Here is a 288,358-nt window from a genome sequence, read left to right as displayed (position 1 = left end):
TGGGTTCTCGCGACGCGAAAAATTTGAAACACGCGTCGAGCTTCGCCTTTCGCCACTATCAGCATTATAGTTTCATCGACGGTACTAATTAGTTTCTCGAACGATTTTGTTAACGAACCTGGAGACAGACGGACAATAATGAGAAAATGATAATCAATGGGAGAACGATTTTTCTACGAGCGAAATGGACGGAGAACGCATCGTTGATGTTTCATTTGTTACCGTGTCGATAGCAAGTTCCGAGAAAAATTGTTTTGCAGTGGCGAAAGGAACGATGTTCTTGTGAGATTGCGTAAACGATCGGCTGTGTTCTTTCGAAATAATTCCAAGAACGTACTGTTATCGTAGGCGTCGTTTTTCGTTTTCCTCCTCGTCTTTTCCTGGATTTGTCGTTGTAATCGGTCTCAAAAGAACACAGCCGCCACGATAACGATTGTCGTTGACGATCTGAAGCGCACCTGGATTCGTAGCGGAGAATATTCGACGATCCATGGGAGGGAAATATCGATTTTAAAAAGAAAAAACATTTGTTCGAGGACCGCGTCGAGCCGCGTGCACGCTTGGAAAAATTTTTGGGGTCGACGAACGTTTAACGACACAAATTTAGGATACGTGTAGCCACGAATTAAACGAAACTTCACGAGTCTCGTCGACGTACGTTTTCTTGAGCGTGGACGCGGCGCCATTGGGCCGTGGACCTGTTCAAGCGTGCAATTCATGTGACAAATAAATGTTATGCGTTCAATTGCAGCTCTGGCAACAAAGAAAGAAATATATATCTGTGTTGTATTTAATGAAACTTCGTAATAGGTTCGAAACAATGTTTGTTTTATTTTATTTTCGTTTTGACCCGTTCACGAACCGAAACTCGAAGACAGGATCCGTTTGAGGTATTTCGGGGGGACAGTGTTTTGACATTGTTCCAGGACTTTTCAGCGATTTGAATATTTCATCGTTTTTTCATCGGCCTCGACGAACACAAAGAACCGTTTCTTCGGCGACGATCTTTTATTTTCATTTTCGGGATTCGTTCTCGTTCGAATCTGAAATCTCGACGACGTCGTCCCGATGCACAACACTAATTCAGATCCTCGAAAGGCTCGGGCACCTGTGACGATGTTAATAGAATTGTTGCGACGGCTGAAGTACGTCGGCGTGGACGTTGAATCGGGGAAATTTCAGGAAAATCGAGGATGTTGGACGCGTCCCCCTTTCGATCGAAAGACTTTTGCTTTTCTCGTAGCGATTCGATCGTCGACGAGAGCGAGGAAAGGGAATTTTTAGTTTGGAGTTTTATAAGTTCCGGTGACCGAGGAATCTTTGAGACTGCAATTAGGAAAATTTTAGGGGAAACGTAATGGAAATATTTTCCATACGTTCGTAAAGTCTTAGCCACGTAGGAAAAATAATCGAGAATACTTGAGTAGGAAAATGACGAGAAAATGGTGTAAACATCGAACTAGCTAATTCATTGGAAAAATAACGAAGAAGAACGTTGTATCGATTACTGAATATATTTAACGAGACGTAATAACGAAATTTATGCGGTGAATAATGTGGAACAGTCGTTAAAAAGAGTTGAATAAGACTCTGGAGAACATGCTGAGGAATATCGAAGTTATCGAGGAGTTAATTGAATAAATACTTGATTAAATCTCGATACTCTACCATTATAATTTTAATTAAAGTGTATTGATTTCTGGCTTCGATGTATGCGTGACAATAACTAGAAAGTTGCTGGTCAGTCGATGCCGAGAAAAGCGAAATTCCAATATGCGAGACAAGTCAACCATTTTGCATTGAGATCCGTGTACCTCGATGCCCCATTTTCGCAACAATCTTGGATTGGTGAAATTCATTGGGAAAAGCTGAAATTCAATTGTTCCTGTTCCGCCTTCTAACGTTTCATTGACTAGAGAACGTTTAGAGTCGTCGCGTTGGTAAGAGTTCGTTAATTAAACCTTGGGGGGAAAAAAGCAGAACAGTGAAGTTAGACGACCTGATTCGCGTTTAAAATACTTTGTTTCGTCGAAGCACTGTTAATACCAATGCATACTTTGCAAACGTTTATAAATGTCATGATTCTTTACAATAAATTCGGAATTATTTTTACTGCGACCTTTCTGCAATTAATTCGACCAGAAAATGGTGGCTCGTTTAATTCCTCGCAGGCCACGCTATCGACGAACTTTTTAATTTCGCAAAATATTTTTATTTGCAAACCGGTGGAAAGGAAAAATGATCTCGACGGTTTGAACCAACGATTCGTTGTCTTTCCTTCACGATAACGTTAATCGAGAATACAAGCAAAGCTGAAATCAATATTGGACGAGACAGAAATTTGATGGAAACAATTTTTTTGATCGCTCACCACTCCCGAACGATAGTTTGAAATCGAAGGAATAAAAAGATTTGAGGTACATTAGCAAGAGAGCACCGATCTTTGGCGTCAATTATCACGAAAAGCATGGCGTCCATCCGATTGCTTGAGTCGTCGCTTGGCGTTATAAACCTACTAGGCAACCTGCCCCTCTGTACATACAGCAATATATATATTTAAAAAAAATACCTATTATATATATTATATTATATATAAATATATATATATATATATTACTGAATCTGTAATGAAGTGCAATGTAAGCGTTACTTATTCATGTGAACTCGGGCAGAACCCCGAAGAAGAAATGAATCGTCATCGTGTAATCGAGAAGAATAAAAAACAAGAAAACCGTAATCCCATCGATCGAAGAAAATTGTACGATTGTATCGATCAGATCGGTGAAAAATAAAATATGTGCTGTTGACGCAGAAGTGTGACTGTCAACAGAATCACGAGCCTCTTCGTTCTTTATTTTAGTCGTTTTACGAAGCGAATGGCGACGTTTTTCATTTCAGCCTTGCTGATTAATCGCTACCTGGTAAGCATTGATCTCTCATCATCGTTCATAATCGTTCCTAGTTCAATTAATTTGTAAATAACTCATTTTAAAATATCGATTAATTTAAATCTCTTTGCAACAGTATCTCGAAACAATTATTCTTAGCAATAATTTTTTTATTTCGTTATATTTTAGATGAGGATTTTAAGATTCTTTTCATCGATCCGAGGTAAGTGCATCAAATACTCAAATTTATTTCATTGCTACTACCTTTATTGATCCGAATGCTTTGATTTTATAGAGACGATAGAAAGACGAGGTATTAAAACTTATTTTATTTAATTGTAATTTTTAAATTTTGCGCCATTTTATCGCGCGTAATTTTTGATTCCAGTAAATAAGACTTTTCGTTTAAATTCTTGAATTCATTCAAATTAAATTCTTAATTTGATTTATTATGTTGAAACGACGAAGCGGGCATACGCGAGCGCGTTTTAAGGCGAAAAGTCTGGTGGTTTTAGCGGGAAAAAGTTGGGAAATGTACAATGGCAACAAGGTAAAGGAATTTTCAGTGGCATCGACCCAGCGGTCGAGCTTCGTTAACGGTCCCTTTATGAGGGGATGATTAGTTTCTGAATCCTCGGTTCCACGGCGGTGGACGTTAACGAACTTGTCAGAAATCGCGGAACTGTACGAGATTAAAGAGCTGGTCGGCCAGGAGGGGGAGAAGCGGAAACTGGGTTAGACGAACTATTAAAAGACGCCCGACATTTGTGCCCGTTTAATATTTTTATTCGAGCCGGCGATAATTTTTTCTTCGAACGAGCTGTTCTGGGTTAGAGGTTACTCGACCTCTTTTAAAATTCTAATCGACCCGAACGATTTTCGTCCACATTTAACGAGCAAACAAACCGACAGCGAATTCCCTCCTTTTTTATCGAGTTTCCAAATTTCTCGAAAGCCGTCCGTTTTTAAAAACAAAAAGGATCTCTGCGTTTAAACGACCGTAGACACAACATTTTTCTCGTGTTTATTTTGATTCGATAGAATGCGTCGATTATTTGGACATCAGAGTGCAATGAAACGTACCAGAGTTAATCTTTGACATTTCAGTTCGAGTTTTTCGCTGGTATTCCCTTTTATATTTTTAATATAACTTTTATTTTGCTTCTGAATAAATTAGAATTTAAAAGAAATTCTCTTTCACGGTGTTTATTTACCGAAGGCACGATTTCTCCGGGAGCAAATCCGTGCCTCGGATAAATTGTATAACGAGCTCCGGATTTCGAGCATCGAGATAAAATGGTTAGGAAAAATTAAATGGCGGCTCGTCTACGTTTCGCTGATGGACTCGTCTGTTGAATCAGCGAACCTTATCTTAAACGCAGAATTCGACGTTATCCGATTTGTTATTTAGTTATTTAGTAGGAACATCCTTTTCGATTTATCATTTATTCACCAGAAGCATCGAACCGACCTAATTTTATCTAATTCATAAAAAATTTCGAGGATGAAGTCTCTCGAAAAAAATGATTGAAACGGATAACAAATCACGCGCAACTGTGCGCAATATTAAAAATAGATGCAAAGAATCGAGGACAGATCTCGAATGGGTCAACCAAAAAAAGTCAGCAATCTCAGCAAAAATAACCGTGAAATAAATGTTGCGCCTGAAACCATGAGAATTGTAAATATATTAGTCAAAGATATTAATTTAGAATCTGACTATTTTCGTTCGAGGGCGCATTTATGCCTCAGGGGTTGGAAATTTGAATTTTGAAAATTCAATTTCAACAAGACTAGGCTAGTACTGCTAAATGTGTTTAAAAATGAATCTTTTTAATTCTTTTTTTTAATACGTGGGGGAGATATTCTGGCTAATGAAGTTAGGCGCGAACATCCAGTATTTAAAGGCCGCCTAAATTCTTCGTCAAAGCGACCCAGATTCGTCTGCACGGGGGCCACCAAAAATACCATCCACAATTCCTGAAAGCAAAATCACAATAAATGCCAGAACGGAACATCTCCTAGGATCCCCGTGTTTTATTGGTTATATTCGTGTGTTCGTTTCCCTCGTCCCTCGACCCTTTCCTCCGGCTCGTCTCAATTCCTTCCGGCAACCGTGAGAAAAAAGGCGACGTTCGCTCGTTTTTCATTCTTCGAGACCGCCTTCGTTCCTCGACCCTTACACCAGCGGCACGGATCGCATATTTCCCTGTCCTGTCCCCTTGAATATTTCATTTTGCCCCGTGCAATGCGATTTTCTCCGTTTTTCACGGATTCCCTTCTCCCTCTTCTTCCGGTCGCGTCTCGTTGCTCTCTCCTCATTGTCACTTAACTTGTTCCGTTCCGCGTCTCGACGTATTGTTTTTCTCCCTGCAGGCGTCTCGATTGAAACTGTCTCGTTCCGCTGGAAAACGGAATTTCACGCCCCGGAGAACTTTGAAACAAAACAATTAACAACGCGTCCTCTGTCCGATCGACGCTCGCAAAATTCACTTCGATCGGGAAAAAGAGCACTCGTTCTGCCATTTTGCAGCGAGCTGCTTCTTCCTCGACAGAATTCCAAGGGTTGTAGGCTATAAATTTACTTACAGCGAAAAGTTCAAGTTGAAAATTTGATTTAACCAAACGAAACACCTTTTGTTTTTCTTCCATTCGTTTCCAATCGGTTTTTAAACGGCGTTTATTTTTGATAGTCCATTTACGATACTTCGCTTTAAAACAATCTTTTTTAAAGGCGGAACAAATCGCGTTCCCTTCTCTTATCGTTGGATGTTTGTTTGCGTTTTCATCCTGATCGTGCCACAATTTTCGTACGACCTACAAATACAATTGAATCGATTCGGTCTGCTTTTAACGCGAACGGAGGCGATGCTGCCAGAAACGCGATACCGGGGCGGAAGCGGAGGAATCGCGGCCCAGAAAAAGGATTCTGTCGTGTGTGTCAATATTCATTAGACTTCCTCGGGCTTTGACTTTTATCGACAAGGCGGTATTCCAGCCGAGACGCAGATATTCGTCGGAAGAAACACGGGTTCCTTTTCCAATCGGGAGTGCTATTGACGCGTGGCCCAGAATCGCGATAACTTCTTAAAATATATTTAAAGACATTCCATGTCGGCCGAGATTCCTCGGAGAGGATCCGATTCCGGTGAACTGGAACAACCGGGCGAGTGCTTGTTAGAATCGTTACGAAATTTCGGTAGCAAAACAGAAGTTCGTAATAAAAGGGGAGCAGGCATTTTACGAGGAGCTCGGAAGCAAGGAAATAACAACCCTTTTTCGTTCTTACGTTGCCAAGAACGTCAAACGGTTCGTAAAAAACGATCGTTCGCGAGCTCTGCCTCTCTTTAGATCCTTCACAGGATACCTCGCGAATGATCGAAACTTCTCTGTCACATCTGTTTATAATAGGTTCGTTAAACTTTCTCCGCGGAACATTTTGAAATATTCCTAGGAGTAGACCATTGTCTTTGATTGACCCCGCGAAAAGAAATCTAAGGGATTAAGGTCAGCCGATCGAGAAGGCCATTCTATTATACTAGACATCCTCGTCCTATCCGCCTCTCTCCGAAGGTTTCATTTAAGTGTTGCCACGCGTTAATTGAATAATGTGGTGGAGCCCCATCACGCTGAAATAGATACAATCTCTCAGAGCCCGAAATCGTTCATCAAAATGCTGCGATCAGCTTTCTCCCCCATTTTTACCGTTATGGAAATTTGCAAACCCGTCGGTACACGGAGGAGGAAGTTCTCGATGCATTTTGTTGATTACCGTTGGCAAAACGCCAGCTATTTCGAATAATCGACAGGTTTCGAGACTCGAAGGCGAAGGTGACTTCGCGGAACTTATTTTCGACACAAACGAATTCGAGAGAAACTTTATTATTGTTTTCCCTAGGTCGGGTATATAATAATATTTTATTTTATTTTTCCTAGCCATTTCTTCTTTCGTTTCGTGGGAACGGACTGTATCCGTCGCAAAGGGCGTGCACGAGTCTTCTATATGCTGAATTTGAAAAGATCAGACGCAGAATCCGGAATCCATCGTGTTCGTAAAAATACCCTTGCTCCCGTTTCGTTTTATCGCGTCCCTTTGGCCGGGAGCTGGATTCTTTGGGTCGCGTCGGTGAATGGGGGAGGGAAAACGCAGAGAAAGGGCGGCGAATCGAGGGTAATAACCGAGAGACCCTCGCGATTCTCGTCAGGGTTGCAGGAAGGTTCACCGAAACTTCGGGGCCACTCTTGGACGGGTCGAGTAGGGTCCGCAAGAAAGTGTATCGCGACGCGGGTTCGAGTGCCGAAGAAAACTGCATCGCAGCGACGCGCACAACCCCTTTGCGAGGGTTGTTCCGCCCGCTTTTGTTCGTTCTACCCGCTCGAAATATTCTTTCAGCGTCGGAGTTCATTAATATTCATCGTACCGCGGGCTCGTCGTGCAAATTTCGATCTTTTTCGAAGCCGCGAGTGGTACAATTTCGGGGCGCGCGGATCGTCGCGGAATTATGTCTTTCAACCCTCTCTCGAACGGGATCATTCCCAGCCGGAAAAATTCGGTGACAGGGCGTGGGAAGGTCGGAAGCTCCGTTCGAAATACCGAAGGTGATGTTGAGGATTTCGGAAGAAGCGATTTCCAAGGAATACATTACGATGTGGCGTCCTTGATCCGAATCGTTCCACAAAATTCGTGCGGTTCGCCTTGTATATTGCATTCTGTTATTGTAACGTGGGGCGGTTATACTGCTCGGTGTTAACGGCACTGAGTTTACTGGACTAATAACAATATTGTCCGTAGCGTAGATATATTACGCGTTATTGTACGCATTGAACGAATTTAGTTTGTTATTTATGCCCGCAGTCGTATTATACGTGGAAGGCCTGACTATATCTTCTCGTAACTCGTACCATCTAACAACTATTTCATGCAGCAATTAATTAACCCCTTAACTGCCGAGTGCGCCATATGGTACGATTGTAAAATCATCAGCTGTTAAGCGCCATATTGCCCCTTATTTTCCCCGACACGATATTAAGCACGACGCGGTAAATGTACAAGACGAACAAAAATTCAACGTCGGGATTAAACTGCCCTACATTATTAATATGTCGCGAAACCATATTTATCGACACGGAATAAATGTTTTCTTACATTATGTAAGTAGCATGAAATTTGCACAATTATATCATTTTTCTTGTCAGACCCGATTCCTCGAGCCACGCGTGTAAAAGTGTTACGGTAATACGAACGTAAACTAAACAGTACATTAAACTTTCTCGGCAGTACGCAAGCTACGCTAAGTGTGAATAAGGCCGTAGAGATAAGGAAACGCCTAAAGTATCGCTAAGAAAGCTGAAACATCTCGCGAATCGTTTAGTTTACGACGACATTACCATAACGTTACCTTTATACGCGAAACGACCCAAGGAATTATACGAGAAAAATAGTTTTATTTTGTTTAAATATCGACGTTGCATTTTGCAAAAATGTTGATCACATTTATTACTATAATACCTATATTTTGTTACATAATGGAGTATCGAAGTTTTCAATGTTTTTACAATATTTTTGAAATTTTCTTCCATCGCGCGTAGTCGCGAATTAATGGCGCGAAATCGCGCGCAGGAGCATGCGCGGTGGGGGTCGGTTCGTGTTCGGCGGTCGGGGCAGCGTTTCGGTTGTATTTCGTGCGCGTTCGTTGGCGGATGCTCGCAAATATGAAGCAGCGGACCCGGTGTTCGAGAATACGCACTCTTGGAAATATCCATCCCCCTTCCCAAGCCCTGTTTTCCACCCCTCTGCCATAGTGTTTCCGTAAAGTAACGCGTGCCGTCGACACGAGTAAATTCAGTCAGTGGTGCGCGGGCCTTCGGGGCGCGAGGACGTGCGCGCTGCTTCATATTTCCGGCTTCCTGGTCGCGCGTGCTTCTCCGGTTCGTCTCGTGTCAGTGCATGGAATCACAGAAGAACGACTGTTCCCGATCATTTCCCCCAAAGGACCGAACTATTCCGTGAAAACGTGCGGTTAGTACTGGTTCTGTTTCATCCTGTTCTTGGTGTCTTCGACTGCTGCACGAGGTGTGATCTTCCCCACGGATCGAACGCTGCTTCCTTCGTCGTTGGTGAGTCTTTACTTTTCCATAATCGACCATTTTCTGTGTACTTAATGTTAAAGAAATTCGTGAAACCGTTAGTTTATCACAGAGAACGTTGTTCCATACAGATCCATCAGAGTTTAGATTAGCAAGAATCTCGGATGAGAATTTTTTTTAAAATATAACTTTTCGATTAAAACTTACTGAAACTATATTTGCAAATTTCTGTCAAATGACAATGCTAGAAAGAGTTTAAGTTTCTAAAGTCTACCATAGTTAATTATCAAAATATTGTATTTACAGAAGGTGTTCAACGAGGTGATTCAACGTGTTTTAAAATTCAGGATCACCAACGCGAACGAAAAGTTTTATTAATCATAGGTACAAAAGTTACCTTCTTCTAGATTTATTTAACGATATCAAATAACACTTAAAGTATATCGATAGCATTACTGGGTTAGAAGAAAAAAATATAATGTATAAATTGCAGCATACGAGTTATCGAAAATTCATTTGGACATCCTAAGATCAAAATTTATTTTCGCGAATCGAGCGTCCGATGAAATTTGCTGGTTACAAATTCGACAATCAATAATTTACTATACTCTTTGGAGAACTCCCACCGTGAACATGTCGATGTAACCGAATTTAGGAAGAAATTGCCCGTGTAGTCGATCAGGAGCCAGGATGAGAATCCCGATCCTGATCATCTATAGGTTTAATGAAAAATCCATAACTTCGATGAACTCTGTTAAGCAGATCGAACCCATTTCTGAGAAAAAGTTCTTTGTGAAAGACGTAGTCGTGCTTCGTTTGTATTAATACCATATTTCTTTCTATTGACCGACAAATTTTATTCGAAGCAACCGTCTCGATCTTTCGTTTGTAATTATTGAAATAATGAAAATTCTTTATTACTGTTTCGTTTCATTAGGAATTTGTCCAATAATTGCAAAACGAGAGGCATTGTTGCAATACGGTTTACTTGTATCAATGAGAAAACAGATTGGGGGTGGGTTTCTGAAACGGTAACAATTAAAAACGGGTCAAAGCGAAGTCACGAAATTTTACGGACACTTTTCGAAAGAATTTGACCGGGTTTTCGGCCGTGGCTCGATCTAAAAATTTAAATTAATTCTCGAACAATTAAAATGTTGAAAGGAACGGGTGAAATTTGATGAATTCCTGGCTCGACTTTGCACAATTAAAAAATTGAATAGCTGTGTCTTAAACGCAGTAAATTTTATATTGAATTAGGAGACAATGAAATACAGTATAAACGTTTTCGACGATTGTCGGAACGAAACAAATTGTGATAAACTTTCTCCTCTTGGTCAGTGAATTTCCAAGGTATAACAATTTTAAAATGCGATAAGGTGTTAGCGCGACGATTTTTTATTGTATTTTTTCAGGGCTCGTGCGATATGCGGAAAGATACGAAATTTAAAATTTTTATATGTTTCATCGTATATTCATGAGAGTATTACAAACGGTCTGGTGAGATTTTCCCGTTGGAAATGAGTTCAAACATGACCTTATTCGGTCTACTTTTAATTATACGTGGCTGAAAGTTTTTTCAGAAATGATTCGAACTGTGTTTGATTTAAAATAGGGAGTCAGAACGAGGTCGTGTTTGTGCTTTCCAACACAATGAAAATTCCCCGATTCATTGGTAATATTTCCGTAAAGGTGCAACGAGAAATATACAAATTTAAAGGCTTAAATTCGGCGATGAGTAATAATCCATCGGACAAAAGACTAATTGAAGCATTCATGTAATTCATTCTCGTTTCGAAACATCAAACGAAATAGGTCATAAATATAAATCGATTTCGTCTACATTTTCTTGGCGAATTTATTAAGAAATTTTTTCGCGATTCTTTCGTACTTTACGACCTTTTCTCAGACACGATGTAAATAAAATTTATCCGCGGATCGAACTTCGTCCGCGGGAAGACCATTTTTCATTTAGTTTAACGAGTACCGTGGGTCTGGAAAGTTTTCAACTCCTCTCGAGCCATTAAAAATGAACCCGAAGTTTGTAATTTCGATACTCGTCTTCGGCCATTGTCCGAGGAAAGAGGTATCGCGGATCGAAACGAACGTTTCCCTGAACTTTCACCTCGGTGTCGACGTTTGATCGACGAACGCACGAAGAAATAATTGATGGCACGTAGGGAAGACATTGGAAAACCTCCAAATCTCCTCAGCCTATTTGTCACTGTCGCGCAAACTGACGCGAAGTTGTAACGGACCGAAAGGCAGGGCTACGTTTCATTGAACGTAGGGGATGAAATCGTAAACAAGGGTCAAATTCGGCCAAATTGAAACGAACCTCGCCGTCAGTTAAATGTGACTTTTATTAGACGAAAATGTCCAGTCTATTCTTCACGAATATTCCAGAAAATAAAACATCTTTCCACGAGGTCTTTTTTTTCAAATAAATTTACTATATTTTCTTTTGAGAAATAAACATTTCACGCTATATTTCACGCGAATGTACGTGTTCGATTGCCGGGCTTCGAAACATCCACGCAACAGGAAAAGTCGAAGCTAGTCGCGCACGTTCGTTTTTCCGTTCGGTTTGGTCCGTAAATTTGCGTTCATCGAAAGACGCAGGATTTATCTCCGTACGCCCATCCACCTTCATCAAATATTGACGAACGAAAGTTGGAAGGGAGCCTCGAGTTTCGCGAGACACCGGTAACTGGCAACTCTAAATATTCAGTTGCGAGCTTCTAAATAAGCGACCCTATAAATACGGCTAGGTCTATTAGCGGAAGACGTAGAGGCCAGCTCGGGACTCTCGGGAAGGCGAAATTCGTGTGGCGTATAGGGAAAGGAGACGGAACAGGACAGCCGACGACGAAAACAAAGGAAAAAGCCCACGGGTGCGTGTCTTCGAACAGTAAGAAAGGCTTACGACTGCCGTTCGACGACGGAATTAGTTCGGGGAGCGGGGAATTTCATCAGAATTTCATAAAAACGCAGCGAAGGCTCCTGTTACGGCAATTCCAGCTCGAGAGAAACCGAATACGCTAGTTTGCATTTTCATACCACGCATAAATTTCAGACAAGATACCAAAAAAAAAGAAAACTTCTTCGGAGTCGCTATAAAATTTTTTTGTTGGTAGACCAAATATTAAATATTCCGAATGAACGTCGACCAATTTAATTCTAGGAATTCAGGCATTTCCAAATTATTTTTTTAAAGATTCACGCTAGAACACCCCCTTAATAAACGCCTCAAATCCGTTATGTTGATTGTTTCAGGCAGACGCTCTGTTAATTAGAATATTCGTATCATCTCGTCGAATTCGAGCGGTTCGGACACAAAATTTTTGAGGGTTGTAAACGATAGAACGGTCACTTTTGGCGAACGAAGGGATTGTTTTCTCGTCGGCGAGGAAATGAATTGCAGGAGGAGAAGGGGTCGTTTGGAACAATGCTCGGTCGAACGCGTCGGAACCGAGGATCGTTTTGGCTGTTTTATCCGTGACAAAGAGTCGTTGGTTATCCGTTGTTGGGAGCCAGCCTAGCTTCGTTCTCTCAAAGAGCAAGCACGCGAAACACTTGTCGGTCTTCCCGTCTGCTCCACTTGGAAATATTAATTTATACGGCGCAGGTATTCGAGGGGGAAGCCCCGACCGACCCCGATTATCATGTAGATCAGTCCAACTATGATCTAATCCTCGGCTCGCGGGATTCTGCGGGTCGATTCGACGAAACAGCGGAGGTCTTATCAGCCGACGACACTGCACGTTGGTAATTGGACGCGCCTGGTTCAAAGAGGCGGAATTAAAATGGAAGATATCTCCTCTTTGGCGAGGAACAGCCGGGAGCTCGAATAGAGGATTTTCTATTCGAATTTGAAGAATCCTGGTCAAAGGGAGGAGATGGATAGGCGGACTGATAGACTCTAGCATCGAATACGATCGTTCTATTCCGTTCGCAATTTATCGACGTTTATTCTCTGTCGGACTTCTCTCGCCTTCGTGTTCCATTGACGAGATATGTATTAGGAAACAGGCGTCGAAAGATTTCTCATGGAAATCCGCTGGTCCAAGGGTTAAGAATACTTTTGGTAACAAAGGGGGACTGATGTCATCGATTTCTTCGCGGCTGTTTTCGCATTTCTCCGATTCGTACGTTTCCGTAAATTATTCAAGGCCCGATGGTGCCTCGCGATCGAGACCGAATGTTACGTAAACATTCGAGAGCGTTAAAACGTTGCTGTTTCACCCGTAAATTCTCATCCGAATCACCAGCCACGGTCGCCCTGAACTTTCCAGCGAAATAATTCACGATCGAGAAGTTACGATTTTACTTGGTAGTACTGTTTCCTGTTACCTGTAATAAAAATAAAATTACGCCGGAGATCGACAATTGCGAGGACGATTAACAGACGCGGAGAAGCTTTGTTGAGGGTTGACTCAATCTCTAAATAGAATAATTCGTGTTTCAATTTAAGTGTTTCTTATATTTTTACATATATCCCCAGTCTAATGATTAACAGTCAAGAAATTGTTATTTCAATATATTTCTGATTCGAGTTACGAAAGGGGATTCACAAAGAATATTCTTCCGGGATTTCATGGTCCTCGGTATCCTGTTATCATACTCGGGATAAAAGTTACGCGCGGCTCCATATTTTTACTACGAGGCTACGGCCGAGTTATTGTCGTAGTTCGAAATACTCGTTTCGTGACCTGCACGCTCTTGCGTTCTATTTGTCGTGCAAACACGCAGCGGAACATATAAAATTACCTTTCCCGGAATAAATGTGTGCAAAATGGCCGTGTGTACATTAAATTATTCGCCGACAGGGTTTAATCGCGCGGAAGATTGACACGTGACGGAGCTGGCCAGAAAAATATCATACGCCGGATAGCATAGTGTCACTGTTACTATCTCGAATATCGCATCGAATTATTAGATCGTACACATTTGTGACGTATACGCGTACGATGAACGTACCAAGCACACGTAATATGAAATATATTCTAGACATGCTTTGCATACCATTACCATACGCCATGTATACGTAAAATCAGTTTTCTAATTATACTAGTTTCAAACTTGTATAATGCTCGATGTTAAATCGTACAATATTAGACGGCTATACAAACCGTGATGACCAACGTACTGGGTAGCATTTAATATAATTTCATCGTATCCACTATATTGTGCTTGATCAGACATTTTATAATATGAAACGTCGAGGAATTGCTCGAAGATCTAATTAACACGATACGACGAGATATTTTACTTAGAAGCGACATTAAAGGAGACTCGCGGAAATTGTCAAAGCCATAAATTACGCGTAAATTATTCCCCAAGATTTAAAGTCTGTCTCATTAATAAATCACGCCGGGCTTTCTGGCTAACGCTAGTAATTAAAAACTAATCCCGTTTCGAGGAGATTAGCCTCCGGACGAAATTTGATAAGCCATGATTTCCCACTTAACTGTCGACGAGCACGCGACAGTAAAACGGTTTCTCTTTATCCCTTTTGCGTTTCGTGTTTTCCGTCTCGCGAGGAAACGTCGAACGTTTCGCGAATATTTCCACGTCGGACGTAGCGTTTCCACGGTCGCGGTATGGTTTATTATTCCACGTGGAAATTAGGTGAGAACGTGCACAGGGGTCCTTATCGCAACCTATATTCCCGGCTTTCCAATAATATCAAATTATCGAAACGCGTGGCAGCCCTTTGCCTTTTGACCGCGTCCACGCGACTTTATTATTCGAAACGGATCCGAACGAATTAACGCGTTACGCTCGCGACGATCGATTTTACCGAACGGAAAAAATTAAAACCAATATCAATTCTCGCCTCGATGATAGCCGGGAGGAACAAACATCGCGCAACAACAACGGCATTTCAGTTGTTTTTTTATTCCGTTTTCGGGCCGGATCGTTCGACGCGATGAATAGTATTAATAAATCTGGGAACGTGTGCAAGCAACAGCAAAAGCGAGTCCTGTAAATACATCGATAAATTAAAAGCGAGGTGAATAAGCCGAAACGATGTTACGGAACGTTGGACGAAAACCCGCGCTGACGTTCTCGAGTTTCCCTGACTCTGTTCCAAATTTCAGTTTTTTGGCATTCGTGTAGCTGCATTTTTCCGATATCGTTGGACGTTTAACGAATAAAGACCTCCCCTTCATGATTCTCGCGATCGAACGAAATCGCTTTAACCTCGAGTCGAACGAATTTTTTTTTCGCCAAACGACAAAAGTGGCGTTTGTTAAAAAATGTGTGGACATTGTAAAATATAGTTTTCTCGCGAAACGTATCGTTTTAGAGGAAATCGAGTCCGAATATAGTTTGGGGGATACGCGCGCAACAATGGCGCCCCGGGGTTTCCGAGTCTGCACTCGACAGTTTATGAACTCGGTTTTGTCTATGGTCAGACGAAAAAATGTCGCTTCGAACGTTTGGATTAATTTTGAACGAAGAATCGTAAAGTTTTCACTCTTTACTGTAATAGAATATAGAAATATTTCAAGTTAGAAAAACGGAGGAAATGCTGAATATAATACCTCTCTTAGTTAATGATACTTGGCAACTTTAGATATTATATTCGAATAAAATCAACACCATAGATTTTTATGACCGATACGGAACAGTAAAGTGTGGAATAGACGAAAAGTGGAGCTTAACGAGGCCGAAGGAAATAATGTTCGCGAGGAGAGTCAATAATTTATCGATCGTTTGGTTCTTTGGAACAATAGAAGTGGGGAGGGATCCGAAAGGAAGTTGTTCGCAAAGTTTCAACCCTTGCTCCACTTTTCTCGGTCGAACGTCGTTAAAGGGTGGCGACAGCAACCCCTCGGGGAATCCCCTGCTGGTACGAAGAATTAGCGGAATTCCTTGAGACGACAAGCGTCGAGGGAAAACCGAGAAAACGACCGATTCGTTCCGGCAAATCGCGTTCGTTGTACTTGCAAATTGGCCGGAATTAGCATTGCAAAGGAAACTAAGTATTACGCCTATCCGCGAGGCGGGCCTTGAAGTTATGCTTTTCGGCGTCGCCGTCCCGGGAAAAGTTGGAGACTCGACAAACCCGACGTAATTTCACGAAAATTTCCTACCTGGCCGCCATTCCCCTTTCCAAAAGTTTCGCTTTGACACGTCGGCTAACGAGGTTAATAAAGCGGCTAATTGAAAACACGAGGCGACGGTTTGTTTCCCCCATTGCTGGTTTTCCTCTTGTTTATTCGGATCGTATTCCGGTGTATCGTCAATATCGTATCAAATTTTTTAACCAGCGTAACCCGAATACAATGTTTCAACAAATAGTATTAATATCAGTCTAACGTGGTACAGTATTTTGGTACACGGAGGAATAAATCCGATCGGATATCGGTTTCGTCGATCGTCTAATTTGTATTCGAAGATGGTGCCAGGGAATTGTCGCGGAAACCGCAGGCCCGTCGGTTCCACGGTTGTTCTTCCGACTGACCGGTGTCTAAGAAAAGCTTTAGCCAGCGCGAAATGCACGGCGTGTCTCGGAATAACTGTTAAACAGATTCGAACGTGAGGGAACGTCGATTTTACGCCGGATAGGATGAAACGCGCGAAAACTTGATCGTTTCCCCGAGGGTCTGACCGTCGAAGAAATGGGAGAATACCAGAAAAGAAACTGTACCTTCCACTGTATTGGATTTTTATTCCCCCTTTATCCGTGCTGTTTTCGTACCGAAAGGAAATATTTCATGAACAAAAGTACAAAGCGATGTTCCTTTATTTTTTGGCACCGCGAACCGTTGCGATTCTCGGTCAGACGGAAGTCGAGAGCCAAGATTTTCCGAAGGGAAACCGTTTCTGGTGGTTGGTGCTTTGCGAGAAACATTCCTCCTTTCTTATACATTATTCCGAATCCCCTAAGAATACGCCATAAAGGGAATACGTTACGAGATCGTCGCGAACGGAATGCATTTTACAACGTATAAAATGTTTTTTCGAACGGGGCGAATATTCGAATTTTTTTTTTAGACGCGGTACACGTTTGCGTCGAAATTAAATCAACGACGGAAACGAGTTCAACGAGCACTGTGGTTAAAATTAAATTATTCCAGGTCGTAATTAAATTAGCCTACTCGAAACGAACGACCACTTGTAACTGCCGCGCGATTTCCTCGTTTCTTTCCGTTAAATCAATCGTCGAACGTAGCACCCCGTTGTTTACGATTATTCCTCGGTTACGTCGTGGCCTCGTTTGAAAGAAGCAACGAGGAGACTGAAAAGTTCCGTGGTCGTCGAGACTCCGGGTACGGTTCGGGCGATCTATGAATTACTACGTTTCCGGGGTTACTTTAGTAAATTGCAGTCACTCTGGGAAATTGTGAAAATACGGACGCTTTGAGGGAGCACGTGAATGCAAAGAGTCATGGGGAAAAGAAATACTAAACAGTACAGGAGCACGAGATTAATGCTCATCGAGACAAACATGGCGACACTGCTACCGGATTAGTCGGACGTTCTATTTTTTTCCAAAAAGAAAATTGTAATCAGTAAACTCGATGATAAACGGATAATATCGCGCAAGAATTCGTTTGTAAATAGAAATACTAACGTGGGTGAAACGGTTGGTACGGTGAATCGTCAAATATGGGAAACACAAGCGGGTAGAAACTTTTCGAGGTTAATATTTAAATTTCGACCAAATTGTCGTCGCTCTGTCGGCGGCCGAATGTCAAGTAGATGTTCGTCGAAAGTTTTAGCGTCGATTCTGTCCGTGAAAATTGTCGCGTTTCGAGTTCCCCGTGCTGTACAATTTGTACCGCGGTACGAGGGACCGGAAAGTTTCGTTGACGGAGGCGAGAAAATTCGTATTGGATGACCGTTTTCAAAGAGACGGGGAGACGCTTTCGTTGGGAACGCGAAAGGGAAGCGAATTTAATGCTCTGTGTCGGGAGGATTATTTTTATTAGCTATTTTTATACCTGCGCTCGAGTTCTGTATCGGTTCGGTATCGTTGCGTAAAAGGGGTACGGTTCGACATTATAAATAATGAACGTCGAAATCGATAAGAGCGGATCTTAAACCACACGGGTTGAATGAAAACGTCTCGCTGGTCTCGCCTTGGGTCGCACCTTTTTCTTAACAAAATTTGTTTAATTACAATTAACATACAAGGTGGTTCACGCAACTTGTGCAGCTTTGTAATTTCCAAAATATGCGTTAGATGAAAAAATTTTATGCAGAAAAGTTGCATGGTTTAAAGGTTAACTTTGTTTTTTTAAATAGAATAATATATTTTTTATATCAAAATATGGAAAAGTATTGACCTTTATTAACCCTAAACCTAATAGCCAACGAGTAATTTCACTTTATTTCTTGATAATTTTCACTATTCTACAGAAATCTGTGATAAGGTCGAGTCTCCAATTTGATATTACGTGAAGAAAATTGTCAAGAAATGAAGCGAAATTATTCGTTAGCTATTAGATTTAGGGCTAATAAAACTCAATACTTTTCTACCCGGAATTCGATATTCTTCCGTATTTTCATACAAAATTAACTTTCAAATTTCAAAAATGCAACCATGCAACTTTTATATACGAAATTGTTTCGTGCAACGCATATTTTGGAAGTTACAGAGCTGCACATGTTCGAGAATATTTATTAAATTACTAAAAAATTGTAACAAAACACGAAGGTATTGTTGGTTCGAAAGAGAGGAATTTTTCGACAATTTATTCGAGAAAACTCGGATAAGTCGGTTTGATTTATTTCGACTAGAATAGCAGTAAATCCTAGATTATTCTGAGAAATTCTTAAAGACTCTTTTTCATCTTAATACGTCCAAAAATTCAACAGGTGGGTGCGAAACACCTTTTAGAGTAATAAGAATCCAATTATCGCCGAGAGGGGGACCAGATACTTGTGTTTTCTTGTTTCATATCTTCCCATTCGCTGTCACGATTCGTTTCAAATAATCCTGACGCAAAGACGGGGACGGCTGGTTCACATATTTGTAAATAAACCGAACAGTGCATTGCACTTCGCGAAGCTTAAGTGGTTAAGGAGTATCCTTTCTCCAGAAATGGCGGCAATAAGTTCCAATCGCCTGTTCTTTTACTCATTTTTGACAAAGACCACTGCAAAAATATCAAGCACTTCGTTATACAGCTTCGATTCTTTGGTTTTAATCTCGATCGAGAAAGGCACTCTCTTTTCTCAATGTTTTCTGAGGGAACGAGCTATTCTTTCGCGGATTCGATTCATCTTGGATTGATTTTGGCGGACAAAAGATCGCGACGATGAGTTCCAATTGCAGCCAATCACGGATCGTTTTCCGCGTCTTTACGTACTCGCGGGATTGCTCGAATGGGTATAAACGATTCGAGTGGTTCCGCTTTCATCGAGTGCCCGAAGAATCTCGATGAGCTCGCCTGGCCGATCAAGGCGGCGGAATTTCTATCCTTCGAGTCACTTTTGGCACAAAAAGGTTGGCATTACACGCGGCAGCGACGCGACGAAGGTCGCCATCGCAGGGCCGACTGCGAGCATAAAATTAACTGTGATCCCCAACAGCCTCGTTCACCCTCATTCTTCTTTTAAATCACGATAAAAGTTGTGTTTCTTAGAGCCGTCTCGGCGGAACTTCGATCTCGCGTTTGCCCCTAAATTTCGAGCAATAAGACTCTTTGTTTGATCAATTTAAACATCGTTTACCTCGAATACAAGGCTTGGAGTAATTTTAGAAAATCTTTCTTTATCCTTGGAACAAATATAATATTTTGTGAACAATACGGGGAAGCTAAATTAGCAATGCATTATTGTTGCTCGGTAAATTAGTGTCAGAGGTAGTACAATCAGTCCTCGCCAGTGGTCAGAGATGATCTACCTGAACGATCAATGATAAGGACACAATTTTGAGGCTACCGTTCAAAGCTTATTTATTCTTCGCCAGAATGTTTAATTTTAACCTTTACTCTTGTATTTAGAAAATTAATCCCATTTATAATAACAAGGATAATACCGTTCGTAATATTTTTCTGTTTCTAGAATCTCGATCTTTGTAATTTTCTCGATGTTTTTTCATCCATACCTGAAACAGTATATTTAATATACGTTTCAACGAGTTTAACGGAAATACCGATAAACGATGCAGGGGAAACAATTAAAGGAGGATTTACAAGCATCGATACTCGACAGTACGTTTAAATCGCGAGGATGCTTACGACCCGCGTAACTTGGACGTAGTTCCGAGTAGACACACCTGTTCGAACAATACTATCGAATACATTTACAGAAATTTAATTTAATCGTAATGCTTGATACAACGAGAGATCCGAAATTCTCGGTTCGGTTCGCAGATAAGAACATCACGTTCGATACTAATTCGCGTCGCGGATCGACAAATTGTATACCCGTCAATAGAACGTGTAATCAATTTACAATTTGGGCAAACGAGATTCGCGAATTACTCGGTATCGCGTGTAATGGAAATCTCGTCGATATTCACTGTCTCCGGTTAACGTTCCCAGAAACGACGTTGTTCCGATTGTCGATAATTGAAATCGGTACTCTATCGGGCGTTATTTCATCCCTTGTCGAGGAAATTTCATATTTGCCCCGAACGTTCGCGGACGGAAAGCCCCGACAAGTTTGAAATCCCCATCCTTCGTCGCCAGTCCGGCCAACCGGATCCCCGGTTATGCAAATATGACGGACGATTCAATCTACTTTCTACTTTTTCTTTCCACCCGGTTTCTTTCGAACGAAAACTCGTTTGTTCGAAAAGTTTCCAGGGATTCTTTTCGCTCGTCCCGCGATTAAATTGCGAACCCGTGGCGAACGCGTAAGACCGCTTCTGGGTTTAATTGTTTATCGCCGGGAAAGCGTTCCCGTGCCAGAATCGGTATTTTTTCCGCGCTACCGGGGCAATCTGCCAGAAATTCCGGGCCAAAAGCGAATCGAAGTTATGGATCTGCCTAAGAAACGTCTGAAAAAAAGTTGCAACTTTCGAAAATCGAGCTCACGGAATCAATTTAAAATTTAAATTAAACTTCTCCCCGTTCTCCCCGAACCCGTAATCTTAAACTAATCAGTTCATAAAACCTCGTCGTTGAGTTCTGCACGGTTGCTATCTTCATCGTTTCGGAGTTACGTTGAAATTATGCAACGACAGGCGGTTGTAGTTCGATGAACGTGATACTTGACACGTTGCTCGAGAGATTGTACTACGTGCACGGTGGTACAAGGTGTTCCAAAAGTCGCTATCCATCTCGATGAATAATTGAAATTTCAGAAGAAAATGTAAGCACGTTCGATTCGTTTGACTACCTGGAAAGTTGTTTGTTTCAAGGTCCTTCTAATTGGCGAGAGAATAGCAAACGGGACACTTTTTCGGTGCCTACTGTCACCGCGATCGTATCCAATTAAATTCGAGTTGGGGATTTTTCCCCCGTCGAAAAGTCTAATTTCGCCAAACTTACGGAACTTGAAAGTTGGACGACTTTTGAGTAGGTTTCGAGTAATAAATTTCCATCCCGGTTGCTTACGACGGTATTAACTGTGTCGAGGCTCGTATGAAAAAGTTGTCGGTTATCAGTAGGACATTCTTGTCGAAAACGACCACAACGACCGCAAAAACTCGTCGACTCGATGGCGGAATACGTCGGGGGGAGGAAACCCAGTCCACCAACTCGTCGAGAGTTCCTTGGTACGCGGGGTCTCGAACAGGAACGAGAGAACCGGATAATTGAGCGAGTGCTCCAATTATTCGGCCGTAGAATGGAATAGCAAGCCGCCGGTGAGCTTTTTTAATCCGATATTGTAACACGATTTTCGAACTTTTTATCAGCCGCTTTAAAATGCTCCTTTTCGTCTGCGTGCTGCGCCCCGACTAATGAATTAGGTTACGGGCTCATTGGGGCGGACTTTGAAAAGGGAATTAGATGCTAATAAAAGGGGCCACGGACGAACGAAAAGGTGTCGTGTGATTTTATTCGACGTATCCGGAATTCCGTAACTGCTAATCGTTAAATCCTTTCATTAGCTTGGAATTATTCTCAAACAACGGGTGAAGCTCGACGAGAGAGTATTTCATTACTATAAATAAATCGAAATTAAAATCTTGAAAGACTCATTTTTCCTCGAATTACTTATTTGCATCCAAATGGAACCTTTCATGTATGGATAAAATCGTAAAAATAGCGTTTCGTTTCTTTATTTAGTAGAGATATTTTAATCGTGACTGTTGGTCCCTTTGGTTCTTCGACTCCACGATTATTAACGATGCTGTATTTACTTGTAATGCGAGTTTAAGTGGATAGAAAGAGGGTAGGGGGTGGGGGTTGTTCCGGAAGCGCGGTGTATGCTTCGTGGAGCGTGATTTATGCATCAAGTTCGATAAACAGGTGCCTAAAATAACGGAATTCGTTGAATAAATATGACACACTTTGCGTCAAAGTGTTTTCGGGCGACGCTCACTTTGCTACGTTTATCCTTTATCGAATCGCTTGATTCGCGTTTTACATCGTTCGTTGTCTCGCGATTCTCGTGGCGTCCCACTCGGGGCATACATTATTTATACGACGTACTTTTACACAAATCGGATATTAACATTACGGACGCAACAATCATATTTCAAAAGTCCACTTTCTATTCCCGGAGAAAGTGTAATAAATTTAATATTAGATTAGAATGGGCATTCTCTTTTATCAACGTTTTCTGAAGAAACGAGCTGATCTTTCGCAGATTCGATCCTTCTTGGATTGATTTTCTCGGATAAAGGATCGCGACGATGAGTTCCAATTGCAGCCAATCACGAACCCTTTTCCGCGTTATTTTAAAAGTCCCCTTTCTACCTATTCCCGGACAAAAGTGTAATAAATTTAATATTTAAATAGTTTTGTTCACGGTTACTATAAATTTAAAATTATTATTATTAAAAATTATTGTCGGTTGCGGAGGTAAATTACAATCATTTTTGGTGAATAGACATAACCCTGAAATCTTACCCACTTTCGAGAAAAAAATTGGAGTAGGTACGGAAATTTTTGGACGAAATTAAAACATTTCAAATTATACTTAAAAAATTCTATTTAGTTGCAGGGGCCAATTACAAGCATTTTTGGTCAATAGACACACCCCCGAAATCCTGCGCACTTTCGAGAACAAAATTCTTTACCGAAAATCTAATGTGAGGCCAGAAATGCTTCCCTGAAAATCTTTAAAATGTCATAACTCCTGAACGGATTGGACGATTTTAATTTTTCAAAGTGCAAACAACGCGTATTTTAGTGGAGAATATGTAGAAATTTTAACAATATTGAAAAAGTTGGTCCTTAACCCCGTAAACTGAGAAAACCCTCCTAAAACTGGTCCAATTTTCAAACAGCCATAACTTCTACAATAGTGAAGGTATCTCATTGAAATTTATTTCTGAAGCAGAGCCCATGGGTACCTACAAAAAAGTGTTAGACAACTTTTCTGTAGAGCGTCAAGCAAATTTATTAAAAATGAAAAACAAATTTTTAAGAAAAATCAACAGGTGTACTGCCAAAATTTTTCGGCGAAAAGAAAATTTTCAAATCGCTTTGGAAAAATTATTTTCGGTTACAGGGGTCAATTACAATAATTTTTGGTGAAAACATATACCTTCGAATTCCTACCCACTTTCTAGAAAAAAATTCAGTACGTACGGAACTTTAAACGTTAATAACTTTTTAACGAAGTCTCCATCAACAAATTAGTATTCTTGATTTTCGTCTTATTTTGGCCTCCGGAATCTCCCATTAAAACTTTTTCCAGGGGTGGCCGAACACCCTGTATAATTTGTTCCGGGCGAGAGTAAAATGGAGCCTTCGACGGGACGTGTAATTACGCGAAACGGCTTGTCGTAGTTTGTACAGCTCTTTATGAAGAATTTCTTCGCGGGTCGGGTCGGATCGCCGCGAACAATCGATTTCTTTGTGCTCGTTCAATTACGCAAAAAGGTCCAGCGCGGGAATTATCAGCGCGAAACGCGCGTATAAAGCATAACACCAAGGAGCTTCAACGTTTTTTTTGCCCCTCCTTCTGTTCCGCGTTTCCCGCGGTGATAATTGCATCATTTGTCCGTTCCGTCGGCGCAGATAAGCTTTTAAGGGAAATTAACAAGACCTTTTCAGCGCTGCGAGCGTTATTAATTTCCTGAGATTCGAGATACGGCCACGACCAGGGAATTTTTAATTCGAAAATGGAAACGTGCTCTCCGTTTTACGCCGTTTTCTTGCCCGGGCAAGAAGCAAACTATCGAAGGAAAGAAATTTGCTTATTGTTGATCGTTGGAAAAGGGTTCTGGACACCCGGAAATTTCCCAGCACATTCTCCACAGCAGATTTTCACAGTCGAAAAAGAAAGTCGTGGAGATAGAAATTGATCACACGGATGAATGATAAAAACTTTTATCGAAAAGTAAGTCAATTTCAAATTAAAGTTACTCGGTGGCTTCCACGAATGGAAATGGTATAACCGGATAGGCGAGATTCGCATTTGATCTCCGTCTAAGAAGAAGGATCCCCGGGTATTATCCTGATTGATTGATCGATTCCTGCGTACAGCCAGCCGCGTTTTCGCACGACTAAATAGGGTGATTTCGTGCTCGTGATTTCGACGGATAATCCATGGAGAATCGACGAATAGAAATTATTAAAGTATTTTAAAATTTCAATTCGTTCTGAAATAAGTATTTTCGCTTGCGGGGCTCAATTACAATCATATTTGGTGAATACACATACCCCTGAAATCCTAACCGCTTTCGAGAAAAAAATTCGAGCGGGTATTGACATTTTTAAATGAAATTTAATATTAATATTTCCACGATAAATAAATACAGAAATGCGTTTCGCGATCGTTCCGATAGAACGAACTTTAGCCATTTTGGGACGCGTGAAGCGGAAGGTGCAAGAATTCGCGGATAATTGGAGACTCGTAAAAGCTAGTATTCGAGAAGTTTAGTACCTGTGTTCCACCGGTCGAACTGAATAACGTTTAAAATAAAGTTTCCGCTGTGGAAATTTGTTTATGGCTCCTAGAAAGGACACTCGAGTCCGGTTGAATGTAGCATTCGCATTGAATAGGATTCAAATTAGATTTAAATCAGCGGGACAATTTGCACGACGTCGAGGTTCTCGAGTTGCAGAAATGGGAGGACGTTTCCGTATTTATTCGGATGTTGAATAAGTCGTTTACCCTGCAAACAGAGCGGTTCTTTCACGGCGGAACAAGCTCGGTCTTAACCAAGTTGAAATGGGCGCTATTAATAATGCATAAGACCGGCGGCGGCGGCTGCGGCGGCGCGGCGATTGTTTAAATAAATTCAGGCCGGGCTTTAGCTCGGGAAACGTCTATAAACATAAAGGGGGATACCGGTAACAATCGGTATACCGCTCGCTGGTAGATTATTGGGAGAGTAGAAACGTTATTCCGAAGTTAATCTCGGCGATCCTCTTTCTTTCCGCTTTCGTGAAAGCAAACCTCTCGGAGAACGAGGCGTACAAAGGATACAAAACTTGATTGCGTTGTAAAAGCACGGGCGAAAAAGTTTGGAAGCGATTGCACCACATTGTGTCGTAACCAACTCGCGCAACTTCCATCGTCTGCCACGGAGCTTTCGTCTTTTAAATCGTCGCAACAGATTTACCATATACGAGGTATACGAGCAGAGTTTGCACCTTATGGACTTTCGTGGCCCAATCTGAGTGACACACTAACCAGAAATTTCGGACGTGATTTTAGCCCCCTCTTCTCATGGATGAGAAAATAAAAAATTTCAAATCGTTCTAAAAAAATTATTTTCTGTTGCGGGGGTCAATTACATTCATTTTTGGTGAACAGACATACCCCCAAAATCCTATCCATCTTCGAGAAAAAAATTCGAATAGCTGTCTAAATTTTTCGGCGAAATTAAAAAATGTCAAATCGTTCTAAAAAAATTATTTTCAGTTGCAGGGGCCAATTCCAATCATTTTTGGCCAATAGACATACCCCCAAAATCCTACGCACTTTCAAGAAAAAAAATTCTTTACCGAAAATATAATGTCTAACCAATGTCTAATTTCCCTTCATGTATATGCTTAAAAAATCATACCTCCTGAACGGATTGGAGGATTTTAATGTTTCGAAATGCAAACAACGCACATTTGAGTGAAGATTATGTAGAAATTTTAAGAATGTTCGAACTAAATATTATTCGAATGAAATAAATGAATCAATCGAACTTCTATTTATAGGATCGTTGAAACAAAGTATCGACTTGATTTCTTACGCTTATTGCTTCGCTTTGTTCCGTACGCGTGCTCCTCGAGGACCGGAAGCTGCCATCTTTGAGAATAAACCGTCCGCGCCGCCTGAATGGCGACTGAAGTACTACTTAAGCACTTCACGCCGCGAGAGAGGAAAGTCACCAGCTCTGATACCAATCAAGACGCCTGTACGAAGGAGAAAAGTCTTGATTGATGTCGGAGCTGGGTACTCTCGAATAGAAATAAAAATATACGACTTGAATAGTCCAGGAAGTGTTGAAGTAAATCGAGGATGTCGTGAACGGAGCTCCATTTTGGAGAACACGTTAAACAAAAAATAATGTGGATTCGAACATTAGAAAAGGGAAAGTACCTTAGAAAATGTTCACATAAACGTAAAAATAATTCTTGATGAAAAAGTAACTTCATGGAAGATGCCATTCCACGTTTTATAGTTCACTTAAAAGTCAAGATTTAAACTCTATTGGAGGATTTGTGGTTGGCAGAAAAAAGCTAACCAAAACGTTCCACCTGAAAGGACTCGTTTCCTTTCGGGATCAATATATTTCGTATATAATCCGAGTTTCGAAAGTTAATTAAAGGTAAACAAATCGATACTCCCTTATGGAAAGAAAACTCGCGCCGCAGCTGTGTCGAATACGGCGCTGCGGTGCGACGATCGTTGCAAGTATCCTCTTTTTCTAAAAATTCTATGGTCTTTTTGGCGTTGCTGACCTTCCACGGAACCTTAGTTCGAAAAAGTATCACTTTATTCGTTCTATTATCAAAATATACATTACAAAATAAACTCGAAATGTACCAAATAGAATAGAATCTCTTCCTCTGGAGGATTCCTCTAACGACAGTGTCTCTGTTCCAGGCAATCGTCCAACCGATAGACACCTCCGGGTCTATGGGACTCCGTTAAATTGTTGTCGACGGACCCCAAGAGCCACAAGGGTAATCGATGATCCAGGAATCTCCCGCGGAAGAGGCAGCCGACAGGACGGACCGGGTCAGGAAGTGAAGTCGTAGCAACGGTGGCGGTCGTGCCAAGAAGATGCGGCTGTTCGCGTGGCCAGGCAGCGTGACTCGCGAGAGGATCGTAAAGGATGATTTGGCGGGCAGCGATGTTGGCTCACGCGGACCGGAGAAAAGTGGCAGCAGCAGCAGCAGCAGCAGCAACAACGGCGGCGGCAGCCACGCGGCCGAGCGTGCCCTCAGAGTCGTCGATAAAGGGGACGCAGGCTACGGGAACACCATCATCGGCTGGGCATGTACGTCATCTACCCGGCGGACGAACTCCTGCGTATCTATGAGAATCCCGTCCGTGATCCTAGCTCAGTGTTGAGCGGCGATCGTAGACCGAGCTGTCGGATCACCGTGATCGCTGTCGACGACAGAAACGACCGCGGCGTCGTCGTCGAGGAGGATCGTAAGAGGCAAAAGGAGCGCAGACGAGGCGAGCGCGGTCAGACGCGCAGAAGGAGAGCCCGACGTAACGAGGCTCGCGATTACCAGGTCACGAAGCCCACTCGTCCAGGGGACGGCACCAGGACTATGCAGAACAGTCGCGGTGCCGGCGGCGAGGATGCCGCCAATCCTCTCAGGGATCTCACGCAACCGGGGCTCAACGAGCACCTCAAACAGCACAATGCTGGCGCCCTCAAACTCGTACAAACTGGTGAGCTTCTTTACCATTTTGCACATCGAATTCTACCTTGTGCTACTCAAGCATTTACAATTGCTTCCTTAAGGGGGTCTTCTAGCGCAAAGTACATTTGTTTAGACCGTCTTCGGGAATTTTTTGCGAACAAACCATGAAATCTTTTGCAGTTAAATTTACAAGGTTTATTTTGTATGGGTTTCAGTGATATTTTTAAAATTTTTTGGGTGAAAAAGAAATTAAAATTGATGGCAGTGCATGCTCCATGATTCTGACCATTCTATTTGTTTGAAATGAAAAAACCTGAATAATTCTTAATTGGTATAAATTTGGCTATAGCTGGTACCAGAACAAAAAGTTTGATTATCAATTTTTCCATGTTTGTTTTGAAATTTCGGGGGTCTCAAAACTAAAAATAAGATAAACTAAGAATTGTGGGTTGCTTTTGGCCTGCATTTAAGAAGGCAATTTTTTCGCGCAGAAATATATAAAATGGTTGAAGATACATGTTCGAAGCAGATATAAAATTATTTTTGGGGGGGAAGAAGTTGGTGAAAAGGTATACAGAAGCTGGAATTTCGTTTTTCCAAACGTAGATCCTTTTACCGAAAGAAGAACGTTTAAAAGGGACCTTCAAAATTGAATTAAACCAAGTATTGCGCTTTATGTAGTTCCCTTGTTAATGTTTGATAACTGTGATGGGAATTTAGAGTGCTTCCAAGGGAACTCCACCTGTCCACTTCAATTTTAACCTACATTTGCAGGACGTTTCATTACATGTCCCCATTGTTACGTGTAAACTATGAAGTGTAACTCGATAATTTTAATTCAGTAGCAAATTTGGGGAAAATATCGTGACTTTAACACTCCAAATTCACTTTTCATCTCAGATTTTCAAGGGCGTACTCCAGGGTGAAGTGCATTTTTTTAGACTTTCTTGAAGAATTTTTTTCGAATAAACTATAACACCTTTTGCAGTCAAATTTACAAGATTTATTTCTACATATTTCACTGACATTTAAAAATTTTTTTTGTCGAAAAAGAGTTAAAATTGGTGGGACTGCATACTCTCAAACATAGTCAAACATAGTTGCTTTTAAAAAAGGCTGTCTCACGGTGATTCTGGCCGTTCTATTTGTTTGAGATGAAAAAACGTGAAAGATTCTTAATTAATATGAGTTCATGTATTTTCCAAACTATATTCTTTACGAAAATGTAAAAAAGAAAGGCGTACACTAAAAGACCTTAAGAGCAAATACATTTTCCTTAAATCTACGATGTCGGGGCAAGTGGTTGATGCTTTCCACGAAATTCGAATACTCGATGACCCAAAAATATGATAACTCTGGGAATATTGATACGTTCGGAGTATTGAAAGCAGACGTCTTTCTCCCAGCGTTTCTTGACGGATAGCTCTCGTGCCTTTTGTCGGAGTATCGCGTGGTTTGAATTGATTTGCATAGCGTACGTAGCCCAGGAAAAAGCCGTTGAAAGTTAGCGTAAGGTAAGCAGCCTTTCCCTACTCGTGCCACCTTATTACACGGAGGCTATCAGATCCGAGCTTGCGTGTAAGCGGCCGATATACACGCAATGTAAACACAATAGCGTCAGCTTCAGAAGGTTCCGACTCGACCGGGGTTTGCCACTATAAATCGTGTATATTGAGTGCAGAAAAACGACAAACACATATTCCTCCAAGGGTGGAATAAACAAATGAAACATAATTTAAAGTTTGGACTCTCGTATCGTATCGTTATTAAGGATTCCGAGCGTCATACGGGATGTTACGATCGAAAGGGTTAATTATCGGGAACGTGCGCATGACGTTCGATACGTTTGATGACTTTTGACATGGTTTGGACCAAGATTCTCATTAGACTCCGATAGGGAAAGTTCGTGGAGGAAGTTGTGGGGCAGGATGAGAAATAATTACCCGACGTTTCCAGAAGTTTATGCGCGTCTATGTTAACGATTAATGAAACTTTGTTACTTTTTTGTTAGATTTACTGTTTTCCCTCGCGTCAAACGTTTCGCGAGACTCAAACTTTCGAGGTTTCGCGCTGTTTATTATGTCGCTCGGCGGCGTACTAAAGGCATCGTAACGGGCGTTTAGGTTTCATGCTCGGAGGCAGTAAGTTACTTTATCGCTGCCCCAAACGAGCCACTTAAGAGACCGCTCGGCCGTCCGGAACGCAGACGGAACGCAGGAAACGAATGCTCCCCTTCCTTTCGATTAATCCTTCAGTCTCGCCGTCGAAACGTTCGGATCGGAAGAAATTTTATCGTTCGGGGAATAGAGACGTCGCACGGCGCCGGCGACAGAAACGGTAATTTTAACCGGAAGGAAGCACGTTTTGGCTCAGATTTCCCTCGGATTTTCCACCGAAAAGTCTGGACCGCGGGCGCTGGCGGTGATTGTGATGTACGGCGATCTCGTTCGCGTTGTTGTAGACGATAAATTTTGGAGAAACGAGCTCGCGGGGCCATAAGAATCGCGAAACGGTGGAATAAACTCGCGGAGATCACGGTTGGCACGGATACTCTCGCTCTAAGGACAACTCTGAGAGAATCTGTGGCTCGAGTGCCCCGAACCGGCCAGACACGGGTTAAATTTATGCGACATGCACGGGGTGTCTCTGGTAATTTTGCACCAAAGTCTCGAACAAATCGCCGGGTTCGAAGCTCTCGGGAAAGCCTGGGTTTTCCGTGCACTTGCGTCTCGACTTCGACCGTTGGACGTTTCTCGGCGCCGTTAAAAGTAACGGGGATATCGCTCGTGACGGAATTACCGAGACACCCTGTACGTGGCGTGTTTCAGCTACGAGCGCTGAAAATAATACGAGTCGTGAGCTTTATGAACGATATAGGGCCAGTCACTGGAGTCTAGCCACAGTCTATAAATTGCAATTGTACACACAATGCAAGAGTTTTTAAATTGCCCGCAAACCCCCCTGTTGTCTTGCGGCGAATAAAGAACTTTATACGTTCGAATCTGGGGAATTAAAAGCCTGAAATTAAATTTAAACGAGAAACGGAATTTCGTTGTGAACGTGTGACACCGTGTGCCCTAGTTAAGCTTTCCATGCCTTATGCCAGGGTAGGTTAATAACAGTTGTGTGACTCTATGTTTATCTCCTCATCTGCGTGTCATACTTTATTTAATCCGTCGATTCACATGGTATACGATTCTAGTCCAACGCAGACATACTGTTATTAGTATTTTTATTATTACAGGGGGGTGCATGAAAACTCACGCTACGCGCAGCCGCGTTTGGCGTCTCTTCGTCAGTTTTATAATACGATCCAGGCAACTGAAACAGACAATAAACGTAAACAATGGGACGGACATCGTTTCATCATCGAGACAGAAATTTTCGAATCAATTTCCTGCTCGTCGAGGAAATTGCGTCCTTCTTTCTGTTCACCCACGGTATTGAAAAAGAGTATTATTAGCTACATTTATTTTTGAACCTTTCTCGTTTTGTTATCTGTCAGAAGCCCCGCTGTCGAACACGGAAATTGAACGCGAGTTTGAAAGCCAATACTGCACGTTGTTGAAATTAAAACAGTTTTCTGTCCCTTGGCAAATAGCACCGGGTTCCATCGACAAATACACGCTGCATTCGAAAGTTTTTTAATTCCCCGTCGAATAACAGAACCCACGTTTTCCGAGCAATTACTTTAACGAATAAATTTCGAAATATCGCTGACGACGCAACGGAAACCGCGAAGAATCGCGCGTCGAATGGAACTTATTCGACCACGGGGGAGGAAAAAAAAACTCGATCAACACCGGGATAAACTGGGAGATTCGACGATGTTCGAACGTTGTAAATATTGTGGGTATTTGCAATGCAGAATTTTTTCTCGTGGAGCAAACAATGTTTCCCCTGGCTCCTCCTCGAATAACGCGAACATTTTCAGGCTCGGGTGTATTAACGTCAGATTTTCAAAATATAAAACATTAGATTCATTTTATATCTTTGATATAAAGATACAAGATTCGCGAAGACAGAATATGTCGACGAGTGGTACAGTTATTGGTAAATTTGTACAGTGACGTTTGAGAGGAAGTAGAAAACGAGGAGGCACAATAGGATCGGATATTACAGAAACGGGAAACAGAGTTTCCCAGAAAATGTTGACTCGCGTATCGTTATTAGCGTCGACCTGACCGCTGGGAAGCAATTATTCAGTGGACTTTATCAAACTGGGTCGAAAAATCCATGGAAACGCGGGGTAAAAATAAGAAATAATACGGGGTTGCCTAGTATTAAATAATGACATCTGGAAAACGGCTACCAAAGGCATTCCTTTGTTTGCAAAAGAGAAATGGTACATTTGGGTCATGTACCAATGGGTATATCCGTGGCGCCGGCTGCTTCTATGCTTTTAACGTACACTGTCGCTCAAAAGTTTGGAGCATCGTCCGATCTCCAAAATAAATGAACGTTCTTATTATTCTCCACCCTTTGTTTTCATAAATCCGAATCAGTCGCTATTTAAATTCAGATTGGCGTTGTTACGGGCGGCAAACAATGTTTGAAAGCTCCATCGTTTCTGCAACACGTTTTCACCTTTGTACAGTTGCCTTTTCCTTCACTTTTCTTGTATCTTACCATATTTGATTTTCCTCTTTGTTACCCTCTGCAACGATAATTAAACGCAGATTTCTGGATTTATAAACTTGCTCAACAAGTAAGTTCATCGAGCGTCGAAGCGCAGAACGGATGAGATCGTTCGAAAGCAGCCCCGTCGGACACGAATTCTCGCGTTAAATCGAGGAACGCGTCAGGGAAGAATTCATTATTCATCGCGTCGGCCAGCGTAAGAAATTCACTCTGGAAGGGGCGCGTGAGGCGTTGAGGTTCGCAGAAATAAACACCGATTTCCCTGGTAAAGACGGAAGCCCCGAAGGTGCGAGAAATTTGTCTTCCGGGGACGAAGGCGCGGAGAGGACCGTCGGACATTTTTCACGGCGAGGCGGTTTCTTTCGAGGCCAATCACACCGTCTCGTGACCGAAGATTAATTATATCAAGGGCGTGTGGTTCTATTACGAAGTCCTTCTGTCATCGGTCTCTGTCGAACGCGATTTCATCGAGGCGTTCCGTTCTCGAAAACGTCGAAACTGATTAACCTTTGTCCAGCGCGACGCTCGCGATCGATCTTGCCGATCGATGGCTGGAAAAAAAGTTTGAAAATTTGCCTGGTTATACAACGTAGGAAGTAGAGAACCTCACCTTCCTTTTGTACACTTTTATCGTAGACTGTTAGCAGAGAGTGCACTCGCAGATCGAGTTTATCGAGTTACGGCGGTGAATCGTTGAGTGGAAAGAGACGTACAAGTTGTTTCTTCGTTTAATGCCCTTCCCCCACCCCCCTCTCACCCGCGAAGAGAAGAAAAATTGCAAATTACCGTGGTTCTAAATTGGAACAAGAGACCTACGTTGTTTGCAGACTCTTAGTTTTAAGGGGCAAATATTTGTTGAGTTACGTTAGTAATTCTCGTGCTGAAAGACGGTTTATTCCATCTTGCCCCCGGGGGTAGGAAATCGCGAATTTATGCGATCGAGAAAAAATGAAACGTAACGCGGCGCGATAAAAGGGAATATCTAAAAACGGTGGCGGCGGACGAAGGAAACCGTGTTGTAATTTTTTTAAATCTTAAATCTGTGAAAAGTTTCACGCACGAATAATCCTCGAAGAAACGTTGTTCGCTCGACGACTGCAACGCACGCGTTCGCTCTTACGCTCCACCAACAACAATTTTCAACATGTAATTTTCTCTTGCTAGCATAACCCGCTTTGGTGAACTTTGTCGAAAAGTCTCGTAATTTTCCTCTCTATTTACGGCCGACCACGCGAGAAGATTTACGCGGTACTTTTGAGGCTTTCCCGACATTTTTCTTGCACGCTCGCCCGTCGAAACCCTCTTTCCCGAATCGATCGACGACCGAACCGAACGCGCTAAAAAAAAGCTTTTATTTCAATTTTCTGCGTCGTCGAACGACGTTTCCCGCGAAACAGCAAGGCGCAGCGATGATTCGTAAGTCGAACATTTCTATCCCTCTCGAAGCCGGCGAAGCGTGAAAGCTATTTGAGAAAAAGTGTCGAATTAAAGATTGAAGAATCGCTATTGGTGTTTCGCAAGGTGAAACGTTGGCGTCGAACTAATTTTTCCGAGCGCCCGAGTTATGTATCGGAGTCCCAGTTTATGAACGAACGACGAGACAGGGAAGCCCTTTTGCAAGCAACGCGTTAAACAAATGCAGTGAAACACGCCAAGGGGTTTAACGGTAATCACATTACGCTCGTTGCGTTTCCATTGTGGAATTAATTATTTGTTTACCGGCACGGAGTGTAAATTGGTCGGTTCACGCATCGCAATTGTTCGCTGGAGGTTTACTTGTTTGACTGTTGTTACTCGGATATTCGGATTTGCGTGGAACTAGTTTGCTAGCCGAGAGTCCAGGACTCGTTTATCGGTCGAATAAATCGCGGACTTTCTTTGGAGAATTTTCATAACATTAACCTCGCAACGAAGAGGAATTGTTTCTGTTTCGAGTACGTATATTATTAGTTGGATACTTCTAATAGGAATTTCTAGAATTTTGTATTTAATTAGTTCCCGACTAAACGCTCGTTTGTGCTTCGAGCACGTTGTTTGATACTTCCGGTAAATGTTCAAGAATTTATAGAACTTGCACGATGAATCGCGACGATTTAATAAATTCATGTATTATCAAAGTTTGCTGAAATCTAGATTTTCCTGTTCGTCGCTCGCGCGAGGCTGAAATTATAATGCGTCTTCCCACGCATATTCAACTACCGCTGCGCATTCGTTACGAGCGAACGATATAGTGTACTTGCTTCGCGAGATATCGCGGGCGATATTAAATGCATTTTCCCTGGTAAAATGCGACAATAAATAGGTTTCGTAAAGTGCTCGAACGAGGAAAAAATTTTCTCTCCGGAAACGATATTCTATGGCTGTTCGAAAATTAATTTCGCAGCAAAGAACGATGACTTTGGAGTAATCGTGTGCTCGAGAGCGGAGGGGAACGCAGGTGATGGCAATAATTATTCGCGATAAAAACGACGTGTCACGGTGGCGTCCCGGTGACACAAATACTTGTCACGCGAGCGACAGTTCATTTTTCCATGAATAGTTTACGTTATTTCGTTTTTTATTTTCACCGCGCCACGACAGTTTCTTCTGCTTTTTACCACCCCGCGGTTCGCATCGATTGATTTCGAACGAGACAATTACGCGGACTGCATTTCTGCCCAACTGAAAACACGCGACGATAAAAATAATAGATAACGCTAATGATAATGGAAAACGAAAGGTACTAGATTACGCGGAAAAGAAAAAAAACGATACAGCAATTTGCTAAATGAATCGTTTTGCGTCAAAGCGGTTCGCTTAATGATTTAGCTCCTGCGCGTTTCGTTTTCAGTACTTCGTTTATGCATATTAACTATTTCCATCACGGTCGTTCCGAAATTCGAAGCCTCGGAAGAGATTAGTATCAATTTGCACGCTTAGGTGACTAATAAAGGTATTGGAAACAATAGAGAGCCAGTCACTTTGACGATCACGATAACGATAACCGCGATTAGCCTGTAATTATCCGACGAAATTATTTTCTTTGTTATACGTTGAATTATTTAATTACTTTGCCCGCAATGCGATCGAGACCGGGTTAATAACAGTTGTGGCGCGTGTTTTAACCGTAAATGTACAGAGTGGTTCTAGAAACTGGAAATTTTGTCAAAATATTGAAAAATACTTTAATCGTTTGAAATCAAAATATCTAAAAAAACGAAGACTCCAATTTCCACACCATGTTGACCTTGTCGATGACCCGGAGGACGGGTTAAAAAGGACCCAAGGTGTACGGTGACGAGGTCCTTTTACTGATTCAATTTCCCAGAACGTCCTGCGGTCTATTTAGGGGGCGAAAATCCTGGCTGGAACAGACAGGTCCAGTTTTTCGCCAGGTCTGGGACAGTCAGTCGATTCGAAATGCGGCGTCGGTGGTGTGCTTCCGCGAGGAAACGAATGCTCCTCCGGGCGTTTCGCAAGATTACATCCAAGACCTCGTTACCGCGGTATAAATAGAGCTTTCCTGCTGGCGTGGATTCAGTTTAACAGCGGAGTAGCGGGTGCGCCGGGTCTAAACAATCTTCTGGCTGTCACGTGTGGTGACCTGGATGCTTATTCAGATCATTGGCGCCGGGTTGTTGCTTTCATCGGTCGCGCCACCGCGTTTCTTTTCTCTTCCGTCCCTTAATCATCGATTCTCTGAACCGAATTACCGTTCCATTTTCAGGAGAACGTTTCACACCTGCCATTGGCCAGACTTCTGGCTAAGGAATCCGCAAAGCGTCCCGGTATCGACGAAGCATCCGAGAATGGGTTGATTGCACATGATTGATTGTAAAGAATAAAATTTAACTCGATAATTAACACGTCACGAGATAGACTCGGTATATTTCTCGAGCAAACTTCGGTTAAGCTTAACATTATCCACATTGTAAGTCCGATGTCTGAAGGGTTGCGTTTCGATGAGATTCGTGCAGCAATTCGGGTCTAGGTTAGGCCAGTAATCGAGTGAGTCGTGTCTGAAAGGGAACCTAGGGTAGCTGACTTTAATGGACGTTGCACACAAATTGACAAATAACATTAACAGCCGTGTGCTCGATCGAGTTAAAGTTCCAAGGAGCATTCGCGAAGTTTCATAATGCAACTTTGATGCCTTCCGCCGAGAGGGCGATGCAACTTTGTCGCGAATCCAGAACGGCAGCACAGATATTTATTATCGGGGCATTACCATCCATAAATATTTAAGACACACGAGCTGTACGATACGTAGGAATATGTGTCGCGTTCTGTGCGCGGCGTTGGAACTTATTATGGATGTTGCATCGGTCTCCTGTCGAAGGGAAGACCCCTCGAGAAGTCGAGGAACTGTTTTATGGAAACTGTATCTGTGACTATAAACGCGCGCTGAATCGAAAACGGGAATCCGGTTCGAGTATCAGCGCGAAAAGATTTCAAGTTGAGACGTTATGCATGGAAATTGAGAAATTAGAATGGGAAACGTGCTGCATACCCTCGAAACCGGAGATTGATTTTCTGAAACTGAAAATTGATTTTCTCTTTGATCTACGATGTTCGATGGACTCGATTCTTAAGGAATACGCGGCTAATTACGTTGCAACAAGCTTCGTACTTAAGAAAAATATTCACGCGACAAAGGTGTAACGGCGGAGAATTGATCGACCGTTGTGACAAGTGATAATGGAAAATAGATTAGCCCCAGACTTCGAGCACAATGAGTTTGACATCATTTCTGCCGGAACCAATAAATCTTCCAGCGACGTATCTTCGTATTGTTGCACACGGAATGGAGCGGGGAATCGATTTATGTGAAAGAATACGCGAATTATCTCATCGAAAGATTATGTTGCACTTATTGTGTAATATTTTTTAACAAGGGGAATTCTGCAAATGTGTTCAAAGGTTAGAATCTGTATTATTGTAATTTTAATCCACTCGGCGGATCGTTCTACCGTCGGTACCATTAACGACGAGGATTAGAGTTTCACGAAACACGAGGATCGTACGCAATTTCCAAATCGCTGAACCGGCTATAATAACTTGGCAAACCGAACGGTCACGGACGTTCGTCGAAGGAACGTTTATTTCCTCAAACAAATGATAAAACACAGTCTGGACCGACTCGCGCGATTCCAGTAACGACCGATCCTGCATTCTCGAGAGCCCGCCCTTAGCTGTGCTCGCTCGACTCTCCAAATAGCCCAAGACGGAACTGAGGAAGGGTCGAGCGACGTCAACCAGCTCGTAAGGTAAAATTCATGAAGTAGAGCATCCGGTGTCTCGACAAGCAGACAAGCAGGCGACCAAAAAGGGAACTGACGTACTTCTTCAACGACCCCAACCCCCTTCGGAGTCGATGAACCACGCGCCACGGCCGAGAAACCTTCCAGAGTCGAAAATAATCAACAATTACTAGCGTTCCTAAAATGTCATTGCCGTGGTTGATCTTTCGATCTTCCTAATCTCGAACAACTACCCACTTTTAAGAAAAATAGCGATCTTCGTGAGTCAAATACCTCTCCAAACCGGAATTTTTTGTTCGAGGATATTTAATTTATGGAGCTCTTAAGCAACGAAAAATAATATTTCACGATGATCTGATCGAACAGAAATTTGTAATATAAAAGCCACCCTCTTTTAAGAAAAATAGCGATCTTCGCCAACAAAACGCCCCTCGGACTAGAATTTTTTGTTCAGGGACCTTTAATTTATGGCGCTCTTAAGCAACGAAAAATAATATTTCGCGATGACCTGACCGTACAGGAACTCTTTTAAGAAAAATAGCGATTTTCAGCAGCTAAATGCCCCTCTAGACCGGAATTTTTTGTTCAAGGATCTCTAATTTACGGAGCTCTTGAGCAACGAAAAATAATATTTCGTGATGACCTGATCGAATAGAAACTTGTAATATAAAAACCACCCTCTTTTAAGAAAAATAGTGATCTTAATCAACGAAAGCCCCTCAGACTAGAATTTTTTGTTCAGGGACCTTTAATTTATGGTGTTCTTAAGTAACGAAGAATAATATTTCGCGATGATCTGATCGTGCAGAAGTTTGTAAGATAAAAATTGCCATAGAATTAGAGTTAATCGTTCAATTCATCGACGAGGAAGTTCGTCAGAAAATTACAAGGCGATAGGACAGGGTGAAATAAAAATGGCGGTCGTTCGGGATCCGATAGGCGACCCTAACCTCTCAGTACGTGGTCGATGAAGCACGTGGCGCGTCTAAATGGACGAAATGGCCGAGAAACGGTCGGAACACGAAGGTAGAACCGAACGTCAAGGCTGGCCAGATCCACCTCTTCCTGAAACCTGGCACCGACCTCGGTTCGTAGACCCGGTGCCAAGGTCGTATGATTCTAACCCGCCAGGGCTTCGCTCGTCCTCCGTCTGAGACTAACCGTCGACGATAGGGTCGACGACACACGGTCCAGGTGTTGGCCAACCGGAGGGTTGATGCCTGCACGCAGGAAACTGTCCAGGTTATACTTAATAAAGGAGTCTGGTTGCCACGGTAACTGCGAGGTGAACGAGCACGGTATTGATTCAGCCCACCTGAATTCAGGTCAGCCCCTGACTAAACACCTTCCCCGTGTTACACAAGGCCCGGTCTACGTTTCCGTTGCGTTCCCGTACGCCTACGGATGAATTTTTCTACGACCTTCGACACCCCCATCTCCCTGTCCACGCGCCAGCCACGCGACCGCCATGCATTATGGATATAGTTCATCTTGATAGAGGATCGCGGACTGCTCGCTGCGTTTCCAACCCCTATACCTTCATGGTTCCAACCCTCTTGCGCATGGGATCGCGTGAGAGGTGGATTAACCGATGATAAACATCGTAAGATTCGACTCGTGGATGACGAGTCTTTAGGGGTTGAACTTTTAGCGAACCATCCCTTGCATCTACTCAACGAAGCAGAGCAAAAAGATTTCACTTTCGTGCTTTGATTCTGGAGTAATCCCCTTTTTTGTTAACACGTCGATCGTCACGGTGATCACCGGTGATCGCTTTTAACACTAGCACTACCGAAGTGGTGAAAATGACTCGTAGTTTCTAAAAAAAATTGTAGAAAGTGGATTTTTGCAAAAACGTGGTTTTCTGTAAGAGAATGAATATTTTTTCACACTAAAATTTGAACAAACGAACATCCTCTGCGCATTGTTTGCGGTGTTTGGAGCAATGACAAATTTATGCAAAGTTACTTCAGAAACAAGAACTATTTTCCAAGAGAAGGTACGAAAGATTTGTTTGGCGCAACGGTGCAAGCGCATTACGCATATTCTGTGCATGAAAGTATCAAGCTACGACAATGGGAAACATTATTATTATTATTCATTTATTCGCGGGATAACCTCCTTAATACAAAGAAGAAGTAACACGTAAGGAAAAACAAAATAAAGATTGTACAAGATGAAAATATTATCGCTTCACGTTTTAACCGATGGATTCGACTGTAATAATACGAAGCTAGCAAAGCGTAGCTTATCCGGCGTTTCTAAGCCTCACTTCTCCTATCGATCGTCTTTCGTGTAAGTCAGAATTTACTTTGATTTCACGTGGATTTCCCCGCCTGTTAGGAAACTTGGTTTAAGCAACCGCCGCCGTTAAGTTCGCGTCTCGAAAATGAATGCAACAGGAGACTCGTGGGAGACGCGGAAGGTTTCGACGGATTCGAGTTTCCGTTCTCGAAAGTCCCGTGAAACTTTTCCGGTCGTGAGTGAGTGTCTCGCAATCGGTTCACGCAGGTAGGAAATATTTAACTTTAAAAAATCCGCGTATTCCTTAACCGATCACAAAATCGAGAGATTATCTAAAATTATCTACAGACGCATCTAACCAATTTCTAATATTTTTTAATACCAACAAGTAAATTCGAATTCTTGTACGTGGAATAGCATAATTTTTAGATTACGCTGTATTGTCTTAAATTTTATTATTCGATAGTAAAAAAAATATTTGAAAGTAACTTAGGCGCTTTGACAGATGCTCGTAACTTTCTACAAATATCTAGAGGCGATTTAGAAGCGTTTCAGCGATCTTCTATGAATCCCTCGATGTATTTGAAGATATCCTGAGGTATCGAAAGCTCTGCACAGAGCTTCTGGACATATCTACAGGTGTCCGGCGTTATCCGAAATTTACCTAGCATCTACAGGTGTCCCGGGTGTAACCTAAGAAATTTCGATCATCGTCGCTCGCGGGATACTATTGTCCACGAGCATTTACAAAATCGTTGCCTCTGTCGTTTCGTTTATCTTCCGCGAGCACACGGGGACGCGAACGTACGCCGTAAAATCGAAAACAATGGCGGCCACGCGTCGCCGTGAAGTTTTCAACGAGCCATTCCGGTAAACGTTGGCTTCAACGAATGATAAAGCATTCACGATTCAGGCACCAGTGTCCCCGCGCGCTCGATAAGGGACACGATGTCGTAAATGTTCGTCGATTCGAGGACGATAACGATGACAGCAATTAAGCGGAATTCACCACGAGGGTGTTCGCGCGACGTCGCCTCCCATTCGTCGCGATTCTTTCCCGATCGATTTCGCTCGCCCGCGAAAGCTTACCGGCTCGTGAAATATATATCGATGAATTATTGGAACGTTCGATCTGTTCGGGAACCATCGTTCAACGAATTAAAATATCCGTCGTCGGGAAATAAATTCAGCGCCGTTGACCCGTGATCGCGAAACGAAAAACGCTTAACCCCGATTAGAGAAATTTCGACGCGAATTCGTCATCGCGGGACAAGTTAAGATCGCAATTTTTAGAAATTAAAAGTTACTAGAATTTATATAGACTACAATTCCAGACGTAAAATTTTTATCACCGATAATTTAAGTCGATCTTCATCGTTTCGACTATTATTTTCTTCGACGTGATTCAGGATTCTCTCTTTGCGGTTTTACGGTTCTGATTCATTCACCATCTGGCGTTCGCTGTCTAAATAAACCCGCGTCTGAGAGACGTTCCTGTATTCTCTGTAAGCATTCTCTTGTCTGGCACGCGTCTATTGGAAAAACGAACGTCTTCCATCGACCGAACTGCACTCTGAAATTCCATACATCAAACGCTGTCTGCCGTATTCTGGTTCGAATGCTCGTTCGTTGTTTCTTTTAACCCGTAAAAAAAAAATCAATCGTCGAGCGTACCGGGTCGGCGTTTCGGGCAAAGAACGCCTCGGGGTCAGAGAGATTTTCTTTAATTGCAAAACGATGCACGAATTTGTTCCGCGTCGGACAGATTACGAAACCCGATGTGGCCACGGGTCGGGGCGTGCGATAAAATTTGCCGATGTCTTCTAAAAACGGGAACGTCGGCGGAAGCCGCAAACGCACGAAACCGCGACGGGGTTTCAGCTTACATGGAAACTCGATTAAACGATCCAACGAAATAACGTCATTAAATAATGGCATTATGGTCGACCATCGCTGTCGATAAATCAATTACAACGGGGTAACGAGTGTTATTTGATGTCCGGGCGTAAAATTTCGTTACGATTCCAGGGTACCCGTAGAAATTTCGTTTCGGTTCCGGCTGCGCGACATGGGAATTTGAATGCCGCCCCTTTTATGGCGTAGCGCACTCGACCGGGTAATTTCAACGCGAAAGTGGCAGAAAATTGAATTTTCTCACGGAAGGAACGAGGAGACCCGAGTACATTTCGTTTCCGCCGGTCCCTGGGGTTTATTTATTTACTTTCTTCGTCGGTTTTTTTCTCAAAATCGATACATTCAAACGTCTTGATCTGCTTGTCTTTTTTTTAAATTTATATTCGGTAAAGAAACGAAAATGAAGTATTCACGTTTGAGATATTCTGCTTTAGGTGTTTCACGCTGATTGACAGATTCTTAAGGAAAGGTCAACCGTCTATTTACACCGTGCATTAATATAAAGCTTAATTGGCTTCCATTAACGCAGCCTCCAGCGTGGATAGACAGAGTAATTATCATGCCATTAAACTTCCGTATAATTTACCCGATTTCCCGAAGCCCTTTCTCTGTGAGCGCCGCGTTTCAGCCCGGCGTCACTTAACAAATTAGCACTTGCAGCACCGTGTAACCTTTCGAGCCAATTCCCAACGTGAAATTTCGGGGATGCACGAATCTCTAGGCAAGTTGTACTACTTGCGTTTCGATTTGTTTGCACGCTCGGGTGTCGTCAATGTTTAGAGTGCAGATTCGTTACGCGATCCAAAAATTCGATCCTTGATACACACGACCGCGATGAATTATTTCACAAATTGTTAGGTTCAAGTTCCCTGCGCTCGCCCATTTGGCAGCCACGAGTCGTTCCAAATTTAACACTCCGCGGCAAATGATCGAGAGGCTACTAAACCTCTGCAATAAAGCAGTTTTTCCGGATAAATAATAACCTTTGATGCATTTAAAACCTCTGTATTATTGCACGAGAAAACCTTTTCAAGAGGCTTTTTGGATTATTAGATTTGGAAAGTCTGATTTTACTATCCAATTATTGGGAAGTAACAAATTATTTTTTGAGTAATATTATTGAGCCAAGCCTGGCAGCACTGCAATGCCAGGTTCCGTCAATTTCCAAAAATCAGATTAATATTCTGGCTCTCCGATGGGGACAGATAAACCGGTTTTTATTTTTTCAAAATGAAAAATCTGACAAAAATTGAGATTTATAGTGATAGCAATATCGGTGTACTGTAAAAGTATATTTTTTTACATTTTTTTACTCAATAGGTCAAGAGAAATTGTACGAAAACATGATTCTCGTTTTCATTTTATTACTACCCCCACGGTCGAGATTTCAAGTTAAAAGTTTGGGGGCACATTTGACCTCCTTATGCGACTATACTCTTTCACTAAATGGACCCTAATTTTATTATTACCTGAACAAATCTCGTTTCTCACGCTACAATCTCCCTTTAACAAAATTTAGACACGAAAGTACAATTTTCTGGCAAAACAACCTAATGCTATTATTAGATACGATTTGTACGTGTGTTTGGTCGTTCGATCGGCAAACTTCGAAGGAAGAGGAACCACGGAACTGAGGTTTCGATGATTTTCCCTTCGATTTCCGTCGACCCTTGCAGACTCTGCACATCCAATTAACCAAAATAAATGGTCGCTCCTCCTCGCTCGGGCGATTACTCGCGACGGTTTCCGGGTGTTCTCTCACAGCCAATGAAAATTTCGTCATTCCATCTATAATTATTATCCTCGTCACGAGGCCCGTAGGCGTGCACGGTCCTCCCGGCAGTATCAAGGATGAAACTCGACGAGTTTTGGCTAAAATTACCAGACAATTATTGCAAACCCTAGCCAGAAGCCGGGAGAACCGACGACGACGTTGTCGATCGAACTCTCGACGAAGTTATCGCTATTATTGGCATTTATCTAGCTGTTGCGGAAGAGAACAGCGAATTTCACGAGCTTAAATAACATTTTCCCCGATGCACGAATCTATTTCGCTCGCTGATTTTTATTTGAACCATCCGAATTATCGGGGCAATGTAATTTATAAATAATCTAGAACGTGACCCCTTGTGGCACGCCAAATGGAAGTGTAACCGAATTGTCCATTATTGAATTTGACCAGAAATGATAGAATGGCTGGAAACCCACAAGATTGCGTTGCCTCTGCGGGGAAGCCATCGTCGAAAAGATTCTGGCTCAAAAGAAAGAATTATCTCCAATCTCATCGCTACGAAGCTGCGAAACGCCTGTAAAAATATAAAATTAACGACTTTTCGATGAAAATATAACTGCTGACGCATTTTGACGACAATCTTTTTATACAGTTTGACCTTTGCTCGAGGCCCTCTTCGTAAATGTCGACGGCGAACGATTTGTATCGCGCGGGGGCAGTGAAAAAATTAAAATTAGAAGAATCTAAAGCGCGTCCGCGAGGTGGTGGTCGTTCGACTTTTTGATTGTTTAGGCAGAGATCGTCGAAGCTTTCGCGGCGTTCCGCTCGATCGGTCAAAGTTCGAACCCTTTGCCGACCCGCGTGTAATCCGACGAAGTTTTCCTCGTCACGGTTTGAATCCGTCAGAGTTTAATCCTCTCTGCGGTTCCCGGCCCGTCCCTACAGAATCTCGCCCCGTGTTGCGATTGATCCCGATAGGGTTTCACCCTGCCGCTCTATGACGTCCGATTCGTGAAATTTCGAGCTTCTCCCGGGTCTGTTTGTCGAGATTTAATCGTGTCTTCTGTTTATCTATCGTCACTTAATTCCCCGCTGCCCTAAATCTGATCTTCGAGGTACATTGTCACCGATCGGATCTCCCCCGTGGCACGAATTCTCGACCCCGCGCAGAGGATCCCAAAACGCGATCAAATTGCGGTACAATTGTCACAATAATGTGAACGTTGCAGTTTCGCGTCTGTTCCTCCGCAGAACTGTGATCCAACAATAGTTATCCGATCGTAGGATCGTGTACGATGCGACAGTTTGTTCGGTACTTCCGAAATATCTGATCCCAAACTTGCATCTCACAATATTTAACGCTCTACCGTCCTCCAGATTAACCCTTTGTAGCTTTGCATCCAATCTCGCGTTAATCCGACAGTGTAACAGGCTTCTGCTTCCGTATAGACCTAGCTTCGTGGAAGTTTAGGCCCGTTTCAGGTCGATTCAACTTTTACGATTTCGCGTACAACATAATCCGATCCCAATCCGAAACTAATGCTAATTAATAATTCGAACGTCATCGATCGTCCAACACTTTTGCATTTATATATCTGACAAGTTTCTCTAAATTATATCAATGTAAATAAACTTTTAACGTATTAAAGTACCGACTTTCCGCAATGTTCGAGGCAGCTCTGCCTGACCCGCGAGAGACGCGGCGCTCTATTTTTGTAAATATTCGGTTCGTTAAAAAGTTTGCTCGCTGTTTTCCCCCAGTTAGCTCTTATAGGAACTGACAGCCGCCAACTTCGTTCCGAGTCCAATCTAATTTGCAAGAGTATAGAAGCTGACATTTCGTTGGGTATACCGTTGAAACGGAACTATTTCAAGAATTACCGTACGGTCACCGCCATGGATTCCGCGTGGGAAGTCTTAAACGACAAATTCGTAGCCAGAAATTTGTAAAATTCTTGCGAATCTCGGGGCGCGTTTCTCCATCCAGCAGCGATTCGTGAAAGCTACGTTTTGATCGGTCTTTCGAAACGCGAGCCTCGTCGGGGAAGAGGACCCGGAAAGTAAAGGAAACTCGCGACCCTCGAATTAGCAACCAGCTACAGATCTCCCTTGAATTTACCCAGTCGAATGTGCACGCTTTTTGTACGGTGACCCAGATCACCGGCGCCTTCGATGCTCGTTTACAACCCCTGAAAACACGTGCACATTATAGATTGGCAATTAAATAGAGAAGCCGACGTTTGCACGAAGGCGGTTGGACGAGCGAGTTAATGGTCATTCAAAAGTCTAACAAGGGCAATTCCTAGTCCTCCGGGGAATGGACATCGACCTTATTTACCGTGCCGTGGGCGATATCGATCGTGGACGTCGCACGAAAATTGACGTGACAGAGTTAATCGAGGGGGTTGAACGTCAGCCAGCGGGGGTTGAGTTATTCGATTCTAAAGAACGTCAATTACGATTCAGCTAAATGTTGCGTACAACGTACACCGATTCGGCCTAGTAACGTCATCGTTCCTCGAGTTATTTAGAATTCTACGAGTGTTTAGGGTCATTTGCTATCCTACGTCCAGCTTCTAGATCTTCAATATTTAGAAATTCATCCATTTAATAACAAACGACGTATCGTAATCTGTGGATTGCAGTGGAACCAGTAATTGGAAACGAAAGATACAAAATAACAATAGGTTATTATTAATATTCAGTCAGTTTCATACTTCATATCATTCAATTTTGTATCTCTGTTTATCCCTGTTGTGCAACTGTCTTCTACATTTGTATCTATTTCCGTATTAATGGGTACTTAATCCCGTGAATAAGTAAATAAATAAATATAAAAAAAAAACAAAGTCCGCGTGTCTACAGATTCCAAGTGCAGAGATGAATCGAAAGTGTGGAATAGAATTTTTTGCTCCAGCGGTTCGTTTTCGAAATAATTACATTTATCTGAATCCGACCATTATCGTGTATTCCACTTACTTTTATTTCCAAGTTGTGCTCCACCGCTGTAGTTTGTAGAACGTGCAGTTTTAAGACAAACTGTCTTAAAATTTCAATATTAACTTGCCATTTTGTTTATAAAAATGGAGTCGAAAGAGTTTGAAAAACGCTGCCGCGGGCTGTAACGGTTATAGGATCGTTTCGATCCATCATAACCGTCTCAGACCGAAAGCAATCCCATAAACGTTATAGGGAATGACTGTTACGAGATTGTTTCGGTCCTTCGTGATTGTTCCAGTATACCGAGATCGATATTGTAACTGATTTCAATCCCTTCGCCCAGCCGTGCGCTACTTAGCCAAGGCTTAGAACCGGCGCATTATTACCACTATTTAGTAAATAATGTGGCCCACTTACTGCTATTTAGCATTCCCCACGGCTCGGTTTATTCGCCCCTCGTAATCTGAAAGCGACGAACGTTGTATATCAGGAGGTGCTAAACTACTTTCTGTGTCCAATCCGTATTTCCTACCTCAGACAACGACGAGTTAATCCACTCAACGGGGCTCAAATAAATGGAATAAGTAGAAAAGCTTTGAAATTTGGCGGAGACCAGATTATTACGGAATCACGATATCTCGGGGACCATTGATTTTACGGAAAAAATAATTACCTATATCTATTCTTTTTCGATTTTTCGTAATCGAGAAAATAATCTACATTCTTAAGATTCGTTCTAAAATTAAAATTTAAAAAATTTATTTTAAATATACAAAGTTTTCGATTATAATCGTTTGATACTAAAATTTCAACGGATTCAGAAAATGGAGTTAATCGCTTTGGTTTTTTAAATGGCTCGATGTCTCGTGTTTACGTCTAGACTTTCCTTATGAGACGCAGACGTAACCGTAATCGGTATAAATTAATTTAAATAATGGCGTTTCCTGTAAATTAATCTACGATTGACACGAGGGCTTTATATATTCATCAATCATTCATGATAATTTGCTCGTGGCCCTCATCTGGCCTGACGGCAGCAGTATCGATTGGCTTTCCGATGGAATTGACACGCGCGCGAATAATTGAAGGTGTCAAATGGCGAATGTGCTCACGACATATTGAGATTTGTAACGTCGAAACCATAAACCATGAGCGTCACGCTGACAAGCCCTCATTGTTGATAGAAATCTCGTTTGCAAAGAAGCACAGCTTGTTGGAATAGAATAGTAATCGAATCGAAGACAGCTCGGTGCAGTGTCGTCCACGGTAGCCATGGTTTAAAACATCATGTATCGTTGATTTAACAATGTTTACACCTCTCTATCACTTTCGTAATGGGCATTACACATGACATAACAATTTCGTTGACTGTAAAATCAAAATTCGGTAAAAATGCGTAAAAACCAAGTATATTGAGCGGGAGTCGCTACAAGTATGAAACGTACATTCCGTTGTAACCCAAATTTTGCATCTTGCTGCTTCATTTCTGGGGACACTCGATCACCGTATCGTTGTCAAACCATTTGCTTATCGACCACTCGATCATCCCTGCTTTCTTGGGTTACAAAATGAAGTTTCACGGTTACACGACATCGAAGCACGATAATTAATTTCTGAATGCTGGTACCCACACTCCTAAACAACAGTTGACTTTCGTTGACTGTGTACAATTCCGATGAAAGCCTCGAACTCCAATTTCTCCTAAGAATCGTCCTGTGTTCTGTATCGACGAGGGTACCAGGTGCCCGCGGCGAACACAATTTCGCCTGTCAAATAGCTCAACATACATCGAAAGATGACTTCGTAACAAGCAAGAGTTCCTACCCAAATGCCAAAAAGAAATGATTAAATGTTTTGTCGTCCGGATCGTAGAGGAAATTTTGGTATGCACGAGAGCTCGTAATGCTGGCAATTTTCGAACGAACAAGGGGTCATAATCCAGCCAATTTTGTACCGAATTATCGGGCGCGATACCCGCTGCTTAAAATTCCAACGGCAACATTGATGAGAAATTATCATTCTTCCCGCATATTGCGCCGCGTCGACGTCGCGCGTAATTAGAAACTAGATGTCCTCGAGATTCGACAAAAGTAAAGTGTCGTTTCGAACTCGATACGCATCCCCGTAACCGCGTGCAAAACGAATTAGTTCGCGCGGGAATCGATTCGAAATCGAACTCGATTTCCGCCCCTCGAGACGGATGCGCGGGACCGAGACACGCTTTAGGGAACCTCGTCTGAGAAAATCGATGTCTCTTGTCTCGAAACGACGACACAGAGACATGCACGCGGCAAGAGTGTGCACACAGATCGACATCGATCGTATTCAAACAACGGCCGTAATGAAAGCACTCGGCTAAACGAGAAATCTCCGCGAAATCGGCTCGAGTTACCTGGTAACCCTGGCAACTGGCTGAAGAAAAGCTCCTGGGCTCGATTACAGGATGCATTTCCACCCGGCGTCGATTCCACGACGAATCAGGGACACTGCAATCAAGCAACAGACGATTCGCGCGGCTCTGTTTACCCGTTTCGACGGAGAATTTACGATTCACAGACCGATCGTGCGTTCCATCGTCGTTCCAGGGACAATGTTTGGGAAGAATTAACGGTTCCTGAGCGAGGCCACTATGAGAATATCAAATTAGAGCCTGGCCGAGTCGTTGATCTATTTCCATAGAAATTAATAAATCAGCTCTTTATACAGATATTTTACAGAAATTATTTTTCCCCATCTATAATAAATAAATCAGCCTGCTCTCTGTCCTGATTTTGGTCACCAAACCCTTCCACAAAGTAAACCTTTTGCAAGTGTTTGACATAAAAATAAAAATTTCACTGCACGAGTGAAATAAAAAAAATGTAAACTTGATTCGCGAAAGGGTTAAAACCTGTGTAAACGTTGTCTTTCCGTTTCCTTTGGTTCGTTTTGCAGATCGAGCAAGTATTCGACTGTAATGCAACGTCTATTAATTTTCATTTCGTGGAAATTTGTATAACGCGATGTCGAGTAATCGTTTCCCACGCACTTCGAGCAAGGACACTGACATCATCCCCGGGCTCTATTCAAGACTTCGGCTTAATTCCGCCTCGAATCCGCGAAATCGCACGAGCGATTCCAACATCGAGTGATTTCACTTGTTTTGCAACACGATCATCTGGCAGTGATGCTGGGGGCGACAGTATCATTTCTAAATGGAGCGAAACTGGCGTCAGCAGTGGGTCACGGCGATCCAAAGATACGATTACAGGACGAAACTCTCTGTTCATCCTCGAAACTCGTACGTAATCGAATACGACCCCGTCCCGTCTAATACAATTCCGAAGGACGCGAATTTCTCGAGCATCGTCAAAAATGAAATCCCGTTACCTCCCCCGAGAAATTTTTAGACCTTGTCGGGACGGAATCGTTTCGAAAGATTGTTTCGATCGAGGAGCGTCCTTGGGTCGTTTATTAATTACGAAACGCTCGCTCGACGTTTCTTGATGCTACGCGAGCTCACGACGGTTTGCATAAAAATAAAAATTTGCCCTTGGGGCGTTCTCTTCTTTAGTTACGTGGCTCCAGTTTACGTGACTGTCGTGAAATTCGCTGTGTCACGGAATTAATTAAGCTTCCCCCCCTATTTTTAGACGCATGCGCGTCTCTGGTAATTTCGTGCTGGTTAGGGGATCAAGTTCCGAAGCGTGATCGTCTTTGCGTAGTTGTTCGCCCCCTAACGATCCTCGCGCCTTCGTTTCTCATGGAAATCACTCTTTCCGATTATTTTTTTCATTGACGAGTGAAAAGAGTGATCTGCGTTTGGGTCGCGTGACTAGATATAATTCGATATTGCAATATCACAGATCTGACGGTTACTGTAATAGGTTTTTTGCAGTATCGAATGCCTGTCTCCCCGACGCGGGGTTGCGAAATGGTTTCTGCCCGTCGACACTAAAATTATCAATGACATGTCAACGACGCGATTATTGGACACGTAAATACATTGTAAGCTCGGAAAGCTGGTGCCAAGGTATTCGGTGACGCACACCTCAGACCTAATAGCGACATGCTACGGATAATCTTCCCCGTTTGCCCTCACGTGCCAGACGAAGACACTGATGAGCAGCTAATGATCGCGTCGCTCGGTAAACCGATTAACGATTCGACGTGACGATGCACGGGAAAATAAGGAACATTTTAACATAAGCGTAGGCGTAGGCCTCTCGAAAAATGTCACATTTAAATCCAACGAAAAGTAATCTCCTGGCTCGTCCCAAACTTAACTTCCTTATAATCCAAGCTATAAGTTGGCTCCTTCGTCTGAAACTTAACCACTTATGATCTGTTTATCCCGAACTTGGCTCCTTTACGATCAACTGTCTATCGTTAAGATGGCTCTTTATGATCTATCGTTTGTCCCAAAGTTGGCTCCTTTATGATCCCTTGCCTGCTCGAAAGTTAGATATTTATTATCTCTTGTTTACGCCAAGATTCATCGATCACCGTGTTGGCTTCTTACGGTCGCTTCTTCCTCCCAAAGTTAACTGCTTTACGATGCCCTGTTTATTCTAAATCTAACGGACTCTTCGTTCCAAAGTTGCCTACTTTACGACTTCCCCATTCATCCAGATCGTATCCACAGTTGATTTATTTATTTCGTCAAGATGAATTTTCGCGTGCACGAATATTTTATTTCATCTTTTCCAAGCATCCCTGTCGCTGTTTCTTTAATTTATGATAGCACCCTATAAGTATGAGATCCCACCATCCTCACCACACACTTGCACCGCTTCATCAGGGATCTTTTCTAAGTGTCGAGCTATACGATACGACGTCTTGCCCATAAATTGGCTTCTTATGATCCTTTGTTCGCCTCAAGGTTGGCTAGTTTACGATCTCTTGCTCGTCTCGATCCAATCCACAATCGACTATCTACATTAGGACCTCTTGTCTCTCCTGAAACGATCAAAGTTTCTCTATAATCTTTCCATTCCGATGATAAATATTTCATAATCCTGTAAAATCCTCCAATTGAATCCAAACTTGACTACTCCATTATTTCCTATTATCCTAGTTGCAGTAAATCATACTTCTGCTTGCCTGAAAAGCTGCTACTCAACGTTTTATGACCAGATATTGCAACGTGAATACAGAGTTTCATAGTTTAAGGCGTTTATGGTATGAATAAAGCGACGACGAAACGCAGATTACAAGCAATACGTCTTCCATTTAGTTTTCTTCTTCCTCGTAGTTTCTCCGTTTAAAACAGTTCTCGCGTTTGGAAGATCCAAAAGCTCATCGATTTAATTTTAAATCCAATCTCGCGATACCATCTATTCCGAAGGGCCGTAAATGTTTTACCTGGCGGAACTCCATGAATCTCGTTTATCAGCAACTGGGAATTCGCGTGAAATGAACTCTTTGCACCAGGCCATTCCACGGATAATACGAAATAATTTATTTGCAACCAATTATCGATGCATTTTCTTTTCTTTTTTAAATGTTTGGCATCTTATATCGCTCATCTTTTCCTTTTATCGAGGAAAAATTAAATTAAACCTGTATCCATAAATGTAAACTAATTCGAGGCATAAACGCGGGACGAATGACACGGAAGTGGACCAGGCCGCTACTAATGAGTTTTAAGGAAACTGGATGTCGAGTTAATGAATGAGAGAAAAGCAAGAAATTGGAAGAACGGCGGTTGCTTTTTCTGTTAATTGGAAGATTATATCGAGTAAGTTCTCGGTGTAACAGTCAAATTTCGAGTAAACTGCAAAGAATAAGTTTTAAGTTCCGATATAAATGTAAACACCAATTGCCAATTATTGCTCCAGTCTCGCAAATTACGAAGCTTAACGAGTATCGGTTGCTAATGAGAGTTCCCCGTTTCCGAATTAACGCCTTATCTGAGTCCCTCATTAAGGAAACTTTCCGGGAAAAATTCTCTTTGAAGGAAAAGAAGGAACTTAAACGTCTTCTGATCCCAATTAGTCTCGAACTCGGGGCTTATTGGAAGCAATTATAAATTTGATCGCGATCTCGAACGAAATGTGTTGTTAAAAATAAACTAACTGATCGTTTACCATTCCCGGTGCTTGTTAAAATCAAATACACGATTCTAAATATCAAGCGCCTCGATATTATAAATATATAATTATCTTAAACAAGCAGTTTTTATTACTTTCCGGAATAAATATAATTATATAACGTAATTGTAAGTTTCAGTTTCTCCGCGTCTTCGAACTGATTGGTTATTAGCAGAAATTTGTAGAGCTAATATTTTTTAAAAACTCTTAAATGAATTCTAGGGAGGACTTGGAAACTAATTTAAAAGAGAGATATCGTTTTCATTAAAACAACGTCGCCTCTTGCATAAACATAAGCTTTCCTTCATCAATCTCAGTCCGGAAATGGTATTAATTAATTATCCAATCAACTAAGTTACCATTTAGATGCTATCGAAGAGACATCTTATACAAATTAGGGCATTCTCTCTGTCGAAACAAAAGTGCATTTTACGCGCGTTACTTAAATTTTGTACTTAATTTTAGATCAGAGTTGTAAAGAACGTATGTCATTTAATAGACAGACCTTCCTTAATATTAATATGATAATAATTATAACTAATATCACAGACGAGGTATGCGAGTAAACTTTATACATTATGAAACTTTTTGGCGAAAAAAGAAGTTTCAAATCGTTCTAAAAAAATTATTTTCAATTGCAGGGGTCAATTACAATCATCTTTGGTGAATAGACATATCCACGAATTCCTACACATTTTCGAGAAAAAAATTCGAGTAGCTGCCTAAATTTTTCGGCGAAATTCAAAAATTTCAAATCGTTCTAAAAAAATTATTTTCAGTTGCAGGGGTCAATTACAATCATCTTTGGTCAATAGACATACTCACGAAATCCTACGCACTTTCGAGAAAAAAAATCTTTTACCGAAAATACAATGTCTGACCATATCTGTCTGATTCCCCTGGAATTTCATGCGTAGGTTTAAAAAATCATAACTTCTGAACGCATTGGAGGATTTTAATGTTTCGAAATGCAAACAACGCGTAATTTGATGGAAAATATTTAGAAATTCTAAGAATGTTGGAAAAATTGTTAAAAGCAACATTTCCGGAGAACGTCAAATTTAATACCTCGACTTTGTTAATATTTACGGAAATCGAGTCGGTGAACAGAATATAATGGCGCTATCTAGCGTCAAGAATTCAAATCATTTTGCTACAAATTTAGATATATTCGCTGTTATAAGTCACTGCCATAGATTTTAAATTGTTAGTTAGATATTAATATAATAATATAGCTAATATTTCCCTAAAGTATGTAGCCTATATTTTCCTTTAGCGTATAAAGAGTAACGAAACAAAATAATATTTTTACTTTGCCGTGGGTTAGACGAAATTTAAGGTGGCTCGTACGAAAGTTATCGTCGGTCAGTCCGAACGTATAATAAATATTATAAATGCTGAATATGAATAAGCATCTGCAATGTCGGTATACATAATTTGGTGGCGCTATCTAGTGTCAAGAATGAGAATTACTTCTCTAGAAACCTACAACCCTTCGCAGGAAGCTCGGAACATTCAAACTTCTCGGAAGTTTCGAGGTTGGCTGTATTCTGCTATTCCAACTTGGACGTCCTGAATAATTACACCTACAATTCATCCAACGTACAACTCAGATTATACTTCGTTCGACTATTGCCTCTTCCCTGACCGGGAAACGATTCAATAATAAATACGATGCCAAAGATGGACGCGTAAAAACGTTTGCATCCAATATGGCGGCGCAGAGGAACGTAATAACGTCAGAAGACCATAAATCTTCTACCTTAAAATTATGTTTCGACTCGTTCTCGTTTAATAAACAAAGGTTTGTTAATACTTTAATCCTAATAAAATAAATGGCAGGGTAGTACAGAGAATATTATTTCAAATCCGACCACAATTTTCCCCGAACAGTGCAGCCACTCGACGATCGATCGAGAGCGTTCAATTTAATTAATGAAACCAGACGTTGCTCGCAAACGTGTCGATGCGCCTACTCGAATTGAAATCATTCAGTAAGTCGAGTACAAAATCGCGGATTCCACTAGAGGGTGCGTCATGTCAGATCCATTCACTGGAGCGGAATCGAAGGTCCGCGGGGGCGCCGGTTACACGAGATTTCGAGTTCTCTTCAAATATTTCAACGCGCGGGAAACAAACGACAGCCCTTGTATCAATAAACAATTACGCTGGACGCGGCGTCGGTCGATGCGATAAATGGTCCCCCATTGTCCGACGGAAACGTGGAGAAGCCGGTCGTTGACGATTTTCACAAACAAATCTGACGGACGACAAAACACGAATCAAACGACGAGATAGTTACCAATAAATACAAATAATTAAACCAGCTCTCTTTCCAAGCGACAGATACTTTCCAGAACAATGGCTCGAAGTAAAGTGAGCGATAAACGAAGTTTAAATACGCGAGCAATTTCTTTAAATACCTTTTCACAACTTTCAGAGGTTTCGGTAGAAAAAAAAATCTTTTAAAAATTTGGGAGCAGTTTGAAGTTTTTCCCTTCGTTTTGTCGATGGAAGCTATTTTTATTTTTCGTTTTTATTCGCGTCTGAAAAGGTATTTGAGAAAATTGAAGAGGGTTTGCCTTTCGAATGGCCGCCCATTATCGTGCCAGTTTCGACGAGCAGCAGTTTAAATAATCGTGGGCGTATGGTGATTCTATTTAAGGGTTGATAGAGATAACGATGCACGCGAGTAATGCGTACGTTCTTTTTGCAAATAGTGTCGGAGTTCGCGCAGGAACTGGGCGCGGCGATGGAGAGCCATTCCGCGAACGTACGACGACTCGTCGACGAGTTTCGAGGCAGATCCGGAGATACCAGGATCGACAGCGGCGGTATGCGTCGCGTTTGGGAGAGTTTGCTGCGACAGGTCGAAGCGGACGCGGTGGCACACCTGGACCTGGCCGCGGTTCTTCAGCAACAGCTCTCCAGACCCACTCTGGAAGCCAGCTTTCACCGGAAGCTCCAGTCCAGGAAGGTAAAACGAACTTATTTCGTAAATCTTTAGCAAACGGTAGTCGAGATGATTGTTAGATGTTATCCATGTTAATTGCGACTTCTCTGCTTATATAGAGTCACTATTATTCGTAATAATATCAGTAATGTTTTCATGCAGTTCAAATATTTAATTCAATTACTAATTACATGCACCCTTTTAACATGCTTTCAGTTTGGCTTTGTATAAACATTTCTTTTATTTTATGTGTTAAATCCTGAGGTTGAATAAATGTTACACTATTAATAAAATATTCGTAATGTTTACGTTCATTTATTTACGTTTAAATGCGGGGCCTCAGTATTATTTCTCGCCGAATAATTTCAAATATCGTGGCAATTTTTCCTTCAATGTCTGCAATTTCAATCAGTCATTCAATCATTTCCTCAAGCACCTGTAATTTCGATAGGAAACATTTTTTTGTCAGATCATCGAAAGGGGTTGAAAAATCTCTGGAATCAACAACGTTTCCGTCAATAAGCGACAGATTTTTTGCAGATTTCCAAGATTTTTTTTTAAAAAATGGGTCCTTTTTTCAGGTGTTCGGCCATCGCGAGGCTTACGAGCAAGTCGTGTTGAAGTCCGAGGAGAAGTTGCAGCGTGCACGAGCGGACTACAAGCGCGCTTACGCAGCTTTGTTGACGATCGACAGCGGAGGCGAGCAGGAGCTGAAACGCCTCTACTTCGAGGCGCACAACGCGTACGTTCTTCAATTGAGGGCCACCAACGCCATCACGGAACGCTACCAGTCCCAATGTCTGCCCAGTCTGCTCGGTGAAATAACGGAAGTCTACGAGGAGCTGTGCGGTTTGGCTTGCAAATGCGTCGCCGGGATTTCAGAGGCCGCCGCGGAGCGAGCCGGGGAACAAGCGAAGCGCTATCAGGCTGTCGCCAAGGAGGCTCAAGTCGTCATGCCGTTGAATGACCTACAAGTACGTATTTTTACAGAAATCTTCCACCTTGGTACTCAACTCACTGTTAAATCTTTAGATTTTTTTAAAAATAAAAGTAGATCGTGTAAAATCTCACCCTTAAAATCGTCTCTTTGTTAACAGGGTAGTTAATGATCTCTCGTGTTTGAATATCATTGAAATGCTTAAAAATGTTCCTTCTAGGATATTACATCATTTATAGAACACTTTATGGCTTTTACAACCCTTATAATCGTATGTGTACGATGTTTTCAACCATTCAATTCTATCATTCAAACGTTCTTTACTTGGCATCTCCTTGTAATTTACAGTCAGTCTCATACTTCATAACATTCAATTTTATATTTCTGTTTATCTTTATTATGTAACTATCTTTTATACCCTTTCTTCACTAATGGGTATTTTTTTTTTTTTTTTGATTGAATGCTGTGTAACCCTGTACACAGGGATCTACATTTAGATTATCTATACACACTTATCGATAAAAAATTATACATTACAAGAAAACAGCTGATTAAATATATACACAATGCTTCTGTAGAAATTTGAAAATAACCATTAGCGAGGAGATACTTGCTTGATAAAGAACGCTGTTAATCGTGTAAGGGGGGGGAAAAGTTTAATGAACATAATTTAGAAATCATTTCATTTCTGCCAATATCAAACCGTGGCCATTGCCAGATAATATGATTAAACTTTTGTTCAGGATAGTCACAACTGAATAAATCAACAAATAAAGTAAAGGAAAGGTTAAGTAATTTCCTTGAGATTTCTATGAAAGCGTTAGGGGATGAAAGAAATATCTATGATTAATGGCCACGAGCTTTCGACAAAAGTGAAATTGGAGTATGGAAAAAACACGTCGCGTGTCTTAGTTGCTTTGTTAGATATCGATTTGTGGCTCCCCGCCTTCGGAAGCAATTTGTCAAAACGGGGATTCTGTGTTCAGGTTCTGGCACGGAGTTTGTCAGCGACCCAGACTCCATCGAAGAAGCCATTTAGACGCCTGTTCGTCGCACCGGGCCCTCCGGAAAAGATACCCATGGAACGAATAAATCAAATACCCTCTTTGAGGGACGAGTTAGCCCCGACAACGACCAGCACGTTGCCTATGATGGAGGATCTTCGACGGGAACACGACAGTCTCAACCAGGAGATTTCACGTCTCCACGATGCTCTGGATGCTCTGATGCGCATGCAACGCAAGTACGTAGTAGCAATTATCGATCATCTATCCCTCGATTCGTGGAATCAACTATCTTTCGGCTCTTCAAATAAAAAATATTAAAGTATCTCAGAGGTTTTTTACAGTTTGTCCCAGTTTTTAGAATCGTCCTGTATCATAGTGTGCAAGTTCCCGCGCGACCCTGAGCGATCGACCGATCTATGGCCACTCTATAAGCGAGATTGCGTATCGAACAAAAATAATTCCCTCGATGCAATCACAAGATAGTTACGTGGAAAATTTAATATCTCTTTTCTGGTAATTTAACCCGTCCAAGGATGGGGGGTAAACACGTTACAAAGGACGACGTTTTCACTCGCGCAATTTCGTCCATCCTCATCCTCTAGGAAAACACTCGACCGTTCTCGTTTTAATTGCAAGAAGCTCGAATCGTTAAATGGTTTCTCTTTTTTAATTGCAGGAGCGCCGAAAGCAATCTCTACACTAAAGTGGCCGAACTGCAAGAAGACATCTCTATGAAGCGTTTCGAGCTCGGAGAGGCGCAGCTTTACTTGGCAGCCGTGCAAGCACAGGTATTTTTTTGTTACCGATCGACAAACACGCCGGGAGGCGAACTTTTATAGGCCGAAACATCCAAGAAAAAGAAAAAGAAATCCGTCCAACGCAATTTCGACCTAGCGAACGCGAGACGCTGAAAGATTTACTAATATTAATAATTCGAAATCAAATTAAAATCGTGTAAATAGAAATGTAAGAAGTTGAAAAATTCCGGGATCGATTTTAAGGGAAATTGAGCGCGAGGGAAGCCGGGAAACGACGATCGTTCTTTGCGGATCCAATTCGAAAGTCGCCCGACGGCTTTTTCCTTTCCCACGCGAACCGCGACAACTTCGCCGCGACGAATGAAAAAAGTTTCGACGAGCCGTGTCGCGGTTTTCGAGACAAGAAGAAACGCTGCGAGAAAGTGGCAAGTTTTTCAACGTTACGGTCGCCCGAAACTTTCCGATGGGCTTTTACACGCTATGGGACATTACTCGTAGCTGCCACCGACGCCGGACAATTTGTTCCCCGGAGCCTCTGACAAAGTTAACACGCCGTGTTCGATATTTTTTAGACGACGAATTTTTTTATTCGATCGCATTCTTTGGTATTTGTAAGCTTCTCTTGCGAATATAAAATTGGATCGTTTGCGTAAACTGGTTAATTGTGTCAGGCTGAAAAGAATAGTGTCTGAATGTAGAAACGTTTTACAAAGATACGACGACTGTATATTATATAGGATCTTTGTTGTTTATATGTGTCACATATAATTTTGGTATTTTGATAACTTTAACGAAGATGAAGATGAATCGACTATCAAATGACATTTCATATTGTTCGAAAGAAGTACATTGTGGCGATGACAAGGATTGACGGTAAACTGGGACCTTATTTAAGTTGTCTGGATGATAACTGACGCGAGACGTGTCTAGGGACGGGAACTACTGCCCCTGTTTGCAACCAGAGACTAACCATAACCCTAACCCTGGATGGAGACATGGTTAACTCGGTTAACTTACTTTTACAGATTGTAATATTCGAATATATAAGATACAGCAGACTTATTCGTTCACCATTAGCCACAGCAGCCATTGTGAGAACATAGAATGTCCTCTGATGTATGAACATACATCCTCAGTTGAGGATGTTGAACTTCGTTAGATTTTAAATATCTTTGCGTCCAAGGCAATCATTAGGACCGAAAGTGCTTTGAGTCGACAATTTTATTAAAAATTGATATCGAAGATGGACAACAACAGACATTAGTCGAGTAGATTGGATCTTGTGTCAAAGACGTTGAATATCAATCATTAGAACCAAAAGTGCCTTGAGTCGACAATTTTGTTAAAAATTGATATGGAACATGGGCAACAACAGACATTAGTCGAGTAGATTGGATCTTGTGTCAAAGACGTTGAATATCAATCATTAGAACCAAAAGTGCCTTGAGTCGACAATTTTGTTAAAAATTGATATCGAACATGGGCAACAACAGACATTAGTCGAGTAGATTGGGTCTTAAAGTGCCCAAGGCAACGAACGTCAATCATCAGAACCAAAACTGCTTTGTGACTAGTTTCGTAGAGGAAACAAGATCGAAAACCCTGTGTCGTTTCCAACCTGTGAAAGATATCAATTTAAGATGAAGACGCGATTGTTTGCTCTAAAATAACAGAATTTGATCTACACTCAAGCCCATCGAAGGGTTTGCGACCTGTAATTTGAGAAAGCGTCGTTTTTATTAAATGTAAGTCAAGGTACGATCGTGTACGACTGGGAGAACCATTGGCCATGCCGATCGAACGATCGACCAGGGGCTCGAGTGGCCGAGAACGACAAAGAGGGCAATCCGTGACACTAATGTCGCCTGTAACCAGGCTCCGTGTCCCCGGCCACGGCGTCGTGGCCAATCGAACAACTCTAAAACCGCGAGACAACAAAAGAAACTGCCGATCGAGTGGAAAGAAAAGAAGCTGGTCGCTTTCGTGGCACTCGAGCAGTCGAGGGGCAGCGCGCGGCTCAGCCGATTAAAATTAGCATGAGCCTACCATTGTTCCCTTCCACGTACGTACGGCGAACAAGTACAATGCACCTTGCACGTGCGGGCACAATTTCGAACCAGTCGACGGCCACTTTCGTTCTTTCGTTCCACGACGTCGAACGACCGTTCCGCGTCGCGGCTAGGAGGCGGTCGCGTTGATTGGATTTCGACGGTCCAGGGGAGCCGTTGCCGCTGGAAGAAGGAAAACGAGTAGCGAGACAGAGGCTCCGGAGACCATAACGGGACCATCGATTCAGTGAGTACATCGACGATTTCCTCGACTCGGGGGAGCGATCGACTTTCGAACCGGAAGCTGGAAGAGAACGCAGTCGAGATCGAGAACCGCTTAGTTTGTTCTACAAATTTAACGAATCGTTTCTCCGGATAGACTTTTACTGTTTTCTAACGACGGTGTTAGAGTTGTTCGATTTTTAACCCTTCAAGAGTTAAGAGTAGAGTGTAACTGTGATTTTGATGTAAATTTGGAGGGATTAAGAATCGATGTGAAACGAATCGGTGCAGGGAGAAGCGTGGCCGTTTAGAGTCGCTGGGGGAGGGCAAAGGGAAGCGCAAGACAAAGATAAAGTGCAACGTGAAATAGATTCGGCGCGTATTTTTCACTCGAGACAGACCGCGTAACGCGCCACGTTAAACGTGCACCGCGGAATTCAATAATATTGATTTGCATACGACTTTCGAGTATGTGCATGTGCTTGCGCATCGAATGCACCGGTGCCATTGAGGACGATTGGCCTCATTCGAACGTTCCGCTCGAGCATTTGCAAAATTCCTGAATACGACGTGTCCTAATCCTTCCAGCCGCATGCCAAGAGCCCTAAATACCTTGCACTGTACACCGCTGACGCCCAATCGGACATTTAGGAATCGCTGACGAGGCCTCGTCACGCTCGAAAATTCGGAAAATTAGAAACCTCTATCCTTCAGGGACTCCTGACATTCAAATATTTGCATAGAATCGTGTTTTGAAATGTTTCTTTAAATCACTTCGAATCGAGACCATTTAATTTTCGAACCGGTGAACCGCCTTGACGCGTCCATTTTGGTTCAATCCCTATTTATTATATTTATTATTTTATTGAATTTTATTGACCAAAGCGTTTCCTTTTTTAAATTAATTCGAATTGCAATAATTCAAACGGTGAGCCTTGGTGCGTCCATTTTGGTCCAAATCTATATTTTTACGCTACTTTACGTGTTTCGTAAAATCTTTATTTAGTATTATATACAAGTATTTTATAGAATCGTGTTCTGAAACGTTTCTTTCCTTAAATTAATTCATAATCGCAATAATTTAATCTTCGAACGGTGATCCGTCTTGGCGCGTCCATTTTGGTCCAAATCTATTGTGTTTCGTAAAATCTTTATTTATTATTATATCCAAGTATTGTATAGAATCATGTTCTGAAAGGTCTCTTTCCTTAAATTAATTCATAATCGCAATAATTTAATTTTCGAACTGTGACTCTTGGTACGTCCATTTTGGTGCAAATCTAAATTTTTACGCTACTTTACGTGTTTCATAAAATCTTTATTATAACATCCAAACATTTTATAGAATTGTATTCTGAAACGTTTCGTTCCATAAATCAATTCGAATCGTAATAATTTAATCTTCGAACAATGAAAGCTCGTTTGCTGTTATTTATTAACCCTTTGCACCCTTCTGGCGCCTAGCGAACGAAATATCAAACCAGACATCGCGATTCTCCGATCTCAACTAAAATACCCGTCGACTCGAATTATCGGAGAACGAGAAAAAATTAATAAATACTCGTGAAAAGACGTTGAACGTCGGGACGCCCGTGTCGTAGAGTTCAGTGCTACGGAACAAGCATAAACGTGTTCGACGTAGGGAGTAGCAAAGCCATCCTGAAGCCCCTTAGCGACGAGTAGAGATGCAGGTTAGAGATTGAAGCAAGCTCGTTTAATCGGCGTGCTTTCAGGAATGGGTCGATATTAGGGACAAGTCCTGCTGAAATTTTCAACAAGACGCGTTCTAATGGACCTGTCGACAGCCACTTGATACGAGTATCTACGGAACAAGCTGTCCGGGTATCGATAATTGCCTGTTTGGATCCGTCGTGGCAATTTCCTTCGCGTCGGAGGTCGACCCGTCCTCGACTGTGTCGTAGAAATAGAGTGGCGAATAGAAGGTGTCGGAGGTCGCAGACACTGACCCTGGAAAACAGGCCGGGGAAATAGAAAAAATATATTTGAAACTCCAGTTACTAAAATTCAGCTGCAACGATCGATCGCGAGCATCAAGATAGATAGATGGTTGTTCAAAATCATAAACAGTGCGAGAAAAATTATTTGTTCGAGGTAAAATTGCACACCAGAGAAAGGGTCATAGTCGTTGTTTTTATAGTTCAGAAACACAGTGATGTGATAGAAAGTTATAATGTTTTGAGTGTGGTTGGAGGAGACGGATCGACGATACAAAATTCTGTTCTGGGCTTCTCGCGTCGATTTTTGGGCGATCGTGATTGGTCAGATGGTCCTTGTGGAGGGATAGTTGTGGACTTGGCGACGAGAGAGGGGAGGTAATGGACTCGAGGGTAGAAAGAAGGTTACGAAAGCGGTTAATGGGTGCGTTCGGACGGAAGATCCAAAGAAGGGTTGTTAAAGAAAGAGCGTTTTCTTGCTGTGGCTCTTCCCGTGGTGTTCCCGGCCACTGATAGACTCGAGGTGTTTTACGACGCGTTCAAAATTGATATTCCTAATAATTTAAATACTAATTGATAGAAGATTAATATTTAACACTACAAGTTTCAAAGCAGTCAAAGTTACTAATTTCTAATTTCTAATAAAAATAATACAAAATTTACTACATTGGATTTCTGAAAATTTATTGCAGTTTCCTATAAGAGAATGAACAAACAAATACACTATAATTGTCTGTAGTTCTAGCGTTAATAGGTAGGGTCAATTGCCCTAATATGGAATACGTTCCTAATCTGGAACAACGCAATATTAAAGAATCGCGATTTTGACATTTAATGGCGATGGTTGCAATCGATTACGATTGTCATTTGTTACAACTAGCAAAGCAACACGTGTTCGTAAAAGAATATCGAAGAAATTATCGCAGTCTGAGTTTTTGCAAGGTGATCTTTCACCTAATATTATACATAATAAGGTAAGTCCATCAGCTTTGTGTTAGCTTGATTATTTCTTCAAATATGGTCAAATTTTCGCAACGATTGTCGAATAATATTTCTAAAAACTTAAGGAACATGTAGTATTCTATAAAAAAAGTAAACATTACTTAAACCGTTATTACATTTAAAATTTGACTGTTACCAGCATACAATTTTCTATAAATTCATAATATTTTAGGTCCTGTAAGCAAGTGAAACATGTGTACAAAAAAAAAAGTATTCCATATTATCGCAACTGATCCAAAATGCCCAGAACTATCTTAGCTTCAAGAGCTATATTCCTCAGTCTCTTCTATTTTGCTACAGTGATATTTAATTGTTTTCTACGGTGTCTCCTTCGAACGTAGAGCGTTGATAGATCGCTTTGCTCGACCGATATGCTAGTTTTCCCGCGCGTGGATGATAGAAAAGACCCTTTTGGACAGATTCCTTCCGTGGAAAACGCTGGGAGCGCGAGAAAATCAAAGAACGAGACCCGTCGCGCGGCGTAAACACAGAAACGGGTATCCAGCGACCGACGAATAAATACGGCGCGCAATCGCGCGACATGCGCCCTCACAACTGGGTCACCGTCCAACACGAGAGTCTGAAAATCCATTCCTGGCCTCGAGTCGAGTCCGCCTTCCTAGGTCAGGGTAGCAGGAGCAGCCGCTGAGGTCCTCGCAGACATGGGTTGGACATCGTTGCGCACACGAGTAGTTAGTATTCCCCTTGAACACCTGGAAGACCCTCCTACGTTGTCCCCGTCGAAGGATCGTCCTGTCCATCGAACCAGAAACGCGTCGAACGTTTATCGAATCACGATCGACGGCTGTGGCTAGGATATGTTTGGCGTCGTTCGTTCGATGGACGCAGTGTTTGTTGCTATGCAGCTGGCTATGGTGACTCCTGGTGGTCCTGCGACCAGGACATCCGTAGGAGCTGTGCTCAGAGGTGGGGATCGTGCTGGTGTCGAATGCTTTCGTTTTTTGTGGGATCATGGTTGCGAGAGGCTATCGTTTCGTTGGACAGTTTAAGCCAGAAAGTGCGACTTGTTTGTTCTTCGGGCTCGATTGTTTGCTATTGTTGGGAGGTTAGTCACGTGACTTGGTTTTCGATTGCTGCCGCAGTGCGTTGTATGTGGTTCGTCGACACGTGGGTGACATGTTTCGTGGCGCACGTGTCCAACTGGGAAACGTTGCTGGCTGCTTTTCGACCAGCCACCGAAAAATGGACTCTTCTCGGATCCGTTTCCACGCTCGGTCGCGTTGCCCGGCGTCGATCGAGCCGGGAATCACGTTTCTCGAGTTCCATTATTTCTATTTCTATTTTTTCTACCTCGCGTGGGTTAATTAGAAACGCCTCACGCGGTGGGCGTCGATTCTTCTTCAAAATTTAAATCTATTGCTTCGTTTAAAAATATTCTAATGCACGAGAATTCGTTTCGATCGGTATCGACTTCTAACGGGTTTTGCAAGTAATGGTGATCAAGGAAATAGAAATTCTATAAATCGTATAATACAAAATACATTTTAACAAACACCAAATTCGATTTTCCAGACCCTGCGAAAGAAATTTAGTTTTCGTGAATATTTGAACGTTGATAAATTCTTGAAAATCTCGACGGTCGTTACGAGTCTGAGAAGTTTGGAAATTCTTGGTGGTTTCGATAACCCGAAAGTTTCGAACGCCTGAAATTGCGAACCCCTTGGCGGTTCGCGTATACTGGAATATCCTGAGCCATTTTGAAACAACGATTCTTGAAATATCATACGGTTAATGCACTTTCACCCTTCTCGTTCGCTGCTCCCGACCATTCCGTCCTTCCTCTTTAGATCAATGAGTCTGTTATTATAATCGAAATTGTAGACGCAATTTCTCTGCCCTTAATTCCGATTCAATGATTACAGTTCCCTATTTTTAGTTTCATCGTTAATATCTATTTTAAACGTAAACTCGTAGTTGTCGTGGCACGAAACGTTTGTTTCTTTACTCGATGCCACGTTATTCGATAATATTGAATACTGTTTGACATGGTCGATGCACCTTCGGCCTTTTTATGAATGAAGTCTCTATAGTATATCCAATCCTCGATACAATGGCATGATGCACAGTAGCCTGTTCGGAATCAATAACAGCCTCGATTCGAACAATACTATTCATTATAGCTTAGATTGGATAACTAATGAAAACATCTGGTTATCGAAATACCTTAAAAATCGATGATCGAGTTACGATTTAACTGTAAGGGAGCAGTTATACTCTAATTATTAGAATCTCGAACAATTGTTTCCAACCAATTGTTTGCAGAAAGAATAACGTTTAGATCAAGCAATAGTCTATGGTGATGTTTATTCAACGTATGAAAGAAAACTCACGATAGAAAAAAACTATTTTCAGACCCTCTTCTTTCTACTTTTCTAAGGCTAATATTTTTTACTAAAATAATGTTTACTGAAACATTAGCGTAAACAGTTGTACACGAGATCTGATATTCAGTAATTGAATCCAATTAATATTGGTACCATCGTCGCACGTAAAATTGCTCTGGCTTCCTCTTCCATTGGATATCTATTTACCGCTTGATCGTGCACGACCCGCCAAGCAAGTCGAGCAGAAACGCGGTTGATTTCCATTGCATTTCTCGGTCAGGACCGACGATGTCGCTGGGCCGAGGCTGAATACGCTGCATGCTCCGAACCAGAACAACTTTTAAGCAAACTTCGAATGTTCAATTTAAATTGTATGCAATATAAACAAAAAACTCAATCACAGATTAAGGTTTCGCTTCTAAAGCGAAACTATTCGTTAAGAAGCCATCTTGAAATTATCATTAAGGTTTCTCGTCTGGTATAAATTCTTCTGCGTAGAAAGAATTTAATTTCAGAACGATATTTTAACGTGGAAAAGTTAAAATAAGTAACAAGAAACTGAAAATTTATTTCAAAATACTATTCAGAAGGGTCTCGAAATTTTCAGCGTCAAACTTTATTCTTTTTGTCTAGTTTAAATATTATACGCCATAAAAGAAAGTTTAATATTGTTAAAATTCAATATTGTTCGCGAGGCTTCGAAATAATTCCAGATTTAATGAAAATAATTGTCCTCCGCTCTGCCAGAACGGACCGTTCACACGAGATTCACTTCGATTTTCAGAAAGAATTGTTTGGTGGTGGAGAAGCCGGTCAACCGGATGGGGTGAGCGGCCGGAAGATGTCGAATGGCTCGACCGGAAGTACCAAGCACAAATGGTTGAAAGCGTTCAAGAGTTTAAAGACGAGTTCGCCGACAACGCCACCGTCGACCGACAAGTCAGTGTATTCTCTAGAATTCATTAAAGCTCCAGTTTATTCCATAAAGCAAACGCTGCTCGCCGCGTACACTTTTTCCCATTTTCTTGTTTTACAATAACGCGATGACAATGAAGTTGGATCGTGTTAATGAAAAAGTTATTTAGAGATAACCGTGTGTTGTTTTGTCGATGCTTGACTAACACAGAGGAAAGCAGGCGATGTACCATGCTGTTTCCACCGTCGTCGCCATGTCCAGGTAACGTTTCTTGCTTCTCTACGCATAATTAACTCGTTTAATTATCAATTTTTAAGTGACACCGTTTTTAAAGCGTAATTTTGAAGAGTGATCGCTAATATTTTCCTAAACACACGATATACAGGCTTGTTCAAATTGTTCGATAATTGAACAATCATTAGATAGTCTAAAATTATCCTTGCAACGTAAATTGATTTATTTTATGATTGATTTACTTTTTGATTTATTTATACCCATTTATAGTTTCTTACATATTACATCTTTTGTACTAAAGGGTGTATTTTTCGATTTTGGAATTTTTTTTTGGTTTATTTATTGATTTATTTTATGATTGATTTACTTTTTGATTTATTTATACCCATTTATAGTTTCTTACATATTACATCTTTTGTACTAAAGGGTTTATTTCCGTTAATAAATGAATAATAATAATAATAATAATAACTTGGTGAAACGTGCTCAAACGTACAAGAGACCTCCTCCAAGCCGTGCAGAAGATTTAATATTAATATCGAAGCTGTCTTTTGCAGAAAAAGCCTCGAGAATCCAAGGGTGGTCACGCTTACTAACGTGACACCATCTTTAAAGCGTAATTTTGAAGATCGCTAATATTTCCCTAAAATGCAATGCATCTTTCAACCACCGTTTCTTTAAAACATAAAGGCTTGTTCAAACTTGGTCAAACTTGATCAAACGTACAAGAGACCTTCTCGAAACGGTGCAGAAAGCGTGGACTGTTGTAATTCCATGCAGAAGACGTGCTTGATATTAATATCGAAGCGATCTTTTTGCAGAAAAAGCCTCGAATCGGAGGGTGGTCACACTTGGCGCGAGTACACCTACCGAAAAATCACCCCTTGCGATGCCTGCGGTCAGGTGTTGCGCGGTCACAGTCGCCAGGGTGTCAGGTGTCGCGGGTGCAAGGCGAACGCGCACACGGACTGCATCCACCTGGTGCAGCCGGCGATGTGCCCGAGCTTGGCGCCGAAGAAGAGCGGCGGCATTCCTCTTCTACGTCGGCAGAAGACGCAGGCGACGGTCGACGACACGCCAGCCGCGGAGCACAGTAAGTACAAACCAGTTTTGGGACGAGGTTTCGAAAAGGGTTTCTGGTTTTCTTGCCTCGCCGTGACGCGAGATACTTCTTCTTTTTCTCTCTCACTCTCGTTGTCGAGGACGATCGACGGTCTCGCGCCCCAAATCGACGTCATCAAGAACACGTGTTCGTTAGAGAATGGTGTAATTCGCGGAAACGAGACGAAATTTTCTAAAAAAACAATATCAAAGCGACGATTTGGCCGCGTCGGGAGCATCGATCGATCCGTGAATCAAACAAACGGTAACAAGCGTCTCTGGAGGATCAACTTTGCACGAAGTTGTGCCACCCGATCTCTTTCACGTCGACTCACGGTCGGCTTCCCCAATCACGTAATCGATAGTCGCTCGATAAGGCACGAGAAAACCGAGATCACAATGCATCACAAGCCCATCGCAATTAACGAATCAATCCACGAGAAAGTAATCGGATCGTTCGTCTTATCGGACCTTCAGCTCTCTCTTCTCGCGTCCCTCCGTCGCCTGGCACGAAAACGAAAAGAGCAGAGGCTGCTGAAATGGGACAGGTCTCTTTCCATGACACTTTCGACTCACTAACGCGTCACGGTGTCATAATTGTACGTTCGGAGTCACCGATGCAGAGAAATCGTTCTTTTACGAATAAACGACGCGATAATCGATGATTTGGTTACTCTGAAACGAAGTCTATTTTTAAAACATTTCCCATACTGAGTCTTCATTGTACGTATGGGAGAGAATTTTTTATTTCTCGAATAATTTTAAACAGGAACCGAATGTTTTTTTCTGACTGAAGCTATTCGGGGAATTCCCCAAGTAAAAACACGAATTTTGTTACCGTGAAACGTTTAGATTTTTATTTTTACAATTTCGGTGACTTCGAATGCGAAGTTGGACTCCGGACGAAAAGTATCGGTCCTTCGAGCAGCAGGTGTCTTTAAGTTAACGATCTTCGCCATTCTTCATTCACCGTTTCCTCGGAGAAGAAAGGCGCCAATTTAGGTAAATCAACGTCGAGTTCCCGGGTACTAACTTTAACACGCGCGCGTCGCAGAAACTTGTTCGAGTTGCAGAAGCAAGACGCCCTATACTAAAATCGCTCGGATACTTTATCCCGATCGCGTAAACCGAAACGAAACGCGAGACAGGTTGAGAAATCAATATCGAGCGCACGTTTTGCCGAACAAAGAAGACGTATCGAATTACTGCAACTCGAACGAGTCTTCTCCTTTTCTCGTCGCGCTAACAAGGAACGCGTCTCTTCCCTGTCATTATATCACTGCCTGCCCATTCGAACAAAAGGAAGACAAGCGCAAACAAGCGACGAAGAACCGAATAATTAAAGGCAGTTATTGTTCAAAGGACCGGTGCTTTGAGCGAGGGGTGTAAAGAACAACCTGAGCAAAGTAAACAAAAAAAAAGAAAGTGAAAAGAAAAAAGAGTATGAAACGACAAGAAAGAACATCTTGTGATGTCTCTCGTGTGCTTTTGCATTGCTGTCTCTCTATAACGTGTGGGCAGACATGGACGCCATATACCAGGTGCTGAAGGAGGCAGGCGAGATCCGTGGAAACTCGACAAACTCACCACCTACGCCTCCCACAGCAGATCATCCTCCCTCCGGTGCAGCACCTTCGTCAGCGAGGGCCTCCTCCCACCCCTGTTCCTCGTCCACCTCTGGTAAGGCACAGCACCGATTCCTCTCGACCTTGAAGCAGAATTCATCCACAATTTTGGGGGATTCGCGAGCTCGCGTTTCTTCAAAACGACATTGCCCTCGGAGATTCCGGGATGCATCCCGCCGTGCAAAGGAATTGACTGGCGAACGAATTCACAGAGTAGATTCTCCAAGTTTAAGAAAATTTGTAGTCTCCATTTAGTGTAAACGTATGGAATTATTCACTATTTTAAGGTATAAAAGCTGAGTAATAATTATTCACAGTAGTTAGAAGTTGAGTTGTTTGATGTAGTAGACAAGTGGTTTGAAGATCAACTCAAACCAGTTTCATGCAATAAGTATTTTCAGGTTTAAGAATAGAGTTTCATTAATTTGTGAATTTGTCCTCGATTTAAGCAGCTGGTATTAGACTAAGTAAGTAGAAATATAGCGAAGTAAAATTTTCGATTACAGTATTATTCGTTGAGTATGCAAGTAGACATTTTAGAAATTCCTTCTGAACGTAGGATGAGAGGTCAGTCAACTTTCCTTTGCACGGTTTTGCAATTTCAATAACTTCAGGCTTTGATTCAATTTCCCCTATAAAAGGACATACATTTTTAACTTCTTTAATCTTCAAAGAGCAATTTTTCACCAACATCGTTCGAATTTATTCGATTAAAAGACGAGCTATGCTTCGTACTAGCATTGCTAAAATAAAATCGTAGCCATATTTTTTTTTAAATACAGTCCCGTATCGTAGCGAATAAGCTTTCAAAAGGTAATCACGGAACAAGAAATTGCAAGATGCACTCGCGAAAAGGCTCCACGAGTTCGTTTCGTCGTACCGTCGTTCTCTGCTTCAAGATCCCCACGTAACCCTCTTTCTTTTTTATTTTATTTTTTTTAATCAAAAGGAAGAATGCTCGTCTTCTTCAGGGACATGACTCGTTAATTCACATTTTTTTCTTTTAATTGTCTGTCTAATCTTCTCTCTGTCTCTACTTTCTCCTACTTCATCTTCATTCTTCCCCTTTACCCGCGCCATCGTTAATTTTTATTCTCCCACGACACACGGAGAAATCGAGGTACCAGGATTTACGATCCACCGGATCCAGACCATCGCGTTGCACTTTCGTCTGAATCTCTGATCGTGGAACGTTGCACATTGACGAAGGTGTTGAATCCCTTCAGAGCGTCTTTTCAATTAGTTGCACTACGTAGAAAATTAGAATTTTTTTTTCTAATCTTTATCTAATTAGACGATAGTTACTGTTAACGATACTAGAAACTTTATTTTATGAGAATGATTATTATAAATAGCCACATTATTATGTGCCGTTCGAAATGGTTTTTGAAAACGTTGAGAAGATGGTACTGCAATTATTTTCTTTTTTTGTATCGTCGGAGATCGGCCAATAGACATCAGGCGTGAAATCGTTGAGGGGAAATAGCAAGTGCTATCTTTCAATGCATCTTTATGAAAGCTCGTTCAAGGTGTCTGAGCATATTCGAGGGCTTCGAGCCTTCGACGCGATCAAAGATCGACGATTCTGAATTTACCATTGTGGGACTTTCCTCGACGAAGAGAGAAACGTTTTAACGCTTTTCCGCGAGCCTCGTCTCGCGTGAGCTTTCTAGTCCCTTGCCCTTTGTTCAGCGCTGAGTCGAATGAAAATTGATAAAACGGCTTGTTTGGAGACACAGGACCATCGCTGGGCCATTCTTTGTTCAAAAACAAGACGAATATTCTGGCTCTCGATCTAACGGGAAAAATTACTTTAGAAACGATTGACAGTGCACTCAATAACAAAAAATCTACTCTACGATTTCGACTTAATTTTGCACGAAGAATCCAGCAATTTCATCCACTTCGATTGCTGCTAACAAATTTATAAGCTGCATCTCGAGACTAATTCATATCGTAACAGCTACAGAAAACTCCATTTACCTCGAAACGCGATTCGTGCGGAAATTATTTGAAACTCGAAACACGCACAGTGAGTCAAAAACGTATTGCGTAGCTATTTTGAGAATTTTTAATTAATTTCTGGATCGAAAAAGAATAGAAAAAGTATTGAAAAATATTCCTGATACTTTCTTGACTCGCTGTACGCGAGGATCTGAAGGACGAGCGCGATCCAGGCTCGAACCGACTGCGGAGAATTAAAAATCGAAAAGAACCAAGGGGAACAGTACCCGAGGATCCTCGACGATCGCAAGAGCGGCTGACTAACAATAATCGAGTAAATAACACACGGCCAGACGGCTCTAACGGCGTCCAGGCGTGAGAAAGCTTGTGTTGAGAGAGAAAAAGTCTGCGGATTCGGGTTTAAAGCGGACCGAGAGAAACAGGAATCACCGTGGAATCGTTGCAATTCCGTTGACCAGGAAGAGGCAGCGGCGGATCGATGTCTGGAACCAGGCCGTTTGGACAACCGCTGGTGTTGATGACCCACGGGACACCCTCGACCCCGTCTAAGAGGTCGCCGGAGCCTCCTTATCGCGGCGCCAACAGGAAACGATGACCCATGAAGTGGATCCGCGCGTCGGGACGCGTTCTCGACCGGCGCTCGCTCGACGCGAACGAGCGACATTCTTCACTGCCCCCCCGCGAACGACCGTGATTCGAAACCATTAACCCCTTCACCGAGCAACCTGGACCCGCGGAACCGTACAACCGTAAGCTAGTGGTTTCCAAACCGACCACCCAAAAAGAAACGGAACAGTTTTACGAGACAGGCGGCACCAAACCTCGGCGAATAAAAATGGTCGATCGTAAACTAGCTTCTGCCCGCGGCTCCTCTTTTTTTTACGATCGAACGGTACATAGAAGTCACGTTACGAATCGAAAATTTGTATTCGTTACACCGCGAGTAAAATTTGCTGCCGGTGAATTCGACACGATGGGCGAAAAATATCGACGAGAATAAATTTACAGGTTAAAAGGCCCCCCACACTTTGGATGAACGTTAATTATTTTGAATTTTGAAAATTACGAAGGGAATTCGTGAGCATCGACTCTTTGAAACCTTCGTTCCGAGAAGATTTAACAAAATTTAACTTAAATTGACTAAGGGGTTAATTGTTAAAAAAAACTCGAATGACTGGGTGCCCGGTGCCCTCTTTTCCCCCCTTGGGATCCGGAACAGTTCCTTTCAGAACAGTAGACTTCGTGGATGCTCCAGATGCTCGTAAAAGTGGAATTGCCTGGGCAGAAAGGTGGAATCGCGAGTGCAATTGGATTCGATCGACGTAGTTTGTTTTTTTTCGAAGAATGAGTGAGTTTCGAGTGTCCTTCGCGATGGAATTGCCACTGAATAGAAGATGGAATTGCTGTGATATCGCATATTGTTGTCAGAACGGCGAGAGTGATTGATTGTCTCCAGTTTGATTAGCAGTTGAAATTAAAATTCGATGTTCACGAAGAATAGAAGATGGAACTGCCGAATTCGATCGTAGGTTTGAAACGTTTACCTTCTTCGCAGGAATACGATTCGTTTTAAGGCATCTTCTGATAACGGAGAATATCTAGAAAGTCGGAGTTGCTATAGCGGAGAAGAAATTGCAAACGCATTGTCTTCGAATTAAGTTGATGGAAACCTTATTCGATATCTTTTGCAGCGTTTTATTTTTAATCGAAATGTTTTCGTGTACCGAGGAGAGAAAGTACTTGGGAGATGGGATTGCAAATTTATTTTCTATTTGTTTATTTTAACGTTAGCTGGAAGAGTTAGTTACCGATTCAACGATAATTCACGCATTCGCGTGATTGAGTAAATAATATTAGGAATTGATAAATGTTAAGGGACTTTCCAAAGTGTCCTATATCGATTTTAGTTCGCGAATTTCTTTTTTCGAAAGATATTTTTCCCCGTAGTGGCGCGAGAAAAAGAAGCTTGGAATCGCCAAGTTGCAAACACAATTTCAGCAAACTAGATGATTTAAGTGTCCACGATATATATATATATTTATTTCGCTCGGGGACAATTGAAATGAAAAAAAAGAATTTGGAATTGCTGAATTATAGAGGAAAAACTACCCTTTGAATACCCTTATATTTCTTTGGAAAAATTTTTTATTTCCTCGATACGTAAGCTAAGAAAATTTAAAACCTTTTTTTTATAGATTAGTTTCAGTCGTTGAACATTTGCAGCTTATCGTTCTTAAATTCAGCATGACCAAATTGAGAAAAAAAAAAACAGTTCCCGCAATTCCTAAAGCGATAAAATTATTTGCAGGACTTTTATTATATACGTACAGGTTGTTTCAAAAAAGACTATGCCTAAAAGGTAAGGATTCCTCAGTATATTATAAGAGCTTAGAATAATCTAACAAATCGAACGAAAATTGCCGATAACGGTTGATAGAATTTTGATCTGCCAAATATTTCTAATTGAGAATTATTGAGTCGTAAAGCACGTGTCATTTTTCATTATAGCAATTACTCCGAAATGCAATATAATTCCGCAGCACCGAACAAATGTTCAATTTTACTGCATAGTTTCTTTTGAAACGAAATTATTAACAGTTTATCAAATTTGGGATTGTTTGTCGATCTTCGAGAGCAGAAATCTTTAAAAAAGCCACCGAAAAAAATGATTATATTCAATGAATAGGTTTATGAATTTGTAGAATGAAACACATTGGCATTGAAGAGAGAGGAGAATATTTTTAAAATCTATAATTTGCTTGAAAACTCGCTTAAAAGATTTCACCACAAAAAATATTAAGTATTTGTAAATTGATTACCACCTAAGTTGCAAACCCTATAATTATAATAAAAAGTTTCAACAAGCTTGAAAATATTCGTCACCGAAGATCCTTGTCTTTTTCATTCTCCCAAAGAAAAGTAACAAATTGATAGTCGAGGAAGATAAAACTAAAATCGATGTGCAAAGAACGTAAATATCCTATTTCTTTTGTGAGAAAAAAAATTCCACTTTTCAGTTGTCCCTTTATTTTTGTTCGAATCTTGATTTCTTCCGGTCCCGACCAAAAGAAACGTGTCTAAAATGTTAAAAGAAATCTTCAAATTTGTAAATCATTAGGAGAGCCCCAATTGTTAGAAACGAGAGATTACCAATTCGACGAAATGTAAGGGGAAAATTGCACGAAGAAAGGGGAAGAAGGAAAACGAAGGAAAACGCGAAACAGGCGGTGTGTAACACGAATCCACAGAACAAAAGTGAACGAAATGCAACCAAAAAGAAGAAAAAAAAATATATAAAAAGAAAGCACAACGAAGATCCCATGTAAATATTGTAAATAAAAAAAAAAGTTGTGTCTTCTGCGATCCCCTACTCTCACTTCTACGCGCGAGTCGTGTCCCATTTTTCTCTCTCTACTACTTTTTTTTTTTTTTTTTTAAATAACATTTTTGTGAATTCTCTTTTTCTCTGTGAATTCTACTATTGGTCGAATTTGTCGCCTGTAAAAAACCGTTTCTGTGTGCATTTATGGTGTAACTGTATCTATGGAGTCCTCGTTTCGTGGCATCCATTCTTCCATCCTCGACGTTGACGCCAAATTAAAAAGAAAAGCAAAAGAACATACTAACGTCTCTGTCTGAAGTTTATAAAAAAAAAAGTGAATGCGTTGCACATGGTTTTTTGAAGTTTAACTAACAATCTTTCTACGATAAAAAAAAAAGGTGTGTATTTTAATTGTTTGCACATTTATTTTCTTTGCGCGAGCACTATTAACAATGGAGCTTCCGACGAACACGTAATTGTGCAGAAAAATTGTGCACTCTCCGCTTGATTTTATAATTTTCACCCATCGATTTGATATCGTAATTGATAATTGTGATATCGAATCGATCGTAAGTAACGTCACCGCAATTAGCCGCTCTTTCACGATCGAATTCACTGCTAAGACCGCAACAAAAAATTGGCTTGAAGAACAAACCGTTGCTAATTAATTAGCTGTGCCTAAACGGGCGTCAACGTCGAGCAGCGAACTAATTTCAAAGGCTAACTTGTTATGATCGATAATTATGGAACATGAAGCGCCGCATAGTCCGCAACGTAGACGGGAAAGGCTTAATCTGAGGATGAAGAGCCTCAGTTTGGACTCTCCGGAAGGCACGGCTCACGGTAGACATCGTCCACGAGATTATTGTCCAGGTGGCCAAAGAGAATCCACGCCACCCAGACACTCAGACAGCGGAAGTATTAACAGATTGTGTAAGTAGAACCTGCTATCAAAAATTACGAGCCTGAAACTTCTTAAAGTGGTTAACGAATAAGTATGGAGTAAAGTTTGTTTCTTCGACTCGAAGGATCTTAACCCCTTGACGAAGAAGATTTGTTTTATGAATATCTCGTCAATGTAAAAATACGTTGATTTTAATACATAAACACTTGATGATGATCGAGTAGCTTCATGATTGTGAAATTGACATTAAGTACTGGTAACAAGTCAAACTCGTCATTGTATGTCAAGGGGTTGAAATCTTGTTATTCGTAACTTCTTTTGGACCACCTAGAAGTGTTTAACGAATCGTCACTCCTAACCCAGCGGACACTCAGAAGAGAGTGGAGTACGCAAATAGGTGCGGAACGATCGTAAAATTTTTACGTCGGGTCGTTTCCACTCTGCTGAAGTATTTTTCTTGATATTTCCCTGCAGCGCCGTGCAGTCCAGGCCAAGGACACGGTGTCCACAAGCACATAAGAGGGGCCATCAGGATGTCGAGTATGGAGCTGCCGGACGAGAACGAGAAATCGTATTCCTCGGCTAGCACTTCGCCGTGCCCGTCGCCGCATACTAACAATCAAAATCACATGAACCCGCCGGGGAAACGCGTTCTGCCGCCCAACAATCTCTACGTCGCCCTCTACAACTTCGACGCCCGTCACCGGGACGAGCTAGACTTGAAGTAATCACTGAACGGGATTCCCCGTGCATAGAAACCTGACTTGAATTTCGATCTTTCGACGCCTGGCATGCTTAAAGAGGGCGGTTCATTTGCGTTTATTAATCTTTACGATCACCATCCCCTAATAGTCAACCTTTCGTAGTAGTTCTCGTTCGAAACTCCCCGCTTTTGTCTTGGGTAATACTTGCACCGTCGCGATCTTGTTCCAGAGCGGGCTACAAAGTGACGGTGATCGACAAATCGGAGAAAGACTGGTGGAAAGGGAAGTGTTTGGGTGGTCGAATCGGTTACTTCCCCAGCGCGTACGTCATGCGAGTGGAATCCGGCCAGAAGACTCTTCAGGTCACTCGCAATCTCCAGCTGAGCGATCAGGTCACCCTGTTGCGCGATCAGGTATGCCAAGTTCGTCAAATAAACGATTTACGGGAGGTACAGTATTGCAGGAATCCGTCTCGTCTCTGTTAGGCTTATTTACATACATAGGTTTTTGCCTATTGCATGATTTTCGTAACAGATTTATATCAGATCCTCTTATATCTTTTCTTCCTCATTTTTCATACGAATATTTAATGACCAGACTTGCAACGTTTCAGTAGTGATGGGGATGACTTCGCGAGCAATATCGAGGAGAAAAGTTTCCGTTCGACCATTTTAACGTCGAACTATAGTATCTCCGGGGTGGTTTTCATTTCGTTTCTTTCGAGGAAACCCCTGTATAAGTGTTCGAAAACGCCATTTGACGAACAGAAAGTTACGATACCCAACTGTCTTCGCGAATAAACACTGACGAGATCCGTCTGTCGGCAGATAGTGATCCAGGTCGGCGAAGAGGTGGACGGCGTAGCGATGGTGCGTTGCGCCGCGGACGTGAGATCGGCGGACCACACCGGGAAAGAGGGCGAGGTGCTGTACAAGGAGACCCTCTGCCCGCTAAAGTATCTCCAGGAGGTGTGACAACAGCCTCGCCATAAAGGCTACGCGGGCGAGCGGCACAATCGAGCGTACCTACGCGAGCGATTCTCCGCCTCCGCCCGTCGAAACGCGGCCGAGAAGTACTACGACTGCCTGCAGTGCGCGGAGCAGTGTCGTCACACGACGAACATTGTCACCAGCAACAACAACAACAACAGCAGCAGCAGCAACAACAACATGAAGCTCGCCAAGACCGCGAAGAGCAACAACCCGATCCCAAAGAACGGCGAAAGAACGAACGACTGTCGAGCGACCAATCCCGTCGGTTCCTCGGCGATCAAGGAAAATCCGAGAGCCCTGGCGCGTCTGGACGAACCGAAGACATCGAAGAACCCTAAGAGCACCAACCTGCCCAGGTCGTTGAAGCTTCAACCTCTCTGTTTGACCCCGGCTAAAAAGAGGTCCTCGTTGGCGCGTCCGGTTCGCGTCCACGACTCGTTTCCCCAGCCCAGGAAGCTGTTGCCCGCTAATTACGCGTTCCAGACCTTGCAGAAGAGAGAGACCAACGAGTCCGTGTACGAAGACGAGGAACACGAGGAGACCAGCTGGCCTATTCGGCTGAGGTTCGAGCAGATGCTCGAGGTGACGCTGCCGCAGACCAAGAAGAGGAGGAAAAGGAAGGCGTCGTTGAGGCTGATGAAGCAACAGCAGCAGAACAGGCACGTCTGCAAGGACACGGAGAGGCTGCTCCGCGTGCTCAGCGTTAACAATGTGGACCAAGATAATAGGTACAACGTCACACGGTGTTCCCTCATGTAGAGACTATAATAGACGATCGCGCGAGGAACCGAAGAGTCGTATGCCTCGAATCCCTCGAACGTTATTCGAGATTCACGGCCCGCGTGATGGCTGACCAAGCTCTGGACGAGTCCTGGAGAAGTCTTGGACGGAATATCGTCGATTTATCGGGGGTGTAATCTCGAGTAACCCAATTCTGTTTCCAACTTCTCGAAAAGTCTCGAGTTTTATACGATTAAGGGCCTTTCGCGCTGACGATCTTGATCGTCCTAATTTCCGCGATGGCTCTCGAAGAGACGAAAGGCTCGAGGACACTCTCAAACGACACCAAACGTCGCGGACGGTTCCGAGAGTGATGTTCGAATCCTCTACTCAAGTCTTTCAATATTTTTTCAACGTTCACGAATAACGTTCAAAGCGACTTGACGAACAGTCTTCTGTAATCGATTGGATTTTTTCGGTGAGGGGAGGGATTGTGTCGCGACAGGGTAACAAAATACTTGAAATTTGAGGAGAACATTACGCGCGAGCGACTTTGTTTCCGAACAAAAGACGTGTTCAAACAAATTTTGATAACATTAGGGGGACTTAATATAGAGACTTAGAAACGTTTCGTACGACGAAGCATTTCACGCGTCCTTGGAGCGTGGGATTTTGACCGTGATTTGGGGGTGAACAAAATAGAAACTCATTCTCTGTAAAGATTAAAGGGCGCGAAGGGACAAAATTCGAATTTCGGTTGCAACGATTGATGATAAAGAAACGGTCAACACCCTTCGAAGGTCTAAGAATATTTTTGACGAATACTTCGTTGCATCGTCGTTCGGGGACGCGAAACGTTGTAATGGAGAACACGTGGATCCCAGAGGAACGGAACGCCCGCGTTAACTAAATTGAAACCACGTCTACGTTATTTACATTCTGTTCTACAAACTGTAAAACGGAGGCTCCTTAAAGTTTTACAAGGATATTCGATGGGTATAAGGTTATGTGATAAACATGAGCATATTTGTGATGTTTTTCAAATAAATACAACCTGCTGTAATATTATAAATATACATATTTGTCTGTTGATGATAATTTCATTCATTGAAGAGGAAAAGCATTGAACATTATTTGGTTTTCTTTCTTCTCGCTCCTCTTTCTCATCCCTGTTTCGCTTCTTCGTTTCCAATCGCGACCTTACTTTTGTTCTCTTCGTATTCTTTTTTGCACCCACGTCCTCTCGACTCCCCCGTTTCTTCTTGAACGCATGAAAATAAAAGAAAACTTGTATAATTCCGTTGAACGAGGCGCAAGATGTTTTTCATACGCGTGCTCGTGTCTCAAGTATCCATATTTATCATATACTTCTCCATTCGTCCCGTCGAGAGACTCTTTAAAAGCGTACGCTTTGTCGAACAGAATGCAGGAGGAACTCTGGTACCCAGCGTATTCTTCAACGCGAATTCGAGGCCCCTCCACGAGCAACCGTTCGAAATCGAATCGAACGTATGGCGGATTTCCAATTGGAAACTCCACCAACGCGTGGTCACGCGTTTCACTAACTAGTAAGAAAGTTCTTCGTTCGATGTGACTCTACGAAAAGAGAGATTGGGTATTTATATCGTTTTTAAGGTAGACAGATAACGACTATGATTTGAGAATATACAGGGTGTTCGGTCACCTCTGGGAAAAATTTTAAAGGGAGATTCTAGAGGCCAAAATAAGACGAAAATCAAGAATATCAATATCTTGACTGAGGCTTCGTTAAAAAGTTAGTAAAAAATTTCAAATCGTTCTGAAAAAATTATTTTCGGTTGCAGGAGTCGATTACAATCATTTTTGGTCATTAAAGATACCCCCGAAATCGTACGCATTTTCGAGAAAAAAATTCCTTAGGAAATGCTTCTCTGTAATTTCATGCGTATCTTTAAAACGTCATAACTTTTGAACGGATTGGACGATTTCAATTTTTCAAAATGCAAATTACGCGTTTCTTAGTGGAGAATATGTGAAAGTTTCAAAAATATTCGAAAAGTTATTCCTTGACTCCGCAAAATGAGAAAAACCCCATAAAAATGGTCCAATTTTCAAATGTTCATAACTCCTACAATAGTGAATATATTTCATTGGAATTTTTTTCTGAAGTAGAGCCTGTAGGTACCTACAAAAAAGTATTAGACAACTTTTCTGTAGGGGGTCAAACAGAATTATTAAAAACCAAAAACGAATTTTTAAGAAAAATCGACAGGGGGTAGGTGCCTAAATTTTACGACGAAAAAGAAATTTCAAATCGTTCTGGAAAAATTATTTTCAGTTGCGGGGATAAATTACAATCATTTTTGGTGAATAGACATATCCCCGAAATCCTACCCACTTTCTAGAAAAAAATTCCAGAAGGTGTGAAATTTTCCGACAAAATTAAAAAATTTCAAATGGTTCTGGAAAAATTATTGTCGGTTTGCAGGGGTCAATTACAATCATTTTTGGTGAATACACATACCCCCGAAATCCTGCGCATTTTCGAGAAAAAAATTCAGTACGGCGGAACTTTAAGCGTTAATAACTTTTTAACGAAGCTTCCATCAACAAATTAGTATTCTTGTCAAAATCTCATTGACTCTCATTAAAATTCTTCCCAGGGGTGGCCGAACACCCTGTATACGAGGGTACGACGATGTCCGAATATATCACCGAACGATCGAAGAAAAAGAAAAGACTACGACGTTGCAAGTATTGCATGGCAAAGTGTTGTTTAAACAACGCTAAGTAATTAGAATATTCGTTTAACGTAAGGAATTTAAGAAGGCTTCTTTTCAACCATCGAGACGAGCAATTTCGAGCGAAACCAAAAATCTGTCTTTCTTTGGAGACCTGATCTCAATCATTAAATCGTTACGAAACGTCAGCGAAAATGGCAAATTGAAACATAACGCGCGTTTGATCCACCAATGGCGATCAACGACGAATTTGATACGAATAATTTGCGAAACGTGAGAAGCGTAGAACCAATCAAAGGTCCCCCTTTCATTAGATCACAAAATCTTCCAAATTCCATCCCATTTTGCAAAAAATTTCCTTTTTCATTCGATTCTTCTCAAGAAATCGAAGATGTGTGAATCTCGAAACTGTTTTTTTTTCTGAGCGTTTTCTCACCGTTCGTGACCATTCTTGTTTCGATCGATGGAAATTTCGTCGTTGAACCGAATGGAAAAAAAAAATACAACTAAGAATTCTAACATCTACACGCTTGCATTTTACAAACTAATTCCGTCCCCAAAGGGTGAACTTTCAACTACCGTGTACTCGTATGATTTACTATTCGATCCCCCGATTGCACAAAACGCTCTGAAAACACTTTGCGTTCCGTATGACGAACTCTTTGATCATTTGGTTGTACGAAACGAATACGAAATTTGTAAAAGACGCGCAACACGTTACGCGACTATTTTTAGCGTACGTTTCGAAAGAAGTTATACTGGATAAATGTTACCGACGATCGAAAGTCGACTGTGCCGCGGGCAACATAAAAAATGATTAAACCATCGTAACAGAGTCATTGCTTTCCTATAGTTTCTCTTCGCTCGCACCGATTCCACTTTCGATCGTCGTTTGTATTTAATAACGCGATATTTTATCTGAAAGTTGACCAATTGCGCGATTCGCATTTACTTGATATGCATTTACGAGCGAGCGTTCGCGAAGACGTGTGACGCGAGTTCGAATTGGAAATTTTATATAGTTTTGGCCGTGGTGCACCGCAAAAGTGTGTTCGAAATCAACGAAAACACTGAGATCCTCGCTTCGACACGTCGCACTACTTCGCGAACGCTGTCCAAACGTATCGTTGAACCTGAGAAATATAGAAACGTTGATGATTTTTCATTCCAGTGCCCTCGAAGCAAGGGAGAACTAAATGTAACGAGTACCTAAATGTCGCATCAGTACGTCGTATTGTACAGTGGGGATCAGCTTCGTAGACGTTTTCAAAGACCCCCCCACCTTTCAATAAAGTAAACGGTACTATGTACGTTTGTGGAAAAAAAAAAATTATTTTCATTCGCCATTTCCATAAAGTGGACATTCGTTATCGAGAGTTTCTAAATAACGATAGATTGGAGACACTGGAAGCTGGTCCCCGGTATATAGTTTGAGACGTAAGAAGAAGAAAGGGGTCCACTGAAACTCTTCCTCCTTTTGTTAGCTAGAATGTCGCGGATCGAACACATCGTCCAGACATTTCTTCCTGAACGCGTAATTACGAAGTATCAGGAAATCGGGGACGAGTCCAAACTGTAGGTTCTACCGGTGACACGCACGTTGCATTTCCATGTCGAACGATTTCGAAGCACCTGGAAGCACTCGAGGGAACGTTCCACGTAGAAGAAAGTCACGTCTGAGATCTCCGCGTACTTATTTTTTCACTGTCCGACTCCAGACGTCACGCGACTGCTACGAATAGTCGACCGATATGCTTTCAAACAACGTAATCTCGCCGAGCGTGTCCTGTTCCTGCTTAGAATCCTTCGGATTTACCTCGACCGAGCCAAACTCGTTCGCGAATATCAGCTATAGACGCTTTTCATTTGTTTAAATACACACCAAAGCCTTCTTTAACATTGCAACTTCTCCTTTCCCTTTTTGTACATATTTTCTGCTTTCGTCCATCGTACTACGATCGTTATATTCCTTTGTAGATAGAGCTTTCCTCGAAGTTAGGAAGTCGATATTATTAAAAAAAGGAAAACTTTGTAGCCTTAAAATTGTATAAATATAGTCTTTTCTGAGGTTCGCGAACGAGTTCGCGCCAACGATTCGCGACGATCGAGAATCAGAGTAGATTAGGATTAATCAGGGATAACTAATGTGTTATTGTACGTTGTAACGCTACACATATTATATTTCATTATATCGTATGCCGTAATGTAACGAGTGCCCTACCCCTGTTGAAGTGTATATCGAATTATTAACTGTACTATAGTGTGTAAGCTATTCCAACTACCATGCCCAGTATTTTCTAAGTATTATAATTAGCAAGTTGCGTTCGTGTTGTTACGGCCGTTTCTGGTCTGCTGTTTTGCTAAAAACTATACAACCCGTAATCGTTGCTTTCTCATTGTAAAAGCGACGCAACCGTCGAAATATATGTTTGTTGGTATTCGTCGGTGGAAGTATACTCGAACTGCGTTCAATGTTTGATACTTACGTTCATCCCATCGATCATGGACCCCGAACCTTTGCGATTAGTCCATCGAGACCCCTTTGCTTCTGGTTTTCGGAACCAAACTCTCGTTTTGCGATAATTTACGAGTGGTCCGTGTGAAACAGCAGTCCCGAATGACGGAACAAAGTGGATAAAAATTCAACAACACCGCGTGCACCGAACCAACATGCACAAACGTTTGGGTAATCAATCGAAACGCCGCGAGGATTCGATCGAGGCGAACGACGGGACGCCCTCGATCAACGAAATCGCGGAACCGAATCGATCGTACAAGAAGATTTCAGAAAAAAAAAAAAGTTTTTGTGTCTATGTATGAGAGTGGCTGCGGCTAAAGCTATGTCTCGTGTGCCATAACTCCTAACGTTTGATATATTTACCGAGTTTAGTCTATTTACAAGAAAACCTTTCGTACACGCCCGAGCAAATGTGTTTAACCGAATTCATAGACTGCACGAAAATATATTACCTATACATACGACAACGTCTCCGATCACTTTCCTGAAAATTTCAGAATTTCTCGAGGAGTGGGGAATAATCACAAAAGACCAGTTTCGAAAAGTATAATATCTATTTTACGTGCTCTGTTTTGGGTTTTCTGCTAATACATACGTCTTGGGAATATAAAAAAGTGTCGAACAATTGTAAAGATTACTTTCGAGAACAAATTCGAAAGTTTTGTAAAAGGAAAAGGAGGAACACTAGGAATCCAGACGGAGACCATTCGCAGAAATTCTTGGAAATAACGTCACTGCAAGAGATGGCACAACCCCCGGCGGAATTTGTTCGAAAAATTAAAAAAAAAATTGTTAACAATCCCCTCTTTCCTTCCTCTCTATTCTGGTAGCCGCGAATTAAGAAGCGGCGGGAGATTTAAAATCATTCCGGGGAACTTGGAAATTTTTCTGGAAGAGCGTCGCGATTTTTACAACTTGTATTTGGCGCCTCTGATGATGGGGAATTTGTCCCCGGTGCAGATGCCGCGGAAATCGTCCAGGGACAAGTCGAAAATGGCTATGCCGCCCAGACCCTTCGCTTTGGCGTACGCGGCCTTGTTTCCAGCCGTGTCTGGGTCCTCGTATCCGACCCAGATGCCATCAGCGCCGCTGGCCTCGTCGTACGGCTGGAAAGCGTAGCTTCCATACTTCTTCGATGGGTCCCCAACGCGTCTCAGGCGACCAACCGCGCTCTCCGTCAATCTGCTGCACACCTCCGTGTAGGAGAGTACGCCTGGAATGTTGGTGTGGGGCCCCTCGGCACCTGGACCGTCGGTGACGATGGGTGGCACGCCTGATATTTGGCTATCCGACGTCAATTTCCAGGTCCTGGCGAACGTCGGGATGCCCACCACGATTTTGGAGCTCGGGGTACCGTTCTCGAGCCAATACCTGGAGGAAGAATCCATACTTCGCGGATATTTTTGGTTCGTCTTACGGGAATCGACATTTTTAAATGTAATTTGGGGCTTCCACGAGTTGTGCTTCGAGTTACACCCTAAAATTTTCAATCTTGTGGGGTCCTGTTGATGAGATCGGAAAAGGAAAGGAGAGCCCTTGCGAGAAAGACAAGAGCGTGGCCCTCTGGTGGCGAGTACTGGAGGCGATGGACCCCACGATCTTGTGTATATGTTACAGTGAAACACCGAAATCTGGAGAATGTCGACTTTCACCGGTGAATGTCAACATTCACATAGTCGCTTAGTGTATGTCCGAAATATTTGCTAAACACCCTTATTTCTGACTTACACCGGTAAATGTTGACATTCACCATGCACTAATGGTGAGTGTTGAACATGTTGGAGATTTATATTTTCTTCTCCGTAATTCAGTCGCTATAAAACGTCACAAGGGTGACGTAACTTTTTCGCCTCTCTTTCTGAAAGGATCTAACCCAGACCTAACCCAGACCTAACCCAGACCTAACCCAGACCTAACCCAGATCTAACCCAGATCTAACCGAGATCTAATCCAGATCTAACCCAGACCTAACCCAGACCTAACCGAGACCTAACCCAGACCTAACCGAAATCTAATCCAGACCTAACCCAGACCTAACCGAAATCTAATCCAGACCTAACCCAGACCTAACCGAAATCTAATCCAGACCTAACCCAGACCTGACCCAGACCCTAGATTTGGGTTAGGTCTGGGTTAGGTCTGGATTAGATCTGAGTTAGGTCTGGGTTAGGTCTGGATTAGATCTGAGTTAGGTCTGGGTTAGGTCTGGGTTAGGTCTGGGTTAGGTCTGGATTAGATTTGAGTTAGGTCTGGGTTAGGTCTGGATTAGATCTGGGTTAGGTCTGGGTTAGGTCTGGGTTAGGTCTGGAATAAGTCTGAATTAAGTCTGGGTTAGGTCTGGGTTAGATCTGGGTTAGAAAAAGGTCACGATTTACTGCAGTATCCATTTAGTATAAATTAGGGTATCGGAAAAAAAATTAAGAAAACGTTGCTCGCGTTATCAAAGCTTGCATAAGACTGACAAAGCTGATTGACTCCGAGCAGAACAAAGGATTTGGCAGGAGAGAGCCAGTCGCTTGTTTTTTGACTCTTCTGTTTTGGACCTCCAGCAGAGCATATCTGTGATTGTCGACACACACCGGAGAGGGTCCGAATGTACAACAATGTAATGAAATATTCGATCTTTCACCGACGTATTTGGTATCTGTTGACATTCACCGGTGAAAGTTGACATTCTCCAATTTCGGTCATTCACGGTAACATATATGTATATTCTTGTTGAAATTTGCAGAAACGGAGTATACCATATTTGAGATCACGTTAACAATTTATGTGTCCTTAGAAACAGTTGAATAATATTTATTCTAAAGAAATGAACTACAGAAAACTGATTCGTAATTATAGAACCATTCGAATGTCGTTTTCTGTCGATATTTCGTCAGTGGAAGTTTGAGGGTGGAAACCACTGTGCAACCATAAAGCTACTGTCTTATAGTTTAAGAAAAGTGCATGATTTCTTGTTCCACTCTCACGCTGGTTCCAATTATAACTATAATAGTTAATGTTTTTAATATTTTATTTTCAGCCATCACAGTGGTTTCCGGAAAAATGCAAACTTTTGAGAATACTTTCCGTTTTTTGGCAGAATATCGTTTCTACACAATTTCAAATATGGTACAGATCGCTTTTCATTATTTCAACAGTAACATATAAAAATCGAAAATTTTAGAGTGACTTTAGCAGTGGTTTATGCAGTCTAGTCTGATGTCTATGGGAATAAGTAATAATCACCTGGTTGTCCTGTCAACATTGTCGTCGAGAACGCGTCCGAAGCTTTCGTAAATCGGCGCCGGGTAGTCGGCCTCCTGGGGATTGCGAATCGGTGTTTTCTGATCGAACGTGAATAGATGGACGGCGTCGATGTTGGGCGCCAACAGTCTCGCGTCGTAGTAAACTAAAAAAAGCAACAAAGTCACCACCTGTAAGATTTACAATTCCATTTCTCGTAATTTGAATACTGATTCAATGAATCATACTTCGGGAAAATCTAGGACGAAACACAGAAATATCGTATCCAGTGCTTGAATTTTAAATGCAATTCGTATTAACGATTTTGTTTATATTAAAACACCTCGTTTCAGGGACTATATTGCACGTAACGTTCAATATTTAGGGAACTTGACGATGATTACCAACGTGTCGTAACACGTAAACAAGAGTTTCGCCACTTTTAAAATAACTCTTTAAAATCTTTAAAATTCGTGTTAGTACACAGCTCAAAATTATAAGAGTATTCATAGATAGCCTGAGTAATAAATTGTCGACTATATCCTGCAGAATATTTAACAATTCTGCCAAGTGTTAACCAACGAACTTCGAGGCGTCGTTAAGAAGTGTTATTCCCGCAACACTTTTCATCAGCAGGAGCGAGAAAATTGATGTTAATGACTGGTAACAACGACGACGATTATTTAGAGACGAGCCTAGCAGCGTTCATAACTTTCCTGATTATTTAATAGAGGCCTTGGCAACTGGACACGTGAGAGAATAATCCACAAGTATGTTTAAGAAGACCGTTGAATTTAGGATTTAAACTACACGTATAATAGTACGACGCAATCGCCTGTTTTTGAATTTTTCAAAAATACTTATTGCTTTCTTAGATATGAAGCTATCGTGGAACATAATGCAATCGATAAAGGTACTGACTGCTGCTGTTCACGTGGGGCAGAACCGTGACCGTCAGGGCCTTCAGTTTGGGCCTCAGTTGGGCCTTCAGGTCGCGGACCATGATGGTGAAACCGTCACGGTGCTCCTGTTCCTTGTCATCTTTGAATTTTCCATAGCCGAAGGTCTTCTTCACGCCGTGCCAGAACGAGCCCAACGTGCTGCGTTGCTTCTTCACTTTCACTTCCGGAAACTGCCAGGCAAGATCGATCCCGTCGAAGTCGTAGTCTTTCAACATCCTGTTCACGGAGTTGATGAACTTCGACCTCGATTCCGACGTCTCGGTCTGCGGGAGATTCGAACAAACAACATGAAAGCACATCGAACGAATAATCGAAGTACAAGAATTTACTAATACAGAATATATTCGATAATGATTATGACATAAATGCGCTATTTTACTACTGTACTTGCTACTATTTTTTGTATTCAAAATTTAAGGACTGTTTGCTTTAAAAAAATTATTAACTCGACGGGGATTCCAACCCAGACCAAAAGTTTCGTAGTTCATTATCATAGTTAGTCATCATCCTACCCAAAACTAATTCTGTAAAGTAAATTTAAATAATTCTTTTCTCGCATATCAAATTTTAAATCAAAATATCACGAAAACGAAGACCCATTGTGAAGAAACCTATCAGGGTTTTTTGATACTACGTATACAGGGTGTTCGACCCCTGAGAAAAATTTTAATGAAAGATTCTAGAGGCCAAAATAAGGCGAAAATCAAGAATATCAATTTCTTCACTGAGGCTTCCTTAAAAAGTTATTAAAAAATTTCAAATCATTCTGAAAAAATTATTTTTGGTTGCAGGGGTCGATTACAATCATTTTTGGTAGTTACACATGCCCCCGAAATTCTATGCATTTTCGAGAAAAAAATTCCCTACCTAAAATCTAATGTGGAGCCAAAAATGCTACCCTGAAATTTCATGTGTATCTTTAAAATGTCATAACTTCTGAACGGATTGAAGAATTTTAATGTTTCAAACGGCAAACAACGCGTATTTTAGTGGAGAATATTTAGAAATTCTAACAATATTGAAACAGTTGTGCCTTGACCCCGTAAAGTTAGAAAAACCCCATAAAAATGGTCCAATATTCAAACAGCCATAACTCCTGTAATAGTGAATATATTTCATTGAAATTTTGGGGGGAAGTAGAGTTCATGGATACCTGTAAAAAAGTAGTAGACAACTTTTCTGTAGGACGTCAAACAAAATTACTAAAAATCAAAAACGAATTTATAAGAATAATCGACAGGGGCTTTTTTCCACAAAATTAAAAAATTTCAGATTGTTCTGGAAAAATTATTTTCGGTTGCAGGGGTCAATTACAATCATTTTTGGCGAATAGACATACCCTTGAAATCCTGCGCATTTTCGAGAAAAAAATTCTAGAAGGTGGGAAATTTTTCGACAAAATTGAAAAATTTCAAATCGTTCTGGAAAAATTATTTTCAGTTGTGGGGGTCAATTACAATCATTTTTGGCGAATAGACATACCCCCGAAATCCTGCGCATTTTCGAGAAAAAAATTCAGTACGACGGAACTTTAAACGTTAATAAATTTTTAACGAAGTCTCCATAAAAAAATTAGTATTCTCTAGAATCTTCGATTAAAATTTTTCCCAGAGGTGGCCTAACACCCTGTATACTATAACTTGCATCTGCTGTCGTTTCAAAAGCAATGTCCACGACTGTAAGGTCCCTTTTTAGTGAATATAGTTTGAGAAGTTGTTTAAAATTTATAAAAAAATATTACATCGACGAATATTCGAACCCAGTACCAAAAGCTCTGCCATCTTAACCAAAATAAGTTTAAATAATCCTTTCTTACGTGTACACCAAACTTTACATCAAAGTATCTCGAAAACGAAGACCCATTGTGAATAACCCTATCAGGGTTTGGTGATAAAATAGTTTCAAAAGCAATGTCCACGACTGTAAGGTCCCCTTGTCGGCGCAGATAGATTAAGTAGTTTAAAATTGATGAAAAATCGACGAATATGCGAGGATTACTCACAACGGCCAGGTACTTGTGGGTGTCCTCCACAGGATCAGCATTGCCACCGATGCCAAGATAGACCTTCAGATCTGGATAGTCTCTCCTCAATTGTGTGACGAGCCTGTAGTAAGCGTATCCAGCCCCAGTGTCGAGATTAGGATTCAAAGAAAGAACCTCGAAATTTTCGGGGGAGATGCCCGCGAATCCGTAGACCAGGTGAGTGCAAAGGGACAACGCTGGACGGACATCGTCCAATTGGAATTTTCCAGGGCCTAAAATCCGGGCAGCCAAACGAATTTGAAAAGAAGTTCTTCTTGGAACCAGCCTTCTTAACATTCACGACGAATCGACGATGAAAGATTCATCGTTTCGAAATTGAAATTTCACCAGAATTTATTCGAAAATATTACCTTGTCGCTCGAAGGCCGTGCTGTTCCAGTAGCACACGACCTTGTTGTGTTCGTGTGGGTCGACGCTGAGCACCGATTGGGCACACAAAGCCGCGAACGCGGCGAAAATTAACACTTTCATATTCGCTGACTGGCTCTGAAAAACAATACGTGAAATCGGTTTAATATTCACAGCACTTTCGAATTCTTTCGACTTCTTTGCATATCAGACGACCGAATTGATCATTCCCTAATAACTCGATTCAAAGGACAATATTCTATAAATTGATACAAACCGCGATGCAAGATTCACTGTACGGTGGTGAAACGGAACGAGGTTACGTATGAAAATTATTTTTGCACCGAGAGTATGTTCACCGCTGCTTAATGGCCGAACGAAACTAGTAAAACGAGTCGATGAAACAGAGTCTTACCTTTACGAAAGCAAGAAGCAAACTGCCTGGAACAATTTCTTCGTCAGGGACTTTGATACCTTGGCGCGATCTTTACGGAGGTAGTGGGGCTCGTAGATCTTACGTCACCGTAACGATCTCCGAGAAACAGTTTCTCCGACTATTCGCGAACACACGTCGTGTCTTGTTGACAAGGAGATCCGAGAAATCAAGGCCAGGGGTCCCCAAATGTTTCTTGGAAGCCAGATTGAAAAATTGGTCGTGATCAACTCGGACACGTGATCGATAACACTCACCGACGAATAAGCAATTTCTTCTGCGATCGTCATCCTGTCACACGTTAATCATTACATCTGGTTCGCGACACTTTGTGAAACCCCACGATATTCCCTAAAAATGGCTAGACTTAACAACAAGTTAATTTAATTTTACGTAAATTTTACGTGCAGTTAAAGTTACGTGTCTCGAATTACAAAAGGAACGTGAAAGAATAAAGGTAGTACTATGGCGGTAATGGATATTACCGCTCTGGATATTATTCTTCTGTCTTGCATTGTAGTATGAGAATTCATTTTACAATTTTTTTCTTTTTTTTTTTAAATAACAGCGCATTGCAATTGCATATTAGAAATCTCGCGTTGGGATCTGTTAATCGAGATGTACATAGTTCTATTAGACGGTCGACGAACTGTCAATAATTTACCCACTCTATCTGTGGTCTCTTAGTCACGAACACCGAGTTATGGTTACACGCATTGTGTCGTCCTGAGTCATCCTAACTTCCGTATCGTACGATACAAATTTCAAACAACGAGCACGAGATAAACGTTTGTCCGTCGCTCGTTGAAATGTAAATTTCTAATTCGATACACAGTCAATTACAATACTCCGGTAAAGTCTCTATTTCGAGTGCTCTGCTTTATGCAATAAAAGGTTGGATAATCTCTTTGGAACATTCTCGATTCACGATTCGACGTAGCAGGAATTTGTAAACATTTTTTATCTTCAATTCCTTTTGCAAAAGCATCTCCTGGGCTTCGAGAAATCTGAATCGACCCTGGTTCGTTCGCTATCGATGCCCAACGATCGATCGATCTCAGACTTCACAACGTTTCCAGCGATATTTCTTGACTTCCGTTCGAGGAAAATCTCGATCGCGGAGACCCAAGAACGCAGTTTGCATCGTGCTTATACGCCTTGTTTACTGTATTATCTTGTATATTATTCCGCTCGTAACACGTTATCTGAAATACGATTAATTCTACATTAATTTAACGATACTCGAGCGCAGTGTGAAATCGCTCAACCTCTCGTTAGGGTTATCGCGTTAACAACCAGACCTCGGGCTGTGACTCCCAGAGTTTCCAGCTAACTTCTCTTTCGTTCGATAAACATTACAAAACACGTCCACGTAGCGATCCGTTTGTTCTTAGCACTGCTACGCGACTCGACGGGCACGTGACTTTTTTTTATCGACTGCAAAAAGCCCGAGCGGATGGGAATGTTTTATTCAAATTTTCTGGTTTCCTTCCCGTTGCGATTCAAAGTCTTCCCGAAGGTCAAGGTTCTCAAGGAACAACAATATGGTAATAGAGTACCGAAGGAAACTTGCTGTACGCAGAATGAAAGGAAGGAAGTTTCCGGTGTCCTGCTAACGAACTTTATCGATAAAGTTTGGCACTGCTTTGCTGCGGGGTAGGAACTCGAGAGAATCGTACGAGGATAGTAAAAAGGAAAGTATTTTTTATTTTCCGACCTATGTATGTAGACGAACATAAGCAAGATACTATAATGAAAAAAATTTTGTGAAATTTTTCTTACGGAAATACACCGTTTTAAGACCCCCCGATCATATTTGAATTATTGAAAAAAAATAAATTCATTTTTATTATTCCTATATATGAGCGTACATATGTATATAATTTCAGATATCACTTCTGATACATCTGGCAACGAATAACCATTACTGCTGGCTACTGCCAGCCTCTCACAGCCTCTGCTGGCTTCTGCTGGCCTCTGCTGGCCCCAGCTGACCACTGCTGACCACACCTGATACTTCCGACAACGTATAACGATTACTACTAGTAACTGCCAGCCTCTCCCAGCCTCTGTTGGCCTCTCCTGACCTCCGCTTATATTTCTGACAACGCATAACGATTATTACTGACTTCTGCCAACCTCCGTTGGCCTCTGCTGACCATTGCTGATCTCTACATGCCTTTACTGGTGGCTAACTTGAGTTAGCAGGTAATGACATAAAATTGTTTTATCTAGTTACACCCCTTTTTACCTGAAGTATAAGGTACGACTAAATGTACTTTTGAATTTTCCTACAGTCCTCCGCTAGCCTCTGCTGACCGCTGCTGACCACTTCTGATACTTCTGACAATGTATAACGATTACTATGGGGTACTGCCAACGTCTCCCGGCCTCTACGGGCTTCTGCTGGCCTCTGCTGACCACCGCTTATATGTCTGTCAGCGTATAACGATTACTAATGACTTCTGCCTGCCTCCGCTGGTCTCTACTGGCTGCTGCTGACCACTCCTGTTACTTCTGACAACGTATAACGATTACGACTGGCTACTGCTAACCTCTCCCAGCCTCTGCTGGCCTCTGCTGACCTCCGCTGGCCTCTGCTGACCACTGCTGACCACCACCGATGCTTCCGACAACGTGTGACGATTACTACATGTTACTGCTTGCCCCTGCTGGTCTCTGGTTGTCTCTGCAAGCCTCTGCTGTCCCCTGCTGTCCCCTGATGACCCCTGCTGACCCCTGCTGACCACTGCTGACCACTGCTGACTCTTGTTAACAACTTCTGCCATGATATATATGTATTAGAACATTGTATAATGTAAATCTATGGCAATAAATGATATAATTACAAAGAATTCTATGTGTTCTCATCATTTTTTACCTTTCTTCTCCTCTCCAAACCATTACCTTAGTTATAAGACTCCCTGAAACTCCTTGGTTTCCCTGAACCCACTAGGAAGTCCTGAAACACCTCGGAAGTCCTGAAACTCAGAACTTTGCTAAAAATTCAGGGTTTCCAAGAATTTTCGGCGTTTCCAAGAAATTCCAAGAGTTCCCAGTTGTTTCAGGGCTTTCCAGCTGTTTCAGGGCTTTCAAGCTGTTTCAGGGCTTTTTCGTTGTTCCAGGGATTTTTCGGGGTTCCAGGGGGGTTCAGCTGTTTCAGGGCTTTCCAGTTGTTTCGAGACTTTCCAGCTGTTTCAGGACTTTCCAGTTGTTTCAGGACTTTTTGACGAAAAAAATGAATTCTCGATTTTGCCAACAGGTACGAGAGTGACGATTACAGAAATAAAATTTAAAAGTTAGTTTTTGATTTTGGCAGCAAGTACAAGAGCTGGACACTTTGGGAATCCAATTTTAACTGGAAAAACGGTCCCTTAAAACTAAGGCAATGATTTGGAGAGGAAAAGAAAGGTAAAAATGATGAGAACACATAGAATTCTGTTAAATTATATCATTTATTGCCATAGAATTACATTATACAAGTCTTGAATACTTATACATCATGTCAGAAGTTGATAACAAAGGTCAGCAGTGGTCAGCAGTGGTCAGCAGGGGACAGCAGGGGACAGCAGAGACTTGCAGAGGCAAGCAGAGACCAGCAGGGGCAAGCAGTAACATGTAGTAATCGTCACACGTTGTCGGAAGCATCGGTGGTGGTCTGCAATGGTCAGCAGAGGCCAGCAGAGGCCAGCGAATGCCAGCAGTGGCAAGGAGTGGCAAGCAGAGACCAGCAGGGGCAAGCAGTGGCAAGTTGTAATCGTTATACGTCGTCAGAAATATAAGCAGAGGTCAGGAGAGGCCAGCAGAGGCTGGGAGAGGTTAGCAGTAGCCAGTCGTAATCGTTATACGTTGTCAGAAATACCAGGAAAGGTCAGCAGCAGCCAGTAGAGGCCAGCGATGGTTGGCAGAAGTCATTAGTAATCGTTATACGCTGACAGACATATAAGCGGTGGTCAGCAGAGGCCAGCAGAAGCCCGTAGAGGCCGGAAGACGTTGGCAGTAGACCGTAGTAATCGTTATACGTTGTCAGAAGTATCAGAAGTGGTCAGCAGCGGTCAGCAGAGGCTAGCGGAGGACTGTAGGAAAATTCAAAAGTACATTTAGTCGTACCTTATACTTGAGGTAAAAAGGGGTGTAACTAGATAAAACAATTTTATGACATTACCTGCTAACTCAAGTTAGCCACCAGTAAAGGCATGTAGAGATCAGCAATGGTCAGCAGAGGCCAACGGAGGTTGGCAGAAGTCAGTAATAATCGTTATGCGTTGTCAGAAATATAAGCGGAGGTCAGGAGAGGCCAACAGAGGCTGGGAGAGGCTGGCAGTTACTAGTAGTAATCGTTATACGTTGTCGGAAGTATCAGGTGTGGTCAGCAGTGGTCAGCTGGGGTCAGCAGAGGCCAGCAGAAGCCAGCAGAGGTTGTGAGAGGCTGGCAGTAGCCAGCAGTAATGGTTACTCGTTGCCAGATGTAGCAGATGTGATATCTGAAATGATATACATATGTACGCTCATACATAGGAATAATAAAAATGAATTAATTTTTTTTCAACAATTCAAATATGATCGGGAGGTCTTAAAACGTGTATTTCCGTAAGAAAAATTTCACAGAATTCTTTTCATTATAATACCTTGTTTATGTTCGTCTACATACATAGGTCGGAAAGTAAAAAATACCTGGCCAGTCGAGGCTTGGAATCGTATGCCGTCGACGCGAGGTCAAATTTCAGTTGTCCAAGAGCGAGAAGGCAAATGTGAGCCTTCCTCTCTCGACTCCCCACGAGGCGGTCCGAAATTACTTCAATCAACAAATTGATATTCTAGATTTTCGTCTTATTTTGGCCTGTAGAATCTCCGATTAAAATGGTTCCCAAGGGTGGCTGAACATCCTGTATAAGAATAGGAGGGTCGATCGAGCGCTTACGAGAGAGCATAGCCCCCTGCTGACGACTATGAGAGGCCACCAGTGCCCTATTTCTACAAAACCGGTGTCGATGACCATGAAAGTTGGCAAAAAATATCTCCAAGAGGAAGTCGATGACGGGAGATTGAGTATTGGCCGATAACAATGCCTCGACTCTGTCGTTTTCAATAACAACCGAGACGGCAAACGCGGATTTTACGAGAGACAAGCCACGTACGTATTCCAAGGTTTATTTTGTAGCCGATCGCGCGGACGTGAATACGATAATCCGACTTCGTGCTCATCGAATATGACCTAGATCAGCAGACAAGATGCATGATCTCATCGTCTCGACGTATCTCACAATCATTCCCAATTACCTTGTCACGAGTACGCTCGCGTACTTGCTAATTTACGTGGGAACAGCGTCCGGGAAGTTGAGCAAAACGAACGACTCTCTTCCTTTGTTTCTCCTTTCTTTTTTTCGTTTTTAATCGTATTCTTGCAAAGAGAAACCTCTTTTAAATTTTACAAATGCAAGACTATGGTGCCACGTGCCGTTGAACTCGTCTCGACGTCGATTGTAAACGTTGCATTATAAAATAGACTCAACAATGTGTTCTATCGTAGAAAAATTCAAACATGAATAGATTCTCTTTTTTGCATTCCGAACATTCTGCACTTCGAACGCAATTCATTATTTCGTATTACGCAATAATTTATGACTGTAGGAATGTTAACAGACCGAAGTGTCGCAAATGGAAAATCGATACATCGACGGAGGATATTTTTTATCTGGTATTTCTTGTTTCTACGGCTGAAATGATTTTTATTTTAATCGCCAATGAGTCAGACGCGCGCGTGAGAGTTATGCAAGCGTTGCATACTGTACAGGACAATCGTTTTTCTCGGAAGTGATTTGCAACGAGTCTAATCGGTTCTGTAACGCGTGAGGACGTCGAAGGCATCGCGAGGATACGTGATAACGCGTATCAATACGCTGCTTCGTTCTCGGTTCCTTGAAATCCTTGCAAAATAGTAAAATAATGGTTAATAAATCATCAGCTAACTGCCTATGTTGTCAACCAACGAAGATATCGCTTCGTACAAATATATGTACATAGCTGTTAAAGGTTAGTGGGGCACTGCAGATTACTCTTATTTCTTTCAAACATGACTACACAGCCTCAAATCACAAACTACTTTTATTATTTAATGAATCTGAATTGAAGAAATCAGACGTTCAAAACCTGAAAATTTACTTACTGATTTTCTCTTGGCAATTGATAGGCAATTTCAAAAAAATAAATTGTACGAGATAAACCTTCTTGTAGTAATACAAAACTATAAACATTTTAATATTAAACTATTTTGAACACAAAGATCGTCTTATAAATCTTCAAATATAGATTAATTTGAGATTGTATACAACAGTCTATTTAACAGACATAGTCTAAAGCTTATATTTATAATAAATGCACGACTATATGAAATAGTTTGTTGACTTCGAAACTAGATCGAACCATGTACGATTGAAAAATATTTCTAGGTTAGACGTAATTAAGATTAATTAGTAAATTATTAAGCAGTGATTCATTAAAAATAATGATTTATTACAATGGCAGAAGAATTTAGTCGTTCTGCTTATTTATAAGCGCGGATAAAGAATATGGGAGAGTTCAACTTGTGTCTCGAGAAGCTTTTATTAAACTGACTCGATGTTTAAACAATCACCGTTAAAATGTATCCTAGCAATAAACAAACTCTTCTAACATTCGAAACCCTAAATTCTACCCTATAGTCGGTAATGTAGAGCGCCGCTGTCGCCACAAAAATATATATTGTGGCTCCATCTACGGCAGAATGTCCAAGTTTGTCGAGAAATAGCATATAATTAATTAATTGAAATAAGAATCGTTGCAAAATTGGTCCACGAATGTTTCCAGGGGTGTATACTTAGTGATGTTAATGCAAACATATGTAAATTAATGTAGTAAAGTTAATAATTCATCGATCAAAGCAATACATATACCCATTTCTGGGAAACGTTATATTTTCGATAAGGAATTTTTTTCTCGAAAATGCGTAGAAATTCAGAGGTATGTCTATTCACCAAAAATGATTGTATTTGACCCCCGCAACTAAAAATATTTTTTTCAGAATGATTCGAAATCTTTTAATTTCGCCGACAAAAAGCACCTACTCGAATTTTTTTCTCAAAAATGGGTAGGATTTCGGGGGTATGTCTGTTCACCAAAAATAGTTGTAATTGACCCCAGTAACCGAAAATAATTTTTTCAGAACGATTTGAAATTTTTTAAAAATTTAGATACGTACATTTTCGGGGAAACATTTTTGGTCACACATTGGATAGTAAAATGACAAGATAAAAACCTTACCAGTAATCGAGTATTTGTTGAAAGATTTATTCTAGTATTGGAACATATCATCCATACATAGCACGGTCAATACCGGTCTCGCTTTTGTTTTATTTGTAAAAAAGGTGGAAATAAAAATAATATACAACAGACAGAGGGGTCTCCCTTTCTCTCTTTCTTTCGCTTCCGCTCTGCGTACTTCATTGCAAAATATCTTAATCAGTAACGCGCCGATTCGCCTGTAACATTTACACGAAAATGATAAATTAACTAAAAGGTCTGTACATACTGCACAATTCGTTAGAAAGTCGTCTATGATAACATCGATAGTAATTACTTTAATCGTAATAATAAACACGAACTCTTAAAAAATAATTAGTTAATAACATAACTGTTACCGCTGTTGGTAAATAATCGTCGATAAATCATTAATTGATAACAATTATAGCTAACCTTACGAAAGTTTTAATCTAACAATTTCTATTTCAAGCGGGGAAATATGCAATTACAATTAACAATCGACGGGGGGAAATAAAGCAAAATTTACAAAATGAGGATGATCCGTAATTTGCATACGAAATGCGATCTCCGTTCAGCGAGAGAAAGGAAAGGAGAGAAAGGACATCAGTCGACTCGACAAAGTCATCCTATTAATCACGAATAACAATATGGCTACCAGCGGTCCTCCGATCTATGTACATACAGCGAGTGAGTTTTTAATTATTTCGTGAAACGATCGACCCAGGAAGAGAACTGAAAACGTTTCTTTTTTTTTTCTTTTTCATTAATGTGTGATCCATTTTCCACGGTCGAAGAGCTTTCGTAAAATGTAAATCATAGTCTTTTTTTTTTTAATTTACATTCGCTGGGTTTTACTTTTTACAATAAAATCGACCAGTTTCCCTTTCAAGCTTATTAAATTTCGCGATCCTGTCGAAACTGTCTTCCATGGGACACAATTATTGAAAAATATGAGAGAAATTTTGTTGTATTATTATATATAATTCTCATGAATTATACTCACGCGTAATAAATATTATATATAGTTCGTACAATTATTACTATGTCGTTAATGTAATATAAATAATTGTAAATTCAATTTCGTATATAATTCATGAAGATTGGTTTCTTTTTACAATAAAACTTTCATACACGTAGTTCGACGCGTAGGCAGAGTGATTCGAAGTAAACTCGTCAAGTGAAAAGAAGAAAAAAAAAAAGGGAAACAAAGACGCGAACAAATTCTCATCGGATGTTTCGAAAAAAAGAAGCTCCAGTCCCTTGCTCCACCATCGTGTTTTGTTTAAAAAAAATAGTCATCTCTTTATAATGTCTCTCACTCTCTCTATTACGCTACACCCTGATGCCCATTGCATAATCGATTATATGAATTTTTATTGCGTCCACGAGGTCGGATACGTCATTGTAGTTACTTTTTATCCCAGAAAAATATATGTTTATATATGTATGTATACACGTATATGTATATTTATTTATATACATAACAGAGCCTCAAGATGGAAACATCGACGATAGTGAAAACGTTATCTCAACATTTGTAAATTTCGTTTCGTTAATTATTTTACAGATAAGTACGCTGTAAATAATGGAACACACTTTTCTTTTCTTTTGGAATTGCCCAGCAATTTACAAACAGTTCACAAAACTTTAACTGTTCCAAGCAATTAAAAAAAAACAAAGAACGTAGATCACGAAATCCAAATATCCAATGCCCCGTGCTTCCCAAATACGGTTGAAAGCAAATAAAAAAAAATTTCTCCGATCATTTTGATCAAAATCGTTTCCTCTGCCCACGTGTCGGTCGATTGGCAACAATAAATTTCCCTCGAAGCTTCGAACGATAAACAAACGCGTGCAGTCCTCCACTCCGGGCCCATCCGGCAACAATAAACGAAAAATAAAGACAAAAAGTAAACAGGAGGGACAATGTACAAAGCTAATTTACAAAGGTGTCGTTCGGTTACCCTCTGTATTTCACGGTATGTTTTTTTTTTTTTATTCTTTTCATTTCTTCGTCCCTGCTCCCTTTTCCCTGCGTTATTATGTACACAATGCAACTCTCTTTGAACTCTTCGCTTCTGCGTGTATTCTCCGTTCTCGCTTCTTTTCGCGCGTTCGGCGTTCTCTGTCCCCTTATCCCTACGTAATTACATTTTGGGGGCGCAGATTCATCGTCCTCAAGGTCGCTATACTCTCGAACTCTGAAATTCTCCCGAATGGGCGTGGCCAACCCCAAGTCAGTTACCGCCTCTCGATCAGAAGAGGAATATTGAGATCAAAAGACCGTGAGAGATGCCACGACCGGACAAAAAAAGCTAAAGATGGTGGGGGGGGAAATAAGTGTTGACCTTGGAGATAATATTTCTGCACCCCCCCAGTATATTGTATTTCGTTTTCACGAACGTTATTATCCCTCGAACTTATCTCATATTTCGGCATTCGGTGAAATTTTTGTCGCTCGTCGTTTTCCTAGCGTCTGCGCACTCCACACCCCCAACCCCCCCCCCCCTCCCCCTACTTCCAAACCCTTAATCAAAAGGCGTGCAATACTGTGTAAGAAAAATAAATACTCTTTTTCGTTTGGTTGTTATCAATATAAACTTTGAACGCCTCTTGGATTCTCAGGAAAATAAATTCTTTAACGATTTTTTTCTTAGACGTTGCTGGTGTACACTTTACATTGAAAATTATTTAACACACCCTCGTTTCTTGTTACTTATGTGTTTTTTTTTTTTTCATTTTTACTTGTACTTGTTAGCAGGGTTCGATCGCCTTCGACCCCTTCGAGGGCGATTTTACATAATATTCAGTGTTTCCGTACAAACGAATAGAAAAATTTGAAATCTTTTATGACATTTCTTCGATCACGATAATTTCCGAATTTTCGATCTCGTTCTAATTCTGAGAGAAAATTGATTGCAACCGCCCTGGAAGAGTCGTAAAATTTCCCCGAAAACTACAGAATAAAGGGGCGAGGGATAGTTTCCTCGTTTCATCATGGTTCACAGTATTGCATTTACTCAATGAAACACGATCGATTACATTTAAAACGAAACGGACTCAAAAAATCAATTTTCGATTCGTCGAATTTACAAAAATTTATATTCACAATACTAAGGTGGATTATAAAATGGAAAATTGAGCTTGAGAATCGTTTTTTTTTCTTCCTTTCGTATCAAAATAATATGCAAAACCAATCCCCCCGAAGCAAAATTTCTTCAAGGGGGATCAAAGAATTCGTCGAGATATTAAATTCTTCAGAAACGATACAAGAAGAACGTTCACGATTAACGTTTCGAAGGGATCGAAATTCTTTGCAACGCGAATTTCATCGAATTTTTTTTTTACAACGTCGACTATAATCTTTGGATGCGGTTTCAAAGAATTTTTAATGAAAAGAAAATGAAACCAGAATCGTGATTGCACAAAAAAATTTTTCGAAAGACTCCAAGCAACAAAAGAATACCAACGAACTAACAAGAAGGCGGACTAAATATATTTTTTTATCGCGAACACACTGTTCGTTAAAAATTCTTCCGATCGCCGAGAAATCTAACGCAATAGAGTCCCACCAATGAACTCTGACTCGAATTCGCGAACTCGCGAAGAAAGGTTGTCAGCCCCGTGAAACACATACCGGCAACAACGGTTTTCGTCCTTTCCCCAAATATATTTCTCGCCTCGTTTTCTCCGCAAAAAATACACATCGATTTTAAAAGACAAATACATATCTCGTAGCTTCTGCCCGGTTTTAGCTCTCTATCTTCGTTTGTTAACTGTACATTCAGGATTCGTTTCGTCGCTGTCTCACACTCTCACACTCTCTCACACCGTCTCGCACATCTTACTCCCTTTCATCGTGCAACGCTGTTACATGCTTAAAGACTTCATCGTCCAGCAATCGTTAAAATTATTGTACATTATTAATTAGTAATCGTTAGAATATAATATTGTTGATGTATATATGGCTCCTCGCATGCCCATTGCGGAGAACACGTGAGTTATCAGGCACGCGTGAATACGTCGGAATCCCCAAAAATTCGGAGCCTCTTAAGGACCAGGAATACACGAATTGGCTCTCCAAAACTTTCCCAAAACTTCGAGCAAGCTTTCGACAGCCCGTTTTATTTTCCTGCTAGTTTATTTTTTTTTTTCAGGGTGGTTTTTAATCGGGGAACTTGGGGATCTCTTCAGGATCGACAGGCCGCGGAATTGCAAAATCGATTCGGCCGGGAATCAATTTAAATTACTCGAAACGTACAAATTTGTACAAAACTTTCCGTGAATCGTGCGCAGAGCTTTTGTAATTTAAGCAATTCGTGAAAATTTATGGTATCCGAACGGTGGCAAAGGGTGGCCACGAATTTTTCAATTCCGCAAATTTGGTAACAATCTCCCCCCGAGTCACGCCAATGGAGTTTCTCGATATCTACCTGGGGGCGCTATTCGCGCGTGCCTAACGGATATCTACGTCATGTAACTTCTATTAAACGCACGCGGGCGAATTATGTCGAAATGCACCGCCGCATTGCCAATTTGCAAAAAATCTCCCTTGCACCTGCGCGACGAAGTTTTCTCGCTTATTATGTTTTCACCATTTTTCATTTTTTTTTTTTCTTTTTTGTCAAATCCCCCCTCCCCTCTCACATTCCAGGCGGAGTGCACGCCGAGTCTTTCTCTCTCTCACTCGCCCACGCAACCCACACACGCACACGCACACACGCACACACGCACACACGCAACACTCTCAGACTCTCAGTTTCGTTCAAAAACAGAACCGCTAATTGTTGTACATACAAAGTATCTTGTTTGTCGATTTTTTTTTTTTTGAATAATTCGCGTCTGTGTTTTGCATACACACGTGTGAATTTAGTGTTGGGAATCGCAACGCGACTTTTTCCCCTCCTCGAAAAAAATTTCCTTTCGTTCACCCCCCTAACCCTCCTCCTTCTTCTCCTCCACCGCCCGCTGCTGCGAATTTAGAAAACTTCGCGAAATTCGCGTGAAACCGGTGGTTCCGCTAAAAAATTTTGTTTTTCACGATCCCTAAAAACACGAGAACCACCGACTTAGTTAATTTATTCGAGTATTCAAGACCGTCTCGATCGCCAACAAAGAGAAACAACGCCACCGAATGGTTTGGATCGATTTCAACGAATACCCTTAAAGAATTTTAATTTTGACTCTCGAAATACAATCGAATCTAACAAATCTAAATCTACTAGAATCACAAAGCGTCACCGCAGAATTTCTAATTTTGCTTATCGACGCGGGGGCGCCCCTCTGATTATGTTTCGGACAAAAATTTCACTCGGGGGCCCTCGCTCGTTCGCCCCGTTCCGGTCGGTTCGGAGTAAATCGGCCGCTCGAAGTCAAAGTATAGTTTTTCAACATTAGATTCACAGTCACGGAACTCGTAAACATTAGCAATTTGTCTTGAATCTGATTAAAAGAAAAGGAAACACTAAATCTAGCGTTAAATTGGTTTTGGACAAGATTCATAATGATAAAAGTGTCCTCGAGCGTCGAATTAATTACGAACCGATCGAAATTGCAACGAATGTATCGATAATTTCTTAAAATAACTTTCTTAGAAACGACTTTCCGATCACAAAGGCGATTTGATTCCCATCACTGTACGCAAAATACCGTGTACGTGTACGTGTACATGTGTATGTGTAAGTGTGCAACCTAGCGAATATAGTATAATTAATATATTGTATATATAAAACGCTCCAAATAGAAATAATATTTTACCAATTCTTTTTAAATCGAAACGCGGAGCAAAAACTCCCACAGGTTTTTGTTTACCCCCGATTTCCTCGTGTTCGTTTTACTTTTTTTTATCGTTTTTTTTTCGTTTAAAACGTACAACAATAATTCAGTCTAATACATTCCAAAGCACCAATTCGTTATAAGTTCGTCTTTCCAATAATGGGCCCGAGGCTTTTGCGCTCGGCCGTCAATTTTATTCGAAAAATTCATAATTGTTTACCACGATGAGAAATCGAATTCGCGCGCTTACGCCTAAAAAAAGAGCCGAAATTCTACGCCCCGTCTCATCTAATTTCACACCGACTTCTCGTTTAACAATAATTTCGAATATTTTACAATTAATATGTATAGTAGTATGTATATAGATTCTAGTAGAAGATACAAGACGCATTTGGTTTGCTTTTCGTGTTCTTCGAACAAGCGTACGCTATGTACACCGGTCTCGTGACCGATTGGATAAGTTTAACCGGTATAGTCGTGATTAATTATAATTTTTAAAACAAATAGAGATAAATTAGATATCAAATAACGTTCCTGATCGATTAAGATTCGACTAACGATGCTAATTCGCTAATACTTCGATTTCCAACACATCGAAGACATCTATTATTCGCTCCGATTGGAACTCGCCGTAGATCGCAATTTCATCAATTTCGCCTGGTTGTAGTTAAATTTTGAACGCGCAATATGAAAGTAATCCAACTCTGGGAAATTCCTATTAAAATTGCAAGCCGTCGCGTCGTGGTTCATCGACTACACCGTGCGTCTCATCCGATCGAACGAGCGTCGTGCGTGTACGCGTGTAAACGATTCACACCAGTGTGTAAGTATTCTTTTTTTTTGTCTTTTTCTTTTTAAAATTGGGTATCTGTCTTCTGTGTGCGTACGTGCGTTCCCAGTGTTGCAAGTACAAACGTGTGTGTTATGTATTAGTAGTAGTAATAGCAGCAGTAACAGTAGCAGTAATAGTAATAATAGGAGTAACAGTAGTAGTAGTAGTAAGTCGACCGGGTGCACATCCGACGAGGGCAGGTCCTAAAAATGACAAACAACGACGGTCGCATTTCTTCTCCTGGTCGCGAGAACCGAGGGGACAAATTTGTACGATTATCGGTACTATATTTATAGCAAATTTCTGGCTTTTCATCGCTCTCCTACTGTTTTTTTTTTTTTTCGCCACTTCTCTCTTCTCTTCCCGTCCATTCTCAGCGTTTTGTTTCGTTAGTTATTAGTTATATTCTTATCGTTTTCTTCAGACTTATTCGTATGCCTAGCAGCGACGTTTAAGTTCTAACATTTTACACGTTGTTATAATAAATCAACATTCAACGTTTCATCCGTTAAAAATTTTGTACGTTTTTTAGTCACGAACGTTGTAGTACTTTGGTGTGTTGGTATTGGCAGCCCCGAAAATTTTGTTGGCTCGTTTATAGGGTGGTAACGATCTGTCTAAACAGCTGTTTCAGCGAATGGGGGAGGAAAAAGTATTTATAATAATTGCGAAACTTCTCGATCGTCGAGTACCGATGTAACTTATTGCTATTTTACCTATCGAACAATTTTACATTTCGCATCTAACGAACAACGTCAACAAATTTAGCGAATCAAAAGCTTCCAAGGTTTCAGGTTTCCGATTCAATTATCGCCGGTGATCTAAGCGTCCTAACCGCGGCTAAAATTTTTTATCTAGGTCCAGAAAATAACAAACTGTTCGCGTGATACCTTTTTGACGAAACGTTCGTATCGTTGCTCGTAAATTTTTAACGAAATATTTCGTCGCAGAACACTAAACAAGGCCCGCTTTCGCGGTAGATCTCGAAATCGTTAGAAAGCTATGTGTGGGCATCGGTCCCGTGGCGAAAAATCCGACGGCCGTTCCGTTAACGATGAAAATTCTCAGGGCTCCTCCACGTTTTTCTCGTTACAAACATTTATGTACAATATAGAATTTCGACACGCGGACGAGAAAAAAGCAAAAGATGAAATAACCGTTCCGTTCGTGTACAACCCAGAAAAATAACATATAAACTACTATAACAAAGTATAATCATTTAACTTTATTTATAATAATCTTCAACTTATAAGCTTTCCTTCGTATCCTCTTTTTCTTTTTCCATTTTCTACAGCTTCCAATAAATTAAACGACTTCCTCCATCTCGCGATTAATAACAAGAACCTTCCTCTCACTCACGCATTCTCTCTTTCTCGCTCATCGCAGGGCCGGCGTTGCATCCAATAAGAAAATACCGTATTCTCGACCGTCTGTCGACTAATTACGAACGCGGAACGAATAATCGTTTCCCTTCTCGTTTACTGCGCACAATGAAAATATCGGGTTCGCGTTCACGGTGGTCGACTGTCGTGCCAAACCTTCGAACATCCAACATTTTTCGTTAGAAGTATGCAGAATGCTCGGGGAAAACGGCGCTGTCCGTCCGGTTGTCACCGACGACCGACATTTTTCACGCTCGCGACACGCCAACTTCGGAGACACTTTGCATCGAACAAAAATAGCATTAATTTCGACTCTATAACGAACACAGGAAGTCCTATTCACCGTTTCTTCACTTTAAAAGTGGGACTTCCTGCCAATAAGAAAATAAATGATTATTCCAGCGAATTAGAAATAAAAGGAGCACTTTTGGACGCGTCTTTTTGGCTCGGGGGCAGTTCCGTTCGTTGTAAAATATTTTCGAAACTATAATTCGTACTTAACGAGTAACGGATAAACAGTGGTTTATCTTCTATTCGTTGTTCGAAATTATTGCCTAGGCAGAACGATTTGGTCGCCTCTGACTCGTTCGAAGATGGAGGACCTGCTTGGAAACAGACTGCAAGCTGCTGAAGGATTCAACAACCTCCCGGGGGCGTTTAACGTCCGTCGTCGGTTCCATCCAACGGAATCCTTATTTTTTTTTCGTAATATTGGGAACCCGGGGATCAGTCGTCGCCGTGATCGCGTAACCCGGTCCCGAATATTTACACGTACATCTGCGTCTAGTGTGATTTTACGTACATAGAGGCGAAGGAGACACCTAGGAGAAACGGACAGATCAGGGTACCCGGGCGGACAAACAGACAAGAGAGATTGCGGCACGATGCGCGTACGTATAGGTAGATAATCAGCATGTGTGTGTGTGTAATGTGGTGTGTACACGTTTATGGGCGTGTCTGTGTGTGTGTGCGCGCGCGTGTGATCGTGTACAACGTGTGGCTCGACACATTTAAAAGGAGTATTATAGTTGTTCCTTAAAAAACACAGAAACTCGAGTCTACGCATTGGCAGTATCATGAACAAATCGCTCGCTCGTCCTCGTCAAACGGCAATTCGAAATCGAGCGGGCGCACGTGTGTGTATATAATATATTTTTTGCGTTTTTTTTCCCCTTCTTTTTTTCTTTTTTTTCGTTATTCTTAATATCCCTATGTCGTATGCGACGCGCGTGGTAGTGTCTTCTTTTGTATATAATCGTTTTTTGCGGTAGCATTTCGCACTCGTCGGCTTGAATCGCGAGGGGGAGAAAAACCGACTACGACATTCAGACAATGAGAAATCGACGTCAACGGTTAACGCCCTTGGCAGTGATCGTAGAATTGCATGTTCTTTTTTTTTCACATTTTTTTTTTTTTTTTTTTTAATTTTCGTTTTACTTTTTTCTGTTTCTCTCATCGTCTCGTGTACTCTGCGCGTCGCGCGTGCATGTGTGTATGGCGTGTCTCTGTGTCCGTGTGCAGTTTTCTCCCTTCCCCCGTTGGCTCTCAACCCCCCTCCCGCTTGTTCTTCTCTCGCGTTCCTCTATACACTCTGGTCCGCTCTGCTTCTTCGCTTTTTACCATTATTTTTCTTTTTCTTTTTATTCGGTTGTTCTTCTCGCGGAGTAACGTATGACCGGTTTCTGATTTGTCGAAGGATGCGGTTCACCTTGATTCCCGACCATCTACCGAGAGAATCTCTGGACGCGAAACCTGCCGGGGGAGAAAACGTCGCCCCGGGCGGTTCAAGTTTCGCGCGACTCCACTTTATCGCGTTCCTGGCCCTCGCGCCTCTATCGCGGCCAGAAAGAAGGATCGGTCCTGGAAGGAATCGCCCCAAAACTTAGTCAAACCCATTTACATTCTACTCTTAATACATTCGACACAAATTAAAATTTTTTTTTTATTTCGAATAGCTATTTATATTGAACTCTTTCAAAACTTGGTTGCGTTTGAGGGTTGTCAAAATTGGAAAACACTGCATTGAGTGTTTTGTATGTTTTACAGGTCAAGCCTGTTCTTTGAAGTCCGATTTCTTGTAAAAGTTTCACTTATCAATGTTTCTTTCTGCTCGTAACAAGGCAAATTGCTTGCGTCGGGAATCACGATGGCCGCCGTTCGATCGTCCTTTGTTCAACGGGGAAGCATCTGTCAAAGGGGTTGGTTCTAAACTCTACGAAACGAAACAGTGTCGATGACGACCTGCCGTCGACGGTCCGTGACGATTTTTCTGCGCTTCAAAGTATAGGGGATCTCCCTGCAGGACTGTCGATTCCGTTCTAGGCTCTCGTGACCGCTTGCGAGAGGCTGACGTTCTCGAACTCCCTATTTTAGCTGGGAGTACCAAAAACAAGACAACGTTGTTCGATGAGTCGAGCTCTGAAATCTTTCCTGTTCGTCAAAATTCAAAATCTTCTTGATCCACCACTCAACTGTCCAACAAACGATTCATTAGAAACGAAATTATTCCTCGAAGCTGAAACGCGCAATAGATTTGTCCATATCGATCATAGAAAATAATATTCAGACGTTCACTGTCCAGCCCCTTAGCAACATATCTAAAAGCGTGGCGCTATGACCCGTATACGGGTCATGGACAGTGAACGGCTTATACTGATTATCTTATTTATTTCTAGCAATTGCAGTTGCAAATCTGCATTTTCTAGCAACCAAAGCAACGACTCTGAAGAAAACCACAAAATATAAGATATGAAATGCGTTTTTTGAACCGACTACTAAAAACAAATTCCACGCAAAGTGTCCAGCTACTTTTCTAGACCAGTATTTAAACGATCATCATCGATTATCTCTAACCAATCAAGTCGTTAATGCGATTAAGAAAGAATGAAAGAGCTCGTCTGATCAAACCGAGGTCAAAATTGATCTGAGGCGAACGTCAACCCGTGGCTCGCACATGCGAGAACAATTCTACGAATTGCGAACGTGTTCACGACCGTTGCAGTACCCTTAAACAGATTACGTATCTAAACAGTGTTTACCTAAAGCGAATCAAAAAGGAAGTCTCGAGTACGAATAGACGATGTTGCAAGCTGTCCTCGCGCGCAGTACCCTTAAACGTTACTCGTTAAGAATTATAGAAGCCCAAAACGAACGTGTCGATGATGCTCGTCGATCAGTGGTATCCTCGACGACGCCGCAGATCGACGATAGAGGCAATGCCTGTTACAGTGTGGCCTGTGTCTTTAAGAAACTTCTTCCCTGCTCCCTTTGCGTTCGGCGTTTTCATTCACTCTGTCTCTTTCTCACGTGTTTCTCTCACATAAAAACGTCGATGCCTGAAAGCACTCAACGCGGTAGATGCACGAGTGTGTGGTACAACAATGCGGAGTACAGGTGCGTGCAAGTGTTTTTGTATGTTGTCTCTGTACCAGGTTCCCTCTCTATCTCGACGCGTTGCCGACCAGCCAGAAGTTCTACGTTTCATCGAGTCTCCTGGATGCTGTTTCTATTCTCAGTTCCTTCCTCGAAGTCGTATGTTAATTTCCTCGATGACGAGCATCTGGAGGCTACCTACTTCGGACGATGGGGCCCAGGTTTTCTTGGAGCTTCCATACATTCGACAGTAGAAGCCTCGAATCAGTTTATTTAATTATACTTCGATTTTCAAGAACGCCCCCTTTGCATCGCCTGCTATGTTGTTCAAGTACGTAGCTCGATCTAAACGATCCGGACACGGGCTCTTAAAGTGCCTCGAAGAGCTCGTAAGTTGTTTTCGCGGGCCAGCAACGCTTCGAGACGGTGTCTCCGAGTTCCCGAGAGTACACATAGATATCTTCGTCGTTAAGAAACTGAAATGACGCGCGTCGTCGGTAGGAGATGGCGATGATGGTTTGCGTGACGTTGCTTTTTTGTATTCCCCTCCCCCAACCCTTATTTCCTCGCGCGTCCTCTCCTCGATGTACTCTTTTCACCGTGTTAGCTCTGCTCCGTGCTTCTTGCGACGTTCGTTTCGTGGTGTTCTCGCGTACACTCTGCGGTGTGGCAGTGTCTGCCTTACGGCGTTTTACCTAGTGTACAGTTCTTTAATCATTTTGTATTTTTTTTTTTTTTTCGTCGTCTCCGCGGTTCGAGCCACGCCGCTCCGGGGTGTCGGGAAGCCATCTAAAATGATTGTTCTTTATCGTGGATCTTGGGGGGCCGTCTTTCCCACCGCCACGGAGCGACGAGATCGAAGGAGAAACGTTTACACGCGTGCAATGGTTTAAATTTATCGTTTTGCTATTTGCTTCGTTTAACGCGTAACAGATATAACGTTACAATAGTAGAACACGATACGTATATACATATATACGATGTTTCTAGATGTCCTAGGCGAAGTACTAGCAGTCGCTCCCGTCTCGTTCACCGTTCTATGTATGGAACCGACGCTCTTATCTGACTGTCCGCTTTTCATTGTTGATTATTCCCCCTAAATTACGCCCCTCGAAACGTCGTTGGAAAAAAAACTGAATTGCACCGCGCGTTCTCCCTTTCGCTCCTGTCTCTCGTTCGGATTACCATCTCGCACGCGTTAATACATGTTAACACGAATTACGTATTTTTTTTTTCTTTTGTTTCTTTTGCTTAACTTGCGTTTGGTATTTACTACGGAATACAACTGCGTACAATCAGTTAATAGCATAGAGTTACAGTGTTACAACATCGAGAATTTTAGTGTACATGTAACTGTAGCGACGCGTGAGTGTGTATGTGTCTGTGTGTGTGTGTGCCTATCAATTGCGTTCGACTGCTTTTCTCCGCTCGGTCGTTCGATTTTTGCGAGCGCGTGTACGTGTTTGTCGTTGTCTGTGTGCGCGCGTTCGTGTATACTGTACGTGCGTGTAAGTGTTTTGTTACCCCCAGTGTACGAGTTTCTATCTCGAGGGTGAGCGAACTGAAAATCAGTCCCAGAAGCTGCCGGGGCTATCTGCTGTTCTCAATTTTCAGCGCCCCCCCTTCTTGTTTGTTTACGACGGTCGTGTATTTTATGCTAGCATATTACGTTGCAGGGTCTGGCGAGTCTCAAAAGTCTCAAGTCGTCGAGCAAACAAATAAGTACTCCTAATCCGTGATGATCACTGGTTCCAACCCCCTTCCACCGAACCTGTACTTCTTCCCCATCTTTCGCGACCCTGTTCCGTGTTTCTCCTTAGAAAGATCTTTGTTCTTGTTTATACCGCACACCATCCAGTTCTTGTAAATTTCTCGCGAAACCCGTTTCCCTACCTCGAATCCCTCCCTCCGATCATCATTCACACTCTTTCTCGTTCTACCCCTCTTTCAATCCCTACTCTCTCAACCGTCTAAATAATTTCTTTTTTAACTCCACGTTTGCTCATTCTCTCTCACGCTCTCTCGCTCCGCACAGATTTTTACGATATTTTACTTGATTTTGTTGATTTTTTTTTTTATTAAAAAATTAAAACGGACGGTTAAATTTCATGATTTCGTTTGTCGGTGAGCCGATGTCCGCTGCTGAAGGCACAAGGCTTTGCACTTGAACTCGGTCACCTAGCCTAGCTTCACTGACTTACTACGACCTACTACCAACTAGCCTCGCTTACTTACTTTACTTACTTCCTACGTTTCTACTACGTTATTCCCACGTTCCCCGCTCGTTTACCCGTCGTTCTTCTGCCAAGTTCGCGAAAAAGAAAATCCCGGACGCGCGCAAATGCCAAGCCTCGTCTTCCGACCTTTCCGTCGCGGGAGATACTCGTTTCCCCGTAACATCGTTCCCGGAAACAAACGCAACCTTTACCTCGAAACCTCTTTCTTTCTTTCTCTCTCACGTTCACTCTGTCTCACCCCCGTTACCCTTTCTCGTATAAACAATGTACATGCTAGCAATATATTATTATGCTATGTGTGTGATATAGACTCTATGGTATCATTATGTATAATCGTATCATTTGTTATTCTTCTTTTTGTTTGTTACTTCGCACTCGATTCGTGGGTGGCCGAGTAGCTGCTCAACAGCTGCCCCGACCTTTGTTTCGACCTCTGTCCGGCACGCTACTAGTGCGATAATCATTTTTTTTTTCTTAATCATCTTTTCGTCTCTCCGTGTCTTTCTCATCCGAATTGCACGCATACGTTGAACACTCATTCTCTCTCTCTCTTTCTCTCTTTCTCTCGTTCGCTCGTACTCTCTCTCTCTCTCTCTCTCGCTTCCTAACTCTGTTGTCTTAGCTTTTATTTAGATTCGTACTGCCTTAAATCTTCACGTACGACGCGCCTGCCTTAAACCTGTACCTTACATTATACATTAGACATTTACATATCGATTCCGGGGGTAGCCAGGTAGAGGATATAGTAATAACATAACTGTAGGTAGCTCCTTATTACAGTCTCTGTACTGTCTCTACGTATCACAGCCTGGATGCCTCGCCACTGCCTTCTTCGTATTCTTTTGTAATCCCTACTTTTATTCCTCGAGCTCTCGTTTTCCCCGCGTCTGGGCTCGAACGCGACGCCTTTGGCTCTCTCCGGTCTCTTCGTCGAAGGGCCGCGCAGAGCCCCGGGAAACTGAGCGTAGCGACTCGTAACGACCTGGGTTTGCTTGTTTTCGGACGCGCGGCCGACTTCGTCGACGCCGAGGGCAGTGGCATGGTTGGTGCACTTAGTGTACAACATGTCGCGCACGCCGTTATCTCAACGTCCACGTTTAGCTCGTCGTCTCTCGCCGCGCTCCAGCGTCGTCTTCGACGTCGCGCGGACTGATAAACACTTGTTAGCCGATCGGCGCGGGCGCCGGTGACCGGCTACGGGGAAACTAGGGCGTCACGTCCCAGATCTCGGCGAGGAAAAGTGGCAGCTTTTTGTTCTTGAACTTCAGACTGAAGCACATCTCGCTGTTCTGGTTACCGAGGGTCCGCAGCTCTGTCAATACGGACAACAGCTTGGCGAATATCGTGCCGGACTTTGGCCTGCGTCTGTTGTCCACGTACGCTTTCAACGCCTCCAAGTAGATCTCCTGGATCTTCTCCACTTTCCAGCCTTCCAGCAGGTTTGGCCTCTCTGCGAACCAAACGATAACACCACCCCTTGAATGGAACATTCGCTCGGGAATGTTTCAAGGGACCACGAGGGACTCGAGAGTTGAAATATAAACTATGTTCGTTCCCTTACTGAATTATTTTACAAATTGGTAAATAGAAATTAACTTTCCTTTAAAGCATTTTTGGGGGTTCTGTGGAAGATATTGTAAGAAAAGGATAGGGAGGAGGATATTGGGAGTCGGTCGAGGATTGTACATATGCAAACGGAAGGTCGGTCAAGTGCTTGCGAGAAGAACGATTCCTCTGGCGGCGAGTACGGGAAGCGATGTGGACTCCACAGAATATAAAAAATAATGAACTAATGGAGGATATTAATAGTTTAAACTTGCGAAGGGCCCCGATAATCCACTTAAGGGTTAAAAATATAAATCTGTACGCTGTCTACAAATTAAATATGGCCGATTTTAAGGCGTCGAATCTGCCCATTTATTTACTTTGATGAGGACTCAGAAATTAATTCCCATTGCTAGTTCGACTATCAAGTTAATTTGAAAAGAAAGCCTAAATCTGTGGAATATAAACCAGGAATGTCGACCATGTATTTCTCCGTTACGGACAAAACGAAATATACCCGGGTTCGAGAAACTTGGCTCGATGGAAACGTTAACAGCTGGCGTTGCGTTTGCCTTTGCGTACCTGAGAATATGACAATGGCCGTTAACAACGCGTACTCTGCGTTGTTGACTTTCATGGCATACATCTGCCGACAGAAGTGCAGCAGATCCTCGATCGTTTCGCCCATGCCTGCTACGTTATAGCTGTCTCTCGTGTACGGCTGGTTATTGGCGAATATTATGCTGTCCGTTTGCACGTCGTACTTCCTTGCCATTCGGAGCATCATCACCTCGCTGGAACAGGCTTTCAGCAGGGCGATCTGATCCTCGCGTAACAGCTCGTCGAAGCCGGGTAACCTCTTCGAGAACTCGACGATCAACTGCACCGTCAGGATCGTGATTTCGGTGATGTGCCTGAACTTGTAATCGCTGATGTCCTCACCCTCCGACGGCTGATTCTGGAAATCACCAACACGTGACCGCCATTGTTAATATTATTCTACGTTAAGGATAACTCGAAATATTGGGTCGTTGAGAAAGTAACGATAATTTGTTAAATCAAATAACTAACACGTTGACTGTATATGACCCGTATACGGTTCATAGCATCACGCTTTTGGATACGCTGCTAAGAGACCGGACAGTGAACGCGTTAATGCCATAATATGCAAGTAATGGTGGGTGAGACTCCAAATCTGTATTTATGGCTCTACTAATGAATGTGTAGAATACATTTGCTCGAATTTGATACATGGCTAACGCGATCAGGGTCGACTCGGTGTACGAATCTTTCTAACGTCGAGGAACATCCTCGAGGCTTTGCAACGCATGAAACTTGGTTCACAAAGAGTTTCGAAGGAATTCAAGGCGTGCTTACCGTGATCCTCTTGAGATCTTCTTCACTGGGTTGCTCGTACTCGTTTTGAAAGTAGACGAGCCTGTGTATCAGCTCCTCCTGTTCGGGGCTAATCGGCTTCACGTAGCCGTAAGGGCTGACGGGGGTTAGAATACCACTGCTCCCGGACGTGGACAAGGATTCGGCTTCCGCTGGTTCGATCTTCACGCCCATTTGGTCGCTGCGTATTCCGCTGCCTGGCGAACCGTTCATCGTTGTACTGTTCGGCTTATCCTTTTCCTGTAAACGAACGTGAAGCTCGGTGACTGGTCATCGCGTGAAACGCCGGAACACGGCGCGCACCGATGCTGTTTCGAATAACATGGTCCCTCCCCCCAAAAAGCAGCTTTACCGTTCGCTTTAACAAAATCTGGCCTACCCCTAAAAATGTCGAAAAGCCCCGTTTTGGTAATTCAGTAATTTCAATTCTTATTCGAGTGGCGAGTAGTTCACTCGTACGTTGCCACATATACGTTAGTATTTCATTCCAGAATCCCCCTTTTACAATGTTTTCTTTTAGTTTCGACTTAAGTGTGTGAGTATATACAGGGTGTTCGACCACCTCTGGGAAACATTTGAATGGGAGATTCTAGAGGATAAAATAAGACGAAAATCAAGAATACCAATTTGTTGATTGAGGCTTCGTTAAAAAGTTCCATACCGATCGGAAAATTTTTCGGCGAAAAAAGAATTTTCCAAATCGTTCTGGAAAAAATATTTTTAGCTGCGGGGGTTAATTACAATAATTTTTGGTGAATAGACATACCCTCGAAATCCTAACCATTTCCGAGAAAAAAATTCCTTAACCGAAAATATAATTTCAGGTCAGAAATATCACTCCAAAATTTCGTGTGTATCTTTAAAACATCATAACTTCTGAATGGATTGAAGGATTTCAATGTTTCAAAAAGCAAATAACGCGTAATTTAGTGAAGAATATGTAGAAATTCTAACAATATTGAAAACGTTATTCCTTGACCCCGTAAAGTGAGAAAAACTACATAAAAATGGTCCAATTTCCAAACAGCCATAACTCTTGCAATAGTGAATATATTTCAATGAAACTTTTTTCTGAAGTAGGGGTCATGGGTACCTACAAAAAAGTATCAGACAACTTTTCTATAGGGCGTCAAACAAAATTATTAAAAATGAAAAACGAATTTTTAAGAAAAACCGACAGGGGGTTTTTCGATGAAATTAAAAAATTTCAAATTGTTCTAAAAAAATTATTTTTGATTGCGAGGGTCAATTATAACCATTTTTGGTGAATAGACATACCCCCGAAATCTTGCGCGATTTCGAGAAAAAAATTCAATACGGGCGGAAATTTAATTGTTAATAACTTTCTAACGAAGCTTCAATCAACAAATTGGTACTCTTGATTCCCGTCTTATTTTGGCCCCTACAATCTCTCATTAAAATTTTTCCCATGAGTGACCAAACACCCTGTACAAAATAAAATAAATAAATAAAAGGTAAAAGATATTTCCCCCTTTGTCCTGGCTAATTTGTTCCCGAGATCATTGTTCAAGTATTTTTCTAATTTTGTCTACTAAGTTTATAAATTGTAATATGTTCCCATAAAAATGGTTTCGTTTCGATCGACTGTGAGAAAGAATTTCTTCTCATGTGTATAAGCCTTCTCAAATACAAATACGAGTGCAAAGGGTCAAGTGGAAAAAACTGAAGAAATAGAAGATTGTCATGGATTGAAAATGATCTAGAAGCGAACGATCGTTGGAATCGATCGACTCTACCTTCTGCGCCTTCTTCTCCTTGCGTTTCACAGCGCACTGATACTCCGGCACAACGCACTCCGGCCTCATGCCGACGGTCAGACACTTCTTCAGCCTGCACTCCTGACACTTGCGCCGCATGTACATGTCGATCTCGCAATTGTTCCCGTATTTACACTGATAGACCGCGTTCTTCGTGATGCTGCGCCGGAAGAAGCCCTTGCAACCCTCGCAGGTCAGGGCGTTGTAGTGGTACCCGGAGGCGCGGTCCCCGCAGACCAGGCACAGTTCTTCCTGCTGCCGCGGCGTCGGTCCTTTCTTCTTCCTGGCGTCGCAGCCGTCGGCACCGCCGCCTCCTCCGCCTCCTCCACCTCCTCCGCCTCCGCTTCCATAGCCGTTCAAAGAGCCAGGCTGCGACAGCTCGTCCCTACCTGCGAACACACCGATTACCAAATTATCAACTGGCAAAACAATCACCCCCAGTCTCTTCGATTATCTTATTTTTGTAGGGTTCTGCGAATACGTTTAACGTTATCTGCCGACGCGACATTGCAAGCTGCGCTGACCTATCATCAAAGATGACCGACACCTTTTGTTAAAATGCCGCGTTCTGCAATGGTCTGGAACTTTATACCCAAACGTACGATAGATAAGAAACCCAACTAATAAGCTCGAACACGATCAAGAAAATTTCATTCTGTGAGGCAGTGTAAATTCCAAATTTCGAGCTTCGACACGATATCTATTTGTTTTCTATCGAATTAGAAATTGTATCCTCGTTAATTTTAAAATATCGAACGGCACGAATTTTTGGAACGACCTAATATACAGTTAATCCCATAAGTATTCGTACCCTCGTTGCTTGTAAGAGAAATTTGTTGAAATCAATCGATGCATGTAAGATTTTGCAATAAACATTTAGCTATAAATGAACACGTGTATAAAGTTTATTTATACCAAATTATAACAAAACTGATTAACTAATAAAAACATATTGATTTTACTCTGCATAGTACATAATAGCAGTTCACAAAAGTATTCGTATCAGTGTAGATTTTGTCAAAAAATCGCATGTTATGGTAACTTTTTAACATTGTATCAATTTTCTAGTATTCCGTGGGTCCACCTTTATGCCTTATTACATCGTTTAATCGATTTGGCATACTTTCTACCAGTTTTAAAGTGATATTTGAAGTTTGGTACCACGCTTTGGGGCCAACGATAATAAACAAATAATCGAGAGTTGAAAAAAATTAAGCTTCAGATTTGTGGCGAGTTGCAAGAAACTACGAACGTCCAGCGGAGCAAGGAACGACGGGGAGAAGAAAAATGCGGAAAAGTTCGCGCGTTGCGGAGCACGCGAGCGGCCAAAGCGCCGCAATTTGTCCGCGCGAGTTCCTCTTCGCCATGTTTCCGGTGATTACGAGACGCGTTACGCCGCGAGTGTGCGCGCGCGTGTAACGCCCGTGACTCGTTCGGCCGCGAGGAAACGGGTTCCAGTAACCTACGTGGCGACATCGTCTCTATTACCCTCTTTACCTGTGAAACTCGTCGAATGGAACGCCGGAGCGATGGAAGTCACGGTCGGTGAAAGTACGCCGCCGCTGCACGCGCCTTTCTTTCACCAGAGCGGAATCGAACTCGTCGCGGATAGAAGCCCGAACGAATCACGGTGGAACGAAGAATCCGAAGGGGTACGACCAGGGCCGAAATAAGGCTCCTAGAGGCCCCCGAAATCGAAAAAATGCAACTTTTTCGCGCTCCAAACGTGTAGCTTTCTTGACACTAGGTTGAAATCCGTAATGATGTTTTGAAATGCAGGCTTTGCACTCCAAAAACCTTGTTTTTATCATGCTCGGATGGTAACTGATCTTTGAAATCAACAAGACGTACGTTGATAGAGACGTATGCGCAGTAGTGCCTCGATTATTGCATAAAAGCTTGGTGCGTTGTAAGAATCATAAGTAGTTGCACGAGGTTAATTCTTGGTTTTCGATGAATAAAAACAGGGTAAATCTTATATTATTCTTTTCTTCTTTGCACTCCAAATTCACCATTTTGATCTTTGAAATCTAGAACGTACGTTAATTGCGTGACGCAGTAGTACTTCGATTATTGCATAAACGCTTGGTGCGTTATAAGGGTCGTAAGTAGCTGCACGAGTTATTGGTTTTCTCCTTATAAATCAATAAGCAATATTTTTTACTACAGTTGACAGAGTAGATTTAATTTTCAGGACCAAATGAAAACATGAACTTTTATTATTTAATCTCGAGTCTACGAAAGTAGTGTCGAATGTAAATTATTACTGTTCTTGATTGTAGGAGTATTATAGCGAGGCGTCGGAAAGTACGGAGACCCCATTATCGTTGTTGTTAATTTTTACCGACTTTCCATTCGGTAAGATTTTGCTGGATGTTCTCCCGTTGCGAAAAGCGAAGGTACTTTCTCGATGATTCCGCGAAGAGATGCTCGAGGACGGGTTCCCTGGATCACACGGAAGTACTGAACATCGCGAAAACATCCGGCTGGAACACTGAGACACTGACCGTGCTAGGTGGTCACTCGGTTATTACCCCTTCTGCGTCGTTCATGCGATCCGACCGATCTTTTCGCCGTCCAATAGCTCAATTCTCTTCGTCTGTCGGTCAACTTCTCATGAGAATCTCGCAATATCATTATTCGAGTCCCCTGGAATTTATCGAATTTCCAAATCGCTGGATATCCACGCCAAAATGATTGATTTTGCATGTATCCCTAACGCGAATCGACGCAACACTCGAGGCTCGATCGTTTATATCAGTGGTGTTCGAAGCTTTGACATTAATTCTCTCGAGTGCTAAATGACAAAATAATTTGAAATCAAAACAGTAATTACGTTACGATTTAATGGAATTTTAAGTAACTCTTACTATTTTGTTTTAACAAGCCAATCTCCTTCATCCTGTCATCCAGGGAAGACGCCGGTCGTTAATCACGATTCGCTAGCGTTCGCCTCTGTAACTTCTATTCGGCCATTAACCTACTCCTATCTACTGCTTTAGACCGGCGAAACCTTTTAACGATGACAAATCGCTGGCTAATTAATTATTCAAGCGACCAGCAGTTTCTCGCCAAAGAAAATTACCGATCGTCGATCTCACGTAGTTTTCCGATTCTCCTCGCGCTTTCACGAGTCTGTACCGAATGGAAAGCGAAAAACAATCACCCTATTGCAAATTATCCATAATGAACCGCGAACTCAAAGGCAAAGGTCGCCACATTGGTTGGAAAATTGGTAGAAAGTATTAATAATTATGGTTCGTAATGTTTTGCTAACTTTGTTTAATGACAAACAAAAGTTTCGCCATTTCTCGGCAAAGTAGCAAGTAAATCGGCTTTGATGATAAACAGAAGACAGCTTGAAGGTTTCAAATCCAGTGTTAACTCAAATTTGAAGAATTTCGACTTGCTTGTAGATCGATTTATCGAAGCAAGAGCGCATCAGGGTTTCGAGACGCGAGAAGAACGATCGGTAGAAAATTTTCGCGAAGCTTGGAGCTGAAGCGTTCAAGAACGAATTTGCCCAGAGATCCAGCCGCAAAGGAGAAACTAAAGCCCCGATAAATCAGTGGCACGACTCGACGCACCGGCTCAACATCGATGCCGTAACGAGTTTGTGTACATATTGGTAAGTAGCACACAACGATTCTATATAGAGCCGAACGAACAGACTTCTCGTTGCTCTGCTACGGAGGCGTTACTTGCTTGGGGAATTCTGTTAACTCGTTATCGGTGGATCAAAATTTCGAGGGTCCTGGTGGACCGAAATCGAACGACCAGGGATTAACAAACCGAGATGGAAACTCATGGAGATTCATTTATTGCTAACGGAAAACTTGTTTTCGCTACTAGATATTCTAACTTTTGAGATATAAAGAAAAAGACACGGTTAATATATATATCATCGATCCAGTCTAGTAGACGGTGACAGTAGTGTCAAAAATGAAAATACAAAATGAATCATCCAACAATAGCCACCTGGGGAAAATCAACGAGCTAACCATTTCTGGATAAACTGATTATAAGGGGTGAAAAGTGTACTTATTAACCACCCTTCGGGGATCGAGGATTCCTCACGAGCTTTTGGGGTGTTCTGCGAGTTACAGCAATATAATTGATAAAAGAAACATTGCAAGAGGAACGATGATCCTAAGAATGGATGACGATGGCCCAAGGCGAACCGCGAGGTGATCGAAGCTCCAAAACACCGGACAAACCCGATCAGCCGGGTCGATATCAGTCAGTTCATCCAGAATCCGAGTGAACACCTAGCAAGTGTAATCCTTTGGAGCGCTGGGGCTCTCGACGTGGCTCTATACTCTATGCCGGCAAGGTTTCCGTGCTAGTTAGTAGCTCTCTCACGGCGGAGCAGTGAGCGGCCTTGACTCTGGCTCGCTCAACGGATGCCTGTGTAGCCACAGGTACCAACCTACACGCGCGTTTCCCCTGCGAACGCGTCCTTCTCGTTCATCCAGCTTACTCAACGAACGGTGCTCGCCTCTCTCTTCCGAGGATCGTCTCCTCTCTTTCCGTTGCCTCTGCACGTCGATGCTCGCGTCCTCGTCGTTCGTTCGACCCGCGTCTTTTCCCCGTCCCGATCTGCGCTGTCGCTCTTGCCAAGAGAGGAAAGATAAAACGGGCCAGCGAGCACTGCTTCTCGAGCTGGCGAACCTCGCTTCCTCTCCACCGGCCACGGTGGGAGGGAGACGCGACGACGTGTCCTGGCATAGAGTTCTTCGGCGACTGCCCAAGAGTTTGGCCGCCAGGATAGCTCCGGATCGCTTTTTTGGCCGCCAACGTCGCTCCTGAGAGGACTCGAACCGCGTCGAAGCCGTTTTCTTCCGATCGAGATACAATTTGTTTACGATTTCTTGCCCGAACGTCGATTAATCTCAATATTCGATCCTAGCAATTTGTCTAAAATAAGCTATATTTAACCCCCTGCACTCCGAAGACTTTTTTTCGACCACCTACTACTACTCAAACACACTTTCTTATGAAATAGATGAGGGAATTCCCCTAGTACCGGACACTTAAGGTCTTTTTTAATATTTAATGCCTTCTATACTGTTTTATTTATAATTTAACAATACTAGAAACCAATATAAAGCAACGAAACAAATAATATTATTATAATAGTTAACCGAAACTTTGGTTAAACTTTGGTATAGAATTTGAACAGATCGTTAGATGAACGTAATTCAAAACAGTTTCAATTCAGAGATATTGGTACAAGCTTTGTGTGCCCATTTTGCACAGCCACAACACTCAATCCAGTCTCCTTCGTTGCTTTCTAAACAAACCACGCAATAGTTCAGAAGTTTCGTTCTCGTAGTTTGAATATTCTGGTTTTCCTTTCTCCGATTATGTATTTTGTCCTGTATAATCACTTTAAAACAATATCATCGTGTTTCCATAGAGTGTACATCCAAATTGTCCCTTCAGAGGGGACCAGCCGAGTGCAAATTGGAACGTAAGCTTTGAATTAATATAAGAAAATGTGTTTCTTACTTCCCCACCCGAAAGAAAGGGACGAATAGTAATAAATTTTGACGCAACATCGGAACAAAAGAATACTTTGCATCGAAGAGCAGTCTATTTAGGGTTAATGGCGACGATTTACACGCGAGAATGGCGGGAGGATCGCGGTCGAGTGACTAAGACGCTGGGACAAGATGGACGTCTAGCGGCGCGTCGCTCTATTGCCGCTGACTATCGTTAAAGTCTCTGGAAATCCGCGCGAAATCCGAGCGTCACTCGCGAATTATGGCGATCCGTGACGCGCGTTCGGCTTCTCTTTCATTCCCGTCACATTTCACGAGAACTGCGCGTCTTCCTGAAATTAAAATTCACCGTTCGTCGCCCGGGAAACACGATTTCAGCATTTCGACGAATCACGAGGCCCTAACAGCCGACGCGATCGATCTTTTCGATTCATCGAGTCGTCGCAAAGATGCGGTTTTCTCTTTGTACAATTGTTTAACCATATGGTCCCCGAATGTGGTACAGTCATCGTACCAAATAAAAAGAAAAATGTACAAAAGAACATAACAATAGCTGTACTTATCGTAGGAGAAATCGTGACATATCTGATTCCTATTAGAAATACAATTACTGAGAACGCTGAATCATTTGGCTAAATTGAAAGTTTCAATTAATATCGTTCGAAACTGAAAGTTGTGAAACAAGTATAGAGGACAAAGAACGATTCAGACACGAATTACTAATCGTGCAGAGAGACAATACGAAAACCATCGAAGTCGTCAAGAATCGTAGTACAAATAAATCCAACGTTTTTTTTTACGATAAAAAGGAATGTTTTGGAGAAAAGTAACAACGTTTATCATGTCCAACGTTTTGCAAGCATCGAACACGCTGGGAAATACGGAGAGACAAGAACATGCGACCTTGCCCTACCCTGATGTCCCTTTAAATGGCGGCACCCATCTCTGTTCTCAGTCTGGCGCGATATATGGATGCATACGTAACTAATGGATGTCATATCCGGTCACGGTATGCGATCTGATAAGATCTGAAAACAAAAGGAAAAGAAGAGAGAACACGACAACGAACACGCGACGGCCATACTCGCAATCAGAAGATAAAGATGGGCGCAGTTTCTCCCTCCCCCAACCGATAATTTCGTACGATTATTCTTAAAGTTCGTAAAATTGTTTATTAGCGGGGCGTGTATTTGTTAAAAATATCAATCGAAGCGAAATAATGGCTTATTGTTGATTTTTTTTACTATAAAGCAGTCTTTTTCATTATTTATTACGTAATCGTCAATTAACTGATAGGTGTTGTATCAGAATAAATTCGCTGAATTAACCTTACCGAGTAGTTCAACAGCACTCCTGGACGAAAGCCAGTTTTTCGATACTATACTTATCGCTTAAATGTTACATAATATTTAACGAAAACGACTGTCTGCTCTTCTATTAATTAATATCATAAATACATAGTCGTTATTTCGATTTAATATAATTAAAAAAATTGTCCAATTAACTTTCCCTCGGTGTTGTGACGCGATTATTATTAAAAACAGTGACAAAATTGCAATCTGGAGTAATAAACATTCTATCGTGGCCGATAAAAAGTCGCAATTGATTGGCGAAAATCGTATCGTTGCAAAAATGTGCAATCGTTCTTAATTAATTGGTACAATTTTTGTAAATCACAAACACCGGTCGCAAATAATGACAAGAGAGTACATAGAATCCTTTCGATCGAAAATTTATAAATTACCATATCAGAATAACTGAAAAATACAAAATCAAATTTTTCCATACAAGGTTTCGTATTCGAAAAAATCGATTTCAAATTGCAAACTCGACGTTCAAGATTAATTTTCTCGGAAAACGAAGGCCTCCGAGGGGCAAATGTTGCTTCATAGTTTTTTGTTTATTTTTTCGCGTAGAATATAACCAGGTACGCGTCAAGTTCGAGAGTTGATAAATAAACGTAGAAAATAAAACGTCGTGCTAAGAAGATTCGGATTCGAAGAGGCTTCTTTCTCTTTTTTCTCTTTTTGTTGAAAAATCGAAGTACACGTAGAAACGAAACACGATCGAAGAGGTGGAAAAGGTACAAGACGACGAAGAAGGGCAAAATTGAGGACAGGAAATCCATGAATCACCGGCGACGAATTTATTTTCGTTGGAACGATCCTACGCAACGTGGACGACTTCGAAGGCCTCGAAAACTCATTTCGTATTCCCCGTGGGTAGCGTTCATGTTGAAACTTCACCGCGGGAGTGTAATCCACCTCGTCTTCCCAGATTCTGTCGAAAATACCTGTCCAAGTCGCGGGTGACCGGCTCCGGTTTCCGCTTTCGAAACGTCGCCTATTTTCCGACCGACGTCGTCGCTATTCGCTTCAGCGTCGTCGCCTTTCCGCGCGCGTTTCGCCTCGAAAATTAATTCCAGAAGACGCCGAGAAAACCGACTCGATATTCAATATTTTTTGTTCGAACGAAATGAAGACGACACGAACATAAAGGGGGAGAAAATGGTAAAATGATAAAACGAGAAGCGACATTTGATAATTTTTTTACAACACAAGGGTTTGATAACATTTCAAGATACAAATATTCTTTTCCCCTTACGCCTTATCGACTTTGGATAAAATAATAAATGTTATTCCTTACGTCGATGCACAATCTAGCATTTTTTTTCCTTCGATCTAGAATAAAAGATCGAACGAAATTTTGTTCATAATAACGCGTCGTGTGAAACTAACATCCTTCGTAGTAATAATTATTTAAACTACGTTTATTGCATAATTGAGGTATGATCGAGATAAGTGAACAAATAATAGATAAGTAAAACGAGAATTGCATAATTAAATCACTTCTCATTTCACCATTTTACAATATACATTTTGAAATATGAATATCGAAATAATGAAAGTATTTATTAAAGGAGAGTTCAGAGGCAGGATTAGGCTCGATATTTTCCCCGTTGACTAACTAAACTAAGAATGCCTTTAAGAGGAAGAAAGTAATATTGTCGACGTATTTACATAAACATTCGAGCGCTGAATGGCCGAGGTACGAGAATTATTCTCCGCCAGTGTCTGGCTGATGCGTAGCGGAGAAAAGCTGAAGCAAGTGGCACGCTTGCAAAGTACCTGCATGAACCCAGCCATAGATCCTCGGGTGTCGTGGAAGCTATTCATCCCGTATATGTAAATTTAAATAATGATAAGGAGAATTACAACCCGCTTGTTTGCAAGATGGCTTCGAAAATTTTATCTGCCGCGAAAAAAACAGTCCGCGGCATATATTACCACCTGGCATTCCCAACGAAAGCATCGGGTGAGTTTACCAAAGGCACCAAGAGACCAGCGAACGGCAAAAAAGATCATTTTCCCAGGAGCACTCATCGACTACGAACGATGGGAGTTAATGGGACAAGATGATTCCTGACGTTTCCTTAGCAAGGAGCAACCAACCGATCCAGCTGAGCGTGACATTGGCCAGCTGTAACGGATAGGATTTATCCTTGAACCGACGTAGTCACTGTGACTGCACATCTAACTAGAAAAGAACGATCCATCAGGAAGCAAACATCCACTAATTAACGCGATTCGAATCCCTCGGAAAGCAAGATCACGAGACGATGAAACGATACACGTTTACTCGATTTTAACGTTGAAACGTTATCAACCCTTGAATGGACCCTCAATCTCAACCGAATTATTTTACTTAATGTCGATTTTTACTAAATTTGTAAATGGAAATCAACCATCGGGGCACTGAAAAATGCTCACTTGTTATCTGTGTTAGGTTCGATCGCATTTTTAACGTTTGTTTATATTATGTACAGGTTCTAAAATTTATGGGAAATTTGAATTCACAAAGAACTACAGAATACACTGAATACGCAAAAATATAAGAAATACTTTAAGTAAGAATTATTGTATTTAGGTGTTGAGACAACTCTCTGCAAAGCTTCGATTTTGTTGATTCTGCAGTCTAATTACTTTAATAAATTACACGCAAAAATCATGTAACGTCTCCACGAGTGTGTCTATGAGGAGAAAAAGTTTTGATCCGCGGGGTCAATGACTTTTCCAAGTAAAAAAATTCCAAACATCGTGGGGACACCGGTTGGTCACGAACATGGCGACCGACGTTGCAACTTCGTTTTCATCGTACAATACTTTCGCGATACGTAATGGCCGCTGGTGACCGTGCCGCGCACATTCTTGCGAATTTTCCGATTTACTCTGATTTGCAAGTCGCTGTCGCAGATCGTCGGTACTCTGTTATGCGAAAGTCGCCACGCGGACGTACCGGATACGGTACTTTTACCGGAGGGAATGCCACCTTCGTCACCAACACACGGAAACACGCGCAGACCGTCCTCCGTGTCAGCGTTTCCCAACCTGATCGCCGACAAAATTAGCTCCTCAACACGTGGAGTATCGCACACGACCATTTTCTTCCGAGACAATTCGATACGATTCATGTCAAACGAACAAATCCTATATTTTTGCAATAAATGTGTACGTAGCGTTAAATTTGAAGAATTCAAGCAATATTAAGGCACGTTTCGTCTCCGGAAACAATACGACGGCTCGATCGACGCAGAACTGCATTCTAAAGATACTGTAAGCACGCTCTGAATATAGACCAGTGTATTTTAACCCTTGGTACTCTAATTACTCTCCGCTTGATAGCCAGCCAATTTCAATTTATTTTCACCTTCGATTTGTCGCGAGTCGTTTCGAACAGATCGGCGTCGGGCTTCTTCTTGCAATCGCGTATCTCCTAATCGTCGTTCTATCCGACGAAACGAATTAATTGGAGTATCTTTAAACGACCGTCTAACCATTTGTACCAGAGGGATTAACCCCATATCGTAAAATGACTCGTCTCAAATTCATATCAAGTTTCATATGGGACTAATCACTCGTCATCGAGTCAACAGACTTTTTACGTGCACAAGGTATTCATAAAACAAATCTATCTTTGTTCCAAGCTAAATTAAATAGTAATGTTCCAAAAATTATTTGGATTTAAATCGTACGTCAAAGGGTTAAATTATGTGCTCTCGCGGCGCTTCGGGGCCAGCAACCCTAAGGAAGAATTTGGTTGATCAAGGACAGCTGGACAAAAAGTTTTTTTTTATACAAATTTTACTTTAAGTCCAATCCTTGCCAGTCTGCGTGGAAGTCTATATACCAAACAAATTACATTCTTTTCGATTCAAATTTAAATTCAAATTCCAAATCAATTCTATTTCCTATCGTTTGTTCTTAAAATAAAAGCTTCTAAAGATTGTTTTGCATTAAAAGAAACGCGGAAAATTTGGGTTCGACGTGTGCCTCTGCCTCGGGGGCTCGATTTGTCTAGGTTTAGAGCAATATACCCGGTGTCCAGGTTGAGAATCGCTGTTTCCACAGGTTTCCGATATCGTGCTCTTAGTGTACGTGGCTCGTTACCATTCCACGCACGGCTCACCGACACGGCACGCCATTCGACGACCACCGACGACCCACTTCTCCTGTTTGGTCGGTCGTTTTGTTGGTCGACGCTTAATCCCGAGCAGTTTTCCCCGCAACGGGGAAAAGTTGCAACGGATTTAACATATCTGGCTATCGATCGAGTCTCCCGAGAACTCCCAGCGCCTTCCGTCTGGCTAGATTTAGGGATCTATGCGCGGGACCAGATCTAACAAGTCGATGGACGACCCCTTGATACTTTACGACTTCAACTTGGCGGGAAAACGTATACTATGGGTGATTTAACGCGGAGGCTGGTATCTAATTTGTAAACCAACGTCATCTGTTATTCGTGGCCCTACAAATGGAATAAAATTCTTGATCAGTCGAGATCTCAAACAAACGACCATTGCTCCAATGGCTCCCAATTGAAGGATTTTCATTATATAAATTTCTTTTATATCAAAAATCCGTTAAATTTATTTTATTTTTATTTCCTTTATATTTGATATTTTTATTGAGATTATTAATTAAATTAAAACGAACTCCCGTGGTCCCAGACGACAATGGTAGTTTGTTTCTGGAGATCTCGACTGACCAAGAACTTTATTCAGCTCGTGGGGCCACGGGAGACAGATGACGATGGTCGTTGGTACTGCAACGCATCGGTTCCAAGTCAGTTTCGCGTCGTTGAAACCCCAATAGACCCAATGGACGACCACGGGCGTTTGTTTCCGGCAAACAATGCGTTAATCAGGGATGCAGAGAGTCTGTAACCAGAACATTCGAACCAGGCCTCCACGTGGACGCGACGAAACAAGTCCTAGAAGCCTCGATTTAGAACAAACTCGACGACCTTATACGGATCAACCTGATACACCAGATTACCGTCGCTAGACGTTCCTTCCACGCGATTGGAGTCTCTTCTTTCTCGAGTGAGAGTGACCTACTGACCTCTTCTTCGTCGTTTCCTCTCCCTCTCCCTCGTACACATATTTTTCCATTTTCCTGGCCCTTTTCCCCCTCCGTCGAGTATGTTACACGTGGAAAAACCGAATCGTGCGACTCCACAATCAAAATAAAACGGGGGGAAGCACGATGGGCCCGTCGTATAATAGAAACCCATCGTTTCGACGACCAGCCAAGCATTTAAAAGACTCTTAACATTCCCCACCTTTGATTAGAATCTCGATAAGCAAAACAATCATTGGTCTTTTACGTATTTCAATATTTTACAGAACTCTTTGACTAAGATAAATTAATATGTTCGTCGCTTAAGAATAATTTCATAAATAATTGGAAACGCTTCAAAAACAAAAAACGAGTCGTCAGAATGATTAAAATAAAATAATTTCAAAGTAATTACGGTATGACGTTCATCGATACTATTCTTTTTTTTTTATAATTCGGAAACCGAGACGACAATTAACGTTCTGTGAAAAGATATAATTGGTTTCCCCCTCCCTCGATCGCAAGAAATTGCTCGTACCGCCAGCGTGTCCCAACGTTTCCCGAATTTTTTTTCTCGAAAAGAAACCGTCTAGATGGTCTCGTGACTGTAATAACCGACGCAGTAACGCCGACAGAAGTTTCAATGATGTTAATTGCACGTAAATTGCACCCCTGGTGTACGATAATTACACGGGCTCGTAATGTAACGTCGTGTTGCCACTGAATTTGTTTCACTTCCACCGGCGACCGCGTTCATTACAAAGCCACGTAAGAGAAATATTTTGATTTCATTTCTACGGTGTTCCTTTGCACAATTTACTTTTCCCCCCGGTCGTTACGTAGCTTCCACGAATTAGCGGTAACCGAATTAATTAAAAATTTGCGACCACTTTGTGACACCTGTAACAGACTTTCAACTTAAATTCGGCTTTTTATTCGCGATATTCCTAGAAAATTCAACAAACGTCCAACGAGATTTGTCCTTTTGAATAAAACGAAGGCTTTGAAATCAAATTTCGAAGAACGATGCAACGCGATGGAAAAGTTACGAAAGCCAATAATTAAATTACGTTTCACATTTGTTTTCACGATTAGATTCCTATTGCTAAACGTCGCCCGTGAATTTACTATAAATTCGGTGCTTGGCTCGAATCGACCACAAAAGAGAGAAGAACGAGTGTTTCGTAATTCTTTGCAAGCAATTACGAAAGTTTCCGTGAATTGTTCGCGCTCGCCGGAATGTGAAAGGACGCAAAATTCGTGCACGTTTATCGCGTTTTTGTCGACGAGTACCATTAATTTCTGATGTTTGCGCGTTCAATTCTCGCGTCTACGACGCTCGAGGGGAACGAACCAATGTTTCAGAAATATATTTTTTACTCGTGATACCTGTACCGTTTAAATAAAATAAATCGGTACGAGTATTTAAATAATTATCGTAACTTTTGTTATTCGGGATTCGTTTGCTGGATACTCCGCGTCAGAGTCGATGAAAGAAAGGGAGTAGAGGCTTTTTCGAGTTCGAGGAACGTCGTCAGCGAGTTCCATCGTAGCCAGATTTTAAGAGGCTCGAAAGGAACGAGTTCCTCGTGTAGTTTCTTTTTCATGCCCAGCCAGTTCTACACGGATGCCCGTCTAACGGTTCCCCGTCGCCGAAACCGCGTGTCCTGGCTCCGGAATATTTACGAATCGCGTATCTAGCACGTCCGTGGCCCCACCAACGCGGCCATATTATCATCCGGTTGGAATTCGATGACCCATTTCGAGAGGAACGAACCACGTGTACTCCGGAGGCCGACTATTGGCATCTCGATTACGACGAGAACCTGGGACCACGTGCAGTCGATTGCATTCACAAACGGAGGGGAGAGGGTGACCTCCTGGGGTGGCACGCCCGCTTCGATTATCCTCGATTAAACGGGGGAACCACCATCTTTGCCTCTGATAATCCACCGATCTTCCCCGACGAATATAGTAAAAATTGCTTCCAATTATAAAAAGAAATAAAACACGCTCGACGACCGCCGGCTATTTTCATCGTCGCCTCCACAGCTCTATTCTACTCGAGGTTACTCGATAGTTTCGGAATATTTAATTAGAACAAAAACAGAAACAAGAATATCAAAATTTGGCAACTGTCCCAAAACTCGTCTCGAGCGATTAACACGGTGAAATTTTTTATCGTCCGATGCATATTATGTTGATTTATTGTTTACGGCAGATAAGGTGAGTTGTGTAATCGCGTTTAACGCGTTCACTGCCAGATCAAAACAGTATAATATTCTGCAAAAGTACAATTTTTATTTTGGACCATTTGTAAGCTACGTAACCTAAAATTTGTTTCGGTACTTATTTTTGTAACCTTGTTGAAAAAAACCTCGTCACGAATTAAAAAAAATACCGAGAAATGCACGAAACGCAAGGCGATTTTGCAGTGTGCTACGAAACAAAATTCGAAGCAGCTAGGAAGAATAAAAAAAGCAAAGAATTGTACTAGAAAAGTGTACTGTTTCATATACACAGATAATATTATTTTTTACGTATCAATAGAATTATTTTTGAATGTTCTATATGACATTAATTTCTTTAACCCATTATCGAAAAATATTATCAGTATCGATATTTACTCTGATTCTGTATTTTTACTATTGGTCGCGTCGCCGGTCACCGGTGACCAACACGGCAATCAACGTGTTAAGATTCGAATAATAGATTTTAATCGATGGAAAGGGGTACAAATTTTCTGGAATCTCCACAAATTTTGGAGGCGGTTGTTCTTTGAATCTCGCGTTAGAATTCTGTCTCGATCGAAGAGACTGCTGTGTACCGTCATCCTTTTCCAACGATGTCCCTGAACGTCCCCCGAGAGCGACATGTCCGCGGACGTGTGACGCTATTTTCATCTTACCGGCTCTTCGGGTTTATTGCATCGTGTGACGTTGGTCCGTGTTCAGGTACGCGTACATCGGCTTTAAATAACGCTATGCGTCACATACATGTCGGTGCGATGCACGCGGTGAACCATTGTGTTTTCGTTTGCCTGCTAACCGCCGACGCCGCACCGCGGTACCGATGACCCGGAAACTGGGTCACGGTCCTCCGCGGCTTTTTCCCCACCGCGAATGATTCACGCTTTTACCGGAAAAGCTTCGCGTCTAATCTCGCGACATTTATTTTCACGATGCTGTCAAGCTACTTGCGATCGAATCGTGACCGCCAAAGAACGCAAAAGTCGTTCGAGGGACCGCCAGAGCCGTGGCTGAACACTTTGGTACCCTGGGACTATACTACAATATAAACTTTCGACTTTTATAAATTATTCTTTTCATAGATATTTCACAGGTCAAGGTAAAATACGAAACTATTTTTAAAAATTACAATTATTCAAATAGACACGGAAGACAAGTTACCATTTTTCAACGGTCGATTCTTTCACGGAAAATATTTTACTTGCATTTATTTCGAAACGCAATCTTCCGCGAGCACCGAAATACAAAATCTCATCAACGGCTCTCGGATTCCCGGTAATTACAGGACGTAAGAACCCTTAACAGTGAAGTCATTGATGCGAAGATTACTGCAGGGCACAGGTGCGTTACGTCACTATAATCACCCGTGAAGATCCAACGTGTTCTCTAATCTTCTCGCAAACGCCGTGAGACAGTTGTCGTCGGCATTTAATTACGAACGAACGCGTAACTATAATTCCTAGCGGTTGTGAAATGCAATTAACGAGAATAGACCGGTGTTTTGCTAATAAACGTTCGCGATAGAACGACACTGTACTTCCTAAATAAACAATTAACACATTTTCGCATTTTCCTAAAGAATTTCTTTCGTAAAAAGAAAAAAAAAGTGTAATTTTTCTTTTATCCGTTTTACAATTATTCTGATAATTTCTTTTAATCGACCATGGTGGGTATCGTAAGATTTACGATAGGTCGATAGTCAAAATGTGTTTTTCAAAACAATTCCGTAAAACGAGCAAAGAATCGAGATAAATCCGAAAAAGTTAGCTAAAGTCCCTGGAGAACCAAATAAGCGGTCTTTTAAAGGTGATCGACCCACCAGTCCGGTATTTCGTCGTTCCAATCGACGGGAATACCTTTTTCGAAACACCTCGTTCTCTTTCGCGCTAGGAAATCGGGTCGAGGTCACGCGAGCCGGAGAGAATCGCCAGCCTCATAGGACCCCGTAAAGGCGTCATCGATTGCGCCACGTTGCACCATACTCGGCACCGATTGCGCAATTCCACCATTTTTAACGCGTACCTGCTGGCTTTTCAGTCCCGTGCTTATTGTTCGTCGCGTGTTGCTAATCTGCATCAACGGTTCGTCGTTATCGCGATTATTAGTGCTAATGCAACTCCTTGGAAACATTTGGTCGTTCAACGTTTCTAGTTTCATCGATTTCTTTCGTCGTTCGGCGGATATTTAGTGAATCAATCGCTTTAAGTGGCAGAGCGTAATGTCTGTCGCGTAACTGGTACCTTGGAACCAGTTTCACGGGAGTAAAAAAATAAATGGGTGGAACGAATGCTCCTGCACGTATTTGCATCGACGCTAGATCGACTCGTTACGAAACTCTAAAACTGCAGAATCGACGGAACGTTCCACTCTTCGTCGCTTCGTCTGAAGTTTGAACGAACGAACGGAACGCGAGGCACGCGAACTTTTAGGTGCCTACAACTTTTGAGGTCAATTTAATTGCACCCTGTCGTTTAAGGGTTAAAACGATCCGAGTAATACTTCAATCTTAAATTGCTTGCATGATGTAAACGAGATCGGATATAGTTTGGATTAACAAGTTAACCAACGAATCTTGACAGATTTCTTCTTAATATTTCTAAATAAAAATTTGTGTAATATCAAGTTCGATTTGAATAAAATTAGTATGGAACGGTAGGTCCACGCATACGAGAACTGGACATCCATTAACTTTGAGGAAAACGAAAACCAAAATTGCACTACCGTGCTTGGTTAATACGTGTTGTTAAAGCCCTTTTAACAGTAATCGTGTTAACTTTTTGATCAGAGTTCTAATCCTGCCGGGACAAAGTTTGCTTTTACCTTAATAGCTTTCAACGGGTTATTTACTTGTTGTTGGTAAAATAATGCACGACGAAAACATACAATCTGCGAATAGATTAATTCCAAGTGGAAAACCTGTGCTGAAACTTTCTCTTATTTTGGTAACAAACATTTGTGGACTTTGGTCGAACGACGATGGGGCGCCATCTTGGGCAAGATTCGGCGCGAAACGTGCCCGATAGAATCCTCGGGGCACACTGGCGCGACAGCAATTCCACGAAACGATAATAAAGGCATCGACCACGAACCTTCGACGGGGGTGGTAAACGGTGACGCAGGATCGGTAACCGTTGGCAAGACTGTGGTGGTAGTGGTGGCGGTGGCGGTGACGGTGGCTCGATAATGATCCCCGTTGGTTTGCAGGCCCCTATGGAGGTCCAGATCCCAAAGCTGTAGCTCGTCGTTCCTGACAACTGCACTCTCCGGGGTCGAGGGTTGAAAGTTTGGTGGTGGTGATAGCACGCCGCTGCTCGACACTTCCGGGCTAGATTCCTGGAGGTTTCCGGTGTGCCTGTTGCCCCATCGTCGGCGAACGCCCGCGACAGGCACGCGGGGCACCGTCTGCAGCATCTCGCCAGCCTGCTCCACCTTCTGTATCTTGTCGATCTTCTCCACCGTACCGACGTTCACGTTCGGTTCCGTTGAAAAAACTACGGCCACCGTGGCGGTTGGCGATCCGCGGACCGACAGTTTGTTCACGGGGCCTCGCGCGCCGTGACGCGCGCGAGATAGACACTTGCTCCTCTTACGGCGGTGCACGCTGTTTACAAGTACGAGAGAGTGGCACTACGCTAGTCGTTGACCTCGATAATTCGTTCGTCGACCGAAATTGCGGCAAGGAAATAATACGAGGTCAGGGCGGCCGAGAGGAGGATCGATTCACTGTCAAGAGTCCATGGTCCCCCGAGGTCTCGCGCCGCGTCGTCCGTCTCGCTTGGCCGCGTTGCTTTTCCTCGATTGCCCCTCTTCCCTTCTTCGCAACACAGCGTCCGTGGTCGTCGTGCCCGTGTGCAGACGGGAGCTCTCGACGGGAGACTACGATCGTCTTCGTTTCGCCTCGGTTGCTCTCGTTTCTCTGTCTCTCTCCCCTGGCTCTCTCAGCTCCGCTAATGGCGGCCAAGCAGCCGCGGTGGAGTGTCGGTCATCGAAGAAACGGGGTCACGATCGCGCAAAAGGGAACGCAGAGCAGCGAGCGGGTGCAGGCGGGCGGGACGGAGAGAGAGACAGAAAGAGAGGCACGCAGCCAGCCAGCAGCCCGTCCGTCTCTCTCTCTCTGTCGTACGCGCGCGGTGCGTTGTTCGAGAACGTCAACCAGCCGAGTAGCCGTGGTAGAAATGCATGATTTTCACTGGCGAAATTCCCGTGGCTGAGGCTGCGCACGATCGACGAGAACGGATGGCCGGCGGTACGTGTGTATCGAGGTCACAACGGGACGTGTGTACGGTCGCTCGAGCGACTCTCTTTCTTGTTCGCTCCACTTTTCCGTTCCGCTGATATGTCCACGTCTTTTCTCTCTCCTTCTGTTTTCCGTCGTATCAACCTTACCCGGTCTCTCTTTCTCCACCGGCCGAGTTTCTCGTGTCCTTTTCTCTTTCTACTTTCTCGTTTTCTCTGTTCGTCCCTGTTTCGCGCGTCCAGTCGCACCGTATATTACACTCTCGCACGCACAGTACACACACACGCACACGTGCGCACCGAATATCAGCCGTCGCGGAACGAACGATACTGCGTCGTCCAAGTCGTCCGCGATTCGTTTAGCTCCATCGTCCGCGTGCACGTGCGGCGACGCTGAATTAACGTTAGAGCTAATGCGTTGCACGAACCAAACACGATAATATCCCGACGCGTTGGATCACCACTCGGAACACACTGCACGAATTCCTCCCAGAGCGTCGTTCCAAGGCCGCGACCACACACAAATCCACGGAACCGTACGAGCCCGATGATTGTTTTTTCCGTCCTCTTCGCGTTGATTGAAAGCCGAACGTTGTATGCACTCGCGCACGCGCCACTCGTCGAACCTGCAGCGTCGACGGTCCGCCACTGACTGAAGGCGTACGAGAGGAGCTCGCCGTGCAGGCACGAGGGTGCCAGGCTGCAATGTACCTCGGTCGCCAGCCGACCAATCGCCGCTCGGCTACACACTACTTTCACTGTCGCGCGTACCCTGCACCGTAGGGTGCCTAATACCTGCGCTGCGCTGCGCAAACGCAGTATTTTCTGCACTCTGCCGCGGCCTCCAGCCCCTCCGCCCACAATTTCATTTCAGAAAATACCATTGTTTCCATCTCACGGGTTCCTACGATCAGCCCACCTTCTACTTATCGGTGCTTAATCTACTGCGTTTGACCTTGACTTTGATACAAACGCTGGGTGATAAGATAGATCGTATACGTTCGGTTGTAGGTCGAAACAGGAAGTCGAAACGTCGCGGTATCAAATTGCATTTAATTAAATAAACGATAACACCTCGTTTCAACGTTATTTTTTGCCTTGTTGCAATGATGGAATCACTTTTTCTAATGGATCTTGAGCAGAAAATCTATACTTATTATTTCACAATTTTTAAATACGCGTGTAACGAAATGAAGAAACGTAATCTCAATGGAACAATTCAATAAACGTACAAATAATTAATCATATGTCCACGAGCATAAAACCGTACAAATATGTGGTCTTTATGATCGGAACAAGAACATTATTCCATATGCCTAATGAATAAAATAGCAAAGAGTAATAAATTTGCATCGAGTTTAAATTGTGTGAATCGCACTGAACGTAAATCACCAATTGTTATCAATGTGAATGCTTTAGTACTATAACGCGGAAGTGATGTGTAGATTAGTGATATTTTTGTACTCCTGCACGAGTTCTGATATACTTATACGCGAATAAAAAAAAATTAATCCGTACAGGGATCTCGTGGAGATTTAGAATTTTTAGAATAAATACATTGTACCTGTGGGGATGCAGTATACTGCCAATCAGATCCGATCGTAATTGAAGATTTTCTGAAAATCCTTCAACCAACGGTTTGCTCGGCCACTATGATCCGAGGTAACGAGTTCTCTGCAGAGCTTACATGTTAATCTTCGCAAAGCTGCGTCTTACCAAAGCGATTTTAATTAACGAATCTCAGAAATCCGTGATAGGTGCGCTGAAAGCGAATCAAAACACGATTTCCCCATGACAAACATACCTATTAAAATATTTTACAAGCGTAATTAAAATGTTTTTAGTATAGAAAAAACCTTGTACTCTGTAGCGAATAAAATTTCTGTACACCATAAGATCGATCGAAAAAGTAAAATTACATTTTTTCAGCGAAAACTTACGCGTCGATATCTATGAACTATTTCTAAACTGAAATGATTTTTTTCCTTCGAATTATCATGCGTCGATTCTTAGTCATCGTCTTAACCTTTGACGCGGGCTTTTGTTGTTCGCATTTTTATCGCGAAAGCTGCAGTGCCTTGCCAGACGAAACGATAAAAGGAAAAAAGAGAAAAAAAGATCCGCGAAACGCGCGTACCAGTCGTGTGCGATTCGTCGACGATAATCCGGAAAAACACAATAATCGGATATACGTTCCGTGCGACAGACGCAGTTTGTTACGTCCCGGTGAAAAAAATCGTCGATACGCGGCTCCCGAGAATCGATACTGCGATCCGGAAATGCGCTCGTTTTTAATTGCTCGCAATTTCCGCGCGATTATTCAATCTGGATCTTCAAAGTTCCCGGATCCAAAACGCCTACGAACGAAAATTGCTGGAAAAATACCTTCCGTGAGCTCACAATTAATGACTCCGCCATTAAAAATGTTAAATAAATAATATTTCAGTTAGAATTTTCATCGAATCGAACGTTTATACATTTTTATGGAGAGAAACGTGCAAAAATTCTATACTGCGATTCGGTTCAAAATTTATGGAAGATTTTAAAATTCGGTGGCGAATAAACTAGCTGAAACGGGCGGAAGACGTCGATGTAAAACAGTTTATCAGCATGTAAATGACGAATTTGAATTCCCGTCGGTGAAATTATCGCAAAGTTTAACAATCCGATGCGACGAAATCGCGAACGAAAATCGGTTTCTGGTAACGATAGATATAATTGTTAAATATTATTCGTTCGGGGCACGAGCAAAAGCCTGGAACCGACTCCAAGGTTTCACCTTTACTCTTCGCTATACACTCGAAGCATATCTAAGCGACCCAATTGTTTCTTTCAAGGCTGATTATGTAAGAGACAATGCTCGGGGAAAAAAAATAAAAGAGAGACACTTTTATTCAACCGGGCGTATTCAAAAGCGAAAACCTATAGGACGCGTGTCCTCCAGAGATCAAACGCAGGACCCTCTTCGCGTTAACATCGATTCCTCGCAATTATTTCCTCGTGCTTCCAAATAAATTTATTTTCTCGTGGAAATACTAAATATCGAGAAAAAAAACCACTTCAAGTTTCCTCAAAATCTACTCGAAAATAGTATATCAAACGGTGGAAATAATTTTGTCGCGAAAGGAAACAATACTTTAGCGAAGTTACGACGCATCCTATAAATAGGACATTGGCACCTGGAGTTATCTAATAATGTGGAGGCACTTGTACGGTATACGGCACGTAACTATAAATAACAGGTATGGCGAGCTTCTATGAGGAATCTTTTTTAAACAAAAAAACTTCGTTCATTAAAATCTGCATCTATTTACAGGATATCCACTGTGTGGATCAATTTTAACACCGATGGACTATTTTTCCTAGAAGAGGGAACAACGGGGGAAAATTGTTTATAATTTGGTCGACAGGGGGGCAACGTAATGAACGCTCGTTGCAAACTGGACGCGTCATGGAGGGAATTGCGAGGGGTTGGAGGGAAATTAGCAAGTTATTCGAGTCGTTCGATGGAGATCGAGCAAAGTTGGGACTCGTGGAACGGTAGTCGATTGGAGGGGCACCCTTTTCACTGTCCGGGGGGTTGCTACCCTGGGCGTGACGTCATCCACCTGTTACACCCTGAATAAACACGCACATCGACGCATGCGCCGGAACATCTACACACCTGTGCGCGCGAACACACACCTACACATTCGCGCCGGGAAACACGGTGAATGTCGCGGAACAGTGATGCGCAACCCGTGGCCCGTGACCTCATTTTCAATGAAACCGCCTTCGAGCGATTCAGAAATTTTCCTACCCCTCCGGATGAATGAGAATTATGCCTATTTTCGCAATTTTATTCGATGCAACGATAGTCACTAAAAGTCAATCGACATTGTATTTTTATGTTGTTGCAGACAGTATATAATTTATGTTGCTTCGTCTAAACAAGCAGCGGTCGCTAATAACCATCTAGGTGCAAGTTACGCGACGTTAAGCTTGATAATAATATTAATAAAAAAGAAAATTATTGCTTCACACGCATACAAGATAGTCACTCGCAAGCATCGACGGCTTAATCGTATGATAAGTGTATTTAAATGAACTTATTACATGGGAGCATTAAACGAAACAGAAAATTAGACGATACGAACCCAACAGTGTAAAAGAAATTAAATGCATAGTATGCTGACTACAATTTTAAGTAAAAAAATGTGTGTGTAAAGTCCACCTTCCATCGATGAGATTTACTCGTATTATTTCAAGGACTTTCTGTACGATTATTCAAATCTTATTACTGCTTTTTAAATATATTTAAATTTGCTCCGTCTAAACCAGAAAACTTGACCGCAATATCATCGACAGAGTATCCTGAAATAAAATAAAAAGGAATAACTACCCAAATTATTGAATATCAAATGTTCCAACGAGTAGAGCCAGCTTAATTCGATATAGAATTTAAAATAAAAATGATTCGTATCTTTAAACGTAGCGACGCGTTAAGGACCAAGTCCTGGATGAGCAGAGCGAAAGGAACGAGTTTGGGCGCCACTGTGGCAGTTCACAGGATGTCGAGGATGTGTGGGTGTCGCTTCACCCAGCCAGGGCTGTCGGGGTGGGTCACGGCCGGAGAAACGGGGACAACCCTCGGCTCACCCCGGCGAGCATAGAAGACCGGCTGAATTTCTAAACCGTTTTCCGTGCCCGACTAGCTCTCCGAAAACACCCTGGTCAGCTATGACGGGCTGCCTGTACCCGCCAGGATTTCTATTTCTAAAAATAGGATCCAAAAGGCCGGGGTCTGGCGGCCAGGGGGCACGGGTTCAACGACAGAAATCCTTCGGAAGCTAAGAGACGTTAATGAGAGAGTATCAACCGAACCGTTTCGTTGCCAGTTTTCCAGAAAACCAAGGACTTGGTAATCTTTCATCATCCAACAGACCATCAACGATGCAACATTATTCGCCAGTGTCGTATTTGCAAGAAAATTGCAATGAAAAATCGAAATTATCGTTTCTTGATCAATTAATCGAGAGGGGGTAGTTCTTCATAGAGAAAAGAAATAATTTGGGTCGAATAAAAAGGAGATTAAATTTGTTAAATCGACAAACTCGAGCTTCGAGAATTCTGAGACATTTTCGAATCTCCATTTAAAATTTGCACAGACAGGAAACATTTAGAAATGTGAAAATACAAAATCGACCAAACGTAGGGCATTCCACTTTTCGAAAACGTAAATCGCTTCCTCTCAGCTCGCTGCGGTTTAATAGGAAACTCGGTTAAACAAATTGTGGTTTCCAATTGTGGAAGAAGTTTTCCGGTTCCCGGGTTCGGAGGGAAGATGACGCAAGAGGCTTCGTTGAAATCAGATTTTAAAAGACGCGGCGCGAGAGCAAAGGGGGAAAAGGCTGAGATTGTTTTTTTCATTTTCTTTTCTTTAAATCGCCACGAGCTCCGACGTTACGAAAATTGTGTAACACGGCGGTTCGCTCGGTGAATGTTAATTCGCGAGACGAGCACGAGGTACTTGTACCCAGGGGAACGGAAGACGCCGATGCGAATGCCTATTATAGGTAGTACGTGATGCGTGACTAATGGCGGTAGCCGTAAAAAGAATCGTGCGAGATGCTAGGAATTCATTCACAGAAGTCGGACGCATTAAGGCTGCGCTTTAATAACAGCCGATTCCAAGGTCGATAGCTTGCAACCGTGAAATGTTGAACGATTTCACTTCGGACGGGTCTCGGGAACACGCGTGGATTCCTTTTAAAAAATTTTTATCCCGCGTCCTGGGAAACGTAGCGATTTACCTCGAGCCGATCGTGCCATCGAATTAACGATCGCTCTTTTTTTTTAAACCGACCGTTCAAAATCCTCGAATTAGTTTTCGTTCAATTATCAACCCGTTCGTGGCTCGTATCGTATTTGATATTTCGTTCCAACGCGTGTGCAATTTAGCAATTTATTTTAAATTAACCCGTTCTACGGACCTCGTGCCGGGACGCGAAATAATAAAGTTTAGATTCGGGTCAGATGGGCCTCGGATCGATTTATATTATTTTCGATTTCACGTGGAATAACAACGAGCTTCTGCGCGGTTCGAAAATAATTGCTCGTTCGAAATTATGCCAGACGGTTGTGTTTTGTATTAATATTCAAAGTTGGCGGCTCGTAGTAATTGACGATGGAATTTCAGTAAATAATCTCTCGTAATGGTTGCGTGACTTCTGTGCTTCTCTGGCGCGCAAATGGCCGGGAAATGTGAAACGCGTCTAATGAAAATATTAAACGCGGAGCACGCGAAATGGAATTTCCGCGGGTTAGTGCGTGAGCGAAAATAAACACGAAATTATACAGGATATTAAAGCCTTTTGACGATGTAAATACATCGCGAGAAACGACGCCCACTCGTACGAGCGGAATTTCAGAAAACATTCCCGCGGGAGATTCGAACGCTGGTTGAAACTCCTAACGACACTATTTCCCATCGATTACATGTTTAATTTATTTCCGTTAACGAAACCAACCTCATTAGTATAAAGTTACAAACGTTACGATGAATTTTATATGCTTGTACAACGACTAGTAATATAGTCTTCATAAATGAACAGAAATTAATTTCCTCGTTAGATTCGTAACAGTCCATCGAATTAAAACTGATTTTTAAATATTAATTATGTTTCTGTGTTTCTTTAACGTTCGTGCTGCAAAATGGTTAATACAAATATCGAACGATAAAAATGTTTCACCGAAGTACCTAAAGTTAGATCTTCTAAATATACTTTTGTAAAACTTTTGGTTCCCATCGATCCACTGCTCGTGGTTTTGTGTTTCGATTTTTTTTTACGCTGTTTATAAATATTCGAGCACGTTACATTTGAAAGAACGAACTTCCCCTGGGAATCTTAAGTAACGTAAATGTACACAGTAATACAATGCATCAATATCCAAAGCCAGTATGGAAATTAATTAACACGACCACACTCGGTTTAGTTACGATACACGTTAAGACTGCGTTTGACACATTATTCGATCCATTTTAATCAGTGGAAAATTCATCAAACAGCATCGACAATTACGCGTACACATATGTAGAACGTATTTATAATTTATTAGATTGGTACAGAATTTCCTACTTTGTACGACATCCATTAACGATACATATAATTACATCTGTAGCTATCGTCAATTAACGATTTTCCCTTAACGTACAAGCAACCTTCTCCAAATAGTTTTTTTATTATCTTTCGACGGTATGCAAATGGTTACACACGTTCTCCATTTTCGCAAGCATACTGGATGGTATTAACACACTTCGTTGTACAATTCACTCGTTTTTCACGGGAGTATTGCTCCTGTTGGTTGTTCATTTAGAGAATTCCTTAACGAAAACCAGAAACCAGACAGAAAAAATGTCTGAATTTTTAATAAACGCCCGTTGGTTTTCAAGTGGGAGTTTGCTTTGGGAATCAATACTAGATAAACGAAAGGACATCCACGGAGAGTTTATTTTCGATGAAAATGGATCGGTATCGTACGCGTGCGCGTTGACAGACCGTAGGAAAGAATCGATGTGCGATACGGGGTCTTCACCTACAGGTGGGGAACCCTTTAAGCGATTTCATGAATAAAAATAAAACAAAAGACAAAAGACAAAGAAAATTAAAAAAAAAAAATTGTATATATCATTTTTACGTGTATTTGACTTTGCCCCAAAAACGCAATATTTGCTCAACGTCCAGGTGGTTCGACGTTTTTAAGAATCTCGAGCAATCGGTGGAAGAAGTCAACAAAGTCGTTCGACGCCGGACAAATTCTTTCGCGCGACGCTAAAATAAGAGCCAGAACTTTTTCTCGACACGGTTGGTCACGTGGCCCCACTTGGTAAAGAAGAACAGAGGTCGGTGATACGCGCACCGCTGGTCAAAGATCTTTGCGTCCGCGGCGGGCAACGAGGAAACGGGCACCGCAACGATTCCGCGACCTCGACAGATCGTTTAGCGTCGTTCACGAGCGAGCCTTAATCACGGTGACCTCGTGCCACTGTTTACGAGCTGCAAGCCGTCACAGCGTTGATTTTACGTCATCGATTTTACCTTTCGTCGGCCAAGGCTCGCTCGCCGCGCGCGCACCGACGCTGATCCGATCTATGCTCGTTACCAACACTTTGACGGCCCCTGTCAAGCATGCAAGATCATTCTAGTGTGCAAGCCTTGCACTCCTGACGCTTCGAAGCTTGCATCAGTTTCGAATTGCTCGAAAGGTGAATTTAATTCGCCATAAATTGAGCAAAGACACGAACCCGTCGACGTATGTTACTTGAAAGCGACCGGAATCGAAATCTTTTATGCTCGTTATTGATATTTTTAATATGAACCTTGCATAGGCTTTGAGTTGCTCGAAAGGTGAATTTAATTCGCTATAAACCGAGCAGAGACACGAATCTGTCGACGTATGTAACTTGAAAGCGACCGGAATCGAGATCTTCTATGCTCTTTATCGATACTTTTAATATAAACTTTACACTCCCGATGCTTCGAAGCTTGTATCAGTTTGAAGTTGCTCGGAGCGTGAATGTAATATGCCATAAAACGAGCATGATACTTTAAAGCGACCGGAATCGAAATCTTTTATGCTCGTTATCGATAGTTTTAATATAAAGCTTGCATCGGCTTTGAGTCGCTCGTAAGATGAATGTAATATGCCATAAAACGAGCATGTAATCCGAAAGCGACAGGAATCGAAATCATCGATGCGTTGAACGGAATCGAACGCGATTCACGCGGCAGCCACGTAGGAAAGAGACAACAAGCGAACCGCTGATGCATAGTCCGAGCAGAAGGCGTAGGCCTTGGCGATCGTAATCGTTAGTCACCGATAATGTCGCTAACGAGACCTCCGCGTCTATATTCATACATCCGTCGCGGCAAAAAGCCGTCTCTCATGCTCTTGACACTCGGTCACCCCTTTGCTGTTGCACAATCACCGTCTCTGCGCCGTGTTTTCACCTCGCCTTATTCCTTCCGTTCAGTTTCCAGAGCGTGGGAATGCGGTATTTTTTTTCTTTTCTACGCAGCCTGTACCCGTTAATTACCACCACCAGAGATCTAATCGTACCCTGGGATTTGCATACGGATCAGAGATCGCGAGCCCAAGCATCTTTCTGCGTCGATTTCTGAATTAACTTTTACGCGCGAACCGTTCGAAGCAACAGCTGATCGGAGACAGCGAGACGTTTTTTAATGTCTCGTGCAGTAAAATGATGTATACAGAAAAGTAATCGTATCGCGGAATAATAAGAGTCGTTAAATCGTAGGAGATTCTATTTTCTGATCGTTTCAGAGGCAGAGCTCCAACCTGGCCCGATTATTAGATACACTCTGTATATCGCGGCGCGCTGTAATGGCAGACAGACACGATAGAATTAAAACCACTGTGGCAACTTGTATTCGCATTGAAAGTGACCGTGAGCGCTGCACAACCATTTAATTAGTGACTAATATTTGTGCTCGCGATGACATACCACCGTCGTCCCAGTTTCTAGCGCGTAGAAAGTAATTACCGAGGTATGGAGTTAGTTTTGCGCTGTATGGTGCGTTTGCTATCATTTGGAACGATCAGCGTAGCACGTAGAATTCTACGAACGTAACAGAGTCGTTTCGAGGCCAAAACGCGTCTCGAGCTTCTTCAAAGTTCTTCGAAAGCGCTTCCGTTGCTCGGATACAAGGGTTTCTTAGACCGAGGCGTAGAGATTCTCGAGCTCCGAGGAGAGGATGAAGTATAGCGTTTCCTCGTATTTATTTCTGCAGATCTATGCTCCCCAATATCGATATAAAGTACTAATATTGTAATTGTTATTTATAGAAGGTCGCTTTAAAAATAGTGGAACACCAAGAAATTGATCCTCGAGAATTTAAATATAAAATAAGGAAAAAAACAGATGGTGTTCGACATTTAAGTTGTTCGGTGAGATTCATTGGCGCGTCTCTCTGTTTCGTAGTCGACTTTTGCCAAGTAGAACCGCGTATTTCTGGAAAGAAGCCGCCAGTGACTCACTTTCAACAAACCGTGCACTCGGCTTAAGGTTCATTCGCATTTCCTTCGTTTGCGCACGTGCGCTTGGATAGACGATCCAGGTCGACTATCTGCAAAAATGCAACTTCTTTCCCCTCCCAACTCCCTCCCGCCCCCTCGTCGTCGACGAACGTTCCGACGACGTGACATCGAGTAAATGTAAATTAATACCAGCCTCGCCTTATTTTTGAAAACGTCGAACGTATGCATACCTCGACGTTTCGTGTTAACGTACTCCCCCTTCGCGTTAACGTGTTTCCCATGTAAATAAACAAAAAGTAACCCGCCATTTAATTTCTTTCTAATACCAGCGCAAACGATCGAGCAAAGTTTTCAAGGTTCGGAATAATTTCTAATAAATTGTGTAGAAAAATTATTCGTACTATTTACATATAATATATTGTAATTAAATTTTATCGAATGGTTTTATGGAACATTAAATTTGTAACGTGAATGTATTGCTACTCGTAAAACATGCTCCAACCGCCGCCACTAGTTATAGCATCCGATTTACCATGAATCTTATAAATACCTAAGAAATTTAGAATGCAATGTTACTGGCCTGTAATTGCTTATGGAAGTACGTCTATATATTGTGCAATTTATTACAAATGAGTTTAATTTTAGAACGTCTTCGTTATATAATATGTACAAGGAAAGATATATCATTCGTGCCAGAGACGAGCAAAATTTTATTCCGATAATAGACAATCAATAAGACCAATTTTTTTTAATTTGATTTTCGAACAACGGATGAACGATCGTTTATTTATTTCAAATCATAAATATGAGAGTTATCGATAACATCGATGGTTATATCAGCTAGTGAATTATTGTTTGGTTTAACAATGTCGGAGCTTCGAATTCCAGTATTCATAAAATTGCACATTCGTGGTTCGGGCATAAGTAGGACAATATAATATACTGTCTTCAAAGAGATGCCTAATCGTTCCATCGTTACGCAACAAGCATTTTCAGGAATATTTTTTTTTCACGTGTTTTAATTAAAACGGAGATATTTCAGATATCGAAATTTAATCGGTTAACCTCGTTATTAAACCTAATCTCAAATTTCACGATATTCAGTTTCACTTAGGCGTATCATTATTTAATATACAAACACATGCACGCCAGTACGAATTCCACAGGCGTACGCGAAAATTATCGTTCATTCCACTCGAAAACCGAATAGATATTTTTATCTTTTCCACGATTATTATTAACTCATAAACGGGCGACGATGTTGTGCAAATTTGCGCGAGAAGGCAATGAGTCATAAATACATTTATAATTTTCACATTCCCCGACGTTTCTAAGTGAAATCTGAAACCGATTGTTTTATTATACCGTCTGCTTAAAATTTATACATACTTATGTTATTTGTAATTCAGATATGTAAAAACTTTGTTCTTGGAATATTTATTTAAAGCAAACAATAAAATTTTTGTCAGATTTCTAAATTATGAATAGTAGTTTTTAATAGAGTGTATCGATAATTATTATAGGGGTCCAATTTCCAGCAATAATCGAGGTTCTACCGTAACTCTTAACGGTATACAATAAAATATATTCGACAGATTGTGTTTCTAACGATCGTGGTAGTTTTGAGTTAGGTTTGGGTCAGTCCTGTTATTTCGGTCGCCGTAGGACGTCCACAGGGCTACCAATTTAATGGGGGTTTGGGTCAAGTCCGATTTAGATTTGGTTTGAGTTTATATGCATAATATATAAATATATTAACTTGTAAATCAAACAGAGTCCCAATTTAATTGGATCATGGGAACAGGGCTTAAACCTGGCCCAAACTTATACCAAATCTCCAAAATACGATACATATGGTATCAATACCAATTGGATATCATGGTCATCGAAATTGATGAGGTGTATCTTATTTCATTAACAAACAATTCATTTCCCTTGCGGATCTTTTCGTTTTATTTTATCGTTGGCGTCTCTGTTGCTGATTCTCGTATCGTTGTTTGAACAGTTGTTAAAACAATGGTATAAAACAATTAGACAAAAGAGCGTCGGTTATCCTGGAGATATCAAACGAAATTGCGAAATAATGCGAAATTTCGATGGCTGACTATAGTCACCTTTGGATAGGGATCGATTAATATTCGATGAAACAAGCTTAGCTATGTTTGATGAAAAATTAAATTTCCAAAAAATCCACTTTTCGTCCCCCCAGAAAAAAGTACAAGATTCAAACTCGACTCGAGCAACGGGATCTCGTTTTTTGACATCCGCGTAGGTCAAGGCCACGTTTGCTATCTTTTCAGATTTACCAAAAGTTCCCACCGCGCTCGACACACCCCGTCTTTGCCCCTTTCGATAATTTCGGGCCAAAAACAACGAAACGCGCGTGCAACCGGAATCCCTCGGGGCGAAAACAACTCCCGGGGGTAGGTCTGGATGCACCTAGACAAAAGCGTTCCTTTCTGTTCCGCGTGTGCCTCTGATTCCCGAGCCCCGAACGCAGCCACCTGAAGACGGGCCAAGGTCGTCGTGGGGTGAGAAGCTGGACGACAGGAAGGAATGGGAAGGACCGTCGGGCGGGGAATAAAGGGAGAAGGAAGCGGAACGGCAGCTGTCCCGTTTCCAGAACTGCAAGGGGCGCGTGCGCGCGCGCACCCTCGCTTGGGGGTCGTCGGTGCGATTTGTCCAAGGATCGCAGGTAGAACCGGGTCGAGCGGAGAGAGGATCCAGCCCTAACCTCGTTTCGGAGGCCCGTGGCGAGGCACACCTGACCCGGATCAACCTAGAAACCGAGCCAGGGATGACCGCCGTGCGGCTTCTGCCTCTCGTTTCAGGTTCAAGTTCAAGGTCTCTGCCTCCCTACGCAGCCGCTGTCTTCCGTCTTTCGTGCACCAAACGCCTACCACCCTACAGGCAACCCGATCCCCCTGGAAATTAGGCGTTTTCCTGGACGTTTTAGGGGCTCGCTACAGAAACCAGACTCCTACCATAAGATCCAAATAATGCGGTTCGAAGATGTCGACTTTATTCCTTTTTTTAAAGCTAGATTCACTCTAGTATTGGGGCACTGTGACGACTGAAAACTATCGAAACTTTTTCTGAAAAATGTTTTATGTTTTTGAAAGTACTTGAATTACTTCTTGTAAAGATTTCGTATAAAAATATTAATTATTATAGCCACAATAGGTAACAGCGTGAGAGACCTCCAACAATTTGTTAGATACAGGCGAACGTGTGATTTTTCACTGCAAGTTGTGAAACAAGAAATCGTGCAATTTTCTTAAACTATAAGACTGTAAAATGGTGGAACTTTGAAGGAAAAATCTAAAAAAACTGTGACAAAATCAATATTTCTTTTAACACCACGTCGAAATTAATTACTCGATCGAATGTTCTGTTTTGTGTTTTCTAATGAAACTTGTAAAAAATTGACTCGACTGGATTTTTGAAAATTTATCGTAGTCTTATATTTATAAGGCAACGAATAAACGTTTATATCCATTGCATTATACATATCTATCGTTTAATTTCTTTAGTGCATATAAATACGCCATAATTGTCGGTAGCTCTACTGTTAAATGGTCCAGATAGGGGCTGATCTATTGTTTTCAGTTCTCTAGATCTTCTTCAATGGAAGGTGAAACGAAAAGTTCCATTTGTCTCCTGTTCCCAAGTAGCCATTTCTGTTCTTGGGTGATTTAAGTGCTAAATGCAGCTACCTTTGTGAGAACAGTTATCGTGAAATATTCCATCCTAATAATTTGTACCCACTTCTGGTTTAGCAGACAAATATCCACTATAAGTTACTTCAGAGTCTATTGGACTGTAGAAATAAATAACATTTATTTTGCGATTCTGCCTTTCTGTTCGTTCTGCGATTTATTACAATAACGAAGCAAGATTAAAATTTTGCTCACAAAACGTTTGCGGCAAATCCAAAAAGAAGGATGACATCTGTTCGCTCGAGTCCCTGACCGCTGAGGCTGCCACATCCTCGTGCCTCCGCAATTACGCATTGTGTTCCTCGACACAAAAGAATGCCGTCCTCGAGACGATCATCATCCAAAGTCAGTCGAAGACGAACCATTCTAATACCACTCGAGACTCGTAACAACGCCGGTATAAATTAATACTAACGAACGCTCGCGAAATATAATTATTCAATTCTACGCCTATTTATGGCGCACCAGCGGTGTGAATGATAATTTACAATTTATTAGGATTATATTCGAACTGGGTTAAGCGTAATTTGACACCCATAATAGAGATGAATATAATCGCCGATTAAACGTAAGTTCTACATTCGAACCTCGTTAGTCTAATACCCTAGAACTTCTAGTTACATTAGGTTGGTAATGAGCGAACGCTTGACGAACGATCCAAGATGGCGCCGCTTGCGTAATAGCGGTCCGTACTAGCAAGAATAAACGCGTCAAAAAAATATAAATTTTGTGCTTGTTATAAATTTAAAAAAAACTAAAATTTACGAAAATTGTATCGGTTAAATAAATGTATAGTATAAATTAAAACTGTTATTAATCTGACGTAAATCGAAAGGCGCCTTTTAAAATTCCTTTTCAAGTTCAATCCTCGATATCGAGAATAACATAGTTCGTATTGACAATTATTTCCCATGAAAATGCGATATAGAAATACATATGGCGAAGAAATCGCAATAGGGGCGTGTAGAATCGATGAAATTGAAAAACTTTCTTGAAGTTGGGAACGTTGGATGGTCAGGGCGGAGTATGTTTTACGGTCGAACGTGGAGCCGAACACGCGAGGTTGGCCGCGGATCACGACGAAGCCTGCAATGACTGGTAAAAAATACCGGTCGAGTGAGTAATTCCGTGGAAGAGCCGCGGGCAGGAGAAACAGGGAACACTGTGACAAAAGGAAACGTGAGTCGATCGGTTGCACATGCACCGAACGGCCTTGAACAATCGCCTCGCAGTGAAACCGACCGCTCCTCTTCTTGCGTGCGAACCGAGAGCCCGTCGAGAGCTCCGCGACGACGAAAACCTCTTCTTTCCTTTGATACGTTAAATTCTTTTTCTCTCGCGTTGCACATCGCCCCGTAGTGACGCACTTCGAGCGACAAAACTGTGGCGACATCGAACGCGATCTTTGCATTTCAATCCATTCGTTGCAAACGCTACGTAATCATTTACCGACAAAAATGTCTGTCGTAACAAATACATTTTTTGCGCGTAAAAAATTGCTGCAACCCTCGTAAATTAATTAACGTTCCCGCCAGAAAACTCTTTCGTCTCCTTTGTACCTTCGACACACCCACGGACGTTGGCGGTTTTCCGCGATGGCGGCGCTATTTCTGCCGCCAATTCGCACGCGAAATAACTATTAAGGAGAATTAGTGTATCGAACCGCGAGCAAACGTCTTCGTTTCACGACGTCCGCCATGTTTTTTTCTTCTCGTTCGTCGTTGTTTATCGCGTAAAATGTTTCTGGGCTCGTTATTATATTTTTCCTTTTATTCTTTAATAATCTACGCTCCTAATCTGCGGTACGTCGGTGTCTCTGATGTCTGCTGGCTATGCAGAGGAAACCGGACATGATTACAGAGTCGCGTGAAGCTTCGTTGAACACCGCGAGGTCTCCGCCACGCATCAAGGCTTCTCTTTTTCTGTTTTCGTCGCACTTTATCGCCACCCTCGCTCTACCGAGTTTTTTTTCCCCATTATTATTTCTCTTTTTTTTTTCTCTCTCGTTTGGTTCTTACACGCTCACCCATTTCTGTGCCCGCTTTATCGACGAGCCTAGCGCGCAATACGGCCGTCGCGGACGAGACGAAATCAGGATGGGTCCCACGACTCTCGAGTTCTACGAAGAACAAGGGGTTTCGTAGAAAAATTACTCGGCCGGGGAACCCGCCGGTGCTCGAACGATTTTTCTTTAAATAACCCATCTGTTTACGAGATGCTACGGTGGCCTTGAATATATTTTTAATGGAACGTTTTTATATAAAAATTTAAGAAACCAGAGAATTTTAAACCTAACTCACCCACTCGCTCGTTCCATCGCGTGGAATTAAAATTAAAGATGTCGAGGACTCACCTGAAACAAAAAATGTAAACAATCGTTGATGAATCTGAAATACGTATTTTTGTTTCTCTGCAAAACAATGACTTACATAATAAGATTCATTGACTTCAGTCAGTGGTAACAATTAATTAAAAAGATTCAAGTAATTATGACGTTGCTATTATAGAAACGAATCTATTAATAATTTATTTGACGTTTAGAATCCTCATCGTTCAGTCGATAATCATCAATTTCCTTAATGAAAATTCCGTATCTCGTTTGGTCGAAATCGAACGATGCAAATGATATTTTTGTTCCTCGAAAATATTCGGCGCTTCGTTTATCTCGCCATAAAGGCTGACACCCCCGATATCTTATTTTATTCGAATACTCGATCGAAATAGCGTCATTCTCTCGCGTTTAAAGCAGCCACTTTGTGTCGTCATTAATTAAGCTTCTAATTGCGTAACACCATCTATTTCAATGGATTTATATTAAGAATCGGAATTTATTTCCAGCGGCGCTTCAAGTGTTGCGTTCAGCCACCTGTTGTTTCTTTGCCACAACAGTGCATAATTATCGCATTCGCAGAAACTGTAAACTCTTTGATTCTCGTCAGAGAGGAAATTGATTCCGATCGAAAACGTGCAAAATAAATAGTAAACAAAAAAACACGATTAATAATTTTAATTTTGCGACGATTCTTCGACCGTGCAGAGCGTTTCGAGTTCGTTAGAAATAAAGTGGCGTAAACGACGAAATTTCTCACGCGTCGTTCGCGAAAAACTGCAAAATGGCCGCGAGCCGATGCATCTTTTGTGAAACGGCTCCGTCGGCCGAGTCCGTCTCGAAATTACCATAACAAAATGTTCTGATTGCCGCAACGAGTCGAACGGACGGGCAAAGAGAGAAGAGGAGAGGTTCGACAAAACGTTCCTCTTGCTTGTCCTTTCGTGTTTTGCGCTTGAAAATGCTACCAGCTGCACCGGGAACAGGTACACCCGATTCGACGAAACGAACTAGCCGCTTCGACGAACGGAATAATCGATCGACAGGCTATTTCGACGTTTGTGCAGTATTTTTTAGCAGAAACAACGAATCAAATTTTCTGATAATTTTTTTTTTAAGTTGTTCGTAATGGAATAGACTGGTAATTAGGAACTTCGTATTAAACGCAAAGGGACAAAAATTATTTCGTTCTCAGACACGATTATCCAATTATTTCCAACAGTGTGCGCGTTTTTAATATAAAACAGTGCACGTTACCTACGCGCTTAGGCGAGCAACGTGTCCATAAAAAATACAGCTTTTAATTGGCCGTTACGGAAGGTTAATTGGTAATTTCTCTCACGCTCGCGAAGCGTCTCACGCGGATTTCTGCTTTGTCAGTCATCCCCCTTTTGCCGTCTGCCGGTCGGGCCAGAAAAGAGCCTATTTCTAGACGTGACCAGGAAACAGAGAGGGCCTATTCTCTCCTCGAGAGAGGAGAGGGATACTATATTCGACGAACCACGAAACAAAAAAGAAACTTTTCAAGCTCTCCGAGAAACAAGCGAACGAGAACGTTAAACGATCTGCATCTTTGCGCGTGATTTTCGATTGTGCGAAACAAGAGTGGGGATCCTTTCAGAACCAAGTCCCTCAAATTATATGCAGCTAAACGCTGGTCTGTTTATAAAACTTGCCACTTTATGTTTATATTACAAAAATCAAGTAAAACAAATACTGTAAAAAACTATACGAATCGAAGAATGTTTCGAAATTTCCATCGTTTCTTTCCGTGTGATTTTACGGTTTCGCATTAACGACGGACAGAATTTCCATTGTTGTAGTAACCCAAGGGTATCCCAAAGCTTTTCGTGTACCTGTGAGAAAAGATGGACAACCGTGGCATTCCACGGGAGATTAGATTACTGGCCACCTTTCAAGGATCAAAACTGCGAGCGGTTCTACGAAAAGGTTGAATCGAGACGGTCCGTTCGAATCCAAGGTATTTTCTGCCTCGAAAAATATCTATTCCCTCCCACGTGCACCGTGCAATTTTCACTTCAAGATACTTATCGCTCGCTAAATATTCAATTTCATAGTTTCATCTTTTTTGCTAGCTTCGCGGGGAACCTGGAATTCGGAGTTAATTGCTCCTCGAGCCACCAACCGTTGAATGTTATTAATCAGACGGTTATTTTATTTAATTTATTCGTAAACGTGTTTAGACAAGTTATCGTACGTTTTTATCATAGTCGGTGCTATTCTGGTATCGTTGCAATTAGGGCCAAGACTGTTCGAGTATTTAAATTGGCAACGTTTGATAATTCCCGCCCCTGAAGTGCGATACAATTGCGTACAATCTATTCTCCCGAGTCGATTTTTTGTTGCTTTCGTCTTTTCCCGACGTAATTGAGTCCCGAATAGGGTCCCCTAAATGCACTCAGAACGGGTGACGTTTTTTCCAGTGGAAAAAGTCAACGAAAGCGAACAGAAGGCAGGCGTGTGGCAGGTCAACATCCTGCGCGCGATCCGTCACACGCATCCATAGAGTCAGGGGAGGGAAAAAAATCTCTACCTGATGCAAGTGGAGAATAGTTCTCGAAAGGGAAAAACCGAGGCGAAATCAAAGAAAGGAAGATCATCGACCTAAGGGTACGAAAGAGAAGTCTTCAACGAGTTTCTCCGATAGACGTTCCCTGTAAATTTTACCCACTTTACGTTGTTTACTTTGAGCCGTTTACATCAACTTGTTTACACTAGACATCATTCAAATGGAATCAACATTAATATTTTCTTATATCAACATTAATATTCGGTCTTCAAAAACTATCGTGTATTCTGGTCTGAAAAAATTTATGTAACACAGCAGGGTATGTATAAATAATTCTGGAAAGTATGAAATTGATATCTCGAGTAGTTTTCCATGTATAAAATTCCAAAGATGTTCTCGTCTATGGAAGATTCCCTCGAGTCGCTCGAGGTACGTTCGAACTCCTCGGTTGCTCCGAGTTTCTCGGTTGCCGAATGCTCGAAAGACACGACAGAAGCGGCAGGAAAGAACAGAGTGGTTGCGAGAACGAACGCGAAAACCGATGAGGCTGAATATCGAGCACGTGGCTGGAGCAAGAAAGATTCGCGCGTTGCGACCTGCATTCCGCGTTTAGCATTCCTTCCTTGACATCTCGTCGCTCCTCCTCATCCCCCTGTTTCACACGGAGAACGCTCAAGGCCGGCAGTGGGCGCGGAAGGCACACCCGAGCATGCTAATACACGACCCTGATCGCCGATCGACGCGATGACGTTGCTCGTTAAGCCGAGTATAGTTGGCGGAACGAATATAGTGAGGTGCTCGAGACGCACTCGAGAGGTTTATTAACCGATCTGCAAGGTGAACCGTCACACATAAATGATAAAAAATTGTTCATAGAAACGTACATGTTCCATTTAAAGAATTACTCGAGACTGGATCTTTAAAAAAATGACCCTAGATAGGACTCTTGAATTTTAACGATTCCAATTGTCTACAAAGTTTCATTTTCGTGGATTATTCGAGGAGTTTGTACAAAATAATTTAAACGTACATGTTCTATTTAATGTAGTAGGTGGCTGGGGATGAAGGAGATCGGTGAAATCATAAATAACACGTGGTTCCGCTACTACGCTAGTTATTACAATATATTAAAAAATTAATCAAGATTAGATATTTAAAAAAATTAATCTAGACAGGGCTCTTGAAGTTTAACGATTCCAATTGTCCACAAAGTTTCATTTTCGTGGATCATTCGAGGGGTTTGTGTATAATAATTTTTCAGAAGATGCGTTCTAAACAAACACGAGCCTCTGCAATGTACTATACTACGACGTATACTATTTGATATTGAACGTTGAAAGTTTTCATTAAAAATTCGGCCGTTTTGTCTGTAACAATCCAACGATTCTCTTCACCGAGTGTACACAGCACTACGGACAGGTGTTAATCGAGTTAGAAGAAGCCGTACAAGGACACAGTCTACGGAGAACGGAAGGAAAGGCGGAAATTGTTTTGGGAAACAAGATGGACGAAACGTGTGAACGACTGGAACCAGAAACTCGAGGAACACGTTGCACGAAAATTACGAGAAATAGCTTTTAAGCAATTTGTAGCCCAAACTGTTTGGTTAAAAATCTGATTTCGATTTATTGAGTCTATATGTAATTTATTCTTCTTGTATCGAATCGTTGCGACGAAAGAAATATAATTGTGGTTCGCAAGAAAATTTAAGAGCGCAAAACATATTTTTAAATATCAAAACAAATACGAGACCAAGGCAATTACTGTTATTATTGCGATGTATTTGTTCTGGGCGGATATTTAAGCAAATTTATGAGCCGTAGAACGTTCAAGACGCTTCGTTAATTATACGTGACCGTTCATTAATTACCGGTAAGTGCAGAAGTGTCTGTCGACGCCAATGGATGCACAACGCGAGAATAAATTCTGCACCGTTGGCTCGAAGGTCGAGTGTGGGCGCTGAGGATGACGGTACCACGGCGATATGGGATGACGAATTTATTCGATCTTGCAACGAAGTTCAGTCCGTGCGACGCTCGACTTACGTAGGACTCCGAAAATACTATAGTGTGCCGTAATTGCAATGGAAAGTCGAGGAAACGTTCGTTTCCACAAATTACTTAATCCCGATTTCGTTGCACAACGACGCTACGTAATTTATTCCCGGATTTATAAAGTGGGTAATCCAGTTTTCCCGCCGAGACGTTTAAAAAAGACGCCTCGTTACCGAATCATTTAATTATCTCGACCACGAAGTGGGCGTGTAAACGATAAAATTCTATTTTCGAATCTCCCGCCAGAAAAACTTAAAATTTTAAAATAGCTGAATTTTTTTACCAAACACCGAATTAAACATCGAAGCCGGTTCGAAGAGGTTGAATTTTGAATGTCCCCGATAAAAGAATCTGAAACGAGATATTTTCTGTCAAAGCGTAATCCGGCTTTTCCCCTCTCAAAAGATTATTTTAATCTCGATAAAAAGGGGAAAAAAAACATTTTCGGCCATTCCGCGATCGAGTTGCTCTATAGAATTTATGATCCGTCCGAGAATTACTTTGTTCCATTGCAATTAATGTCAAAGGGCTCGGCGACAATCGACGCGAAAATATTCAAAGCCCGTCATACGATGACGTCGTTAAATTCCGATTTTTTTTTTTTCACTCCTTTCCCAACGACATTTTCCCTAACCATTTTTATCGCGCTTAATAACAGGCTTGCGAGACGACTCTGACCACGGTATTTTTAGCTAAGTATCCTTTCGCGATTATTATATCACACCCGATAAATAATTATCGTTGAACAAGACATTATTATACTCGCCGCGGCCATAACAAGGGTTCTCACAGTTTCGAATAAAATAATGATATCAATCGCGAGGGATTACCGAGGACTGTTTACACCGGCTTGGCAACGAAGCAATAATAATGCTGTTTAGTCCATTATTTCCCGGAAAATTTTTTTTTACAACAAGGAAAAACCACAGTGACTTTCTAACAACCACTCGCGGGTAGCAATTTCGCTAATTACTTCCTTATGAGACTCGTTTTTATTTGTTTCTCGCCGGGGGGGAAAATCGTTTGGATAATTTTCGTGAACTCGAGTCGACTTAATATTTTTTTCCTTCATTTCAACCGAACGTCGATTTTTAAAAACTTCACAAAATATTAGGGAAAACCGAGCAATATCGGTACAATTATTTTTTCAGATGCTGATCGAAGAAAAGAATAGATTTAACATTTAATTTTGGTAATTTTTGAACCCTTTTCCTGCATAATGTAAAGCAATAATAACTACATTTTTTAAAGATTGACTGGGATCTTTTCCAATGCAGAAAAATGATTAACACTTCTTTACTCTGATTTTCATAAAACCGGTACCTTGTTTTGCGTACGAAAGGTCGGCGAGGAAGGTCGCGAATGCCGGAAGCGTAGAAACGAACAGAGTCGATCGTAGAAAAGCAGCTCTGACCTGCGCAATGAACGCAGGCCGCGGAGAATGGCGGTCAGGAGTGATCAGGTCAGGTTAGGTCATGGTCATTGGCCCTACGAGCACCACTTCGAGACCAGGGAAAAACGACAACACACCTTCGGGCGACGCGATGGCAAAAAGAGACGATCGGAAGCCAATCAAGAAATTGATCGGACTACTCCGCGGGCTTCCGCGTAAAGCTTCGAGAACGCTGCAACGTCCACGATACGCGCGCTAGAGCGTCGATTTATCTCGAACGAATCGGTGATGGTGGTTCGATCGTAACGTTCGAGCAATCGAATCCGCCGCGTAAATTCTGGTCGAATCGATTCGCGGTGGTTCCGTACGGATTGATCCGATCTATGGCGAGGCGCGAGCGAGAAAGGGACGCGACAAGGGGGCGAAGAAAGGAGAGAAGCTGGGGCATTAGAAGCATCACTGACCTAACACGTCACACGTAAAGGCCAGCCGTGACGCGTGGCGCGGAGATCGCTCGGATCGGGTCAAGGTTGCATACTTTACGACAGCTAGCAGTTTCCACGGAGGGAAATGGGGGAAAATAGGGCAACGGTGACGACAGCAACACGTTAACCTCTGCAGGGATACTGACGCACACATCCACGTTTAGCTTTCGAGTTATTTAAACCCTTTCAGGACCCGGGGTTCGGCTAAATCCTCATCCGCATATGAATAAAAATATCAATCGTGCGATTTAAATAAAATTCTATCCCTAGGTTACATACAAGGGTTTATCTTCCGTTTTTATCTAAAAAATAAATTCTATTATACTATATGTATATTATAGTCTCCCTTTTCTTTTTATTTACTTAACGTTTGAACGTTTTTTAATATCGAAGCGGTCACGAGGACTGCATTACCAATGTCGATTGGAACCTCTGTTTATTTCGAACGAAATAGTTCGCCCTCGAAGAGATTAATGCCAACCGTGACGACAGCAAAAGGACCACGCTCCGTTGGAGCTTTCATCCCGTGTAATGATGCTCAACGGCAATTTCCGAAGACTCTCGTGCTTTCTGATTCCACCCGTTCGGTATATCGGCTCGAATCGTGTCCCCTTTCTCATAATCCGTTAACGATTGGCCTGGTTTTCAGGATCCCTTATATTTTAATCGCGGAAGAACAATTGGAACGTTAAACAAAAGCGACTGCGACTCTCTTCACCGAAAAACCAAGCCTCCGGAACCATTCATCGACGACCACATAATTAGTTTCATCGATCGATTTTTAACTATTGCTCCAAATAAGGGGTTCCAAAATCAAGAAACTTAATTTATTTTCACCCTTACGAATCTCAGTATTCTAACGGGGTTGGTTCTAAAAGACTAACACGTTACTTCATTCGCGTAACGAGGATTATCGCACGGTCGTTGCAGCGAAACGAATTTTTCCATCGACGAAAGATAGAAAATCTATATGAAAGGGCTGTGCATCGAACGGGCTCGCGCGCCAAAAATCAATTAATTTTCATAAAAGTGCTGTGCTGCAGAAAAAAAAAAAAGACAAAAGGGATCTCGTCAATTTGCAGCGTTCAGCATCGGCGTGCAGGTGATGGAATCAGCGCAGGGGTTGCTCGAGGGGGTGGGTTGCTAGGGAATCGTATCAAAACACGAAACCAGAGGCAGAATTGTGAAATCGTTTTTCTGCCACTCGCACTTAGAACGATATCCCTTTCTCGGAAATTACAGATACTTTTATCGTAAATACGAAACTTCCCTAGGCCATCAGCGTCCTTATCTCAAGCAGTGCCAACGTTCGAACGAATCTATGGACTTACGGATACGTGTTTCGTTGACTTAAATCGACGCAAATTGAATTTCTGATTTCGTAATTCGAAAATTACGATTGAAGAAAAATTACTTTTGCCCGGCCGAGTTTTGGGCCAAGGATCAAGGGTAACCACGGGCGTGGCGGGAGGTTAAAAGGTACGGGAAAGGGAAATATGTCGATATCTGGCTATGACCCAGTTATCCCCGTTTACCGGGAAGTAGTGGCGCGTCGATGGAATCGCCCCGATAATGGAACAGCGTAAGTCTGGGCGCTAACTTCGAGTCCTAGGTCGAGAACCCTGCTGGTTCCTATACCGGAAAGAGGCTTTCTGCTCCTTTCCGTCGACTCGACATTGCGTGACTGTCTACCGAGAAGATCAACAAGTGTTACTAATAATTAGCACTGAATTCGCGATAGACGACCCTTAAAATACTCCTTCAATATTTAATCATTTTTCCTCGATATGTTCGACGACTTTTTCCACCCATAACGATTCTTAAATTAATTTAGAAGCTAAACATTTTTTTTCTAACAGTTATTTGTATCGAATAACACACATTTTTGGTCGAAATCTTTTACAGATTCTGTAAATTTATTGCAAGAAAACCATAAAACTTATTCGATCGAGGGTTCTACCCACTTTTTTTATTCATCTTTCGATGTTGTATACAAATTTTTTAAACGAAAAATAGTATAATATAAACTGAACGAATCGAAAAGCATTTGTTTCATTAAGGATCGCCATTGAGAAGATTGATCGCGTTTTTCAAAATCGAACGAACACTCCATCAAACGTCGACGTATTTATTTACCAAACCACGGTTCTCCCCATTGAAACCGTCCGCTGGTAATTTCTCGGGGGGGGTGTAACCTAATTTTATTCGGTCACGATGGAAACTGCACGTTCGTTTCCAGATAGGCGACCCTGACCCGGCGCGAAACGTCGCGCAATTTCCACGAAACGGATTTCGAATGTGTGGAAAATCTTCGGAACGGGACACGAATGGGGGAGGGGGCGTGATGCAACGCAGCGTCACTGTTTCTCGCTGAAAAGGGCGTCGATTTGTCGCATTTCCCGGAAACAAAAGATCCCCGTTCGAAACCGTGCGCCTTCGAACGGAATGAAATGCAATTTCTCGCTCGAAATTACCACAAAAAAAGCACCGAGCGCGTGCAAAGTTCGCGCGAGGAACTAATTTTACGCTCGAGAAACCACGAATTTTTCGAAAACGTTCGAATACGTCTCCGCGACTCGGGGTAACCACGTAGGAAGTATGGTAATTTATCGTTTTGAAATCTAAGAAAATCTACAAATTCGATCGAAAAATTAAGCTCTTAAAAAATGAGTTTCGACGATGAAAGTCTCCTGAAGATTCGAATTTGAGATATCGAGATAAAATGAAAGCTACGAAAGCCTAAATTTGATTTCGGGTCCTAAAGAGGGCAGCAGGGTGAAGAAATAATAAAGTGAAGACGCGTTTGCGTTGGCAAAGATTGTTTCTAATTATTTGCTCGTATCGCTGTCTGCGCAGTTTCGTTCGGTGGCTACTTAGTCGTAGTTAGCGTCGTTTCTCCGTGGCAAACTGAAAATTAACAAGCTCGCGCAGGGGCTCTTGTTCGCGCGGGAACGAGCAAAAACGCGCTGCAACGCAGAACATCTCGGAACATCTGGAATTAAAGGGAATACAGGATAACTCTTTCGCGACTTACTTATGCGCGTCCATTTGTTCGAAGGAGGTAAGAAACCGGCGTTACTGGATACCAAGATAATGGTCATCTTAAATCAAGCCGATTCCAGAAATACCTCATTACGAAGAGAATTACCGTGGATCGTTCTGCAAATCTTCCCGATATAATTTACGCGGCGCCGCGAAGATAAATGAACGACTCGCGAGATAGCCGCTTAATGATTCGACCGCGATAAATTATGCGTAATCTTCCATTTATTTTTGTTATATCGAGCATGGCAGAAACGCGAATCTCGACTTCCAACTTCGTAAAAACGCTGAGAGACGCTCGAAAACATTCCCAGTTCCAGCGAGGTTACAGCACAAACGAGGTAAACGAGTAGACCCTACATCTAATATATTTTTTCGACCCAGTTTTATGGGGCTGTAGAGCCCCATTATCATTTTCACCAAAATACGCGTTGCTTGCATTTTGAAACATTACAATCCTCCAATCCATTTCAGAATTATGATTTTTTATATGTACACATGAAATTTTGGGGAACCATTTCTGAACAGATAATTATATTTTCAGTAAGGAATTTTTTTCTCGAAAGTGGTTACGATTTCGGGGGTATCTCTATTCATCAAAAATTATTGTAATTGACCCCTGCAACCAAAAATAATTTTTTTAGAACGATTTGAAATTTTTCAGCTCCTACCCCCTGTAAATTCTTCATTTTTAGTAAAGTTGTTTGACGCTTTACGGAAATGTTGTTTAATACTTTTTTATAGGTATCCACGAGCTCTACTACGTGAATAAATTTCAATGAAATACATTCACTATCGTAGGAGTTATGGTTACAGTAATCGAGAGTGATTTACCCTCCAACGACAGAAAGTTTTCTCATCCCACCAAGATCGATAAAACGGACTAATGATTCTTTAAATTCGTAAGTTGAACGTTTCTATCTTGAAGCCAGCGAAGCGCGAAAGACGACGTTTAAAATGCTGGTGTCGAGTTTCGCCTTCGCTGCACGAAAGATGAACGTTCATCTTACGAATCATTACTGTAAACGGTTCGTACGACTGTCCAACGACCACCAATCTCCCATAATGTCCTCGTGGGGCTCGATATCGTTGATTATAAAAAAAAGTTTGCATCATTGAGGACGTCTCGTCGGTGTCGAGCGAGGAATCGTTGCACTCCTGCGCGACCAATCGTGTGGGGCAACCGCGTGAGACTGGTGCACCGACGATGCCACGTAACTGCCGAGAGGGTAGACGGTTCTGGTTGGTAACTCGAAAGGAGAAGGCCTGGCAGGCCAGTTAGACCGACGGAAAAGGAGGAACGAGGTTGCAGCTAGAAGAGAAGGTTGAGGTCTGAGTTCGAGGCCAGCTTCCTCACTTTCCCACACTCGCGGCTCTGTTACGTGGCTCGCGTAACGCGCTCGCTGCGCTCGCAGGCTCACCTACATTCCTCACTATAACGCAACGCACACCTGCAACAGTTTCTGCACATAGGGGAGGGGAAATGTAAACTACCTCTTTGTAGTCGCGTTCTGCTCGCGAATATGTCCGCGGACCGAGGCGGCCAACCTTCGTCTACGCGAATCCGACTCTTGCGGTTCTGTTACGACGGGAAAGTGGCCGAGTTAGGCCAGTTCTGGCACCATGCCCCCGAACTTACGGAACGACATCCATACTATTTTCGTTTACGCAGAGAAACCTCGATGGATGCAACCTTGATACTCGCGTAGCGATGACACGCTGATGGAACGGCCACTTAGTGTCGTTTGGTGGGTGCCCAAACACGTTGATGGATCAAACGTGGGCCTTGGATGATAGAAATATAATAGAATTGTACACACTTAAGCGGATTTAATTGAACAATCATTAGAAAGTCTAGAATTATCCTTGTAACACATTGTAAATTTATTAAGCGACAATGTTTCACTATGTAAAATCCACATCTGTAGTTCCTTACATATTCCATCTTTGTACTAAAGGGTTTTATCCCGTTAATAAATGAATAATAATAATATACAGTATTCATCGAACGATCGCCATTTTTCAATTGCTCGTTCTTCTTAACAATTCCTAACCACTTTTTATTCATCGACAAGACGTGGACACGAGTGAAGAAGGTGCCTAAATGCACGAGGTGGGACGATCGACGAGCAAGTCGAAGCCTTTTTGCAAAAATGGTACCCTCCACGGAGATTCCCGTGAATTTCGTCGCTCGTCGCGAATATTCAGGCCGTTTTTTCCGGGAGACTGTATTCCATTTTCACCTGACACTCTCCAACAGAGAAACGAAGCACCTTCTCGCGGACTATTTTTATCCGGAATTCCCGGGCAGAAACAAACGTCAGACGCCATTTTGCCATTGTGTAACGGGCGGGCGATGCGTGAGAAAACGTTCGCCGGCGCAGGCTGAATTCAGCGAATTCCAAAGATTCGCACGATAAGTGTCGTACAGCGTCGTGATACCGTACCGAGGTGGATCGACTCTGCCATTTTCTCGGCTGAGCGCCGCATTCCGGCCTGGTCGTGTGAAAATCCACCATTTCTCGCCTCCGGCCATTACCACGCGGATGGAAAAAGAACCGAGATCGAATCGCGCGAAAAACGGCCAAGTTTAAGGGTGATCCCACCGAAATTGCGTTCCCCTTCGTCCGATAGGGGAGGACTTCCGGTCGCGAGAGAACCGGATTACCCGATTTCCAGGGTCCTCTCTCGAGGTCGACAAACTTTTCGCTGGGAGCACCGAATGGGCTAACAGGATTCGATTCATCGATAGTAGGAAAATTATAGTTTCGTTCGCAACAAGTTAATAGCCCGGGCATAAATATTTCCAAACATGGTCGATAAAACGTTTCTTACGCGCGAGGCTCGCGATTCCCGACTCTCGAACGGAATGCTTCTTCTCGATATCGGATCTTTATTGTTGCCATTCGATTTGCACCGTGGCGATTTATCGCCTCTTTTAAAACCGGCAGAAGAAACGAATTGCCAATGAAACCTGAACTTCTGGCAATAAATATCTGTAATTCTGCGCGGCGTTACGAGGCTACCGATAGGATTCTATTGTCGACTGGGACGAAATCCTGCTGGTCAACGGTCAATGTCAGAAAACGTGTTCGAGTATCGTGGAAAGAGCAAGAGATTGCCGGGGACAATGTTCCACTTCAAGGATATCTACTCTCCACCCGGCCGGAGACAGAAAAATGTCGAGGAACAGTAGCTGTCGCCTTTCAACCAGACGCGACAACAAGAGATACCAATTTTCGAGAACCGTGTCCCGATTAATAATTCACCGATAACTGGAGGAGGCTGAAAATATTCCCAACACATTTTTATTAGTTACATTAAAACCTATGAAACTTTAAATTTACTAAAATAATGGATAGTACAAAACGACCACCCTCGGGTTGTGTTTTAAAAAGCCCGAAACTAATATTTCAATCCAACTTTCGTTTCCGTGGCAGGGACTAGAATCGATCGTTTAAATACAGAATATTTTCTAGAGTTTCTAGAGTGTTTCTTTTGCGATGTATTTTAATTAAGGGGGGAATCTCATGTGAGACCTCAAAAAAATTTTTTTTTATTTCATTTTTTGAAAGTATATACACTAAGGAACAAAACTGAGCACACAAACGACATTTAAAAATAATTTTTTATTCAAAATTTGCACATAGAATACAAAGAAGACAAAATACTTAGTATTATCTACAATCTTCCGGTTCTTCAAAACAAATTTAACATTTGTGATATCATTATTATTTCGTTTCGTGCAATTTTTGTTCGTGTAGTCAGTTTTGCACCGTAACTAATTTTTAGTAAACATTTCGGATTTTGGTACATTTAATATTTCATTCATAAACCTCTAACCTTGATAATTGCTTCGACACGTATAGACATACTTAATACTACATTTTCGTAATACTCTGGTTAATAAAAAAGTTAATAAAAATTAATACAAAATATATTTTATATTCCCAAAGAATAGTAAATAAAAATGGTTCGATTTTCTATCGTTCACGTGAGACTATCCCCTTAAAAAGAAATAATTGTAGGATCAGAAGTGTAAAATCTGCCTTTTTTGTAATTCACATGCGCGAATTGGAAAGAAACACAATCAACGTATAAATTAATTATAATTGAAACACAACGTATCAACGTATAAATTAGTTATAATCGAAACACAACGTATAAACGTATAAATTAGTTATAATCGAAACACAACGTATAAATTAATTATAATCGAATCACAACGTATCAACGTATAAATTAGTTATAATCGGAACACAACGTAACATGTAACGTAATGGACGTTCGTAGCGTAATCTTCGTGATCGACGTTCACTCTCAAAAAAGCTCCACTCTTTCCCGGACTCGCGCTTTTATCCTCCAGCTCCCGAACACTTGCCGGTTTCACGTCCGGTCATGTTTCGAGAACGTTCTCGTCGTTTCGTATCAATATCGCGTTACCATAGTCCATGCACTCATACATTCAATCATGCAATCATTTAGAGTCGACACATTCATGTAGTTCAGTCATTCCAGAACGTTCTTGACATTTTCCATAGTTCCTCATCCGGTATTACTTCTCGAATATTCCTAACGTTACCAAACATTCCGTCTCTAAGGTCATTGCACTCATACATTCAACCATTCACTCAGAATCGACACATTCAGTTGACTCAGTCATTCCCTGCGATCGATACGATACAACGAAGAACGCTCATCTCCTACATAATTTAAAGGAAAACTAATCCCGCGGATCGCGCGTAAAAGTTAATACTTTTCAACCAGAAGACCGAACAGGGTCGCTCTAACGCCACGCTACCGGTAATTCCTCGTTCCCCAGACGTGTTTACAAGTCATTGTAAACTCCACGGGAACTGCAGCTTGCTGAGAGTTCAAGAAAAACGCAATTAGCTGCTCTTCTACCGCGACTGGTGTCCGCTGTTACGCCGAGTTTGCTCGTCGCCATAAAGCGTTCCGTAAGAATACAACCGGGAGTCTGCATTAAAATGTTTACACTCTGCGAAAGGAAAATGTTTTCTTTGCCCTATAAACGTCATCGAGATTTCACCGGGTGCTACTGTTTACCTCCACGACGATATTAAACTGTCACTGTTTTGCTAAATTGCACGCTTTGGAGCAGTTTTCGTCAACGATCGTTCGAGTCGTTTTACAAAAAAACAAGTTGGAAGGACGAGGTTCGAAGTTGTTTAATAACCCCTTGCCATACAATGACGAGTCTGACTCGTTACAAGTTCTTAATGTCAAGCTTCGCAATCATGTTATCAAATCTTATACACGGTATTCAGCCACACCTGGGTGTTTTAGAGGCCAAATGAGGACGAAAATAAAGAATATCAATTTCTTGACTGAGGCTTCGTTAAAATGTTCTTAAAAAATAAAATTAAAAAATTTCAAATCATTCTGAAAAAAATATTTTTGGTTGCGGGGCTCAATTACAATCATTTTTGGTGAATACACATATCCCCGAAATCCTAACCATTTTCGAGAAAAAAATTGAGCAAGTGGACAAATTTTTCGACGAAATTAAAAAATTTCAAATCATTCTGAAAAAAATATTTTTGGTTGCGGGGCTCAATTACAATCATTTTTGGTGAATACACATATCCCCGAAATCCTAACCATTTTCGAGAAAAAAATTGAGCAAGCGGACAAATTTTTCGACGAAATTAAAAAATTTCAAATCATTATAAAAAAATTATTTTTGGCTACAAGGGTCAATTACAATCATTTTTTACCATTAGACATACCCTCGAAATGCTACCCACTTTCTAGGAAAAAATTCGAGAAGGTGTGAAATTTTCTTTTTGGGGGAAAAAAATTTTGAGTCGCTTTGGAAAAATTATTTTCGGTTGTGGGGGTCAATTACAATCATTTTTGGTGAATAGACATACCCCCGAAATCTTGCGCGTTTTCGAGAAAAAAATTCAATACGGGCGGAATTTTAATTGTTAATAACATTTTAACGAAGCCTCTATCAACAAATTTGTATTCTTGATTTTCGTCCTATTTTGGCTTCTAGAATCTCCCATTGAAATTTTTCCCATGGGTCCGAACACCCTGTATATTAAAATCAATACAATTTTACATGTACGAGATATTGAAAATGAAATGAAACAAAATTCTTTTTCGTGGCCATTTCTTATACGACCAAATCTAAATGAAATTAAGTATTATACGTTCGACGAATTATTCGACATTAAATCGTACGTCAAGGGGTTAACTCGTGATCCAACCGAAACAGAAGTTGAACGAAAGGATGCTGTTACGTACAGGAAGAAGACGAAAATGTATTATGGGAAATGGGAAAGAATAAAACAACGAGCCGCATGTTTAAAGAAGATGTAAGAATCTATGGAACGTACACTCAGTCAAAAAAGTCTCCGTGAACCTTAATGCACGCTCGCCTAACGGGTTATAATTTTCATTCGACTCGTCCTTAGCGAACTCTATTTTTCTACGCGAAGTTGAAACCGATTGTTTACGATTCTAATAAAAATAAATTCTTAATAAGAAACTAATTTAACGAAAGTCGTGTCTTAAAATTAAACGATTTCCTCGTGTTTGCGGGCGTTAATAATTAGCTGGAGCATCGTTATCTTTAAGTATCGCCGGCTATTAACTAATTTCACAGTCGTTCGACTCCAATGGTGCAACTTGTCTCGATTCTATTTTATTGTTTACATTACGTTTTCGTAATCGTCGTTTCATTTCGCTCGACAGGTGTTCAGGGATTCGTATCTGCCGATTGAAACGTGTTTTGTAACGTTGTGTACCGACCATTCCTTAATTATTCGTGCAGTATGCATCGGATCGTTATTTTCCTGGAAAAACAGATGTTTCTACGGGGCAATTTTATTGCACTGTAAATTGTCTTTCGATATGTTTAAACCGCCATTTTAGACCACGACTACAAGATACTTTGTCCAAACGAGACTCGAGGGTACGCGTATAACAAATACCAGGTTCTCTGATTGGATTTCTGAAATTTATGAAAAAATGGAAACGCCTCCGACGACGGCCATAAAATCGCGTTAAAACGAGGCCCATCAAAAGGTAAACTATAAACTCAACGGCGTTAAATGTATTTGCAGTCGTTCGGGCTTCTATGCATATATTATTTTCCAATCTACGCCTGACCGTTCGAAACACTTGCCGGTGCTCGTGGCGATTACAGAAAACTGTTATTGGTAAGTTACTTCTTATTCCTCGTTCGCGAGAAGAGCGAAAAATCGATTCCCCCAGCTCTTAAGGGGGGAGTCCTATGTGAAACCTCAAAAAAATCAATTTTTCTATATTTCATTTCTTGAAAGTATACAGGATATTCGGCCAACCCTGGGAAAAATTTTAATGGGTGATTCTAGAGGCCAAAATAAGACGAAAATCAAGAATACCAATTTGTTGATGGAGGCTTTATTAAAAAGTTATTAACGTTTAAAGTTCCATCCGTACTAAATTTTTTTCTATAAAGTGGGTAGTATTTCGGGGGTAGGTCTATTCACCAAAAATGATTGGATTTAACCCCTGCAACCGAAAATAATTTTTCCAGAACGATTTGAAATTTTTTAATTTTGTCGACAAATTTCACACCTATTGGAATTTTTTTCTCGAAAGTAGGTAGCATTTCGAGGGTATGTCTATTCACTAAACATGATTGTAATTGACCCCCGCAACCGAAAATAATTTTTCCAGAACGATTTGAAATTTTTGAATCTAATTGTTAATAACTTTTTAACGAAGCCTCCATCAACAAATTGGTATTCTTGATTTTCGTCTTATTTTGGCCTCTAGAATCTCCCTGTATGTATTTAAGAATGCGTTAAATTTTGAGAGATAAATGTCAAGCATTGTGGATTGTAGAACATTTTTTGTTACCGAATGAAAATCTTTTTGATTTTTCTGATTTAGTCAACCCTGAGAGCTGCAATCACCTACGCCAGTGTTTAAACACATGTTTACTGCAGACGTGATAACAACATTAAAAGTTAATAAAAATTAATAAAAAAATTATTTTGTATTCCCAAAAGATAGCCAAGTAAACCGCGAAAATGAATCATAACGTCAGATGTAACATTTCCTTAAAAAAAAATTAAGAAAAATGCCTCCCCTTAATGTAATCGAAAACAAAAAAGTTCCTACGAAGTCTACAGGGAGCTAGTAAAATCTTATCGCGCGCCAAAATTGGTACGCGTGCCACTGATTTGCCATCAGTGGCTTAGTCGAACTCCGGCTGGATCCGCGAGACGGTCCAACGCGGACAGTAAAAACTGGTCGTGCAAGTGCGCCAAGTAAACGCCATTCCTTCCTAGCGTTCTCGTGTCCTCGTAAACCGAGGACGCCTCTTCCCGTTCCTAACCATTAGAGCTGTTCGTGTATAGTCCGTTGCAGAAATATCGTTTCACCACCACAAACATACGTATACGCGTGCCATACGAATAGACGGAATTCTTATCCACAGAAGAATTTCGAATACCAAATACCGTTGATAAGCCATCACTCGTTGAACGAAAATAAAAATTCTGGATAATATTAATTGTAAACGCGTTAGATAATTCAATGAAATTTGCCTAGCTCGATTCACGTTTACAGGAACCTCTCTTTCGCGCCAAAACCTGCAGTCGTGCTACGTTTGCACATAAATAAATTCCCTATGACTGCACGAACATACCTTGAGGCATAATAAACATTTACCATTTCCTTGCGTGGAATACACGATCAATGAAATTGCACACCGAACTTTGCACAAGAGTGACTTAATTCGATAATCTCACTTTTGACACGAAATACTTTCTCGATTACGCGAGCCATTTTTCACGTTACTGTCTCTGTTGTCGTTTCTGTTTATGTAAGATCGACGACAGCGTAAGGAATTTCCAATAAATTATCGATAATTCGTACTTGCATCGTGCAGAAAATCGCCATGAAATCGCTGTAATCTTATTAGGTTAGAAAGTTTCGTGACGTTACGACGGGTATAAAAATCGATCGCTATGAATAACGACATGCAAATAACGGTTGAATGAGTGATTTACTTGTTTTCGGAGGCGGGTGCTTTTTCCTAAACGCCGTGTGAACCGTCGTTGCACTATTCGAGCGATGATTTCACAGTTCTGTTCGCGAATTTCAACCGCCACTTTGCAATTTTTCAACCGCGCGAACCGTGCCCGCGGCGCCATCTTCTGCGAACGCTTTATACCGTAAGCAGGTTTCGAGAACGCTCACAGATGACACCACGGAGCCTGCAGGGAGTTTAGGCGGCACATACGAGAGGATAAAAAGGAACTAGAGCCTCGTACCAAGTTTTTCGAACAACCTCGTTAATTATTTACGCGGCAAGGGCTATCATAATTAAAACGACTCCCACGCGTGTATTCGTAATTTACTATTTCGCACGTCGAAACAAATTAACCCTCGTATTTGAATTCCGTAGAGAATTATCGATGGAAGTAATAACGAGGCACATTTTAATAAACCGACTCGGAGTGGAATTGATTTTTCCACGATTCGCGTAACAAGAAAATTAAATTCTTCGATCGATCGTATCTTGTCTGTAATTCTACGATCGATGCATCTAAATAGGCAAGATTAAAGTCGCCGATTAATGCAGGAAAACTGCATATAATATGAAACAAGTTTGCGTTTTAGTTTTGAATAAATTCACAATTTGCATGCCGAGCCAGGACCCAATGCTTCGGGCCGTAAAAGACCACATTTCCTAGGAATATGCTTTCAGGGATGGTACGTGGGGATGACAACGAAAAGAGAGAAGGAAAGAGCGGAGAAAAGTAGCTTTGTATTTGCATCGAAAGTGGCACTCGCGAGGAGAGACGAAAATATGATAACCCTCGATCAAAGCAATCGTTTCACTTACGAGCGTCATCGTCAATAAACAGCGGGGAATTGATGGCGGTATCTCGCATAAAATATCTATTCTCGTCGTTACGAAAAGACACTGTACTCTTAATAAACATTTTTATACGTTTGCAAATTCTCCGCGCTCCGCGACGCGAGAATAACAGGGGAAAAACACGAACAACCACCTTCGAGACATTGTAGGGAATTTATTAACATCTTAAGACTATACTGCTTTCTGTAACTAATAAATTGGAAAGAAAATTAGGAGGTTATCGAAAAAAAATATATAATTTCTAAGGTTGAGGTTAGGGTTAGGTTTGAAATCTCGAGTTTTTCATCAGTCCACCCACGCTTGAGGTCTTCCAGACCCGCCATATTGTTTATGCTGTACGTTGTAATTTTATCGCGAGGTTAGACAAAACGATCGGGGTCTACGCACACAGAAATGCATCGTTCGAGCACCGTCGAAGCTGCAACGTGTAATTAGCTACCTGGTGGCCGATTCGCGAGCACGAGGTACGCTTATCTGACCGTGATAAGGCGAATCGCGATAAGGGGCGACGAGGTAAGGTGAACCACGTCCTGGCGCCCGCACCACGAAACCAGCGTGCCTGATAATCGCGCGACCTAAATTCGCGAGCCTTGCATTCGCCATCGACTTTGACAAACTTGCTTCACCTTTTCACCCCCACCTGCATACTTAACATTTTTGACCGACAACCGAAATTTGCGCGTGCATCAAGCTGGAATCTCAAATTGAAATCTTTCCTCAAAGCCGAACATTTTCGATCAATTTTCAGGCTGAAAGACACGAGACATTTCAGAGATACGTCGAATAACCAACGTTTGCGACAAACTGTACAAATATTCCTCTTCGCGACATAGTTGCTTGGTCACCATACGCGAATCTAGCCAATTTCGCGACGCGTTTCGTTCCAGCTCGAGTCCTTTCTGGAATCCCAAGCACGCGTGGACGATAGATTCGAACGAGCTCGAGTTCCCGACGGTTTTCATCTCCCGGTTCGATTGAATTTTCGAGACCAGCGGCCCATCGATTTTCGTTGTAAATTGCGCGGACCGCCGGTCGATCGATATCTCGAAGAACGAGACACGAACCACCCCCCGGCCCCTGGCTCGTCAATAAACTTCTCGTCGAGGAGGATCGCCCTATTTCCTAGCGTATTTACGTGGAAACACGCGAGGCCTGGCGCTTCCGGAAGTGGGCACTTCGGAGGCGGCGATAGACCAAGTTCCTGCTGCAAACTGGTTCCCCAGCCCCGTATCGCTTTGGGAAAGAACGGTGGCGAAAACCGGAGGGCGATTTCGCGCTACGATACCCGTAGTCTGTCGACAATTTATCCTGGACGATCGCCACGCTTCGAGAACCCCGACGAAACTAAGAGTTATCGCGAGGAACTCTGTCCAGAGAAAACGAAGCTATTTCCAATATGGCGCGGTGGAAATCGAGACGGGGGTCTCCATTTTGTCGAGGAACTTTTGAGCTTGAATTTCATTTACTTTGATTGAGAATTAATCTTTATATGGATTCGTTTGGATAGTTTGTTATTCGAGCAAATTGCTGCTCGGAATTGACGACCTCGTTGACTGTTACTGTTTGTTAAAACGTGCGAAGGGGAGAACATTTCGAAAATAAGGTACGTGTCACGTAATGGAGTATGTCGCAAACGTCGAAACGGGTTAACGAGACCTCGAGAGCGTAGGAAAGAACGCGAGCCATTATCAAAATTCGTGCGACGACTCGCAATTTCGACCGATTGCAAGAACCTTGCGATGTGGGTCAGGCATATCCCGCACAGATGATACGCCGATAGGGTTTCTGATAAGCGGGAGCGACTGACTGATTACATACCGACGACCTGCATCAACGCCTCTCTCTACGGTCTCTCTTTTGCTCTTGTTCGACGACACGATAACTTTATTTTTTCCTATCGTTTCCTTTCGGAACGCCTCGAGATACGAGGGAACGTTTAATTATCAGCTCGCTTCGGTTCTTCGCGGAACGCGAATTTGAATCTACGGTCCACGGTATTCCCGCCGTTTCCGTTCCTAATACAGCACGATTATCGGAAATTATAGACCAGAGTACAGCGAGTATAGGCCACTTTGCAGAAACATTGGTCCTGATAACGTATTATAATAACACTAATAATATGAAAATAGTCTGACGATTCTCATTCTTGATATAGTGACAACAAATTCAAAATCTGTGGGTTTGTAATATCCTTGTATCTTCTACTATTTTTCTTCAATCCAGATAAATATTTCTGCAGCTTTAAATATCTCATTCAATCTTTCATAGAAAACCAAAAGAATATAAAGAGTTCTGCTCAAGCAGAAGTGTCACCAAATTCAAAATCTGTGGGTTTGTGATATCCTTGTATCTTCTACTATTTTTATTCAATCCAGATAAATATTTCTTCAGCTTTAAACATCTCATTCAATCTTTCATAGAAACCCAAAACAATTTAACTCTTTGGGGCACGCTGGGATTAAAAGTATCACACCTTTTTGGTGCACCATAATGCATGGTGGGACATTTGTAGTCCCACCTCGAAATATTGCAATAACTGCATGTGCATAGGTTTATATTTCCTCTTATTTACGTGAAGCAATTGGTAATATCTTCAACAAATGTTACAAATTCACTTGTGTTAGCAACATTCAACATGCCAATACAGGGTTCATCAATTGTTGTAAGCGAAAGATTTATTGCGACAACCTCCTTTTCTTGGTTTTCAATTTTTGTATGGTATTACATTATGTGATACCTTTATTAATAGAAATAAACCAATTTTGTTTAATTTAAAACGCGATAAAATTTCTATGCAACTTGGGTCTATTTTATTATCTGAAATTCTGTTCTGCAAAGAGATAAAGGATTCTGGCTCGAGCAAAAGTGTCACCAAATTCATTATTTCAGCTTTAGGTATCTTATTCAATTTTTCATAGAAAACCAAAACAATATAAAGGGTTTTCTGACGATAGAAGTTTCAATCGGAATTTACATGGAAATTCTATGAATATTTCAAAAGCAAACTCTATGAGAGAAATCGAAAAATGCTTTTTTCAAACTTCGATGGTCGATGATCGACAGGGGAGAAAGTAAAACGAGGAGAAAAATGGCGTGCAAGATGGATTCGAGGTTACATAAGAGAACGAAGGAGAGAAAGATAAAAATAAACGGTCGAAAGGTGCAGGGGGAGGGGGGGCGAAGAGCAAAAGCGGGCGAGGCGCAGTGTTTGCCAACCGAAGCACAGAGGAGTCGCCTCCACCGCCTGTCTCGTTGATAAGCGATTGATAAGTGAACCGTGGTAAATATAGAACGTCCCGGTCCTCTCCTCGGTCACGTTGCACATCGACGCGATGTCTGTTCTCCGGTGCACGGATACGACCGGGCGATACGATGGTCCGTGTTCCCGTATCAACAATTAAAATTGCGCCGCGTCCACGCATTCCACGGAACACGACACCGCTTCCTGCCCCTGACCATTCCTTCGATGGCTTCCGCAGGTGTGGATCTTGACCTCCCTTACGCCAACCCCCCACTAAGGCTAACAAAAATTCCCGTGTTCCTACGTTATTCCACTTTTTAAACATTACCAAACAGTTAAGTTTCTACACTTGGAGTGTTAACAAAATTCCCTTGTTTCTAAGTTATTCCACTTTTTAAACATTCCCAAACAGTTAAGTTTCCATAGTTGAAGTGGTAACAAAATTCCCCTGTTCCTAAATTGTTTCACTTTTCAAACGTTCCCAAACAGTTGAGTTTCCGCACCTGGAGTCTTAACAAAATCCCCATGTTCCTAAATTGTTTCACTTTTCAAACGTGACCAAACAGTTAAGTCTCTACACTTGGACTGTTAACAAAATTCCCCTGTTCCTAAGTTATTCTACTTTTTAAACGTTACCAAACAGTTAAGTCTCCACACCTGGAGTGTTAACAAAATTCCCCTATTCCTAAATTATTTCACTTTCTAAAAGTTACCAAACAGTTAAGTCTCTACACCTGAAGTGTTAACAAAATTCCCTTGTTCCTAAGTTATTCTACTTTTTAAACGTTACCAAACAGTTAAGTCTCCACACCTGGACTGTTAATAAAATTCCCCTGTTCCTAAATTACTCCACTTTTTAAACGTTCTCAAACAGTTAAGTCTCCATACTTGGAGTGTTAACAAAATTCCCCTGTTCCTTTCTACTTTGTGGGATTAAAAGAATCGAATTTTTTTTGCATTGTCTTTTAGTATATAGTCTCGAAAATATATCTACCAAATATTAAATTGAAATTCGAAAAACATTATCGAAGATAACAACTGGACGTGAAGCTTTAAAGCTGTTTTTCTCGAAACTACATTTTTCGGCACTGCGTATGTGATAACAGAAAAACTATTCAAGATATCAACAGGAAATTTATACAGTATCTTTAGAACTAGTCTCCCTATATCATGAACTAGTATAATCGCGATATCTGCAATACTTTTTCTTTTATTAACAAAAAGGCAGCCGAATATATGAAAATATTCAGTATTTTTTCGTAAAATAGCTGCCTTTATGCTATTTTTTGTTCTTTTGAAAAGATCCTAGTTCATGCTATAACCACACTCATCTGTATTAAGAATATCGTTGGTTTTTGGATTTCGGATAACTTGTTCGCAAGATATCACATACGCAGTCGGGCGCCGTTCCTAAAAACTGTTGTTTGTTGATCAACAAAAACAGCGTAATCAATAGATATTATGCGTTGCAAAAATTCGTAAATATAGCTAAATATGTAATAAATGTATCTACAAAACACGGAATTAATCGCTCTCTAATAGCCCGTAAAGAAAAATCACAAAGAAACATGTATTTTTCGTGCCTACAAGGTAGAATGGCCCCTTAAGTGTCCACACCTGGAGAGTTAACAAAATTCCCCTGTTCCTAAGTTATTCCACTTTTTAAACGTTCCCAAACAGTTAAGTTTCCCCACTTTTTAAAATTACCAGTTAAATTGCCAAATCAAAATAGTTAAGTTTCCCCCTACTACTGCAAAAAAGATACCCCTGTTGCAAATTGGTGTACCTTTCAAGTGTCGTTGGGCGTCCCAATCTCGATTTTTGCGTTTTAGTTTAATTATTTGTCTGTTTCAAAATGGAGGGAGCCAGAATCGACATCGAAGAAAATATTTTGCTCTCTTGATAACTGCCATGCTCTGCCAGCGTGCAGCGAAAATCAATATTTCGCTCTGTCGGTTTCTGCCTACACAGAGTACGTGAATTCCACCGTCAAGTATCGCGACGAACTTAATAGACATCGACCTGGAACGATTAGGCGCGAAATCTTTTTTGAACTCGTAAACGCGCGTAGAGAATTTACCACGAATAATGGAGGATGGGTGCAGCGTAGCTCGCGAAATTTGTGGCTCCTTTCCCGATGCACAGCGACCGATTTCTCAATTTGCACACGAAGGACTGTCAAGTGCAATTGCAAACACGCATCGCGGACGATGCATCAAAAGCCGAGGTCGCGTCCCAAACACGACCACGGCCCTTGCGAACAGTTCCATCTCCAGTGTGGTTTCTGGTTGCCTGAAACTGAGACGGACACGGGGACCGGAAATGTTGGGTCGACCGGAAGCTAGTCGAAGGACGCTGCCGCGAGAAGACTTTCGAAACGTAGCGGAATTTTTATCCGGAATACAGCCTGACGAGGAAAATTCTATAAACATCGAGGTACAAATATAGTTTTCAGCCCCTTTAAAAAGTTTGACGAAAATATGTTTCCTACCGAACGTTAATCAGTATTTAAACGACAAGAAATTACAGTTGTTTAAATTAAAAATTGATTTTCGATAAAAGTATTAAGGTTACTGTTATATTTTTAAATGGAAGTAGGTGTTTTTAACTTCATAGTATTGTAGGCGGCGTCGAGGGATTGAAGGAAAAATTACTATGAATCGATTGCCTAAGGCCTCGCATTTAAACATAAACAAATGAACGTAAACATTAAGAATACTTTATTAATACCGTAACATTTATCCAACTTCAGGATTTAACACACAAAATAGAAGAAAAGTTTATACAAAGCCAAACTGAAAAGGCGCATGTTAAAAAGGTCCATGTAATTAGTAATTAAATTAAATATTCCAGTGACCTAAATTTTTGTTTTTAAATTTAAGAAACTGCAATTTCTTGACGATGAATACCGATTAACTTCGATAGAATTTTTTTGTCAGATCATCGAAAGGGGCTGATTCGTACCTTACCCTCTACTTTTGTTTCATTTTACTCGTTTTTAAAAAGCAATCGTGGGCGTTCGAAACGATACAAATTGCTTCGAGGCGACGTTAAACAATTGTCGATCGAGGCACCGACGATGTCGATACGGAGTCGCGGTGAAAGCCAATAATTTCGGTTTTCGAATCTTCGGCTGATACGCTCGACGATCACCGGGGAAAGAAACTACGACGCAGAAAACGAACCGCGGGTAATTACCGGATACCAGAAGCAGACCTTTCCGCGCAAAAACCACCGACGTCCAACGATGGAAAATTAAATGGTCCGGCGCGTGTATGCGTGTCCGCGCCAGTCGGAATAATAATTATATGGGCCAGAACGGTCGCCGCGTGGGAGGAACCTGACATATTGTCATTAACCTCGTCCCATCGTCTCCGTTTCACGCGACAGCCGCATACGTCGGGGAGTTCGCGCGAGTGCATTTTACGTAACTGTTGCGCCGATCCGTCGTGCGAATCGATATCGCACGCTCGACCAATCGACGCGTTCGCCCTTCGATCATGCAACCGCACCGAGAGTTGGCGCCATCGATCCATCGAAATTTCTTCCAAACGATAAAAAAAACAAATAAATTTCTGTGTCGTTATAGGGTAGCACTTTCCATGGATAAAACAGGCTTTATTGATATTAACACTAGATTTACGGGCATTGATCGCACGTATATTTATCGATACCTTTCATGTTGACGATTACCTTAATAATTTTCTTTTAATTAGAATATGTATTCGTGAAATTGCACCAAACAAACTCAACGTAAGTAGTTAAAAAATAATATTTACGCGTTCTGCAATTTTAAATATGGAATCTGGCATCCGTCAAATTGACGGCTTCCGTAAATCTAGTGTTAAGAAAGAATGCTATTTATTATAAAAAGAAACCGTAGACTAAAAATATCGAACTACAGTGAAAACTCGATAAATGTCCTCAAGAGCTGTTCCATAAATGATACATTTTTATCCCCACCACTAGGGGGACCCCCCTTGAACCAGTGAGGCGAAGTGTAACCGGAGACGTAGCGGCTTTCTTTAAAAATCTTTATTGCCTTCGTCACTTAGTTTAAATGTCCCTGTCAGTGTGACCACACTACTGTACAAGAAGAAAGTTTTTTATTTTTTACTTTTTTTTAATAAAAATTTTACTATCATGTGGGGAAAATTTTTCTAATTAAAATGAGACACGATATAAATCGGCCAATATTTGTTACCATAATATTGAATTAAATATTGTGTACTCGTATCTTCGCAAGGTCAGTGGATTGGTACATTTATCGAACAGTGGTAGCTAACGAAACCCCCTATTTCATAAGTGTTGCAGTTTTTGATCACTTACGAAACGGTGGAACCGTTCCGTTTGAAAATAGCTATGTACTTTGTAATCGGTAAAGTGCATTAGGTGTATTGAAACAATTTCGAATATATTCAGCAATTTTCAATATTTTCGATTGATATAGATACTGTGCACGTGTAAAACATCGACGAATGTGCAAAATCTAAATGTCATACAATCTATGATTTTCTTGCAAAAATATAAAAAAAGACGCCATCGATCCAACGAAATTTAGAAAAATAATTTTTAAGTGGATATTATAAATTGACTATAGCAATATCTTGAAATGATATATAAATAAACTAAATAAAGATATTATGTTCATACCCTAAAAATAGATTGAAAAATATCTTTTATAGAAAATTAAATTTATATAATTTATATTTATTAATTTAATTAATTCTAAAAAATTCAAAGTTTTATGTGCTTTTACACTAAAATATAATGTTTAATTTTATTATATTATAGTAATATGCCTGATAAAAGGAATATTTTGATGAAATATTAATAGAAATATTGGTAAATATTAGTTTGGATATTTATAGAAATTTTTCCAAACGATAAAAAACTATCTACAAAATAAATTTTTATGTCGTTATAAAATAGCACTTTCCGTGGATAAAACAGGCTTCATTGATATTAAGAATGAATGCTATTTACTGTAAAACAAAAAAACTGTAGACTAAAAATATCGAACTTCTATGCTATCGGTAAGGTGAATTAGGTCTCCCGCCATTGAAACAATTTCGAATATATTCAGCAATTTCTTCTTAAAAAATAACAAAGGGGGCTTAAAAATTCCACCGAACTACCCCCTTGAACGACCCATGCACGTTCACGGAACATTTTTCTCCTGTAAAATACACAGATCGTCTCGTAGATTCGACTGGGACCAGTCAGGTTATCGATAATATTATTAGCAGATTTCAACGGACAAGATTCGCAGGTGGAAGAATGTTGCGTAGTTTGGCAACCGTTGCTTCTGAATATTGTTGCTCGTGTAATATCGATCGCGCGTGTGTGAGTGCATTCGAAGTCTATCTGGGTAGTATTAACCTCGTGTGCTCAAGCAGAGTGTGCGGCTGGCAAACACACCACACACGTGCCGGTCGTTTCTCGTTGCGCGTGCGAGCGGTTCGCTCACGCGAACTGTGTGCATCGTGCACACGCACACGTTCGTGCATCGCCACTCAAGGCCGTATCTGCATCCTGCCGCAATTCACAGCACCACCCGCTATTAGCGCTGGAATATCCACGATGGGTTCTCAGACGCGTCGGGGCCGTGGTAAAAAAAAAAAGGGGGAAAACGCTTTAAAACCTTGACTGAATTTGCGCGCGGTTGACTCTCGAGGGCGCGTCTCGTTCACCGAAAACCTTACGCCCAACCTTTTTCCCGCCATTTTCCCACCGCTTTTTTTCAATTTCTCTCGCACGCTCGGGGGTTCGATCGAGAAATCACCGCACCTCGAAACCAGGATTTCTCGAAAATTAAAAAATTCTCTCGAGACACTTTTTCCTTCCTGCCGTTGAATATTTATTTGCTAAAGAAACACGATAGAGTTTCGGATTAATGTAGTTTTACGTAAACGAAAATGCTGTTCTTAGCTCGACGGTTTTCCGCTAACTGAGCTCGAGGCTCGGGGGGGGAAAAAACGGGACGCTCAGGGGGTGCAATAAACGAGTGTCTTCCTCAGGTAGTACTGACCGTTGCAAGGGAGGGGACTTCGCCAATGAATACAAATTTTCATCAAAAATACATGCATGCAATGCTTATTCTCAACACCAGTGTATAATAATAAAAGAAAAAGGGAAAAGTCTGTAAGCGTGTGTTATGGTAATGGTTTTAAAATTTTTCCTGGCCTGTTATCTTCCCGTTACTGTCATGCGGGTTCAATCGACAGCCGCAAACAAAATACCCATATCGCGCCAAAAACCGCTTAGAACCCCAACGATTGTGGACTCCGTTGCGCAATTAACGTCACAGCCCACATAAACAGCGACACGACGCCCCCGATTCGTGGAAATTTTGTGAGGGAAACCGTGGAGCCGGCTATACAAATTTTAACGTTTCATCGTGAAAATTCTCTTCCTTAAATAACAGCGCTGTCAACCGTCGGAGGTCCGCCAAAAATTTCTTCGATTAAGAGAAATTGGAAATTTTAACGCAGATCGTTCTTGTTGAGTTTCTATCAAACTGTTGATTTATTTTTAGTCCTTAAAAACGAAATTAACAGTTTTTCTGTTTAACTTTGGCGTCGAGTGTATCGGAGAGAAATCGTATCGTTAGCGAGGTTGCCTCAGGCGTAACTTTTGAATGAAATGGGATAGCTGTCGATCTAATTAACGAACGACGTCTCGCAAAAAGCGAGCAAAACGGTCCTTTCAGCACGCGAAGAAAAGTTATTAGCGTCCCGATCGATGATCTAGACCGATAAAACGACAACCGCGCACACGTGACGCGTAGAAACAAGGGAGAGAAGTTGCACCCTCTATGATAAAACGAGCCAATTAGTACATGCCGCCGAACAGAAAAATATTATCCTATTTTTAAACTGTTAAAAGGCAGGCGAGCTCGATCAATCGTCGCCGCGAATCGTATCTCGGAAACCAGAAAAAAGAAAGATCGTGAAATAATTATTTAAAAATCGAACCGAACACGAAATCGTTACGCGTATTGAATGCATTAAATTTAGCGAGGTTAGCGACGCGATGGAAATTCGTTCGAGTATTTTCTGCCTTTGTACGACCGGTTATTGGAAAACCTTCGTTCCTGGTAAACAATACTTTCGTCCCTTTTGTATTCCATCGACTATTTATCTTCGAGTGTTTCGTTCGTTCGCGAATAAAAAAAAAAAGAAGCAAAGTCACGGTTAACCCAGTCTTATTAAGGCCTCATTTGGCGCAACAAACATCTCAATGCAGAAAACCGCCGTTGAATCTCTCCCCGGCGTGCCGCGTCTCGCATTCATCTTGGTTTTTCACCCTCGCGAGATGTCTGAACGTCTCCATTTTCTAAAGCCGCTATTTAACCCTACGAAGCGGTGATTTTGTAAGATTTTTTCAACGAACGGACGGCCCCGTGGCGGCCATGCTTATTATGCGTAATATTCTTATATCGAACTTCGGCTTTCTAATCTTTTCGAAACACTTGCTATTAAAAATTTTCATATATCCATACTTTGTTAAAAGGGGCGATAAAATTTAATTCTGTCTAAAACGGCATTCTGTTGCACGTGGTGTAAACGTTTTAAACGATATATTTACGAAAACATTAAGAAAATAACATGAAAGCGATGCGTCGGAGCATATTACGACGCGTACCGTCGCTGTCGATTTCTCAATAAAAATTCCTCGGCTCGCCTCTTGTTTCACCGTGTCCGAACAGTGTTAAAGGCCTCCCTGGGGCTGGCGGTGATTTACGATTGCGCGAAATTTTTATGAATCGCGATATACGCGCCCGGGAACAATCGTCGATCGCGAACGCGACGAGACGGCGCGCGCAGCACGCGAGAACGGCGCAGTATGGCAGTAGTGCAAGCAATCACTTGGATTGACGGAAGTGGACACGAGAGACAAAGGGGGCGGGCAGGGTGGAAGGAGGGGGGAACAGAAGGGGAAGGGGAGGGGTGCGTGTGAGAGGAGAACGTGGCCGGTGACGTCACATCCGGTTGCTCGTCGACGTTTCACTCTCTTTTTCTCGCCGACGACGCGCGACCAGGAGAAAGAAACGCGAACGCGTGCTGAATTTCCGATTGCGCGCTGTCTTTTCGCATCTCGGAACCGGCGCGGATCGGATTCCACTCCGAAAACTATAAAACGATACTAAGCACGGGAGATTAGAAACGATTAGGTTTGCTCCGGAACGACAGGGACTCTGGTGCCCCATCTGGAACAACGAGGACTAGTAGACATCCTCGTAAAAAGGGATTTCGAGAATGCAGGGGACTCTAGAAATATTGTGGGTGCTCTGGATGGTGCAGAGGATCTTGGAAATGGCATAGATTCGCTGGCGGTATTAGTGAAATGGTACTAAAGGCTAGGGTTCGCTAAAATGTTCCTGAAACTAGCTCTAGTATAATTGTGTGATGACTGAAACCACGTGCATGGGACTTCATGATGATACAAATACTAAGAGTACTTGTTGAAATGGTATTGAACGCTCATATTCTTTCGAAAGTCCATGGAACTACCTCTATCAAGGTTGTGAGGCACTCTAGCGGCTGTAAAGTGTTTTAAAGACCATCTATGAATTCTTTGCAATTCCAAGACTATAATATTTGCTAAAGTCCTCGTTGAAAGTGATCCAAGTACCTAGAATCTCTGAAGTATTCATGAAACCCAGCTCTAGCAAGCTGAGATGTCCCTGAAACTAGCTCTGGCATAATCGTGTGATGCTCTAGATGCTATGGAGTACCACTGAAACCACTTGGATGCAACTAAACGATCAATGGTGTCTGCTACGCTGGCGTTCGGTATAGCGTGGATCCTGGATTAGTTTAAAGGTTCTCCACTTACCTATCTTACTGTTGGGACTGTAAGGATCGTAGCTGCTGGTGCTCATAGGACTGGCGTATCCATTGTTGCTGGCGGGTTGCTGCTGTTGGTGTGCCAGGGGGCTGGAGTGTGCCAAGGGGGGTTGCTGTTGCTGCGAGTCACTCAGCTGTTGCTGAGGAGTCGTGTACACCACGTGCTGGTTCTGCAGCGTGGCGGAGGGCGATCCAGGACTGTTCGTGGACAACCAATCGTCCGGTCGCGAGCTTTTATTGCCGCTGGCGATGGCGGCGAAGAGGCCGGTGGCCGCTGTAACCGGTCCGGTGACCGACGAGGGCGTCGTGGAGGTACCAGCCAGGTGTTCCGGCGTCTCGGCCTTGATCAGCGTCAAGGACGCCGCTCCAGACACCACCGAGGCGAGCGTACCTACGCTCGCTGCCCCGGTCGCCGAGCCTCCGTTCGTCGTGTCCATGCTGGAGTCGCTGGTGTCCATGCTGGACGCGGCTGGATCGGCTGCGGCTAACCTGGAAGTGGCTGCCAACACGACACCCCCCGTGCCAACCACTCCCGTCGCCTCATCGTAACGCACCGCTACGTTGCCGCTCACTAAGCTGGCCACCGTGACGGGTCCTCTGCTCACCTCTGTCCACCTCCCTCTGTAGCTCGCTTCCGGTTGCTTTCCTCGACGACTCTCGACGGTATCGGTTACCCCGGATCTCGGGATCACGGGATCGAACTCCCTTTACCCGCTCTCTCTCTCTGCTCGCGGCCCACGTTCCTCTTGGTTCCTCTCGGTTCCGCGCGGGGAAGGCAGTGCTTTCTATTCTATTCGTAAATACTCAGAGTTCAGGGTTTCGCGCCCCCGAACGATTATGCACTCGCGGATAAAAATAACGAGCACTCTCTTGTTTCAACGACCACCGCGGCCAAGATGGACGATCCTCTGATCGTTCGCGGAATAAACCCTTCGGTACCGTCGCCCACGCAGATCCCTCGTCGCCTTTCGACGGCAGGGTATCCCTCCCGGATGCTTCTCGTACCGTTTCCTTTCCTTTCGGTTCCTATTATGCTCGCTTATACTCTGTCTATCACGAACGGACGCGAACGACCGAGTTGCAACCAGGCTCGATTGTTCCTTCGACTTTCCTCCGGCGCCTGTTTCGTCGCGGTTCAAGGGACTTCCTCTACCGCATCTTGACGCGCGCCTCGAACCTCGGCTGCAGGTGCATACTGCTCGAATCGAATTGTCGCCCGTTGCTGTCTTGAGGTATCTGTAACAGAACACGACGGTATCGTCAGCCATCGGTCGTCGAGGTTCACGCGATCAATTTCTAGGAATTGTAGACCCTTACACGTTCTAAAAAAATTTTTAAGTTAAAGATAACGAACCGTGCTACCTTTTATTGAAAACGAGCGAAGAAAACAGTACTCTTTTATAACTTTAACAGTGAAACTTTATTCAACGGTTCTGAAGGACGTCTCGACCGAGGTGACGCTTAGATCCCCGAAAGGAAAAATCCGGCATCCGCTTAAAGAAAGAACAGTCCCAGGCCTTTAGGCCTGATGGTACCAATACGGTCTCCGTATGCAGATAATGATTATTTATTAACAATCCAACACCTTTCAACCCCCGTCGACGTTTTCGTGAAGCATAATTTGATTCGAGGATTTCGCTTGCAATCATCGCCTGTACAATGCTCGATAAGAGATACGCGCGTATTTTATTAAGAATCCTCGTAATACGAGAGAGATAAACCGCTTAATGCAACAGGGTTCAGTGTACCCAAAATTAGCGTCATAATCGCGGTGCTACTCCAATCGATGCGAAAGATTGCCAGGCCTTATCGAGCAGATCTTGATAAGCTATCGTCGTAGACGCGTTATCTTTAACCTCGCGTTCTTTAATGGAACGATTAAGCAGGATGAATGCAGTTGTTAAACCGAGACAGTTAAATTTAGCGATGACTCGATCCCGCGACCGAACACCGCGAGTCTCGTCATCGAGAGCATTAATTCGTCGGAATCAACGACTGTTTACGAATTCGATCGAACGCGACGACACACACCGAGGCGGAATTCATCGTCTTGACCTCTGTTCGAGAAACGTGCAAAGACGTTTTTATCGACGGGCAAAGTTAAACGGGAGGAAATTAAATGGCAATCGGGATTCGCGAAGAAACGATCCATTCGGCGAAACTCGTGTAACGTTGACCGCACGACGCGTCATTATTGCCAACGGAAATGTTCGAGACGACAGCTTCGGGGCCCCCGATGTGCTACGCAATTTCCTTCTGCGTGGAGAAATCTCCAGTAATGACACGCTTCAACGATCGAACGAACACGGCACGATGAAACGGGAGGCTCCCTCGGATATTCCTGGTGCTTCGATCTAAACTTCCCGGCGGTCTAAAACTCGCCTCGCGGCCAATAAAACTCGCAAGAACGTCGAGACGCCGGTGAAGCAATTCGGGATCAAAAGTTTCCTCCGATCGAGGCGGCGATTTTTTTTTAATTTCCTCCGAGCGGACCAAACTTGGTTCGAAGTTGTCCTGCAACTGAGAACGTTTCGACTCGAGGAACGTGGATTTAAAAATGTTATTTCTAAAAATTCGTTCGCAGTCTCAGGGTATTGTTTATACGATTTCTTTTTCATCGTTTCGAGAGTCGCGCGTTACCTAATGCAACCATAATGGCGTCGAGTTGACAGAGCTTCGTGCCTGTACGCGTTCGATGCAACGAAGCCACGTGGAAATCGAGTGGAGAGGTATCAGGTTTACAACCACGCAGAGAGTCGCGTTTAAGAAGCGTCGCTTGGAACAATGTAACCGTAAATTGATAGGATGCTCTGTCCATTGTAGGACGCGTTTTTATCAACGACGAGGAGTGAAAGTCGCTGTTAGTTACGTAAAAGATGCGTGCCGATACGCTCGTCGTTCGCGACTTGTCAAAACGAGTCGCGAACCGACGACCATAGGAACTTGGGATTCTTTATATTATGTGATACAAACAAAAAACGTGAGAAATGGTAATAACCTCGTGGAACAGATGGCAGCACCCTCGACGACCTCTAGAGCCTTCATAGATCACCACGTGATCCGCGCGCGTAAACGGTCGAACGATCGACGCCCATAACCACAAAATCACACGCACTCGTGACACTCGTCGAACTGTCTCACGAAATAAACACTTGCGGACACTACCACTCAAGAAACGCCAAACGAGCTCTAAATACAAAAAAAAAAATCGGATTAAGACGATCCTGGAAGCCTCGTAGCTCCCAAAATCTCACGGATCAACACCTGATCTTGCACACTCGATCGACACTGTAGCGTTACGGAAAGAATATCGGCGACTGACCGGTTGGAAAATTGCGGAACGAGGGAATCCCCCGTAGATCGACGGAACGAATCGTGAGGAAAGAGTCCGCGATTTGACGCGGGACGCGCGATTCGACGGAACGAACCGCGACGCGTGACGCAGTTACCGAAACTGGCGGCACGAGCCTCCCTCCATCAGTCACCGCGGGCCTTGAGACGGTCCCTCGTGGTGGGACAACGAAGGTGGATCGACTGGGTCCGCGACTTTCTACGCAGCCCGAGAACTGGCCCTAAAAAGAACACCGGGAAGGTCGGACGTCGGCGCGCTTTTGCCTCGACCCCTCTCCAACCCCCACTGAGGCCCCGTGGAGCCTTTTGTTTATCCTCTACCCCCCTCCTCTCTCTGTGTTTACGAACCTGATCGCGGCCGTCCTTAAGGGACGCAACCGGGTTGTCCGGGGTCGAAAAGTAAACTTATTATTTCGCTACTAATTTCAAAGTACGATTCAAAGACCTACGGAAAAGCTACTTAAAAACATCACGTTTTAAATATTTATTTATCACACGAAAACCCGTTGGGGTACGAGAAGAACTATGATATTTTAACGTGTAGAAGAAAATAGGATTGATATTGGGACTTACGATTATAAACTGTAAACCTGATTTTTAAAAGAGTAAATTTTGAAAAGTATCTCTTTAAAGGGAAGTCTACTGGTATTAGGTATTATAGGCAGGGTACAAGAGAAACTATAAAGAAGAAAATAAAATTGATATTGGGCCTTATGATCATAAATTGTAAACCTGATTTTTCAATGCGTAAATTTTAGAAAATATCTCTATAAGAAGAAGTCTACTGGCGTTAGGTACTATAGGTAAGGTACAAAAGAAACTATAAAGAAGAAAATAAAATTGATATTGGGCCTTATGATTATAATTTGTAAACCTGATTTTTAAAAGAGTAAATTTTGAAAAGTATTTCTACAAAGGGAAGTCTACTGGTATTAGGTATTATAGGTAGGGTACAAGAGAAACTATAAAGAAGAAAATAAAATTGATATTGGGCCGTATGATTATAAATTGTAAACCTGATTTTTGAATGCGTAAATTTTAGAAAATATCTCTATAAGAAGTCTACTGACGTTAGTTACTATAATATCGAAGCTTACTTCGTATTAAATATATTACTCCGAATTAGGTTCTTGTTAGAACAGTAAAGATGCAATATATATAAACCGTAGGGAATAACTGAATTGCAATTGTAAATGCCTCGGAACGCGAAGGGTTAAGCGTTGGGGCCGATTCTGCGAAAAAACGGGGAGCTGTGATCCATGGGGTCATCAAAGAGTACTCGATGCTCTTTACGTAACGAAGGACTCAGGAGATTCTAGAGTCTTCGGGGTCCATTAGACCGCGTCGGAAAAAACGACATCATCGATGGAGCAATTCTCGAGTCGTTAAGGTTTCCCCGTATTACGTGAATCACGCAACACCTCGTCGAGATACGCGTTATCCTCGAGGTTCAGCAACAGCGAAGCGAAAGGATACCGACGGAAAAAAGCTCTGAGAAATCTCGGCCGGGATTTTTTCAACGGTGTCCATCCAGGTATCGAATCGAGAGAAAGAGAGAGAGAGAGAAAGAGAGGATCGGTGAACGGAGACCGAGGGAAAATTACCGTGTGGCTTGGACTGCCACTCGACGAGCTAATGCACGGTAGAAATGAATAAAAGGCGATGTGAGATTCGAGTACAATGTAATTGAAGGCTTGCATGGGAAATGAAAATGGAGAAACGACGCGGCTGACAGTTTGTCGAGGGGAAACGCGATAACGCGTCGCGACGGGGATTGTTCAAACAGGTGCTGTCCGAGTGGGAAAATAAGAGATTCTTCAATTAAACGGATCGTGAAATTTCCGCGCGACGTTCAGCAGCATCAGATTCAGACCATTTCAACGAAATCGAGACGGTGAATTCTATTTCTCACGCTTCGATACCGAAATCCTGATAGTTTCGACATTTTTTATTTCACCGACCGTGGACTTTGAACTAGAGATTTCTCTTGTTACTAACAGTGTAATTCCGCGAATAAAATTTCCTCTTCACAATAGTCGAAGCGTCGAAAAGAGATCGAGGTCCCGGAAAATTTATCCATCGGTCGTGGTTGATTTAAAAAAAACCAGTTTTAGGTGTCCCGGTCACTGGAAAAAGGAAAAAGGAGGACCTTGAAAACAACGGAGCAAATTACGAGCGCCTCTCGCGAAAGCACCGCGTCAGCACGATGGACGAAGGGGGGGTTCCCTTATCCCTGGCATCGATCTATCGATCGCCAGGCTCCTCGACTCTTCCCCTTCGGTCCAATCAAGACCGTCGTACCGCTGAAAACGGCGATTTATTAATCATCGCCGGCTCTGTTGTCATCTCGAACACGCACGGCCGACTTCTGACAATGGCAGCCTGGTAGGCCGTGTGTCACCGACAGACCCAGCATGCTCTGCGCGTCGTTGCCCGTTCGACTAATCGATTATTAAAACTCGAGCCGCCCAACCGACCCGGTCGACAACGTGCCACGTAATCTTAATATTTGGACGACGTAACGACAAATACCTGAGCGTCGTTAATACGCTCGCTATCGCGAGTTTACGAAAATATCGTATGTGCAATACGATTTAATTAAACCACGATATCGGATTATCGAACTCAGCTCCTATTCAGTTATTCGGGGAACACGGGCGATTTCATTCAGGGAACCGTTCCCCGGATCGGGGTTGATAAAAGGACTGGAATCACTTGTTTATATAATATATAGACGGTTCTGCGACTACGAACACGATTAAAATGTTTGTTATGAAATTAAGAATAACCGGGAGTGTGGATTACTCGCGATAATTGGATGTTCCCAGAAACACCGGATGCGATTCAAAATCTCCCATGGTATTATTATTATTTAAACCGATACATAATTTGTTGATGATTTATATAAATTCTATATACACTGTATGTCTAGTAGGTCTATAGGAATACTGATTTTGCAAAAACATACACGGTTGAGGGATGAAAAATAAGAACTACTCGAGTTTTTGTGAACTAAAACCGATATTTTTGTTCGAGTTGTAGTTTAGTCGAGCAACGTAGAGGGAAATTAATTTCGTTGCAACGGTTGTGCATACGCTTATCAAACGAAACGATGACTATTTCTGGCGTTAGAAGCTCGGATGGGCGTCGACGGTGAATGAAATAGCGTTTTCGCGATAGCTACTTCCGGTCGGGAAGGTCGAGCTACGCGTCGTAGTACTTCCTGATCGTGTGTACCGTATGCTCGTGCCATTGATGAATCAATTAGCCAATTGCAAGACGATGTGCACGGTTTCATCCAATAGATATCAAAGATCTATAAATTTACGCCCACTATAATCCCAGAAATTTTCGGATCTTCCTTAAGAAAGTGGAAATATTTATAAAGCATTCTTTAAAAAACAAAAGGCTGTGTTTCATTTTATCTGTACCGGAAATTTGCTCATCTCTGATCAAAGGTATATTCTGGTCTAGAACTTCTTTCCATAAAGTACACGATATTTCGAGTTCTAATTAACCGAATGGCTTGAAATTTACACAGAGTCTTCAGTAGACAATACCGTAATCGCAGGAAGCACGATATTTTAAAAATATTGAGTGTTTCATATTTCTTTTTAGCCTGCTATAAAAGATAGAAAAGATAGATACTCAAACTTCGAATCACCCTTTTTCATATTTACATTTAGTCTTTTGTAGCGTCCGCGATTCTCAATATTTGAAAAAAATTATATGTACACCTAAGACGACAACAAATACACGTTCTAAGTATTAAATAAAAGAGTGTAATATTTTTTTTTGCAGAAAATTCTCGAAGAAAACTCGGAGAGAATTCTGGTTCGTCGTCGAAGACGAATAAATTTAATTCGTTGTTGCGCGCAATGTGCTAAACGTTGAGACCACCTAGCAAATTTCGTCGCAAAAAATTCGCCATAGAAGATGCGTGCAACAATGAAAACAGATATTGAAACGCGAACGTAGCAACTGCTCGACGAAAACCAGCCATGCGCCCGTCAGCATCCCTTAAATCCCATTCCCACCCTTCTGAGAAGTTCGCGGAGACCTCGTTCGGACGACTGGGCTCCAAAGTAGTCCTGTATAATGCAAATTCGATCGAATTGTAGGCAAGACCCGCGGGACAACACCGAGAACGGGGCTAGGAAGTTCGGAAACTTCGGGGTGTAAAACGAACCAAGGGGATGAAAGCCATACGAGTAGCCAGCGGAATATCGATCTGACCGGAGTCTGCATCCCTCCTCTCCAACCCTTGCCTACCAAGCAACGGGATCCTGGGTGGGGAGCCTAACCTTCGACACTAACCCTGACCCACCCCACTGTACTCGCCCGCCAATTTCTCTCTTCCTTTTGCGACTCTCTTTCTCGTTTCTCCCTCTGTCGATCGTTCCAATCCTCTCTTCGTTCCGTTTTATTTCCTCCCGTACGCGGCTTTCGCCCTGTTTTCACCGGCCATTCCGGTCCAGGGGGTCAGAAACATCGATCTTTCAATTATTTTCGATCGCCGCGCGTAAATTAATGCAAATGTATTTTTTTATAATGGATTCCTCGTGAATTCGACACTTTACCACGATATTAATAGCAAAAGGGTGCATAAATAAAATAGAAAGGAAAAAGAAAATAACCGAATAGTCTCGCAGCAACAAAATCGATTCTTCGCCACGTCAATTTAGTTTATAATGATTTGCTCGATAATAGGGTACACGTTTAAATTAATAGCTAGAACAAAGGATTAATTATAATCGAATCATATTCCCCATTAAATGTTCGAATAGTCTCAGCGGGACGTCGAAGAAAAACAAAATTAATTTCTCGAAAATTTGATTTCAATACACAGGGTGGTCCATGCAGCTGTTTCAATCCATTATTAATGCATTTACGAAAAAATGTCAAAGGAGAAAGGTAAATGGCTCGAAGAGCACTACATCTGTAGCAAGAATAGCACCCTTTCTTTAAATGAAAATGCATATTTTTTGTTGGCAAAAAAAACTATTAGTTCTCGAGATACTTTGTACACTACATCGTAAGCATTTCCGATAACGTCTTTTTATTGTTTCCACAACTGCATTTAACCCTTTAACATTCATGTCCGAGTCTGACTGATTTGAAAAACAATATTTGTTTAATCCAACGGTTTAAGGGATGATAAAATTTGTTTTTCTTCAAATTATAAGTTAGATACAACATTGTAATTAACAAAAACGGTATGTTTAGAAACAAATCCAATAAAGAAAACTGATCATTGTTGGTTAACCCGAAAAATAAGAGCGTTAAGGGGTTGAACTATCTGTATTCATCCCTGTACTTTCCAATATGATCCGTTCTCTCATAGCCACGAAGCGTTTGAGCATCTTCTTCAATAAAAATATTTTTTGAAAATATCTCGAAAGCTTTTTTATTTTTTACGTAACATTTAAAGAAAGGTTGCAATTCTTAATTGCACATGCACTGTTAAATTTGATAAAAATCCATGCGATAGAAAGTTTGCTAACGGCTTTAAATCGATGGTCACGATAACGATAGCATTTCGTAGTACACTTGTGGCGCGATGCCTCTAAAATATCCTGATATTCAATTATCGTGTAATACCGGAACGACCGCGAGCCAGTCGGAATCGAAAATTCACTGGACGATCGCGATTTCAATCGCGGACGGTGTCAGTCATCGATCCCGCTTGTTCGGCGACGAGGAAATTCGCAAACGTTGTTTACACTATGCCCGTTTCGTCCGATTTGGTGCCATTAATGCGACAAAAACCATACGTCGACTACCTGTTGATGGATAATTTCGCGACGCGGAACACCGCATAGCGGTTGTCATACTCGGCGTCGACGGAAGGGGGGGGGGGAAAGGAAATTCGAGAGGTAATTCAGCCGCGTTCAATTTGCGATTCGACGCGCGCGTCCAGCCCGACATGAATTCAATATCCGTAATAATATCCGGACGTGTTTCGATGTCGTTCCCGGTGTTTTCACGTCAGATTTCTAGCGCCTCTTCCTACGCCTAAACGAAACATCATTCCCCAGACATTTTTCGTATCACTTACGACGAACTGGGAAAAACAACCTCGGAAAACTGGAGGCCATCAGCGAACGACAGGAATTAAGTAAATATCAACTTAAAGGTCACGTAATTCGATTCTGACTCGATCGCAAGATAATTTTGCAAAAGCAACGATCTGTTTGTAAAAGAAATGACTTATTTCCAGGTTGATTTTATCGTATCGTTTACATTGGGAGGAATCGTCGGAGTTTAAGATCGATAAAGCGTATCTGGCGGGAGACCAATTCTCCAACTCCAGGTTCGTCCAAGAACGCGCCATTCCCCGCGGGAAAATCGCGGTATCCTTCCTTCGTTTCTGGTTTCCCAGCCAGACACGGGCGTCGTTTCCCAACTTTTTCGTCCCTCCTTTCAAGGTGAGCCAACCAGGAGCTGATCTCAGCAGGAGGAGCTCGAGACCGTCCACCCTTCTGCGAGAAGCGCAGTTGTAACGAGACTGAACCTAAATTCGCCTAGGGTGAAGATTGGACTCTACCCAACAGCGATCCATAAAATGTACACTCGACTTTAAATTAGTTAATATTCTGATTTGTACCTCTCAAAAAAGGAAAAGGGAAAACTTGGAGTCTCGAGAGTTTCGAGGTTCCGGGGGTGTCTTTGATAAATTTAAATAAATAATAAAAATGCAGGAAAACAGGCGATTGCGTCTGATTTAAATGAGCGTCGAGGATCGAGCAAACGAAAGATAATGACGGAGGCAAAGTATTAAACGGACGCAAATATACTTGCGAAACGCAGGAAAGGATAAAAGGCGGAACGAGAGGAGAGGAGATCGAGAGAAAATAACGTCAGAGGTGGAAACAGAGCATCTAGGTCAATGCCTGGCCTAGCTCTAGGATGCGAGTCCCGGCTGCGACCTCCGAGCAACAAATCCCTCCTCCCTGCAACCACCCTACTCCGACGACGTCCAGACGAGCCATGAACCCGCCAGGAGCTGCTCGAGGATGCAGGAGGTCGCATCCGTGCCTGTTACTCGCTGGAGAGGCGAACGACGCCCTTGAAGACCGTTATGTGCCAGTTTAGAACGCAGCTCTATTCCCTTGATTTTATTAGACAGTCGCAACTTCGTCTTTCCTACGCCTGGATCAATTAAAAATTATAATTCGCGACTTTCTACAAAATTCCACCGGTAAGTAAAGTATTTAGTACTTCCGAATTATATTTTTAAAAGATGTGTGTATCCTATATTTACGTGTATTTACCTGTGAATTATTTACACAATTTTTTTCTCGTCAAACGGAATTCTTTCGTGGAAGGAGGATCGTAAACGAAGACGTCTCGCGATAAGAATGATGTCAGGTTTTGTTGATGTTGGCGATCGACGGAAGCTAGATGGCCGTTCCATTTTTAATCGAACGGCCAGCTATTCCTGACAGGCGGAGGAAAGGTAAACTTGCTGAAAAGTCCATCGATCGTCGGGGACTCTCGCTTTGCTCGTCAAAGGCGAAGGAAAATTCATCGGATCTATCCGTGAGTAATTAAACTCGGCTGGCGGACGCGTTCGACCTTCTCATCCTCGTCAAAGGGGGCGGGAGAAAAGAAATCCTGCGGATGACCAGTGTTCGCAATTAAAGGAGCGGGACGAAGACGGACGGCTGCAGGAGCACAGCCACCCGACGAGGATGGAGAAAGCGGGTGAGAACATCTAGGTCAATGCCTGTCCTCGCTCCAGGGTTCGTATCCCGGCTACAACCTCCGATCAACACCACCCACCCTCTGCAATCCCCTCCGAGTCGAGACTATGTCCAACCACCACGCCTCTAGCAACGCGTAGCGTATCCGCGAAGGCCGCCATACCATAATCTGTCGCGTGTTTCAAGGGGGAGAAAACTTCTACGGTGGTAAATTTTTAACGAAAATGCAAAAGTGCAATTTCTCGTTCGATTCTTGTCTAATGATGTGTTTCAAAAATTTATAGCGCCTACTTTTTACGAAGATATTTAAATATTTCCAAGAAGATGAACATCCCCCAAACGAAGAATCTCCGCTATATTTAATTTTTTATTTTTCTTAATATATACTAAGAAAGAATTATTCTCTCGTCAGTGACGTGAAAGTGAAATATTGTTCCAAGTTTCTCAAGTCCAACCCCACGGTCCTTAACCTGCCTAAAGGTGACTATTTTCATTCCATGATTCGATGATTCGATCACGCGGCAGCTACTGATCTGTGCTGCCAACGTCACGGTTCGAATAAATATTTCACCAACTCATAGGTGGCGCCACTGTAGCCCGTCAGATCAGATCAAATCGTGTCAAATTGGCTACCCTGTTGAACGAATTTTAGGAGTCGTATTCTCTATATTTTTGTTTTTCAAAGAAAATACTTGAATTCATTCCTGCGACCATATAACGTGACATCGTAGGAAGCTAGAAATCCATAAAATCTATTGTATTTGTGAATCAACGATTCGAAAGAGTTAAATGAAATAATTATCGAGTGCAAAGGGTTGAAGACCGAGGTACGTTTCTCCTCGATACAAAGTTAGAATCCATGGACGTTCAAAAATGTCTCTATTCATCGTGTAGATAGCTACTAGATAAATGAATTCTTCGTTCGAAAGCCCGGTAAAGTCGATACCCTCGAAAATGGAGCCCGGCGAGGAAAATGGTACCTTCGACGCCGTTAAATTTCACTTTAATTAATCAGATGTCCCGTTTCGCGACGAGCCAGCCCCTTTTCCAGTCTACAACATTTTCGCCCCACCCTGTATGCACCGTCTGCCTAGGGTTCTCCCTCTAGCTCCGACCTGTCTCACTCTCTCCTGGTAACTAGGCCATCAGATCGATCCTGCAGCGGTACCAACGCCGCTGCAAGCTCTGCCACCACCACGGCGACCCGTCGTCTCAAGTTCCACCGGCTTGGTCTGGGTTAGGTCTGGGTTAGATCCTCTCGGAGGCCACTCCAGACTACGGATTCCGGGCGCGGAAGACTACGAAAGAGTCGCTGGGCCCGGGGAAAACGCGTTTACTCTGATCACGTGCACCCTGCATAGCCATGGAATCCGAACAGCCCACCAGTAATCCCTACCTGGCCGCTTTTCACCTTTTTCGCACCTAATCCTATCGACAACGCTGCATTTTACTTTATTTAAGATCCTACGGACCTATCGACAGAGTTTACCTGTGACAATTATTTAACTACTGATAGAGAATTTTTGGTCACTAGTTGAGATCCGTTCGGTTGTTCTATATCAACCCTATCGACAAGCGATTCAAGATTTTCATCGTTTCCTATTAATCAACTGTTACTTTAAGTTCCTACAGACCTACCAATGGAGTTTGCCTTATTTGACTATAAATATACGACACTGATTTGCAACTTGTGGAGAATTTTTGGTCGATCATTCCGGTGGTTCGATCGTCGATCTGACCTGGATGCAACATTCATCGACGCTGGAACTCAGACAAACCGAGTCAATTTTTTCCACTGCATCCGCGGAGAAACCGATGATCCTGACTATCGTTGACCCCGATCCCCGCATCGAGGCCGAGATTATCGCGTCGGCACGCGATACCCGGGGCCTTTTTGTGACCGTTACGACAGCCATTATGTAATTGTTACGCTGGCGAAGACGTTTAAAAGGAACACCTTTATCTTGGGTCGCGAGCAACGATTTTCAAATTCGACGCCATTCCGGCGATTCTTGGACAGCTCTCGTTCTTTTGCAGTACTCTTTTCTAGCCCCCGATTGAATTTAGAAGAGATTAATGCACGAGTTCACCCGCAAGGATTGTGATAGCCGGAGATTGAATGCCTCGAGGAAGCACGGAAACAAAAATATACGATCGAAAATAGAATGGACTACTACTTCATGGCTTTTGTTTGACCTTCGATCGAGAAGTGTGAATTTTACACGACCCAGATGATGTTAATATCCAAATCTGAAGCGCAATCACTTTTCTCGGACCGCTGATACGCTTCGAGAGAATCGATAGGGATTGACATTGATCCAAATGAGCAGTGTGATGTTTCCACAATCGAAGTAAACGCGTTTGCTGTCTGCTGACCCGTATGTGGGGCAGCATGGTAATCGCTCGAGCGCGGTAGATATTTAAAATATGCACGGGGACCTCAATTTTATTCTTCTTATTAAAAACGAGACTTTGTTTCTCCTAAATTTAAAGTTAAACGAAAATAAAAACTTCAATTATAATATTTAACACTTTGGATAATTAACTCCTGGAACGAATGAATTTTATTTCAATTAAATTCTGCTCACCCCGTGATTAATGTTATTTATATTGCGTGTGAAACAAATAAGGTGAGAAGAGCAAACGTCCATTATCAGAAAATTGTCTCGACAGAACGATCTTGTTCCAGTATTTGTCGGAATAATAGCGCCTCTACTGTACTCATTGGTCGGAAGAAACCGAGCAGAGAGAATATCCGTGCGAAAAGTATGCGAGACGGGAGAGGGGAAGGTGGGAATGTGGCGAAAAATTTTAATTGAATGGAAAATAATTTTTTAGAGAAGTCTGTTTGCAATTCAAGTCGGTCGTTCCGTGATTCCTTACAGACTTGGCTCTCTAATTAACGGTGTTCGACTCGCGAATTGAAATCGGGAACGAACGTGGGAGCCCGGGCTCCATGATTTTGTGTACAATTGTTCGTTTGTTCGCCCACGCTATAATACAAGTATTATCAAATTAAATATCCGACGTACGTTTGGAAATACGCCAACGAGCGAACGTCTTTTTAGCCCGCATTTTTTCCACCCTTCGCCCACGCGCGAAACGAGAAATAGAACGGTCGATGAGACCGTTCAACATTTTAATCATAATTGTAATTAATTAAAACTCGAGCGAAGCATTTTTCAACCAGGAAAGAATAAAGTTCGCGATACAGAGAAAATGTTTATTTTAATTTAAATTTGGTCCATCCAAACTATCCACCGTAAAGATATAGAAAATGTTCGTGACACGCGGCGGTGCAGAGAAATATTTTTCACGTTGAAAAAGAGAGGAGCCTCTGAATTTAATCGAAGAACGAACACCGAAATGGTTGCAATTTTCTGAAAGCTCGCCCCCCGTGTCGGAGAAACGTTTCTACAGAGATATCAAACGCCGAGAGACGAATCGAATCGAACGGAAACCACGAAGATTGTGACTCGAAATCGTGGAGGAAGGGAAGAAGGGAGTTTTAAGAGAAACTGCTGAGTTATGTTCGTCGACTATCGCCAACTCGCGGGGCAACTCGCTCTGCTGACTCGGGGATCTTTACTTTGTCTCAGGGCGAGTCTCTTGAGCGAAGTTAGCTTGTAACACGGTTTCTTTCAAACGCGGGAGAGCCGCGATCGATGTCTCGCGAACGGAAGTTCGTAACTCTGACCTTAACTCCCGCCGACTCCCTCGGATTAAAAGCGACCTCGCAAGACGACATTTCCTCCCCCTCCTCCCCCCAGCAGATTTTTCTCCTTCAAATTTAAATTTCTTCTCGACGACCTCGTTTCTCTTCCCGGCGATCTTTTCAAGCCGGCAAAATTAACGAAGCATTGGTTTTTAAATTTTTTCTTTAATCCCATTCGCTGGAAACTCCTTGAATTTTCTTGAGATAGTTTTTCAATTTCTAGCGAATCCTCAAAATGTACGAGTGATTTTAAAAACCCGTGTGACTAGAATGTTTACTATACACTCACAACGCCCACCATATTTCATTTTATAGAATTGAAACAGCAAAAGGTCACTATTCGGAAGAAACGTCAACTACAAAGTATTTCACGATGACAATTTTGTTGTAACTGTGAGATGAATTATTAAATGTTATTTGGATTTCAGTGTTGAAATTTCCGGGATCGCGATCGTTTCGTAGCCTCGAAATAAATACGATACGAAGGGGTGAAGCTCGTCCGTCGTATCCATCATGGCCGCCCGGGATGAGGGACAGATTCCGGTAAATCTAACCTTCCCGGGCCGTGTGCTGTGAAATGGTTGAAAATTACTGGCGAAGAAGCGGGTCTCGTCGATTTTCTAGGCGGAAAATCGACGAGGGCCGGCCATGGAAGCGTGGTCGCTTACTCGGAAGAGTCTAGGCTCGCGAGGAAGGGGTCGAAATCGATTTCTCGCTTATTCCGTGGCTGCACGCGGCGTGCATGCGCGTTGCAAGTAGGGCAGAGACGACGTCGACGCCGACGCCGTCAACGAATGCGTCTGCGGCTATGAAAAGGCGAGCTCGACGCTATGGCGAGCCTCTATCGAACGTGCGTACGCGAACGCGAGACGGGGAGGTTGGAAAACGATGAAAAAAAAAATGTTTAAAAACCCCCATCACGCGAGCGTAACGGGGAGGGAAAATGGAAGTAATTAACGAGAGGGTTTGAAAGAAAAACGAATAACAAAGTTCGAATTGCAAAAGACCGTCGAGTGTCTCTCGTTTTGCGAATTCGACTCGGTTTTAGGGTGGAAAATCGCTAAAATTGTTGCAATTTATGCGTTCGTTGACAAACCTTTCCACGAAAGGGCGTGAGGATAGGCGAACTAGGAACTCGAGCGACGAAACGGAGAAAAACAAATCGATAGAGCGTTGGAACTAGAGTACATCACGTGCCAACGAGGCCAAGAAAATGTGGGAGGACGGGGGTGGTGGGAGGGAACGCGGAGAACCGACGCAAAGATCGGTAAGAGGAGAAAAAGGACACGACCTAACGACGAGCAAAAAAGAACCGGTCGGAAAGGAGCGTCGTAACAAGATCGGTAGGCCGGGCAAAAAAATCCCTAGCGCAGATAAGAGTCAGTCGTGACGAGCGATAAAACGATGCTCGCTGACTGGGAGAGGCACCGGAGAACAGCCAACGGGAGGGAGGGAAGTGGGGAGGAAAAGGGGGTCTCGCAAGGTGGAAAAGAATGCGCCGGAGGAAAAAATCGAAGAAAGAAACCGCGGAGTTAGCAAAAAAAGGGGGGAAAAATTGTATGGGGTGGGGGGGAAGGCAAAGAAAAATGAATAAAAACGGAAAAAGAGAAAAAGAAGGACTGGTGTAACTGGTACAGTCCGCGGCATAGATAGAACGGAGGAGAGTCGCGAGACGGGCAAAGCGGAAGGAAGAACGGAGATAAATGGCCGCGAACACTCTCTCTGTCAATGCACCGCACATGTCGACCTAGTTCATAGAACAAGGCTGAATGCCAAGTCGCGCGAGCACGTCTCTGCTCGCGATAGGAGGAGGGATCTGGTTGGAAATGCCGCGTACGGGCACCGCAGATAAGAACGAATGTCACGCAACCGTAATCATCGGAACCGCCTCGGACTTTGTCGCAAGATTCCTACGATACGGATGTTCCCGGCGCCTTCCTATCCGAGAAAATCTTATCCAGTCGCGAAAGGACAATGTAGAAAAGATAGGACGAGCCTTCTTTTATTCTTGGACATCGTGTTGATCGATGATCAACAGACTCAAAAGAAGTTGTCGAGAAGATACTGTTGGCTAGCTTGGAAAATCCCTTTTCTCTACTATGTATTCGCGAGAAGTTGGCCAGCGGGACTTCGTTTGCTCCGCCCATCCTCACTTCCGTTGCCGTTTCGGCCAATGGCGCCAAACTCTAGACCAGAGTGGGGATTCAGACACCAATCGGACCCGCGTTCCTTTCGCTTGCCAACTTCTTGCGGTTGCACAGTACCTCAAGGTGTAAACTTTTATTAAAACAGTCTCGTTCCTTTTCAAAGAAACAGAGAAACTTGGTAATTAGCTACCCGTTGCGCATTGGAACGTAATGGTCGACGGAGGCGCAGCAAATGTCTGAAGAGGACCTTGGAAGAAGGTTGACGCGTTAATAAAGAGATTACCATGCAAATATAACACCGTTTCTAATCGAGAAACCATTAATCTTCGCCTTATAAATCTTCTGTAATAAATGCACGTACTCGGAACGCAGGTAAATCTACCCGAACTGTCCCAGGCAGAAACGACCGTAGACGCGAATTTTCTTAGAACTGTAACAAATTCTGCCGGTGAAACTATAAACGCGAGGTACCATACGCGTCGCAACAATTGCAATCGTGTCTCCTTTCCCGTGTAAGGTGGAAGAAAAAAAACGGCAGAGGAAAAAGATGAATGGTACAACGAGGTCTGCCTTCCCATGACCTAATTTTTTCTCCCGTGCCGTGATACAGCTGCAAGGTGCACTCGTTAGCATAATTTTTATCTAAGCGAGCGTACAATATCAATCGAACGACTGAACTCTCTCGAATTCTAATACTTTTGCACAAAGGACGATAAAAAAGAATCAACCTGCGAAAGGAGCATATGGTTTCGTTCCAAGGAGAATCGCGCGTTGCTGGTTATTTTTATTCGTTTCTGTCGTCGATGCTTTTATTGCGTCACTTAAAATATAACCAACGCCAGGAAGGCGAGTTTGCGATCCGGTAATTTCCATACTCGAACAGAAACGGCTCCCGTTAATCGGTAGGATGGAATTTTCGAAGCGTCTGTTTCGCCAGAAAAGGAAGCGCAGGCATTGTAGGCGGAAATGTACCGTCCGGATGATGGGATCAATTTATGATGCAATGTCCATTGTCATCCAGTCTTGTTTGCCAGTCCGTCGTCAATAGTTGGATCACTCGGTCTATTCATTCCGACTACGCATTTCTGCATCCATTCAGCGGAGACATAACAGACAACTTTTCAACATCTATCGCGATAATTTCTTTTTCGTCGCAGATAGCGAAGTAACAACGATATTTCAGCGCATTTCAAGCGTCGTTTCTGGTTTTTTTGTTTTCTCCCCCGAGTCGACTTATATTAGTCACCCGACGAATCTGCAAATTTTCGAATCCAGATTAGGGCCACCAATCTCTTAAAACAATTTATTTAAAAGTTTCGTCGAGACCTTAATTTGTAAGAACTTGACCTCGATGGTATCAAATTTGTAAAATATTTTATTAACTTAACTTTGAATTTCAGATCTAAGTCGAAAAATGTTGCGAATAATGTATTCCGAATTGCTCGAGTCGTCTCGAAAGAAGCTATTGAATACCATAATTGATTAAATGGAACTTATAATTGTGCCCATAGCTGTTTCGTTTTACGATTTGAACGATTGGTAGAACAAGTCGCGCTTTAACGATGTACTTCGCTGACCTGCAAAGAGCATTCTTCTACGAGCGACTTTATCGGGTCACGCGCTAATAATAGCGTCTTTGATATTAAAATAACTCCGTGACGCGACATCATTGGTCCATTCGTAGATCACGGCCAAGGATACTCGGTGGTATCTTCGTGAGGATTCTTTTACTTTTCGTCCAGAACCTCGGGGAGATCGGATGTTCGCGAATACAAATTTTGCTAAACGTTCTCCAAGACTACCGAACGAACGATCAAATTTCCAAGATTTTTATTGCTTCCAATCTTTAAACGTGTCACGAGAATTTTGGCAGGGACCCTTGAACTTGGCAGGAAACAACACCGAACCGCGATCGAACGGATTCGACCTCGAATCGTGGAACACCGTGCAAACTCGTAAGAGAAATTTATTGGTCGATAAACGTTCGAGAGAATCAGTTCGTTCGACGTTGAATTTATTAATGGAACGCGAAATGCAACTGGGTCTATGCATGACGAAACAGCGTGCACTTTCCTATGCAAATCGCCTCCATCTTGTTCGCCCCCTCGAAATTATAGCAAAGCTTCTTTCGTCGAACCTCTCCTTGTTTTATCGCGTTTTAAAATTTCGTTATCAACCGTTTTCGACGTTCTTTCGTCGCGATACTGGAAAGTTGGTCCGAAGGTAACGCGTAAATAACAGAAGAGACTTGTTCGCTTTGAGATCGAATAAAAATACGAAAGCGAAACGGCAAGTAGGCGGCGCGTTTTTCGCGAAATTTATATGCTTTCGTTAACGCGAATTGCAGATTTCGAAATAGTTCTCGGGTCGATGGGAATTAATTTACGAGACGCAGGCGCGTCGGAAGCGCGGATCCGCGGGAAACGGTAACGCGCCTGAAAATAGCGCGCGTTCCGAAAACATTTAGAGTGGCTGCAGCTCTTCTTCAACGTTCTTTTTGATCGTGGTACGCGAACCGTTTCGCAAACCTGTCGCAACGAAAAAAGAAATTCTAACGAATTTACCCGGGAACTTTGTTTCTCCGCCGCGCGCCGGACTTTTACGAGCTTCGTTTATTTTAACCTTTCAATTTGTATTCATGGGCGCTTCTTTACGGGCGCTTATTAAATATTTTTATTATACAATAATCCTGGAACGTTAGGAAAAATGTATATAAACGCGATGCAAGGTAAAAATAATTATTTCGTTATCCAATTTTGATCAATGTTTTCACGAATCTTTGTAATATATTTTGCACGAAATAAACTAAAATTTGGAAATCGACGGAAATATTTGTAGAGAAAATTGAACTGGGACTTGTTAAATCCAACATGGCCGCGCCACGATTCGTAAAAAGGATTTCATTTTGCACCCTTAGTGGACCAATACGTTTTTATCGATACTGATTTATATTAATTTCAAAGCACACACGTGTTAGATCATTTATTCGGATCTACATCGAACCGAACGCATGACGGACAACCCTTCGCCAGAAAATTGATCGCATTTTCTTCGTTTTTGAACGCGTCGGCGAAGACTCGTTTTAACTTAAGCCTCCGTGAAATCGATAAATTGTACCTGGCCGGTCGCAAATTCGCTTCTTTAATGCGGCTTTGGCTCTAACGAGCTTAATAATTCTGCCGAAGTATCGTTGGTGAAGTTTATGCTTTCCCGTAAAACGTTGAAAACGGATGAATAAGTCGCGTTCTTAATAATGGACAGGTTATTCGGGCCCTGGACGAAGTTCGAATTGTCAAAGAAAACGAGGGAGAGCCGATTTTTGTCACAAATTTTAATCGAAAACTATTAATAGATGGCCAAGCTATGACACAGTGATATACAGAGTGTTCGACTACCCCTGGAAAAAATTTTAATGGGAGATTCTAGAGGCTAAAATAAAACGAAAATCAAGACTACCAATTTCTTGACTGAGGCTTCGTTAAAAAGTTATTAAAAAATGAAATTAAAAAATTTCAAATCATTCTGAAAAAATTATTTTTGGTTGCGGGGGTCGAATATAATAATTTTTGATGAATAGACATACCCCGAAAATCCTACCCACATCCTAGAAAAAAATCGAGAAAGGGGGGTAGGTGCTGAAATTTTTCAATTAAAAAAAACATTTCAAATCGTTCTGGAAAAATTATTTTTGGTTGCGGGGGTCAAATATAATAATTTTTGATGAATAGACATACCCCTGAAATCCTACCCACTTTCGAGAAAAAAATCAAGAAGGTGTGAAATTTTGTCGACAAAATTAAAAAATTTCAAATCGTTCTAGAAAAATTATTTTCAGTTGCGGGGGTCAATTACAATCATGTTCGGTGAATAGACATGCCCACGAAATCTTGCAGATTTTTGAGAAAAAAATTCAGTACGAGCGGAACTTTAAACATTAATAACTTTTTAACGAAGCCTCCGTCAACAAATTGGTATTCTTGATTTTCGTCTTATTTTGGCCTCTAGAATCTCCATTATAATGTTTAGAATGCTATTAACCTCTTCGAGAACAAACTATTTTAGTTCGATGCACCTAAACAAAAATTTTAAACAACACGAAATTAATAACATCGTACGGATGGCGTTATTAAACCCTGAAAGTTCAATCCCTGGATTACGGAGCAAAAAGGGGACGAGTTAACGAGCTTATTTCGTAATTCAGCAACACGAGGGTTTCCCTTCCTTTCTTCCAGCGAAATATATTCTACGAATCGCTCTTCACCGTGACATTTAATATCGATTCGACTATTTGTTATTCGTATAAATCAACGATATCTGTGATCGAGTCTCGGTTTCCATCGGGACTAACAAACCATGAACGACTCGGAGACAACGACGCGTTTCATTCGATTCGGGAAACGATCCAAACGGAAGCTCTGACAAAGGAAAAATTCAACCACGATCGCGAACGGGCGAAGAAGGAAGCAACAAAACCGCTTCATTAGGCGAAGAGCTTCTGGTTGTACATCCTCGAGTCCCCTGGCAATTAGGAACCAAGAAGAGAGTGCCTCGACACCGGGGTTGGGCATAAATTTTATTTAAATAATCCGTATCGAATAAAACCAACGCACGACAATTTATTCCATCGAATAATTCAATTTTTATGCGATCCAAGTAAACTCAATCCTGAAGACACGAAATTTCAACCCCTAGATCCTGAAACGACTGTAAAATGTACAAAAATTTAATACAATCAACCTTCGAACGATGGACCTTGGTCATTTTGGAACACAATTTGTGATTCAAAAAGAAATACCTCTATTCCAATAAGAAAAGAATTTTTAGTAAACCGAATCTATAGATAATAATGGTTACCTTTTATAGTCTTTCGATGTTTCCCATACATTTTCTAATAAATCTTACCGGGAATCAAAGTTTACAAGATAGAATTAATGTTTCCAAATAAGATGCTCCGTTTGTAGTTTGCGCCACGAGTTGGAACAAACTGTTTGAATCAAAAGTTGCATAAGGGTGTCGAGAACAGCTGGGATTCGCGGCGACCGGAATCTCCGTGTAAATTCGCCGTAAACAAGTAAGCGTAACGCGCGCGTTTGATGTCGTCTGTCGCTGTTCGTCGCCGGCACAATAAACCTTCCGTTGTCGTAGCGTCACGAGTAAACTTGCAAAATTACACGCGGCCCGCGCGAACTAATCTCTGCCCCTCCATTTCCTTGCTCGCCATTTGTTCCTACGTTGTGTCGTAACGCGACTGCGTCGCGAGGCATCGCTTTCACGACTCTTACCGAACACAACAATAAGGAAACTCTGTCCATCAAAATTCGACCACAAGCTTCTGTTTACATCCAGCACAGAAATACGTTCGACCAAAAAAAATGGAAATATCTTTTCAAAAATTTGATGACCACAAAATAGAAGCCACCGTGCAGAATGTTATAATTTTTTTATGAACTTGTTCCAAGATATGAAGCTAAACCTGGTGTACATACATTCTTGGGAAGTCAAATTTTGGCCTTTGTTGTGTTTGATAACTGGAGAAGTGAATGGGTTACTAAATTTGTTATATGTATGTGTGTTTTGCTTAGTAGAAAATCATGAATTCTGTACATTTTTGGACGCTGAGATTTGTTTACCTTGTTTTAGTAAGTTGGTTTGGTAGATATAAAATAGGGTTATTCAAATTGAGTGTCATATCTTTCAACAGATGGGACTGTTAACCCCTTAACGTTCATGCCCGAGTCTGACTGCTTTGAAAAACAATATTTGTATAATCCAACGGTTTAAGGGATGATAATATTTGTTTTCCTTCAAATTATACGTTAGATACAACATTGTAATGAACAAAAACCGTATTTTTAGAAACAAATCCAATAAAGAAAACTGATCATGCAAATTCATATTTTTATTAATAAAATTAATGAAATTGGAGTTTTGTAGAGGGTTGTCTCAACCCCTAGATATAATAATTCGTACCTTACTTTAAGTATTTCTTATATTCTTGCATATTAACTGAATTCTGTAGTTTTTTGAAAATTAAAATTTCCCATAAATGCATAAACATCCGCAGTCTACTGATCATTGTTGGCTAACCCGAAAAATATGAGCGTTAAGGAGTTAAACGGTTTCATTTGAAGGGGTTAAACGTCATCACTAAACATAAACAAATTGTCATGGAATGCTACATTGTACAACAACGTGTACAAATTGTGCAAAATTATTATAAACATTCAAGTTCTGTTGGAGCTTGTTTGCGACGCCTGATCTCTCGAGGAGGAGACATCAACTGAACTCAAAGATCATGCGATCTACCTCCGTTAGACTTTTTCCTATGAGGCTTTTTAAAAAGTAATGTGTCGATAAACCACAAACGATTGACAAGCTAAAAAACAATATTATAGCCGGCATTAATGAAACAGAACTCCAATTATATAACAGTGTAATAGAAAATTGTGTAAAACGATTAATGTTATGAAGTGGACTTTATATTAAAATGAAGAAACCTGAAATATATCTCACATAGTTTGTGATTTATTTCAATTTAAAGATGTGACATTCAATTTGGATATACACACGCACACATATGTACCACGTATACAGAATTTTACTAATCTTCTCCATTTTTGTGGAAGTCAACTTTTTGCCTGTTATACCCCATAACCGGAAGAGCGACTGGTTACGACAATGTACAATGCAATTTCTTATACGTACATACATATGTTTTGCTGAATAGAAGACCATGAAATCTATGAGATATCGATAAATCTATGGACTCAAGGATTGTTTTGTTCGCTTTGACTCGGTTGGTTTGGTGGCTAGTCGTCGTTGGGTTATTTTTGTTGGTCGCGAGAGGATGTTGGTCCTCCGCCGTGCGACGCGTACGAGCAATTAAGGATTTAAAAGAAAACTAGCCGAGGAACCGGCCCCGGTGGGAACGGGTATAAAATCGCGGATCAAAGGGGGCCAAAGCCAAGGGGGGTAGGGGGGTCGTACGAGTGGAAGGCGGTCGTCCTATCGGCGTTTCGCGGGACGGAGTCGCAAGGAGAGGCGCGCCACGGTTTTGATCCCGCAGGAATGTCGTCGGCCGTGAGAGAAACAAGAGCCCGGAGCCAAGGGGGCCCCAGATAAGAAAAATCAGCGACGCCGGGGCGCAGGTATATCTATGCTCCTGCCGCGGCAGGGGCGAAACCGAGGTGGTGCCTTCCTAAATCGGCCTTGAACCCGCCGGCAGGATCGGTGATCTCAGCCGTGAATGCATCCTGATAAAGGACGTGGGCGTCCGTGAAAAACGAAGAGAACGCGGCGTCGCGCGGACGGGTTCTCCGATTGCCGGCGTCGTTCTGGGAACTCCGGACCTGTATCCTTTCGGGTCTGCTCTGTGTGCCTCTTTTGTTGCCCCCGCGATATGGATGGCTGCCTTTTCCTGTGCGCCAAACAACACGGGGGAGGGGGGGAGGGATCGAAATGATCGAACGCTTCGGGAACCGTTCGCGCGGCGAAAGGTCAACCGTGAATTGGGCTTAATTCCCGGGACGACTGAAATCTCTTTCGATTCTACCCACGAAATGTCAAGTGCACGTCGAGCTTAAGTCTGAAGACACATAAACGGATCGTTCTTTCTTTTTCTTCATAAAGAACACCGAAACTATTCGATTTTGTAATATTTTTGTAAAATTTTAATGGGAGATTCTAGAGGCCAAAATAAGACGAAAATCAAGAATATCAATTTCTGGACTGAGGCTTCGTTAAAAAGTTATTAAAAAATTAAATTAAAAAATGTAAAATCATTCTGCAAAAATTATTTTCGGTTGCGGGGGTCAATTACAATCATTTTTTGTGAATACGCATACCTCCGAAATCCTACCCACTTTCTAGAAAAAAATTCGAGGAGGTGTGAAATTTTATGGCGAAAAAAAAAGTTTCAAATCGTTCTGGAAAAATTATTTTCAGTTGCAGGGGTCAATTACAATCATATTTGGTGAATAGACATATCCCCAAAATCTTGCGCATTTTCGAGAAAAAAATTCAGTACGAGCGAAACTTTAAACGTTAATAACTTTTTAACGGAGTCTCCATAAACAAATTAGTATTCTTGATTTTCGTCTTATTTTGGCCTCTAGAATCTTCCATTAAAATTTTTCCGTGGGTAGCCGAACACCCTGTATTATTTTCCTAATAAAGATCGAAACGATCCTACTAAACGCGATTTATGGTAAACGATGGCTAAGTTCGAGATTGACGCGAAAGTTCAAGCGCGAACCGGGCTTGACACTCGAAACAACAAGCGACATTTGCATTGTGCGAAATTCCTTTCATTAGATTCTGTAGCTTGTGCGTTTTGTTTTTCATAAAGCGAGCTATCGCTATAACATTTGCGCGGCAAAAAGGTCAAGCGAGAATCAAGATTAATTTTCAAAACAACTTTCGTATTGTGAAGCTCTTCTTTCGAATCCCCGTAGCTTTTACTTCCTTTTTTTGTTGGAAGAGTGAATCGAAACGACAGGATGAATAGGGATTTACGAGAAAGCTGCCACGAGTCGGGCTTTAAACGATGAGTAACGTTCTGCGTTTTGCGAAATTTCTTCCTGTATTTTTTCTCTTTTTTAACGAGAACTCTGTCACGTTTCACGAAATACGAAGCACGGAACAAAAAGTTCTACGTGATCTTTGCATCGTGAAAACATTCCTTTCCTCTCGCATGCTGTAAGTTTAAAACGCGAAGCGGAAAATCGAACATGAAACTGGCACGATCGAAAACAGAGAGGTTTCCTGGTTTAATTTCTGCGTGGCAAAAATATGGGGCGTTTTAAGAGATATCATCCTTATAAATATGCGTGTTAAACTTACGAGAACGACCGAATTTGACCCCGCGATAATTAAGTAGTAGACGGTGGATCGTGGATGGTTCGAACTCACCTGAAACAATAAATACACAAAATTATTAGACCACTAACACGCGGAGCCTCTATAAATAAAGCAGGACTAGCATAAAAACAAATTGCACTCCGTGGCAAATATTCTCCCCCAGAAATACCAAACTCATCACCCAGCTGGCGTTTACGCTACGAGGATGCAAATCCTTTCCCAATGTTTACCCAACATTAACACGCGCGATTGCATTAACAATATTTTGACACCCTGGATCGCCTAATACAACGATCCCAACCGCAAGTTCCAAGTCTCGACTTTTAATTCATTTCTCAGAAACCGAACGAATTAACCCTAATCGTACCACGTGTTTTTACAACGATCACGATGTGATTCTCGGTCACCTATGAGAATCATGGAAATAATTAAAACGTTATTCCTTTTGTTTACAAACAGGCTACATATAAACATAGAATATAATACACAGGCCATATATTTTTTGATTTCCAATTATATAAAAGGATTTAATTAAGTCCAAAGTTCAAACGTGACTCAGAGTCACATCGTGGTACGATTAGGGTCGATCCTCAGTCTTAATTTCGTTCGTATAAGAACTGAGAAAAATAACAATTTATACCGTAGCGAGTACAGTTTCGTCGGTAAAGAATAGATAAATACACGCTGGTCTCTTGAACAACGAGATTTCGCTGTAAATTAACACAGCCCAAAGAATCGTACAAGAAGACGATTGCGAAACGTGCGACTATCGGGGCGTGAACTTTCGAATGTCGCTAACGTTTGCATCTGGCCGCAAAAAGATTCGTTTTCTGCGAAGTATCTGTTCTATTATGATTCGTGGAACCGAGGGACGTATGGCACGGTCGAAAATTCCATCGCGCGGCGGCCACCAAAATGGCGCACGGTCGAAAAAGTGATCGAGGTCCGCAAAAACCCAGACAACCGGGGGCCTACTTCTCGCTTGTTGTTCCGCGGCGTGTCTGAATGTCCGCATTATGCTCGGGGAGTCAAGGCAGACACTGTATCTCATCGAGATATCACAGGAGGAGGCTCTCTCCTTTCGTCCTTCCTCCGTCGACTCAGTCTCGTTCCTTCTCGCGCGTGTCTGAAACTGTCGAGGGGACAATGGTGAGGTTATACCCGAGCAGACGAAGGTGTATTGTTGGTCGACATTGGTGAGAACCAAGGAGAAAAGCTACGTCAGACGCGAGGCCGGAGGAGGGAATAGCGACGCAGGTCGCCGTGACGCCGCTGATAACGCAACCGTGGCTGGACGCACTTCGCCTCCAATGAAAAAACGCTGTTACCGCTGCATTTCGCATTATGCCACTCCGCGTGCCTTTAGAAACGAGGTGTCTGGCAACAGGGACCCTCCCACAGGCTTTGCACTCAAAATTTTGCAAATCACATTCACCCATTGACGTTAAGTTTCATTATATACGTTAATAAGCGCACGATGCAACATGGCGCGAGTCATATCGCGAAGTTTCTACGAGTTTCCAGATCGTAGAAATTACAAAATGACGGCTCGAGTCTGACACGTCGAGATTCAGATTTTAAGTAGTAGCAGAACAAAATTTAATCCGATTGCATTCGCGACGAGTTACACGTAATTTCACAATTAGTCTCTGCACGCTTTAAAGATTAGTCTGTCCAGCTGCGAATGAAAGAACCACTTATACATTCGCGTGAATTTATTCGACGCGTAACAACGGTAGTCCCGAAGAGGTTAATAAATAGGGATCAAGATATTGGGACACTTGTGGCGCATCAAGATCCCCCAATGAACTCCTTAAGAAGTATCGGCGGTCCGGAGATCAAAATACAACGTTCGCGAGAACGGATCGGCCAATTCTGTGCAACAAACGGAGCATAACTTAGGGCCAGCCCGAGACACAATGCTTTGGCGACATTTCGGTCGCGGGAACGGCGTGGCTGTTGGAAATATTTTCGTTGTATTTCACGTCGCGGCGATCGTAAAGAGGAGGCACGACGCAACGTGAACTTCGAAAAACCGTAGCGTTTGCGACATTGGCACGGGACCATCGTCGCTTCCTGAATTCGTCACGACCTATATTTCGCGTTCTAAGATTGAACGAAAGGAAAAAGGAAAACGGTGGCCCGTTTGTTGTCGCGGGCGCTGAATTAACGAGGAGACGAAACGAGGCGGAGCGAAAGAAGCCTGAAAGCTTATACGCCATTATTCCGGCGGAGATTTCAAACCGTGGGATTCGAAAAATTGTTTTCCTCCTTCGAGAGAATCGTTTCTAATTCTAAATAATTTTTATTATTCGAGATAAAAGAGGACTAAGCTTTTATAATATTCCAAGAACCGCTCTAGTAACCGTGACTGATTGTTGAGAAACGTTCATTAACCGTTCCAGTGTTTATTAACTATTTATTGCTTCGAACCACGCATGGTTGTACAGCACACGATAATTACGCTTAACTCGGTTATTATACGGTCCTTGTGTTATAATTTTCTCGAGAAACAGCAATTCATAATTGAGAAGCAAATCAAACGAACGAACCAACGCGCTGTTTTAATAACAGATATTTGCTCGCTCGTGTCTTTGCTCCGATAACGAATTTCCCCCCACTGTTTTCGGGTGTTCGAAACTACCGTTTCACGCGGAAACGAAGGTTTCGAGACGGCCGGAACCCTCCCCAAGTTAGTTTCACGAGGGGAAGTTTGTTTCCGCGAATATTTTGGTGCAAAGACCGTAGGGGTCGATACGGTATATCGACCGACTGCATTTCTCCTGGCGATTGTTCCCAGCGAGCTCGGCCTTGCGTTATCTTCGTCAACTCTGGCCAAGCCTATTTATAGACGAAGCTTTGAAAGTCGACGTCCAGGTTACGCCGGACCCTGAACGCCGAAATACTCGCCGTGAGTGCATTGGACAGTGTCTTCGCCCTCTTCGAGATCGAATCATCGCCAAGAAACGCCTGACGTAACGTCGCCAGGGTCGGACGACATCAGGTGTTCGTGAAACCCTCTGATAAAACTGTACGCGTTCGAACCAGAAGGTATTTGGCACCACCTTCCATCTTGTCCCGCGGTTCGATCGACGCGTGTCAACTCGACAATCTTTCCATCGATCGTTCGCTCTTCCATTTTTAACGACCGCCACACTGCCCCGTCACGGACTTAAACGACTAAATTATTTTCATACCGTGCAAGGCTAGAATATTATATACATTTTTCACGTGTAAATTACTTTTTGACACTTGTACACAATTTTGTTATTATTAGAGAAAAGTAATTCGAAGCAACCGGAGAATTAAATGGAGAACAACCCCCTAATGTACTCTTTCATCGATTATCGTTGAAGAAGAATCGTTGGAGGTTGACCCGATCGCGAGTGGCCAGACTTCCTCCGTTTCGTTACAGCGAAACGAACTCGTTGCCAATTTAAACACAGGTGGAGGTTCGCGAATTTATCCCGGTTACACGTGCGAGGGGAGGACAGCTCGAGTGTTGCAATCGTTGGTTAACGACTGCCGTGGCCAGGGGTATCGTGCCAAGTCGAGGGATCATTGGACAAGCCGGGGCTGGAACCGGCTGTGCCAGAAACAGTAAACGATACACCTCGATAATAAAGACGAAAATAATCGGAATGTCTGTTCGACCCATTAAACCGACGATTTATGCCCGCGGCCATCGAAGGACGCGCCACGGTTCGCGAAACTTGTCACCAGCTTTAAAGAAATTCTCGATTCTCACAATTGGACCGATCTCAACAAATCGAAAGTAGTATTCTTCTCCTAGGCTGCATCACATTCAAACGAATATTTCGAGAGCAGTACAATGGTACGTTTGAAGTTTAATTTCCAAAGCGAAACTAACTACCTCCGTACATAAAGGAGTTGGTTAAAATTTTCTCTTATAGTTCTATTATATTTTCGAACGTAAATAACGTTCTCCAGAACGAAATCTCCTGGGCAAAACCAAATTTTCCTACGGATTGCGTGGTCGGAGGATCGGGGGGTCGATGGAGGAATATCATAACCAGGCTACCTGCGTTTCTATACCTAATTCCTGGAGTGGAATGCAACGAAGAAGCCGAGGAACGTGACCGGGAAGTTTGCGGGAAATTCCCAGCCGTGGAAGCGGCTACGTGCAGAAGAAGAAGAAGAAGAAGAAGAAGGAGATTGCGTGGACGGAGGAGAATCGAGAGTGACCTGGTTATCCTTAAAAGGATCTTGCTACGTCGCGCAGGAGTTCGCTATCCGATTATCGAGGCAACGCGCGACATCATTTCCTCCCGGGATCATGACTTTCCTCGTCCTCCCCCCTAAAACGCACGGACGGATTACGTGGTCAGGCGATTTGTTTTGCAAATATAAACGTTGGAAAGTTGGATACCAGGTATCCTCGACGCTGTCATCCGATCTTGTATCGTAAAAACAGTTCGAGACGCTGCATTTGCAACCATGGAAGACCTAAAAAAAATAGCCATGCAATAAAATTGAAGCCTTTGGATTCGTTTTTGGACGTCAAATTTCATCCCGGTTCGAATAGACGCGATATTTTTGCGTTTCCCGCGACCACCGTCGATCGAATAAATCACTCGTCGAGATCGCTTCATAAATCAACCCAACTGTCACGGGACTGATCTTTCGCCTCTTTGTTCTCCCTCTGTCTGTTATTTCGAGTGGCTCGTTTCCACCAGGCGACGGGGATTACTACTTTCGCTTTCGTTTCCATTTTACCCCCCCCCCTCCCCCCACGCCTCTCCTATCGCGCATTTATTTGCGATTTTATGCCGATCCCGAGCGCCTGTTCGTCCCGATTTCAATATTCAATATTAACCGTTCGACGATTGCCACTCGCCTTTGAGCGAACTGATCTCGATCGAACTTAAATTAATTACACGGAGAAAGAAACGAATCCCGCCACTTTGCATAAACAGAATCGCAAGACCACCTCCCCACCCCTCCCGCGATATGGTAATTTAATTGATCGGAAACGCGCGAAAAGCGACGATAAATCAAGTACCGAGCAGTCGATGAAGTACGTTCGACGATAAAAAAAATGAATTATGCGTCGAGCAGCGCGAACCAATTATCACCGGTTCGTATTGAATTTGACCGTGGAACCATTCGTTTTCGAACGAAACTTTCCGTGGACCGGTCGAACGATCCGCTGGAATTTATCGGCCGTTCGATTCGATATGGACTTAAAAATTCACGGGCGTTTCGGGGGGAGGAAGAGAGATATTTATCGCGGTCTCTTCTGTTCGTTAAGAAGAAGAGACCGCGACAGAAATTAATACACTTGCAAGAATTGCGAAACCTGCACCGAATCACGAGGGGTTACGAGGAAAATGGCTGACGTAACCTGGAGGCAAGGAACCATATAATTGCACGGTGTGTGTTCGTGCAAGAAACGAGTGTTTTTGAAATTTACGCCAGGTAAATCGCGGCTTGCTACCTTGGCCCGTATTCGACGTCCTCGAACGTACATACGTTCGACGCTTATCGATGTCTCGCGAATATCGTCTATATTAATTAGACCCACTGTCATATTCTATCAGTTTGTCTTCGAAAATTGTATGCTTCTACGAGTGGCTGACAACTGAGAAAACTCGAAACGGTGCACTGAATTGTTGTGCTTCTAGTTTATCGTAGTACTATAATTACATTCTGTACTTTTCCGGAATAATGGTACAATTACTGTTGTATGCTGCTGTCTGATATAGTAATTATACACGAGTGATATTTCTACTATCATAGATGCGTAAAGTGTTATGTATAATAGAATACTGTGTACGATAATAGTATATGCCACGACTATACAACACTACGCTATTCACTCTCATTCGTTTTTAATTCGCCGACCATTTTCCTCACAACGAGGAAAAAGATCCAATCTCAAGTACGTATAAAAACGACGTATAGCAAAGAAAGCAAGGTCGCCGGAACGAGGTTCAGCAAATTACTGTTTTAAAACCTGCTCGTAACGTGGCAATATAGTAGCAGTACTCTATACCAATGCAGCGGTATCCACACTAGTGTACAGCCAATATAGTAGCATGCAACACTTAGCATAACGTAAAGAAAACCGCAACGAGGGATATGATGATCGCGTGGAAAATGTCAAAGAGTCGAATCGAAGCTAATTATTCTCACGTACGGTTCGAGTCGACAAATGCTACACACGCGTAATTAACGAAACGACATTTAATGATTGGTAACGGTTCGAGGAGATCGAGGCGATAAAAGGGCAGCACCGTGGGCTGCATCCGAAATACGAGAATTCTGAATGCGCCGTGACCTTTGGGGGCTGGATTATGGCGAACATTCTGGCGTATGGTCGTCACGAACTGGCAAGAACCTCGAGGGCGAATATCGATCTTACCAGCACGCGATGCACCTTCCTCTCGACTGCCATTTCTCGGGGAATGTACACGTGGGATTGAAAACGGAGACCTACTTTTGCTACCATAGGCGCTTGGCTTTCCTTTCGGACCGACGAAAACATTTTTTTTAATTTAACAGAGAACGTAACTCGGTGTCGAACTATACAACGATATCTTATTCGATTTTTTAACGCCAGTCTGGATTCATGGAATTTTCCACGAGGTCAACATTTTCCTCCCATACAATTAGGGAAACTGTTAGATCCAACATTTGTTGTGGTATTTATTTCTTACGACGAAATCCACATTTATTTTTATTAACAGTTTGGTGGAAAATCCTCTCCACCCACATACAGGGTAACGTGTTAAATAATTTTCCTCTTATTTTGCAAGAGTATACAGGGTGTTCGGCAACCTCTGGGAAAAATTTGATTGGTAGATTCTAGAGGCCAAAAGAAGACGAAAATCAAGAACACCAATTTGTTGATTAAGGCTTCGTGAACAAGTTATTAACCTTTAAAGTTCCATACTGGCAGGAAAATTTTTCGGCGATATTAAAATATTTCAAAACGTTCTAAAAAAATTATTTTCAGTCGCGGGGCTTTATTAGAATCATTTTCGGTGAATAGACATACCTCCAAATTCCTACACACTTTCGAGAAAAAAATTCAATAGGTGCCCAAACTTTTCGACGAAAATACAAATTTTCGAATCATGCTAGAAAAATTATTTTCAGTTGCTGGGCTTCATTATAATTATTTTTTGTGAATAGACTTACCCCCGAATTCCTACGCACTTTCGAGAAAAAAATTCAAGAGGTGCCCAAATTTTTCGACGAAAATAAAAATTTTCGAATCATGCTAAAAAAATTATTTTCAGTTGCGGGGGTCCATTATAATCATTTTTGGTGAATAGACATACCCCCAAAATCCTACGCACTTTCCAGAAAAAAATTCTTTACCGAAGATACAATGTCTGACCATAAATGAAATTTCATGCCTAATCCCCTAAAATGTCATGTCGATGTTTAAGAAGTCATAACTTCCGAACGGATTGGACGATTTTAATGTTTCAAACCGCAAACAACGCGTATTTTAGTCAAGAGTACGTAGAAATTCTAAGAGAGAACAAAATTCGTGTAGATGGACTAATTTAATTAATAATTTTTAACAGTAATTTTGTTAATATCTTCTCAACGAAGCCCCAATCAACAAATTGGTATTCTTGATTTTCGTCTTATTTTGGCCTCTAGAATCTCTCATTAAAATTTTTCCCAAGTATGGCCGAACACCCTGCATATGGATTTCCTGTTCGGAATTAATATCTGCAGACGTTTGGTGGAGAATCCTCTCCACTCATATACGGAATAACGTGTTAAATAATTTCCCTGTTAGTTTGCAGGAGTACCAAGGGTGGCGGAACTTACACGTGGATCAACCTGTACGTTTGTATATATAGATTTCCTTTTCTGGAATTAATTTGATATATTCGCGAGTTACATAAAAATCGTAGAACGCAATTAGTTGATGAGGTTTCGGGAACGAGTTTCATCCCCCGAGATACTCGCGACGCTGCCGGGGCGGAAGTGCTTGAAAAACGCTCTCGAAGGTAGGCTTGTTAAGGGGCGATCGATAACACGGTCTCGGAGCCTCGATCCACTCGCGCTTTCGCGAGACGAAAGAGAAAGAGAGACTGGTTTTCCACGTAGGCCGTAACGGGCGCGTTACGTCGCGACGCGAACTGTATGCCAGCAGGTTCCACGGGCACAGGAGCAACAATCCCACGTGCGTCGCGTCGGCTCGATGGATTCAACGCATTCTCATGGAAAATAACATTCCAGCGAATTACAGCCGCCGTTCCTCGATTACAAATTAAGTTTCTTTCACTGTCGGCCATTAATCGCGCACGCTGTCCCAATGTACGATGGAGCTCTATTTATCGGAACGGAGTACTCGTCATTGCCCGATTTACGCAACTTCTGGCACTTCAATCAACGAACATTAGTTTCAATTTCACAATTCACCTTTCAATAAATGTATGCAATAATTCATTTCGCAATGCATCGTGAATAGTCTTTGAAAATCATTATTAATGAAAGAGACCTTTCATGAAAATCAGTATTCAGATTTTTCCCATTAAGGTTCTCCTGGAGAAATCGGGAAAGGCGATGATCAATGGATGTCAAATCGCTGGCTGTAAGACGGTCGAAAAAGAAGAAAAGGGAAGGCGCGCTACGAAAGAAGATAAGATTGTACGAGCGACGAGATTAAAATTAATAGATGGCTGACGTCGACATGTATAATCTACTTACTGCACAAGTTTACGTAAAGTAGTTTCGCAGGAACAAAATACCCGTTCCTTTCGTTATTTTCTCAGTGGGAAAACGTAAATGATCCTCTTTTCTAAAAAAAACTATTTACATAAACGTCTCGTTTATACTCATTTCGCTACTATCAATATTTATATATACTTTCTAACTTGAAAATTGTTCATTCTTCAATTTTATTTTAAGAATTATCGGAAGAAAATGTAATATAGGGAATCATAATTATTTTGTTTGCCCTCCAACTGTAATCTTCTCGAACGAAATATGTATTTTTACTTGCAAATTCTTTTTTCTGCTTTGCATATCTTTTATTTACTAAACTTTGCACGCTGAGATATTTGTTTCCATTTGTCAATCGCGAACGTGTATTGGCCAATTTGCTACATCAGCGATTCATTTCTCGCGTAATCTAATTCTGTGTCTGCCACGTTACGACCGATTCTACTGACGTCAGCCGTAGACAGTCTGTCTGGAACACTCTATATTCTACTAGCTCGATACATAAGCAACGACGTTTGCTTCCTGACCTTCCGATTTAAAAGAAAACAGAATTGTTTTCGGAATATTGTACAACGAAGACTTGTACATTGGACTTCCATACCTCAGTTATCTTAAAAAATAATTATACCACTCGTAGAAAATACTTGAATTCTTAAAGACACATCATTTATAGATCAGACAATTTTTAGAAGAAACGTTTCGACCATTCCAAGCATCGTTTCTTTAATTAAACCTGCACAGGAAGATTCGAATAATATTGCAACATTTGCTACAGATTTAACCGTGCAACGACAAATACGAAATCCAAGCAGACCTTCCCAGTAATCGATAACCCTGACCGATCGTACTGTGCCGGCAGAGAGGGACGTTGATGCAATAATTATACCGCAAAATAAATTACCACCATTATCAAACGTATTAATACAGTTACATAATGACCGCTGACGCCGCTATCGTTCACCAGCGAAACGAGCAATCAACTCTCCAGCACGATATTTCAGTTTGGATAGGTTGCTGCGAATAATATTTCCATCATCGCTGATAACTGTAAACTGTAAATTAAACAAACACGAATCAACGTTCGTTGTGGGTTCACCATTACCGCGACACGCTCATCGAAACATTAAAGTACATATCGTCAAAAGTGTACGAAAATTTTCAGAAAAATATAGTGTTCCATCGATGAAAATTAATTTTGACTAACGAGATACGCAAGGTACCCCAGAGGGGTTAAAGTTGGAAAAATAGAATTTCGTCTATTAAAATCTCGAAGATATCATTCGCGATTAAACAAAGGGCAGGCAAAATCACCCAAACCGATACATTAAGTCGTATTCCCGACCCGAACCTGTCCAACGCGTGCACGCCAATGGGTTCGTATCGCACGCGAGACATGGCGCGAGTCTGCGGTCGGTGCTCGATGAATTTCTTCGTTACAGGTTGACTCGTACCTCCTATTACCGGCGTACAACACCGTAACGCATTGCCCGCGAGTTTACGGTGCTCGATAGCGTAATTGCGATAGAGTATCGTACGTGCGCGTTACCGCGTACACGATATTAGCATAATATTCTATAAAGTACCTCGCGCCAGGGTGGGGTCTGGAGAACGGAGAGATGGGGGTGTGCCTAATGCATCACGGGTTTAATGGCAATTATTCACCCGTGCGCTAATCACGGACGGAAGGCTCGCGGAAAAGCCACAAGAGCAATAATCCGCTATGGAATTTTGTTACGAGCAACAAAGAGACCTCTGTTGGTGTCCCGCGGCGAGTTGGGGGACTGAAAGCCACTGGGAACGATTCTATGCGTAAAACTACATCGAAAACGTGCTGTAGTACTTTTGTGTACGTGGCTTCGTTTTCGAGTAAATCGACTTCGAACGCGGAAGGGGGCTGGGCGCGCCCCGCAAGGCGCCCAGTTAAGGCACGATTTTCAAAGTCGATTCTCTGCGAAACGAAGCCTTGTATAGAAAAATGTCACACCACGATTTCGGTTTGTTTTTGAACAAGGAATCGTCCGATCGTCGATCGGAGACATAAATTGCATAATTTGTGGAATCGTAATGGGAACAATGGACCTTTCAGAACCATTGCCGAGTGCTTGGGTGAATTTCCTACGTTTAGCGGTTTCGCACGACCTAACAGGTCGACGCGAAGAACGTGTTCGAGGAAATGGCGGAAAGGTAAAGAACATAATTGCCCGCTCATAACTCCCGCCTCTAATCGGTAATATCGGTGTAACCGAAGGTATTTAACGCGACTTTAGTTACATAGTGCCGTTTATCTACCCCTACCGATCGGGAAACGATCTGGGAATAAAAAAAAGAATCGCTAACGCGATGAAATTCGACGACATTTACAGATGGAGCATGGTTTTAGCAAGTAGCTACGTTATTTTTACGAATTTTTATCAAATATTTTAACAATATATTTCTCAGGTTCCAAGCTACGAAAAAATCAATTTTTACAAAGTGTCGGACTAGAATAGCGGCCCTTCCGCGCGCTCTGTTTGGCGACGATATTTTATCAGCCGCTCTCGAACGGTCAGTCGGAAGAATCCCAGGGCAACAATAAAGCCCCGGAATGGCGAATAACAATCGCGTGTTCACGGTCTGAAATCCGAATCCGCCGGTTCGGAATTAACGATTAGGAAACGAACGACGGGGAGTCGCGGAAATTCGACGTGCCCGACGAGAGGAGGAAGAGGCGATTGTGTTTCAAGGATCGTTGTAACGCTGCAATGAACGCGAGAGGACGGGACAAGACACCGGTCGGCGAAAGGTGGGAGTGGCAAGGGTCGTGTAAAAGCCAAGGTAAAACGGAGTTAAATTAATCTTGAGCCCACACTCCGCGCTCGCAGAGCGCTACACGCGCGACGCGAGAAAACCACGGAGCCGTGTTCTTCGAGGGACTCATTTCACTCCGGAATTTATCGAAAAAATTCCGATCTCGATTTATTTAATCGCTTCATTCGCCGCAACCGAAGAGCAAAGAACGTATTGGGTCGTACGGATGTTTCGTTGCGTCTCTGAATTTTTTTATATTTCTTTACTCAATAGGTCAAGAGAAATTGTACAAAAACATGATTTTATATACCCCCACGGTCGAGATTTCAAGTTAAACATTTGCACACAGGGTTTTTTTTGGACAACCTATCGAATGACCCGTCATTCGTTCAATTCGGTTTTGGAGGCACATTTGACCCCCTTATTCGGCTGTACCCTTTTCTAAGGTTAATTGCTTTTCGAAATGAACGAATTCACCGTGTTCGATGAAGTTATTTGCGGTGTAAAAATGGATATATCGAGAAAGAAGGCAGGGGCAATATTAATAGTTGGCTGAGAATAAGAACCGGAAGTAGTTACCGGGAAAGAGTTTAAACGGTCGGTGAGTAACGATCTGGCGAGGGTGGACGCGTGGCGTAGAGACAAATACACGGAGTAAGTAGAAACGGCTGCAGTGGTCGGACGAGATCGGATCGAAGAGGAAGAGCAAAAACGAAGGATCCCGCGGAAACGTTGCCACCGCTATTATATTCCGGTGGAGGATGGCGCTGTCGGACGGCCAGGGGTAGGAGCGCATTTTGAATAATAGAGACCACGGTCTATTTATGCCCTGAAATCAATACCCCCGCGACTATATCGCCTGCTGGAACATGCCGCGCGCGCTGGATCGTTCAGTGTCGTTCCTTCGTCGTTCGCATGCATTCACTCCACTTATAAACGCGTCTCATTGTGCTCGAGGGAGGCGCTTCTATCGTGGATCGTAAATGGGGAACTAGCCGGCGTTGTTCAGGCCTCTTTCAACCGGTGGTTCGTTCGCGAAACCCAACCCCCGCCAAGTTCTGGCTCTTTTTTATTTTTTTTTTATCAGACCTTTCCAGCTTACGAAACAACCTGGACGTCTTTTGGGCACTTTCCTTTCTGCTGGCACTTCTGTTCGAGAGCCACGTGCTCCGTATTCCGTGTTTTGTTGCGTGAGACGTTTACCTCGCTGAATGAAGATTGAAACTGTCTTTTGATCGCGGACGTTGCAAGTTTCTGACTCTGGCGAGGCCTGTTCGAGCACTCTTCCTTAAACTGATCCTACTCGACCTGATACCAGATCGTTCTAACGCGAAATTGCAACTATCGATCGTCATCGTTCGATAAATCGCGCCGGTATGCGCAAATATTTATGTTATTCGTTAAGTAACCAGTCCCGCGACCTCTTGGAGAGCCTGCACGGATCGCTAGTCGCTTTTTCGACGTAGCGGGAACGGTCGTCTTTAATTACGAGGACTTACTCAGCAGTAAGCGACGGCAGGGGTTCGTGAAAAGGAACCGGTCGTCCGCGAAACCAGAATTCGCATGTGCCCTCGGGGGCGGGAGGTGGGGCGAGCGACGGAGAACGGAAGATATAAAAAAGACCAGACGGAAAAAGAGACGGAGCATGTTGCTTTCACCGTGACGCAATTAAGGACGCGATCCTGGATCGCAATTAAGAGGCGGTCAATTATGAAGCCGAGCTTGAAAACCTGCAATCTATTCCTTACGTCGTCCACCGAATTCTTCGTGGGCCTATTTTGCATCTAGTTGGGCAATGAATGGTCGTCGAATTAGGCCCACCTTTCTAAAACTTGAGTAACGAACCCCCTTGGAGCCAGTGAGGCACGAAAGACGCTTAAAAAACTGCTGGTGCAAAATTTTGTTTCCGCTGTACGAAATATGAACGTGTCTACCCCGAAACGATGTTCAACCGAGGAATCCGTACTGCTTGAGTAGCAAATATCAAAATACCGATGGCTCGACCCTCGTGGCCTTCTTTCGGACCCCGCGTTAAGAATCTCTGATCTAGGCTGTCGTTTCTTCCCCTGAGTCGAAACAACTACCCCTGGAATTAATTTGGTCCAACTGCAGGACCGAAGGGATCGACACAAAGGCGTCCAGCGTTATGTAAAAGAACCTAGGCTGCCTAGAGACGCCCCAATCCCGCTTTCGTCTGGTCGTCTTTGTTTTCGGGCGGTTTCACCCTACATTTCCGACGATTCCCGGACCAGCGGTGGACGCTCGCGTCGGAATAGTGCGTGTGCACGCGCGTCGCGACGCGAGAGCACGAAGAACACCGGATATGGACTAGACTACAGCCAGACGGCCCGGAATGGAAATCAATACAGTCTCAACACTCGTCGGCTTCTCCCTCCCGCCACCCCCGCGTTTCCCAACCTACCTCATTCTCAGTCCGTCTCTGTCGTTTCCCGGGCTTTTTATCATCGTTTTCTCCCTTCCTTCCACGCGCCACCCTCTCCTTTTCACCCTCTTTCCCTGCTGCCCCTTGTCTTTCTTTCCGGTGGCATCATTGGCTGCCGGAGTAGTTTCCAGGCCTAACGCAGATTACACGCCGTTCGCACAATGGATCTTGCAAAACTCCACTTTCCACCAACCTTTCCCCCTCCCCCGCGTCCCTGCACCCTTTAACAGCGAGAGACTCGTCCGTCTCCACTCAGGCTTTTAAATCTCCGATGAAAAGACAGAAAAGGGTTTCTCTGTGGTCGCGAGTCGTGCGCGGACTCGTTCCAACGACGTGCGCGTTTTTTAATCGACCGGAAGAGGGGGGGAACCGAATGCGTCACTGGGTCATGCACAGAATTTCGCGGGAATTACGAGGAGTATGCAATTTTTCGTGAACCAAGAAACATTCCCAGCAACTAATTCGAGTTTCCATAATACAAATCCGACATCGTTGCACTGGATTTTAGGTGAAAAAAGGTGATTCCGTTCCACGAATTCCACGTGGGAAAGTTGTTGCAACGGCGAAGGAAAGGGACGAACAAAGATAAGACGATCCGCGGCGGGGAGGAGCGAGAGGCACGATCGGTGAAACGATTCAAAGGTTCCCGTTGTTAAAACGAGATAACGAAGACCAAACATGGACTTGCCGGCGATTTCAGATGGCGACCGATTCGCGATCCTTTTACGGCGCGGTTACATTCTGACGCTTGTGCAAGGTCCGCGCGCGCGTCGCGTTCGCGCGCACCGAGTCTGATCCTTAAGGGACTATTCTCCTTCGAAACTTTTTAGAGTTGTCCCCCGGCAACGTTCGAGTGGAATTTTCTGCACGCGTCCAGACACAGACGATCGCTGGAGATTCCACACCTATACGATCCTACTGTCTTCGAAGCGACCTTCGTCGACGGAAACCACGCGATCCCGAGCACCTTTCGCGGCGGTCGGGTTTAATCGATAGCCAGACACGCCCGCGTCGGTCGAAATCGTCGCGCGGAGACGCAAGTGTATTCACAGGAGCGTGCCAGCGTGCTCGGTTGCGACACTTGTTTTGTGACCTGGATATCTCCGTTCCTCCACTCTATACCCACTACCTCGTATACCCAGTTGCCCCCCAGAGTCCCTTTCCCCGTCGTACTGTCACCCCTGCTCCCGCTGCGGCGGCCTGCTCGACCCGTCGATGCCATTCGAATATCTGGTTCACCGTGCTTCTCGACCACATGCCGCGCGACCACTGTGTTTCACCCCTCCGTGATTCATCCCCCCGCGCCCCCCACCACCAACTGAATTCTAACGCGAACCCCTCTGACCTCGTCCTTGACTTTTTACCCCGTGCTACGGGGCAAGGTGTACCGGGGGCCGATGCTCCGTCGCGATTTATTTCGAATCCGCGAAACCTTAAAAAGCTTCCGGGTGTAATCCTTTCAAACACTCGTATTAAATTTCTACAAATATAACACTCGAATTACGTCTATTCTTACATCCTCCTATCGATTCTGAATCTATATACCGTAATGATTCGTAACCTGAACGTTTCTAATCCTCCCAACTGGAGGGATCTTCTTCGAAATATGAAAAACGACAAAATGCGCTTTTTCCTTTAATTAATCGAACTCAACACGAATCGCTGACAAATAATATTCGGTGAATTTCGTAACTTCGAGTATGGAATCAGCAAATCAAAGACACAGGAACGATTAATGCTTCCTCACTCGTCCTTCGAGCTGCTGCGGCCAGGACTCGATCGAGCGACGACTCGAAGGACATTACTGTGCATTCTCGAGCATGTATTGTTTTCCCAAAGTTTTCAAGGCTAGATACAACTTCGGTTCGAGCATTCCTGGCTATCGATTGATCGTGTGCCTGCGAAAGGACGCGACGCGAGCAGCTTGGCTATGCTCAGACGCGCGTGGCAGCTTTGGAATCCTGTCCAGGATAGCGCGGTTTCGGTCAATGATGGAAACTTTGATGTATGCGATCGATCGATCGATGGACGTCGTTGCGTCGCAACGGTACATTCGTAAAGACGTCGAGCCGTAGCTATTCGCTCGTTTGATACGGTAATTCCTGCTTTCGAGCTGCAAAATCGAGGTCGTCCGGTGAGCTTGAAAGCGGAGGTGGCGATATCTTTATCCGGAGTAGGTATAGATTTATGTATGAACGCCTAACGAGGCGATCGAATGCGACCAGAGTTGGATTTTGATACGTTATATATTTTACAGCTTTAGAAATTGCGTATTAACGATGGAATTGCGAGGATTTCCCAATTAAAAACAAATCAAACGAATTAATTTCAATTGTACTCGAAAGCAGGGCAGTTATTTATTTTGAGTTAAACATAGCGTGAAAAATTAGTTTACGATACGAAATGCGATTGCTTCGAATACAGACAATGGGTTGAGTTCATGCAGTCACTCATCGTCGCGCTTGCTGAAAAAGTAACGTCATAGGAAGTTAGACATTATTAAACAGTTCAGCTTCTTCCTGTACCACTTGCTTCTATTGTCAATCATAAGAGATATGACCAGATCAAATTGCGTGACTCACCCTATACATTGCTTTGCGGATTGCATATCAGAGTGCGATATATATAGTGCAATTCATACGTTAATGTTCACAAATAAAAGAGTACACATTTTAGCAATGTAAAACATATTTCCTATGTCTGGTCCTTTCATGCCATCGGGGACGAAACTAACTCAAACCTGATTTACTTCTATTTTAAATTTCAAATTTCCGTCGAGATATATTTTCTTCCGATATTATGTTCCGCAAAAATTTTAACAAAACTCTCAGAGAAACGTAACTGCTTTTTAAGCAATGTCATAAAATGCTTGAAATGCTATATGAATTAGTGATTCAAAATGGACGATATTTTATGGGGCCCTTTAATATTCCAAGTTTGTATTCCACGGACACGGAAAGCTAATTGTTGACGTGTTTACCGTTCGAAATTGATATTTCATTCAAATATAATCGCCGCCCCGAGCGCAACGCGAAGAATTGACCGAAGACTTGGCGCAAAATCACGAGCGAGCTTCGTGGGACGCAGAAGGAGTAATCGAAGCACGTGTGAGCCGACAGCGTCTAGAATTTCAACGAGCTTTCGCTAACTGTAAAACTAAACACTTTTTTTCTTGCTGTATTGTTCCTCGAGCTGCGATTCACCGCCATCGACATCTACCTACGATTTAAACTGTTCGAACGCTTCGAGCTTCTCTCATTTCATCCGAGAAAAAAAAAACTCCCCGAAAACGATCCAACTAATATTTTGTTTTCCTTCGATGCTCTGTTCGTTTCTGCGTTTTAAATTTAACAGTTCGTATATTTGTTCGCTGATTCTCCCTCGCTGCCTATTGATTTTTCCAGCAATATTCAGAGTAAAATTTCCTAGCAATAAATTGAGCTCTACGGTAATAGAAATAGCTTCGTTTACTATGAAATTTTAATATCCGTTATTCGACATTTTGTCCTCTTCGGAGAATATCACATTTTAAAATAAATTTACATCCATTCGAATTTAGATCATTTTAAATATAATGCTCCCCAAGCACCAATGTACCCTAAACGTTGAATGTATTAAAATTTCATTCCAAATGGTGTTCCCAGAACCCCCGATGGTTCGATAAAAGTTTAAAGTCTTCATTTTGATTCTTCTATAAGAGTTACACATTGTTCTCCATATTTAAAAATGAACGTCCAAACGGGCAACTTTAAATGGCCCTCACTGTCAGAAAAGCACAAGTTCCGTTGTTTGAAGATTTCTTTAATCGAACTGTCGTGTCCGCAGCTCCGATCCCAAAGGTTTTAGCGTAAAACAAAACCACTCGAGTCGAAAGAGAGCTCAACAACAAAGTTGAAAGGCAGAGTTTATCGACGCCAGCGGCTAGCTCGCCCAGGCTTCTTAGAAAGCTCTTAAAATGCGAATAGCGTGGCCATGAACGACAGAACGATACTCGCGAAGACGACGAGCACGGGAAATTCGTCACGTAAATGCCGGACAATGACTCTATGCTACCAGTGAGCCAAACGACCGACCGAGGTGTCCGTTATAGCTCCCTACGATGAAAAACCATCGTATCACCTACCGCAGTGCCCAGTGACGTTGATGCACTTGCTGCACTTCGATACCTAATAACGCTGTAAATTCCGCGTCCTTTTTTTTTTCAACCCGACGAACGAATTACTCCGCAGAAACGCCTGAATCTGGTAGCTGTTACCATTTGCCTTGGCAAGAAGTAAATTGCAACTGCATTTTTTCCAATCTCGACGTTACATCGCTTGGTAATTCTTTTTTTTTTTAATCCAGATTGTTGCTGTCATTTTGTTATTACGGTCTGCGGTGGCCAGCGAGCCTGAAATCTATTACGATCGAACGGACCTCGAAGAGCAAAAAATTGGTCCTTGGAAAAATATTTTTTAATAATTGTAAAAATATTTCGAAACGATAGGAAAGACCACTGACGACCGACAGTATAAATATCGGATCGTTTAGCGAATGTTTCGTGCCCGAACGAGTAAAACGAATCGATCGGAGGGGCAACCGGCTGTATTCCTAGACGACCAATTAAGATATTGTTATTAAGTTGTCCGTGAGTGGCACGCCATTGGGTCGAAGCCCCGAAAGGAAGGCCACGAGGATTTCGAACCGTGCCTCGAACGTGAATTTCATACGAGACGCCCGTGGTGGGCCGAATTGATCGTGAAACGAAACGGGAGACATCGATGCCGCGTCGGTGCGTTCGCACGAGTGAAAGTGAACGGCTAAGACCGAGCGTCGAATGTCGAGCAACGATCGTAAAAGAATTCCTTGCGATAATTTACCCCGAACGAGGAACGAAGATCGACGCAGAAGATAAATACATACTGCGAGAAGGTATCGGCCACCTTTCACTCGCGAGCGTGCGACTCTCTGTGCGCTCGTGTGTCTACGTATGTGTGTGCGTCGTGCGCGTAACGACACCGCCGCTTTTCGTCCACCGAGGGTGCTAATTATCCCGCAAGAATGAAGATTTCCTCGACCAGATATCCAGGTAAAAGTTTCCTCCTTCCGGAACGCCGATCGAATCGCTCGCTAACGAAACGCCCATCTCGCCGATTCACCCTTTACTGCTACGAAGACATTTTTTATTTTTCGATTCCGCGGGCCCACGATCGAATAACAAATAATTACCAATTTTAGTACAAAATTAAACACAGTATGAACGAATGAAACTCGAGGACAGCCCTTAAATAGCCCTTTGTGAACCAGTTTTGTAAATCACCGTGGCCATTATTATCGTAGTGCGTTGAAAATTAATTTTTATGCACCTTATATTCATTTTAAATATCGAAAACAACCTTTCCTTTGTACGAGCAAACATAGGTATCGAATAACAATTTTAGTCTTTCGACCGATCATCTATTTTAAACGTCAACTATCCAGCAGCTATCGATAGAACATTGTTAATTTATAGCGATACGTACGACTCGTCGTATGTAAGTAGGTTAGTCCCGGCTGGGTTAGACGTCTGAAAAGGTTGCGACTGCTCCATTGTGCGGTCAGCGATATACTGATTCTGCGCAGTCGCCCGACGCCTTAGCGTGAAATACGGAGTACCAATATGGCGGAGGAGGGGTAGTTTGAAGCTGACCATATATTGCACTGATTAAGCACGAATTTTTTAACCCATAATTCTCATAAAAATAAACGCACGAATTTAATTGCAACCCCCGTTGCTAAACAAATATTTGAAAGCGCCATTGCCCCCCGTATGCCATCAAGAGCGTCAAGGACAACAGTGTGGATTAGGATTGCCAAGCGGAGGCAAATCCCTCCATAGCCTTCTGAGACGAGAGGCTTCCGTAGCCATTCTTTACTCCGTCGATTTCAATTTAATCATTTATGGCGACTCGAAATTCTAATTGGGATTTGAAGGACTCAGAGTTTCTCCGTGTGACGAAATCTGCTATATGTAAAGATTGACGTATCCGAAACAAGCCGTTCGACGCCCGTGATAGAATCGAACCACGACGAGATCGTGGACCGGTTCGCTCGCGATCGAGACTCGAGAGGTTTCTCGAAAATCTTTATCGACGATTACGATATCCAAACCTGCCGCTTTTGTGTTTGAAAGGAGAATGTTAGTTTACATTGTACGTCACGAATAGCAGTAAAATTAGACTTCATCGAAAATCGGAGCATCAAAGTTTGTTTCCACGCCTCCCGTGGATAAATATTCCCTTCGACGTCCCTCCGAAAATCTCAGAACTTCTAAAGATTTCGACTATTGAAACGAATTACTTTTAGTCAAATTATCACACGGAGACACGTCCCTTTGCGACTATTTGCACATTGATATTTGCTAGGTCATAAACAAAGTAACTATTCGTTTAAAACTCGACGCTTATATACTTGTCTTAGAACAGGGGTGGAAAAGAGGAATCAACGTGCCAAAACAAAGGAAACCATCGCGAGCGAAACGAATTTTACGGAAGAAACGATTAAGACCAGGAATTTTCGAAATACACAAATATAAAAAATAATTTAATTTTGTGTTACCAGAGAGGATAAAGGAAGGGTCCGACGGTAAAGACGGAGAGCTTCGAGCGGGTAGCGAGGATTTCAAACGGGATGAAACGTTCCACCACCGGGGACGGACATGCCGCCATCTTTCAAGTAAAAACTCAAAACGAAAAATGAAACGGCACGTACCTTGATCGTATATATGTAGAACAGGCCCCGCAATCGCTGAGTAGATTAACCGCAAAGTAGAAGTACTCTAACCATAGCGCGTATAGAATTATTTAAGCGTTCACACTCTGTTGTACGATCCTTGCTTTGTCTCCTTCGTCCTCTTCTCGTCACTTATTACGTAGTGATCTATCCTATTAGTTGCTATTATTATTCTCTTTGCCCTTAGCCGTTATCGCTAACGTCGTGCTATTACTATTCGGTATCGCTATTATTATATAAATTATTATTATAAATATATCTGTGTCTGCAGGTACTTTGCTGTCCTGGTTCGTAGAATCGATTAAACGGAGGGGCGGTTACAGATTGGATGGTTAGGTTTTGCGGAATCGTGACAGGGTTGGGCAGGGGGTGTGTTGGGGGTGAAAGAAGGGGGGAGGGGGGATGGTGACGTTATCAACGAGAATTCCTGATCGAATCTCTCGACAAACCGAACGGTTTCTTCTGGTGCGTCCGTGCGCTGATCGCAGGTCACGGGGTTCCTCTTTATACTCTTTTTATCCGAAGAGACCTGTACAACGTTCTTGCATATACATGTATATAGAAAGAGACAGATATAGATGACACGGTCACACAGATTGCGCGTAGGTGACTTTGTTCCTGGCCGAACAATACAATTAAACTCTTCTCTTGCGACTATAGATCACTTAATCGTATCGAATAATAATTTGTCTCGCTTGTGTCTCTGTATGTATATATATATATATATATATATGTGTGTGTATATATATATAGATAACGTCGTTATCGTTAATAATATTATTTGTATTATTATTTATTATTTGTAGTTGCGTTCTTCGGAGGGGCCTAGGCACTATTGCGCTGCGAAAGAGGTTTAAGTTTGAAGGTACTTGTTCGTACGAGGTATATGTTCTCAAGGTAGAAGTTTTAAAATGTTAGGAGCGATACGCACACGCAGCGATCCCGCTGGGGAGAATGTGTCTTGTCTTGGCGAAACAGCCGCGGGTAAGGGGACTACTTTTCAAGGTTCTCCTGCCCTTTTTCTCCACCCTTTCTCCCAGCTAGTGCGTGTTTCTCGATCCCCTAGAGCTCGCCTCTCTTCCTCCTTCGTCTCACCGTTTTTCTCCGTCGTCGTTTCTTCTTCTTCGTCTTCTTCTGCTGCTTCTTCCGCCTTCTCTTCTTCGTTTTCTTCTGAATGGTGAGCCTTTTACTTGACGATCGATGGCAAGGCCCTCTCCGCCACGGTAGGGTCTCTCACGGGAGGTCAGAAGTCGTTATCACCTCCTCGAGCTTTCCCGCTTGTAAGCCACATCGCCCTGGGCCTTGCTGCCACCCTCCTCCCCTGGATGCTCAACTATCACCACCATCTGGAACACACCAACACGCACCCTTTCAGACCAATTTTCGGTAGGTGTTCGCCATTCTTCGACCCTTCATCGACGCGTGTCGCGCGCACAGACATCGAAGGTTTCATTTATCGAACGATTATTTATCGACCGGCGAACTCGCGAGACTGGTTCTAACGAATTTTCGCAATTTTCGACGCGAAGAGAAAACGAGGCAGGAACGTAATATCTTTCGAAATGGAATGGAACGTGTTTGCCCGAGGATCGCGGGGCACGCTGCTCTTAACATTCATGCATTTCTCTTCGAAGCTAGAAAATTAATTTCCACGAATACGCGGCCGAACTGGCACGCCGTCGACCAGTCTGAGACTCTCGAACGATTCGCGCGTGAAAACATCGCGGACTTTATCAATTCGTAACAGTTGTTCGTTTAAATGGCCGAGCGACGTCGTTTTCTCTGGTCAGAAAAAAAAAATTGGTAAAAATAGAAACCGTGGACCGAATCGTGTCAAAATCGTGTCGGTTTTTATACGAAATTTCTATATAAAAATCATATAACCTCGAAGCAATCGTGAAACGGCAAATTTTTTCCACCGATATTAAATGCACCACTGTTACGACATCTTATATAATCATATTATTCAATACCATTCTATGCAGAATCGTGAACGCAAAAACTCGCTAGACAACTTTTACCGTGGTTGCCAATAACATCACCAGCGCCATGGCATTCTATAAATACGGGAAATATGTGAGAATACCCAGCGACGAGATTACGATAAACGATTCTATCGTTAAAATACGAACGACGCGTTTCATTTTCGTATCCTTCTTTAAAACGCAAGTACGGTCGTGATAATTTTTTAAAAAGTACTCGGACGGTGATGGTTGTCGGATGGAGACGCGATCGGAACGGTATCCATCGTGGCCGTAAATAGAAGGGTAAATACCCTATAAATCGCCGTCGTGGCCCCGATCGAACCAGGTAAAAAGGAAACGGGGCTCCGTTTTCGTGCTCGACGGCCCTGAACGCGTCAGAGGAAAACAGAGAGACGAGCCGAGGCAGAGCCAGGCATAAGGGAGGGTTTCACGGTATTTTTAATTTCACCCTCTGATCGTCGGCCGACGCTGCGCGTTTGTGCGTGGCCACTTCACGTGAGGATGGAGCCCGGCCAACAAAGAACGTACACGCGCGAAGACTGGTTCGCAACGCGACCTGCTACGCATGCGAGCACACCGTGAAACAAGAGACAATGCAGCCCTGGACCTACGTCAACGCGAAATTAAACCGCCGTGGCTGGACGACGACGGAATGGGATCACCCGGGAGAACTCTCGAGGGTCAGGCCCTTTCGGGCACCGCAATTATATCCCCGGACACCGGGAGTCATATTTATCTTTTTCCGGGGCGCGTTCCATGCCTGGGTAACAATTTAACGCATTCGCGGATCAAAACCCTCGGATTGTTCGCGAAAACGAAACTCGTTGCTTGTCTTCGGACGATTGGAAACTAGCATGCCCAGAATTTGATATAAAACTCTTGGAGGATCCTATCTAAATATAAAAATTAGTGGAAATGAGAATAAAAATGAGAACGAACTCGACGTCTCTAGGGCAGAGAAAGATGATCGAGTGGAGCCTAACCCTGACGACGACTCATTACTCAAATAGAAAGAAATGGGGAAAGAAAATAGAGAGTTGAAAGCGATAATAAATGACCTAGCCAGTCCAAGTAACGAAGTTGGTAGCAACGATCATAGGGAGTAACTAGAGGGCGCAGTTGTGGCGTGTCTTTTCCCGCCAAAAGTGTATTTATTTTATCATTCCTCTAATCGTAAAGTGCTAAAGTCAACGCCGACATATCATTTTACCCGCCCATTACAAATAATTGAGTAGTGATTGAGTTACTCGATAATTGCTCAATTTTCAATCGTTGACCTGGTGACAATTATTTGATCGCGGTCCATAGCAATTTTCATTCGCACTCCAGGTTCCATGGACTGTCGTCGGAGAAGACTCATCGACGAAAAAAGTTACGCTCTATTGATGCAAGCGAACCGTTAGCACGGTGGACATTGTTATTCTTCCGCGCAGACAATGGAAGAAAGAGATCGCTGAAAGGAAGGCAAGAAAGCAGGAAGGAGAGCAATAGACGCGAGGAGAGGAACTCACAATGTGCACAAGGCCTAACATCTGTCCGGAAGTGCGTAGACGCCTTCCATTTTCATTTTCAATTTGCATACGTTGACCAACGCGCGTTGTAATACTCCGCGATTGGGCAAAGAAGCAGACCGAACCGTTGAAAATGCATCGTGATTCGACGGACGCGCTGTACACAGTAAAATTCTGATTATCCGGCATGCTCGGGACTGGGGCAATGTCGGAAAATCAATTATGCTGGATAATTGGATTATGCCTACAAGTGAAGCGATAAAAACGAAGAATATAATCACAAACGAGGTATATCAGTACACCTTACATCCAATGTATTCTGTCGGCCCATTTTTCGCAATATTATCGACAGATTACAGAAATGGACACAAGAGGAAGTGAGATTACAGAAATATTTCTAGCCACACATTATATAATATTTTCGGTAAAGAATTTTTTTCTCGAAAATGGTTAGGATTTCGGGGATATGCGTATCCACCAAAAATGATTGTAATTGACGCCTGCAACTGAAAATAATTTTTCCAGAACGATTTGAAATTTTTATTTTCGCCGAAAAATTTCAGCACCTTCCTGAATTTTTTTCTCGAAAGTGCGTAGGATTTCGGGGATACGTCTATTCACCAAAAATGATTGTAATTGACTCCTGCAACTGAAAATAATTTTTCCAGAACGATTTGAAATTTTTTTTTCGCCGATTGTAATAGCGTGCAGACAAATAGAACGTCGAGGAAACCTAAGAACCTGAATTTGCTCAACGCTTTCGCGAAACCGCGTTCTTTTCTCTGTTAGCTTTCCACCAGCAGCAAGGATCCCGTAAACAGGGTCGTAAACCTCTCTTCAACGAGAATTCGCCTCAAGAATAAAGTGCTCCAAGTATTTGAACAGTCAACATGACGCGGTTAATTCGTCTCGTGTTGAGTGAAACTTCGAAATAATATAAATCAGAGGTGTTTTCAGAATGTTATAAAAGGACCGGGCGTGTAATCACAAAACGAGAGTTTATTTTCTAACAAACGGTGGAAGGATCTTCGTCCTTTTGTACTTGCTAGGTGTCTAAATCGCTAACGCCGTTCGTAGGAGAACAATAGGAAAATAATTCGTAATATTCGCGTGGATTGCTGGCATCCACGGATTCGTATTTCCCGCGCTATCGATCGTATCGAGGGTGTTTTAATAAAGCTCGCGATAATTTATCCCGTACACGGTCGTGCGCGCGTGTGCTGCATCGCCATCGTCGATATTCGGCTGTCTCCTCTCTATAGGGGCATTAGTTCTCGCGTGCTTTTACAGTGGCGATCTTCGGCGACGATCTTTCGCAATAATTTTATAAGCCCGGTTGTCCGGATGCGCTCGTGTGCCGTAGATTCACGGAGATTCGATCTAAATGCACGCGAATGCTAAGGAACCATAGCGTGCACCAGTGGTTCTTAACCCTAGAAACGCCAACCAATACCAAGGGTGCAAGTTCTTTTTATTTTCCACCAGAAAACGATCTTTCGACGCACCTTAAACCTAGGACTCTTAAAAATCTCCACAAGTCCAAATATTATGTATTATAGATACAATGTTACATTAATTTAAACTGGAAATTTGTTCTGTAATACTTTGATCTAGTCTAAATCAGATTTACAATTCATAAGTTTCGATATCTATAAGCTCTCTACCTCAACTGTAAAAATATCACTAAATAACGAAAATAAATAAATTTGACGCTTCTTTTTTCGAGAACTGCTAAATTCTTGACACTCCCTAAACAGATCTATGGATACCCTCGATACTCAAGATATTCGAGTGTTCTAAGCTTCGAAACTTCGTAGTCTCCGCCATTTCGAAGCCGACGATGCGATTCGAGATACCTATCGTCCGATTTGAGCGTCCGTGGTGACCTTCGGGCAGAGTTTCGCGGGTCTTCGAGCACGGTTAGCGGTCACGAAAATCGTAGAGAGCGAACAATAATTAGTTAACGTGCCTGATCGCCAGGCATTGTTCGCTCGTGCGAACGCAGCGTTCACCGCGAGAGGAAGGGAGAGGGAACGACGCGGAACGGTCGACAAAGAGGGAAGGAAGAAGGAAGAGGGCCGTAGGTATCGTAATACAATACTATTAGTTGAACTTGAGCTACTTATGAATGACCTTGTCTGGTTCAGGCACACCGACAGACCGTCGCCATGGTATCAGCGTGTCCTGTGACGCTCGTGTGCGTGAATGCGCGTCCTGTTGTGGCTGTGCTCATTGTTTTTTCCAACGAGCCGTCTCGGACGTGTATCAGAACCCCGGGCTGGGGTATCACAACACCAGGCCAGGCCTGTTTCGTCTGGATGGAAAACGCTGCCAGTGTTGCAAAATGGAGGTGTTGCGTTTCGCTCGCCCCTTCTAGACGCTTCCAGGTACTCGCCAACGACAAAGAATCGCTATGTTCGCTCGTGCCACCTTTCTTTCATCCAAAAACTACTTTTCCATCCGCGGATATTCCGAGAAATGCATTCATAGCGGCTCGATGGGGTTCATATATAGAGCCCGCGGCGGCCATATTGTTTTTCAGCGCTTCCTCTTCCGTTTCCTTTTGATAACTTCCGTACGATATTCGCGTGTTTTGGATGCTACTAAAATGTATTAATTCGTTACGCAAGATACAGTCTGATTGGAATAAATCTAATTTTAAGGCGACTAGGAGCCACGTCGATGTCGTCCTTTCGTTTCATCGGGATTCAATCATCCGGGAATTCGTCCTCGGATCGAAACTGTCGTGTCAGGCGTTCCTTCTGTATTCCCACGACGTGTCAATGATTGTCTCGAGTCCGACAACGTTCCCTCCACGTCTCGTTTCATTGAGGTTACATAAGCCTCATGACTTTACCGAGGTTTCCACGCGAACAGATACCCGTTCCCGACAACAGCCAATCGATATCTTTCTCGTTGAACGGCTACTATTGCAACGTTGCAGCGCAGGACACCAGGAAACAGAAAAAGGTGGCCCCGCGATAGTCTTAAACCGTCTTGTCGCTGATATCGCGTCACCGAATCTCGGAAGAACCGGTTGTAAAAATAGCTTATAAAGTTCGAGAATCTCTTGAATATTACATCGACTGCCGCGTCATCCAACCGATGCGATTGTTCGATAAAGGAGTTAATCCTCAAGGTGATGTGTTGAAATAAATTCGTATAAGATTCATGAATATCAATGAGGTTTGGAAATATGTGACAATCCTTGGTTGCGTAGCTTCCGATTGCTCGAAAACAAAACTTTCGTCCCGTCTACATATTTCCAAATCTTTCTATAATTCTCGATCAAACGTCTTCTTAGAAATCTTCCGTAGTAGGTAATAAAACTTTTATGCAAAGTGGGAATTTTAATTATCCGTACAAAGAACACTATTTCTACCGCCAGACATTAACAAAACGAAAATCGAGCAGATGTAAATTACAGATACTTTTTCCCCCCCTAACTTTCCCCAGTTCTCGACCGAAAACGAAGAGCTGGAAAGTTTATCAGGGATTTTCTAGAGCAAGTAAACAGGTTCGCTTTCATGCGACCAACCACGGTCAAGGCTGAGCGCTATTACGCTCTCGTTCGCTGGCTGCAAATTACTATTTTCTTCTTTTAGAGTGATTCTTTGCTGCCGTGTCATTGGCATGCCGGCTGTTTTACGTCCCCGTAATCGTGCACGCTCTCATTGTCCTCGAATAATGATGTTTCATGCTCGGCCAACACTTCTGCGTTCGGCTTGAATCGTCGAACGAGTTTCTTTGTGGAAAGGAAACGGAATGGCGAAAATAAACGCGCCACTTCGACCGGGGGAAAAATGAGCACGGTAAACAGAGAAGATGCTGCTTTCACGGTTTCATTTTGCTCGACATTTCTTCGCCGGCTTACCATTTTCTACTTGCTCGTGCAAATAGTTTATCTCTCCTCTGTCGTTCGTGAATTACTGTCGCGGTGTGAAGCTCTTCGAGCACGCCATTTCGAGCATTATTCGCTTACAATGTTATAACAGTTGCTTACTATAGTGTATCATGATTTGTGAAGAGCACCTGCTTTTCCCTGGCTCAGAGATTCCATATAGTATCGTTAACTACGAGCCATATACGCGTATAAACTCTCCAATGATTACATTTGGCATAAAAAAGAGCATCGTATCGATCGAAGAGACGATCAAGTACGATTCGAGGTTTCCTCGACGCCGCCGGTGCAAAGACTGTTTTTTTATTTAAAACACGACGGGAAGAAAAGTAATGAGAAACGACACGAGGCAGTCGGTCCACTTGTGCGTCCACGTCGCATATACATACGATTAACGGCACGATCGATAATGTATTCCGCTCGAAAATAAACTGACCTATACCAACAGCGATGTTACCACTTCCGCCGAGTGACCCCTCGTGGCTCGATAAATATTTACATGACTGCGAACTCGGGCTGCAGTCGAGCGACTTCCGATCGATGGATCGATCCTTCCTCACGATCGTGAAACGTGTCGTGCGCGCAGCTGCGTCGCGCACCCCGAGAATCCGATCTCGAGGACGCAAGGTCAGTCGACGAGTTTTCGAGTTCGATACGAGTAAAATACGACTATATCGTGAATCGAACCTTCGAGATTAGTATAGAAGTATACGTTATGGTGAAGTTAGGTAAGTAAATTCGATAGAGGAAACGAGCGGATCGCGATCGAGATAGAAGCCACAAGACGCTACGAATCGCGCGAAGTGCGTTCCAACGAGCCAACAGCACACGTGCACCGTCCGTTGCACACGCGTGCGCACTTGCACCGCGCATATTCATGCAACGACATGGCCTCTGGTCATCCGAAGCTTCTCTTTCTCGTCGGCGTTCATAGGCGGCTGCAGTTTGCCCGCAATTGCATTACACGCGCGCGTTTATGCAACGCGGAGGGCTCCGGCTGACGCACTCGCCCTCTGTCTTTTCAAGGGTGACTACCTGGGGGGCACGAACATCGCTTTTTAAGAGGATATCCTAGTCTGGCACTTTCAAAAATTTAAACTCTTTATTTGCATCGTCTGCTTAGTACTCAATCTCACCGAGCAACTAAAGAAAGAAACTTAAAATTTGTTTAGCAATAATAAATTTCTCGATGAATTGCGTCAACGAATAAAGTACTTTTGCAACTATTCTATGGAGAATCAACTACATTGGTGGTAGATTATTTTCTGATAATTGGGGGCTGAGAATTTTTGGTAGAATCGAAAGTAAAACAGCGAGGTGTTCGTAGCTTCTGACGACGGTAGCCGGAATGTGCATCGCTAGCACGGACTAAAGACGAGTCGAGGACAATAGCTGAGGATGCATTTTTATTCATCGGACGCTCGGTGAATCCCTAATAGCTATGGGAGTGGTTTCGTTCACCGTGATCTCGCTATAAACGCACGCCATATAGACGCTTTCTCCAAACGCGTTTCGAAAACACTTGTTACGTTAAACTCCCGATCGAAAACACACTCGATTGCAAATGCCTGGGAAATCGTATGGCATTATGTTATTACAAGTCCCGTTTACGCTATCGAACCGTTCCCTGGAAAAAGGGTATTACGTTTCATAAATTGAAAAAAAACTACGCTCGGTACTGCACTGAAAATTCGATTTTATTGAAAAAAATCTCACGTAGACGTTCCAGTTTCGGAGAGGCTTCTTCTGGTTGGAAAAAAACCAGCTAAATCCAACCGTGTCAGCGTTTGTCTGTACAACCATTTCTTATACTACTTGCGCTGATTCTGTTAGTCAGGCAAACCAGATACGGGTTTAACAGGGATAAACCAAACCGGATATGTTCAGAATCTCACGAATGGAGACTGGGAGACGTATTAAATTGTTGCAAACGAAACGGGTGAATTATTAATAAAAATAAAACAAACAGTCGGTTTATATTAGTAAAAAATCTGTTTTCTCACAAGCAGCGACACTAACGACACTAATATATGCTATAAAAGAAATATTCTAACAAAATAATTTCTAGGTCGCGTATTTAATTTCGGATATCTGAAGAGGGGATCTGCCAATAATGGTATAAAATATTCAAACGATTATCCGTCAATTTCTGGAAATTTCAGGCATATCGATACCTTATGTCGTATGGGATTTGTATACCTATAGCAGTTTATCTCTGTACCCGTAATTATTGAAGATGATTTATCGACCAAGAATAAATTAATAAATTTTAATAAATATTTTCTGGGACACTCTAATAGCTCCATGCAATAGATCAATATTGAAACTAGTCTGCGTTGGACATTCACCACCGCGATCGGTCACAAGCGTATAGGTTAGGTTTGCTTATCTCACGCGAGAAGCGCGTTAATAATCCACGGCTCGCGGTTGCGCGTTGTTTAACTGGAACAACCGAGTCGGTTTTAGGACTCCTGATGGGAATCTGACTCACCGAATCGCGGTAATTTAACGATCGGACCTGGCGATAGTCCACCGGTCTCCGGCGTGGTTATTATTTTCTGTTTCGGCCGATCGATCACGAGAATCTCGGTTTCGTGGTAACGAAACGTGTAGTTTCGATATGTCTTCGCCACCCGAATCCCTAATGGTCTTAGCTATATCGATTAAGAGTCATCCTTCTCTTTCGCAGAGACTATGGTACGAGGAAATGTCGTTAGTTGCGAGCGAAACTTTTTTACCCCGGTATAGTATGTTCGTGTTAAAAGATCGTTTTGGTTTCGGAGAAACGAATACCACAAATTTTCAGAGTAGACACTGTACTGTATGTTACGGTTTTTATCGAACAAATAACGGATGAGAAATTATTCATCTTTTGTCCGTTGTCTGAAATTTTGCTCGTCTCTGATCGAAGAAATATCGAAGAGTAAATAAGAATTATGATAAAATCGCGTGGGAAGTATATCAAAATATTTTTGATCGACGACACGCTAAATACGTGAACGAAGAAGCGTCGAAGGCATTCGGTTTGAAGAAAATTGCAGAGCATCGAGAAGCTCGGGTTGAGAACCGCTGACGTAGTCAGAGTCTGTCGTCCTCAAGAACTCTCGGTATGAGCTGAGCAATGTTTTCACCTCGGTCAGTAGTGCCAAGGGAAAGCGCCCACAATGCAATCGTGGGACGTACTATCGCCTACAAAAACATGGGCTGGATACCGCACTTGCATGTAGCGATACATTCGACCGACTCGCGAAGCGAAACACAACTTCCTACGAAGCGAAACTCTCGAATCCAGCTACGAACCCTACAATGTCACGCTAAATCGTTGGAATCGTTTCTATAATCGTATGAAATGGCTCGAAACTAGCAAACCTCTCTAACTGAGCGAATATCGCGACGAAATCCGGATACTTGAAGCAAAGGCGTCGAAAATTGCTTTAGAGTTCTTCCTTTTGAAAATGTATAATTAAGAATTGTGCGATCAAGGTCGTGTTTGGACTCATTTTCCTTGAGAGAATCTCGTCGATTCGTTGATATAGTCCGGGCCACGATATAGCGAGGTCGTAAACTCGAGTCGGTGTTAAATTTTAAAGTGAATTGACAGAAATACGAGCAGCTAGGGGCCTTGGACCATGGTCAGGGCCGTACGAAGAAATGTTTTATCTAGTGTTACCATTTTTAGAAAGCTATTTTTAGAGGTATGGTAAGAGGTAAAATTCTTACTCAAGTCTTTAAAAAAGGTAGTGCAGTTACGGACACAGAAAGTCATTCAAAAAGGCACCCTCGAGCAAGATGTCATATACGGCCCTAAGTGCTGCAGCAGTAGCCGGTCCCCAACCCTCAAGAGATTGGTTTACGACCTCGCTATATCGTGGCCCGGACTATACCTTCTAAAGATACAAAAAGAAACTATAAAAATTGTCAGCTTGCATCAGACACGTGGTCCTGGGTTTGGAATCGTTAGAGTTAAGACTATTGCAAACTACGTTACGAGGGACCCAGCACCAGTTTTGAACAGTCGGTGACTTGTTCGAGGGGGTAAGGAGTTGGTAACCGGTTCGAATCCATCGCTACCGTTCGGTTTGGCCTATACCGCGCACTCGGTCACTCGCACTGTCCAGAGTGTGTCGGCCGTGTGTGCAGTCACGAGTGCGCGTCTGTGTACACACTGGTCGACGGGTGGGGGAACGACGGAGGGGAATAGCGGGGAGGGGAGACGAGCGCACGGTGCGGCTGTATATGTGGGCTAAAAATGATACGCTGGCTGAGGTGACGTCATGCGAAGTTAGCCCGTCTGCCGACGATTGCACTGGCTGCAGCTTCGCAGTTGTTACTCCCGGCAACGATGCTCGCCGTCAAAGTCGCCGCGAATCGTCGTTCTCGCGCTTCTTTATGCGAGCCGCGCGCCTTCGAATCCGGTTCTTCGCTACGGCTACCAAGATCAATTACCAAGGCAATTTCAGAGAGCTCTCTGTCTCGTTCGGTAGAATCGATCGGTGTATATGTACGTACGTACAGCTCCTCCAGTGACAAGATTCGACTACCCGCAAGGTCGAATTCTTTAGCGTACATGTACGAATAGCTTTTTTACGCGTACACTCTCGTTTAAACGGAACTCGTAGACGTACTTAACCTGCTGCGACGCGTTTTCTTCAGGGGCTTCGGTAATATAGGTCCAGACGCATCGCTCCGCAACTGCACCTACTCCGAAACTCCGATTCTCTACTTTTATTTTCTGTTTTTGTACGTATCTTGACTACATTTACAGATTTTACACTCCGAATAAACGTTCGCAGAAGTTTGCAATCGAGAGAATAACGTTCACACTTGAAGAAATAATCGAGGATTGGATCGAGCTGATCATTGCGAAGACCTCGTTAGAATTATCCGTGGGAAACCAAACTTTCTCAAATCGATTGTTGCTGGACGCGTTTTCTACGCGCTCCGGGAACGAAACGAAAGAAGCAAACACTTCAGACATCCTAACAACCAGGAGTATCCTGAAATTCCGCGAGGGGGCGTACGTTATTTTCTCACGTTTCTCGAGCATTCGTGTTACAAATGTCGTCGGACCCTTTACGCGTCGATGAAATACGGACTTCCATTTCCATTCGCGCGAACAACGGCGTTGAAATGCCCGAGCGTGCACGGTCGCGCGTAACATTATTATCAGACGAGTATTAAAAATGAACCGAGATGTGTTATGCAGCTGGCTGAAAGGGGTACATTATTCATTTGATCTCTCTGGCAGCCTTGACGCGGCGCGTAGTCAGCTGATGCGGCGATCAACTGATATTCATGGTGCCACTGGAGCAGAATTTATATTCTTCCGACAGATCTAGCGGAGACGTTCGCGTTGAATGAAAAAGGGAACGTATACGCGTTTGGCGATTTCGATCCTCGATACGAGTCGTTACGATCGATCGTTCGCAACTCGAAGGAAAACTATCCAAGCAATAACGTACCAATATTCTTCAGACCTGATTTTGAGACCAAGTATCGCGTTCTGCTACTACTTGTATCTCGATCGTAGTCCATTCTTCTCGATCGTGTATCATTAAATTTTCCACTTCGACGCGATACAATTCTATCTTTTGCTCCGCTAATCCGAATTATCGCTGAATTCGGATGACCTCTCGCCCCAATTAATCTGGATCAACGAGCATTCAGTGTGTTCGATAAAAAAAAATCACGCCTCGTCGAATATTTCGGACCCGTACACACCGTGTGCCCCGTGAACTTACAATAATTTCCTAGGGGAGCTTACGAACGCGTCTGAAACACGTTTAGCAGTCTGTCGGTGACACGGACGATTGGTAACCGTTCACGGACTGCACGCTGGTAAATAAAACTGTCCCGAAGCTTGGTTTAGCGCCAAGCCGGTAACTCGATGAAGACATTCACGCTGACCGAGAAACTCGACACGCTTCGACTATGTAGCATCAATTCGCTTGCAAACATCGCTGAATCCTATCCGATGAATATCCCATTGACTTCGTCGACGCGCATAAATCGTCGGAGCTTAATCGCTGACCTTAAAGTCAATGGAATCTCGCAAAAAAACTCGGTTAAAGATGTCATCGATAATTCTCGTTAATGGCTCGAGCACACCGAGCTATCTTCTTTCTGATCTCGACCAGTAATTGTAGCCTCGATCTCTGCCACCATAACCCATTCGTCTCTTCGATTATTCAACGCGCCAGAGGCAGGTAAAACTCACCTACCTCGATGAAACAACCGTCTATCCATTCGTCGTTAAAGAGAAATACAATATTCGAGGAAACGAATTACTATATAAAAAACCGTATTCAAAAATGAAATCGTCGCTTTTCGAAGCTAATCAGCGGCCAGAGACGAAAGAAACCGTATATTTTACTGAATGTACGTAACGTAGTACGTTGGAACCTTGCTGAGCAATAAAGTCAATTAACCGGACGATCGGCTAATTATTTTGACCCGCGTAGACTCTCTCTCTGGTCTCCTTTGACGATCGCAGGATTCACCGAAATCCTTTTCATTTTATTCAAAGAACTGACGGAATATTAGCGAGACAGAGGTTAACCTTTGTCGAGGAAAGAAGGAAACCGACACTAATTCCCGCTGCTCCGGCTAATCTAGTGACCCCCAGTGAACGTGTCAGCCAGAAATACCTGGCAACTATCCGACACTTGCATAAGCCGCCTGTCGGGCAAATAGTTATTGACCTTTATTGCAACTAGGGTCCCCCGCGTCAAACCGCGATCACGACGGAGCTCCTCCGACGCGAACATTTTTCGCTAGCAAACTTTTAATCGCGTTTACCCCGTCCCTCCAAATACGGAACAGTTTTGAATAATTTTAACCGATCGAATATACCTAGCCTCCGAATATCCATTCAAGCTTCCGGTTGCCAAGTATCCGCCAAATTTTGACAAATTTAGCTCCCTTCAAGTTCTCGATCTCCGACCGTCTCCTGTATTTCTATTCCTGGCGAAACGGAGTATCCTCTAAATTCTGAACGCTAATTCGAACTGTTGACCCCGAGTACCCTCACGATTCCCGATTTCTAGACATTCCCTATAAAATATTCCGCGATAGTCGATACCAAACGCGTCCCGTTGTGAAATTCGTATTCCGTGGGCTTCGAATGTTTTACTTTTTCTCTCTCTGTCTCTCTCTCCTCCCCCCCCCTCCCCCTTGAAACTTTTCACGCTAGAGAGAGTTAATCCTCGGTCTCTGAAAGCAGACACGTTCTACCACTTTTCTCGTACTTCCCCCCTCATTTACGAGCTCTTTCGAAGCATCCTTTCATCATACCTCGCTCGACGCATCGTTCTCATTCTTGTTGCAAACGCTCGCGAATACAGTGCACTTGCGGACCCGCCACCGACTCGAATCTCTCAGAATTCGATCTCACGACCACCGAGCGTTTCTCTGAAACGTACTCCCCGCTCTTGCGTAGTCCTTTTTTGGCTGAACCCACGTGGTCGTTATGCCTCGCCATTACGTTCGCTGGGAGGGTTCCTTGGATCCAGTTTGTTAGACATCTTCGAGTATACTCGCTATTCGCTACTATTTTACTCCCATTCATTTATTCTCTGTTACTACTCATTTGCCACTCGACCATAACTTATCTGCTCGTAAATTTATTATTCGTTCTCTGCCCATTAGCACTCATTTCCCACTCCTTTGTCGAGCATCCACAATTTACTTATTTTTCTGGGGCTTGTTTACTACACACAGGATGTCCCTGCAATTTTTATTCGCGGTTCGTAAATAAATTCGCTCGACTGCTTGGCACCCAGGCGTTCATCTTTGAGGAGAGTTGGCACAAAGTCTACAATTCGATGGTAAAATCCTGTTCTTTGTCGCTCGACGATAAAACCGAGGGACACTGTTTCGCTTAAGCCTGACATACGTCGTAACACGGAGAAATTTAACGTGATCGCGTTTTCGAAACAAACTCGGGGCCACCTTAGAGCGTTTCGTTTCGCCGTTACGCAAGCGTCGACGAAAATTCCATCGCGCGACCTTAGATCGCCTACATTTCACTGAATGTACTCGCGTGGATCGTCCGTAAGAGGCAGGAAAAACTGTATTTTGCTAAATTGTTTCAGTAACTGGACAAGAAGTTTTGACAAAGAAACCACCGTCCTGAATTCGCGATCGGTTTTAGAGAGCGCAATATAAGAAAGTTTGTTTGTGCCACGGCGTACGGAATAATTAAGCTTGCATACTGCCGGTGGATCTCGTATATTATCGAACGTTCGCTTTCGTGGCTTTCCACGCGCGGAAACATGCTCGAAGTAAATGCACTGTGACGATAAAATTGCTCCTTATCGGTTCGATGGCACGCCGCTGCGAAAAATTGTACGTTCCGCGGGGATTCTCGCGATGAAATTTTCTTCGCGAGTTTTCCAATTCGGAAATTAAATTCCGATCGACGCCGCGCAAACGTTTACGATCCGCGATTCGAACAACGGATTCGACGCTTCCTCGAAGGTAGCCAGCAAATTTCCTCGAAATACGTTTCCGAAATTCTGCGCCACGTTTTTGCTTTTTTTATTCGCCGATAAACGTGTCGTTCTTTTCGTACATTTTTCTCGTCTCGCATAAAATCGCGCGCCGTTTTATTACACGGCCATAAACGAAGCCGACGTGCTGGGTGTCCGTAGACCAAACATAAAACAAAGAGATAATTAACACAGTCTGTTTCGAGTTACACAGTACGGTAAGTTTTACGCGGTTAATTTGACTCGGGCCTCTCCGGGTAAATTGAATTTTTAGAGACGACTGAACCTCGATTATCGCAGGAAATCGGTACGATCTTGGACGGTACTTTGAAACATTTTTTTACAGAAATATCGTGTTTATTTCTGAAGAGAAAAAAATAATGAATAAAATGATGATAATGAGAATAAAATTGAATAATTTTATTTAAATGTTGACCTTTGGACGGAGGGAGCTGAAACGAGCTGAGAGGTATCCTAATCTCCAGTAACCGTGTAAACGTACGTTTACCGAGAAATGGTCGGTCAAGCTACTCGTGAAATTGGGACGAGCGCCTATTTTTCGAGGATGACGCAATCGGTATGCACCGCGGGAGCATCTCGGTTATGGTCGAATGTTTTCTGGCCGGCCAGTAACGACGGCCATTGGGTCAGCCAGCCGAACATTCAATTTTATCGTGCCTCGTCGATAAACGCTGTCGAAAACAATGGGTACGCGTCGGATCGAGAGGGAAATCGGTCGGACTTGGCGACATTTCGTTGCGTTTCGCCCGCGAATACGCGTGTACCGTTGACCCGGCCGTGAGAGACGATGTTGCAACCGACGATTTAAATTTACACGAGCGCGCATGCGCACACGCTACCTACGCGGCCAGTGAAAACAATCAGCCCGGTCTGTTCAAACAAGCCGAGCTGCTCGCGGAAACGGGGAAAATTTTCGTTCGAAAAATTAAATCGATTCGACGTTTCGTTTCGCGAGAACAAAAACGAACGAGGCTAACAAGCTTTCCATAGGAATTCAACGTATGTCGATTCTTTTAAATCGTCTGGTACGGGCAACATTTTATTCGAGAAATAGGTAACCAATAAATAACGTGTATCGAATTTAGACGCATACACGAAGGGTTCAAACCCCAAAATAGCCAATAAATCCTTCGTCCCGAACGTATATACCCCTAGAATTTCCTGACGCCGAGAAACACGATTTCCGAATGGAGTTTCCAACGCTTTGCGTCTGTGCAAGACGAACGTCGTGTTTTAAAAGGATCTCGACGAGCGAGGCGTAATCCCTTCGGCAAAGATCTGCTAGCAAATGCCTCGGTGGCCTGGTTAAAAATGCATTCTGTACGAGAAGGGTTTCTTCGTCCCGGAAGGGGGATACCCATGCACGGATTCAGCCAATAAACAAGGGGGGGTCGGTAACATAGGTAGCCTGACGACTTCGGTCGGTCAAGCAGAATGAATCGCGCGAACGAACTCGAAATCGAGGCGCTATCGATTCCAGCGGAAAAGCAAAAACACTAAAGAAAAGTCCTGCTGTCGGTTAGATAATGCCGGGTCATCGGGTCATCGTTGTCTTCCGACAAACGTTACGCTTGTTTTACCCCGCGGTATATTGTGAACCGTAGATCGCGGTTACGCTCGTATATTCCTGGAGATGGGTCGTTGCTTCTGTTATTTAACATGATTGCCGCTGCACTGTAATCTGATTCCAACGCGCACGCGCGGACGCATGCGCAGCAGGTCGAACCGGTTTTGATGTATAGAACGAGAAACGGCGACACTTCTTTGACAAATGTCAGATTCTCGATTACAGTTTTTCTTCCCCCCCCCGCTTCCTTTTATGCATCCGAGAACAAATACTGCCGATTATATGCTTTCTGCGTTTGCACGCTCGATTCTATATCCAGGGAGAAACAGAGATAGAAGCGTAACGAGGACAGTGCTGATAATTCAAAAGAATATGGACGAATAAGAGCGCTCTTGTCGTTTCGAAGTACTTTTCCGTCGATTCTCTTTGAAATTAAACAAGCGTAATGATATTCACGTCGATACGCCGAAGGGGGATAAGTTTGATGCAGTTCGAAATATAATTGCAAACCTCGAAAGGTTGTACGAATATTAACCGATCGTTAAGCGATTCAACGACCCATGTTGTTTCACTGGAATGAGAAGTACGAATAAGTATGAAAAAAAATTTGGTTCCCACTGTTCCAGATACATAAAACGTAATAAGACGACGGTCTTTCTGCTTCTCGGACGATTATTCCGATTCCATTTACATTTACGATTTCGCGTTTCGTGAAACCGCATTGGACTAGACTTGGCCTAGTTACGGAGTCGGACAAACATTGCTAGACTTTGAAATATCGCTGCGCAACTTTCCGACTTCGTACCTTTTCCGAGAAAATGACCCAAGAAATTCTTTCTCCGTTACAAATCCTTCCAGCGCGATTTATACGCCGCGATCGTCTTGCCTCGTCGGACATTACTCGACCTTGCGCAGCTCCACGCGCGACAAATATCACTTTGGAAACGAACAAAGGTCTCCACGGTCGTCGTCGAACGAGAAAGAAAGGTTATTTTTTCTTTTTTTCGTTCGTGCAATACCTTGGCCTCGGTATAGACACGGCTCCGTACGCTAACGATATTTTAGAAAGTGAAAAGAACGAGAAAACTTTCGTTGCAAGTTTCCTCGCGTGGCAACAAACTCCGATCGGCGAATTAGAAGAAAATTTTAATACGAACGCGTGGATCTTCGTCCAAGATATAACCTTGGTTTTCGTGATATTGTTCTAAAAAAAAAACAACTCTACTGAACAAAGTTTAGGGCTTTGCACGTATACAGTACTTTGCAACCGGTTTTTGCAGTTACGAAGTTTCAGCTGTAACGGTGCCCCACCCCCTACGACCTTTGTATTCTGTAACCGAGGATAAAAAGCGACGAAAAGGAGGAATAAAAATTGTAACGGTTACACGGTGACGAAATCGAGAACGTTAAAGGTTGCTTTTTAAGACGGTGTCGTGGCTTACGTAACGGCGGCGGTGTTCTGGTACCTGAAGGCGGCCACCGCGAGCAGAACGCGAGCGACAAGCGCTTATCTTCGGCCCATTCTCGTAGCGCGACGACGACATTGGAGGCCGTGGATGTGCACCGTGATAATGCACGCTCTTATCGGTCTCCGAAGACTCGTACGCTCTCCGTAGCCATGCCTCCTTATCGAGCGCTATCGACGTTACATCGGATAAAACTGCGACGGTGCCTCGACCGACGCCACAACTCACTCGAGCGTTTAAGAAAGAAATACGCGTCGGAAGGAAAAAAAAAAAAACTCCAAGATTGCTTGCTCGCCTGTATCTGCGAGACGGCAAAGACACCACAAGCACAGTGCAAACAACCGTTATTTTTTCTTTTTTACCACGTCGCTTTCTTTTTCCAACCGATACCGTCGTCGTTCGACGAACAGATTTAATAGATACGACACACTCGAACTGTTACCATTAATAACTGGTCGAATGGTCGTCGTTCGCGAAAACGGTCTTCGCGTCGCGGAAAAGAGCTTACGCGTCCAGCGGTTGGTAACGCCAATTCGTGACTCTACTATCGGTTCTGAAAACAGCTGGTCGAAGGTTGGGAAACGCCAATTTTCGCCGCGGGAGAGTTTCGATCGTTGAGAAAGGTCAGTCCTGCGAATTTCGTATCGACGTTATCGTCGTCTGATCGCAAACACTGCTCGTGCAACGTCCAACCTAACGATTCTTTTCGTTCGATAAAAAGTTTAACGTGTCGACGATCTGGGTCATTAGCGCGCGAATTAGAAATCTGAAATTTTCGCGACAAAATGATCGTTCCCGGGCAACGTGTATCCCCCCATCCGGGGATTCGTCCGCGGAGACATCAAACTACCGTTTTCAATCCCGAGCTCGGTCGGATTCGTTTCAATCAGCAACGATATCTAAAGATTTAAATTTCCAAGTGGCGGCGGTCAGTCGTTAAATTTGAATTTGTAATAAGAACGGACTCGTTGCGAGGGACACGTCCAACGGCGGCGACGAGTCGCGGTAGACCCTGTTCGTTGTACGAGTATCGCTGTTTTCGAATTTGAAGCAAAACGAAAGAAGGAACGAGAAAAAATTTCATCGTGAAACATCGGTATCGCGGCGACCAGCGAGTGCTATCCGGGGAACTCGGGCTCGAATCTCGACTTGTTTACACACCAACTGCCTCCGAGTAAACACGAAGGCACTGACCACGACAAAAAAACGTACCAGGGTGACTCGAGTTCAAATATGTGGCACAAGAATCTCGAACCAGGCCTTAGTCTAAATATCGCTGCTTGTATCGCGTACAAGAACTTCTACATCGCCAAATACAACGTCGAGGAGTGTTGAAATTGTTCGTGAACGTTTCGCTGAGTTGGGAAAAAATTTATATTATTTATGGTCGCTGTAGAACCTATCGCGCGTCCAATTTGGATGGAACGTATATTTTTAGAACGTATTCTATTCCTGATCTGTTTTCCCGCTATTAACGATAGTCGAGATAGGCTCCTGACATATTTACTCGAGGAATATTTATCAAGTTTGCGACTCGTTATGAAACCGTACGAAGGTATTGCGATGTCTAACCCACACCAACTCCAAGTTCTGATACGAATCTAACCTAGGGTTACCAACCGTATTCTTTTAACAGTAGTTTTGCCCGAACAACGTGCTCTTCCTCTTTGCTGACCGAATTTTTATTGTTCAGGGACCAAAAGATCGTAATAAGAGAGAATATTGAATAAAAATTTTTATTCGTCGTTCCTTGTGTATTCTCGTCTTAGATAACTCGGAAATAGCGACTCTGACTTTCGGTCGATGTTTCTCGAAAATACGCTACCAGATATTCGTAAACTTTGACCCCAGAACACGGCAAGAATAACACAATATTCGGCCGGAAACGAACAACACGAGGCGTGTCGAAGAAACACGCTGCATCGGAATTATTTCGTCTATGGACGTTGTCATAGTCACTTGCTAACCAATCGCGTACCTAGATTGGACGGAACAGATATTTTTAGAATGTATTCTATTTCCAACACGTTTTCCTCTATCAGCCGTGGCTGAGGTAGGCTCGTGATAGTTGTACGCGAGTAATATTTATCGCGTTTACAGTTTATTACGAAAGTGAATCGGAATCTGGTTTTCACTGTTACGTTTCCGTAATTGCAAAGTCGACTTCCATGCCATTAACTGGCGCTTTATATTGGCCAAGTCAGTGTCACGAGACACTGTACCGCGTTGCATCTATTCGACGAAAATAATCGATGGATAATTGCAAAAATCTAACGTACGAAGTATCCGTGTGAGCACGTGCATTTCATCGTAGATGAAAAACGTGGTTCTCGAACATCAAACGATAAACAGGTTATGTTACTTGGAGCTCATAGCCATCAAAATGGAAGCAGAAAACTAGTTTAATTCTACTGTACAGGTTACATTTGAAACGAACGCAAACTCGATCGGTCCAATTTGGAAGAAAAAAAGAGTCGTAATATAAAAATTTGAAAAATTTGCTTCGCGTTATAAATCGAGACGTCAAGGGCTTGACCGTAGCTCCGTTTTATTACATTTCGGAGCGGCGTGCTCCGACTCTACGTGACAAAATGCAAAATACGCTCTAGCTCGTGAATTGCTACGATCGATCTGACGACAGTAAACAAAAAAAAAAGAAGTGTTCCAAGAGCGACGTTATTTATCTTCGTATTCGATCCACGTCATTTCCACCGATCGTAAAAGAAATGTCAAACATTCGGAGCACCACCAGATTCCGATCATTCCTATTTTCGTTGCACCTGTTCGCCGTTCGACCAACACTATTTCACGTGCTTAGACGTTACGCTGTTTACATTCCTGCACGGTTATCGTCGCTCGACAATAGCGTTCCGAAAGTGCCATCGTCTAAAAATTTGATCCGAGCCCTAGTGGTCGACCCACTCCCGGTCCCCGATACGACCTCGCGCGCACATTCGTTCACGAACCTACCTCACACTTTGCCCCGCGACAGATGTAAACAAAACTGTGTCCCATAAAGCGGCTGATCGGACGATCGTTACGCGGGAAAACGACACGGCGGCGCCGCGAACGATCGGCAGGTAAAACCGTCGGCCGCGAAATAAGAACGAAGAGAGAAACGAGAAATTCTAGTACTCACATAACGACGAGGTATACACCGTGAAATCCCGGTGGTCTGCGACTGACACAGCGGTCCTTTCTAACGCGGCAGGCCCGATCGAAACACTAGCACAAAATATACACGTGTAGCACACGTCACTGCTTTTCAATCAAATCTCTCTCGTCGCTTTTCCACGGCCGCTGCTCCGTCTGTATCACGGACATGCACCACGCAATACGATAGAGAACGATCACGGATTCTCGCACCGGTTCGGCCGGCCTCGCCTCGCGAAACCACGGCGACCCGTCGTTGTCGTCGTCGTCGTCGTCGTTGCCGTCGTCGGCGTCGTCGTCGTCGTCGACGTCGTGGTCGCGGTCGTGGTCGTCGTCACCGTCTGCGTCGTTTTCGTCGTCCTCGTTCCTCTCGTCACTGTCGATTCCCTCGTTCCACCGTGTCTTTCTCTCTCACTCTCGTTTCGTCGACGTAGACGCACCGTGTCGGTGAAAGGGGAAACGACGTCCAAGTTTCGCGTGCACAACGTTTTCACGATACGGCTCTGTCCGACCGACACGACCGCGAGAATCGATGACGGGAGGCCAGCGGGGCCGACGAGTTACGGCGACAGAACAAACGGGCCAAATAAAACAGGCTAAAAGACGTTTTTCGAGCTATTACGCACGGTTACAAACTCCGCTCACCGCTGAGAGTGCAAGCGCGCGACTGCGGCGCTCGACGCCGCTTATGCGCCGGCCGCCTGTTTCCTCGCTCGGCCGCCGTCCTCGACAGTGGCGCCACCAGCGAGCCACTGCCCTATTGCTCGCGACGCGCACGAATTTCGGCCCTCGGAGCCGCGCGCACGAGACTCCGGCGTTCTTCGCGGACTTTCTTTTTCGTCTACACGGACTACGAAAACCGGCCACGTCGTACACTTGCTCGCGTTAAAAGTCCTACAACGAACTCGTTCGTCCATCGATCTCCATTAAATAAACTACGCTAACCCTTCGCTGCACTCGACATCGTATTCCACTCCACTCGTCAATTTTTTCGCGTAATATTACGACTCGATCCGACAGTATTTTAAATATATCGGATCGAACGGGAAGCTCGTGCGTTTCGTAGTTAAAAAGCCACGGAAACAATAAAGAACATTTGCTCTGCTAACGTTTCTCAACAAAAGTCGACTGTTCCTCGAATTAAAACGTTGCCCGTCTCTGTTTACCGCTTAGTCAGCTTCCGAAGTGCCGATGGAAGCGAACGACCATGTCATTTGGAGGAAAAAAAATATGTTGTACGAGCGAGAGGCGACGATAAGGTTTCAGAAATTGCGCGACACACCGTCGCGTCTGAGTTCATTGCTTCGCTGGTCAATAACCATTGCGTCTCACCGTCAAAACAAGCGGAGCCTTTATTAATTTATAGCGAGTGACTCAATAGCTCCAGCGAAGCTACCGAAGCTGGCTGAATATCATGAGACGTAACGAGTTATGTTGTACGCGTTCCGCGTTGAACACGTTTTCTGAGTAGATGCAAAGTCGTCGCACTTTTAACCCTTAAGTCGGCGGGCTCGTGTTCGTAACTCAACCAGCTGCACCGGGATCCGTCAGGCCCCCTCTTTAATTAAGGATGCGAATCATTTCTTTGATATAAACTAAGTCAAATGAAGTGGATCAAAGTATGCGAAAATAAACATTGCCTTTTTAGTTTCTTACGAGACGTTCGCGAGGAACCGTGAAGCTAAAACCCTACTATCCAAGATGGCGGCGATTTCTAGTTTCTAACTTCCGATCCTACAGTACTTTCGTACGTTTGAAAACTGTACTGTTTATTCGTTCTGTTTGGACTCGATCGACCGGGCTACCGTCTCAAAACGCTTCGAATCGAAGACCTCGCGATCGAATACGTCTCGTTGGTGGAACCAATGGTATTCGCGGGGCGATGCAGGTACGGGCACACGTGTGTTCGTTTATTCCCGGTACGGCGCGGCCCCACGTGACCGACCTACCTTGAAAATTGGGCCACTGGAGCACAGCTGCTGGTTTAATAAAAACATTTGCTACGTTTCTCTCGGATAGCGGCGTCCGGTCGATCGGTTGCGACAGACGCCAGGTTATTTAGTTACACGAAAATTTCGTCGAAACAGCAGCGTCGTTAGGAGGGTCTAAACAAGCGGTAGCACGAGCAAGAGACGCAAACGAGAGGAAGAGGAGACGAGAACGCGAGAAGCTGCAGAAGGTTGGTTGCATTCTCTTGGCAATCTGTGGTAGGAGGCATGTAGGACGAACGGATGGAGAACACCAGCGCAAGTTCTGTGCCGCGATGTTGAAGCACGCTGGAGAGGAATCGAGCGGGCACCGGAGGTGGGGATTGGAGTGCACGGCGGAAAGAATGGCGAGCCAAGGGGAAGGGAGAAAGATGAACGGGATGGAGGGGGGAATCGCGGGAGGGGAGGGAAGAGATTGTTAGGTGAACGAGGATAAAAAGAGTCGTGGGACGCGAAAAGAAGAGAGGGGAGAGAAAGAGACAGGAGCGAGACCGGCGAGTCTTGGACAAGCAAAAAACAAAAGTGCATCTCGACAAGATGGCCGTCGCTTGAACGACTCTCAAGGTTACGCGAAGCATAGGGGAGAACGGAGGTAACGAATCAGCGTCTATGGTGTATGTGTGCCAGGCGACTGGCTTTAAACTTTCATGCGTACCCCGTTATTTATTTTGGCAAGTTCGCCAGGAAGAAACCGGGGCCCGTCTCGCGCTAAAGGATTACCACATCGGGCCGACGAAACTCCGGAGGCCTTGGTGCGGCGCAATTGCCATTTTCGATCGTGAACAAACCGACTAGTATCGTTTATTGGACCCGTTCCGTTTGAAACTGTGTCGGAACTATCTCTCGATCGATAAATCGACTTTCCAGAAAATTGATTATTACGAAACGATTATCGACCTGTATAACCTCCTTGGAACGCATATATTTTCGAGTCAAATCAACGATATACTGGGTGATTCTAGTTATATATTTAAAAAAAGAAAAAAGGAATCGTTCGAGTGGTTGAAAATAAATTACCAAAGATTGCCGCTGGAGAACAATCAGCTCGAAACGGTTACGAGGGATATTGACGCATCCGTGTGTAGCGCGTTGGGGTTACTGTTCACCAAGAACAAAAAAACAAGAGTGTTGCATAAACGTGTTCCGTCCTTTTCGGCTCGGCAACACGTTGGTTTCACCTATCCTCTCGCCTTATGTTACCCCTATTCTCGTCTATGCTCTAACCAAGGTTACCACCGCCTCCTCCTCATCCTTCGGCCAGCCGCATGCAAGAGTACAGTCCAGTGAGAAATGGCACAGGAATGTGCGAGCATGAACGCGAACGCGTCGCGTGGAATCGGTGCACTTGCCTCTCGCGAACCTCCAACGCGTAATCGTAACGTACAACGATGAAATTTACGATTGGAGGAAACGTTCGACCGTGGACGCGTCGAATAACAACGTCTCGAGGCGTCTCGTAACACGCCTGAGAATATTCACCTACGTTCTGATGCAACTTTCTTCCTGTAAACAATCGAATTCTGCTCGATTCCTAACCCGATCGACGATCGATCGATTACAACAAAAATTAGGACCACGCAAAAATTTCCATCTTCGTAACTACATATTTGGAACGAAAGTCTCAGCGCTGATTTCAACGACCTCGAAATACGTTATCGGGAACAACATTCCGAACAGCTTTACTGGAGATATTCGGAATTCGGTTAAAATTAGGTTACGATTACATTACATTTTGTCGTAAGCTGCGCTCTTTTTATACTGCCTAACCTGAATTCAATTCGTTGACAATAGTCGTTTTTAATAGAAATGAAAAAGTGAATTTAATGGGTCAGGGTAGATCAATGGCTGCACAGTGGGATGAAGCGTATTAAAAAGTTGAAGTTTGGTACCTTAATCTCTACTAATTATAAACATTAATGTTTCTTCTTAATTCGAGATGTCATGTTTTGTACAAGAGCTCCGTTTCCCTATAATTTTATAGCTTTTAGTTTCTTTTCTTCCTTTGCGTCGCGGAGTCCTCGATCGTTCCAAAAAGTCCACGATTCACCTTGCCATCACGATCCATAAATTCATTGATTGCAGTGGTAACATCATCGCAACTGTGATTAAAATTATTACGGTTATCATTATCATTGTTAAGACCGTTATTATCGATGCAGTCTCGAGCATCGTACGCAGCTTCCTCTTTTACGATCGCAAAATTCCCTGCTCTACTTTCTTCGATTGCTTTATCGACATAATCTACTGGTATCGTTTCTCCCTCGAATGCTATAATCATGCCAGTATCGATACTTTGTTTATCGCTACATTCAACGTAATAATACTAATAGTACTTTTTCGTTAAAAAAATAAAATTCACGAGCAATTTTATTCCGAGATTCGTTCCATGCCAACACGAACGTCCGCCACTGTATTAATCTCGAGCATTACGTAATTTTGATTTGGCTAATTCGATAGGTAGGAAGGTACACTCCGATCGAGAAAAAAAAATTTTAGAGTTCGTTTATCGGCGAAAATGATTAGGCCCGGTTGTATAGATATCAACGACGAACCATGGAGATTCGTCCAAAATTTAACGATGCAAAAAAAAATATTTGTCAGAAGTGGGATTCGAACCCACGCCCACAGAGTGGACTGCGACCTGAACGCAGCGCCTTAGACCGCTCGGCCATCCTGACACGTCGTTTCGGATGGCGTAAAGAAAGAAAATCAACGGACTGTGCGTACTATGCCGAGAAACTGGTCTGCAATACTAAATTTACCTACGAGCTAGTCGAAAATAGCGCCCCGAGAAGCAGCCATGGAAGCTTCCAAGCAATGCACCGACAAACGAACGTTTTTTCCTCTCTATTATTTCGTCTTTGATTCACGTGCTCTTGAAAACGATTTCCTAAGGTTAGGGCGCATAGTTTCGCGGTGGAAATTAGCCAGAGATGGACAGAATTTTATTCGAATACTATCTACGTAAAGCGATTCATTTGCAACGCTTATTCGATATACGAAACGAGCGAGAGTACGTTGTTTTGCCAACTAAAAGGAATTACGGTTGGTAACCCTAGTATAAGTCACATGCTCCGACAGGTGTGACTTTCAGTAGGACGAAGTTTCAAGAGTATCTATGCATTATCTACCACGGTTAAAGAATTCCGATCACGCATCACCCGATGAATGGTAGACGTGTTTTCGTTCCTTTAGTAAATGAATGACTGATACGGCTCGTATGATTTATCAAGCGCCAAACTTATCAAACGTTCAACTCTTACCTGAATTATCTACAATGACAAATAAACGTGTAAGTAAGTAATCTTGTGGCCTTGTTTGCCTGTATTTACCAAAAAATACGTAGCAAAACGGTATTTAACCGGGATTCAGAAGTCACCAAACACCTGTATTTGTAACACGTCTCTAGGGTGTGCAACTTCGATTATATCTTTATAGATATCATTAAAAATATGTATTGTTATCATCCTACGAAAGGTCCTCCCTTATAATTATTCATCTACTACCGGCAACGCGGTAGCAAAATGTAGTAAATAGGTCGTAGAAGCAAACATTAATTTGCTACGTCGAAGCAACGATTCCTCGCGTACCAGAAGACCAGTACGTCGGAAAATGTAATGCCCTCTGCGGCGAATTCGTGTCCGTTCGATTCGTAACGATGGCTGGCCGAGTGCCATCGTACGTCGATCGCGCGAGCAATGCACCGACACGGGCCTATTTTTAATTTTGATTCGCGTCAATCCCGGAACACTGCTCGGAAGAACTTGCGAATCTTGATCGCCAATAACGTTTCGCCTCGAAATATGTATATCGGCCAACGTTACGGAGACTTTGAAAAGCGACTAAAATTTTTGCTCAAGCGTGAAAACCGTAATGGCAAAACTGGATCCAGGAGAATCGATTTGTTATAATATGGTAAAAGGCCTGCAGTCGAATAGGACGCAGGTTCCCCATCCCTGCCCTAGTCCGATCCACGCGCCCTTTTCCACCGCATGTGCCCTTCAAACGTCCAACGCAGCCTTCGCATTCGACGCGGGCAACACCTGTTGTCGAGAGGGCCCCGAAAAAAAAGTGAGTTTTCGGGGCAGATCGAGGAGACGCGACACTCGAGGGCCGGCCTAGGCTCGGGGAATTGCAGTTTCCGGTGCAGAAGATGATGCTTATATTCGCATTGAGCGTCGCTGCGTCTCAAGGCCGGACCGTCCGAGAGCTAAGGACGACGTTAAGCTCCTCTTCGTCCCCCAGCCCCGTTCCCTCGGTCCCAACACGGCTTTGCTCGGTTGTATGCATCTCCGCGTTCGCCTCCGTGTTCGCCTCCATGATCCCTCCTTTTGCTCTCCTCTTCTTCCCCCCTTCGCTACCTTCCCCCCTTCCCCAGAGCACTGGTTGCGTTCTACTCGTCCCTCCAGCACCTTCTTTCTCTCCTGTCTGGCGCTACCCCTCTCCTCTAGCTCTTTCCTCGGTCTTAGGCACGGTTCGGCTCGAACGAAACTACTCTACTGCGCGACTCTCGCCTCTACTCGTGGCGTCCATTATAGTCCACTCCAAACAGCCAAACGATCCACTCGAGAATCCAACGATCAGAAGCAGAACATTAATTTCTGTCGTTGTACGAGCACCCAACTTATTAGAAGAATTCCAGGTAACCAAAGATTAAGACCTAAGGGCAGTCCTATCGTTGAAAAGCGCCATAGATCGTGGCGTGTTCGTCTCTGTTCACTTTCAATGGCAACCTTCTTGCTAAGGTTCCGAGAACTCCCAGTGTCCCGATGTAAAATCGTATTGCACAGCATTTTTTGCTCCCCGCAACGAGCGTCGGTCGGGGAATCTGTTCTTTCGCTTGAAATAATGTAAGTGCGCATCGTTCTCGCGCGACTCGACTGAGTCATCGGTGTGTAGGAAGTAAGGGCATCACTTCGTTAGGATTCCTTACATGTCACTGGGTTACTATACTCGCATTCCGCGCATAGAACGGAAGTCTTTAGTATGAAAGAAACTACTTCAGAATCTCGACCGTCGTCCATCGCATTGCAGCAGCTGGGTGAAGGGCTTCCACCATTGTGAATTAATTTCCTGGTTGCGTTTGCGGTCTCCGCTTAGATCCCGGTGCTCCGTACAGTTACGTTTCATGAAATCGATTGCATCGACGTCGATCCTCGCGTACGGAAAATCGACGAATACGCGACAGGCACGGAGGATCGTTCGATTTACCCAGTGTTTCCAATTAAAGTTGTACAACTTTTCCTTTATCGGATATCTTTTGGTTTTCACATTTTTTTCTCGACTCGACTCCATTGATATCATATCCATAATGTTGTTGTTGTCATCCACGCGATCGAAATGATTTCATTAACTTGGTGGCGTCGCGAACCGGTAGCACGGCAGGACGAATCGGATACAGAAATAGACGAACAAACTGGCAGACGGCTTGGCGAAGTCACGGGTATTTACATAATTTTCCCATTCTTCGGGTGGAATGGTAATGCTTCGCGAGAAATTGCGCTGTTAAGAAAGAAAGTGAAATTTATGGGGCGCTCGCAAACACCTTAAACCTGCTTTTACGCGTAACACATTGCCCGATTCGCGGATTTTTATGGTGGTCCATTGCACACTCGCGTTACCCTCGCTTGCAATTTGTACTTCGCGGAACGAGACAGCCGGAATAAAAATCCTTGGGAAAAATCTCTGCACCCCGAATGAAACTGGCTCGTGCCTCGAAGGTCGCGCGACTTGCTAGAATTTCCAATAAAAATTCTATAAAATAATAACGCACTCCAAGAACGAGTATTCCGTACAAGTTTCGCGAACGAGTACCATTTATGTTGATTTTTAAATAGTCCGTCGTCTAAAATAGAAACGTGAAAGTTACTAACGAATACGACAAAATTCCTGGAATATTCGAAGGATTGAGAAATTCTATAACAGAACGTCTACGGGCTGGGGCGTTTGGAGCCGAATGTGGCCATTTTTAGCACTTCCTGCGAAGGTGAGCAACTACAACTGAATCGCAAACATGGCCATAACTTGGGAACAGGATCAAATAGGGCACTTTTCTCATTGTTTTTGTGTGCTCTAACAACCGCTAGGTGGGATCGGGGCTTGAGAGGCTCGGAATATAATTCTTACAAATCTTGCTCTTGTATAAATTCTATAACTGTTACTTTCTAAACCACGCTAATTTTCTGCCAAAAAGTTAACTTCGTTGAAAAACGTTGAAACGTTCGTTCGATTCGGGACAATTTGGACCGAACAGCAGTGGTTGGGGGCAGTTAAAAAGAAACACGACGAAGAAATACTCCGTGGTCGCGTTGATTCAGCGGTTCGTCGGGGCAAGGTGAAGTCTTTTACGCAACACCATTGACCGCAAGAATATTTTTCGTAGAGTCAACACAGAGATCGTGCGGCCGGTGGATATCCCGACGCGAACCAGTCCTCGCGTCGAGCTGCATTTCGCTTCTTTCCACGATTTCGATGGACATACTGGGTGAACGCGACTTATTTATAATCGCCGAGCCGATGGAACGCCGAAAAAGAGACGTTGAAGGATGCGGAGGGGATCGTCGAGCGTGCTCGACACGCCCGATGAAACAAGAGAGAACCTTTATCGAGGGAAGAGGAGAGAACGATCGAACGTGCGAGGGAGGGGAAGAGAGAGGGGGAGGGGGGCGGGAGTTAAGAGAGTGAAAGAAGAACGAAGAGGAAGGGGACGATATGTGCAACTGCAGTCCAAGGCCAAGCGATCGTGACTGGTTTAATGGCATTCGAGTCCCAGCCTCGAGTGCAATTATAATACGCTCGGGGAATGTGCATCCACCTTTGGTCCTCTGACACACACACACACACACACACGCATATATACGCGCGCGCGTAAACACACGCACAGTAAGCTTTCGCCTCTTGCATCCCCGGTTCTAGTTTTCTCTTTCCCTTTCTCCTTTTCTCGGTGATACGAGTTTAAACGAGCTCGCGAGTTATTCACGGTAAAATTGTACGGTTTGTTGAGTAACATCGGTCATTTTGCTTCTTGCTAGTAACGAGTTAGGCGAGCGACGACTCGCGAGCTAGTCTCGGGACGATTTTTGCGTACACGCGATAAACGCTGGACTGAATTAACCAATGAGCAAAATAAGCACGCGCTTAGGGCGCCATTGAAAGGGACGCTGGGTTTTTCACGGTCGCCCGACCGGATCCACAGCTGGCCCGCGAAAGTATTCGAATCTCAATTTTATCGATGTTCAGTCCATTAGTCTCCGTTACAGTTTTAATTATTTTCTGGAGCACGGAACGCTCCATTTTTCCAACTCCAAAAAATTTAGCGATACGATTCGAGCCATCCATACGAGTGGTTATGTTTTGTTAGAGATCACAACGACAGCAGAAATTGAAACACGGAATAAAATGCTTTCTTGTGATTTAATCGTCGTTTATCCTATAAATCTTTGTCCGGCGAATCGGATCCCGCTTTGAAAGTCCAGATAAGCGGACGATAAGATTAACCCTTTGGATATATCTGTAACTGACTGAAAACCGACAGATATTTCAGAAAATTTCTATTTGTCGACAAACAAACGTTATTTTTTAACTGATAACGCGCCGGGTACGAGAGCAGGCCTCAATTAGAACCGTTTTCATCGTGAACTCCACGATAAGCTTCTGAAACTGTCGCGTAACATTTATCTTTTCGCGAGAAACGACTCAGTAACTGCGAAGAACTTGATGTATCGGTGAGTTATAAATCGCATTCCGATAAATAACAAGCCATTTTTCAATTAACATTGATTTTTATACTGGACAATTTTATATCGAATTAATTACCAGCGACGAAAGATTTTTCAAACGCATTTAACAAGTATGGAATTCGAAGACCGTCAGATTGACAGGTTCCCGTAAATCTAGCGTTAACGATGAATAATAAGCGGTTGGAGAGTTCAGTGGCAATTTTTAAGGTTCGTTGCATTCGAGATAGGGAACACTATGAGCTTGGTATAGCACGGCCATATTTATTTGCCACTATCGCAGAAGCTTGACATACCCGCTTGAAGTCCCAGTAGAATGTTCGCTGATTCATTGTTTCTTTTCAAAGTGATTAATGGAGCAACGAAACGCCAACAAATCCTGGGACTTATCAAGCTTAAAGTATCGCAAAGGACCCTTAGGACATCATCAATATTTCACATGTCGCTGTACCAGACAAGCCATGTATGGCGCTCCAATTAGAGGAATACAACAGGAAGCGAACTTGCGGACGGATTTCTTTGATTATTCGACGGTTCTTCTGACTCGTTTCGCCAAAACATTACGTCCATTACGTAATGTGAACAACGTCTTCTATGATAGATCGCTCGATATTTACTTGGAACAACAAGACACCATCGATCAAAACCATGGGACTGTGTTACACGTATTCGTACATATCAATGATGCAGAACGCGTTTGTATTCAAATCTAAACATATCGACGTTAAAGAAATCTATTTCAATGAATTCAGAGGTTTATCGCTCGCGCTTATCTAGGGATCAGATCTTTATCTCTCTATGATTTTGTACGTTACGAGTTCGAATCTAGTCTCGTTCCAGTTTCTGGAATCGTACCGTGTACCTTGAACTTCGTACCGTCAATAGTTATCGTCGCGCAAGGAGTCCCGTGGCTCTGGGGCGTCGTCGTGGCGAGAACGTTCGAAATTCGCCAAATGGAACCTGTTTCCGTGTCAGTGGCGGGCTGTTTAGAATTCTACGCCACGGCAATATGTTATTCCGGTTTCTCTTTCGCCAAACTGCACGCGAACCGCCGCCGTTTCTGCGAACCCGCCGACCGGCGGGAAACCCGTGGTGCAATCAACGAACCGCGATCTACCCGCGCGGTCCTCCTCTTTTTTTCTTCCTCTCGCAGATTAAAAAGGATTTAAATGCACATTTACAATGCAAATACGCGCTTCAAAGAGTTTCGTTGTTGCCCGTAGCTCTACGGTGGGCCAGTTACTTTTATTATTCGCTTCGCCGATACGGCCGGGTAAACGTTCCGAAAGGATCGCTTTGACGCAACGATCGTTAAGTTGTTTTAGCCCCGCGTAACGTCTTACTCCGCGATATTTAATTGCTCGCCACCTTTCATCGAAAACTAAGACGTTGTTTTACAAATGAATTTATTTATTCGTCTAAAAGTGAGTCGATGACCAGCGAGTCGTTCCTCGAAGAAAATTCATTTTCAAGTTAACGTTCGCGAAGCAGAGGTGCCCGATTTGACCGGGACATCCTGTATCGGGCTCGATCCCCGTCCCTGATCGTAGGATGTCGGAACTCGATCGGGATTAAAGACTCCCGGACGTTACCAATCGAACGAGCCGATCTCGGTATTGAAAATCCCAATTGTCGATCAACCGATGAAAAAAGGCACGGGATCCCAAGGTATCGCTGCCGGCGAATAAATTAAAAAGACAGCGCGTGCACGCATCGTTTCCCAAGGTACGAATTAATTCGAGAACAAGGTGGCTCGTTACACGGTCGTGTTTCACGGCCACAGCTACAGGCGAGACCGTCGTGTACACGGTGTTTCGCGGCGACGCTGAGCGTCGGGCTGCGTGTGCACGTACCGCACTGCGTTTCGAACTCGCGGTAGGACGTAGAATATCCCGCTGGTATTGATCAAGGAGTGGTAGTGGGTGTTCTTGAACCCTGGTGCTCTTGCTCCCACTTTACGATGCTCGCCAAACCACCGTCGCTCGACCATTACCTGTACACTCCAACGTGCACCTACAGCCTACGGATACGCATACCGTCGTTCAAACCGAATGGAAGACAACAAATGGACACGAAACGCGCCCGTGTTAATGTCCCCCGATTTTATCCGACCGGGATAAAGTTATTCGATTACTTCTACGATCTTCCAGGGGCACGTCCATTGGCTTCTGCCAACGCTGGACGCGTCAAATAGGCTCGCTACGTTACTGGAATTTTACTGACACAGAACCTCTTTACAGAGACGAGAAAATGGTTATACTTCTTATAGATGTACCACCACTCTGAGTTTAAAAGGAACATTTGTGTTTTGTTGTTTCTTAATAGGATGTGAAAATAGTTGTTAAACTGACTTATAATCGCTTTCAAAGTCTCAATGATTCTTATGCGTACGTAGAGTATAGTTTCCAAGATATTGTCGCGATTTTAGTATCGGTGGCTGAACGGGCGAAAAGTTGATCTCGCGCCGACCATCGGGTTGCCTGTTGTCAGGGGTAGTTCGAAAGTTGCTGACCAAGTTCTACTTGGGAAAGGGTTAAAGAGTCCATTGGCGCAAACTTCCACGGCTGGCATCAATCGAACGCGACGTCGTTTGTCCGTGGTACGATGCACGCCTATAGGCGGCACGCGCTAAAAGCATTTACGAGCGAACGATCGTGACCTTGCCGAGACATTGCACCGATATAAACAGTCAGCGCGTGCGCTCGTGGGCGTATTTTATAAATCTGCTCTATTGGTGCCCTTTAAAGCAGCCCGGACTCTCGTTAAATCAACGCGACACGTCGCAATCATTACGATGCGTGCGCGAACAACGAACGTTCATAATTTATTTATGCGGTAACATTGTGTCAACGGCCAGATCTCGACGTGCACGCCGGAAGTACGCTCCTTCTCCGATTTACGATGGGCGAGGGAGTAAATAATTTTACGTACGTTTGCAACTCGAGTTCAAGCTTTTGCGAACGAAACTCCTTTTCTAAACTGTAATTTTGCTAAACTTGTGTAATAAAATGGACACCTCCCTCTCTCTCTAGCTACGTTATTGAACGGGGTCCCATGAAGGTACAAGGCGCCACTGGCGGACGGTAAAGAACAGCAAACTAACATTCTGGATGGTAAAATGCTAACAATTCAATCGCCCTCCCCAACTGGGATCGCTCGTTTCATAATAACAGCCTATCCCGCGCCTTCGGAAAGAAAATCTTAGACCAATAATCAGAGTCGACGGCGAAAAATCTCGAGGCAACGAGCTATCCGCTGACACGCAACGTGCACTCTTCGATAATTTCGAGTCGAAAGTGTACTTACGTACGTTGCGGTTTCTTTTTCGACGCAACAACGTAACAATTTAAGGCGAGCCAGGGGTTAAAGTCAAGGCACCAGTTGATTAAAGGTTAACTTAGAAATTGCGATACGGCCACTTAGCGTAACACAGCTTCATCCGGGTCGCTGTTAAGATTCTACCGTACGTACAATGTTTTTCAGACAAAAGGTGCCATTAAACTAACGAACCCAAACGATTCTATGCTGGTTAACCTTAGAGCGATCCGATGGACCCATATCCCAATCGGTAAATAACACGTCGATAGCGAGACGTTTGTTACTGTTTCCGTATAATTGCAAAATGACAAAAATGAAATTCGACCGGTTGTCAGAAAACTTTTCAATCTGTCATCCTAGAGGAAAAGCTCATTGAGCTTACATTTTTCCGAGCTGCACACGGTCGCGACCCTTACGTCGATGCTGTTATCAATCTGTCGTTCATAGGGACCACCGCCATCGGTCTCGTCGACGCGGTTTGTCAGGGTATAACGTCCTCGTGCTAAAAACGATGCAATGTCACCGCGCGCGAAAATACGCGGCAGGTGATGCACGTCGTTCGCGGAAATCGGTCGCACTAAAAATACGCCGAACCGAGGGCCAAATATACGCAGCTGTCGGAACGATTGTCAACCGACGTTTCCAACTTTCTTCGAATTTCTGCGCTATTAAATCATCTCGCGGATCGCACAAAGGCTTCCAAGTTGGAGGAATCGGCTAAAACTGGCAAAAGATTTACGCGACAAAATTTCTTTCACCGATCGTACAATTTTGAAACCAAGACGAAAAAGTGTATACTTTCGATCGGAGGACGCGTACGCGAATATATCGCATAAATCTCGGATATGTTTTGTGGGCGTCTTACGTGTACGAACATCCGTAGCTATCGCTAATTGCAAAAACGAGAAACGATCGAACGAGCGGTAGAAAAAAGTCGAGGCGGGACGAAGGAACGTCGCGAGGACATAAAACAGTCACGCTGTCGAAGGAAAAGAAACGTATGACAGAGGGAAAAGGAGGAGGTCGTCGGGGATTGCAAGAAACGGTGAAGAAAGAGTAGGCATTAAGTCGAGAGACGAACGACTCGGGAAATATCGAAAGGTGATAGGGAACAGGGGGGAGGGGGAGAGACAGGTGGAAGAAAAAGAGCTCGAAGACGGCCGGGTGTAGGCGCTACGCTTTATCTCGCCGACCGAGTTTATTATCCGAAGGCAAAGCTGCGCGGAATCGCGATCGAAACGCTGACGGTCGATCGCCTGTGCTTAAGGAAAATTGCGCGAGAAAATTGCTGTTGCTTCTCCGATCGATATAATCAATTTTCACCGACATTCCGAGCGATCCTTATTGAATTTATCCTCGTGATTTTCACTCTGCAATCTCGTGCCCCGATCTCGCGCGTTATTGGCCCTTTATAGAGAAATTAATGGCCGCGGAGGATATTTGTTATCGCGGAAGATAGAAACGTAACGATTTCATCTCACCGTCAGTTTCCAAGCAAGGGATGCTTTACGATCCGCGGAAGGCGGGAAAAGGAACTTTCGAAGAAGAATACGAATAACCTAACCTTCTATTATTTCAGTAGCTTTTATGGTGTTACGAACGATCGCGAAGGAGCAAACGAATATCTAGTTTTAGATTTGTTCTCGGAGTTTCGTACACGCAAGTTCGGACCAAGTTTTTGGGGGATACTCGTTGGCGTTGCGATTCGTACGACGGAAATTGTACGCCTTCGCGGGCCAATTGAAGCCGTTGAAAGGGTCCAAGAGTCATAACGCGATCCGGAGAGAGCCAGTTAAATCCATTACGATCGCGCACAATTTAGTTCTACCGCGTCGCCGGTAGAATTAAGAAGAACGAAACTCGAGGAACGATACCACTACCTTGCTACGAGAAATAGAACGCGCGTTCCTTTACGAGCAGTGGAACAGATCTCGTTCGAGTCAATCTAGGAGAGCAAGGACGGTGACTCCGCTATCGATGCCACAGTGTATCGAATCATCGTTGTTCGCCACAGCCAACCATTCGCGTACGCTCGACGTTTCAACGAAGGATGACCTACTACGACTTTTCGTTTTCATAGCTAGAGGCTGTTGACCACAGAGGGAAACGCGCACAGTGATTGACGATTCAACGTTAGATTTACAGAATTTGGTGTAAAAAAAAGTGGGGCACGAAGTCAATTTGCAACGCGTAGAAAAACATGAGTAATTGCAACTCCTTCTACGAATATTCACTTTTTATTTCTAATCTAGTTTGAGTTCGTAGAATCAACCCCTAACAGGATTGCCATCGGTAAACAAAGATCCAGTACGACAAAGATTGATTCGAAAATTGCATATCGTTGTCGCGTTCGATAAAGTACAAGATCCTGTAATCTTACAAGGACATCGGGTGTCAAAGAATGATGGAAGCTGTCTGCGGGCCTCTGTTGCCGGTATACGCACGAGGATTTCCCCTTTCGGAGTCCACGTGACGGCGAGCCTGCATTTGGGGATGGTTCGAGTTGCTCGACAGGGTAGGCACACCCGTTTCTATGACAACAGACGCGCAAAAACCCCATTGATATGAGGAGATGTACGGGCAGGAATTCGCTCGTTTCTTCTACGCGCGTACGTTTCCCCAGAAAAATGATTCCTCTCTGGACGGATAAAACGCTGAATGCTCTGAATCTAGATGCGTCTTCGGGGACTCTAAAACGAAAAAGATACCGGCGTCTTGGAGATCGTGGTCGTCGGTTTCGGAGCGATCTTTGCTACGAAGATCATTTTTTAACCCGCGAAAAGTTTATCACGGGTCAAAATGGCTCTGCAAACTATCCGCCTACCGAGAGTTAACAGAATCCTCTGGCTGAATTTCCACGGACGCATCGTTGCCAACTCTGACAAATTGAAACAGAAAAGATATCGCCCATTTCTGAGGGGAAAAAGGGGAACTAATGCAGCGGAGTATTACGAAACCCGATACGATATTCCGTGAAACAGCCTTCGTAATTACTGAATGTCCCCGCTACGATGCAACGCGCATTACCAACTGCGTTCTACCTTTTGTCCGTCGAAACGACGTAGTTTCTGGTTCCCTTGCTGTTAAATGGTTTCGATACTCTTCCCACCGTTCAGCCTGCGCCTCGTTACGCGCATACCCTCGGCCTCGGGAAGGACCCTATTGCGTCGTTTCGCCGTTCGCAGCCCCGGGCGAAAGAGAGTCGATGCAAATAATCCTCTTGCCAATTGCACGGGCTATGTTCGAGCCGTTATTATCAGAAACGCGTTCGATCGATAAGGAGGCAGTGGGTTTTGCCAGCTCTCGGCCTGTAGGCTGTTCCAGCGATCGGTTTCGAGTCCCATCGTTCTCTAATTCGTAATCGCAAGAAAATACGAACCCTTCGACGATCAAAGTTAGATGAAATCTTAAAAACCGAGCGTTTCTTGTAAAAATAACTGGAAAATTCTCTCCAAGATGGTTTCAAGGATCCATGATATCGTAACCTTGAAACGACCTCGAGGACAAGATGCAGACCTTGGTTTCGAATTACTGCTAACGTAGCCAAATGAAAAGGAAAGACGGTGCCCAAAAACGCGAACACCCCGACATCCTTTCTCCTCGGAAATCCCTTTGAATCCCCGAGGGGCGCCGATAGCAGAAACTTCCTTTCCTTTTCAAAACCATCCGGGGCGAGCGTCCTCGGCGCAAGACCAATAAAATTCCCGGTCGAATACCGTAAGAATGAGAGTAGCAGGTGTAGGTGGAGCCGGAGGAAAAGGGTGGTGGGCGGGCAGGGGGTAGAGACGGGGGTTGAAGTCCTTAAGAGGAGACGGGGTTGTTAGCCGACGGTTCGAACGTCGTCGTGGCGGCCCACGCGTCAGACCTCCCGCGAGGTTCTCAACCTTGTTTACATAAATCATCAGAAACGGTCTGGTTCGGCGTGCCGGTTTCTCCCGCGGACTATGCTCGTTCTCGTTCGGCCGTCCTTCGGCCGATCCAACGACCCCGCCTCGAATAAACCCAGACCGCGAATAAAGCGTGCCGACGCTCTGCCTCGAAGCTGCTGAGGACACGCACGTACGTGGCAGGGGCGACGGACGCCGGAGTTCAGCGAGACTAACGGGGCAACGTTGCCAATAAAGTACGAAACCGAGGCTACCAGGCGTCGTCCGGTGCACAGGGTCACGAAAGGTCTCGAACACTGTACCGTCAGGACCCGACGAGATCTATCGTTTATTCAGAGATTCGACACTACTGTAATATCCATTTCGGTTCTCAAAACAATCCGTTTTCGTCAGCGCGTGAACTCAAATATCCTCGATCCGTATTTCCGTTTCGATGTTGACAACCTGCCCAGACCGCTTCAAAAGCAGATGTTCACCAAACGAAGATCGTGCTATATGTGGGATTTCAAAGGAATTGTATACTTTGAATAGCTTCCAAGGAACAAAACGAGTCAGTTCGGCTAAATCAAACGATACCGTCGACGCGAAGAGTCCAGATTCGACGGAACAAAGGTGTCCACGCCATGAAAATTCTGGTTCTAATTGCTCCGTACGGAGGTCAAGTTTTCGCCCCGGGCGACTGGCCTGTGGCCATCGTGCTGCGACAGAGCGAAAGCGAAGAACGAACGTCGACGAAAAGAAAGCACAAGGACTCGGTTCTACGCCCAATATTATTCGCGATGCGAGGCGTCCCGGCTATGCAGTCCCCGCGACGCAAAAAACCGATTATTGGGAGAGGGAAAGGACGCCGGGGCGTGACTGGCGAACCGTCTGAAAAGAGAACGAGAAACGAAAACCGACGAGGAGGCGAACGATAAAGAACGAATAGAGACCCCGCTATCGCGCCGCGAACGAGACAGGACGCCGCTTGTGTACGCTCCGCAAACAGCACGAGGGCGAGCTACGTCGGCCGTCGTGGACACAAATAACTGGATTTTTCATGAGAACGACTCCTAAAAATACGCGGCAACGCATGGGGGTGTGTTATTTTCGCGAGGAACGAACGCGAACGCTGCATCGCCAAGATGACGCGGCTAACTAACGCGAACATCGAGGATCCTCCCCCCGCCCCCCGTCCGCGAAGCCGTTGATTAACGATCTCGTCGGAGTAGCTCAAAGTCGTCCGAGAATTACCGTCGAGCGACCTACTTGCGGTCGGTCAGTGTTGAAAATTCTGCAAGGAGGATCGAAGAAGAGGGAGAGGGGGGGTTATGGTGTACGAAGCGGTTCCCTCGGACTGCATTGACTCGACCTTGAGGTGCGCTCTTCGACTCGACGGAGTCCCGCCGCGGCCTCCGTGTCGATCGACCGATAAGCAGAAAACTGTTGCTTTCACCCTTCACTGTCCGAAGTTCAGACACTGAATTCCGTTCCATACCGAGATCACCAGGACCGTGACGAGGCTGGGACCAAAGGGGCAGGTGCCCTTGGGCTCCACATTGTTACAACCCCCCTTGTCTTTGAAAGGAGGAAGTATCACGACATTGTGCGGAATGGTCGCTGAGGGTTAAAGCAACAGTTTTCTGCTTGTATTCTATTCATAAATGAACCGGGTAAATAAAACACGATTGAAGCGCAGGGTCATATGACGATCGTCGTCAGCCTCGTTGTTCCTAGTGTCTCGATTAACGCGGTGGCACCCACGCGATCCTGGGGCTCGCGAACGCGTAGCGACCGAAGGAGACGAAAAGTTCGCAAGAAAAATGATTGGAGCGAGGGCGGAAGGAGGGGGGGTATCAGGAACGATAAGGAAGAGCCAAAACTCGACAGACAGGGACCCGGGGAATCGGGGAATCGGGCTGTCGGTGTGCACAAGAGGGGAAACGGGAGGCTTCACGGTGGGAGGAAGGAGGAGGGGAGGGCGCGGTCTTCTAGCGAGGGCAGTGGAGGGAAATCGAGGAACGCGAGAAGGAAGGGGCGTCTGCGTCTGCGACCTTGGTTGGGGTCGCTCCAAGGTCGCCAGAGTTGCCTCCTACCCCGTGGTTCCCCTCTCTACGCTTGCCGAGACGAGGTTTGCTCTCTTCCCTCGTCGCCCGATCGCCGGGCCTACGGTTGAAACGGGACCGCAACTGCGTACGCACCGCACAGCTACGGGCTGTATGTAGGAGGCACCGTGGTGTCGCAAGATCAATGCCAGGGTCAATGTCACGGCTGCTAGAGCCACCGTGTGCTCGAGGCCGGGTCGCCGGGTTTCGTCCAACGAAACCCCGACGGGAATCTCTGACACCCTTCCGTGGCCGACAACCGACCAAAGCCCCTACGAACTCCGCGAACTTTCATCCAGAATCTGCTTGGTCATTGGTCCGGCAACAGAGACGCCCTCATTTTCGAGGGTTTTCCAATAACAACGATACAACTTTCAATCGCCATGACCGCCATGTGCGTTGGTCGCTTGTTCAAATGTCATTTCTCTTCCGTATGCTTTCTATACACCTTTACCCAACGCTTTAAAATTACAGGTGATAGACCCTTGGTTTTTTCAAAACAAAGGTGTGAGATCGAGCCATGTTCAATCTCCGGTCTCAAAGCAAATATCGTTCGTGCTGTTAGTGAGATACAGACTGCTTTATACACCAGAGTGATCGGAAAAGTGAGAAAACTAGAAACTTCTGCGCGCCATTGTATTTTTGATATTTTCTAGCTATCGCGGTTGGAATGATCTCGAACTGCGAGTGATTTACCAAGACTCGACCGCCATCTGGCAGAGCAGATCTAATTCGATCCCGGTTGAATGAATCCGTGGGACGTACATACTCAATGTTTCCTGTAATTCGTTCTGTTAGCTGTACCGTCGGTGCGCGCGTATTCTATCAACATCAAATAGAAATCTGGCGGTGTTACACACCTGTTTACAAGCGTGGGCTATACCGCGCGAAGATCTAGGAAATCGTTTCGGTTTTTACGGGCCGACGATACCCTCGCGATGGAAAACAAAACTGAACGTTGAACTCGTCTTGCTGAATGATTTACTTGGCTCGTCAACTAATCGACATTTCTATGCGTATCTTCCATTCCGGAGCCAACGTGAACATAATTACAGAGGAAAGGCATCGGTGGATTTCGCAGAACCGTGACATTGACACCTTATCGCTCCGTCTGTTCTTATCGGGTGGCCGATAACGCGTACAGACACGCTCGTGAAATCTCGTTGAATTCCGGTGAACGAATTTTCCTCCCATTAAAGTGACTGTAATTGTACATCACGCAGCGTAACATAATCGAACAAAGAAACGGTCACGAAGGAATTAGCGATATATGTAGCGACATAAACGAAATGTACATTTCAAATTCGTATACCATAAATTACAAGTTTAGGAGAGCTGTTCTTTTTTTAAACCAGCAAGGAACACTTGTATAGAAGTTTGGCACGGTTTTAAACAACGAAGCTGACGGGCAAAAATAAATTGCTCGTCGAATGCAAAACCGGTATTTGATCTTCCTGCGACTGACGTCATCTCGCTCCTTATTCCTTAACAAGCCAAAAATAAAAGGCCTCTTCGCGGTTCGTTGAACAATTCATGCGATCGCGATCGTACATCGGTCTGACGTAAGTATATTTACGTCGGTTTTTCAAAAGATACAAAGACCGCATAAAAATGCACGATCGATCGCGGTTCGTGACCTTTCGTTAATACCCCATTCTTCCACGAGGTCCTCTTAATGGATTCTTCTACGGTGGGAGTTCAACAAACTCGATTCCTTATTTCTTAGCATTTTCTTAAGATGTCGAGCATTCGTTTCGTAAATCCTTAAATTTAACTTTGAAAAATTGGCAAAGTTACTGGAAAGAAATGGTAAAATCGGAACGATTGCTTGATCCAGAGATTCTCAAACTTTCCAAGTCCACGACGTCCAACATAAGCTGCTTCGAAATTGAGTATTCATGGCATCCTCTCGTAATTTTGTTTACTTTTTAGGTTTTCCACGCGTCTCGATTCCCGAAGGTGAATGTTAAAATTTCTTTTCGTCAAACCCTTCGACGAAATGACGGAAACGAGTGGCGTACACCGACGAGTGCTGACCTTTCCTGCGAGATTGGCATTAGGACGTAAAGTTCCTGGGTCTTCCTATTAGTAGAAAATATCTTCGGAGGGAGAACGGAGGCAACGAGTCGCTAAACAGGCGCCACGATCGTCCTTCAACTCTACAGCGAATGAACGAGTTCATGGTTCATCCCTTCTCCGCCATTCTCCCCCACCACGCGGCCGATCACGTCCCCTTTTTCCCTCCGTCTTTCTCCGCAAGCGTATATTATGATCTTGTCCAAAGGCAGACGGCCTACAGACTTAACGATCGATAGAGCTTTCCTCTCGTTCCCTCTCTGCCGTGAACGGCCACCTCTTCTGCCCTCTCTGCGGCCCCCGTTCCGCGCCAGTTTCGCTCGTACCCCCACCACTGTTTACTCTCCCTCTCGGCCAATCCCTCAGCGCCAGGCCAACGCTGCCGCTCGCCACGCACCGCGGACGTACGCGCCTCCAGTGGCGTCGACGCTTCTTTTAGAGGGCCTCGGTCAATGTTAAATTGTCGCGCTCGCGCCTTCGCTCGTAAAAAAGACGCAACGAAACATTACCGACCGATTCGATTCTCTTCCGAAACCTTTCGTATCCTCCCCAATCAAGATTATCTTCCAATCGATACCAATTTTCCTTTTCAGGTACTTCCCTTGCGGTTCCTTATCTCTTCGGTAAATGTAAAAAGGTAATACAGGAGAGTCTTTGATATTTGTGGACTCAAAGTGCATTTACGTAGATTTTAACAGCCCCAAAACTTGTAAAAAAAATTTGTAAACGAATCGATACCATGAAATTTGCGTAACGAAAATTTGTAGGGAGAGCTTCTGGAAATATGCAAAAAATTGTGGTAGGCGCGGTTAGCTTCATCTACATCAACCTCCATCGAAACTGGCGTGTAAATGTTACCACCGACCGACAAAATCAGCAGGACGCCGATACTAATCATTCGATCTTATTCTCCTGAAATTCGCATAAATTCCCGTCTGCATCGTTACGTCCATCGATTCACGTGGACGAGCAATGACACTGGCGTCAAAGCCATCGTTTCTTAATTTCAATTGTTTAATTTGTTTAATCTTGCCAGTCTCGAATCGTTATTCGAGCGATCGATCGTTATTCGCGAACAACGAATAAATTTGTGGCGATACTTCCTGTATTCGCCAGTAGAGGGACCGCTCTCTCACAAGTACTCGAACGATCTGGTTATTCCTGTACATACGCTCCTCGACAGGTTATAAAACGTCCCAGTGTCTAAGACAGGGTCTATTAGGGTTGATGAGTCCACTAACAGGCCCAGGACAAAACGCTTCCCTCTCTTTTCCTTTTCTTACTCGCTTTCTCCATAAATTTGTTCTTTAAAGTGTTGAGAAATGTCTTCCATGCAAAATTTCCTCCAACTTTTACTTCGCCTACGAGAAAGGAAAAAGGCGCAGTTGGGCGCAGCGTCGCAGGATTTCGGGGATTCCAGATCGCGGGCGCAAAGTCGGTCGAGCGTGGCGTCGCGACGCGTCCAGGAACGAAAGCGCGTCCGGGTTTGAACGTCGTGCCAGAAAGGGAAAGAGGGTGAGGAGGAGAACGGGGCAAAGCAAAAGCAGCAAGGCTGGCGACACAGTGGCACCGGTGCAGCGGCCGAAATTTAGACCGGGACCGCGGCGCGCCGCGACGCCTAGGACGCGGCCAACTGCTCTACCGTCGGCCACGTTTATTGATCGACCCGATGCAAGCAAGCTGGGCCACAGCTGGCCGGGCTTTACCAACCTCGTTGCAAGTTCGCCCCTGGACGGGTCGGTCGCTTCTACTTGTGTTCCCATCGTTGTAAGCTCGATGCGGAGGCGGCGGCGGCGGCGTCTGTTTACCCGCGGCCACCGACGCGAGACCTATTTCCGACGTACCGACCACGCCAATTATTGAAACAACCGATCGAACCAGCGCCCGCCTTTCGGAGAAAGTCGCTAAACCTCACGAAAAAAAGCAAACTAAATGCACTCGCTGTCGGTACCACCCATATCTGGGTGACGAGTCTCTTCAATGGGAAAACAAACAGTAATTCCTGAGGCGATATAGAGGGACCAAGGTCTGCTCTAAAAAAGAAAGGGTTGCAGTTAACGATTTTACGAGGGATGCTTGCTGAAAAGCGGGATCATAATTATCAAGATAAAACAAATATTTGAAGTTGTTAATGGAAACGGACTTAATATTGATATTAAGTGGAAAAACGGTTTGTAATCAACGATCCTTTTTATCGATAAAAGCAGTGGAGCGCGTAGATATTTTCTGAAGCTTTAATGGAAACGGAAGTAATTAACGATTTTTTGGGAAATGCTCGACGATAACCTTTCAATTATCGGTGGAAAAAAGTGAAACGTACGAACATTCTCCGAAGTTGTCGATGGAAATAGGATCGATCTTCGAAGGGTGGGAATTAGAAGACGCGTCGTAGAAATTTTTCGACGTTCTCGAAACGAGATTACTCTTTCGACAAAGTTATCGCGCACCCTTCTCGACAATGGGATTGTTCCGCGAGTCTCTGATCATCGCGAGATTTCTAATTGCTCGCGAGGCGTGGCGGGGTAGACAGTTCCACGGATCCAGAGACTGTCCTTTAACGACGCCGACAACGACGAGGGAAATGTAAGTCGGCTGGCAAAGGCCAAAGCCAGTGTAAAGGGGTGGTTATCGAGCGGTGTCTCCGCACAAAGCTCTCCTCGTACGCACACAGATCCGACTAAATCAATACGTACGACTGTCGACGTGCTTGCAAGGTATACGTCTGTATATTTAGACGCGTAAACTTGCGAAATCGTTCGATTACTCGATTTTACCAAGCGAATCGCGTTGCAGTCGCTGGAACGAAAAGAGCTCGCGAACATTTACTGTTCTTCTTTCGACAAACCGAACGCCCAGGATTTGTTTTCGAGAATTTTATCATTGCCTCCAGAAAACGAGAAACTAATAAATAGCGTGACCCTTTTCTTTCGATCCCGTAACGCAACTCGTGTGAGAAACGTAAAAGTAGAAACGGACGTTCAGAGTCAGGCAACGGTCGTCCACAGTCTCCTCGTTGAATCGGCCACCCATGTCGATCACTTTCTACTTCGCCATAGGTTCCGAACTATGCAATGCAATCACGTAGTCGGACAGCCTATACCACAAACGAAAATTTTCCATCGAAACTTCGCCTTCTCTCTATTTCTCTAATGTCCCATCATCTGTCCGTGGTTTGAAATTGATTTTAGTGGAATTAAAAAATTTACTCGCTAGAATCAGCCTCCATATTGCAGCAGCTTGATTCCACTCGCAACTTTGCATAATATAATTTTATTTCACGATTCGGATTGCAATTTTCATAGAAGAAAAGCAACGAATTAAAGGGGTTGCGTGTCGGGATGTATTAGATACTGAAAAACTCGTTTAGTTCGTCTTATGTTCTTTGTTTGTTCAAGAGACTGTTGACTTCCGTGCAATTTTCTTTCTACAAGTTCTTTTTTGCATTTACCTAATTGGTTAACTCGATGCGTCGGAGTTAATCAATTAGGTACTGCCTATTTCTATGTCACCGCCTATTCCTTGCACCCTTGACGCGCTTTGTTGGGAAGACGGTGTGTCGCGGTGGGGGTGTACTTTTGCCGATGGAAGTTTGATCGCCCTTCGGAAATCCATGGTTTATGACGTGTGCAATTCACCACTGGGGCTATCGTAAACTTTCGAAGAAAACGGCTTTCTCAAAAGTGGTCTTTTTGGTTTTGTCGTTTGCACGCCAAATGTTTCTTGCGTAGTGCGAGCTAGCCGCTACAGAATCAAGTGTATCAACCAGTCGTTCGAAATTTCAAGCTGGGTAAGAATATTCCCCGTTTCCGTCGGATGTGCCCGTGAAACGTGCAGCGTCATAGAAGGGCGCTCGAACGATGAATCGAGCCGTTCAAGATGGGGGGCGCCGATTGGAAATACGAAAAATAATAAAAAATTCCACGTCTGATACGCGCGCGCTTAATCACCTGAACCAACAGTTCTCTCCGACGAACGAGGAAAGAGGGATCATTGAATATGTAATCTGTTGCGTCTCTGCTGGCTCGTAACCTTCGTGAACCTTACATGCTTCGAGCGTACAAATATAGCCGCGATGTCTGATTAGGAGACCAGAGGAGAAAGGTGGAGCCGAGAGATAGACGGGCAAAGATAATGGAATGACGGCATAGAAAAGAGACGAAAACGACAGCGCGAGGAGACTTCTTGGCGATGTCGTGCATTACCCAAAGCGAATACATCGATCAAAATCGGACGCGAGTCTCCTCGATTTATTTTTCGCCAAGATAGAACCGATACCCCCCAGATCACCATATTAATTTGTTCAGTTCCGAACGAAACCAACCCTTGCACGACATTTTCGAGTCCCTCCTCTTAAACGATTGAAAACTGCTTAATCCAACGTTCATCGAGATATTTATATTTTTTTTGTAATATTTTAAAGTCCTGTCGTTTATATACGTCAACGTGTTAAAGAAAGTATCGCGTCGACCAATCTAACTCACGAGGAAAAAATAATGTATGGGTTTCTTTGGCAAGGACAATGAGAAAGTTATAGATTTTTGCCCTGTGTTGATACATTATACAGTCTCGAAATTCTAATTTCTGTAATTCTTTATTCCTCTTTCCGTTTCGGTATCTTCTTCCCAGAAATCGCAATCGCGCGAACAGCAAACAATTTGTTAATTTAATCCGCGGCTAATTTTCCAGCTAACTTCTCAGTGAACCGAAGCTTGAACAGTATCTCGTATCTTATCCAAACGTTGGAATTACAAAAACATTCGTTCGGCAGATTTGTAATAATCTACTTGAAACGGAAAACAAAGAATACTCTTCGATAGCGGATTAACGCTGAACGTGTAACTTAATGTTTGCTTAGATATTTAATAATTTCGTCATTTTATTCAATTCCTTTGCTGGCAACTGTGCTCGACGTAGATTAAAATACAACGAACTCGCCACCTATAGGGGGGTTAAAAGAGAGGCTGACCTTCTGAAAGAATGGCGTCACTACGCACGACGTTAATCGACTCTAATTGGTTGAATGGAGCAACGACATATCGTCGGTCCGGTGCAATAACGATGCACCTGCAAATTTTTAAATTTAACCAAACACGCGACTGATCGAAATCTAAAATTCACCAGAGAATGGTGCACCGCTTTCCTTCGTTATTAATTCTAATTACGAGAGTTAAATTTCAACGTCGTCGAAAATAGCTGATACCGAAACGAATCGACGGAAGACTGACTTTGACAGCGCAATCAAATTAGACATTTAAACATCAAAAATTAAAACACTCCCCATGGTTCGTTTTCAAAATGTCCCCAGGTACCACTGTTCCTGAATACGTTATTGTGGATTTATAATACAAAAGAAACGTGAGAAAAATGTCTTCCCGGTCTAGAATCTTTTAATGTCTTGGTTCCTCGGGGATATTTGACGGTAATTATTAGAAAATGGTAAATTATTAGAAGGTAAACGACTTTAATTGGTCATTTGGTCGCACGCGATCCGCAACCTTCCACTGTTTTTTCCGGTTATTTTCATCCGACCTCTTACTTCCACCACCCCCGCGGAGAGAACCACTTTTCGAGCTCGAAGCAACGTAAACGGCCTGTACGTGTAAGGCATTAGCGTCATCGTACGAAATGTCAGGGTTGAATTGCTGGTAATAACCCGGTTCTTTAACCGTGCTACTATGCAGATTCACGAGCACGTACGCGAACACGATGCGACCCTGCTATCGACGTCGTTAACGACCACGTAGACTGTCGACTTGAACGTCTCACGATCTGATACGGGGGGGGAAAACGTACCGATCGTGGATCGACGTTCGATGCTCTGCCGCAAGAAACGTGAATGGCCGAACGACTGTACCGTGAGAAACGTCGCGAAGGACACAGGCATGGATTGGGTCGATGATAAAGATGTTAACTTTGCCTTTCAAAACTTCTGCGCGCTTTGCAAAAATCATCGTCGGTGTTCTCAAACTGCTTGGTATACACGAAGCTAACCCAGATTCTAAATCCTTTCAAGAACGTTCGATATCGACGTCATCAATTGATGTACGAGTTTCGAAATTATGTACTAACATTCTCTTTCGCGTCTACGCGTGGCCTGTTTACTCTAATCTGGAAACTGATGACTGTTAACAGTAATTGACACTGGAATCATCCTGTAGAGGACCAAACTGAGAACACGAGCAACGTTTCAGACACTGCGACATATTCCCGCACTTCCAATGTATGTTCAAGTACTCTAGACCCTTCCAAGAACGCCTTCGTATCGATCACATTATTTATACTGACGGATATTCTTCGAATATACTAGCGATACGCGTGTGTTACCGTTGTATCATAGCAAGTACGTACGAAAACTTTTTTTTTTACACAGCATCGAGTCGCATAGGAGACGTCGAATTATTACGAAAATCGGTTTAGTCCGTACAGATCGATCGGATGTAATAATTCCCTATCCTCGAGGACGAAAATAGCCGTACAGTTTTTCTCGTTATTTTTTCTTTCATCTCTTACGAAACGTTCCGCGAGATCAGTTGCGTCTCGAGGGGCACGAGACTATCGGGTCACGTTCTTTTAAACGGAGATATTCTAATTCCAACTCATCGTTGAACTTGAAATATTCCGTCGTAGACAAAGGCTATCTGACCCACGTCGATTGTTCCTATCGAGACAGGCACAGAGAGTGAGGAAACGCCCCGTAGGAATATTACGACTTCGTCTCTGGCAAAAGTTCTTGATAATAAGCCAACAATAGAAAGGATCACGGGCAATCTGTGCAGCACGTGGACGCTGATACAGAACCGTGGCACGGTCTCGGTCATAACAAACGAAAAAACTTCCCTCGAACAAATGTTTGCCTTTTGAGTCATGCCCGGATCTTTGTTCCTCGGCGAACGTCTACGGTGTTAACGACTTGGTTGTTGCCTCGGCCGAAGCGCGAACGTATTCCCGTTTTTCGTCTCGAAATGGACTTTTCTTATTTAACAAACTACTCGAAATAATTCGTGAATCGTTCGCCAGCCTCGTTCCGGATGCTCTGTTTAATTTTTCGCCCAAATTCTGTTTCAAGCGTTCGAAGTCCAAGAGATCTTCGAGTAAAATTCAGATACGTATCAACGATATTTATTCGAGGGAACGGGTGCCGCACGTCCCACGTCTGGGAACGTTCAGCGTTTCGTGGGAACGCGTTCGTCGAAACTGTGGATAACGTACCGAAGAAAAAGTATCCAGTGTCGGTACGATTATTTCTGTCCGCGAAGCTTCGAATTCGCTGGCGAGGTCAGCGAGCGGAAAATCGAGCGCAAGAAACTCGAATGTCGAAGATCGTTGACTCAGAGGCACGATTTTCGCGGGCGAAGCATTGTTTCCTGGTATTCAGTTACGCGTCCGCTTATGCAAACAATCCGGCGCGTTATTATCGCGGCTATTCGTGCACGTGATAAGAGTTCAAGGCGCCGGATTTCCGACGATGCGCGTGCATACGCGCGACTACGCTTGCGCAAACTTATCACGGAATAAATCAAATTTTCGCCTTCTACGGCCTGTGAGTTTTCGAATAATACCATCGACGGTTAGGAATAACAAGGTAACAAGTACCTGCTCCATCGAATACCGCTGTTTGCTATAATTTGTTTTCAACGTCAACTTATCGATAATTCTGTTAACGATTTTGAGCAACGATCCCTGTCGTTAAACGCGGCGTTCCTTTGATAAAACATTCAGTGTCCCGACGACCGTGTGCCTTCAGTACGAAATTACTCCGGGCCGAGCAGACGTTTCGGTGTAACGATGTAAACAGAGGACGAAAGGAAGATAACCGAGATTCGAATCGTCGATCGAAGAAAGAACAGTTCGCGAGAATCGTTCGCGAAGAGAAATAACAGAGAGAGAGAGAGAGAGATCTACAGAGCGGAAAGTTGCAATGCCGACCGCCGCAGCAGTTCAAGGCCTCCAACCCCCTCCCTTTTTCGCCTCCCCCCTACGCCTCTTTTCTGTCCCTGTTTGTTTCCTATATTCATTCTATTTTCTGCTCTCCCTTCTCCTCGTAACCCACTCGTTTTTCCATGACTCCCTCTCTGTCTCCTCTTGGTCTCGCGAATTTTGCATTTACATCCTCTGACACTCTGACGTCGCTCTATCCCCTTTGAACGATCCTCTCCTCGTTTCTCTACGATCTCTTGCTAGCTCCGTCTGCTTCTCTTTATCTTGGTCCCGCAGGTTCTGCATCGGGCCCCCACTCTTCCTCCCCCCCTTCGCCCCACGGTCCCTCCTCCCTTGCCAATCTCTGGCTCGTTCCGTTAACGCGTACCCCGGTCTCTGTTCCACCGTTTGCAACGTTGCCTCTGTTAAAGACTCGGGAAAGATTGATCGCGGCGAGTGCAGGCGTGCAACGGTTCGAATCGATGGATTTAGGGACATTTTGTGGACGGGAAATAGCCAAGGTCGTTTGTAGGTCAACTTTCTTACGAGTTAAAATAAACACAAGGATCTTCGGTTAACTGTTAAAATTATCGCGATAAAATATTCTCTGTTGCTCGTAACCCCCACACACGCGACATCCTGATACAGCGAAAAGAGCAATGGATCTAGGTTAACGAAAAATCGGTTTTCCTCCCACTGATCCGCGTTTCCCGCGTTTTCTAACCTCTCCCTCGCCAGCCCTCTCTCAGCGAGTCTTTCGTCTTTATTTCCTAATTTCACTCTCCCTCTCGCTCGCAGCGATTCTGTTTTTACTTGTGACCCGCCCAGGCCAACCCACCCTCCCCCTGCCCCTTCGACATTAAATTGTACCGATTGATACATTCCCGTCGTCACGTGTTTCCTCCTTCCTCCCTACCGGCTCGTTTTGTTTCAACGGACTAATTGACGAGGGATTCGTCAATTATTTGCTTAACTGGTTCTCGATCCAGCTCTCATTTCTGCGTCATCGCCTTCGCGAGACCTTACTCCTCGATCGTTTCTTGCTGAAGTATTATTGCATGCACGCGATAAAATTTTTATTTCGGATTAATAACCGTGCGCCCGAATCATTTCCCCCCCGATTCGTCGGTGTAAAAACGATATTCGACCGAATCTCTGGGGGTCTCTGATAGTAAAATTGTTGGAAAAATTAAGGAAACAACACGTGACTCGATGACGGTCGGAGTCTGGTCCAACAATCGGGTAATCTCGCCCATATATGTATATATGTATTATTCATGGATCCGTAGGGTCGACTGCGTATAATGCAGTAGTTGACTGCACTATCGACCGTGTGCAACCGTTGCATCGCGTCGCGGCGTCGTGACGTCACAGTCACTAATGCCCGAGTTACATAAACCCCCATTGCGTGCGTTGTCTCTCTCGTCTCCTACTTGCCCCCTTCCCCACCTACTTCCCCATTACTCTACTCACGGAACACTGCGTGCGCTGAGCGTCGTAACCGAGGAGCTTGCTCTCGAGACGTCTTGCGACACCCGGCCTTATCGACAAAACAGAGATCATCTTTTCCGTTTAACGCGCCGCGGATCGTTACTCGACCGGTAACACGTTGCTCGGAACCATCGAAGGACGCGCGATCCCTGACTCATGGACGATAATGGACCTGCATCCTGTATATAAATTGACACCGCTAATGGGACATTACTGTTCGAGTAGAAGACGCTGTAAATTTCTACGGAATACTGACAGTTACGGCCAGAAAAACCAATCTGTCGCGTTAAGGCGGACTCACACTGGTCGTCGGGCCCATTTTCATGAACGTTCGAAGTTTGTTTAAATTGCACGGATTAAAATGCAACGAGTCCTCCTACGCGTATAATTTTTATCGAAGAGCTTTGTTTAACACCGAGTAGAAACTGTCGTTGTTATGCTCGATGAATTTGAGACGAAAGAGTTGGATGGACGATGCAAGTTCGATGCAAATAGAGAATTTTTATTAAACGAGGCACCTAGAAACTTTGGAAGCACAACGAGGGTGCATCGTGTGCGTCAATGGTTGTTGGATCTACAGCCCTTGACCCAGCCATAATCCCTTTGGAAGTGAAACAGCGTTGGGTCGTCTGCCTTCGAAACACCCTTAAAGATACGTCGTTGGCGTTAACGAACTGATATTTTTCTAGCCATAGCCAAGTCCTTAAGAAACGTATGCAAACGAGAGCCACGCTAATGACGTTCTCAAAAATAGCATTGTCCCCGTCGACCGCAGTATAAATCCAGCAACGTGCCTCGACGATCTTTAGATTTTACGGGCCGTAGAAATATTCTTTCGCTAATAAAATCTATTTTTTATACATCCTATTGTCAATATACAATAGTATCAAAAATCTTTGGTATCGAAATTGAGAAATTTATAAGACTTTCGCGTATCTGGTAGTAAACCTCGTAGATAATAGCTATTTTACAACTGTTGGCCATAATATAGCTCAATGGCAAATACACGGGGGGTTGTATGGGGGCTTCAGCCAGCCTCTTAACTAAAGAGAGAATCTGTTAGAATGGATTCGGAGCGAAGAATGCTTTCACGGGCGGGTAACGTGGATCGGCCTTTAAACATCAACCTGATGATCGTGAAAAGAGGCGGGTGTAACGTGCGCGATAAGGACAACTGAAATGTAATGCGTTTCCGGAAGGTATAAAACAGTGTCTCTGGGCGCAAGGTAGAATAAACGTGGCATTCTAACCTCAAGATACATACTTTGTCGCTTCAAGTACCAGTCGACAACGTGGTCGTCGAGCTGTACGACATTCTCATTCATTAGGGCGAAACCGTGTCCTTCCTCGAGTCTCCTTCAAGCCTCTTACCCACCGGAGTAACTATCTTATAGACGTGTACTCTCTCTAATTAGATATACAGATACCGGTTCTTAACAGATTCGCAGCTTCGAGCGACAATATGAATCTTCGTTGGAATTAATGCGACGCCGGCACGGTGAAAAATGGGAGATTGCAATTAGTTAACGCGACGATAGGCATCTCTAGTTCTCACGATACGTTTGCTAATTACATATCAACTGGTTCCGATTTGTATTGCTTTTTTTGTATTTTTGGTTTATTATAAAGGAATTTATTTAACACAGTTTATTAAGACTTGTGGCGCTGTGACTGGGACATTGAGAAGTCTTTCGAGGAATATATATGTATATAGCAACCGAGGGGTCGGTCGAGCGCTTGTGAGAGCGCGACCCCTCTGGTGGCGAGCATGGGAGGCGACACCACAGCCTTAAAACACAAAGAGTCGCTGTTGTGTTTACAACTCGACTGACGAGACGAAAGCGAGTGAGGAACAGTACAGAGCCGGAAATCGGAATCTTGGAATAATTCAGAGGTCACATGACACACTACATAGAGTTTACATTCATTACTAAGAGATGTCACGATTAGTGTGATTTACAATAGCTTTCACTCATTCGAAACAATCGTATCCCGTTCTGATTTTTAATATGCAGGATGATATTGGAAACGAGGACCAATATTCTCTAATCCCAGCGAAGATACAAAAAATTCATAGAGGAAAAGTGCTATTGTATAACGTGTACATACTTGCAAATGTTTTTAAAACTCTATCATGCATTTTTCTTTATGTAAATCTATTTTTCTCGAGCATTCTGGACATAAAAGTCTTAAGCATGTACAGTGAAAACGAAATATTTCACTTTATGAACCCAATTTCCGCATAGATATTCTATTCATCATACTCAGTGCCGGATATAGGTACACGCAAACCTAGACAGTTACCTAAGGGCGTCGAACAAAGTGAGGTGCTTGAATTTCATGCATCGCTAAGATAAAAGAACCAATTTTTCTATCTATTTATCGAAACCATTGATCTTTTTTCTTGTTCGTTACTAAAGTTGTTATTTTAATCTCTTTTAATTTTAAGGACTACTGTCGCAGGTCTCCGTAGTTACGGTACTCGTCAAACTTGGCATTCACGAATAAAATGTTGAAACGGAAAAGAATAAATTCTTACGGTCTGGTTGAGCCAGTTGTTCCGCGGTGTAATTCGAGTCACGATTTAAAACTGGCTCGCAGGTCTCGTAAACTTGCGCCGTAATTATACATGCGAACGATAAAGCAAGAGTTTACATATACGATGGTCCATGACAAACCGTTGAGCAGCACGAACTAAGACCAAAGCGATAAAAATCGAATATTCTAAAATAAAAACCATCGATTGATTTCGCGGAAAAACTTTTCGAACTACTGTGAACAAATCAATAATTAATACTGCGTTTTCGCATCATTGGCTATTAGATTAAGTTATCGATACGTATGAGACAGAACTAATAATGGAACTTCGCACCATCTCTCCGAGAACAAGTTAACTTTTTACAACGTAAAGTTTGCTATTAATAAAGTTAAACCTTAGCAAAATAAATTTACGCGAATAATATTCAATTTATTTCGAAATTGCTAATCTCTGTTTCTCTTTCAATATATTTTTGGAAAGAAATCGGTTCGTTGAGTGTTGGAAGCACAGTCTAAGCGAGACATAGCAAAAGTTTGCCTCTCAGTTCCTAAAGTGGACGCTAGTTATGAGCAGAGGACGCAATATGTTGAGTCCTCCAAATTATGAGTGGGTAAAACAGTCACGTACAGTACCATCAGTAACGGTAGTAGATACCTACGATCGAAAAAATAATTACCATAGTCCCATATTGTAGCACAGACGAGGTATACGAGTAGATTTTTCACCTAATGTATTTTTTCGGCCCGTTTCTTTGGGGTCTCGAGACCCCATTACCATTTCCGTGTCACTCGCAACGTTACCAACAGATTTAGAAATGAACACAAGAGGAAGTGAGACAGAAAATGAAATTACAGAAATTTTAGTATTTTTTAACAGAATGAAAGCTGTACAGTCCAGAATTGAGCATTAATCGATTAATTTCATTGGAATAACCAATCGATTGAGATTATTTAAAGATTTCAAAATTATTAAAATACGTAAGGATCTCATTGATAAGTACACCGCAAATCTTCTATTTTTTATTTTAAATTATAATATATTATTTATTTAAAAACTAACTCGGCAAAAACGTATTTGTGACTCGAAATCAGTGTTATTAGACCGCACACCAGGACGAAGAAGGTATGAGGAACTATAAGAAGAACGCAGCCATTAGCTCATATTATTTGCTATGTAATTAATAATTATATTAATTACATAGTAAATAATATGACCCAGGTCTCACCGCGAGGAGGTTGTTGCGACTGGAGACCCACCCTAGCCTCGCCCCAACCACCCTTCCTTTGGCGAGGAATTCGAATACCTATCTAAGGGAGAAGCTATCGAAAAGTTAGAAATGAACTACGAAAGAAGAGTTCTTAAAAGAACTGCCCAATCAAGAGATGAAGAACCTAACAAAATGTCAATACATGTGGGATGATACACATGTTTTCTAGAAACGAAATTAGAATGTGCAACTGCACGCACGAACTCTGATGAAGAGATGAAAAACCTAACAAAATGTTGATACATATGAGATAATCCATCATATGTTTTTTTAGAAACAAAATTGGAATGTGCAACCGCACGTACGAATCCTGATTATTAAAGTACCAATATGTACTTTATTATTAATTGTCCCTTTTTAATTATGACAGTGCCTAAGAAGACACTGAAGATCCAACCAGAAATGTGCAATTACACGTATGGACTTTGCATATTAGAATACTAATATGTAACTTAATATTAATCATTCCCACTTAAATTTACGTACACGTTTCGGTAATATTTAATAAACGGCAGGAGAACGCTTTTTTATCTTATAATCTATATACATTTGTACTTATATTCTAATGCAATCTGTAGAAACATGAAGAAATATGAGGAAATATTTTCTTCTTGGTGTCTTCATCAATCCCACGATGTTTTTCTAAAACATACACTCATATACAATAATTATAACCGACATGAAACAAAGAAATATGACAAGATATTTTCTTCTTGGTGTCTTCGTCACTCCCACGATGTTTTCCTGAAACAAAAACTCATATCCAATAAAATATATAAGTCATATAAAACAAATAAATATGAAAAAATATTTCTTCTTGGTGTCTTGATTAATCCCACGATGTTTCCCTGAAACATAAATCAGACAATAAATAAAATTGTACAAAGAAACTAACTACATCAAGCTACTTCAAACTACAATAGAGTGGCACATATGGGGATGAAGTTAGACGTTTTAAATATCGCAACACTACGGGGCAACAACGCGATAAGTCAACAATCGGAACGCTAATTTATAATAGAAAAAATTCCAAACGCGACTTGTAAGAATAAAAGCAACCCGCGAATGGTAATTATTCGCAACACTACCCTGAAAAGCAAACGCGAAAAATAGTAATTCGCAACTCTAATTCGCAATCGCGTTTACTAAAAATTCGCAACGCTATTTTTAAAGCAAACGCCCGGTTCCTAGGTTTGCATAAAGACAATCACGAATCGTATTTATTCGCAACACTAATATAACAACGCGATAAATATTTTTTCGCAACTCTACGAGCAAACGCGAACATTGTATATTATTCGCAACTCTAACTTTAATCAGGGGCTATTGGTACATGTACATAGACATGTACTGGCCACAAAATAAACTAACTACTACTAGTACTAAAATTGGGGTAGAATTTGGGCATTGAAAATATCGCAACGCTAAATAAAAAATCGCACGATTAATCAAGATCGCAACGCTAATTTATAACGTGAAAATTACAAACGCGGTTGACATCCATTATTATATACATATATAAAAGAGTAAAAAAGCAACGCGAATCGTGATTGTTCGCAACACTACCCTGAAAAGCAAACGCGAAAAATAGTATTTCGCAACTCTACGAGCAATCACGTTTATCAATAATTCGCAACGCTATTTTTAAGCAAACATTCGGTACTTAAGTTTGCAAAAAACCAATCGCGTATCGTGTCAAGGCGCAACACTACCCTGAAAAGGAAACGCGAAAAACAGTGATTCGCAACTCTAAAAGCAAACGCGATTATTGGATATTCGCAACTCTATGTATATCATAACCGCGAGTTATGGGGACGGATGGCTGGCATGTATGGTGCAATCATGTACTTATCAGGTACATGCATACGTGAGCGAGTCAGAAAAATAAACTAACTACAACTACAGACGAGTTAAGTGACAAAGTAGTAACAGGAATGACTTTCCATTCTCATCCGAGGATGAAGATGAAAAGCCATTTGTTGCAGCCCACTCTTGAGACAGTTTGTCAGGGCCTCTTCGGCTCATTAAGAGCCCTTTCTTTCTTCGGCGGTCCTGCCGATGCCTGAAACTTACGAAAGACCGGGCTCGAGATTTTGTGCAATACGTAGTCTTCCAACAATATACGAATCGTTGCAAGAGCATACGTGGTGAATTTCGAGCGGGACGAACGTTTCGAAAGGGACCTAATCCCGACCGCGAGCGCGAGAGAGCGACTTTAAGAGTCGCGCGATTCGAGGAGTCGAAAATAAAACCGAAACAAACAGCACAAGTGCACCGTTTGAATCAGCAAGATTTCTACTCTCGAAATCGTAACTACAGGAACAGAACTGCCACGCGAAAACGCACCTACCCGAATTACTAATATGAACAGTCCTGCCCTGACCCTACCTACTTAGGTTTAAACACACACACCAGAGAATAAGTTACCTACCTACCTAACCCTATATTTAAAAAAATGCAAAACTCAGTCTCTCAAACAAACACTCCACGATTCTCATTCACAATGTCCGGGCGCGACCTAAACTAGAGAGGACTCCCCGGGGTTCCTCCGACACCCGGACACAACCTCATTCATACTCTAATTGTGTACGTACCAGTTTTTGCAGTGGACTGGCAAAGCTAGTGCCCATTGCGTACTTTTATTATTTTTGTAAAACATTTGAATATATCTAATATAGTCTTTATTAAAATATACTCTATATATGATTATATAAGATTGAAAAGCTAATTCATTATGCATTTTACAATATTATTGACGCGTATGCAATACGAACAATTGCCAAGTAAATAATAACTATAAGTTTAATATTATTATTGTGACTGGTATGAATCTAATGTGAAAAAATTCTGTATCTGAATTGTAATAAACTTTTGAAACGATGCACTTCCACATCCTAACCACAAACACACATATGTGGACAGTACATCGTGCACGAGACACTAGCATTGTCAGTAGCACGGATATATTATTATTATAAATGTTACAAACTAAGTCATCGTGCCCCGTTGCCTTCGCTCGTGCAAATAACACTTGGGCATGTGCATGAACTTAGGCAACGAACACTGGAAAGTGTCCTGAAAATCCTGACTAAAACAACTGGTTATTAATAATTAACTAAACGGTATCTATTCTCGGTTAAAATGACTCGACTTGTTATATGTAATATATCAACAACAGAGTACGTTAATATTGAAAGATATTATTATTCAAGAAAAATTTGTGATTGAAATTTAATTGTTCAAAATGTAAGACTTTAATAAAGATTTCATGA

The 288,358-nt window shown here is 43.0% G+C and overlaps 5 protein-coding genes and 1 non-coding gene across 13 annotated transcripts in view; 3 read left to right on the top strand and 3 right to left on the bottom strand.

The window, feature by feature from the left end:
- LOC122402382 (ras-related protein Rab-3) overlaps window positions 1–2,565 on the top strand; it is a 12,504-nt gene extending 9,939 nt beyond the window's left edge. For all 3 annotated transcript variants that reach the window (XM_043405111.1, XM_043405109.1, XM_043405110.1), the window contains exon 4: window positions 1–2,565. This exon is cut by the window's left edge and continues 1,211 nt beyond it. The gene's annotated coding sequence lies outside the window, so the exon portion shown is untranslated.
- Window positions 2,566–8,589: 6,024 nt separating this feature from the next.
- LOC122402392 lies at window positions 8,590–77,777 on the top strand. Of its 3 annotated transcripts, XM_043405131.1 has the most exons (14): window positions 8,590–9,005; window positions 27,108–27,911; window positions 55,386–55,642; window positions 56,200–56,592; window positions 57,542–57,798; window positions 58,239–58,350; window positions 66,677–66,831; window positions 67,019–67,069; window positions 67,864–68,135; window positions 69,665–69,823; window positions 75,812–75,988; window positions 76,434–76,683; window positions 76,893–77,076; window positions 77,491–77,777. In XM_043405131.1, exons 2-14 carry the CDS (start codon window positions 27,503–27,505, stop codon window positions 77,635–77,637), a joined length of 2,823 nt encoding a protein of 940 aa, XP_043261066.1. In that variant the 5' UTR covers window positions 8,590–9,005; window positions 27,108–27,502; the 3' UTR covers window positions 77,638–77,777. The 3 variants fall into 3 exon arrangements, with proteins under 3 accessions (XP_043261066.1, XP_043261067.1, XP_043261068.1); XM_043405132.1 differs by lacking the exon at window positions 67,019–67,069; XM_043405133.1 differs by lacking the exon at window positions 69,665–69,823.
- On the top strand, window positions 77,638–80,136 carry LOC122402346 (the record flags this gene model as incomplete). Its single annotated transcript, XM_043405051.1, has 1 exon — window positions 77,638–80,136. A coding segment is annotated over one exon (777 nt), but the record flags the coding sequence as incomplete, so codon positions are not given.
- A 4,012-nt stretch (window positions 80,137–84,148) lies between these two features.
- On the bottom strand, window positions 84,149–90,745 carry LOC122402393 (chitinase-like protein Idgf4). 3 transcript variants are annotated; one of them, XM_043405134.1, is made up of 6 exons: window positions 90,611–90,745; window positions 90,198–90,333; window positions 89,806–90,059; window positions 87,763–88,066; window positions 86,845–87,007; window positions 84,149–85,002 (listed from the first exon to the last, which is right to left on the bottom strand). In XM_043405134.1, exons 2-6 carry the CDS (start codon window positions 90,316–90,318, stop codon window positions 84,522–84,524), a joined length of 1,323 nt encoding a protein of 440 aa, XP_043261069.1. In that variant the 5' UTR covers window positions 90,319–90,333; window positions 90,611–90,745; the 3' UTR covers window positions 84,149–84,521. The 3 variants fall into 3 exon arrangements, with proteins under 3 accessions (XP_043261069.1, XP_043261071.1, XP_043261070.1); XM_043405136.1 differs by having other exon boundaries at window positions 84,149–84,984; XM_043405135.1 differs by having other exon boundaries at window positions 90,473–90,614.
- Window positions 90,746–98,667: 7,922 nt separating this feature from the next.
- LOC122402381 (ecdysone receptor) lies at window positions 98,668–251,436 on the bottom strand. 2 transcript variants are annotated; one of them, XM_043405106.1, is made up of 7 exons: window positions 250,770–251,436; window positions 228,670–230,036; window positions 182,210–183,456; window positions 116,223–116,632; window positions 114,448–114,705; window positions 113,653–114,028; window positions 98,668–112,975 (listed from the first exon to the last, which is right to left on the bottom strand). In XM_043405106.1, exons 3-7 carry the CDS (start codon window positions 182,676–182,678, stop codon window positions 112,731–112,733), a joined length of 1,758 nt encoding a protein of 585 aa, XP_043261041.1. In that variant the 5' UTR covers window positions 182,679–183,456; window positions 228,670–230,036; window positions 250,770–251,436; the 3' UTR covers window positions 98,668–112,730. The 2 variants fall into 2 exon arrangements, with proteins under 2 accessions (XP_043261041.1, XP_043261043.1); XM_043405108.1 differs by lacking the exons at window positions 182,210–183,456; window positions 228,670–230,036; window positions 250,770–251,436 and adding an exon at window positions 133,484–135,301.
- Window positions 251,437–255,366: 3,930 nt separating this feature from the next.
- Trnal-cag lies at window positions 255,367–255,449 on the bottom strand. Its single transcript has one exon. It is a non-coding gene; the product is annotated as a tRNA-Leu (tRNA).
- Window positions 255,450–288,358: the final 32,909 nt, after the last annotated feature.

Source organism: Colletes gigas, unplaced genomic scaffold, assembly GCF_013123115.1.
Source record: "Colletes gigas isolate AHSC1104 unplaced genomic scaffold, ASM1312311v1 Colletes_gigas_Sc00035, whole genome shotgun sequence".
NCBI lineage: Eukaryota > Metazoa > Arthropoda > Insecta > Hymenoptera > Colletidae > Colletes > Colletes gigas.
Note: the sequence above shows the minus strand (reverse complement) of the source record. Positions and strands in the feature narration are given on the sequence as shown.

Bases quoted from the DNA above. Each gene is read 5' to 3' on its own strand.
- LOC122402392 (XM_043405131.1), top strand. From the start codon at position 27,503: ATGTACGTCATCTACCCGGCGGACGAACTCCTGCGTATCTATGAGAAT. The intron at 66,832-67,018 runs GTCAGTGTATTC...TGACTAACACAG, and splicing joins ACGCCACCGTCGACCGACAA to AGGAAAGCAGGCGATGTACC. The intron at 68,136-69,664 runs GTAAGTACAAAC...ACGTGTGGGCAG, and splicing joins CACGCCAGCCGCGGAGCACA to ACATGGACGCCATATACCAG.
- LOC122402393 (XM_043405134.1), bottom strand. From the start codon at position 90,318: ATGAAAGTGTTAATTTTCGCCGCGTTCGCGGCTTTGTGTGCCCAATCG. The intron at 87,008-87,762 runs GTCAGTACCTTT...TGCTTTTTTTAG, and splicing joins GCCCCACGTGAACAGCAGCA to TTTACTACGACGCGAGACTG. The intron at 85,003-86,844 runs GTGATTATTACT...ATATCCGCGAAG, and splicing joins AATGTTGACAGGACAACCAG to TATGGATTCTTCCTCCAGGT.
- LOC122402381 (XM_043405106.1), bottom strand. From the start codon at position 182,678: ATGGACACCAGCGACTCCAGCATGGACACGACGAACGGAGGCTCGGCG. The intron at 116,633-182,209 runs GTAAGTGGAGAA...GTGTGTTCGCAG, and splicing joins CAGTCCCAACAGTAAGATAG to GTAGGGACGAGCTGTCGCAG. The intron at 114,706-116,222 runs GTAGAGTCGATC...GTTCGTTTACAG, and splicing joins AGGAGAAGAAGGCGCAGAAG to GAAAAGGATAAGCCGAACAG.